The sequence below is a fragment of the Oncorhynchus nerka genome, linkage group LG20 (assembly GCF_034236695.1).
Source record: "Oncorhynchus nerka isolate Pitt River linkage group LG20, Oner_Uvic_2.0, whole genome shotgun sequence".
NCBI lineage: Eukaryota > Metazoa > Chordata > Actinopteri > Salmoniformes > Salmonidae > Oncorhynchus > Oncorhynchus nerka.
Window position 1 is genome coordinate 82,544,045 of NC_088415.1, and position 288,358 is coordinate 82,832,402.

General features: G+C 43.6%; 8 protein-coding genes and 1 long non-coding RNA gene across 22 annotated transcripts; 6 read left to right on the top strand and 3 right to left on the bottom strand.

The window, feature by feature from the left end:
* The first annotated feature begins 903 nt into the window (after positions 1-903).
* LOC115128047 (plasmalemma vesicle-associated protein-like) lies at positions 904-21,775 on the top strand. 2 transcript variants are annotated; one of them, XM_065005875.1, is made up of 6 exons: positions 904-2,204; positions 3,206-3,284; positions 3,954-4,654; positions 5,997-6,528; positions 6,611-6,671; positions 21,495-21,775. In XM_065005875.1, exons 1-6 carry the CDS (start codon positions 1,815-1,817, stop codon positions 21,505-21,507), a joined length of 1,776 nt encoding a protein of 591 aa, XP_064861947.1. In that variant the 5' UTR covers positions 904-1,814; the 3' UTR covers positions 21,508-21,775. The 2 variants fall into 2 exon arrangements, with proteins under 2 accessions (XP_064861947.1, XP_064861948.1); XM_065005876.1 differs by having other exon boundaries at positions 3,954-4,576.
* Positions 21,776-33,673: 11,898 nt separating this feature from the next.
* On the top strand, positions 33,674-54,793 carry LOC115103263 (anoctamin-8-like). The gene is made up of 17 exons (XM_029624092.2): positions 33,674-33,902; positions 39,245-39,355; positions 39,984-40,116; positions 41,733-41,871; positions 41,994-42,090; positions 42,177-42,293; positions 42,502-42,629; positions 46,433-46,594; positions 47,867-48,019; positions 49,813-49,939; positions 50,566-50,621; positions 50,756-50,830; positions 50,935-51,597; positions 51,843-52,034; positions 52,462-52,593; positions 53,067-53,177; positions 53,610-54,793. Exons 1-17 carry the CDS (start codon positions 33,755-33,757, stop codon positions 54,282-54,284), a joined length of 3,219 nt encoding a protein of 1,072 aa, XP_029479952.2. The 5' UTR covers positions 33,674-33,754; the 3' UTR covers positions 54,285-54,793.
* A 383-nt stretch (positions 54,794-55,176) lies between these two features.
* On the bottom strand, positions 55,177-59,577 carry LOC115103264 (DET1- and DDB1-associated protein 1-like). The gene is made up of 5 exons (XM_029624093.2): positions 59,044-59,577; positions 58,517-58,597; positions 58,243-58,294; positions 57,999-58,060; positions 55,177-57,875 (listed from the first exon to the last, which is right to left on the bottom strand). The coding sequence occupies exons 1-5, from the start codon at positions 59,050-59,052 to the stop codon at positions 57,771-57,773; spliced, it is 309 nt and encodes a 102-aa protein (XP_029479953.1). The 5' UTR covers positions 59,053-59,577; the 3' UTR covers positions 55,177-57,770.
* Positions 59,578-60,713: 1,136 nt separating this feature from the next.
* Positions 60,714-64,321, bottom strand: LOC115103266 (uncharacterized). Its single transcript, XR_010460250.1, has 3 exons — positions 64,097-64,321; positions 61,932-62,045; positions 60,714-60,799 (listed from the first exon to the last, which is right to left on the bottom strand). It is a non-coding gene; the product is annotated as an uncharacterized LOC115103266 (long non-coding RNA).
* LOC115103265 (protein ABHD8-like) lies at positions 62,428-71,711 on the top strand. Of its 3 annotated transcripts, none has more exons than XM_029624094.2 (5): positions 62,428-62,797; positions 66,905-67,704; positions 68,104-68,274; positions 68,580-68,796; positions 69,040-71,711. In XM_029624094.2, the coding sequence occupies exons 2-5, from the start codon at positions 66,914-66,916 to the stop codon at positions 69,253-69,255; spliced, it is 1,395 nt and encodes a 464-aa protein (XP_029479954.1). In that variant the 5' UTR covers positions 62,428-62,797; positions 66,905-66,913; the 3' UTR covers positions 69,256-71,711. The 3 variants fall into 3 exon arrangements, with proteins under 3 accessions (XP_029479954.1, XP_029479955.1, XP_064861949.1); XM_029624095.2 differs by lacking the exon at positions 62,428-62,797 and adding an exon at positions 64,009-66,347; XM_065005877.1 differs by lacking the exon at positions 62,428-62,797 and having other exon boundaries at positions 66,358-67,704.
* Positions 71,712-75,659: 3,948 nt separating this feature from the next.
* Positions 75,660-107,068, top strand: LOC115103267 (lysine-specific demethylase 4A-like). 6 transcript variants are annotated; one of them, XM_065005878.1, is made up of 22 exons: positions 75,661-75,799; positions 76,298-76,461; positions 76,653-76,828; positions 77,194-77,308; positions 77,586-77,779; positions 78,019-78,068; positions 78,165-78,268; positions 78,423-78,560; positions 80,895-81,097; positions 81,232-81,383; positions 82,724-83,394; positions 83,614-83,830; positions 83,998-84,176; positions 84,425-84,644; positions 85,424-85,500; positions 92,341-92,396; positions 92,968-93,076; positions 95,985-96,173; positions 99,785-99,958; positions 100,395-100,514; positions 103,923-104,015; positions 105,094-105,498. In XM_065005878.1, the coding sequence occupies exons 2-22, from the start codon at positions 76,321-76,323 to the stop codon at positions 105,277-105,279; spliced, it is 3,564 nt and encodes a 1,187-aa protein (XP_064861950.1). In that variant the 5' UTR covers positions 75,661-75,799; positions 76,298-76,320; the 3' UTR covers positions 105,280-105,498. The 6 variants fall into 6 exon arrangements, with proteins under 6 accessions (XP_064861954.1, XP_064861950.1, XP_029479958.1 ...); XM_029624098.2 differs by having other exon boundaries at positions 105,125-105,214; XM_065005879.1 differs by having other exon boundaries at positions 104,602-105,186.
* A 22,611-nt stretch (positions 107,069-129,679) lies between these two features.
* On the top strand, positions 129,680-219,641 carry LOC115103268 (CMP-N-acetylneuraminate-beta-1,4-galactoside alpha-2,3-sialyltransferase-like). Of its 6 annotated transcripts, none has more exons than XM_029624102.2 (13): positions 129,680-129,749; positions 162,926-163,074; positions 174,448-174,501; positions 174,982-175,029; positions 177,186-177,228; positions 179,806-179,898; positions 184,392-184,486; positions 190,055-190,118; positions 191,643-191,738; positions 193,535-193,721; positions 213,443-213,589; positions 216,308-216,454; positions 219,539-219,641. In XM_029624102.2, the coding sequence occupies exons 2-13, from the start codon at positions 162,966-162,968 to the stop codon at positions 219,626-219,628; spliced, it is 1,173 nt and encodes a 390-aa protein (XP_029479962.1). In that variant the 5' UTR covers positions 129,680-129,749; positions 162,926-162,965; the 3' UTR covers positions 219,629-219,641. The 6 variants fall into 6 exon arrangements, with proteins under 6 accessions (XP_029479962.1, XP_029479963.1, XP_029479961.1 ...); XM_029624103.2 differs by lacking the exon at positions 129,680-129,749 and adding an exon at positions 129,813-129,836; XM_029624101.2 differs by lacking the exon at positions 129,680-129,749 and adding an exon at positions 139,954-140,151.
* A 28,519-nt stretch (positions 219,642-248,160) lies between these two features.
* On the top strand, positions 248,161-267,651 carry LOC115101819 (artemin-like). Its single transcript, XM_029621292.2, has 4 exons — positions 248,161-248,434; positions 265,134-265,225; positions 265,407-265,605; positions 266,048-267,651. The coding sequence occupies exons 1-4, from the start codon at positions 248,344-248,346 to the stop codon at positions 266,521-266,523; spliced, it is 858 nt and encodes a 285-aa protein (XP_029477152.2). The 5' UTR covers positions 248,161-248,343; the 3' UTR covers positions 266,524-267,651.
* A 4,969-nt stretch (positions 267,652-272,620) lies between these two features.
* Positions 272,621-274,271, bottom strand: ptger4c (prostaglandin E receptor 4 (subtype EP4) c). The gene is made up of 2 exons (XM_029621056.1): positions 273,420-274,271; positions 272,621-273,244 (listed from the first exon to the last, which is right to left on the bottom strand). Exons 1-2 carry the CDS (start codon positions 274,269-274,271, stop codon positions 272,621-272,623), a joined length of 1,476 nt encoding a protein of 491 aa, XP_029476916.1.
* Positions 274,272-288,358: the final 14,087 nt, after the last annotated feature.

Here is a 288,358-nt window from a genome sequence, read left to right on the forward strand (position 1 = left end):
GGAAATTACAGTAGGTCTTCACAATGTGCCATTTTGAGTTATGGAGGAAGATAATATAGACAGATCAAATCTTCAGAACAGATCATATCTTCAGAACAAACGTTAATGGAGCATTTACCTGTCAAGAGGGGGAAGATTCATGGACCTAACCACCCCACATACTGGTTAACAGTGTCCTTTCCTGACCTTACAACTAATCACAGAGAAGGTAAAGGTTGATGTAGTGTTAAGATCAAGAAAAATTGAAGACCATCATATATGACACAAAAAAACATCCAATTTAAGTGTCCCTAATACCTAGGCACACTAATACATCTTAGTTACGTAGACTGGTAAAGTGTTAGTATAGTGTAGGCACACTAATACATCTTAGTTACGTAGACTGGTAAAGTGTTAATACAGTGTAGGCACACTTTGTTAAATAGGACTGTTACAACTGAAGACTTTTCCTAAAATGTACCTAAGATTATAATCTCCTTCAAAGAAGATCATTTCAGGACCATTATCTCTTGTCACATGTGCTGACATTTACATTTTAGTCATTTAGCAGACGCTCTTATCCAGAGTGACTTACAGGAGCAATTAGGGTTAAGTGCCTTGCTCAAGAGCACATCACCAGATCTTCAGCTAGTCGGCTCCTGGATTCAAACCAGCAACCTTTCATTTACTGGCCCAATGCCCTTAACCGCTAGGCTACCTGTCAAACAAAGGGGCAGCTGGCACCACATGGGGCTAGGGTTGTGTGAATGTGGTCTGAATCACCTCCTGTGTGTGTGTGCGTGCGTGTGTGTGTGTGCGTGATGTTATCCCTAACCCCTGACATGATGTCAAGGAAGGAGTTCCCAGAGTGGGAAGTGTGGTGAGGCGGTTCTAAACTCCTGACCATGTTTACACCTCAGACATAATCCTGTCTTCTCCCTTTCACACCATATTACGCTCAGGAGAGAAAACTTCTGGAACTTTACTATTTGGGCTGTCAATGTGTGCTACCTTAGCTCAGAAGCGGGATACTATCTTCACCACCAGGGTCTGCCTCAGCTATCTCCACTACCAGGGTTTGCATCAGATATCTCCACTACCAGGGTCTGCCTCAGATATCTCCACTACTGGGGTTTGCATCAGATATCTCCACTACCAGGGTCTGCCTCAGATATCTCCACTACCAGGGTCTGCATCAGATATCTCCACTACCAGGGTCTGCCTCAGATATCTCCACTACCAGGGTCTGCCTCAGATAGCTCCACTACCAGGGTTTGCATCAGATATCTCCACTACCAGGGTTTGCATCAGATATCTCCACTACCAGGGTCTGTCTCAGATATCTCCACTACCAGGGTCTGCCTCAGATATCTCCACTACCAGGGTCTGCCTCAGATATCTCCACTACCAGGGTCTGCCTCAGGTATCTCCACTACCAGGGTTTGCATCAGATATCTCCACTACCAGGGTCTGCCTCAGATATCTCCACTACCAGGGTCTGCCTCAGATATCTCCACTACCAGGGTCTGCCTCAGATATCTCCACTACCAGGGTCTGCCTCAGATATCTCCACTACCAGGGTCTGCCTCAGAAATCTCCACTACCAGGGTCTGCCTCAGATATCTCCACTACCAGGGTCTGCCTAAAGTATCTCCCATCTTATCTATTTATTTGGCTTTTTGTTTGGGAAAGAAGAGTTCAGTGCTTGTGGTTTAACGCTCTCTACTTGGTCCTCAAGAAGTGGACCCTATTTGAACCATCTAAATCGGTCTGTGATTGGCTGTTTCTCAGTAAGGGTGTTCTGTACTGTACTGTGCCTCAGAGGCTAAACAGCCATGTACAAAAGCAGTTACTCCCAGGCCAAGTTTGGCTTGGAGGCCAGGAGGAAGATCCAGAAGCCCAGAGGGAAGAGCTGTGGCTACTACATGAGGGTTGTCTTCTTCTTCTCCTCTCTGATCCAGTCACTCATCATCGTCAGCCTGGTGCTCTTCCTGGTCTACGGGAGCTCCCCAGACGCGGCGGCTGAGAGCCGGGTCAAGGACCTGGAGAAGAGCTTCAACCACCTCTCCATTGACAACATCAACCTCCGGCAGCAGGGAAAGAACCTGACGAAGCTCCTGAATGCCACCCTGACTGACAAGATGCGCAACGACAAATATATGATGAGTCTGCGTCAGGTGGCAAACGGGTCTGGCATGTTCATCGCCAATCTCAAAGGACTAGTGGTAAGAACTGAGATTGATGACAAAACCAATGTTCACAGGTCAATGCTAGAGGGGATTTGTGAGGTTGTGTTGGATTTTTGGCACGCATATTTTGAAAAACTGGGTGGATTTTCAATATGTCGATTTTGAATATGCATTACAATGACAGCAGTACATTATATACAGTCGGATCACAGTGACTGGTTTACTGAATATCAAAATGCCAGTTTAGCTGTATTAGTGGATAGGAAAACAAAACATGTGCTACATGATTTTGATTTGAGTGTAATTTAACATAAAACAATATTACATTCAAGTATCTTATACATATCATATAACATATCAATAATTTCAGATAATTTCAGCAAATATAACTGAAAAGGTTAAAACAGTGGTCCTACAGTCATAAACATTAACAATCACTAGTCACTGTATATTCAGATTTAAACTTGACTGTTCATCATTTCTATAGATATATATATATATATATATATATATATATCTTCTTTTGCAACAGTGTCAACAATAATGTGCATGTACAGATGCCGTATCTAATTTGATCATCCTGTTGTTGCGGAAATGGTTCTGCACAGCAGAAAATTCAACAGTGTAGTACATTCAATTTATTTAACTAGGCAAGCCATTTAAGAACAATTTCTTATTTTCAATTATGTCCTAGAAACAGCAGGTTAACTGCCTTGTTCAGGGGCAGAACAACAGATTTTTACCTTTGGGATTTGATCTTGTAACCTTCTGGTTAATAGTCTACCCACTAGGCTACCTGCCAGCCAGGGTGTAAAAAGTTTTTAAAATTACACTTAAAAATGTGATTGATTTGCCCTAATGAAAAAGGGATCAACCTCTACAAAACATGTCCATAATAAAAAAGATGTCTATAATCCACATAATAATTCACATTTTCTGTTTCTGCAGATCCTAAATCTATAGGTGAAATTTTCACTCAAATTATTATTGGTAGACAAAATGTGGTTCTGATGCATGTCTGTTATTAATATCCACAGACTCAGTGTGAAAATGATAAGGGAAGATGTCAGATCCAACTTAGAATGAGCCAATGCTTCAGGGCCATGCCCCCAAATGGTAAGAGACCTGTAAGAAAAACTTTGCTTTGTTGCTCTGCTCTGCACTAGTGTTACATACAGTATTCATGCTCAATCGTCCACTCAGAATCTCATTCTAATAATTCACAGCTAAGCTTTCCTAAACCTATTAGCTTCCCACTGGGCACACACGTGTTGAATCAACATTATTTCCACGTCATGTAAAGGAAATTGCGTTGAACAAACGTGGAATAGATGTTAAATTGACATCTGTGCCCAGTGGGTTTCCTAACTGGTGCTTCTTTGGACAAGAATAAGCATAGTGCAAATTACAACTTTGCAATGATCTTTTGTCTTCACTATTGTTGTTGTTACAGAAGTGAGAATACAAATAGTGAAATTATAATAAAAGTTATTTATTCGCCATTCTGAATTTACTTCAAACCAATGCAGTGCCGGGATTCAATCCAAGCTGCATTGTAGCGAGCTTGATTTAAAGGTTCATTTCTATTGCGCCCACATATGCACTGTGAATGCAATCTCCGCAAACGCAGGAACTTTGCCTTTAAAAGGTGCAATACGGACAGTGCTCCTCTGATTGAATCCCGGACTAAATCTGATCCTGGTTCCGAAGTATGAACGTAAACGTTTTCTCTTTCTTCTTTATGTTCTTCAAAAACTTGTATATGCAACAACAATAATATGCAAGAAAACCAGGTCCAGCAGCTGGAGCAGTTGCTAAAGCTAGTGAGCTCCAACTTCAGTCAGACGGTGCAGTTCATGAAGATGGAGATGGAGAACACAGCCATGGACCGGGACACCCTGACCCTGGAGGCCATTTCCCTCCGGAGGGACAAGACCTTCCTGCAGAGACAACTGGAGGGCTACAGGAAGAAGTGCAAGGAGGACTTTGTCCAATCCCTGGCTGGTATCTCCGACGTCTCTAAAGCCTTCCTGTTGAAGATCAACAACCTTCTGCCCAATGTCAGCCCCTTCCTGCTCACCTGCGAGAAGCAGCTCCACCACCTGGACCAGATCCGCAACAACTGCACCGGTCTGTCCCGCGAGGTGGAGAACAAGTTCCAGCAATACCTGAACAAGGTGGGCTCTCAGATGTCAGAGATTGAGGATTGCAGTGCCAGGCTGCAGGCAGATAAAGACCAGCTGAAGGAGGTCTACAACTGGTGCAGCTACAACCGCAGTGCCATGGCCCTGGAGCACCGCGAGAAGCTTCAGAAGACCCAGGAGAAATACGACCGAGAGACGGAGAGGCTGCTGATGGATAGCAGAAGGCTGCAGGGGGACAAGGAGCTACAGGAGACGGCAATGAAGGTGAAGGAGGGCGAGATCGGCATTCTCAAGGACAAGATGAATAACCTCAACACCTCACTGGTCAACTGTGGCTCCAGAGTAAGGGAAGCTCTATCGCGTGTTATTACACCAGGCTTTCATCCAACTCATTGATAAGTGGCGGTAGATAACAACAGAAATCCTTTAGAAGTCAAACTGGGGCCAGAAATGGTTTCCGTCATTAGTGTGAAGAGATAGAGTTGGTACGCTGGTCAAAAGATCTAACCATGTAAATGAGAGCTGCAGGAACTCCTCATAAGATTTTTTTTATGACAATTAGCTGTAATAAAATACATTAGTGTAAGAAATAGGTTGTTGTCATGCTTTACATTAAACTGGGGGGCTCCTGAGTGGCGCAGCAGTCTAAGGCACTGCATCTCAGTGCTTGAGGTGTCAACACAGACACTCTGTATCACAACCAGCTGTGATTGTAAGTCCCATAGGGCAGCACACAATTGGCCCAGGTTTGGCCAGTAATTGTAAATGTTTGTTTACCTTTATTTAACTAGGAAAGTCACTTAAGAACAAATTCTTTTTTTCAATGACAGCCTAGGAACAGTGGGTTAACTGCCTGTTCAGGGACAGAACAACATTTTGTACCTTGTCAGCTCAGGGATTTGAACTTGGAACCTTTCGGTTACTAGTCCAACACTCTAACCACTAGGCTACCCTGCCAACCCATAAGGATTTAACTTGCCTGCTTTTTTATTTTTTATTATTGTCCAAATTTGCACTGTATGTGCAGGCATGAGTTTGCATCAATTCAAGTAATGGGCACATTCAAACATGATGTTTTCTTTCTTACAATAAAATAAATCATTGTGCTTTCATAATGCTCTCTGAAGTAAATACGCCTTGCACTGTTTTGGACCATAGAGATGTTTTATTTTTGGTATCTTATTAGGATCCCAATTAGCTACTACTAAAGCAGCAGCTACTCTTCATGGGGTCCATACAAAACATAAACCATAACATAATACAAAACATCAATAGACAAAGACAGAACTACATACATTTAAAAAGATAAGTATACACGCTTTCATACATTTATGCCTTCATAAACTTCTGATCATAAAATGTGTATGATCAGAATAGACACTATGACACTTCCTCCAGTACCAATCTCATCAATCTAGCAGGGGTCCCACTATGATACTGGAGGAAGTGTCAATCTCATTCCAAAAAAACAATGCAGGGAACTCGAGGATAGGTAAAGCCCCCACTGGCTGGTAAAGTGCCACAGTCTATAATATACATTTGGTGGTCATGTAATAATAAACATGATATGTTTGTGCAATTATTATATTTGAATATGCTAGATAAACAGCACTGTTATATGTTGAAGTATTTTCACATACCGGTACTAACTAAACATGATTTTCTTTGTGTTATTATGTTTCAGACCGGAATGGGTAACCCAGGAATGTCCGGAGCAAATCAGACTGGACCCTGGAGTAGCAGGCATGGGATGGGTGACCCTGGCTCAACTGGGAATGGGTTTGGCAGGGCAGGGTCAAGCTCAAGAGGGCTTGAGTCCACTGGGATGGGTTCAAAGCCAGGCTCAACTAACCAATTTGGTAATAAAGGAATGGGAAGGACAGGGTCAAGTTCAAGTTCTACTGCATTGGGTTCGTTAGGGCCAGAAAAAGTGTGGGCAGGTCGAACAGGGACAGGCGCGACAGGAGAGTTGGGTGCAATGGGTTACACAGGGATGGGTGAGGCAGGGTCGAGTGCAACAGGGCAGGGCAACAGGGGGCCAACCAAAATGGGTTTGGAGGCTACAGGTGGGTGGGGTTCCACAGGAATGGGTAACACAGGGATGGGTAACACAGGACACGGCAACACAGGACTGGGTAGGTCCGGGTCAAGTGCTTCGTCATCATCAGGCGCCACAAGGATGAACGGTTCAGGAATGGACGGCTCGAAAGGTTTAGGTAAGATATAAAAATAACTTCTTATAAACACTGTGATATACTATGGACAATGTCTTATGTTGTTGTTCTGTTGTTTCTACAGCACATATCAATCAACACTTACGAGAACTGCAGCAGTATTCTAATGCCGACTCCGGCTCAGAGTGAGTTCATATACCCTCTGGGTATTTAAGTGAATCTTAAATAAATGTATTAAGTTCTGTTGCTAAGAATGCCAAGATTAGCATCTTACTGGAACTTTTAATTCAACATGGCTGAGACAAATGTTGATTATGACATTAGAATGGAATCTAAATGTGACAGAGCAAATGTTGATTTGTAATGAGTCATAGAGCCTTTACTTTAGAGATTAGTTTTAGCTCCATATTAAGTAGTGAAATTGGTTAAAAAATCACAACATGCACTTAAAATTGACGTTACAAAAAAGCCAGTCAGTCAATAAATAATATAATAATACTTGTATGAAAGGTTTTAATCTTTAGCTCACAATCTGTGGATAATAAACGTTTAAGAAAGGTAAAAAAATTACGTAAAACATCACAGCACAATTGAAAAATATATGGCACATGGAAACCAAACAAGGGTGGTCTATAGTGATAGGTGGGATGGGCTGAGTGTGGCTGAGGGTTGGTCTATGGTGATAGGTGGGATGGGCTGAGAGTGGCTGAGGGTTGGTCTATGGTGATAGGTGGGATGGGCTGAGAGTGGCTGAGGGTTGGTCTATGGTGATAGGTGGGATGGGCTGAGAGTGGCTGAGGGTTGGTCTATGGTGATAGGAGGGATGGGCTGAGTGTGCCTGAGGGTTGGTCTATGGTAATAGGTGGGATGGGCTGAGAGTGGCTGAGGGTTGGTCTATGGTGATAGGTGGGATGGGCTGAGTTTGGCTGAGGGTTGGTCTATGGTGATAGGTGGGATGGGCTGAGAGTGGCTGAGGGTTGGTCTATGGTGATAGGTGGGATGGGCTGAGAGTGGCTGAGGGTTGGTCTATGGTGATAGGTGGGATGGGCTGAGAGTGGCTGAGGGTTGGTCTATGGTGATAGGAGGGATGGGCTGAGTGTGCCTGAGGGTTGGTCTATGGTGATAGGTGGGATGGGCTGAGAGTGGCTGAGGGTTGGTCTATGGTGATAGGTGGGATGGGCTGAGTGTGGCTGAGGGTTGGTCTATGGTGATAGGTGGGATGGGCTGAGAGTGGCTGAGGGTTGGTCTATGGTGATAGGTGGGATGGGCTGAGAGTGGCTGAGGGTTGGTCTATGGTGATAGGTGGGATGGGCTGAGAGTGGCTGAGGGTTGGTCTATGGTGATAGGTGGGATGGGCTGAGAGTGGCTGAGGGTTGGTCTATGGTGATAGGTGGGATGGGCTGAGAGTGGCTGAGGGTTGCTCTATGGTGATAGGTGGGATGGGCTGAGAGTGGCTGAGGGTTGGTCTATGGTGATAGGTGGGATGGGCTGAGAGTGGCTGAGGGTTGGTCTATGGTGATAGGTGGGATGGGCTGAGAGTGGCTGAGGGTTGGTCTATGGTGATAGGTGGGATGGGCTGAGAGTGGCTGAGGGTTGGTCTATGGTGATAGGTGGGATGGGCTGAGAGTGGCTGAGGGTTGCTCTATGGTGATAGGTGGGATGGGCTGAGAGTGGCTGAGGGTTGGTCTATGGTGATAGGTGGGATGGGCTGAGAGTGGCTGAGGGTTGGTCTATGGTGATAGGTGGGATGGGCTGAGAGTGGCTGAGGGTTGGTCTATGGTGATAGGTGGGATGGGCTGAGAGTGGCTGAGGGTTGGTCTATGGTGATAGGTGGGATGGGCTGAGAGTGGCTGAGGGTTGCTCTATGGTGATAGGTGGGATGGGCTGAGAGTGGCTGAGGGTTGGTCTATGGTGATAGGTGGGATGGGCTGAGAGTGGCTGAGGGTTGCTCTATGGTGATAGGTGGGATGGGCTGAGAGTGGCTGAGGGTTGCTCTATGGTGATAGGTGGGATGGGCTGAGAGTGGCTGAGGGTTGCTCTATGGTGATAGGTGGGATGGGCTGAGAGTGGCTGAGGGTTGGTCTATGGTGATAGGTGGGATGGGCTGAGAGTGGCTGAGGGTTGCTCTATGGTGATAGGTGGGATGGGCTGAGAGTGGCTGAGGGTTGCTCTATGGTGATAGGTGGGATGGGCTGAGAGTGGCTGAGGGTTGGTCTATGGTGATAGGTGGGATGGGCTGAGAGTGGCTGAGGGTTGCTCTATGGTGATAGGTGGGATGGGCTGAGAGTGGCTGAGGGTTGGTCTATGGTGATAGGTGGGATGGGCTGAGAGTGGCTGAGGGTTGGTCTATGGTGATAGGTGGGATGGGCTGAGAGTGGCTGAGGGTTGCTCTATGGTGATAGGTGGGATGGGCTGAGAGTGGCTGAGGGTTGGTCTATGGTGATAGGTGGGATGGGCTGAGAGTGGCTGAGGGTTGCTCTATGGTGATAGGTGGGATGGGCTGAGAGTGGCTGAGGTTGGTCTATGGTGATAGGTGGGATGGGCTGAGAGTGGCTGAGGGTTGGTCTATGGTGATAGGTGGGATGGGCTGAGAGTGGCTGAGGGTTGCTCTATGGTGATAGGTGGGATGGGCTGAGAGTGGCTGAGGGTTGGTCTATGGTGATAGGTGGGATGGGCTGAGAGTGGCTGAGGGTTGCTCTATGGTGATAGGTGGGATGGGCTGAGAGTGGCTGAGGGTTGGTCTATGGTGATAGGTGGGATGGGCTGAGAGTGGCTGAGGGTTGGTCTATGGTGATAGGTGGGATGGGCTGAGAGTGGCTGAGGGTTGGTCTATGGTGATAGGTGGGATGGGCTGAGAGTGGCTGAGGGTTGGTCTATGGTGATAGGTGGGATGGGCTGAGAGTGGCTGAGGGTTGCTCTATGGTGATAGGTGGGATGGGCTGAGAGTGGCTGAGGGTTGGTCTATGGTGATAGGTGGGATGGGCTGAGAGTGGCTGAGGGTTGGTCTATGGTGATAGGTGGGATGGGCTGAGAGTGGCTGAGGGTTGGTCTATGGTGATAGGTGGGATGGGCTGAGAGTGGCTGAGGGTTGGTCTATGGTGATAGGTGGGATGGGCTGAGAGTGGCTGAGGGTTGCTCTATGGTGATAGGTGGGATGGGCTGAGAGTGGCTGAGGTTGGTCTATGGTGATAGGTGGGATGGGCTGAGAGTGGCTGAGGGTTGCTCTATGGTGATAGGTGGGATGGGCTGAGAGTGGCTGAGGGTTGCTCTATGGTGATAGGTGGGATGGGCTGAGAGTGGCTGAGGGTTGGTCTATGGTGATAGGTGGGATGGGCTGAGAGTGGCTGAGGGTTGGTCTATGGTGATAGGTGGGATGGGCTGAGAGTGGCTGAGGGTTGCTCTATGGTGATAGGTGGGATGGGCTGAGAGTGGCTGAGGGTTGCTCTATGGTGATAGGTGGGATGGGCTGAGAGTGGCTGAGGGTTGGTCTATGGTGATAGGTGGGATGGGCTGAGAGTGGCTGAGGGTTGCTCTATGGTGATAGGTGGGATGGGCTGAGAGTGGCTGAGGGTTGGTCTATGGTGATAGGTGGGATGGGCTGAGAGTGGCTGAGGGTTGGTCTATGGTGATAGGTGGGATGGGCTGAGAGTGGCTGAGGGTTGCTCTATGGTGATAGGTGGGATGGGCTGAGAGTGGCTGAGGGTTGGTCTATGGTGATAGGTGGGATGGGCTGAGAGTGGCTGAGGGTTGGTCTATGGTGATAGGTGGGATGGGCTGAGAGTGGCTGAGGGTTGGTCTATGGTGATAGGTGGGATGGGCTGAGAGTGGCTGAGGGTTGGTCTATGGTGATAGGTGGGATGGGCTGAGGTTGGTCTATGGTGATAGGTGGGATGGGCTGAGGGTTGGTCTATGGTGATAGGTGGGATGGGCTGAGAGTGGCTGAGGGTTGCTCTATGGTGATAGGTGGGATGGGCTGAGAGTGGCTGAGGGTTGCTCTATGGTGATAGGTGGGATGGGCTGAGTGTGGCTGAGGGTTGCTCTATGGTGATAGGTGGGATGGGCTGAGTGTGGCTGAGGGTTGGTCTATGGTGATAGGTGGGATGGGCTGAGTGTGGCTGAGGGTTGCTCTATGGTGATAGGTGGGATGGGCTGAGTGTGGCTGAGGGTTGCTCTATGGTGATAGGTGGGATGGGCTGAGAGTGGCTGAGGGTTGCTCTATGGTGATAGGTGGGATGGGCTGAGAGTGGCTGAGGGTTGCTCTATGGTGATAGGTGGGATGGGCTGAGAGTGGCTGAGGGTTGGTCTATGGTGATAGGTGGGATGGGCTGAGTGTGGCTGAGGGTTGCTCTATGGTGATAGGTGGGATGGGCTGAGAGTGGCTGAGGGTTGCTCTATGGTGATAGGTGGGATGGGCTGAGAGTGGCTGAGGGTTGCTCTATGGTGATAGGTGGGATGGGCTGAGAGTGGCTGAGGGTTGGTCTATGGTGATAGGTGGGATGGGCTGAGAGTGGCTGAGGGTTGCTCTATGGTGATAGGTGGGATGGGCTGAGAGTGGCTGAGGGTTGCTCTATGGTGATAGGTGGGATGGGCTGAGAGTGGCTGAGGGTTGCTCTATGGTGATAGGTGGGATGGGCTGAGAGTGGCTGAGGGTTGCTCTATGGTGATAGGTGGGATGGGCTGAGAGTGGCTGAGGGTTGGTCTATGGTGATAGGTGGGATGGGCTGAGAGTGGCTGAGGGTTGCTCTATGGTGATAGGTGGGATGGGCTGAGAGTGGCTGAGGGTTGCTCTATGGTGATAGGTGGGATGGGCTGAGAGTGGCTGAGGGTTGGTCTATGGTGATAGGTGGGATGGGCTGAGAGTGGCTGAGGGTTGCTCTATGGTGATAGGTGGGATGGGCTGAGAGTGGCTGAGGGTTGCTCTATGGTGATAGGTGGGATGGGCTGAGAGTGGCTGAGGGTTGGTCTATGGTGATAGGTGGGATGGGCTGAGAGTGGCTGAGGGTTGGTCTATGGTGATAGGTGGGATGGGCTGAGAGTGGCTGAGGGTTGCTCTATGGTGATAGGTGGGATGGGCTGAGAGTGGCTGAGGGTTGCTCTATGGTGATAGGTGGGATGGGCTGAGAGTGGCTGAGGGTTGGTCTATGGTGATAGGTGGGATGGGCTGAGAGTGGCTGAGGGTTGCTCTATGGTGATAGGTGGGATGGGCTGAGAGTGGCTGAGGGTTGCTCTATGGTGATAGGTGGGATGGGCTGAGAGTGGCTGAGGGTTGGTCTATGGTGATAGGTGGGATGGGCTGAGAGTGGCTGAGGGTTGCTCTATGGTGATAGGTGGGATGGGCTGAGAGTGGCTGAGGGTTGCTCTATGGTGATAGGTGGGATGGGCTGAGAGTGGCTGAGGGTTGGTCTATGGTGATAGGTGGGATGGGCTGAGAGTGGCTGAGGGTTGGTCTATGGTGATAGGTGGGATGGGCTGAGAGTGGCTGAGGGTTGGTCTATGGTGATAGGTGGGATGGGCTGAGAGTGGCTGAGGGTTGGTCTATGGTGATAGGTGGGATGGGCTGAGAGTGGCTGAGGGTTGGTCTATGGTGATAGGTGGGATGGGCTGAGAGTGGCTGAGGGTTGCTCTATGGTGATAGGTGGGATGGGCTGAGGGTTGCTCTATGGTGATAGGTGGGATGGGCTGAGAGTGGCTGAGGGTTGCTCTATGGTGATAGGTGGGATTGGCTGAGAGTGGCTGAGGGTTGGTCTATGGTGATAGGTGGGATGGGCTGAGAGTGGCTGAGGGTTGCTCTATGGTGATAGGTGGGATGGGCTGAGAGTGGCTGAGGGTTGCTCTATGGTGATAGGTGGGATGGGCTGAGAGTGGCTGAGGGTTGGTCTATGGTGATAGGTGGGATGGGCTGAGAGTGGCTGAGGGTTGGTCTATGGTGATAGGTGGGATGGGCTGAGAGTGGCTGAGGGTTGGTCTATGGTGATAGGTGGGATGGGCTGAGAGTGGCTGAGGGTTGGTCTATGGTGATAGGTGGGATGGGCTGAGAGTGGCTGAGGGTTGGTCTATGGTGATAGGTGGGATGGGCTGAGAGTGGCTGAGGGTTGCTCTATGGTGATAGGTGGGATGGGCTGAGGTTGGTCTATGGTGATAGGTGGGATGGGCTGAGAGTGGCTGAGGGTTGCTCTATGGTGATAGGTGGGATGGGCTGAGGGTTGCTCTATGGTGATAGGTGGGATGGGCTGAGGGTTGCTCTATGGTGATAGGTGGGATGGGCTGAGAGTGGCTGAGGGTTGCTCTATGGTGATAGGTGGGATGGGCTGAGAGTGGCTGAGGGTTGCTCTATGGTGATAGGTGGGATGGGCTGAGAGTGGCTGAGGGTTGCTCTATGGTGATAGGTGGGATGGGCTGAGAGTGGCTGAGGGTTGCTCTATGGTGATAGGAGGGATGGGCTGAGAGTGGCTGAGGGTTGCTCTATGGTGATAGGTGGGATGGGCTGAGAGTGGCTGAGGGTTGCTCTATGGTGATAGGTGGGATGGGCTGAGAGTGGCTGAGGGTTGCTCTATGGTGATAGGTGGGATGGGCTGAGAGTGGCTGAGGGTTGCTCTATGGTGATAGGTGGGATGGGCTGAGAGTGGCTGAGGGTTGCTCTATGGTGATAGGTGGGATGGGCTGAGAGTGGCTGAGGGTTGCTCTATGGTGATAGGTGGGATGGGCTGAGAGTGGCTGAGGGTTGCTCTATGGTGATAGGTGGGATGGGCTGAGAGTGGCTGAGGGTTGGTCTATGGTGATAGGTGGGATGGGCTGAGAGTGGCTGAGGGTTGGTCTATGGTGATAGGTGGGATGGGCTGAGAGTGGCTGAGGGTTGGTCTATGGTGATAGGTGGGATGGGCTGAGAGTGGCTGAGGGTTGGTCTATGGTGATAGGTGGGATGGGCTGAGAGTGGCTGAGGGTTGCTCTATGGTGATAGGTGGGATGGGCTGAGGGTTGGTCTATGGTGATAGGTGGGATGGGCTGAGAGTGGCTGAGGGTTGCTCTATGGTGATAATTGGTGGGATGGGCTCTGGTGATAGGTGGGATGGGCTGAGGGTTGCTCTATGGTGATAGGTGGGATGGGCTGAGAGTGGCTGAGGGTTGCTCTATGGTGATAGGTGGGATGGGCTGAGAGTGGCTGAGGGTTGCTCTATGGTGATAGGTGGGATGGGCTGAGAGTGGCTGAGGGTTGCTCTATGGTGATAGGTGGGATGGGCTGAGAGTGGCTGAGGGTTGCTCTATGGTGATAGGAGGGATGGGCTGAGAGTGGCTGAGGGTTGCTCTATGGTGATAGGTGGGATGGGCTGAGAGTGGCTGAGGGTTGCTCTATGGTGATAGGTGGGATGGGCTGAGAGTGGCTGAGGGTTGCTCTATGGTGATAGGTGGGATGGGCTGAGAGTGGCTGAGGGTTGCTCTATGGTGATAGGTGGGATGGGCTGAGAGTGGCTGAGGGTTGCTCTATGGTGATAGGTGGGATGGGCTGAGAGTGGCTGAGGGTTGCTCTATGGTGATAGGTGGGATGGGCTGAGAGTGGCTGAGGGTTGCTCTATGGTGATAGGTGGGATGGGCTGAGAGTGGCTGAGGTTGCTCTATGGTGATAGGTGGGATGGGCTGAGAGTGGCTGAGGGTTGCTCTATGGTGATAGGTGGGATGGGCTGAGAGTGGCTGAGGGTTGCTCTATGGTGATAGGTGGGATGGGCTGAGAGTGGCTGAGGGTTGGTCTATGGTGATAGGTGGGATGGGCTGAGAGTGGCTGAGGTTGGTCTATGGTGATAGGTGGGATGGGCTGAGAGTGGCTGAGGGTTGGTCTATGGTGATAGGTGGGATGGGCTGAGAGTGGCTGAGGGTTGGTCTATGGTGATAGGTGGGATGGGCTGAGAGTGGCTGAGGGTTGCTCTATGGTGATAGGTGGGATGGGCTGAGAGTGGCTGAGGGTTGGTCTATGGTGATAGGTGGGATGGGCTGAGAGTGGCTGAGGTTGCTCTATGGTGATAGGTGGGATGGGCTGAGAGTGGCTGAGGGTTGCTCTATGGTGATAGGTGGGATGGGCTGAGAGTGGCTGAGGGTTGCTCTATGGTGATAGGTGGGATGGGCTGAGAGTGGCTGAGGGTTGGTCTATGGTGATAGGTGGGATGGGCTGAGAGTGGCTGAGGGTTGCTCTATGGTGATAGGTGGGATGGGCTGAGAGTGGCTGAGGGTTGCTCTATGGTGATAGGTGGGATGGGCTGAGAGTGGCTGAGGGTTGGTCTATGGTGATAGGTGGGATGGGCTGAGAGTGGCTGAGGGTTGCTCTATGGTGATAGGTGGGATGGGCTGAGAGTGGCTGAGGGTTGGTCTATGGTGATAGGTGGGATGGGCTGAGAGTGGCTGAGGTTGGTCTATGGTGATAGGTGGGATGGGCTGAGAGTGGCTGAGGGTTGCTCTATGGTGATAGGTGGGATGGGCTGAGAGTGGCTGAGGGTTGGTCTATGGTGATAGGTGGGATGGGCTGAGAGTGGCTGAGGGTTGCTCTATGGTGATAGGTGGGATGGGCTGAGAGTGGCTGAGGGTTGGTCTATGGTGATAGGTGGGATGGGCTGAGAGTGGCTGAGGGTTGGTCTATGGTGATAGGTGGGATGGGCTGAGAGTGGCTGAGGGTTGCTCTATGGTGATAGGTGGGATGGGCTGAGAGTGGCTGAGGGTTGGTCTATGGTGATAGGTGGGATGGGCTGAGAGTGGCTGAGGGTTGCTCTATGGTGATAGGTGGGATGGGCTGAGAGTGGCTGAGGGTTGGTCTATGGTGATAGGTGGGATGGGCTGAGAGTGGCTGAGGGTTGGTCTATGGTGATAGGTGGGATGGGCTGAGAGTGGCTGAGGTTGGTCTATGGTGATAGGTGGGATGGGCTGAGAGTGGCTGAGGGTTGGTCTATGGTGATAGGTGGGATGGGCTGAGAGTGGCTGAGGGTTGCTCTATGGTGATAGGTGGGATGGGCTGAGAGTGGCTGAGGGTTGGTCTATGGTGATAGGTGGGATGGGCTGAGAGTGGCTGAGGGTTGGTCTATGGTGATAGGTGGGATGGGCTGAGAGTGGCTGAGGGTTGGTCTATGGTGATAGGTGGGATGGGCTGAGAGTGGCTGAGGGTTGGTCTATGGTGATAGGTGGGATGGGCTGAGAGTGGCTGAGGGTTGCTCTATGGTGATAGGTGGGATGGGCTGAGAGTGGCTGAGGGTTGCTCTATGGTGATAGGTGGGATGGGCTGAGAGTGGCTGAGGGTTGCTCTATGGTGATAGGTGGGATGGGCTGAGAGTGGCTGAGGGTTGCTCTATGGTGATAGGTGGGATGGGCTGAGAGTGGCTGAGGGTTGGTCTATGGTGATAGGTGGGATGGGCTGAGAGTGGCTGAGGGTTGGTCTATGGTGATAGGTGGGATGGGCTGAGAGTGGCTGAGGGTTGCTCTATGGTGATAGGTGGGATGGGCTGAGAGTGGCTGAGGGTTGCTCTATGGTGATAGGTGGGATGGGCTGAGAGTGGCTGAGGGTTGGTCTATGGTGATAGGTGGGATGGGCTGAGAGTGGCTGAGGGTTGCTCTATGGTGATAGGTGGGATGGGCTGAGAGTGGCTGAGGGTTGGTCTATGGTGATAGGTGGGATGGGCTGAGAGTGGCTGAGGGTTGGTCTATGGTGATAGGTGGGATGGGCTGAGAGTGGCTGAGGGTTGCTCTATGGTGATAGGTGGGATGGGCTGAGAGTGGCTGAGGGTTGGTCTATGGTGATAGGTGGGATGGGCTGAGAGTGGCTGAGGGTTGGTCTATGGTGATAGGTGGGATGGGCTGAGGGTTGGTCTATGGTGATAGGTGGGATGGGCTGAGGGTTGGTCTATGGTGATAGGTGGGATGGGCTGAGAGTGGCTGAGGGTTGCTCTATGGTGATAGGTGGGATGGGCTGAGAGTGGCTGAGGGTTGCTCTATGGTGATAGGTGGGATGGGCTGAGTGTGGCTGAGGGTTGCTCTATGGTGATAGGTGGGATGGGCTGAGTGTGGCTGAGGGTTGGTCTATGGTGATAGGTGGGATGGGCTGAGTGTGGCTGAGGGTTGCTCTATGGTGATAGGTGGGATGGGCTGAGTGTGGCTGAGGGTTGCTCTATGGTGATAGGTGGGATGGGCTGAGAGTGGCTGAGGGTTGCTCTATGGTGATAGGTGGGATGGGCTGAGAGTGGCTGAGGGTTGCTCTATGGTGATAGGTGGGATGGGCTGAGAGTGGCTGAGGGTTGGTCTATGGTGATAGGTGGGATGGGCTGAGTGTGGCTGAGGGTTGCTCTATGGTGATAGGTGGGATGGGCTGAGAGTGGCTGAGGGTTGCTCTATGGTGATAGGTGGGATGGGCTGAGAGTGGCTGAGGGTTGCTCTATGGTGATAGGTGGGATGGGCTGAGAGTGGCTGAGGGTTGGTCTATGGTGATAGGTGGGATGGGCTGAGAGTGGCTGAGGGTTGCTCTATGGTGATAGGTGGGATGGGCTGAGAGTGGCTGAGGTTGCTCTATGGTGATAGGTGGGATGGGCTGAGAGTGGCTGAGGGTTGCTCTATGGTGATAGGTGGGATGGGCTGAGAGTGGCTGAGGGTTGCTCTATGGTGATAGGTGGGATGGGCTGAGAGTGGCTGAGGGTTGGTCTATGGTGATAGGTGGGATGGGCTGAGAGTGGCTGAGGGTTGCTCTATGGTGATAGGTGGGATGGGCTGAGAGTGGCTGAGGTTGCTCTATGGTGATAGGTGGGATGGGCTGAGAGTGGCTGAGGGTTGGTCTATGGTGATAGGTGGGATGGGCTGAGAGTGGCTGAGGGTTGCTCTATGGTGATAGGTGGGATGGGCTGAGAGTGGCTGAGGGTTGCTCTATGGTGATAGGTGGGATGGGCTGAGAGTGGCTGAGGGTTGGTCTATGGTGATAGGTGGGATGGGCTGAGAGTGGCTGAGGGTTGCTCTATGGTGATAGGTGGGATGGGCTGAGAGTGGCTGAGGGTTGCTCTATGGTGATAGGTGGGATGGGCTGAGAGTGGCTGAGGGTTGGTCTATGGTGATAGGTGGGATGGGCTGAGAGTGGCTGAGGGTTGGTCTATGGTGATAGGTGGGATGGGCTGAGAGTGGCTGAGGGTTGGTCTATGGTGATAGGTGGGATGGGCTGAGAGTGGCTGAGGGTTGGTCTATGGTGATAGGTGGGATGGGCTGAGAGTGGCTGAGGGTTGGTCTATGGTGATAGGTGGGATGGGCTGAGAGTGGCTGAGGGTTGCTCTATGGTGATAGGTGGGATGGGCTGAGGGTTGCTCTATGGTGATAGGTGGGATGGGCTGAGAGTGGCTGAGGGTTGCTCTATGGTGATAGGTGGGATGGGCTGAGAGTGGCTGAGGGTTGGTCTATGGTGATAGGTGGGATGGGCTGAGAGTGGCTGAGGGTTGCTCTATGGTGATAGGTGGGATGGGCTGAGAGTGGCTGAGGGTTGCTCTATGGTGATAGGTGGGATGGGCTGAGAGTGGCTGAGGGTTGGTCTATGGTGATAGGTGGGATGGGCTGAGAGTGGCTGAGGGTTGGTCTATGGTGATAGGTGGGATGGGCTGAGAGTGGCTGAGGGTTGGTCTATGGTGATAGGTGGGATGGGCTGAGAGTGGCTGAGGGTTGGTCTATGGTGATAGGTGGGATGGGCTGAGAGTGGCTGAGGGTTGGTCTATGGTGATAGGTGGGATGGGCTGAGAGTGGCTGAGGGTTGCTCTATGGTGATAGGTGGGATGGGCTGAGGGTTGGTCTATGGTGATAGGTGGGATGGGCTGAGAGTGGCTGAGGGTTGCTCTATGGTGATAGGTGGGATGGGCTGAGGGTTGCTCTATGGTGATAGGTGGGATGGGCTGAGGGTTGCTCTATGGTGATAGGTGGGATGGGCTGAGAGTGGCTGAGGGTTGCTCTATGGTGATAGGTGGGATGGGCTGAGAGTGGCTGAGGGTTGCTCTATGGTGATAGGTGGGATGGGCTGAGAGTGGCTGAGGGTTGCTCTATGGTGATAGGTGGGATGGGCTGAGAGTGGCTGAGGGTTGCTCTATGGTGATAGGAGGGATGGGCTGAGAGTGGCTGAGGGTTGCTCTATGGTGATAGGTGGGATGGGCTGAGAGTGGCTGAGGGTTGCTCTATGGTGATAGGTGGGATGGGCTGAGAGTGGCTGAGGGTTGCTCTATGGTGATAGGTGGGATGGGCTGAGAGTGGCTGAGGGTTGCTCTATGGTGATAGGTGGGATGGGCTGAGAGTGGCTGAGGGTTGCTCTATGGTGATAGGTGGGATGGGCTGAGAGTGGCTGAGGGTTGCTCTATGGTGATAGGTGGGATGGGCTGAGAGTGGCTGAGGGTTGCTCTATGGTGATAGGTGGGATGGGCTGAGAGTGGCTGAGGGTTGGTCTATGGTGATAGGTGGGATGGGCTGAGAGTGGCTGAGGGTTGGTCTATGGTGATAGGTGGGATGGGCTGAGAGTGGCTGAGGGTTGGTCTATGGTGATAGGTGGGATGGGCTGAGAGTGGCTGAGGGTTGGTCTATGGTGATAGGTGGGATGGGCTGAGAGTGGCTGAGGGTTGCTCTATGGTGATAGGTGGGATGGGCTGAGGGTTGGTCTATGGTGATAGGTGGGATGGGCTGAGAGTGGCTGAGGGTTGCTCTATGGTGATAATTGGGATGGGCTGAGGGTTGCTCTATGGTGATAGGTGGGATGGGCTGAGGGTTGCTCTATGGTGATAGGTGGGATGGGCTGAGAGTGGCTGAGGGTTGCTCTATGGTGATAGGTGGGATGGGCTGAGAGTGGCTGAGGGTTGCTCTATGGTGATAGGTGGGATGGGCTGAGAGTGGCTGAGGGTTGCTCTATGGTGATAGGTGGGATGGGCTGAGAGTGGCTGAGGGTTGCTCTATGGTGATAGGAGGGATGGGCTGAGAGTGGCTGAGGGTTGCTCTATGGTGATAGGTGGGATGGGCTGAGAGTGGCTGAGGGTTGCTCTATGGTGATAGGTGGGATGGGCTGAGAGTGGCTGAGGGTTGCTCTATGGTGATAGGTGGGATGGGCTGAGAGTGGCTGAGGGTTGCTCTATGGTGATAGGTGGGATGGGCTGAGAGTGGCTGAGGGTTGCTCTATGGTGATAGGTGGGATGGGCTGAGAGTGGCTGAGGGTTGCTCTATGGTGATAGGTGGGATGGGCTGAGAGTGGCTGAGGGTTGCTCTATGGTGATAGGTGGGATGGGCTGAGAGTGGCTGAGGGTTGGTCTATGGTGATAGGTGGGATTAAAGAGTTTGTTTGGTAAAGTATTATTGTTATGTGACTGCTTTATATAAAAGTACCAAGCATGTAAAATGTGTTTGTAAAATGTATGTAGTTGAAGTCGGAAGTTTACAAACACCTTTGCCAAATACATTTAAACTCAGTTTTTCACAATTCCTGACATTTAATCCTAGTAAAAAGTCCATGTCTTAGGTCAGTTAGTATCACCACATTATTTTAAGAATGTGAAATGTTAAAATAATAGTAGAGAGAATGATTTATTTCAGCTTTTATTTATTTCAACACAGTGGGTCAGAAGTTTACATTACAATCAATTCGTATTTGGTAGCATTGCCTTTGAATTGTTTAACTTGGGTCAAACGTTTTGGGTAGCTTTCCACAAGCTTCCCACAATAAGTTGGGTGAATTTTGTCCCATTCCTCCTGACAGAGCTGGTTTAACAGAGTCAGGTTTGTAGGCCTGCTTGCTTGCACACGCTTTTTCAGTTCTGCCCACAAGTGTTTGATGGGATTGAGGTCAGGGCTTTGTGATGGCCACTCCAATACCTTGACTTTGTTGTCCTTAAGCCATTTATCCACAACTTTGGAAGTATGCTTGGGGTCATTGTCCATTTGGAAGACCCATTTGTGACCAAGCTTTAATTTTTTGACTGATGTCTTGCAGTTGCAAACCGTAGTCTGGCTTTTTTATGGCGGTTTTGGAGCAATGGCTTCTTCCTTGCTGAGGGGCCTTTCAGGTTATGTCGATATAGGACTTGTTTTACTGTTTTACTGTGGGCCTTGTTATTCTGGGATTGATTTGCACTTTTCGCACCAAAGTACGTTCATCTCTAGGAGACAGAACGCATCTCCTTCCTGAGCAGTATGACGGCTGCGTGTTCCCATGGTGTTTATACTTACGTACTATTGTTTGTAAAGATGAACGTGGTACCTTCAGGCATTTGGAAATTGCTCCCAAGGATGAACCAGACTTGTGGAGGTCTACAATTGATTTTCTGAGGTCTTGGCTGATTTCTTTTGATTTTCCCATGATGTCAAGCAAAGAGGCACTGAGTTCGAAGCTAGGACTTGAAATACATCCACAAGTACACCTCCAATTGACTCAAATTATGTAAATTAGCCCATCAGAAGCTTCTAAAGCCATCACATCATTTTCTGCAATTTTCCAAGCTGTTTAAAAGGCACATTCAACTTAGTGTAGGTAAACTTCTGACCCACTGGAATTGTGATACAGTGAATTATAAGTGAAATAATCTGCCTGTAAACAATGGTTGGAAAAACTATAGTTTGTTAATAACAAATCTGTGGAGTGGTCAAAAAAACAGTTTTAATGACTCCAACCTAAGTGTATGTAAACTTCCGACTTCAACTGTATATGTAGCAGAAAAGCTATAAAAATAAAAAATATATTTGTCCTCTGAAGAGGGTGGATGGGTTAATAAATAAAACATTTGTTTAAAAATTTAAAAAGAAAAGGAGTTAAATTGGCCTATTGAAACTTCAATTCTGTGGTAAATCTGTTGATTCTACAGATTCCCTAAACATCTTAATAGGGGGTTAAGTTTATGAATTGTATATTATGAATTGTTTATGAATTGTAAATTAGATTATGTAAGAGGGCATGGATATGAGAGAAATGTTTTACAAAAAGCCTGCTGACTGCAGTTGATGCAATTAACTGAACAATGATCTCTGTTATTTCTTCTTGTCTGCAGAGTCTCTGGGTAATCCATGAAATTTCAGAGGAAAATGGAGGAAAACCTATAAAACCCAGTCTCCTCATATTGAGTTCTGGTTTGTCAATATACAGTACCAGTCAAAAGTTCACCTACTCATTCCAGGGGTTTTCTTTATTTTTTACTATTTTCTATGTTGTAGAATAATAGTGAAGACATCGAACTATGAAATAACACATATAGAATCATGTAGTAACTAATTTTTTTAACAAATCTGTTTTCAATGTACTGTATATACTTTTATTAAAAACTAAGGAGTACTTCTTGCAAACCTGGTTCTATGAATTAAGTGTGATGACTTCCACGTTTAAGGTCGGGGAGAGCGAGGTATGTTGTCACACTTTTTGCTGTCTAACATTTACTTGGCACAATACATCACAATGGTATAAATGTCATACCGAACAAAAGAAGGAAGTCTTGGGAACATATTTTGTGTTCATTACATCTTCATATCTTATTTCAGTAGGGAATTGTAGACCGTTAAATAGAGTGTACTTCTGACAATTTGCCCCATCCGCAGGTACATTGTCACACAAGTTGTCACATTGGATTATCAACAAATAAGAACAACTAATTAATTGTGAATATTGATTTTAATTTCAAATTCAAAACCAAATTCAACTTCATTAAAGAAGTCAAAATAAAAACAATCATGCCTAGAGAATCTGGCAAATCATGCCTTTCAATAAAAACAATCATGCTGTCAGAGCACACATTCATTAACTTTACTTTGAACTTTGAAATCGAATGTTCTCCGGCGTGCACATAGATCCACGGTAATTGTTGGAATCGGAATGTAATGTAATGCTGCAGATAACTTGCTTAAATGTTTAATGTCTTAACGAAACAGAGGTGGTGTTTAAACACACTAATGCACTAATGCACTAATGCACTAATGCACAGTTTTGTAACGGCCTATACGACACACATCCGTATCTGACTAATCAGACTCCTCTTCAGAGTCACAGTTCTGGCATACATAAATTGCCTGGCCGGAGGTACAAGCATCATGGGCCCATTTGTTGCATCTCACACACTTCACCCAAGTCTCCTTTGGAAGGCTGATTATAGATGTCTCCACACACCCAGTCTCCTTTGGAAGGCTGATTATAGATGTCTCCACACAGACGAGGCAGAAGCACTCTTCTTCATCTGATGAACTCTTCTACGATTTTTCTTTTTTTAGCTGGCTTCTTGTTTTTGCTAGATGGTGGGTTATTCTCTTCCATTTCTAGGGCTTCACTGGTGTGTCAGTTAGAATTGCTGTTTTGTGCCGTTTTCCTCCTTCGCAAGCTTGTTTTCGGGGACCAGCTTTTGGAAATGTCCGGATGTCCTCTGCAGTTCGTAGTCCACTGTCACCAATGGCATTGCTGGGTAAGGATGACCTGGTGCTAGCATAAGAACTGGGCAAGTCTGTGTCTGAGCTCGTGCTAGGCAGGGCTGGAATAGTGCTGGGGCCTGGCAGGTTGGTGCTGGGGCCTGGCAGGGCTGGAATAGTGCTGGGGCCTGGCAGGTTGGTGCTGGGGCCTGGCAGGGCTGGAATAGTGCTGGGGCCTGGCAGGTTGGTGCTGGGACCTGGCAGGGCTGGAATAGTGCTGGGGCCTGGCAGGTTGGTGCTGGGGACTGGCAGGGCTGGAATAGTGCTGGGGCCTGGCAGGTTGGTACTGGGACCTGGCAGGTTGGTGCTGGGGCCTGGCAGGGCTGGAATAGTGCTGTGCCCTGGCAGGACGGTGCTGGGGCTTGGTAGGGATGGAATAGTGCTGGGGCCTGGTAGGGATGGAATAGTGCTGGGGCCTGGTAGGGATGGAATAGTGCTGGGGCCTGGTAGGGATGGAATAGTGCTGGGGCCTGGTAGGGATGGAATAGTGCTGGGGCCTGGTAGGGATGGAATATTGCTGGGGCCTGGCAGGACGGTGCTGGGGCCTGGTAGGGATGGAATAGTGCTGGGGCCTGGCAGGACGGTGCTGGGGCCTGGCAGGGCTGGAATAGTGCTGGGGCCTGGCAGGTTGGTGCTGGGGCCTGGCAGGGCTGGAATAATGCTGTGCCCTGGCAGGACGGTGCTGGGGCCTGGCAGGGCTGGAATAGTGCTGTGCCCTGGCAGGACGGTGCTGGGGCTTGGTAGGGATGGAATAGTGCTGGGGCCTGGTAGGGATGGAATAGTGCTGGGGCCTGGTAGGGATGAAATAGTGCTGGGGCTTGGTAGGGATGGAATAGTGCTGGGGCCTGGTAGGGATGGAATAGTGCTGGGGCCTGGCAGGACGGTGCTGGGGCCTGGTAGGGATGGAATAGTGCTGGGGCCTGGCAGGACGGTGCTGGGGCCTGGTAGGGATGGAATAGTGCTGGGGCCTGGCAGGACGGTGCTGGGGCCTGGTAGGGATGGAATAGTGCTGGGGCCTGGCAGGGCTGGAATAGTGCTGTGCCCTGGCAGGACGGTGCTGGGGCCTGGTAGGGATGGAATAGTGCTGGGGCCTGGTAGGGATGGAATAGTGCTGTGCCCTGGCAGGACGGTGCTGGGGCCTGGCAGTGCAGGGTTGGTGCTGGGGCCTGGCAGGTTGGTGCTGGGACCTGGCAGGGCTGGAATAGTGCTGTGGCCTGGCAGGTTGGTGCTGGGGCCTGGCAGGGCTGGAATAGTGCTGTGGCCTGGCAGGATGATGCTGGGGACTGGCAGTGCAGGGTTGGTGCTGGGGCCTGGTAGGGATGGGTTCTGAATGGGGTGATCTGTAACGTAGGATGGCACAAACTCAGTTTCCAGAAATACATCCCTGTTGTAAGGTTGTATCCCAGCCACCCTAAAGCCAGCCTGAATGTTCAAGGGGGTTGTAGGCAGAGGATAGGCGATTGCCACAATCACAGGAATGTCATAATTGACATTGTCTTCCCAGGATTGTTCCTCATCCAGGCATCACACGCTGTGTTGATGTGCCTCTTTAGCGGCCCGTAGACAGACCTGTCTAAGGGTTGAAGCCGATGAGAGCAAAGGGGTGGGAATGACAGCATAATTCTGCCATTTCTTTGGCATAATTGAGTCCATCAATGGACAGATGAGACTCGTGGTTTTGTCCAAAAGGAGTGAACAGAGCTTCTCCTTTGAGCACTTCGTATGCTCGACAAAATGTTTCAGGAAGTCAACAAAGTGCACATCTTTCATCCACCCAGAGGGATTTCCCCTCCTTTGCTGCCAGGTGGCCCGTTGATCAGGACATGATCGCAGAAGTTGACACAGATAAAATATGGAGGTATACTATTCCCTGTGGCTGACACAGCACAGGCCAGTGTGACGAGGGTTCCCCTTTCATCGGAGGTCAGTGACCCTACTTTCACGTCTGTCCATCACTTTGTCAGGTTTATGTACAGTGGTCACCCAGTTTTATCGACATTCCATATGTCTCCTGGTCCAAACGGATATTTCTGTAGCACTTCTGCTACATTGTCGAAGAAAGCATTAACATTTTCTCTGTTGAAGCTACTTGCCCTGACAAGGCTAGTTGCCTCTGGCTTGCTCAGCGACAGCGTTGGGAGCCGCTTTAAGAAGCCTGTAAACCACTCCGAGCCTTTTCCTTTTCTGCCTACATTGGCGCGAACTTCAGCTGGTGTACCACAGCAAACTGGTAGGAAAGTCTTCTGACCTCACTTGGCGACAGACCAAAATAAATGTCAGCTGACCTAGTAATATACTGAACAAGCTGCATCTCCAAATCAGGTTGAAAAACCTGCCGTGGTTTTGTATAGCCAACCACTGTTGTTGGCATGGCTGTCTGACTTTCAATTTCTCCTCTGGTAACCGTTTGACAATACCGAGTCAGAGTATGGTAATTTATGTCAAAATCCTTTGCTGTACTCCTGATTGATTTGTTCTGCAACTTCACCTACCTCACTGCCTTTAACATTATGGCAGGTGGTGTGCTGCCATTCTCTGTCTTTCTTTTATAATTTCTAACCATCTTTCTCTCCATCCCCTGTTTCTTTCCTTCCTTCCTTTCTTCTTTCCTTCAAAAACACATTTCCTCATTGCAATGACATATTCATTACAGGCTTATTACTCCCACCTCCCTGTCTACTATCCTTGTTGCCACAATGCAGTTCATAACACCACACTACATTCATGACACTGTATGAAGTAGTATGTGTGTGTGTGTGTGTGGATATACTGTCTCATACAGTAGGCATGTAGTGTGTTAGTAGACACACACACACACGCCAGAGCCTGTCTTGTCTAGTCCAGGGATATGTCTGCTGCTCTAAACTATACATATATATAATAATCCATTTAGTAACACAAAATACTATTGTCAGAGCTGATTACACAATATCACAATGTTTTTGAGCATGTTATATGTACCTATGTATACTGGGGCAAGTTGTCACATGTGAAGACTTGCCCCAAGGTCATTGAGACAACTTGCACCAAACTGACATGTGTGCTAATGTTGGCTAAATCTCAAGGTTAGCTCAACATAGGACTGCAACTAAAGTATCAAAATACACATTATTGTCTCCTCTGCTCAGTGCAAAATTATCATTTTGAACATTCATACCTAATAAAGTTTTATTGCATAAAATGTAAAGTGCCATTTTTTTACTTTTGAAGGGGAAAAATAAGAAACTTGTGCTCACCTCAGATCAGAGTGACCTTGACCACGTGAACAGGAAGTTGACCATAGTTACTTTGTGTGACTACATGTTCTATCTGATTTTGGAGAAAGCGCCTCTAGTGTTGGAGGTATGAACAGTTTGACAACTTACCCGTGTGACAACTTACCTCACTCTCCCCTACTACTTTGAATGCCACACCTCAGATTTCAGAAAAAAAACATGTAACCCATCCAAGACGGATATTATTTGTTTGTCCCCAAATGCGTCACCCATTGTGAGTATAATAACGTTACTGACATTACTGGAAGACCATTTGCATGTTTATGTTTATCTGCCAACCTGTCAGACCAATTGGGGCAGATGGGAGGGAAAGGTACAGATGTGGGATCTTCATTTGAGACACTTTGCTAAAGCAGGAAAATAATCCTGCAACAATGGGAAATGTGAAATATTATGTGGATTATAATTACATTTTTCATTAGGGCAAATCAAGTCTGAAATTCCAAGTGGAAATGACAAACTTTCGAAGTGTTTTTAAAATTAAAATACGCTATAAGTTTGCATTTCCTGCTGTGCTGAGTGATCAAATTAAGATCTTACATATGTACAAACACCGGTGTATACAAAACCCAATATTAACAATACCTCCTGGGTTGGCTACAGACCACAACTTTCCATACACTTAATGAGAACATGAAACAACTCTTACAAAAACATTGTGAGGCAGAAGAATGAATAATCCATCAAGTCTTCAGTATGTCCTGTCCTTTGCCAAAAAAACATCCCTTGAAATAGCCTTGAACACCAAACAATGTTTTCTTTTGTTATCATCTATGGGATATATAAACAATTGGAAATAGCACCCCAGCAATCCCAACTTTATCAGTCTAAAACAGCATTGTTACCTCAATGGGAAAATTCCATAACATGCTTGAATGGCATCTAGGGACATGCAGAACCAGATGCATTGCGTATGTGAATACTACGTGACTGTTTGTGCCAGGCTAAGGTTAGGATCAGTTCCACTTATATCTGTCTCAAAGGAAACTCCAAAATGACCCATAATGAACAGCATTATTTTATTCAATTAGCACAAATTATATGTTTTTTTTCTTTATTTTTATTTCACCTTTATTTAACCAGGTAGGCTAGTTGAGAACAAGTTCTCATTTGCAACTGCGACCTGGCCAAGATAAAGCATAGCAGTGTGAACAGACAACACAGAGTTACACAATTAACAAGTCAATAACACAGTAGGGAAAAAAAGGGGGGGAGTCTATATACAATGTGTGCAAAAGGCATGAGGTAGACGAATAATTACAATTTTGCAGATTAACACTGGAGTGATAAATGATCAGATGGTCATGTACAGGTAGAGATATTGGTGTGCAAAAGAGCAGAAAAGTAAATAAATAAAAACAGTATGGGGATGAGGTAGGTGAAAATGGGTGGGCTATTTACCAATAGACTATGTACAGCTGCAGCGATCGGTTAGCTGCTCAGATAGCTGATGTTTGAAGTTGGTGAGGGAGATAAAAGTCTCCAACTTCAGCGATTTTTGCAATTGTTCCAGTCACAGGCAGCAGAGAACTGGGAACGAAAGGCGGCCGAATGAGGTGTTGGCTTTAGGGATGATCAATGAGATACACCTGCTGGAGCGCGTGCTACGGATGGGTGTTGCCATCGTGACCAGTGAACTGAGATAAGGCGGAGCTTTACCTAGCATGGACTTGTAGATGACCTGGAGCCAGTGGGTCTGGCGACGAATATGTAGCGAGGGCCAGCCGACTAGAGCATACAAGTCGCAGTGGTGGGTGGTATAAGGTGCTTTAGTGACAAAGTGGATGGCACTGTGATAGACTGCATCCAGTTTGCTGAGTAGAGTGTTGGAAGCCATTTTGTAGATGACATCGCCGAAGTCGAGGATCGGTAGGATAGTCAGTTTTACTAGGGTAAGCTTGGCGGCGTGAGTGAAGGAGGCTTTGTTGCGGAATAGAAAGCTGGCACACCATCTAGCCTTTTACATTGAGAACAATTATAGTAGAACAGCAGAAAGACAAATAATGTTTGCCAGCAAAGATCCCGTTAGAAAGAATGCCAATGTGGAACTCCCGAGTGGCGCAGCGGTCTAAGGTGCTTGATGCGTCACTACAACCGGGTTTGTTCCCAGTCTGTCACAACCGGCTGTGACCAGGAGTCCCATAGAGCGGTGCACAATTGGCCCAGTGTCGTCTGGGTTAGGGGAGGGTCTGGTGGGGGGGCTTTACTTGGCTCATTGCGCTCTAGCGACTCCTTGTGGCGGGCCGGGTGCCTGCAGGCTGACTTCGGTTGTCAGTTGAACGGCTGGCTTCCAGGTTAAGCTGGCAGGTGTTAAGGAGCGCGGTTTGGCGGGTCATGATTCCGAGGACACATGACTCAACCTTCGACTCTACTGAGCCCATTAGGGAGTTGCAGCCATGAGACAAGATCGTAATTGAAAATCACGAAATTGGGGAGAAAAGGGGGGTAAATAACTAACAAAGAATGTCAATGGGAACAAACTATTTTCTGGGGGGAAAGATCAGCTATGAAATTAGCAGATAGAATGGGGGGAAAGATCAGCTATGAAATTAGCAGATAGAATGGGGGGAAAGATCAGCTATGAAATTAGCAGATAGAATGGGGGGAAAGATCAGCTATGAAATTAGCAGATAGAATGGGGGGAAAGATCAGCTATGAAATTAGCAGATAGAATGGGGGGAAAGATCAGCTATGAAATTAGCGGATATAACGGGGAGATAGATTTCAAGTATATTTGATCTATAAAATAACATTACCTGCATAATTTCTAACCAATATTTTTTATGTATATTTGTTTATTTGTATTTATTTGTTATTATGCCTTTACCTTCCTCACCCCTGGTTGGAGGACTTGGTGGAAAACATTCAAATGTAATATACTGTATATATACAGTACCAGTTAAAAGTTTGGACACACCTACTCATTCCAGGGTCTTTCTTTATTTTTACTATTTTCTACATTGCAGAATAATAGTGAAGACATCAAAACTATGAAATAACACATATGGAATCATCTGCTAACCAAAAAAGTGTTACACATATCAGAATATATATTATATTTGAGATTATTCAAAGTAGCCACCCTTTGCCTTGATGACAGTTTTGCACACTCTTGGTATTCTCTCAACCAGCTTCATGAGGTAGCCACCTTAAAAGTTAATTTGTGAAATGTATTTCCTTCTTAATAGGTTTGAGTCAGTCAGTTGTGTTGTGACAAGGTAGGGGTGGTATACAGAAGATAGCCCTATTTGGTAAAAGACCAAGTCCATATTATGGCAAGAACAACTCAAATAAGCAAAAATAAATGACAGTCCATCATTACTTTAAGAGATGAAGGTCAGTCATTGTGGAACATTTCAAGAACTTTGCAACTTTCTTCAAGTGCAGTTGCAAAAACTATCAAGCGCTATGATGAAACTGGCTCTCATGAGGACCGCCACAGGGAAGGAAGACCCAGAGTTACCTCTGCTGCAGAGGATAAGTTCATTAAAGTTACCAGCATCAGAAATGTTTGCCCAAATAAATGCTTCACAGAGTCAAAGTAACAGACACATCTCAACATCAACTGTTCAGAGGAGACTGTGTCAATCAGGCCTTCGTGGTCAAATTGCTGCAAAGAAACCACTACTAAAGGACACAAATAATAATAAGAGGCTTGCTTGGGCTAAGAAACATGAGCAACGGACATTAGACCAGTGGAAATCTGTCCTTTGGTCTGATGAGTCCAAATATGAGATTTTTGGTTTTTGGTTGATGCATCAATTTTTGTTTTGTATATCAGTTCATCAACCTGATGCCATGGTATTGGGACAATAGAATTAGGATTTAGAATCATTTGAGTAATTTAATAGGATCTCTATGATTGGGACATCAAAACCTCTATGCTGCATAAACCATTAATTGAAAAGCTTAAAGTGGTTTGACTGGGTGACAATTGATAAATGATAGAATTCAGTAAGTGAGACCTCTTTCCTGTCTAAATGAAAAAGGAAATCCTTTGTTTAATATCGATGTTATTCCAGTCAGAACCAATGGACCTCCAGTTCACCATGAGAGAAGCCAAGAGGAGAATGTAGGTCTGTGTTCTGGTCTGATTCCATTTTGGCACACTCCGCCACACTGGACAACAGTCTCTTTCGATGAAAAATGTCTGAGGTAGAGACATCAAAACTGCTGACATTACTGGCAAACCACTGCAATTTCATACTATCACAATCCTGATTTTATATATATTTTTTAAAACTGAAACTCTTCAACAGTACTGCAACTTTAATGTCCATGTAATAGAGTTCACACAGCGTATGCATGATTGTGCAAATTGCACTGCAGGTTAGCACAAAGCAGGCCTGAATGCCCTATTAAGTGGATATGTCACAATCAACTAAATGTAAAGATTTTGGAGGCATGGAGCAGTGTTTTTGGTAGTTAGCAAACCTATGAGTGTAGGAGTGATATCTAACTAAGCTAACTGTAAAAAAAATAACTATAGCTAGCTAACTTGGCTAACTGTGGGTTGGAAATATCCCCTGTTGAGCTCTGCCCAGAGGTGTGCTGTTGGATGCATTCTGTAAATGTTTTGCCTTATGAAGCTAATGTTAGCTAGTAACTAGTAGACAGATGCTGCTGAAACTAACCAAATAACTAAAATATGGACTTTAAAACTGGATCAATCAACAACAGCCAACAAAAGTAGACAACTTTGATATGTACTTTAGGTTAAAGTCCCCTTTAAACCTCATCTTAATTTGATATATGAAGAATTGCCTGCTTATCCCTCTATCGTGTTGTAGGTTCAGTGTGATGGGAACTATTCGCAATAACCTTTTTAGGTCATCTCTGCTTGTCATCTCTGCCACCAGTCATTTGCTATTGAGCGTCCTCAGGTATCTGAGGCCAATTAGGTTTTTAAAAATGCAGATTTGAGCCACAATGATGTCTGAGAATGCTGGGTTTGCTCTGGGTTTGTTCTGGTCTGGGTGTCTTTAGTGACAATTTGAGACCCAGAAAGGCAAGGGGGCCACATCTCCCCACTCCACCCAAACTGCAAGAATGGAATGGCCGCTTATAATTGCTACCTCCTTCCTACCCGGGGTTGCAGAACTCTGACCCCTTTTGTCTCTGGCTACTAACGTTGCTAATTACACTTCCTATTTGCCTGGCCCCTTTCAGTCCCATGGCCGCCTGACTAGTAAACACATTAGAGGGCAAAACCTCTCTCTTGCTGATAGTTGAGGGTGAGGTTAAGAGTGGAAGCAGCAGCAGGTGGAAGGAAACAATGGGCCTCGATGGTGTCCCTGGATCTGTCAAACACAACCTGAGCTCAATTGGCTTCTCATGTCAGGTCAATCACTTGTCATTGCATTACTATCAATCACATCTGTAAATGTGTGTCACACCCTGATCTGCTTCACCTGTCTTTGTGCTTGTCTCCCCCCTCCAGGTGTTGCCCATCTTCCCCATTATCCCCTGTGTATTTATACCTGTGTTCTGTTTGTCTGTTGCCAGTTCGTCTTGTTTGTCAAGTCAACCAGGGTTTTGGTCTCAGCGCCTGAGTTTCAGTCTCTCTTCTTCTTGCCCTCCTGGTTTTGACCCTTGCCTGTCCTGACTCTGAGACTGCCTGCCTGCCGACCTGTACCTTTGCCCCACCTCTGGATTATTGACCTCTGTCTGTCTGCCTGCCGTCCTGTACCGTTGCCCCACTTCTGGTTTACTGACCCCTGCCTGCATTGACCTGTCTATTGCCTGCCCCTGTTGACTTATTAGCCAGCAGCATACCACCCTGCATACCACTGCTTGCTTGCTTCTGAAGCTAAGCAGGGTTGGTCCTGGTCATTCCCTGGATGGGAGACCAGATACTGCTGGAAGTGGTGTTGGAGGGCCAGTAGGAGGCACTCTTTCCTCTGGTCTAAAAAATATCCCTATGCCCCAGGGCAGTGATTGGGGACACTGCCCTGTGTAGGGTGCTGTCTTTCAGATGGGACATTAAACAGGTAACCTGACTCTCTGAGGTCATTAAAGATCCCATGGCACTTATTGTAAGAGTAGGGGTGTTAACCCTGCTGTCCTGGCCCTCAAACCATCACGATCACCTAATAATCCCCAGTTTACAATTGGCTCATTCATCCCCCTCCTCTCCCCTGTAACTATTCCCCAGGTCGTTGCTGTAAATGAGAATGTGTTCTCAGTCAACTTACCTGGTGAAAAAACTAATAAATAAAATTAAACTGTTGTTAATTTGGCATTATCTGGCTCTTACATGATTAATTTGAGCTGACCCAGTCATCTATGAGTTTTCAGTACTGTAACGCTGCTTAGAAGCCTGGTATCTTTTCATATTTAATCGTCAAGTTATTGTAAGCAATTTAAAAAGTATGCTGAATTCCTCACTTGCATTGCAAAATGAATGTTATAATCCTATTCAAATGAAGACTAAACCAACATTTACAATGAATACTTAATACAAAAGCTTTTTCCTTTACATCGACTAATAGCCTCTCCCCAACAAAAGCCCAACAAGATTAACAATCATCCTCAACGGCAATTCAGTTGGATTTTGCCATGTCACCAGACTAGATTTACTGTACTCTATCAACCCCATTGATTAGCCATCAACCAGAAAGCCCCAATGCCTATGGTATTCTGCCAGAGTAGGGAGAGACAGTGGATTACAGAGCATTTACTCAGCTCAGCAGCAGCACTGCTACCTGGGCCCATATTCATAAAGCATCTCAGAGTAGGCGGGTGCTGATTTAGGATCAGTTTTGCCTTTAAGATCATAATGAATATGATTATATGGACAGGCGGGACCTCAGCACTCTGACTCTGAGACACTTTATGAATACGGGCCCAGATAATTTACCTAGTGTTCCCTGTAGGAGTTTAGTTAGGGCACCAAGGTAGCAAGCAGGCTGGCACCTCATCGGGATGTCCTGTCTCTTGCCCTTTATACCAACAAGAAGCGTCTGTCTTTGTCATACTTTAACACGACTGCTCTCTAGCGGCCATGACACTGTACTGCAGAATCTGAAAGTATAACGGCATTGAGAAGTATCTCCAATAAATCGGTGCACTCCAAAGGGGCTTTTTAAACACAAACTATATTTATTGCAAATACGGGTTTCTCATAGGTCTATCCAAAGACTCTCTTCGTGAGCATCTATAATAATGACTTGCAGATCACATCATTTTGATTAGAGGTAAGGGGTCCTTTTGAGATAAAAGTACTCTGAATGGTTTGATATTTTGGCTCTACAGTACAATCAGGGCCCGTATTCATCGTGTCTCGGAGTAGGAGTGCTAATCTATGATCAGTTCTGTATTTGAAATCATATTAATGAATGAGTTACATGGACATGGGGGACCTGATCATAGATCAGCATTCCTAATCTGAGACTATTTATGAATACACGGCCAGACCTTCTCCATATGAACGCTCAAGGGAGAGAGAACCTGTTACAACCAGACTCTTTCTGCCAGGTTCAGGTCATAGCACGAACAGGTAGGGTAGGCGGGTATCACCAACCCTGTTCATACAATGCTCATGCAACATCACCTTCCATAGTTGTAGCGCTGTCTTTTAATGCACCATGATCGTGACGATTGGGGCACCTGATCCCACCGCGTCTGTAAACAGCACCGCGGACGGCGACAGGGTAGGGGAGAGGATGGTGCCCACTGAAGACGACAAGATAACTAAGCAAAAACAGACGTATTCAATGTCGTTCGGTGTCCTGGGTGAGTGTCTTGAGGAATAGAGTATTTGTCGTCGTGAGGTGCATGAATTCAAGTTAGATGGTTGTAGGGAGGAAAATGATCAATGCTATTTGTGGTAGTACGAGACTATGATGCAGTATTCTCAAACATTCACGCAAAATGCCATTTACCCCAGTACTTGAGGTTAATCTCATACACCGTTCATATTAGGCTACATGCCACGATTGTTTTTGTTTTTGGTGCGTCGCGTCGCGTCCGGTAGCATTGTGCGCATTCCGATGAGCAGGGCCGAATGTGGCATCTGTCTTTTGTGGTCCCACAGGTGTAGCCTAGCCTATGGGTCCAAGGCAATGGGACTGCATTTCAGTCTATTATATTGTTATGATGTCAGCTATGTATTGTAATAAATAATGGATTACATTATTTATTTGAGTAATCTAGCAGTCAAACAAGGGAGTTTAAACGGAAACTACGATTAACAGCTAAATATTTCATGTTGGATTTGAGTAGCCAAAAGTGGCTATTTTATTAAACTTTGTCTTGAAAAAAATGGATTGCGCAATGTGCATACATTAAGCAATCACACACATGTCTTACACGTCCACACTTCTTACGCAAATACTCAGCACACAGTTCACAATATCACAGCAAGCGGCAGTCATCCGAACCATCTCGGACGCATTTTACCGCACTTCCTTTTGTTTTTGAAAATTCTGTCACAACGTGGTAGAGGCGATAGCTAACTGACTGTTATGTTTCGCAACGGTTGAAGAAAGTCATCAGCAGCAGTGCCAAAAAACTATTGCACAGGACATGGCTTTATTATCAATTTGGAGATGGAGATCAAACTGGTCTCAGAGCATTTGGTATTATTCTATATGTAAATCCGAGACATTCCATTTAGTCAATTTGTGGATGTCCATCACACATTTCATATATGTTTACAATTACAATTTGTATTATATACATAATGAAGTAGCAAAACTCAGAATATGTTACAAATTCGCAAAACGTACAATATGTTACACATTTTCTAAACGTATGCTATGTTACGAATTCTAGCTAGTTGGCTAATTGGCTAACGTTAGCTAGGTGTTAGGGTTAAGTTTAGGAGTTAGGTTAAAAGGTTAGGCAAATAGTTATCTAAAAGGGTTAGGGGAAGGGTTAGCTAACATGCTAAGTAGTTGCAAAGTAGCAAGTAGTTGAACAGCTGCTAATGAGCAAAAATGCTAAAGTTGTCCGTGATGGGGGATAATGACTCAATGCTCAGGGCCTGTATTCATAAAGCGTCTGAGAGTACAGTGATGATCTAGGATCAGTTTAGCCTTGTCGATTATAGATAAGCTCTGCTACTCCGAGACGCCTAATGAATACAGGCTCAGATATGCTATTGAATGAGGGGACATGGGGATAACCCACATTCAGTAGGCTTTGGACTGCATTTCTACTTTTTTACAGTCAGACTATTATCCTCACTTCAGTACACACACTCACACACAAAATTGGCCTGTAATTTATATTGGGCAGATTTGTGTTGATCATAAAGTAAAAGTGTTGGTTAGGAAAAGAGCACCACAGTAAAGTCAGTAGGTACAATCAAAGGAACATGACCCCATTTCCTATATCTGCTGATAGATGGCTTTTGACACGCTGCTACTAGTAGACCTAGCAGTCCCAGCACTATAGCAGTACCTAGGTTTAAACAGTGTTGGCAGTGAAGATAAAAGTATACAATTTAGTTGTGTAAGAATGGGGAATGATAAAGTAGTTGATGCTGTTCATAACTAAAGCCCTACAGTGGCACCTGGTTAGAGTGACAAGATTAATTTCACTTCACAATCTAGACATGGCTCACACGTTAGGGGAGGGAAAGAGGATACCTAGTCAGTTGCACAACCGAATGCGTCCACCGAAATGTGTCTTTTGTATTTAACCCAACCCCTCAATCAGCCTAGTGGTGTGTGTGTGTGGGTGTAAATGTGAGACAGTGAGAGACAGAGAAAGTGAAAGAGAGAGAGAGACAGAGAGATGGCAGGGCATTTTAGAGGACAGGACATGACAGTAACAGAACATTTATGGGATTGCCAGTCAATGTTTCTCATTCTTATTTGGTGTCACGTGGTTTTACTGGATTAAGTTGGACACTTTAAAATCAGCAGATCCTGTGTTTAGTACTTCCCATGTAGTGGTTGGTTTTCAATTGCAGTGCGCCAAAGCTACCATACAAGTACTGCAGCTTAGTAGAGTAAATACTGTGTGCATTATCTTCTGTTGTACAAACAACTTAAATACACAGACCCTGTGTTGTACAAGAGGAGCCAAACTCTTTTTCAATCATGCCAATGTAGAAAATGATCATGTCTAATACTTTCTGTTTTGGGATGATCTGTGTCCATTTCTTTTATTATTACCCACTTTTTCTCCCCAATTGTTAGTAGTTACTGTCTTGTCGTATCCCTACAACTCCTGTACGGGCTCGGGAGAGACAAAGGTCGAGAGCCATGCGTCCTCCGAAACACAACTCAAGCAAGCCGCACTGCTTTTTTAACACAGCACACATCCAACCCAGAAGCACCAATGTGTCGGAGGAAACACCGTACACCTAGCGACCTGATCAGCGTGCACTGCGCCTGGCCCGCCACAGGAGTCACTAGTGCACTATGAGACAAGGATATCCCTACCGGCCAAACCCTCCCTAACCCGGACGACGCTAGGCCAATTGTGCGTCGCCCCATGGACCTCCCGGCCGCGGCCGGCTGCAACAGAGCCTGGGCTCGAACCCAGAGTCTCTGGAGGTACAGCTAGCACTGCAATGCAGTGCCTTAGACCACTGAGCCACCCAGGAGGCCCTGTGTCCATTTCTAACTTTCAGACAGAGGAATGCAGTAACACACTGCTTTGGCCTTGTTGATGGGCAGAAGAATGAATGGAATGGAATGGAAGCTGACAATGAGGTTTTGGCAGAATCCTCCCTCTCCATCTGTCACCCATGTCAATCAATCAATCAATCAAATGTATTTATAAGCCCTTTTTACATCAGCTGATGTCACAAAGTGCTGGACAGAAAACCCAGCCTAAAACCTCAAACAACATGCAATGCAGGTGTAGAAGCACGGTGGCTAGGAAAAACTCCAGATATAACAGACTGACCCTAGCCCCCCGACACATACTATTGCAGCATAAATACTGGAGGCTGAGACAGGAGGATTCGGGAGACACTGGCCCCGTCCGACGATACTCCGAGACAGGGCCAAACAGGCAGGATATAACCCCACCCACTTTGCCAAAGCACAGCCCCCACACCACTAGAAGGATATCTTCAACCAACAACTTACTATCCTGAGACAAAGCCGAGTATAGCCCACAAAGATCTCCCGCACAGCACGAACCAAAAAGGGGGCATCAACCCGGACAGGAAGATCACATCAGTCACTCAAGTGGCGTACCCCTCCTAGGGACGGTATGGAAGAGCACCAGTAAGCCAATGACTCAGCCCCTGTAATAAGGTTTGAGGCAGAGAATCTCAGTGGAGAGAGGGGAACCGGCCAGGCAGAGACAGCAATGGCAATTCGTTGCTCCAGTGCCTTTCCATTCACCTGGGCCAGACTACACTCAATCATAGGACCTACTGAAGAGATGAGTCTTCAATAAAGACTTAAAGGTCGAGGCAGAGTCTGCATCTCTCACATGGATAGGCAGACGATTCCATAAAAATTGAGCTCTATAGGAGAAAGCCCTGCCTCCAGCTGTTTGCTAAGAAATTCTAGGGACAATAAGGAGGCCTGCGTCTTGTGACCGTAGCGTGTGTGTAGGTATGTACGGCAGGACCAAATCGGAAAGACATGTAGGAGCAAGCCCATGTAATGCTTTGTAGGTTAGCAGTAAAACAGGAAGCCAGAGGCTTGCACTTGGGTAATATGCACTAACGTCTAGGAGCACGAGGACAGATGCAGAGCCTCGGTCTGACGCCATTAAAAGGTCATTTAAGTAGGCCTATTTTGAGATATCACAATATCTTTCAATAATGACAGGAATTGAGGTCTTTATTCCAGTGAGATTGCTATGGCGAACATCGGCATGTTTAGTTTTGCCCAACCTAGATTGAGGTACAGACACAGTCTCAATGGGGATAGCTGAGCTGACTACACTGACTGTGCTAGTGGCAGACTCCACTAATCTAACAGCCTGCTGTCTGGCCTGCACCCTATCTCATTGTGGAACTAGGGGAGTTAGAGCCATGTCTATGTTCATAGATAAGATGAGCACCCCTCCAGCTAGGATGGAGTCCGTCACTCCACAGCAGACCAGGCTTGGTCCTGTTCGTGGGTGAGTCTCAGAAATAGGGCCAGTTATCTACAAATTATATATTTTGGGAGGGGCAGAAAACAGTTTTCAACCAGCGATTGAGTTATGAGACTTTGCTGTAGAGCTCATCACTCCCCCTAACTGGGAGGGGGCCGACACATCTTTCTAGCTGATTTACACACTGAAGCTATGTTGCGCTTGTTGACCTCTAACTGTTTCATCCTAACATCGTTGGTGCCGACGTGGATAACAATATCCCTATACTCTCTACACTCGCCAGTTTTAGCCAGCACCATTTTAAGATTAGCATTAATGTCGGTAGCCCTGCCCCTTGGTAAACAGTGTATGATCGCTGGATGATTCGTCTTAAGTCTAATACTGCGAGTAATGGATTCACAAATGACTTGGGTTTTCAATTTGTCAGAGCTAATGGTGGGAGGCTTCGGCGTCTCAGACCCCGTAACAGGAGGAGTAGAGATCAGAGAAGGCTCGGCCTCTGACTCCGACCGGTTGCTTAATGGGGAGAACCGGTTGAAAGTTTCTGTCTGCATTTCCTATCAGCATTTCCCTCCAGAAGCCATGAGAAAGTTGTCCGGCTGCGGGGACCGTGCGAAGGAATTTATACTACTATCTGTACTTATTTGTGACACAGACGCTGTTTCATCCTTTCCTACACTGAAATTACCCTTTCCTAACGATTGTGTCTGAAGCTGGGCTTGCAACACAGCTATCCTCGCCATAAGGCGTCCTGCTTTATATTATGTATACAGCAATTGCAATTGGAAGGTTAATGTTACTACTTAGCTTCGGCTGGTGGAGGTCCTGACGATAAAACTTCCGGGTGAAAAAGTTGAGCGAGGGAAAACATTTAAATATGAAACGTTAATTAAAAAGTAAAAACCGTAAAGTTGGCAGTTAGCAACAAACCGCACAGCAGCACGTAAACAAGTCTACAAGTTAGGACCAGAAATTATGTTCCCTTTTCACTGTACTGACTGATGTGGACTATTCTTACCCTCCATCTCTCTCTCTCCTCCCCTCTACCTCTTCCCCTTTAGATAATTTGTTTGGGAAACGCCTCTCGCAGGCCAGACAGTACATCATGTCCCATAAATCCTGGCTGAAAATGATGCCCACGGAAGACTGTGATATCCTAATGACATTCTCAGGTACGCTAAATCACCACCTTCCACAGTTCAGTCTCCTCAATCATGATGGGAAACTTCAAGGGGGAGTCTTATTGGCCGATGTGGGCAATGAGCCAATCACTCGTTGATGTCCGCAGGGACGATTGAATAATATCCATTACCTGTATGTTTGTTTCAGAGTTAGGCACTCTATAATTCTGCACATATGCTGTGTGGGTTCACACAAATGGATCTCATTGGTCAAAGCAAGTTTGCCACATGGATCCCAACTAAAATTGGGTTGGATATGAATTATTGCACTCATTCTTGCAGGATGGGATGAAATGAAGACCCCATAAACACTAGGGCGGTTACCTCATTTGATTGTATTGACCTTTTCATGGATCCACCCTCCCACGGTTACCGTTGCTACCTCTGTCAAGCATTGAAGAATGTTGTTGATGCATTTGATCCTTATTTGAATGTTCCAAGAGTCTGTGATCAGCCTGATGAATTACTAGAATGTGAAGTGTTATAAACATGTCAAGCATTGAATGACTGTGACAGAGGTTCAGTATTAATTCATGGCAATTGGGCTGTGGCTGTATATAGATTTAAATAAATGAAATATAAATTCTGACTTAGAAACTGACAATTTACTCCTTTGTAGACACCATAGACGACCACACCTTGCTATGGCTGCTGAACCACATCCGACTGGGAATCCCACAAGTTACAATCCAGATCCGACAGCATCAACACACACAGGGCTACGCATTCTTTATTACAACCACATTTGAGAAGTAAGACACTCCACTTCTTACATGACATTTATGTCGGAATTGTAATGGTTAAATGTTAATTATATGGTCGTTACCTAACAGGGTTAAATTCTCGGGCCGACTCTCTTCTCGGTATACATCAATGATGTCGCTCTTGCTGCTGGTGATTCTCTGATCCACCTCTACGTAGACGACACCATTCTGTATACTTCTGGCCCTTCTTTGGACACTGTTAACTAACCTCCAGACGAGCTTCAATGCCATACAACTCTCCTTCCGTGGCCTCCAACTGCTCTTAAACGCAAATAAAACAAAATGCATTCTATTCAACCAATCATTGCCCGCACCTTCCCGGCCATCCAGCATCACTACTCTGGACGGCTCTGACTTAGAATACGTGGATAACTACAAATACCTAGGTGTCTGGTTAGACTGTAAACTCTCCTTCCAGACTCACATTAAGCATCTCCAATCAAAAATTAAATCTAGAATCGGTTTCCTATTTCGCAACAAAACTTCCTTCACTCATGCTGCCAAACATTCCCCTCGTAAAACTGACCATCCTACCGATCCTTGACTTCGGCGATGTCATCTATAAAATAGCCTCCAACACTCTACTCAGAAAACTGGATGTAGTCTATCACAGTGCCATCCGTTTTGTCACCAAAGCCCCATATACTACCCACCACTGCGACCTGTACGCTCTCGTTGGCTGTCCCTCGCTTCATACTCGTCGCCAAACCTACTGGCTACAGGTTATCTACAAGTCTCTGCTAGGTAAAGCCCCGCCCTATCTCAGCTCGCTGGTCACCATAGCAGCACCCATTCGTAGCACGCGCTCAAGCTGGTATATCTCACTGGTCACCCCCAAAGCCAATTCCTCCTTTGGTCGCCTTTCCTTCCAGTTCTCTGCTGCCACTGACTGGAACGAACTGCAAAAATCACTGAAGCTGGAGATTCCCATCGCCCTCACTAGCTTTAAGCACCAGCTGTCAGAGCAGCTCACAGACCACTGCACCTGTTCATAGCCCATCTGTATACAGCCCATCTATCTACCTCATCCCCATACTGTATTTATTTATTTTGCTCCTTTTGCACCACAGTATCTCTACATGTACATCCATCTTTTGCACATCTACCATTCCAGTGTTTAATTGCCATATTGTAATTACTTCGCCACCATGGCTAATTTATTGCCTTAACTCCCTTATTTGACCTAATTTGCACTCACTGTATATAGACATTGTTTTCTTTTTTTCTACTGTATTATTGACTGTATGTTTTGTTCATTCCATGTGTAACTTTGTGTTGTTGTATGTGTCGAACTGCTATGCTTTATCTTGGCCAGGTCGCAGCTGCAAATGAGAACTTGTTCTCAACTAGCTTACCTGGTTAAATAAAGGTGAAATAAAAAAATAAAAGTATATTGTTACCACATCATTCGTAAACATCACATTCATAAATAGTGGCCTGGTTCCAGATCTGTTTGTGCTCTGTTGCAATGGTTGGTTTGACAATGACCATAGGAGGAGTTGACAAGACAGAACAGTCAGATATGGGACCAGGTAAATAGCATCTGAAACAGGACTGTCAAATAAAGCTTGTGTCCTTCTCCCCTCTTGTCTTCCTCTCCTCAGCTTGCTGCGTGGTGCAGAGCTGACGGGGATGCGCAAAGTGGTCAAACCACAGTATGGAGGTGGAACACATAGGTTTTCCTGTGCAGAGGATAATATATACGAGAACATAGAGAGCGAGCTGTGCTTTTTCACCTCCCAGGTTCGTATCAGTTATGGCTATGATCTCCAAACATACTTAAACAGCTCTGATATATGTCCTGTTGCTGATTTTTACCTTGTTCCCACAAACTCTGTGGTTGTTCGATCACATCTTTTCTTCAGGAGCGTCAGAGCATCATCAAGTACTGGCTGGACAACCTGCGAGCCAAACAAGGAGAAGTCCTTCACAACTTCCACTTCCTGGAGGGACAACCAATCAGTAAACAATTGTTTTTGTATTTACTCATTGCCTAACTCTTCAGCATCACAATAAAATCTGAGACAGCTTTGTTATTGACTGATCAGTTCCAGAGCTAATGGCCAGAGGAGTAATCTATCAAGTGTTTCCTCTACACGAGCAACGGATCCTCAGTCAGCTGATGACGTCATGGGTCCAAGCTGTCTGTGAGAGACAGCCTTTGGGTGAGCAGCACTTGTTGAGACAATATAGCATGCTTAATTGTTACAATTAATTGATCATTCTATCATAGAATAAGATAATATAATTTGCACTAAAAAATACAATATCAATGGAAAGATACCCATTTCTTAAAAATATAATTTACTAACTGAAGCCAAAAACCCATTGTGTCTGTCTTTGTCTGTCATGTTGTTGGTGTCTGTGAGTCAGATGACATCTGTGATTACTTTGGGGTGAAGATTGGCATGTACTTTGCCTGGCTGGGTTTCTACACCAACTCCATGCTGTACCCTGCAGTCATCGGCTTCCTGCTGTGGATCCTGGCTGAGGCTGACCAGGTAGGTGGTGCAGCATCACATTAGCTAATGGAGATCTCACACTGGTCAACACCTACTCATTCAAGGCTTTTTCTTTATTTTTACATTTCCTACATTGTAGAATAATAGTGAAGAAATCAAAACTATGAAATAACATATGGAATCATATGAAAAAAAAAGTGTTAAACAAATCAAAATATTCTATATTCTTCAAATAGCCACCCTTTGCCTTTATGACAGCTTTGCACACTCTCAACCAGCTTCATGAGGTCACCTGGAATGCATTTCAATTAACAGGTGTGTCTTCTTAAAAGTTCATTTGTGGAATTTCTTTACTTCTTAATACATTTGAGCCAGTCAGTTGTGTTGTGACAAGGTAGGGGGGTATACAGAAGATAGCCCTATTTGCTTCTTACCATATTATGGTAAGAACAGCTCAAATAAGCAAAAAGAAATGACAGTCCATCATTACTATAAGACATGAAGGTCAGTCAATATGGAACATTTCAAGAACTTTGAAACTTTCTTCAAGTGCAGTCGCAAAAACCATTAAGCGCTATGATGAAACTGGCTCTCATGAGGACCACCACAGGAAAGGAAGACCCTGAGTTACCTCTGCTGCAGAGGATAAGTTCATTAGAGACTTGCTTGGGACAAGAAACCCGAGCAATGGACATCAGACTGGTGGAAATGTGTCCTTTGGTCTGGAGTCCAATGAGATGTTTGGTTCCAACCTCCGTATCTTTGTGAGACGCGGTGTGAGTGAACGGATGATCTCCGCATGTGTATTTCCCACCATAAAGCATGGAGGAGGAGGTGTTATGTTGTGGTGGTGCTTTGCTGGTGACACTGTCTTTGATTAATTTAGAATTCAAGGCACACTTAACCAGCATGGCTTCCACAGCATTCTGCAGTGATACGCCATCCCATCTGGTTTGGGCTTAGAGGGACTATAATTTCTTTTTCAACATGGACAATGACCCAACACACATCCAGGCTGTGTAAGGGCTTTTTTAGCAAGAAAGAGAATGATAGAGTGCTGCATCAGATGACCTGGCCTCCACAATCCCCTGACCTTCATTAAGTTGAGATGGTTTGGGATGAGTCGGACCGCAGAGCGAAGGAAAAGCAGCCAGCAAGTGCTCAGCATATGTGGGAACTCCTTCACGACTGTTGGAAAAGCATTCCAGGTGAAGCTGGTTGAGAGAATGCCAAAAGTGTGCAAAGCTGTCATCAAGGCAAAGGGTGGCTACTACTTTGAAGAATCTCAAATATAAAATATATTTAGATTTGTTAAATACTTTTTTGGTTACTACATGATTCCATGTGTGTTATTTTATAGTTTTGATGTCTTCCCTATTATTCTACAATGTAGAAAATAGTAAAAGTTAAGAAAAACCCTTGAATTAGTAGGTGTTCTAAAATGTTTGACCAGTAGTGTACCTGTCAGTAGTGCAATCTTAGAAAAAAGAGTTCCAAAAGGGTTCTTCAGCTGTCCTCATAGGGGAACCTTTTTGGTTCCAGGTACAAGCCTTTGGGGTTTCATGTAGAGCACTCTGTGGAAATGGTTCTACATAGAACCCAAAAGGGCTCTACCTGGAGCAAAAAGGGATATCCCTGGAACCAAATGTGGTTCTTTAACCCTTTTAGGTTCTAAGTAGCACCTTTTCCTAAGACTGTATCATCCACAATGTAGTTTAGCCTTGTCCATAATCTGACAATGACATAGTGTAGGAGTTTGCAAGATAGCACAAACAGATCTAGAACTAGACTACATGTAGCTAGCTATTCAAATGACTCACTTGTATCTCCACCCGGCACAGCCAGAAGAGGACTGGCCACCCCTCATAGCCTGGTTTCTCTCTAGGTTTCTTCCTAGGTTTTGGCCTTTCTAGGGTGTTTTTCCTAGCCACTGTGCTTCTACACCTGCATTGCTTGCTGTTTGGGGTTTTAGGCTGGGTTTCTGTACAGCACTTTGAGATATCAGCTGATGTAAGAAGGGCTATATACAGTGGGGAGAACAAGTATTTGATGCACTGCTGATTTTGCAGGTTTTCCTACTTACAAAGCATGTAGAGGTCTGTAATTTGTATCATAGGTACACTTCACCTGTGAGAGACAGAATCTAAAACAAAAATCCAGAAAATCACATTGTATGATTTTTAAGTAATTCATTTGCATTTTATTGCATGACATAAGTATTTGATACATCAGAAAGCAGAACTTAATATTTGGTACAGAAACCTTTGTTTGCAATTACAGAGATCATATGTTTCCTGTAGTTCTTTACCAGGTTTGCACACACTGCAGCAGGGATTTTGGCCCACTCCTCCATACAGACCATCTCCAGATCCTTCAGGTTTCGGGGCTGTCGCTGGGCAATATGGACTTTCAGCTCCCTCCAAAGATTTTCTATTGGGTTCAGGTCTTGAGACTGGCTAGGCCACTCCAGTGCCTTGAGATGCTTCTTACGGAGCCACTACTTAGTAGCCCTGGCTGTGTGTTTCGGGTTGTTGTCATGCTGGAAGACCCAGCCACGACCCATCTTCAATGCTCTTACTGAGGGAAGGAGGTTGTTGGCCAAGATCTCGCTTTACATGGCCCCATCCATCCTCCCCTCAATACGGTGCAGTCGTCCTGTCCCCTTTGCAGAAAAGCATCCCCAACGAATTATGTTTCCACCTCCATGCTTCACGGTTGGGATGGTGTTCTTGGGGTTGTTCTCATCCTTCTTCTTCTTCCAAACACGGCGAGTGGAGTTTAGACCAAAAAGCTTTATTTTTGTCTCATCAGACCACATGACCTTCTCCCATTCCTCCTCTGGATCATCCAGATGGTCATTGGCAAACTTCAGACAGGCCTGGACATGCGCTGGCTTGAGCAGGGGGACCTTGCGTTCCATGACGGCGTAGTGTGTTTCTAATGGTTTTCTTTGAGACTGTGGTCCCAGCTCTCTTCAGGTCATTGACCAGGTCCTGCCGTGTAGTTCTGGGCTGATCCCTCACCTTCCTCATGATCACTGATGCCCCACGAGGTGAGATCTTGCATGGAGCCCCAGACCGAGGGTGATTGACCGTCATCTTGAACTTCTTCCATTTTCTAATAATTGCGCCAACAGTTGTTGCCTTCTCACCAAGCTGCTTGCCTATTGTCCTGTAGCCCATCCCAGCCTTGTCCAGGTCTACAATTTATCCCTGATGTCCTTACACAGCTCTCATTTCTTGGCCATTGTGGAGAGGTTGGAGTCTGTTTGATTGAGTGTGTGGACCGGTGTCTTTTATACAGGTAACGAGTTCAAACAGGTGCAGTTAATACAGGTAATGAGTGGAGAACAGGGGGGCATCTTAAAGAAAAAACTAACAGGTCTGTGAGAGCCGGAATTCTTACTGGTTGGTAGGTGATTAATTACTTAAAAATCATACAATGTGATATTTATTTTTATTTTTTAGATTCCGTCTCTCACAGTTGAATTGTACCTATAATAAAAATTACAGACCTCTACATGCTTTGTAAGTAGGAAAACCTGCAAAATTGGCAGTGTATCAAGTACTTGTTGTCCCCACTGTAAATACATTTGATTTGATTGGATTTGTTGGAATCTATTTGTATGTGTTTTCTCTCCTAATCACCACATAAAAATTAATGTGAAAAAATATGGATGTGTTGGCCTAGATTACAAAACTGTATTTCACCCACCATAGCACTTACCATCTCTGTGCTCTGTGATACATTTCCAGTGTTATTTGTTGTTGATATTTAGTAGAAAGATTCCCCTATTCTGTATGTATCTCATGTGGTTCACTGACTTCTCCACTCCCCCACAGACCAGTCAGGACATCTGCTGTGTGGTGTTTGCCCTCTTCAACGTGGTGTGGGCGACACTCTTCCTGGAGAGGTGGAAGCGGAGAGAAGCCGAGCTAGCATACAGGTGGGGGACACTGGACACTCCTGCCGAGTCCCTTGAAGATCCTAGACCCCAATTTCGGGTGAGCGTCTTGTTATTGCATCCTATTCATTCAGAGTTGGGCCGAGATTCAATCTGGGCACGTTGTAGAGCACTTAAAGATACTTTCCGATTGAGCTGAAATCTGCCCTGTTACCATGAATGTCTGCAGACGTTGAGAACATTGCCTTTAAAAGACACATTGTCGACAGCGCTCTACAACGCATCATGGATTGAATCCCGATCTTAGATTTCTACCCGTGCTGTTTGGTTCCTTCAGGACAATGGCCAAAGTATTCCATCAGTAACCGCATACAGCTGTCCCAGGGCCGGAGTTTACGGGTCTACAGGGCCGGAGTTTACGGTTCTACAGGGCCAGAGTTTACGGGTCTACAGGGCCAGAGTTTAGGGGTCTACAGGGCCAGAGTTTAGGGGTCTACAGGGCCAGAGTTTAGGGGTCTACAGGGCCAGAGTTTAGGGGTCTACAGGGCCAGAGTTTAGGGGTCTACAGGGCCAGAGTTTAGGGGTCTACAGGGCCAGAGTTTAGGGGTCTACAGGGCCAGAGTTTACGGGTCTACAGGGCCGGATTTTACGGTTCTACAGGGCCAGAGTTTACGGGTCTACAGGGCCAGAGTTTAGGGGTCTACAGGGCCAGAGTTTAGGAGTCTGCAGGGCCAGAGTTTAGGGGTCTACAGGGCCGGAGTTTACGGTTCTACAGGGCCAGAGTTTAGGGGTCTACAGGGCCAGAGTTTACGGTTCTACAGGGCCAGAGTTTACGGGTCTACAGGGCCAGAGTTTACGGGTCTACAGGGCCAGAGTTTAGGGGTCTACAGGGCCGGAGTTTACGGTTCTACAGGGCCAGAGTTTAGGGGTCTACAGGGCCAGAGTTTACGGGTGTACAGGGCCAGAGTTTAGGGGTCTACAGGGCCAGAGTTTAGGGGTCTACAGGGCCAGAGTTTACGGGTCTACGGGGCCAGAGTTTAGGGGTCTACAGGGCCAGAGTTTAGGGGTCTACAGGGCCAGAGTTTACGGGTCTACAGGGCCAGAGTTTACGGGTCTACAGGGCCAGAGTTTACGGGTCTTCAAGGCCAGAGTTTACGGGTCTACAGGGATAAGTAATATGAGATATAGGTTTGGAGAGTGTTGTGTGAATTCCAAGGGGTCCTGGGGTTTCTAAAGGGGAAGTTGTCTCTGTCCTCCTTAGGTCCGGCTAACTCAATTGGTAGCGTGTGAAACTCTGGGTCGTGGGTTCGAGCCCCACGTTGGGCGTTAGCATTTTAGTTGGTGTGTGTCTGACTATGTGTGTGTTTTTCAGGGTGTAAAGCGGTGTAGCCCCATAACAGACTGTGAGGAGTTTTACTACCCACCCTGGAAGAGGACGATTTTCAGGTGGATGGTCAGCCTCCCCATCTGTCTCCTCTGTCTCTGCTTTGTCTTCCTGGCCATGCTTGTCTGTCTGGAGATGCAGGTAAGAGACAGAAATCAACAGAAAATAGCTATATTGACATTTAAAGGCATTGGTAAACGCTGCATATGTCGGCACAGTAGGAAATTACCTTAAAATTTAAACCGTGCTACAGATTGAAGCAAGCCCTTAGCCATCGGAATCAAGCATAGTCCACTATTGAAGTATTGAAAGAAGGTTGAGGACTGCAGCTTAATTCTCTTTAATAATATTTATTGTTGACATGTTTCAAAGGAGCTCCTTCGTCAAAAAGCACTAAGTATCGTTAGGGCTCGATTCAATCCATATCGCGGAGGTTCAGCAGTACAATATTGAGCAAAAAAATGTACATGTAATTTCCGATTGAGCCGACATACTGTACAGTGGATTCAAGACCCTTTGACTTTTTCCACATTTTGTTACGTTACAGCCTTATTCTAAAATGGATCAAATAAATGTTTTCCCTCATCAAATTTACACACACTACCCCATAATGACAAAGTGAAAACAGGTTTTTAGAAATGATTGCAAATGTATTAAAAATAAAAAACAGAAATACATTATTTAAATAAGTATTCAGACCCTTTGCTATGAGACTCGAAATTGAGCTCAGGTGCATCCTGTTTCCATTGACCATCCTTAAGATGTTTCTACAACTTGATTGGAGTCCTCCTGTGTTAAATTCAATTGATTGGACATGATTTGGAAAGGCACACAAATCAAATCTAATTTTATTTGTCACATGCGCCGAATACAACAGGTGTGGACCTTACAGTGAAATGCTTACTTACAAGCCCTTAACCAACAATGCAGTTTTAAGAAAAATACCTAACAAAATAAGAAATAAAGTAACAAATAATGAAAGAGCAGCAGTAAACGTGTCTATATAACGTTCCACAGTTGACAGTGCATGTCAGAGCAAAAACCAAGCAATGAGGTTGAAGGAATTGTCCGTAGAGCTCTGAGACAGGATTGTGTCGAGGCACAAATCTGGGGAAGGGTATCAAAACATTTCTGCCACATTGAAGGTCCCCAAGAACACATTGGCCTCTTATCATTCTTAAATGGAAAAAGTTTGGAACTACCAAGACTCTTCCTAGAGCTGGCTGCCCGGCCAAACTGAGCAATCAGGGGAGAAGGTACTTGGTCAGGGAGGTGATCAAGACCCCGATGGTCACTCGGACAGAACTCTAGAGTTCCTCTGTGGAGATGGGAGAACCTTCCAGAAGGACAACCACATCTGCAGCACTCCACCAATCAGGCCTTTATGGTTGAGTGGCCAGCCGGAAGCCACTCCTCAGTAAAAGGCACATTCAAGCCCGCTTGGAGTTTGTCAAAAGGCACCTAAAGAACTCTCAGACCATGAGAAACAAGATTCTCTGGTCTGATGAAACCAAGATTGAACTCTTTGGCCTGAATACCAAGCGTCACGTCTGGAGGAAACCTGTCGCAATCCCTGCGGTGAAGCATGGTGGTGGCAGCATCATGCTGTGGGTACAGTATGTTTTTCAGCACCAGGGACTGGGAGACTAGTTACAAAATGTGGGAAAAGGGTCTGAATACTTTCTGAATGCACTGTATGCAACTTTTACCGTGAATGCAGTCTCGACTAACGTGGGAATATGTCCTTTAAATTACAATCGCTCTATAGGATCCCTTAGTGTCAGAAATGGTTAGTGTGTACTGCCGTTTAAATCACAACTTTTCAGGGATAAGCGCTTTTAAGATCAAAGATAATGGCTCAAGGGTTAATTAACCTGTCTTGCTGTAATTACATTTTTCTATTTTTTTGGTTGATCTCTTCTTTCTTTTTATAGGAGTTTGTGATGGAAATTAAGGAGTTACCCAGTATCACAAGATTCATTCCTAAGATGTTGCTGGCCATCGTTGTGACTGTATGTGGTGAGGTGTATAGGAAGATCGCCCATTGGCTCAATGATATGGGTAAGCCGATCAGCTGAGATTCACTGATATGAGCAACAGGTGAGGAATGATCGGAGCCATGAGGTCATCTCAAAAACCTGACCTAGGCAACAGCGACTAGGATCTGGTTTCAATGATGAACTCTTTATGACATGAACCACGTCACTGCCTACATCACTACTTTATCCGCTTGAATAAAATACTAAATAGTAGCTAGCAAGACTGAGATCACAGAGGTTATTTTTAGAGTGCATTTCACAAATGGCTAGTTTACATCAACTACCCTTCACTAAAACAACTGTACTGGTTTTGCCTGCACACTTCTGTTTTGAATCGCCACATTCTGTCTGCCTCGTGGTTTGATGGGAGAGTCTCCGGGATATTTCCCCTGAACAACGTAGGCAGTGACATAGTTCCTCTATGCCAAAAGATTCCATCATTGAAACCAGGGCCTCTGTGTTGCCTAGGGTCAGGTTTTCCAGACTAGCAGTGAGGGCCCGACTCAGAGTAGGAGTAGTGATCTGGGATCAGGTCGAATACTGGTTCTGATCTCTTCAGGTTTAGTACAAAGTGATCATACAGGTTTGTTCAGTAATCAGTATCAAATGGAGCGATGTATTTTAATGATTCTTATCACTTTGTTACAGAGAACTACAGACTTCAGAGTGCCTATGAGAATAATCTCATCATTAAAATGTTTTTTGTAAGTTAGACTTTTCATGTTTATTTTATTCCTACTGTTCTCTATTATCCAAAGGGTGTATTATTGACTAACACTGTTGTATATATGTTTATAACTGTCATGTCTCATTCAGACTCCTTCTCTTCATTTTGCAGTTTGAGTTTATCAATTCTTACCTTAGCCTTTTCTACATCGGATTCTACCTCAAGGACATGGAGCGACTAAAGGAGGTAAAATCTGTCAATTAGGTTTGAAAAATGGAAAACATGATTGTACAAAATTATTCTCGTGAAAGAACAGCAATAACAGAATCAGTCAAACGATCTCTTCACAGATGCTAGCCACTCTCCTGATCTTCCGCCAGTTTCTCCAGAACATCAAGGAGGTGCTCCAGCCTTATCTGTACGAGCACCACAAACTAGGAGTATTTACTCCCAAGATCGTGTGGGAAGTTCTCCAGGCCATAGTGATCAAGTACAGCCGTCTGGCTCTAGGAAAGGCCCAGGCTTCATGGACTATCCAATCACTGCTAGGCCCCAAAGGCCTTGCCACACATCCTGTGAATGGACAGACAGAACATAACAAGAGAGGAGATCTAAAGGCTGGCTACAGGTTCACAGAGGAAGAGTGGGACATAAATGACACATTGAGGCAGCGGAAGATTAGCTTCAATGAGAAGGTGGATGTTGCCAGGGACGTTGCCATGGTGACCCAGCCCGAGGACAGCTTCCCGGAGGACAGTCCCACGATGGTGGAGGAGGGCATGGATCCTTCCAGCATCTTTGAGATGGGCGACGATGACAGTGACTATGAGTTATCTGAGACCAAGGAGACTAGTGTCTCCCCACCAAGTGGCTATGACACAGTAGTATGTCAGAGACGGAAAAATCCAATCCCAGAGAAAGAATCCACAAAGTCCTGGATTGACCCGCCTGAGGAGCCCAAGTCTGTCATCCTTACCCAAGCAGAGATGGAGAGCTGCATGCAGACGTATGAGGTATGGCTTAGTTGTCAGATCTGTTGTTATGAACTGGATCTGCTGTCTGTGTATCAATGCAACACAGTGCATTAGGTTATATTGTACACATGTTTAGTTTCATTTGACTGGACTTGAGTTAGTATTTGGTGCATACAAAGCATAGTGCATTCAGATTTGAAGTAAAACGTGATTTAAACACAAATGCTATTCAATGACAGCCCATGCAGTTATATGACTTAGATTTTTGACCTCTGACCCAACAGGACACCCTGCAGGACTACCAGGAGATGTTCATCCAGTTTGGCTACGTGGTGCTCTTCTCCTCTGCCTTCCCATTGGCTGCCATGTGCGCACTCATCAACAACATTATAGAGATCCGGAGTGACGCCTTGAAGCTCTGTACTGGCCTGCAGAGGCCCTTTGGCCAGAGGGTGGAGAGCATCGGACAGTGGCAGGTTAGTGGTCGCTCACATCTGGGCTCGTGTTCAAAGACATCTCAAATCAAATCAAATTTTATTTGTCACATACACATGGTTAGCAGATGTTAATGCGAGTGTAGCGAAATGCTTCTAGTTCTAGTTCTCTGAGTAGGAGTGCTGATCTAGGATCAGCTCCCCCTAGTGCCTGTAATCTTATTCATTGTGATTTAAAAGGCAAAAATCATAGATTATCACTCCTATTCTCCAATTATGAGTTTATCATGGTACAGTATGTCCCAGGACATATATTTAAATACATATTTACCTCACCTGCAATTAAGCTTTAACTTAGAGAACCATTTTAAAATCATGCAATTCTTCAAAAAAGCAAGACAACAGCTATTTATTTCATAAAGATAAGTTCCCTCTGAGATATTTTAATCTCTTCTCTTTCTGTGTGCAGACTGCAATGGAGGCCATGGGCTTGATAGCCATCATGGTGAACTGTTACCTCATTGGCCAGTGTGGTCAGCTGCAGCGTCTCTTCCCCTGGCTGAGCCCAGAGATGGTCATCATCTCCATCGTGGTACTGGAGGTAAAATAATGCAGTGGACATTGTGTTTTAGCACCTTTCTCAAAACCAAGGAGGCTGTACATAAATCACACAGAGTACGGACTATAAAACAATGCGGGGGGAAGTCAACAGCCTTCACTCAAATACGGCATTTCGTTTTGAAAATCAATTTCAGCGTTGTACAATAATGTAGATGCATATTGTGCTGTCTTTTTTCAAATTGAAAAAGACTTGACAGGTAATTGAGAAGAACAAGAGCTGCTGAAAGGCATGAGCCCAATGTGGGGCTCGTACCCACAACCCTGTGACTAAGAGTCTTAGGCTATACCAACTGATCTTGCCGGCTTGAAAAGATCAAGCAGCTCCCTCTACACATCACACACACAGCATGGCATCGTCACACTCTTTCCACTCTGGTATAGATGAATTACACTTTTCTGTGTTTTTATGTCACTGTTTGCTCAGTCTGTCCTTTGTTGTTTTGGGACTGACAGCATTTTGCCATCCTCCTCAAATACGTCATCCATGTGGCCATCCCTGATATCCCTGGATGGGTCGCAGACCAGATGGCCAAACTGGAGTACCGTCGAAGGGAGGCTTTCAAGGTACAGTTGCATAGGTTGAAACACTTGGCCAAATCCACAGAGCAAGCTGTTATATACTGTCCGTGTCTATCACTATCATCCTCCAAGTTTGTGTCCTTTATGTGTCTTCTTAGCATTTAAAAAAAATCTTTGAATCGTGTATGCCTGCATCATACAGACACTGTAGTATGTTTGAGTCCATCAGGGCATCTTTTTGTACTGAATGCATCAAAAGGATATGCCTCTGACACTTCACTTGAACTCTCCAGTAACGTTGGTCTACATAACGCTGTCCTTATCATTTAATTACTTAACAGATTTCATACAGTCATGAAAGTTGATGTCAGCATATGGTGTTTAACTTTACACAGTCATGACACAAACCAAAGCTGGTCATAGAAAGTGTCTGCTCTCTTTATGCCACATATTGTATATTACCTTGTTCCTATGCAGAAGCACGAGCATCAGGCCCAGCAGCACTTCCAGCAGCAGCTGAGGAGGCGGCGTGAGGAGGAGGAGCTGGAGCGTCAGGCTGAACTCCAGGCCGAGGCCCGGCAGGAGAGCGAGTACCACAAGGCTGACCACCAGCACCACCACGACAAGACACAGGGCAAGCCTGGGGACAAGCCCAAGAGACCCAGCTCTCTGCTGGGCAACAACAACGTGATGAAGCTCAAGCAGATCTTCCCCCAGCAGGGGAAGTTCTCTACGGGCACGGCCCGATCCCCTCAGTCCCCAACCGGGGCAGAAGCAAAACTACCAGGTTTCCTCAGCTTCAAGTTCCGGAAGTCTCCGGAGTTGAAGAAGGAGCCGTTGTCAGTAACACCAGCGCCAGGGACCGTGGTGACGACTGCTTCCGTGAACCAGGAGAAGTCTCAATCCCCCAGCAGGACCTTCAGCCCAGGGAAGCTGTTCAGCTTCAGCAGGTCAGAGGGCGCAGTGGTGTGTGCAAACGGAGCTCAGCCGTCCAAACCAGGTGATTCTGGCCCCCAGGCCGCTCCTAACACCCAGCCCACCAGGCAGGACTTGAACACAACTCCGTCAGGCGAGGAGCTACCCTCGTCTGAGAGCGAGAAGGGAGAAACGAGACTATCTAGCGATACTGACAACTCTGGCTCCAAGTGTTAGTCCATTGTCATGGCAACATGGAACGTTTAAGAAAGGGAAGCAGAGTACGATACATTTTTATCCTTGTTAAAATGTCACCATGTTAGATGGAGAGTATGATAAAAATAGTTATCCTTGTTAAAATGTCACCGTGGTAAATGCACTTCCTGTAGGTCATCCTGAACAAGCTAAATTATGAAATGTAAGGTCAGAATGCAGCAGGTTTTGGGATAATTCTCCACAATCCAAATGACAGTAAATATAGGCTATATCTGTTCTATATACTGACTGTATAAGTGGATACTATGTACAAATTGTAACAGTTTAACCCCTTGAATGAAGCCCAAGTACCGTCATTAAATACAGTTATAAGACTGCATGACTTGTGGTTCTGATAATCATAAAGCATTCCTGTAAGATCTGGATGGCAGTTTCCAGTAAAGATTTTGTCAATCCATTCATCAGATTTGATGTCTTAAAAGCATGGCAAATCATCTGCATGTCTGAAATAAATGTCTTCAGTTATTCAACACCTTCTAAACCAAGCCATCATATATTCCTGCAATAGGACAGAATAAGTACATTCACTGTGACTGTAAGAGATATTCTATTTTTCTTGACGTTGTTTTTCTATGAATTATTTTATTACATGAAGTAGTGAATGTACCTCAATGATGCAAAACGCACTTCAATAAACTTCATCATGAGACCACAGAAAATGTAACGCATCACGTTTTTAACACAGCTACCATGGCAACTTTATCATGTAGCCTGCCTATTCCTGTCGTCTGTAGTTATATTAATTTACTAGCCACCTTTGCGTGTATGCAAAATATGTTTTGGTGAATTACAATATAAGGAAACACAAACGTCATGGAGGCTCAGACAGTACAAACAAACGTTCATGAGCAACTTGACACTTCCCAGATCACTTTATTGAGACCAACGATCCAAAATATTGAAACATAAAGTACTCTTGAAAGCACATCTTTGCAGAGGGTCATTGCCATATGGAATCAACCGCCCCCCCCAAAAAAAAAATTACCTTGCAGCTGTTGGTTTTAAAGAGAAACAATCAATAAACTTTTGCCCATTGGAAAAGTCAATGGTCAAAAAATGACCTCAAAATTTCATGGGCAAATATTTAAAGCGTTTTCATTGAAATCAACAGGAGTAAGGTCCCAAGACAAGTGTTTTTATATGGCATGGCCCCACATTCACACAGTTTAAATCACAGCACACAATGTCTATACAGGTCATCACACAGTTTACGGTTGAGAACTGAATGAGGGAGGGAGTGCATCATCTTCAAAACACGTGTCTACCTTTGGAAAGAACTCAACATTAACACATGTAGACAGCTAGCTTCACCAAGGAACATAATGGTAGCTGATCGTCAGCCAGCCTCAAGATCAACTCAAACAAGATGAGCTGACACCACCTTAAACATATGACCTGCAGAGTTTAAACTGTACATGCATTCAAACAGGTAAGATACAAGGATCGAATGATCTAAAGGTTCTGGACCCTGCAAGTCCTTGAACTATTACTTGATAATGGTCTGAAGAAGCAAACCATATACACACAAACTTTATAACCCATAGTTTTGGACAGGATTAACAACTCATTAGACAATACCAGATCTTTGTAAGTAGCAGCAGAAGGATAGAGAGAGCGGATCAGGAACAATACTCTCCGCTTGTGTATTTACAGCTGTCGATAATGTTACAAACACAACTATGCCCCACATTAACAGTTTAACAGCATGCCTTATACGGCAGACAACTTTGAGACAAGGTTCTATACACCTGAATTGCACATGTATCCCACATATTGACTAAAGCAAGACATATACTATAGGTTCACACAGATCGATTATGCCAAGTTGCAATTTAGCAGCTTATGGTTTTACTTGTGGAGCCATCAAAGTACCTGAGCCAAGTTTAGTCTTGGCAGCTAGCTATACGTTTACTTGTGGAGCCATCAAAGTACCTGAGCCAAGTTTAGTCTTGGCAGCTAGCTATACGTTTACTTGTGGAGCCATCAAAGTACCCGAGCCAAGTTTAGTCTTGGCAGCTAGCTATACGTTTACTTGTGGAGCCATCAAAGTACCTGAGCCAAGTTTAGTCTTGGCAGCTAGCTATACGTTTACTTGTGGAGCCATTCCATGTTAACAGTCATAAGTGTTATAATATCCACAAACACTTATCTGTTTCAAGATAATTATAGATGTGATGGCAATCTAGCTGCTAGAGTCTAAGGGGAAACAAAGTTTTGACAAACACATTGAGCATCATTTGTTATGCGTTGCTACAAAATTGGTCTGTTTTTATACTGTATAGAGAGCAATAGTAATGGCGTCTTTTTGCAGGCACTAACTCAGTCATGGCTCGTTGGCCAAAGCCTATGGGGAAATGAATATAGTGTTGGATAAATGCCAAAAAATAAGGTATGTGGTAAACACAGGCTTAAATCGTATACGTTTTCTTCTATGAATTAACATTAATCTGCTAACGTCACTTTTTGTGAATTTTTAAGCATTTATGTAATTAAAACAAGGACATAAAGGCTTCATAATTCAAAAAAAGTCATGTTAACTTACTCATTATCTCATTGAACAAAACGGTTACGATGTCCTAAACCATTTATCCCAAAACCCCATTCTTTCTCCCATAGGAATATAACACTTTTGGGGCTCAGTTTTTTAGGAGTACAAGCTGGCGAGCTCTAAAGGTTTGCATTTGGTATGCCTTTAAATGAGCCCCAATATGACCCCGTGGAAGCATTCTCCATATCCACACTCTCATTAACAGTGTGTATTTCCTCCAATGACATCACAATGTAAACAGAGGGAGGTTCCTTAAATGACCAAGAAAAACGTTTCCATTAAGGCAATTAATCACTCAAACCAGGAGAGACATCAACACCTTCACGAATACAGCATTCCCCATAACAACCTGAGACTAATTCAATCTAAAGTCTAAACACTGTCGTCATTTTCCAGTCACCGTAATAATTGTTGGGGATCTCTCATACATCTTTCAGTGTAACAGTATAATCACAAACTTAAACAGAGGCAATGGAGACCATATTCTATTCACTCCAAGCCCAGAAGGATATAAATGGCATGCAATTTAATTGATTAAATGGACAGGACTTTAAAAAACACAGGTCAAAGTACAGATGAAGTACAAGTAAATTAATGAAAGCAAACAGCAATAGAAATTTAGAAACATGGTCAAGCAACAATGAATTTGAGGGGGAGGAGATAATGTTATTGTGCCTTTTGTTATCAAGGCAGAACTTTTCAGCTATGTGCCAATCGAAGTTAAGGGAAAGAAAAGAAAAATACAAAAGGAAATAAAATACAAAGAGACAAAACTGTCAGCGTCCCAAGTTCATGTTGAACAATGTAGGCAGTGGTCTGTCCTGTCTGTCAAATGCACTTTGCTTGTGTGCTTCTCTATCCATAATTGTGTGTGTGTTGCATGTTGATGACACAGCACTCTACGAGTCCTCATTCAACTCCTGACTGTCCGTTCTGGCAATTTTCCGCGGAGGTGCAGTGTTCTCCCCCTCACTGTGCTCCTGCTCCCGCTTTTTGGCTGCATTCTGTTAAGACATGGAGAGGGGTTGGAAAACTAGCTAACATATATGAAACAATACAGTGCCCATATCATGTAAAGGAACAATACATTATGACTTTCCAAGGTATCAACTTTCCCATTACTTTACCTTTTTGTCCCACTGTTGGTGAAGATATCTCAATAGAATATTTGTCTTCTCTGTGACAATGACTTGAAGGAAATATATATATTAGATCAAAACCAATATAAATCACAAAGAATGCATTAATGTTGTAAATATAGATCAATAATGTGTAACCTTTATTACTCAAACTTCACACTATTCTCATCCAAAGTACACATCAGCACAGATACTGTGTCAGAGTACCATTTGAATCAGAGGGGACACTCACTCTGTTCTGATGGATACTCCCGAATTGGAAGATACACAGAGGGCCTCCGGTTCTGAAACAAATACAGAAATCAGTGATAGAGTTTAAATCAAGTATAAGTCTCAAACATCAATAAATATAACAAAGCTCAACTAAATGATGGCATTGTTTTGGCACAATATCTATTTTGGACTTTAGCAATTCATGATCTCCAATACAGGTGAAATGCCAAACAATCCCATTCATTTGAGATTGCATTGACGTACAGAAATTGTATGGCTAGGATAACACTTACTGAAGTTTTGCAGACAGAGTCTGCGTGAAATCTGCTGAAATTGCTTTTGTTGAAGACAGGTAGTCCTTTTAAAAAATCTGCCTGTTTAGGAAAAGTGGCAAGTGTGAGAAATGACCCAGGTTGACAGACTTTTCAAACTTTTTAGGCTGCTTCAAGTCTGAACAGTAGGATTGGGAAACATGTTCCTGGGATAGCCAACTGAGCAATTACTGTAACCTACACAAATGACATAGCTAGTTAGTGAGCTAATAAATAAGATGAGTAGTTAGCAAGGGACAATATGTTCCATGATATAAGCCCAAGATGTCTCTTTTCTAACTGCAATATCCAGTCAGTTGAGGATCCAAAAGTAAACACATTTCCTAACTACGTAAGCGAGTTCAAACTAAAAACATGGTAGCCAACTAACGTTAGTTAGCAGCCAACTAACGTTAGTTAGCAGTCAACTGCCCCCCCCACCACACCAATACCGTAACTGTTACACGTTTAGCTTGATAACTACCTAAAAGAAATTAAAGAGACGTTACCTTATCCATGGTGGCTTTTCACCCCAGAAGGACGACACAGGCAAAAAAAAGTTGCTAGCTAACGTTAGCTGATGCGCGTGGAAAATATGCTAGCAACAACACGAACCTGCTTAGCTAGCTATGAAATGTGATATTTAGCCGTGGCTTTCTCAAATATTCAAGATTACACAAAGTACATCGAATATGTACATAAACTCCAAGTATTTAATGAACTAGCAATTGACCACCAGCTAGCTAACTAGCCAAGCTTGTCTCTCCAGCTAGCTACTATTATAGCCAGTGTTTTGTCGTAACTAAGAAATCACCGGTTGTTTACAAATTTGAATAGAATATGCTACAATCAAATAAAGATGTGTTACTTGTCAAATTAGTTTTGACTTAGACACTAATAAAAATGTGTTGCATCGAATTACAAAGCATACTGTACTTCATTGATTGCTAGCTTAGCACGCAACTTAGCGTAACAAGAGCTGCGGTATAAGATAACAAGTCCATCTACTCCATTTCTGTTCCTAGTCCGTGTATGGGCGTTCCTCGTCTTATTGCCTGATGCTCCATTGGCTACAGGAGAAGATGGACAATCGTAGAATGACACAGTACAATGCTCATTGGGTCACTAGTGTTTCCGTGAGAAACCAGCCCGCCAATGGGAAGAGGATCTTTGACCCTTACTGCAGATGCCTTGACATGTAACCTCACGGCAACAAGGTGGTCAGAAACATGCGCAATAGCAACAAATTCATTATTTTTTAATTTCAAGTATCTTTTCAAATTGGTAATTTCCTAACAAGTAGATATTATTCCCAGAAATGTATATATTTAATTTGTTGCATCATCTCAAACCCCACTGACTTGTACCAACTACACACACTCATGCAACTTTACAAAGTTTATTTATTCAGAAACTCAAGACAGCTTTTATTTGAGCAAGACAAAGACTTGAATGACACGTGTATTAGCTTTAAAATTGATGCAGGTCAGAAGGTCTATCTATTTTAGCAGCAACTGAATAGCACAGATGCTTAGCACAGCACCTATTTATTAAAGTACAATATTCCAATTCTGGACCTAGTTCAACCCCACCACTGTATGTTGACATGTACAACTTTGGGTCTTTTATCACAACTTTCATCCTGCATGAATTAACAAGGTCATAAGCCATTTCAAATTCACTGATTGCAACAGCAAGGTTCTGAACTACTTCTAAGCCTCTACAAGATAGTTGCTGAAATACATGATGGGAAAACATTTGTCAAAGTGTGTAAAATATATATATATTTACATGGACAAACATCTGCCTTCGCATATCCAATAACTGACATTCAGTTCTACACACAACTGGGCCAGTAAGTCTTGAAGTTGTTATGCTTTTTCTCAACAGTGGTGGCCAAACCTGGGTACTTCAATAAGTTCACCAAAAAACGTTTGTCCATTAGGTGCTTAGTGTGACAGGGATTTTCGCCCTTTCAGCATTCTTCGGAGAATCACCTCGATGCCACCCTGAGTGCTGATCCTCTTGATCCAGCCATGGGTCCTCTTACGCTTTATATTCTTGGGCTGATACTCTGTGCCCCGCTTCCTTGTGCGAATCTGCTGGTGGTGCCAGGGGAGTTGTTGAAACACCCCTGCCCCCTCTGCCTGTGATGTGAGAGGTCCACACAAGGTCTGGGGAGGTACACTAGCCCGGGACAGCACCCAACCACTCAGTGCTCGTGGCTGGTGGCCACTGGATGCTGGAAGCTGTGGTGCAACAATCCTGTTTGATAATAAACGCACGGGATGTTATTAGTTTTATGATTTAACCATGCAAACTATTCAGCAGAGTGGGAACGCATTCAAGCTTTAGGAAAATATGGCTGTTGGTTTGTGAAAATGTATAGCTAGTTTAGTTTTTAAAGCAGACTTTGTCATGAGTGTTAGTTAGCATCAGTTCATGGATAGCTAGTTCACTTTACATTCAAACATTTTTTTAAGTAAATCCAACCATGTATGCAACACATTTGATGTGGTAAGACGTGGAGGGTGGCATCAAACGTGCAAAGAAAGCCAGCAACACCGCTGCAGCAACATCATTCATATATTCAGAAAGTTAGCCATCTTACAGTAGCTAGCTACCTAGTATACGTGGAACCTGAACATTTCATGCCACGAGGACTTCTAAAACATACCCTTTTCATATTCATTGGAAGATCGTAGCTAATTTACCTGGTGGAGCATATCACTCCATGAAACCGGGAAAATGACGACCTGATAATATTCATTTTAGACAATATTTTAGACGGTTTTATCGCTGACTTGGCTAGCTAGCTAGGCCACTGGGGTATTCGCTAAGCACCCTCGTTCCATTCAGAGCTACGATTGGCTCTCGTTTTTCATCCAATCGAAGTGCAAGGTCACAAGCGTTTGAACGCAAAGATGTTGAATTGAAATGGAGATAATCCACTTAAAGTCTGGAGATTTTAGACAAATACATGCGTATTTAAGTACTTGTATTTTAACGTTTTAAAAAACATTTGATCTATTTCATAGATATATTACAACATATATCTAAATGCATGTTTTATTTATCACCATGTATTTCGATATATTACTTATAGTAACATATTTTCTACAGCCTGTTATTGCTTACAGCCAGAGCTTCGAATATGGTAGTATTACACACGTGGGTGAGTAGTTGTTTTATGCTTTTTATGCTAAATTAATTACAACTTTATGTGCCATTTCTTTGATAATTCAGATGATAATTAAGTTGTGAAACTTCAGGGGGTTGTAGGTAACCTTTTTCATGGCCCCCAGCACCATCTTGCCATGCAGGTGCTTTTCTAATTCTCTTAAATGTCTTTCATGGTTCATTTCGGCTTGGAATAGGAAGAATAATGCAATTCCACCTGTAGCAGTGGAGAGGCTGGTGGAGGTCAGTTATTTCTCTGATTTCGCTGTGACCTCTTGAAGAAGGCTGCAGGATGCTACAGGACTCCCCTTGAAAGGACCTGGCCAATGATCTAGTTACCAGACAGAAGAAGGAGTCATGTAGTCCCAGATGCTGCAGTGTTGATGCTGCTCATCTCACGCACATCTTTTTCCACATGTATTCTACATTTCTATTTCATCTGTATGGGTTCATCCATCCATTCACCCATCTAGCTACATGTCACATTGACTTATATAAAAATCAAGACACACATACACACACACACACACACACACACACACACATGCCTATGGAATGTGAATCTCTTGATTTGATCATTTCCCCACCCGGCCTTAGCAACAGGAATACAAGACATCCTATTGGCTTTAGTAGAACCAATGTTTGTGGCCTATTCGCTATATTTCTTGTCATTCAACAGCAGAAGGAAGCTGAGAGGAGAATTCCGTGGATGCGGAAAACAACAAGGGCAAAAGGGTTGGTAGAATCTCGCCCGTGTGCGCAGCGCCGAAGGATGCTGATCGAAAAAGCATTGCTATCTGTCATTACTATGGTCACTTTAAAATTGCAATTGGCACACTTTCCTAGTGTGCATTACTTCGATTTAAAGCCTTATTCCATTTGTTTGATTAGTAAGATGTAAACTATCTCTAGGTAAAGACAATTATCAACTTCTCCATCTGGCAGGTTGCTTTTGAATTATACTAATATTGCAACCAATGCAACAGATTTTTCAGCTGCAGTTAATTATAAACAACCTATTGACTATCGTTTTATGGGAGAGGAGCATCATATTTCTGATCATCCTTAATCATCATCAGTAAGGTAAGAATTTCGTTTAAAAATAGGCCTGTGTGCACCAGTAAACGTTATTACTATATGTTGTTTCAAATTGATACCATATCTGAAACAGTATATTTTATGTTTCATAATGGGAATTCAGATAAATAAATGTCAATCATGATGCATTAATGCGCAACACACCAACTCAATATTGATTTATGTTGTTGGTATATACTGTATCTTGCTCATGGTCCTCTTACCATATATATAGGCTACTGTAGTGGCTATTTGGCAAATGGTTAAATAATTCATAATAGTTTTGAAAAAAATATTTAAAAAATGATCGTATGCTCAATTGTTTTACCTGAATTTGACTGCGCTCTGTGGTACATTATATGTTTATAGGTAGTACAAACATAACTAGTTATAAATTGCACATTTGCATTTCTTTACAGACTTGATACATTATTGTAATCGTAGATTCAGTGGTCCTCCAAACCAGGTATTTTGAATACTGTACATATGCATCAGAATGTATTGGGCTACTGGAGGCCTAGTCTGTGGGTGGAAAACTAGAGCACATAGCCTACCAAATGTGTGTTAAACATGACGCTTGAATAATCATCCTAATTCTGCATTGCAGATCAAATAGTAAAATGGCTGAGTAACATGGGTGAGAGAATTTAGAGGCAGTCCACTTGCAAACTCATTTAGTTGACATTTTAGTCATTTAGCAGACGCTCTTATGCAGAGCGATTTACAGTAGTGAGTGCATACATTTTCGTATTTTTTTTTTTACAGTTCTGGGCCACTACGGGAATCGAACCCACAACCCTAGCGTTGCATGCTCGAGAATGCTCGATAATTCATATTCAAATCTCCATGCTCGAGAATTAATATTCAAATCTCACTTTAATTTTCGACCTTAATTACGTGGGATTAAATGTCAGGGAACGTTGAGTCGAATGGTCCTTTGCATTTTAGGTCGTTTTCGCGCATAGTTTCGAGCTATAGTTCAAATCAGAGTTCGACTATTGTTATTATCGTTTGGATTTTTAAATTAGGTCCGGTTGGTTTCACATTGCCAAATGTAAACGAACTACAATTCCCCCCCAAAAACACGCGTGTCCCTGCAAGTAATTTGTTTATTAGACAAAAATGCTCACGTTAAAACCCTTTGTGATTATCATGAAGCGTCACTTGTCGCAATCTTCATATTACTTTCGCTTTGGGCTGAGAGGAAACAGCACTGCGACGTGAATTCAGTAGCCTATATCCTTGGTATAGCCCCGGTATCCCCTAATCTTCATCGGATGCGCTCTTAAATGCGCTGCTACTCACCGAACGTTTCAGAGATCTCAGGTTATGATGCTGCGTGTATTTCATCAAATGCTCGCAGTCAAACAATAACCATAATATTTTCCATTGTACGGACTGCGTTCTCACCAGCAGCGAACCGCACCACGGCACGAATTGAATCGGAACCGGGACGACCCTTTTTTTGGCGAACCACGGTGTGCGGATAGAGTATTCACACGGGTGTAGTGCAAGTCTCTTCGAGGTTTATCAATCATCACCTCACCACGTGGAGGGAAGTCCACCTCCAACATACTTTCTGTTCAGTCTTATATCATGCCTGATACGATCAGATGATATAATAACCTCAATATGATATGCAATTACATAAGGGAGATGCAGTATATGCCTATATGTCATGGCTTTCGCAGTGCTATTACACATACTATCCACTATCCTGAACCCTAAACTTAATGTAATGATTTAGAGGTCACCACCTTAAATAAATACACATTTAGATGTGTCTATTGAATGTTGTGATGGTAGCAGATGTTCATATGATTAATGACTCACTCACTGCTTGTAGCAGCTCACCATATTGACCCACCAAGGGAAGGCAATCACAAATTTCACTTGGCTCCTGGATGAAACAGGATAGTACAGGATGCATCAACCTTCACAACACTCTCGATAAATTCTCCCCGTCTTTCTCACTCTTTCTCTTTCCTTCCTTTTTTCTCGCACCCTCTCCGTCCCTGCCTCCCTCTCCTTATCCACCTTCACTCCTCCACTCCCTCTTTCTCATCTTACTCCCTCTCTCAATCCCTCTCCCCCTCAGCCAAACATTGATCCCTGTGTGCCACTTCAATACGTTAATGAACTCCCCTGTGTGTGTGGAGGCAGGGATAGAGTGAGCAATAAGCTGCACCTCATGCAGAGGTGTCATTTACCAGGATCCATGGCCCCACATCTCTCCCCATTACCTGCTTTCTGATGTCCCATCGGTATATTAAACCAAACTTCATTAACTTACCTTCGCCGAACCTGCACTCTCAAAATGGTTAAGCTAAACAAAACTTGTTTTTGGCATAAGAAGCCTCTCATTTCCCAGTGCACCTCATTTTCTTAATAAACTTCGCTAGGTCAGCGTCAGCGATTAGCATACACATCTGGGTCGGGAATTGGAATATGCGTACACAGAAGTTTTATATGCTGCTGTTCAGCATTTTAATGGCAAGCATTACACAGATGGACATTTCAATTACATGTAAGAGTAAAGAGATAGAACAATGAGACTTAGTCTGTTTAAAATGCACCCGCGAGTATTAATCATTTAGACACATCTCCCCTTATTGTGAATAAATCATGTGTAAAGCTAGAATATGAATCCGGGGTTGAAGGTGATTGGAGGTGGGTAGTGAGTGAGAGAAGGGTGAACTTGAGTCACATCACCCTTCCCGTCAGAGCTCTGCCATTATTATTGTGTGTGTGTGTGTGCGTGCGCGTGTGTGTGGCTTGACATTTCTATAAGTCAATGGTGTGACCTTGGTGTGAATAACAGGAGCGAAATATAAATGTTGATTAAAGCCAGTGTGTCAGGTCAGCTTTTAAAGGAATGGTTTCCACAAACTCATCATTAGAAAAGCCTCCCTGTTGTGTAGGCAACACTTTCCTGAGAATTGAAAATGGCTGTGGGAGTTTTCCCCAGACCTCACTGACTGTAGCTATGAGCATGATTTAATCATATCGGTGAACGTTATTGACTGGAAACTCAATCAAATGTCTTACATGGCCGGGATCATAATTTCTAAGCATAAATAGATCATAAACTCCAGCTTTACATAAGATAATTAAACGATAGACCAACAGTTTAAATTAGGTTACGTTAGCAGAGACAGTTACTGTACATAGGAAACAATGAAGTCTGGATCCAAGTTCCAACACATATTGTAGATATGCCACTTCCGTTCTGCTTCCTGTTGACAGTCTATGTGTCTATATTTAAACAGTGTGATATAAAATACTCCAATACCCGACTGCCAAAAACCTCTTGAGCCATTATTGGACATAACCATCTTCGGAAAGACCATCGTCTGCTGGTGTACTGAAAACCAAACCCCATTGGCACATGGAATACATATAGTCAGTGAGCAGTTGGCATGAACCCAGCTGTGCCATTGCTAACATTCTATTTATACCCTAGGGTCCAGGGGCCATTTTAGAAGAGCCTTGTCTATTCTTAGTTTGTGTCTAGGTCATTATGTGAATGGATTCTGCTTCTCCACACTAAGACAAAGTGGGTATTGTTTTTACTGTTATATATAAACTGATGTTGAACCCAGTGTGAAACTGGTACTTTTTGAATTGAAAGCTTAATGATTGAGAAACCCTAGGGTGTTTATCATGGAGCAATTGTCATGTACAAATAACTGTTTTGTAGTTTTCTGTGTGGTGAATTGTTGTGGTGAGAGCCAGGGGGAACTCCTTTTTAGGTTGTTATACTATGTTTGTTGTGTATATACGGTATGTTATAATCAGAGACTTTGTCGACACTCAGATTATGTTACCTACAGTGGAGGCTGCTGAGGTGAGGACGGCTCATAATAATGGCTTGAATGGAGCAAATGGAATGGCATCAAACACATGGAAACCATGTTTGATGTATTTGATACCGTTCCACCTATTCCGTTCCAGCCATTACCACAAGCCCATTCTCCCCAATTGAGATGACACCAGCCTCCTGTGATTACCTCATGTTCTTACCACAGTACTTACTACCTATCCATTTGAAAATGTCATTTTTTCAATGAAAAAGATAGCTCGTTGGGATTTCTCATGGATTTGTCTCTGCAGGCAGGCACCATGCTGACCAGCATTACAGATGGGATCCTGTGCTGTCTGACTGGGAAGGCTGCCAGCCTGGTGATGCCCGTCGACTCTTCTGAGCCAGCGGACACCTTCGAGTTTGTAGAAGTGAAGCCTGGGAGAGTCCTCAGGGTTCGCCACATCATGCCCGAGCGCCGGGCACCAGTAGTGACGGAGGAGGACCAAGTAAAGGAGCCAGAGCAGGAGAAGGGCAGTGGAAACAGCAACAACAGTAGCAGTGTGCACTGCAAGCGCAAGATCACTGTCTACCGCAACGGCCAGCTAGTCATTGAGAACCTTGGTGACGTGCTGCACTCTGAGATTGTCCAGTGCCAGAATGGAGACCTGGAGCCCTGCAGCACCGTGGAGGTGGAACTGGCCGACTATAAGGAAGTGCCCACATCTCCTGAACCAAAACCCGCGCCTCCCCTGTCCATGGTCGGGGAGCAGAAACCCGCGCCCCCGCCTCGCCGGCGCCGCCGAAAGCCCAAGCGCATGGTGATGATTGACTCGGAGAGGGAGATCTCCAGCTGCAAGGGGACGCACTCGGACGTGGCGCTCTTTTTCGTGCACGGGGTCGGCGGCTCGCTGGACATCTGGGGCAGCCAGCTGGACTTCTTCTCGCGGCTAGGGTATGAGATCATCGCACCTGACCTGGCGGGCCACGGGGCCAGCAGGGCCCCCCACATTGCGGCGGCCTACACCTTTTACGCCTTGGCCGAAGACATGCGTGCCATCTTCAAGAAATACGCCCGTAAACGCAACATCCTCATTGGGCACTCCTATGGGTCAGTATGCTTGTTTCTCTGTTAAAAATGAACGGTCAATTGATTACCAAGTATCATCTTATGTCTTAGGTCAATTAACAGACGGAATATCATGATAGTTAATGAATAACAGCATTTGAACATGCCTTGAAACACAATAAACTGGTGCTGACAATGACTGATGAAGAAGAACCCATCAAAGAGCAGCATTATGACGATGTCACAATTAACAGACCAATTAGAGAGCAGGGTTATGACGATGTCACGATGAAGGGACCAATCAAAGAACAGGGTTATGACGATGTCACAATGAATGGACCAATCAGAGGGCAGGGTTACGACGATGTGATGATGAAGGGACCAATTAGACAGCAGGTTCCCAATACATTGTTTTTACACGTTTGATTATATCCCTTTCAGGGTATCGTTCTGTACCTTCCTGGCCCATGAGTATCCAGACCAGGTTCACAAGGTAGTGATGATCAATGGAGGGGGGCCCACAGCTCTGGAGCCCAGCCTCTGTTCCATCTTCCAGCTGCCTTCTTGTGTGCTGCACTGCCTGTCTCCCTGCCTGGCCTGGAGCTTTCTCAAGTAAGGAAATCATCTCTTCTATTTGTAGACAAAACAATATTGAAGTGCAGACAAATCAACAACACATTTCCAGACAAAACCACATTTGTAGACAAAATGACAACACATCGCTTTACAAATAGAACAACAACCTATTGCTGTAGACAAAACAAAACCAATATACTCTTCGTACAGAATGTATACTGTAGTGTACAGTGTCAATGCTTAGCTTCTACTGCATACAAAGAGTAAGAGGAATTTACTGTAACACATCATTTCGAATGTCAAGTAATACTGATGGCTATGAGTCTTTCCAACATGTTCAGGGCTGGGTTTGCCCATCAGGGAGCCAAAGAGAAGCAGCTGCTGAAGCAGGGCAATGCCTTCAACGTGAATCCATTCGTGCTGCGTGCCATGATGAGCGGGCAGTACTGGCCCGAGGGGGATGAGGTGTACCACGCTGAGCTAACCGTGCCCATCCTGTTGGTGCACGGCATGTACGACAAGTTTGTGCCCATTGATGAGGACCAACGCATGGCCGAGGTAAGGAGACATACATTTATGAATACCAATCCATGTCAATTGAGTAAGGAAGCTCTACTACCCATATATAAAATATACATTATATCATCAATTCAATTTGAAGTTGTTATGAAAGAGGAATTCAATTAAATTATGATATGAATTATGAACAGTCCCTATATCAAGCCCATCATATTCAATGACTAATATCGTATTGTAAAATGTTTTATATCTTGACTGTAGCTATTATCCTTTTAATTTCAGATCCTTCTGTTTGCTTTTCTGAAAGTCATCGAGGAGGGCAGTCACATGGTGATGATGGAGTGCCCTGACACAGTCAACACCCTCCTGCACGAGTTTTTCCTATGGGAGCCTGACATGTCCAAAAAGAACGCCGCCAAGACTGATCCTGACAAGACTGTCATAGTCAATGGTGTTGTCGCCCAGACACCAAAACCAAACAAGCCCATGGACAAATAACCAATAATGAGTCTCATTTTACATGAGCAAACCCAATCCGAGGGCCTGTCTTTGGCAGGTGGCACGTGGTCTTAAGGCTGCTCGCAGGCTGAGAGCTGTTATTAACTGGGCCAGAGTTTGTTGTGGAAGTGGAGGAGAGGCACCTGGTGCTCCAAGCTAGAGTTGGCATTTGAATAGGACTGTGGCAAGAAAAATGAAGAAAAGGATGGAAAGAAGAGGAATCTGACAGAGATGCGTGTTTCTCTTTCCCCTTTGACAGCTGTCTGTGCTTCATCATGCGGTGTATGTAATCAGACAGACCTCGGGTCCAGAGGATGTTATTAAAACACAATATCCATTTGTAATTCTCTCGAGTACCAAACTTGGTTGGTGAGTGGACCATTGTGAACCAAAGCGAGGAAGGCATGACCATTAAATGGTGTGTGGATCGCCTTGCTACCTATCATCCATTATCTTGTGAGTAATATTTCACTGCTGATTGGTGTCCTGACGAAATGATGATCTTATAAAACTGGGTCCATATTATGGATTCACTTCAAAGCGGAAAATAATTCACTTGGAAAACTGTGAAACTATCCAGACAATATGGCAGGTAGCCTCGTGGTTAGAGGGTTGGGCCAGTAACCAGCAGGTAGCCTCGTGGTTAGAGGGTTGGGCCAGTAACCAGCAGGTAGCCTCGTGGTTAGAGGGTTGGGCCAGTAACCAGCAGGTAGCCTCGTGGTTAGAGGGTTGGGCCAGTAACCAGCAGGTAGCCTCGTGGTTAGAGGGTTGGGCCAGTAACCGAAAGTTTGCTAGATCAAATCCCCGAGCTGACAAGGTAAAAATCTGTCGTTCTACCCCTGAACAAGGCAGATAGCCCACTGTTCCCCGGTAGGCCGCCATTGAAAATAAGAATGTGTTCTTAATTGACTTGCCTAGTTAAATAAAGGTTAAATAAATGTTTTTTTTTAAATGACAATTAAAAAATACAAGTCAATGAGTGACTAGTGTATTATGGGAGTAAGATTTGCCATGCCACATTGCGATCCAGTTTGCATGAGGTCATCATCATGGTAATCATCCCATACTAAGCAGGTTATAGTGTTGACTGGATGGAAGTGGTGGATGGATTGGTAATTGTTATGGCAACAAGTTACTACAAGACATACACCACACACCTAAACAAATGGGCCATACAAGTTCTCATAAAATATAATCAAGCCAAAGTAAAGCTGTTAAAACATGTCCTTAAGCAAACTAAATATCTGTCAGTTGCAGTCAGTATCTGTCTGTGCATTCATTCACACCTGCAGTCTAGGATACAGGTTCGCTTTTGAAACATAGTGATTCATCTATACCCAACATGGAGCATTTTGCCTCAAGAACATTTTGCGGTGTTATCTGATATTATGCATTTAGAAACCTATGCTTACTCTGTGTCTACGTTATGAATTATCTAACCTAACTGGACTATTTGAAGTTGCTGCATGAATAGGCTTTTAAGATATTAGAGAATTTTCTTGTCAATATACAGTTGAGAAATCCAAAAACCTCCCCTGTCCTCTGAGAGTATAATCTAAGCGGCATTATGGACAGAGGAGACGTTGGACCAAAGCTTTGGTGATAGGCAATCCAAATAATGTAAGAGTAGTCCATAACAATTATTTTTAAATACTGATGCTAGTTATTCAACTAACAATAGGGCAACTCATTTTGCCTCTGAATTTGATATAACACCATTATGAATGATGTTGTTCTTCTGTCTACCAGATAGTATAGCAAAGCATTGTCCTCCACTACCCTCCAGTCAATCTGTTTGTGCTTGCAATGTCAAAGGTCGTCCATGATAATAAGCTAAAGGACATAAGTTTTCAGGTGCTCATTTGTGAACGTTTTCTTGTCTCATAATGAGAGTATGTGATTTGATCTGTGATTAAGAAGTAGGAAGCACAGTAACACATGTATCTGATTCAATCTCTCCGACTGTTAACATGCTTTACTCACATATGCATTATCCTGAGAAAGGATCAGAGATGATTATGCAATTTCTAAGGAGATGAGTTATGAACTGTACAGAAAGATAATGCATAAGTAATGGAAACAAGTAGGTTGAGGAACAAATGAGTTTGAATTGGCTGTTGAAAAGAAGATGTATTCATGTAGACTGTCAAAAATACCATGAAGTGCTGCTGATCCAGTCTGCTTAGGCACTGTATAGATTGTTCCGACAGCTATATGGATTGAAGGGCGTACATTTGCTTCCTCCACTTAATGTCTAAAAAAACAGTCTCTCCTATCCAGTGTGCTATCATTTGTGGTTAAAAATGTGTAAATGTCATTAATGCATTTATTCCTAGACATCAGAACTCATGCACTGCCTGAATGTAGGTGCATATACAGTTCAGATATATGGACATGTTCAGTTGAGTGTATGAATGTGCCTTTCCTGGCATGAAATAAAACAAATGTTTACATTATATGGTTGTTTTTGTTCTTCTGTGAATTAATGACTGAATTAATGAAAATGATTGAATGTAAATGAATGTGTGAATTAATGAATTAGGACCATTTTATTGTGACAGACAAAAGTAACGATGGCTTTGAGTGTACATTACTGGCTCTGAGGCCTGGGTACCCCCCCCAGGTAGCCATGCTGGTTAAGTGTGCCTTGAATTCTAAATAAATCACAGACAGTGTCACCAGCAAAGCACCTCCATACCATAACAAGTCCTCCTCTATGCTTTATGGTGGGAAATACACATGCGGAGATCATCCGTTCATCCACATCGCGTCTCACAAAGACACGGCGGTTGGAACCAAAAAATCTCCAATTTGGACTCCGAACCAAAGGACAAATTTCCACCGGTCTAATTTCCATTGCTCGTGTTTGTTGGCACAAGCAAGTCTCTTCTTCTTATTGGTGAAGGCCTGATTCACACAGTTCCCTCTGAACAGTTGATGTTGAGATGTGTCTGTTACTTGAACTCTGTGAAGCATTTATTTGGGTTGCCTTTTCTGAGGCTAGTAAAATGAACTTATCCTCTGCAGCAGAGGTAACTCTGGGTCTTCCTTCCTTCCTTCCTGTGGCAGTCCTCATGAGAGCCAGATTCATCATAGCGCTTGACGGTTTTCGCGGTTGCACTTAGAGAATATTTCAAAGTTCTTGACATTTTCCGTATTGACTGACCTTCATGTCTTAAAGTAATGATGAACTGTCATTTCTCTTTGCTTATTTGAGCTGTTCTTGCCATAATATGGACTTGGTATTTTACCAAATAGGTCTATCTTCTGTATAGCCTCACTACCTTGTCACAACACAACTGATTAGCTCAAACGCATTAAGAAGGAAGGAAATTCCACAAATGAACTTTTAAGGCACACCTGTTAATTGAAATGCATTCCTCATGAAGCTGGTTGAGAGAATGCCAAGAGTGTGCAAAGCTGTCATCAAGGCAAATGGTGGCTATTTGAAGAATCTCAAATATAAAATATATTTTGATTTGTTTAACACTTTTTTGGTTACTAGATGATTCCATATGTGTTACATTCATAGTTTTGTTGTCTTCACTATTAGAAAATAGTAAAAAAAAAAGTAGGTAGGTAGGGGTAAAGTGACTATGCATAGATAATAAACAACGAGTAGCAGCAGAGTAAAATAATGCAAATCTAAAATAATAATGTAAATAATCCGGTGCCCAGTTGATTAATTGTTCAGCAGTCTTATGGCTTTGGGGTAGAAGCTGTTAAGGAGCCTTTTGGACCTAGACTTGGCGCTCCAGTACCGCTTGCCGTGTGGTAGCAGAGAGTACAGTCTATGACTTGGGTGACTGCAGTCTTTGACAATTTTTTGGACATTTCTCTGACACCGCCTAATATAGAAGTCCTGGATGGCAGGAAGCTTGGCCCCAGTGATTTACTGGGCCATACGCACCACCCTCTGTAGCGACTTATGGTCGGATGCCGAGCAGTTGCCATACCATAACAAGTCCTCCTCTATGCTTTATGGTGGGAAATGTGTGATGCAGTGATGCAACTGGTCAGGATGCTCTCGGTGGTGCAGCTGTCAAACTTTTTGAGCATCTGGGGACCCATGCATGCCAAATCTTTTCAGTCTCCTGAGGGGGAATATATGTTGTCGTGCCCTCTTCACGACTGTCTTGGTGTGTTTGGAACATAGTTTGTTGGTGATGTGGACACCAAGGAACTTGAAGCTCTTGACTCACTCCACTACAGCCCTGTCAATGTAAATGGGGGCGTGTTCGGCCCTCCTTTTCCTGTAGTCCTCGTTCAGCTCCTTTGTTCTGCTCACGTTGAAGGAGAGTTTGTTTTCCTGGCACCACACTGCCAGGTCTCTGACCTCCTCCCTGTAGGTTGTCTCATCGTTGTCAATGATCATGCATCAACCAATGATAATCTAGTTTTAACCCAGTCTCTCTTACAGTGCCTTCAGAAAGTATTCACACCCCTTGACCTTTTCCACATTTTGTTGTGTTACACCAGCATTTCAAATGTATAAAATGTTGATTTTTTTGTCACTGTCCTACAGTCAATACCCCATAATGTCAAAGTGGAATTATGTTTTTAGAGATGTTTACAAATGAATTAATAATGAAAAGCTGAAATGTCTTGAGTCATTAAGTATTCATCCCCTTTGTTATGGCAAGCCTAAATAAATGCAGGAGTAAAAATGTGCTTAACAAGTCACATAATAAGTTGCATCAACTTACTCTGTGTGCAATAATAGTGTTTAACATGATTTTGAAAGAGTACCTCTCATCTCTGTACCTCACACATACAATTATCTGTAAGGTTACTCAGTTGAGCATTGAATTTCAAACACAGATTCAACCACTAACACCAGGGAGGTTTTCTAATGCCTCGCAAAGAAGGCCACCTTCTGTATTGGTAGATTGGTACAAATAAAAAAAGAAGACATTGAATATCCCTTTGATCATGGTGAAGTTATTAATTCCACTTTGGATTGGTTATCAAATACACGAGTCACTACGAAGATACAGGTGTCCCTCCTAACGCCATTGCCGGAGAGTAAGGAAACCGCTCAGGGATTTAACCATGAGGCCAATGGTGACTTTACAACAGTTACAGAGTTTAGTGGCTGTGATAGGAGAAAACTGAGGATGGATCATCAACATTGTAGTTTCTCAACAATACTAACCTAATTGACAGAGTGACAAGAAAGAGGCCTGTACAGAATAAAAATATTCCAAAACATGCATCCTTTTTGCAACAAGGCACTAAAGTAATAGTGAATTTGTTTGGGGGAAAGCAATTAACTTTTTGTCCTGAATACAAAGTGTTATGTTTGGGGCAAATCCAATACAACACATTACTGAGTATCGCTCTAAATCTTTTCAAGCATAGTGGTGGCTGCATCATGTCATGGGTATGCTTGTAATCATTAAGGGGTGACTAAGCACAGGCAAAATCGCTTACCAATAAGACAGTGAATGTTCCTGAGTGGCAGTTACAGTTCTGACTTAAATCCACTAGAAAATCTATGGCAAGACCTGAAAATGATTGTCTAGCAATGATGAACAACCAATTTGACAGAGCTTGAAGAATTCTGAAAAGAATCATAGGTAAACGTTGCACAATCCAGTTGTGGAAAAGCTCTTAGAGATTTACCCAGAAAGACTCAGCTGTAAGTGCTTCTACAAAGTATTGACTCAGGGGTGGGAATTCTTAAGTAAATGAGATATTTCTGTATTTCATTTTCAATATGTTTGCAAAAATGTATAAAAACATATTTTCCCTTTGTCATTATGGGGTATTGTGTGTAGATCGGTGAAAAACATCTATTTAAACCATTTTAAATTCAGGCTGTAACACAACAAAATGTGGAATAATTCAAGGATGTATAAATACTTTCTGAAGGCACTGTGTATATTTTTTAGTGGTATACTCTAATTTATTTGGACTAAAGGGATACAGCTAATTCAACTCAGCTTCCTTTTCTGCTGAAAACTGGCTGTGGGAACTCCACTCAGGTATTTCTTTCTACGCCTGCTACATTAGGTTAGATATTGCACGTCTAGTGGAATAGGTTGCTGTTTATTAAATTATTAATTCCTTAATAAATAATGTATTCCTTATTTGTATATACACTGAGTGTATAAAACATTAATTATAATTATATATATATATATTTACATACATTTGTATTATTTTTTAAATTAAATAGTGGTATATAGGCTCTGGATAAGAGCGTCTGCTAAATGACTTAAATGTAAATGTAAATGTAGGGTTAGGAGGTGGGGCCATTTTTTCCCTTTCCCCCCTTTTCATTTTCAAAATACAAAATATCACGTGCTCGACTACACACTCCCGCACAGTAGGTGGCGGCATGCACAAAACAAAGGTGCGAACGCCATGATTCCAAAGAAGAAAGTGCACGTCGTCAAAATCGTTCATTGATTGGCTACGTCTGATCCTGTGAGTGCGCTTGTGTACTGTTAGTAATGGAGAACAAATCCTCTTCGGGGTAAAATCGGAATTAAGTGCTATCGATATCAAGTCACCAATTGCGCAAGATTTATCAGTGTTGGTAAGGTATCTTGTTTTAAAAATTTAATTTGACACCATATTTAGATTGTTTATCACGAATACGTCGTTGACGATGGCTAGCTAGTAGCAATAATAAGATGGCTTGCTAGCTAAGTTAGCTGTCATTTAACTAGCTAACTATCCATGAATCATGCAGACATTCATTAAACTAAATACCTAGCTAGTTATTTTTATCATACATTCACGTTCACAGCAAAAAGTCATCTTCGACCGAACTGCTTCATCCTCATGTTTACAAAGCTACTCTTATCTTATTTACAATCGACCAACAGTTTGTAAACACGCAGTAGTCTAACGGTGGTGTCACTGGGTGTGTCCAAACAAACCTGTCACGCTGTCCAGTCATGAACCAACATGACTGAACAACCCCCCCCCACCCCCCTTTGCACAGATGTCCGTTGTATTCGCTTCCTAACACATCACTGTCTGTTGTTAAAATGTCACAATTATTATGATGTTGAAACCTGTTTTAATTCAGATCTGCAGGGCTTGCTATTTAGTATGTCGTCTGATTCGGGGTCCCAGACTCCTGGCTCCAAGGGGATCATGACCTTTCACCCCACTGCTGAGGAGTTCCAGAACTTCAGCCGCTACATTGCCTACATGGAGTATCAGGGAGCACATCAAGCCGGCTTGGCTAAAGTGAGCACTGACACAAACCCTTCTGCCTTGTGAAGATTATTTTCTGATTTGTATTACCAGGCCTCCAGTTAGACAAAGCAGCTATGCACAGAAATGCACACATTGTGAATATTTTTTAAATATAAATGACCCAAGTTTTTGCGAGTGAAATACTTTACTGTAACTGATACTAAAACGGACTGTTTTTACAGGTCGTGCCACCAAAGGATTGGAGGCCCAGGAAGTCCTATGACGATATAGATGACCTGGTGATCCCAGCTCCCATCCAGCAGGTAGTGACGGGCCAGTCAGGCCTGTTTACCCAGTCCAACATCCAGAAGAAGCCCATGACCGTCCGAGAGTTCCGTAAGACGGCCAACAGTGACAAGTGAGTCTGACTGCACCAGAACTGGAACAGCTATAACAAAGTTTCATAACATATTACACACAGTCTATCTATGAATGAGCTATACTGTTTGTTTCCTCTTGTATGAAGAATTTGTTGATATGGTCTGTGATTGGGAAAAGTCACTCTGTGTACATGCTTTTTGTCTAAGGAAATGATACAGCGAACAAAGTTAATAACATTATTTAAAACAGAGGGTTTGTATGATTCGTGTTGTTAGTAATTCATGTGTTTCTCAAGATCTCTTGGGATTTTGAAAGGCTCTGGCTCACAGGCACTGTTGAAAAATGTATAGTTTCTAATCAGCCGTACTGATTGAACCCCCCCCCCCCCCCCCATCATCATAGGTTCTGCAGTCCTCGCTACGCCGACATTGAGGAGCTGGAGAGGAAGTACTGGAAGAGCGTGACCTTTAACTCGCCCATCTACGGTGCAGATGTGAACGGAACACTTTACGACCCTGTGAGTCATTACGAATCCCCCCAGGGGTGGTTTTACTATTCTATGGTGTTTTTAATGTTAACATGTTGTTATTGTTCCTGGTTATAAGAATGCTGGCTGGTGAGTGATGTATTTTGTGGTTGTGTAGACAAAGGTTTTCTCTCAGAATCATGTGTTACACCCACAATTTAAATTCACAACCAATCTAGAAGACTGCAGTGGTTTTGTTTCACTACAGCGCTGAAGAAGATAATGATATCCAGCAACAATAGTTACATTTTTCTGTCGTTCTCTCCAGGATGTGACTGATTGGAATATCGGCAAACTGAACACCATCCTGGACACGGTGGAGCATGCGAATGGCATCACCATCGAGGGGGTGAACACGCCCTACCTGTACTTTGGCATGTGGAAGACCACCTTCGCCTGGCACACTGAAGACATGGATCTCTACAGTATCAACTACCTCCACTTTGGAGCGTCCAAGTCCTGGTAAGAAGCTACACTATTACTCACATACCGGTAGTAGATGTATTGGTAGTTGTGTGTGTGTGTGTATATAAGAGCCACGTTTTTAAGCATCAAACATGCTGATGATGGTTATATAAGTGTAGTTTGAGGACTCGTTGTCACGATTGAAAACAACACTCGCCAAGTGATAGAAATGGCAACAATTTGAACGTCAGTGTTATAACAGAAGATAACTGATTCACGTTCTGATACCCCCACAGGTACTGTGTTCCTCCAGAGCAGGGGAAAAAAATGGAGCGTTTGGCTCAAGGTGAGAGGGATGATAATGTGTGTGACACATTTTTTACCTAATTAGAAAACAACTGCTTTTTAACTAGTTTTAATCCGACACACTGTTTCCTTTCAGGGTTTTTTCCTGGTAGCCACCAAAATTGCGAAGCCTTCCTGAGGCACAAGATGACCCTCATCTCGCCCTCCATATTAAGGAAATATGGCATTCCATTTGAGAAGGTAAGCCCTCATGAATAGTAATGATTTTCTACTTTTTTTTAGCTGCATTTATTGTATACTAACTTAAGACCACGTGCGATTTTATCAACTTATGTTGATCACTTATATAAAGCCTTGTACAGTATGTGCTAGTTTTTTCCTGTCTGTGTTTCAGATCACTCAGGAGCCCGGTGAGTTCATGGTGACATTTCCCTATAGCTACCATGCCGGATTCAACCATGGCTTCAACTGTGCCGAGTCCACCAACTTTGCCACCGAAAGGTGGATTGAGTATGGAAAGCAAGCCATGCTGGTAAGGAAGAGTTACATTTTCTTTAAGTGCTCCTCGTTTAAACATGTACATTAGGGATGTTAATCGGTTAGCCGCCGAAAGCATGACAGTCAAATATATTTATTGGCCTATAGGTTAATTTGCATAATTTTGTTGAATTAAATTGGCGAGTGTGTATTTTTCATTAGTCGCCAGGTATCTTATCACACGCACAGCATACAGAGCCTAGTTTGAGAATAGGAATATCCTGTCACCTGTCAGACAGAATGAGAGCAGCTCCTGAAAAGCTGCTACTGGGGTGAAACAGGCTTTTATAAGGCCAGTCATTCCGCAACAAATATCAATTTTTAAATGCAATCACATGTTAAAAAGTGTTTTGATGAACACAATTATTTTTACTATTTTCTACATTGTAGAATAATAGTGAAGACATCAAAACTATGAAATAACACACATGGAATCATGTAGTAACCAAAAAAGTGTTAAACAAATCCAAATATATTTATATTTGATTCTTCAAATATCCACCCTTTGCCTTGATGAATGCAATGCTAAGCACTTGTTGGCTGCTTTTACTTCTCTCTGCGTTCCAACTCGTCCCAAACCATCTCAATTTGGTTTAGGTCCGGTGATTGTGGAGGCCAGTGCATCTGATGCAGCACTCCATCACTCTCCTTCTTGGTAAAATGGCCCTTACACAGCCTGGAGGTGTGTTGGGTCATTCTCCTGTTGAAAAACAAATGATAATCCCACTAAGCGCAAACCAGATGGCAGGGCGTATCGCTGCAGAAAACTGTGGTAGCCATGCTGGTTAAGTGTGCCTTGACTTGTAAATAAATCAGACAGTGTCACCAGCTAAGCACCACCACACCATAACACCTCCTCCTCCATGCTTTACGGTGGGAAATACACATGCAGAGATCATCTGTTCACCCACACTAATTCAAAACGAATTCAACAGAACAGCAAACTTAGAATTATAAAATAATTCAGTCCTTACACAGGTTTTGGGAAAGTCCATCTCACAAAGACACGGCGGTTGGAACCAAAAATCTCAATTTTGGACTCCAGACCAAAGGAGAAATTTCTGCCGGTCTAATGTCCATTGGTTTCTTTTAGCAGTGGTTTCTTTGGAGGAATTTGACCATGAAGGCCTGATTCACACAGTCTCCTCTGATCAGTTAATGTTGAGATGTGTCTGTTACTTGAACTTTGAAGCATTTATTTGGGCTGCAATTTCTGAGGCTGGCTAACTCTAATGAACTTATCCTCTGCAGCAGAGGTAACTCTGGGTCTTCCTTTCCTGTGGCGGTCCTCACGAGAGCCAGTTTCATCATAGCGCTTGATGGTTTTTGTGACTGCACCTGAAGAAACTTTCAATGTTCTTGAAATGTTCCATATTGACTGACCTTCATGTCTTAAAGTAATGATGGACTGTTGTTTCTCTTTGCTTATTTGAGCTGTTCTTGCCATAATATGGACTTGGTATTTTACCAAATAGGGCTATCTTCTGTATATACCCCTACCTTGTCCCAACACAACTGATTGGCTCAAAAACATTAAGAAGGAAAGAAATTCCACAAATGTAACACCTGTTAATGAACACCTGTTAATTGAAATGCATTCCAGGTGACTACCTCATGAAGCTGGTTGAGAGTGTGAAAAGCTGTCAAGGCAAAGGGTGGCTATTTGAAGAATCTCAAATGTCTTACCTTGCTCCAAAGTAGCCTTGCCAAATCCAACCATAGAAACGTAGAGGCAATAATTTGATACGGACTTCCTCATGCCAATAACCATTGTTTCTTTCCTGTTCTATTGGTTTTCATATCTACATTCTTTCGTTGTCCAGAATCCATAGTCATATTGGTAACTCATTCTAGTTGTTGCTGTTAGATTCCCCCGCTTTCTAACAGAGATTTTCATCTCAGTCGCATATGGAACAGACCCCATTAGGTGTTTTCCCGAAGATTTCATTTTAGCAAATGTTTTATTAGCCGCTTCATTACAGCAGTTGCATGTTCAATATAAAGGCTATTAGCCCTTTGACTGTAACATTATGGGCTTGCTATTGTTGCATGTGTCCATTTTTAGATCTTATTGAAAAATGTCTTCCTTGTATGCATGTGTAATATTTTCTGTTGGTCACGTAATTTTACTGTTTGGCGAAAAATATAACCATTGTTGACCAGTTAATGGGGTGTCGGTTAGTCTGCAGAAAGAGGGCATGTGGGAAAAGACTATAATTAGTATTAATAACAATCTCGTATGACTTTCTATTAGACTGACCTTGGTTTATTTACCTATGGGAGCATTAGTACATCCCTAGAACTTATTCTCCCTACCTCTTGCCTCCAGTGTACGTGCAGGAAGGACACTGTGAAGATCTCCATGGATCTGTTCGTGAAGAAGTACCAGCCAGACCGCTACGAGCAGTGGCTCGCGGGACGGGACACGGGCCCCATCGACCACTCACGGCCCACCCCAGAGGCCAAGGAGTTCCTGGGGGAGGAGCAGGGGAAAGACTGCATTTCCCAGGAGCCAGAGGTGGAGAGAAAGAGGTCAGAAGAGGTTAATTTTTATGTTGGTAGAGGGTGCTATAGAGCAGATTTAACAGTATATGGATGGAACATAAAAAAATTTAAAAATGCTTGACATAAAAATGATTCAACTTGAATGTTTTATGGCTCACCAGCCCAACACTGAGGATAGGGACCAAGAGGCACTGGGTGTGTCTGGATGTACCTGACAAGGTGGTCCCTAAAGATGAAGAAGAGGAGTATGACAAGAAGGCCAGACTAGGCCTCACCGCTCTGGGCACGGGAGCAGAGAACTGCACAGATACAGGTACCCTCACTGACAGTAAGGCTGTGACTACCTGCCTTATTTTCACTATTTAAAACATAGAAAATTACACGCAAAATCAGCACAGAGGATGTATGATACATTTGTAAAATTAGGGGGTAACACAAAATATCAGACTGACACTTGTGACTGGATTTAAACCTGGAATCTGCATTAGGGGAAACGGCGTCAGTGTCCCCAGCACATTTATTGTTTTTGTTTTGTTTATGAAAGGAAAGAGAGGAGCGTCTATCACACGTGTAATGATGTCTGCGGGGAGAAAGTGTTCTTTGTTTTGAAGTTATTTCTTTGTTGTAATATCGCAAACTGCCATGGTGGATTCCTGCTTTAATAAGCTCCAGTGTCCCGCCACAGCCACCAAATGGTTTGAATACAGGCCACTTGTCAAATCAGTTTATTGGTTGCGTACACAGGTAAGTAGGTGTTGAAGTGGTTGCAGTGAAATGCTTATGTTACTAGCTGCTAACAACTCAGTAAACTACAAACAACTTGTGTAGTATTGTAGTAAATGGGTATCGATCTTCTGCCTGGCTGCTCAGACTCCTTGCTCCAAGCAAACACTATGTCATGTCCCCGGATGTTAGTTTCAGTGGAGGATGGTGGGAGGAGCTATAAGAGGACCATCTCATTGAAATGGCTGGAATGGAAAAACATGGAACAGAGTCGACCATGTGGTTTACATATTTTTGATACCATTCCATTTATTCCATTCCTGCCATTACAATGAGACCCCCCCCCCTCATAGCTCCTCCCAGTCTCCACTGGTTAGTTACTCCTCCACATTGACTTTGGATCCGCGAACACATTCAAGGCTCTCTGATTAGTCCATAAACCGATTGGTTGGGCCAGAACACACGTGGTTAAAGCCTAGTGGTTAGAGCGTTGGACTAGTAACCGAAAGGTTGCACGATCTAATCCCCGAGCTGACAAGGTATATATCTGTCGTTCTGCCTCTGAACAAGGCAGTTAAGCCACTGTTCCTAGGCCGTCATTAAAAATAAGAATTTGTTCTTAACTGACTTGCCTAGTTAAATAAAGGTAATATATATATATCTTTTTTAAAGTGGTGGTTTGAAAATTTGTCATTGGCTTTGATACTCTGATTGGTTAGAGACTATCCAATCGCTGATGACTTTTTGTACAATAGCCCTCGTCACCACAAACGACTTCAACGATGGCAGTCTCAGACTGAAGTATGTAGTGACAGAGCAGCGGAAGTCGTCATGATAATCGATCTGCGTCACTCATCCACTATGGGACTCAGTGGATATTTGGAAATGCTATCCCTGTTGCTTCTCCTGATACAAATGTTTGTATTTCAGACACACCAGTGAAGCTCACCTCGAGGGAACTGCCTAATTTAAAGACGGACCCTACGAAGGGCAACAGCAGCACAAGCCCGGCTCCACAAAAAGTTACCATCCCCTCCACCAGCAATCACGCAGCGACCATTTTGGCTCAACCCCAGTCGCACAGAAACGGCCACCTCCCAGTAGTGGCTCCCCCGGCCAGGACCGGTCCTTCCGCTCAGCCTGTCCGAAAGCTGGGGGTGGCCAGCCTCCTCTTCCACAAGACCCAGAGCCCCAAGGAGACCATGCAGGTCCACAGCTACGCCCGTGAGAACCAGCAGCCGATTCACCACACCCAGCTCCACGTGCACAGTTATGCCAGGGAGCACCTGCCACGGCACCTCCAACCCCACCTTCAACTCAAGGCCCAGCTCCAGTCCCAAGTCAAAGCCGGGCAGCAGGAGTCCCAGGTCCCATTCACCAAAGATGAGCATATCCAGGCTGAAGCACAGAGTCCCAGAAAGGGAGAACAGGTTGAAACAAAGGCCCAGACCCAAGGCCTCAGAAAGTGGCAGCAGCCAGGCGAGGCCCAGGCTCGGGAGGAGAAGTCCGAAGCTAAGGCCCCTAGCAGCCCGGAGCCTGTCCAAACCAACGCACATACCAGGCCAACCAAGAGGGCAGAGGTCAAGAGGGACAGGTGGAAGGTTAGTTTACCCTCTTTCATGATTCTATCTTTAGAAGTTATTCATTTTTGGTTATGGGTATGTGATGATAGTAGAGACTGATATTAGAGGCAAATATTTTAAAGATTAAAATGTGACATTGATGTTTTCACACTTGCCATAGAATAGAAAATGGCATTAGATGTGGAAACACATGAACCAGCTGATGGTCACTCATCTTCTTCCTGTCTCTTTCCCCAGCAATGTCTTTCCCCAGTGCAGGCGGAGTTAACGTTAATCAAGCAGACAAACTTAAACTTAAGTAAGCCGATGATTTTACATCCAAGTAAACTGACTAACTTAAGTCCAAGTAAGCAGACGAACTGCAAGAGCGTGAAGAGCAAACAATATCCTCTCCTCCGCCAGCTGCCCAAACAGCACCCACTCCTCAGCTCCAGTGAAAGCCACAGTGATAATGGTGAGCACCTGCTTCTGGTGCGTTAGAACAGTATCCCATCATAGACTTCTATAACAAGCAACCTTTTCAACACAAGTACATATTCACAGTGATAGAACAGGGCCCTAGTCTCTCTTTCTCCTCTCTCTTAACCTCCTCCGTTACTCTTTCCCACCTCTATCTTGTAGATGAGCTGTATGTTGATATGAAGGATGAACCAGAGGAGAGGGAGGAGTGGGCCAAGCCCCTGGCCCAGCTGTGGCAGAGCCGACCTTACAACCCCCAGGCGGAGAGATCGTACAACCAGCGCATGGGCCTGCAGGCCCCCTACTGCTCCATCTGCCTGCTCTTCCACACATACGACCAGGTAGAGTGGAGAGGTCCTTGGTCTTTGCCTTATACTGTAGCTGTTGTTAATGGGCCCTCAATCCAGCTGTTAATGAGTTTTATTTTAGAAAAAATAATAATAATAAAGTTTGAATTATCAATTTGTTTTTATGTACCTTATAAAGACATTTAGGCAACAGAAAAGCAATTCAGCCACCAAGCCAGCTGTGCACAATAGTAGTCGTAGAAATGACAATTAGACCTTTAATAATACACATCCCTCTCCAGTCGCAGCCGAGCAGCAATCCCAGCTACACTGTAAAAGGCCGGCGCGGGGGCAGACAGAGGTCCAAGCCCCTGATCCCGGAGATGTGTTTCAGCACCACCAGTGACAAGACCAACAGCAGCAGCAGCAGCGGCGAGGGCCAACTCTACACCCCTCACCTGGAGGAGGACGGCACCAGCCTGCTGGTCAGCTGTTCCCAGTGCTGCGTCCGCGTCCACGCCAGTCAGTAGCTACAGTCTCATTCACAATCCCCAAGTCTGAAGCCTGTTCCATGTGTTTCAATTCTAATTGACTGTAGTACTCCACATTTCAATGAATATTAGTTAATTCACACCCGTTGTTAGACAGCACTTTTCCATTGATAATCACTAATATGCTCTTGCTGAATTCCATTTAATTCACATCAACAGTCTAACACCAATGTTTAGAGCATTTAATTTATTTTAGAATTATTTTCTCAGTCATTGAAATGACTAACAACAAATTGAAACTAGTGTAAAAATAATGGACCTGTGTAACAGAACAAATACAAGCACCCCCCCCAAATAATGTTTATTATTACATTTAGTCTCTTGACTCTGTCCCTCTTGCTAACAGTCATAAAAACTAAAGCTAGACAGTCTGGGAGCATTGGAAATTCCAAAGCGTTTGATAGAGGACTATTCTTTGCAAATTATGACGGCGAGGAAATGTAATCCATTTTAAGTGCGGTGAAGACTGAATGTGGCCCGCGGGGGAAAATGAGTTTGACACCCCTGTGTTTGTGTTCCATATGTTTAATGTAATCAATGATATGCTCTCAAGGAATACCAGTTCATGTCAGAGTTCAGTAATCAATCCAGAATGTCCATTCTCATTTATTAACAATGATTTACTGCAATGACGTGCACTTTAATCAATTGATTTGCATGGCACATAAATTCTAAGTGCCTTTGTCACCTCTGTCAATAGAAAATGTCTTCTAATGTTTTCCGTGGCCTTGTTTTCCGTGTGTCCCTCAGGTTGCTATGGAGTGTCTGTTGACCAAGTGTCAGACGATTGGATGTGTGCTCGCTGTGAAGCCAACGCTTTGACTGAGGTCAGTACTGCAATGAAGTACAACTGAAACCATATCACTACACAAGCTTATCAACACTACATGATCTTAGTTCCATTTCACACACATACTAGCACCACACTGACCATACTGAGTGGGATAGGATAATGTTGTAACTCAAACTCTTCAGAGATTCTAGAACTAAGAGTATTGAAGGAAGAAGGCTGATAGGATCCAGTGCTTTCAGAAAGTATTCACACCACTTGCATTTTTACACGTTTTGTTACAGCCTGAATATAAAATTGATTAAATTGAGTTTTTTTTTGGTCACTGGCTTACACACAATTTAATTTCTCCCTTAATGTTAAAGTGGAATGATATTTTTTTAGAAATGTTTACAAATTAATTAAAAATCAAAAGCTGAAAAATGTGTTGCGTCTAAGTATATAACCCTTTTGTTATGGCTACCTTAAATAAGCTCAGGAGTAAAAATGTGCTTAACAATTCACATAAGTTGTATTAACTCACTGTGTGCAATAGTGTTTAACATGCTTTTTGAATGACTACCTCATCTCTGTACCCTACACATATAATTATCTGTAAGGTCCCGCAGTCGAGCAGTGAATTTCCATCATAGATTCAACCACAAAGACCAGGGAGGTTTTCCAATGCCTCGGAAAGAAGGGCACCTATTGGTAGATGTGTAAAAAATATATAAAAAGCAGACATTGAATATCCCTTTGAACATGGTGAAGTTATTACACTTTGGCTGGTGTATCAATACACCCAGTATCTACGAATATGCAGGCGTCCTTCCTAACGCAGTTGCCGTTTTTTGTATTTTTATTCCAAAACATGCATCCTGTTTGCAACAAGGCACTGAAGTAATCCTGGGGGGGAAAATGGCAAAGCAATTCACTTTTTGCTCCGAATACAAAGTGTTCAATTTGGAGCAAATCCAATATAACACATTACTGAGTACCACTCTCTATTTTTTCAAGCATACTGGTGGCTGCATCATGTTATGGGTATGCTTGTAATCATTAAGGACTGGGGAGTTTTTCAGGATAAAAAAATAAAAGAAATGGAGCTAAGCACAGGCAAAATCCTAGAGGAAAATCTGCTTCAGTCTGCTTTGCACCAGACACTGGGAGATGATTTCACCTTTTAGCAGAACAATAACCTAAAACACAAGACCAAATCTACACTGGAGTTGCTTACCAAGAACACAGTGATTTTCCTGAGTGGTTGAGTTACTTTTGACTTAAATCTGCTTGAAAACCTGAAACTGCTTGTCTGGTAATGGTCAGCAACCAATTTGACAGAGCTTGAAGAATTTTGTAAAGAATAATGGGCAAATGTTGCACAATCCAGGTGGGGAAAGCTCTTAGAGACTTAGAGACGCAGAAGGACAAACGACTGTAATCACTGCCAAAGGTGATTCTAACATGTATTGACTCGGGGATGAATGAATACTTATCTAATCAAGAGTTTAAAAAAAATAAAAATTAACTTTTTTTTTTACAAATGTAAACATTTTTCTTCCACTTCGACATTAGAGTATTTTGTCAATCGTTGACAAAAAATGACAATCAAATCCATTTTAATCCCAGTTTATAACTCAACAAAATGAGGAAAGTTGAAGGGTGTGAATACTTTCTGAAGGCACTGTAGATAATAGCAGATCCATACGTATACAAATGTGGATGTTAATCCTAGAATTAAGCCTTGAAAGGAAGTGGAGGTTTCATGTTCAACAAACAATACACTTCTGTAAGATTAGAACCAATATTGTCTGAAAATGAAAAGGGTTAGAATGACTGTAGCTAGCACCTTCTCCAGTTATTTCTCAATGACTCTGTTTTCCCTCTGGGATGACTTGGACAGAAGCCAGAGTTTTTAATTGCAAAATAGAGTAACAAACCGTTACATAATTCCTCTGCTGAGCACCACAACAGAGGATAGTTCAAGTCCTATCCTGTACCGAGTCTCACACGCCAAGTCATGAATCAGATTTTGGATGTGTGATTCTTTATTATTAATGGACTATTTTAGTGAAATTAATTTCTCCCCTCCGAATACTGCTACCTGTCAAGCTGTGAAATATGTCTCTTTTTGATGGCCTCGCAACTTGATATAACCAAATTGATCCACTAGATGACAGTGTTGTCTAAGGGAACGGTCATGAACATTCCTGCTTTTAACTCTCTGTGGTACCCTTTGCCCTTGGTTCACTCCAGACCTGACTGCCCTCGACCAGCACAAAAACATCCTGTGGCGGACTGCAATAGCATCGAATAGTCCCCGCGATATGCAACTGTTCAGGGAAGTCAGGAACCAATACACGCAGTCAGTCAGGAAAGCTAAGGCCAGCTTCTTCAGGCAGAAGTTTGCATCCTGTAGCTCAAACTCCAAAAAGTTCTGGGACACTGTGAAGTCCATGGAGAACAAGAGCACCTCCTCCCAGCTGCCCACTGCACTGAGGCTAGGTAACACGGTCACCACCGATAAATCCATGATTATCGAAAACTTCAACAAGCATTTCTCAACGGCTGGCCATGCCTTCCGCCTGGCTACTCCAACCTCGGCCAACAGCTCCGCCCCCCCGCAGCTACTCGCCCAAGCCTCTCCAGGTTCTCCTTTACCCAAATCCAGATAGCAGATGTTCTGAAAGAGCTGCAAAACCTGGACCGTACAAATCAGCTGGGCTTGACAATCTGGACCCTCTATTTCTGAAACTATCCGCCGCCATTGTCGCAACCCCTATTACCAGCCTGTTCAACCTCTCTTTCATATCGTCTGAGATCCCCAAGGATTGAAAGCTGCCGCAGTCATCCCCTCTTCAAAGGGGGAGACACCCTGGACCCAAACTGTTACAGACCTATATCCATCCTGCCCTGCCTATCTAAGGTCTTCGAAAGCCAAGTCAACAAACAGGTCACTGACCATCTCGAATCCCACCGTACCTTCTCCGCTGTGCAATCTGGTTTCCGAGCCGGTCACGGGTGCACCTCAGCCACGCTCAAGGTACTAAACGATATCATAACCGCCATCGATAAAAGACAGTACTGTGCAGCCGTCTTCATCGACCTTGCCAAGGCTTTCGACTCTGTCAATCACCATATTCTTATCGGCAGACTCAGTAGCCTCGGTTTTTCGGATGACTGCCTTGCCTGGTTCACCAATTACTTTGCAGACAGAGTTCAGTGTGTCAAATCGGAGGGCATGCTGTCCGGTCCTCTGGCAGTCTCTATGGGGTGCCACAGGGTTCAATCCTCGGGCCGACTCTTTTTTCTGTATATATCAATGATGTTGCTCTTGCTGCGGGCGATTCCCTGATCCACCTCTACGCAGACGACACCATTCTATATACTTCCGGCCCGGCCTTGGACACTGTGCTATCTAACCTCCAAACGAGCTTCAATGCCATACAACACTCCTTCCGTGGCCTCCAACTGCTCTTAAACGCTAGTAAAACCAAATGCATGCTTTTCAACCGTTCGCTGCCTGCACCCGCATGCCTGACCAGCATCACCACCCTGGATGGTTCCGACCTTGAATATGTGGACATCTATAAGTACCTAGGTGTCTGGCTAGACTGTAAACTCTCCTTCCAGACTCATATCACACATCTCCAATCGAAAATCAAATCAAGAGTCTGCTTTCTATTCCGCAACAAAGCCTCCTTCACTCACGCCGCCAAACTTACCCTAGTAAAACTGACTATCCTACCGATCCTCGACTTCGGCGATGTCATCTACAAAATTGCTTCCAACACTCTACTCAGCAAACTGGATGCAGTTTATCACAGTGCCATTCGTTTTGTCACTAAAGCACCTTATACCACCCACCACTGCGACTTGTATGCTCTAGTCAGCTGGCCCTCCCTACATATTCGTCGCCAGACCCACTGGCTCCAGGTCATCTACAAGTCCATGCTAGGTAAAGCTCCGCCTTATCTCAGTTCACTGGTCACGATGGCAATACCCATCCGTAGCACGCGCTCCAGCAGGTGTATCTCACTGATCATCCCTAAAGCCAACACCTCATTTGGCCGCCTTTCGTTCCAGTTCTCTGCTGCCTGTGACTGGAATGAATTGCAAAAGTCGCTGAAGTTGGAGACTTTTATCTCCCTCACCAACTTCAAACATCTGCTATCTGAGCAGCTAACCGATCGCTGCTGCTGTACATAGTCTATCGGTAAATAGCCCACCCATTTTTACCTACCTCATCCCCATACTGTTTTTATTTATTTACTTTTCTGCTCTTTTGCACACCAATATCTCTACCTGTACATGACCATCTGATAATTTATCACTCCAGTGTTAATCTGCAAAATTGTAATTATTCGCCTACCTCCTCATGCCTTTTGCACACAATGTATATAGACTCCCCCTTTTTTTCTACTGTGTTATTGACTTGTTAATTGTTTACTCCATGTGTAAACTCTGTGTTGTCTGTTCACACTGCTATGCTTTATCTTGGCCAGGTCGCAGTTGCAAATGAGAACTTGTTCTCAACTAGCCTACCTGGTTAAATAAAGGTTAAATAAAATAATTTTAAAAAATTAAAAAAATACCCAGTGTGTTTGATCAGAATCGCTGATCTTTATCACTTCAGTAATTATTTGGGATGCAAGGTGATTTGTAGATCAGTGATTATGTGCAGTCCACCTAAGTTAATTATAAACCATGCAAAGTATTGCTGTTAATCATTGTACCTGTGTTCCTCGTTGAAATAAAGGTATAATAAATTGCCATAGCCCTTACTTGTGGACATGCACATTCCTGGCTTACCCCCGCCACTAACTGTAAAGTTACTGATTGACCAGAGTTAGCTTAACATTCTACGTCCACAAGAGTTACCCATTACAAGATTCTGGAAAACCCACTGCCAGGCAGCCCAACAAGGAATGTAAGTCGCACTACTCTGGCCAGCTTTCTTTGTGAAGGGCATTGCCACAGACAACGTGGAGAAAAGTTTCACATTAATAAATAGAAGATTCAGGTAATGAATTGAAGTCGGTTAGTATTTGGTATTTTATTAGGATCTCCATTAGCTGTTGCGAAAGCAGCAGCTACTCTTCCTGGAGTCCACAGAAAACATGAAACATGACATAATACAGAACATTAATAAACAAGAACACCAAGTGGCAAGAACTGGGTATGTTTTAATGATTACCAATAACATAAAATACTATGTAATTACCATTTTACTATGTCATTTACTGTATACAGTTGAAGTCGGAAGTTTACATACACTTGGGTTGGAGTCATTAAAACAACATTTTCAACCACAAACTATAGTTTTGTCAAGTCTGTTAGGACATCTACTTTGTGCTTGACACAAGTACATTTTCCAACAATTGTTTACAGACAGATTATTTCACTTATAATTCACTGTATCACAATTCTAGTGGGTCAGAAGTTTACATACACTAAGTTGACTGTGCCTTTTAAAACAGCTTGGAAAATTCCAGAAAATGATGTCATGGCTTTAGAAGCTTCTGATAGGCTAGTTGACATCATTTGAGTCAATTGGAGGTGTACCTGTGGATGAATTTCAAGGCCTACTTCCAAACTCAGTGCCTCTTTTCTTGACATCATAGGAAAATCTAAATAAATCAGCCAAGATCTCAGAAAATAAATTGTAGACCTCCAAGTCTGGTTCATCCTTGGGAGCAATTTCCAAATGCCTGAAGATACCACGTTCATCTGTACAAACAATAATACGCAAATATAAACACCATGGGACCACGCAGCCATCATACCGCTCAGGAAGGAGACGCGTTGTCTTCTAGAGATGAACATACTTTGGTGCGAAAAGTGCTCATCAATCCCAGAACAACAGCAAAGGCCCCTGTGAAGATGCTGGAGGAAACTGGTACAAAAGTATCTATATCCACAATAAAACGAGTCCTATATCGACATAACCCGAATGGCCGCTCAGCAAGGAAGAAGCCACTGCTCCAGAAACTCCATAAAAAGCCAGACTACGGTTAGCAACTGCACATGGGGACAAAGATCGTACTTTTTGGAGAAATATCCTCTGGTCTGATGAAACAAAAATAGAACCGTTTGGCCATAATGACCATCGTTATCTTTGGAGGAAAAAGGGGGAAGCTTGCAAGCCGAAGAACACCATCCCAACTGTGAAGCACTGGGGTGGCAGCATCATGTTGTGGGGGTGCTTTGCTGCAGGAGGGACTGGTGCACTTCACAAAACAGATAACATCATGAGGAAGGAAAATTCTGTGGATATATTGAAGCAACATCTCAAAACATCAGTCAGGAAGTTAAAGCTTGGTCGCAAATGGGTCTTCCAAATGGACAAGTCAAGGTATTGGAGTGGCCATCACAAAGCCCTGACCTCAATCCCATAGAAAATGTGGGTAGAACTGAAAAATTGTGTGTGAGCAAGGATGCCTACAAACCTGACTCCATTACACCAGCTCTGTCAGGAGGAATGGGCCAAAATTCACCCAAATTATTGTGGGAAGCTTGTGGAAGGCTACCTGAAACGTTTGACCCAAGTTAAACAATTTAAAGGCAATGCTACCAAATACTAATTGGGTGTATGTAAACTTCGGACCCACTGGGAATGTGATGAAATAAATAAAAGCTGAAATAAATTATTCTCTCTATTATTCTGACATTTCACATTCTTAAAATAAAGTGGTGATCCTAACTGACCAAAGACAGGAATTTTTACTAGGATTAAATGTCAGGAATGGTGAAAAACAGAGTTTTATTTGGTTAAGGTGTCTGTAAACTTCCGACTTCAACTGTACATACCACATAAAGGACTAACATTAAGTGTATCCAAAATGTGATGTTAAACACTAGGTCAGAGGTCATCTGTGTGCGTCTTTTGCTCCCTCAGGACTGCTGCCTGTGTTCACTGCGAGGGGGAGCTCTACAGAGAGCCAACAACGACAAGTGAGTATAGTACAGAAATTTGAGGAGCTACCAATTTAATGGAGGCCTCAAGCTCTAGGCTAAATACATTTTGTTACACCGATGCTACAACCACTCTAGTCTGGTATTTTATTAGGATCCCCAGTCTGTAGCCAGTGGTCACACTTTACCCTCCCTGCTGAATCTAGGACACTTCAGTCAATGAAAAAAGCAGGGAATGCCTGTAGTCCAAGCTAGCCTTCTCTGTCAAGTCTCTGTAATGGCTTGTGACAGTGAGGAGCCTGTGCTAGTCTACAGTAAGATTCTATTATATATTGAAGGATGATGTCCTCTATAGCATAGCGATATATAATGGAAACCTGTTTTTGTCTAGGCTACATGTGATCCTAACATTTTTGTATATGAACAAAATAAATGTTTAATATAGCCCAACCTTAAAAAAGATATGTTGTTTTTGTCCATGTTAGTTATAAACAACATGTTGTAATTTCCTTGAATTGGGAATAAAGGCTCAGTGGAAACTTTCCCCTGATGTGTCACACACCTATAGTCTGTTTATTGTGCCGATCTGTTTGCTGTGACACACACACAGGTGGGTGCACGTGCTGTGTTCGCTCGTGGTCCTGGAGGCGCGCTTCGTGAGCATCGCCGACCGCAGTCCCGTGGACCTCAGTTACATCCCTCTGGCCAGGTTCCAGCTGGTGAGCTACTGTTCCTCAATGGTCACAGTCAGGGCCACAACACTACTTCTGTGCCTAAAATGTGTTCAGATTTTGCATTGGTGGTTAAGATGTCTATTTCAACCGTGTGGTCTGGGCTCCACAGTGCGAGCATTTCACTCGCATTTGTAAATAAAAATAGTCAAGGATGATCACATTTATAGTAAAATAAATGTTGCATTAGCTGGGGGTGGTTTTCAAAGTATTTCTGCTGTTTTGTTTCATAGCTGGTAAATTTTATTGCACAAAGTCAAAGAACTATGAATCCTATATAGCCTATTCCACCTCGCGCTGCAACACTACCTGGCTGGGGGTATAACAAAAGCGAGAATTTAATATTGTGTTTCTTGGCTATTTACATTTGTTTTTTTCACAAGCTAGGTTGTTTTTCTATGTTTGAGTTTCATTTGCGAGGAAAGACGACGCTTCTACTAGTCAGATTCAATCTCACAGGCACTGACATGACTGGACTCACCTTATCACAGTAACATCTGGTCCTTAGATGAGACAAATGTTCACCCCTTTATGATATTTTGGTTAAAAGACAGGTCATAAAATGTTTTATTAAACAATATACTACATTACTACTTACTAGTAATACATTTGTTTTAGAAACATTACAAAGCATGCTCATCTGTTTTTGTGTGTTATGTTGGTTTAAATTGAGCTAAAAAACTATATTTTGGTTGGTAAACACTGCGTCATGGGAGATTTTTTTTAAATCTACCTTCCACAGTGGCTGGTGAGGATAAAAGTTATTTTAGGGTCTGTATCGACTTCCTGTCATTTAATTTTCATGGTTGTCGTTTAAGAGTGGTTTTCTCAAGTGGTTTTCTCTGAGCGATACAGAATTCAAGTTCCCTATAGACTTTTCTCATTTGAGTTTAGGACTAACTGTTTTCCATATGATGGGTATAGTTACATTTTCCATATAAATATTTGCCTATGCTGGTGCCATTTGATAATTTTTTATTTTATTAGGACCCCCATTAGCTACTGCTAAAGCAACAGCTACTCTTCCTTGGGTCCACATGAAACATGACATAATACAGAACATTAATAGACAAGTACACACCCGTTCAAAAGTTTTTGGTCACTTAGAAATGTCCTTGTTTTTCTCCATTAGAACAAATTGTTCAGAAATACAGTGTAGACATTGTTCATGTTGTAAATGACCCTTGTAGCTGGAAACTGCAGATACAAAAAAAAAAAAAAAGGAATATCTACATAGGCGCACAGAGGCACATGATCAGCAACCATCACTCCTGTGTTCCAATGGCACAGTGTGTTAGGTAATCCAAGTTTATCATTTTAAAAGGCTAATTGATCATTAGAAAATAATTTTGCAAATATGTTAGCACAGCTGAAAACTGTTGTGCTGATTTAAAGAAGCAACAAAACTGGCCTTCTTTAGACTAGTTGAGTATCTGGAGCATCAGCGTTTGTGGGTTCGATTACAGGCTCAAAATGGCCTGAAATAAAGAACTTTCTTCTGAAACTCGTCAGTCTATTCTTGTTCAGTTAAAAATCAGTTGTTTCCAGCTACAATAGTCATTTACAACATTATCAATGTCTACACTGTATTTCTGATCAATTTGATGTTATTTTAATGGACAAAAAAAAAATGCTTTTCTAAGTGACCCCAAGATTTTGAACAGTTGCTCCTAATCATCATCAATGTTAATGGCTATACTGCAGCCATTCATGTTTTCTCTACTGCTACCTCTGATATCCTGATCCCACAGCCACCAGTGTTCTGTAAACACCAGAGGGAATCAACAATGTCCGTGTCCTTGGTCTTTCAGTCTGACATCAATACTGTGTCTAATCATGTGGCATTCCACCGAGGTCGTTGACTCCTGCTCGGTTCCCCTGATGTGAACAAAGCCATACATAGGCTGCTCATGCCTGCAATTTCACTATCCTGTAACCTTTATTTAACAAGGCAAGTCAGTTAAGAACAAATTCTTATTTACAATAACGGCCTACTGGGGAACAGTGGGTTGTTCAGGGGGAGAACAACAGATTTTTCCCTTGTCGGCTCGGGGATTCGAACCAGCAACCTTTCGGTTACTGGCCCAACGCTGTAACCACTAGGCTACCTGCCATCCCTGAATATGAAACAAACAAAAGTGTGTCATATGGAGCTTCACCAAGGGTCCTTCACTCCCATTCAGTTCACGAAATGAACATAATAATTCGTCATATGGGCCTTCAACGGAGTCCGTCACTCCCTGCTCATATGAAATGAGCCAAATAGGCTTATCAAAAGGAGCTTCCTCCAACTAAGGCTTCCCCTCAGCAACCATGAACAGTGCCTCATATGGAGCTTCCTCCAGCTAAGGCTTCCCCTCAGCAACCATGAACAGTGCCTCATATGGAGCTTCCTCCAGCTAAGGCTTCCCCTCAGCAACCATGAACAGTGCCTCATATGGAGCTTCCTCCAGCCAAGGCTTCCCCTCAGCAACCATGAACAGTGCCTCATATGGAGCTTCTCCAAGGCTTCATGTTGGTGGGTCAGTCTGTTTTCATGGCTGTCACTTCTTACTCTGACTCAGACCACTTCAGTGTGATTGCTTTGTTTGACCAGTTTGGTCTACAGTGAGGAAGTGGACTGTATGTATTTATCGGAGTCATATTCTAAACTGGGAACAACAGACAATGTGTCATCTGGGAGCTTGAAACGGTGAGAAAGGAAACGTAATATCCTATATGCCCCCCCCCCATTTCTTTCCCTTCATCCCACCTTCCATCTGGCCCTCTCCTCCTCCTCCCACTGGTGATCCTCCTCTACTTCCTCCCTCCCTATTCTCATCTCCCCCTCTTTCTTGTCACTGCCTCTTCCCTCCAACCTTTTCAACTCCCGCTGTACTTCCCCTCCCCCCTGCAGAAGTGTTTCTACTGTAAGCGCCGGGTGAAGAGGGATGTTGGCTGCTGTGTTCAGTGTTCCCATGGCCGCTGCACCACTGCCTTCCACCCCACCTGCGCCCAGGCTGCTGGCCAGCTCATGCAGCCTGACGACTGGCCCTTCATCGTCCACGTCACCTGCTACAGGCACAAGTCACCCGTCCTACCAGAGGTAGCTTCTACTGGGGTGGGGGTAAATCTTTGGTTCAGGGAAGCATTGCATCACGTTTGTAAATTGTCAGAAGTGTCTTCTGACTCTTTTTGTCCCAAAAAGCAACTATTTTCATTGAAATAAATCCTGCTCATAGGTTTACCTAGGCATATTTACTTTCTTGGCTTTTGTTATTGCCGCCACCATCAATTGGTTAATAGATATTATTTGTGTAGCAGACATGACATGTATCTTAGTTGTCAGGTTGGAATCCAGTTTGACGCCAGACTAGGTGAAACAGGTCAAATCATGCTTCCCTAATCAAATGTAGAGCAGCAACAGAAACCAGAGACCATGTGGCCATAGGAACATTGCCTCCCTTCCCCTAGAGTGAGAACTGGCAAGCCCAAGCACGTACAGATAATTTGTCATGCGACATGATGAAAGATCACATTTACTCTTTGTCCTGATTCCTGTTGTGAGCATTGTGTCAGCAAGTCAGAACATGTTGCAGATTCAATCAATGACATACTCTCCCCTGGTGTAGAGTTACTGTTGTGGGTTAGCCTGTCAAGCATTCTTGGCTCGGATTTAGATTTCTTGTCTTTGTATACAGCTATGTAGCCTAGGCCAGTGTTTCCCAACTCCAGTCCTCGTACCCCTAACAGCAGACATTTTTTGGCAGCGTGTGGGCGTCTGACAGCGTGTGGGCGTCTGGCACATGACTTTAAGTCCCTTTTTGTAAAACTCTGCTAAAAGGCATATATTATTATTCAACTTGTCAACTAATCATCAGGCCCTAAATGAGTTGAATCAGGTGAGTGTCTGGGGCTACCCCGCAATGTGTGCTGTTGAGGGACTGGAGCTGGAGACACTGGTGTAGGCCATTGGTTGAATCATCTACAGCACGTGTCCAACTCATTCCACAGAGAGCCGAGTGTCTGCGGGTTTTCGCTCCACCCTTGCACTTGATTAATTACCTGGTTGTCTTGGTCTTAATTGAGAGGGAAAAACCAAAACACCGCAGATACGTGGCTCTTCGTGGAATGAGTTTGACACCCTATGATCTATGGCCCTTCTGCTCCACACTGTATTCAACTGGATTTTTCTCCTCGGGGGCAATACGAAAGGCAAGTCAGGTTCCAAATGTCAATCCTCCACATAACATAGTATACAGACAACACATTCTGATTCCCAAACATTATAAAGACAACACATTCTGATTCCCAAACATTGTACAGACAACACATTCTGATTCCCAAACATTGTACAGACAACACATTCTGATTCCCAAACATTGTACAGACAACACATTCTGATTCCCAAACATTATACAGACAACACATTCTGATTCCCAAACATTGTACAGACAACACATTCTGATTCCCAAACATTGTACAGACAACACATTCTGATTCCCAAACATTGTACAGACAACACATTCTGATTCCCAAACATTGTACAGACAACACATTCTGATTCCCAAACATTGTACAGACATCACAATGTGTGTATGAGTACTATATAAAAAGCTGTATCTGTAAACGGTTGCATGTTCCAGACAGATTGTTTCTTTTATACTAATACTCCTCTGTAATTGTCAACGGTTGGAACAGAGGGAAGATCAATGCTTCAGCTCTACAGGTTGTCTCTGATGTAGTCAGTCAGTGCTGCAGGCTGCACAATACGTCCTCTAACGTGCTGCAGGCTCTCTCTGGCTTTTGTCGAAGCTCAGTGCTTTAATTAGCTAGTTGGGGAGGGGAAGTTATGTTATAGTTGAACCGAAGACACGCGGAGACCGAACTAATGTTCAGCGAAATGCAAATGAATCTTCTCTGGTGTATGCATTGTCTAGATTTAAATACCTCTGCTGAATGAACTTTAAAATAAACTGTTAGATGTCTCACGTGACCAGAACAATTCGCCACTACTGAAATAGCTTTTATGAATCCTCTTAGTTTGCATTTATTTCCTCTTACCAAATGTAATACATCAATTGGAAGTATATGCTGTGTGTTATCTTTATGGTCATCTGTTAATGGTGCTTTATTGAGCGGTATAATAATTGTAGACTAACTCTTTAATCTCCCAGCGTAATAAGGCAGCCAAGCAAGATTTTATTTCTAAACTGAGTTAACCGAGGGCTCATGCATTGTCTGGTTCTTAATACTTTAGCTGAGTTCAAAAGCACACAGTGGGGATAGAAAGGCACCAACCCTTTTAAAATGGTTCACCTTTTGTTGCCTTACAGCCTGAAATGAAAACGCATCAAATCAGACTTTTTTTTCAGCTTTATTAACACACAGTAACACACACTAACCCACAATATCCAAGGGATTTGCTGACGGGTGTAAAATCGAGCACACAGCCATGCAATCTCCATAGCCAAACATTGGGAGTTGAATGGCCTTACTGAAGAGTTGAGTGACTTTCAACATGGCACCGTCATAGGATGCCACCTTTGCAACAAGTCAGTTCATCAAATGTCTGCCCTGCTAGAGCTGCCCCGTTCCACTATAAGTGCTGTTATTGTGTAGTGGAAATGTCTAGGAGCAACGACAAGCTGCGAAGTGGTAAGCAACACAAGCTCACAGAGCGGGACCGCCGAGTGCTGAAGCATGAACAAATCGTCTGTCCTTGGTTGCAACACTCACTACCGAGCTCCAACCTGCCTCTGGAAGCAATGTCGGCACAAGAACTGTTCGTCGGGAGCTTCATGAAATAGGTTTCCATGGTCGAGCAGCTGCACACAAGCCTAAGATCTCCATGCGCAATGCCAAGCGTCGGCTGGAGTGGTGTAAAGCTCGCTGCCATTGGACTCTGGAGCAGGGGAAACGAGTTCTCTGGAGTGATGAATCAAGCTTCTCCATCTGGCAGTTCAACAGACGAATCTGGGTTTTGCGGATGCCAGAAGAACGCTACCTGTAAATGATGGTCTGTGGCTGTGTTTCATGGTTCGGGCTAGGCTCCTTACTTCCAGTGAAGGGAAATCTTAATGCTACAGCATAGTGACATTCTAGATGATTCTGTGCTTTCAACTTTGTGGCAACAGTTTGGGGAAGGCTGTTTCCTGTTTCAGCATGACACTATCTCCCGTGCACAAAGTGACTTCAATACAGAAATGTTTTGTCAGGATTGGTGTAGAAGAACTTGAATGACCTGAGCCCTGACCTCAACCCCTTCAGACACCTTTGGGATGAATTGGAATGCCGACTGCGAGCCAGGGCTAATCGCCCAACATCAGTGCCCAACCTCACTAATGCTCTTGTGGCTGAATGGAAACAAGTCCCTGCAGCAATGTTCCAACATCTAGTGCAAAGCCTTCCCAGAAGAGTGGAGGCTGTTATAGCGACAAAGGGGGGGACCAAATCCATATTAATACCCATGATTTTGGAGTGAGATGTTCGACGAGCAAGTGTCCACATATTAAATATTATATTTTATTTATCTAAATGTATGGCTCTTAAAATAAGAAATTATTAGATAACAAAGGAGTAGCTTTTACAGGTCCACATTCCTTAATTTGTTTCCAATTACCAAATGTCATATTTGTTTAACGGTGTCTGGTCTTTATGGTCATCTATTCATGGTGCTATATGGAGTGTTTGATCTTTGACCTCATGTCCTCCTAGCGTAATAAGGCGGCCATGCAAGAGCTTGAGGTCGGCCAGCAGGTTATCTGTAAGCATAAAAATGGGCGCTACTACCAGTGTGAGGTGCTGGAGCTGCTGACCACCGCCACCTTCTACGAGGTCGTCTTCGATGACGGCTCCTACAGTGACAACCTCCTTCCCGAGGACATCGAGGTGAGGAGACTATACCTTTGTCGTTGGATGCATGCGACAGCCACAAGTTCTGAAGCTCTATCTGGGGGGGTTGAGAAACATCAGAAGACACATCTATGTTGTTTGCTGTAACAAATAGACAATGCAGTTGTATTGACATTTAAATATATTCTAAACAAACTAATCACTGTGGCAACAAATGTTGTATTACAATGAGGAGCCCTACTGCAGCAGTGTCAATAGATCTGTCTGCTTTTATCAGTGCAAGGCCGTGGTATTCAGTGGTATGGCAAACACAGTGGTAGTATTGGTCATAGAAATTGACCAATCCTAAAAAGTGGAAACAAATCAATCCAGTCGTGCTGTGAGCTATATTGACTTGATTTAATGGGCCTGGCGTATTTAACTGTGGCTCACTGAACTAATACGATGGCTCTTGTCTACGGTTTGGTTTCAGAACCGGGACTGTGTCAAGCTGGGCCCTCCAGCAGTGGGCGACGTGGTGCAGGTGCGCTGGACGGACAATCTGCTGTACGGGGCCAAGTTTGTCGCATCGCACTCCATCCTTATGTACCAGGTACCACATTCACTTATTTTTTTAACCTTTATTTTAACTAGGCAAGTCAGTTAAGCACAAAGTCTTATTTACAATGTCGAAATAAAGAACAATAGCTCCCAGTAGCAACCAAACAGCAGGCCAAGAAAACTCACTGAACTAAGAATTTGTTTGGAGAACTTGTTTGAGAATTTGTTTGGAGCATCACATATTGCCTTAACCCAGCACACCCAATTGGAGAGAAACCATACCAATGCTCACTTTAAGCGGATCCATTGATAGATCATCATTATACACACTAAAAGGAAACAGACATTTTGTAATTTAGCAGAAGAGCTTATCCAGAGCGACTTACAAGAGGAATTAGGGTTAAGGGACTTCTTCAAGGGCACATTTTTTTCACCTAGTTGGCTCAGATTCCAACAAGCGACCTTTCGGTTACTGGCCCAACACTCTTAGCCGCTAGGCTACATACCTTAACACCTACAGATGTCGCCACAATAAACTTAAAGCTACAATATGTAACTTTTTGGGTGACCTGACCAAATTTACATAGAAATGTGACTTATAGATATTTTATTCCCATAGAAAGCAAGTAAAGAAGCACTAGATCATCTGTTCTATGTGTAGCTATTGCTTCCCATTATGGAAGTTTCGTTTCTGTCTTTCACTTTCGGTTTTGTACACCTGCTTCAAATGACTGAAAGTAAAAAAAAAAAAAATGTTTTTAAATGTAAAAGTGGTTATGGAAAATATAGTTCAGTGGTTTCGATGGTACAATGATTCTCTACACATTGACTGCTTGTTTTGTCACAAACTGAAATGGGGCAAACTATTAGAATTTTAAGAACCAGGAAATGTCGCTGTGATTTCTGCATAGTGCACCTTTTGAGGATTACTTCAAATCAAATGTATTTATATAGCCCTTCGTACATCAGCTGATATCTCAAAGTGCTGTACAGAAACCCAGGCTAAAACCCCAAACAGCAAGCAATGCAGGTGTAGAAGCACGGTGGCTAGGAAAAACTCCCTAGAAAGGCCAAAACCTAGGAAGAAACCTAGAGAGGAACCAGGCTATGTGGGGTGGCCTGTCCTCTTCTGGCTGTGCCGGGTGGCGATTATAACAGAACATGGCCAAGATGTTCATAAATGACCAGCATGGTCAAATAATAATAATCGCAGGCAGAACAGTTGAAACTGGAGCAGCAGCACGGCCAGGTGGACTTGGGACAGCAAGGAGTCATCATTTCAGGTAGTCCTGAGGCATGGTCCTAGGGCTCAGGTCCTCCGAGAGAGAGAGAAAGAAAGAAAGAGAGAATTAGAGAGAGCATACCTAAATTCACACAGGACACCGGATAAGACAGGAGAAGTACTCCAGATATAACAAACTGACCCTAGCCCCCCGACACATAAACTACTGCAGCATAAATACTGGAGGCTGAGACAGGAGGGGTCAGGAGACACTGTGGCCCCATCTGATGACACCCCCGGACAGGGCCAAACAGGAAGGATATAACCCCACCCACTTTGCCAAAGCACAGCCCCCACACCACTAGAGGGATATCTTCAACCACCAACTTACCATCCTGAGACAAGGCCGAGTATAGCCCACAAAGATTTCCGCCACGGCACAACCCAAGGGGGGGCGCCAACCCAGACAGGAAGATCACATCAGTGACTCAACCCACTCAAGTGACGCACCCCTCCTAGGGACGGCATGAAAGAGCCCTAGGAAGCCAGTGACTCATTACTTGCTACAGTAATTTATTTTCTGAGGTCTTGGCTGATTTCTTTTGATTTTCCCATGATGTCAAGCAAAGAGGCTCTGAGTTTGAAGGTAGGCCTTGAAATACAGCCACAGGTACACCTCCAATTGACTCAAATGATGTCAATTAGCCTATCAGAAGCTTCTAAAGCCATGACATCATTTTCTGGAATTTTCCAAGCTGTTTAAAGGCACAGTCAACTTAGTGTATGTAAACTTCTGACCCACTGGAATTGTAATAAGTTGGAAAAATTACTAGTGTCAAAACTATAGTTTGTTAACAAGACATTTGTGGAGTGGTTGAGAAACGAGTTAGACTCCAACCTAAGTGTATGTATTCACCCCCTTTGCTATGAAGACCCCAAATAAGATCTAGTGCAACCAGTTACCTTCAGAAGTCACATAATTAGTTAGATTGCACACAGGTGGACTTTAAGTGTCACATGATCTCAGAATATATACACACCTGTGGTCTTCAAGCGGCACCATGAAGACCAAGGAGCTAACCAAACAGAGCTGGGCTTTACAGAACAGTGGCTTGAAAAAAGCCATTGCTTAAAGAAATAAATAAGCAAACACATTTGGTGTTCGCCAAAAGGCATGTGGGAGACTCCCCAAACATATGGAAGAAGGTACTCTGGTTAGATGAGACTAAAATTGAGCTTTTTGGCCATCAAGGAAAACGCTGTGTCTGGCGCAAACCCAACACCTCTCATCACTCAGAGAACACCATCCCCACAGTGAAGCATGGTGGCAGCATCATCGGCAGGGACTGGGGAAACTGGTCAAAATTGAAGGAATGATGGATGGCCCTAAATACTCTTGTCTTCCAGAGTTTTGAGACTGGGACGGAGGTTCACCTTCCAGCAGGACAATGACCCTAAGCATACTACTAAAGCAACACTCGAGTGGTTTGAGGGAAACCTGTTTGTCTTCCAGTGTTTTGAGACTGGGACGGAGATTCACCTTCCAGCAGGACAATGACCCTAAGCATACTACTAAAGCAACACTCGAGTGGTTTAAGGGGAAACATTTAAATGTCTTGGCATGGCCTAGTCAAAGCCCAGACCTCAATCGAATTGAGAATCTGTGGTTCAACTTAATGATTGCTGTACACCAGCGTAACCCATCCAACTTGAGGAGATGGCGAAATTTTGCCTTGAAGAATGGGCATCCCAGTGGCTAGATGTGCCAAGCTTATAGACATACCAAGAGACTTGTAATTGCTGCAGCTGTAATTGCTGCAAAAGATGGCTTTACAAAGTATTGACTTTTGGGGGGTGAATAGTTATGTACGCTCAAGTTCTGTTTTTGACTTGCAAAATATTTTTTATTGTATCTTTAAAGTGGTAGGCATGATGTGTAAATCAAATGATACAAAAAAATCTATTTTAATTCCAGGTTGTAAGGCAACAAAATAGGAAACATGCCAAGGGGGTTGAAAACTTTCACAAGCCACTGTAGTTAACATATTTTACCCTTCATACTGCTGCATACACTTTGTTCCTTGTGACCAGGACAAATTCCAGGCCCTAATTTGGGTGCTGTTAAATGGATAGTTAACCGGTGTTTTTGATATATGGTGACTGAAGTACCTTCTTAAGTAACGTTGGATGGAAGCTTGTTTTTGCGTGACTTGTCATTGTTTTTTTGTGCTGACTCAGATGGAGTTTGAGGACGGGTCGTCGTTGTCTGCCAAGAGGGAAGATGTCTACAGTCTAGATGAGGAGCTGCCCAAACGAGTCAAGTCCCGAATGGTGAGACGCGTCTCTCCCAATGTTCCTTAATCCAAACTGATTTATATCAGATTAGGTGATATGAAATCACGCATTTTTATGAAATTTTTTATGAATATTGGATTCGGTCCATGTTTGTAATGCCAATCTATGTAAATGTATTTCTTCATAATTCATAACAAACTCAGCAAAAAGAAATGTCCGCTCACTGTCAACTGTGTTTATTTTCAGCAAATTTAGCATGTGTAAATATTTGTATGAATCTAACAAGATTCAACAACTGTGACAAACTGAACAAGTTCCACAGACATGTGACTAACAGAAATGGAATAATGTGTCCCTGAACAAAGGGAGGGGGGTCAAAATCAAAAGTAACAGTCAGTATCTGGTGTGGACACCAGCTGCATTAAGTACCGCAGTGCATCTCCTCCTCATGGACTGCACCAGATTTGCCAGTTCTTGCTGTGAGATATTACCCCACTCTTCCACCAAGGCACCTGCAAGTTCCCGGACATTTCCGATCCAACAGGTCCCAGACGTGCTCAATAGGATTGAGATCCGGGCTCTTCGCTGGCCATGGCAGAACACTGATATTCCTGTCTTGCAGGAAATCCCACACAGAATGAGCAGTATGGCTGGTGGCATTGTCATGCTGGAGGGTCATGTCAGGATGAGCCTGCAGGAAGGGTACCACATGAGGGAGGAGGATGTCTTCCCTGTAACGCACAGCGTTGAGATTGCCTGCAATGACAACAAGCTCAGTTCGATGATGCTGTGACACACAGCCCCAGACCATGACGGACCCACCACCTCCAAATCGATCCCACTCCAGAGTACAGGCCTCGGTGTAATGCTCATTCCTTCGACGATAATCCGACCATCACCCCCGGTGAGACAAAACCGTGACTCGTCAGTGAAGAGCACTTTTTGCCAGTCCTGTCTGGTCCTGTGACGGTGGATTTGTGCCCATAGGCGAGGCTGTAGCCGGTGATGTCTGGTGAGGACCTGCCTTACAACAGGCCTGCTCAGACTATCAGCCTATTGCAGACAGTCTGAGCACTGATGGAGAGATTGTGCGTTCCTGGTGTAACTCGGGCAGTTGTTGTTGCCATCCTGTACCTGTCCCGCAGGTGTGATGTTCGGATGTACCGATCCTGTGCAGGTGTTGTTACACGTGGTCTGCCACTGTGAGGACGATCAGCTGTCCGTCATGTCTCCCTGTAGCGCTGTCTTGGGCGTCTCACAGTACGGACATTGCAATTTATTGCCCTGGCCAATTCTTTGAAAGACAGGGTCCTGAAAAAGGGAAGTAAATTTTTTTGCTGATTTTACTATGTTAATGGCACTTTACTCCTAGATAACTGGATGCTAATTTATTCATGACCTGTCTCTCCCTCGCTCTATGTTTCAGTCCAAGGCGTCAGACATGCGCTTCGATGGGATTTTCACAGAGGAGGAGGTTAAGCAGGGCTCCAAGAGACAGCGAGTCATCAACTCCCGTTACAGAGAGGACTACATCGAGCCTCTCCTATACAGAGTTATGATGGAGTAACCCTCCTCTACTTTATGAACTCTCCACACACCCAGAGAGGGGGGCATCTTTGGGGCACCCACAGCCTGGACAAGTGGCTCCAACCCTGGGTACTATTCGGAACAAACTCCCTCTCTGGGTGTGTAAGGCTTCCATGCCCCTGGGGCATTTTTTTTAAACCACGGCTGGGATTTTAGGGGAGTTTCGGTTCTTTATGAAACTCCCCTATTTCTGTGAATTGTTTCTTCTTCCTTCACTGTCTGTTAATGACGATAGGAACATGCTGGGCATTTCAGTATAATCATACTCTCATCTGACAACTTGCTTGAGTCGGCATTCTAATCTCTAGCTTTACCCATCCAAAAGCATTCATTTGACATTTTTACATAAAACACGAAAGATGGTATTTCACAGTGCCAGCCATTATTCAATATGATTTTCAATAACATGCTGTTAACTGTGATTACAAAAAATCTGAAGTGCTTTATGTGCTTTGCAATGCATTTTATGGACTTCATATTATCTCCAATAGGAATGTGCAGGTTTGATTGTGTCTGTGACAATAGGAATATCTCAGTTAGCAGGCCAAGCCTCAAGGCCAGTGTTTTCTTGTTGGGTTCAGTTTTACAACTTTAAAGCTTTGGATTTATTGCATTTATATTTGTCAGTTGTGCAAGTTTGAGAACAACTGTTTTACCACAGCTCACTGCGCTTACAATCTCAAAAAATCCCCAAGATGTATTTATATTTATGTGGATAGGTGTTTGGGTGCACATTTGTTCTCGTTTCTTGCATTGTTAATTGTTTTAAATTTTATTGCCATCCCATGTTGAATTGGTAGTATGTATATGCCAAGGTTAGTCAAGTTACTCATTCTGCTAAAAAGCACTTATTAACCCCCCCTGTTAAGTCCAACTACATTATTACTATCTGAAAGTTCCAAAAACGTTGTGTCCTGCTGATGTGCACCTGGTCAATTACAGCCTAGGTGTAGACTAGTTGGTGTGTGGTCTTATCACAACCAAGGATGCCAGAATGTTTTTTTTTGGACAGGGGAAAATATATTTTCTAATCATTTGAAGAATGTTTATCCTTCTCATGCTTTGTCGACGTTCCTTGTTGACATGAATCGTTGGTATTTGGGTAGTGTTGTGTATATGTAGCTCATTTAAAGTATCTCAGGAGGACTCACACACCCTTACCACCTCACTCAAGTTTTGTTGCCATGGCTACTGTCTGAAGCGTTTGGAGTCATGTGCATTACATTTGAAAACATCAACTGTTGCAGTAAAGACCGGGGAAAAAAAGCTTTGTCTCTCGTTTTCTGTCACCTTATCTCAAACATCCTGTCAGACATACTTCACTTGAATAAGGTCCGATAGCTTTTTTTTCTTGAGCGGATGTTCAGGGGGCCTGGAACATATTTACAAATAACTTGTAGACCACAAGAAGCCCAGATATAATATCTGCCTAAAACAATCATATCAAACCTTGCTTACATGTTGTATACAATCAGGTCACTACTATGCATGGGAATACTTTGGAACATGTCCAAAATTAAATTGGAGATGATTTACGGTTGTTTTTAGTCGTCATCCACCAATAAAACGTGATTTAAAAAAAACATTTGCTCAGAAATTTGGGTGCCAAATAAACTCACCCGTTGACCAAATTCGACCCACGAGCTACCAGTTGGAAAACCCTGTAATAGATTGATACACTGTATACAAAACATTAAGAACATCTTCCTAATATTGAGTTTGCACCCCCCCCCCCCTTTGCCCTCAGAACAGCCTCAATTCGTTGGGGTATGGACTCTTAAGGTGTCAAGCATTCCACAGGGATACTGGCCCATGTTAACTCCATTGCTTCCCACAGTTGTCAAGTTGGGTTGATGTCCTTTGGGTGGTGGACTATTATTGATGCACACGGAAACTGTTGAGTGTGGAAAAACCTAGTAGTATTGCAGTTCTTGACACAAACCGGTGTGCCTGGCACTTACTACAATACCCCGTTCAAAGGCACTTACATTTTTTTGTCTTGTCCATGTCTCAAGGCTTAAAAATCCTTCTTTAACCAGTCTCCTCCCCTTCATCTACACTGACATCAATAAGGGATCATAGCATTCACCTGGTCAGTCTGTAAAGAGCAGTGTATATCACAAAATTAGGTTCTTATGTCCGACTTGTTCCATTTTATAGCAATTCAGGAAGGGGAATCAATCTGTTTTGTCATAACTGTTAACTTCTCCTTTAACTGTTATAATTTGATGTTAGACTAAATTCAGGGTGAGAAACAATCTATGGGCTACTGTAAATCCATGGTTCAGCTCTTTAAACAGCAATTAAACTAGCCGCTATAATCCATGGTTGAGTTTTCTTTAAACAGGCATTACAAACTAGCTACTGCTAGCCCAAAATCTATGGAAGTGATGGAGCATGCTTAATTTTTTATGGACATATAAGGTTCCAACAAAAATGGAGCTGATTTAAGGTAATTTGGACTGTTCATCTTTTTTTAAACATGCTCACAAGCCATCACTTCCATATTTCTTTGCTTGCGGTAGTTGGAGTTTGCAATGGCTATTTTTAAAGAACTGAACCATGGATTACAGTTTATCCTGGTCCATAGACTATTTTCAGGGTAAGGAACCATCTGTCAAATTGTGAACTTCTCCCTTTAAAAGGGCAATTCTGTTACTTCATCTCCAGCACCTGTGACATCACAGGGTATGAGTAAAAGTGATTTTTTTAAACCTGCAGCAAGTTTATTTTTCTTGCTACCCATCACCACAAATCTGTTTGAAAATCAGTTTTTCAAACGTTTTAATTTTAGATGATGTAGTGTTCTGCCTGGCGACATTTAGAGATGTGCCGTTTTCACATGTTGACACTGGTATTGTGCTGGAGATGATGAAAATGAGGTTGAAAAGCGGTGGAGTTGCCCATTTAAGTTCATAAAATGAACGTTGTGCAAGAATAATGAAAAGATTCAGCAGCGTTGATGAACATCAATTTCACAGTGCCAGACTTCTCTGTAGTTCCTGGTCAGGCAAAGACTGAAACAAATGGCATCAGAACCTAAAGTCCTCTAGTCTGGTTCTCTTTACCATCTTCGCACAAATACTGTACCTGGCCTCTTGGAGGAGGGAACGTAACACCCTTCTACATCGCAGTGAAAACGGGGAGTGAAAACGTATGTGATCGTAGCTACGGGAAAGGTAGACAGAGGCAGAGAAAAATACAGTTTACAGGGAATGTATTATTCCTTAACACTGTGAAGTTGAGAAAAGGGGCTGGATGGAACCAAAGCAAAGAAAGTCAAAGTTAGTCCCCTCTCCTACCTTACCTGCCTTCCCACTACTTACCTAACCTTTAGCACCACCAGATGCACTAACCAAAATACAGGTGGTGGTCCTCCCAGGTCTTACCTAGTGTGCATAGACAGATTAAATACTACGGGTTATGTATGCCCGCAGGCCTCTTGCCTCAACACTCCCAAGGTGTGTTCCGCTTCCTCCCCGGGAACAAATGAACAGAACAATTTCAATAACCAAAAACACTAAGTCCTATTGGCAAACATACCTCGGAAGGAGCGGCTACAAAATATTATCCACAAAACTTTTCATGTCTGCCACAACAATCAACACGGAACATAAAAAGAAGCCCTCTTCCTGAGGCAGGAACACTGGCTTTTATCAAGCCAGAGAAGGAGTTGGTAATGAAGAGACAGCTGTATCCTCTGACAAGAGGGAGGGATCAGAACTCCAATCTGCGATGGGGCCGACCAATCAGCTGCTTAGAATCCAGGAAGCCATTTCCTGAAATATACACACATACAAACACACAACAATACAGAAACTGGGGAACGTAAAACACAGGCTACAGCCTATATTCAATCATTGGGATTCAATGACATGGAACGTTCCTATTGTAACATACAGTGCTTTCGGAAAGTATTAAGACCCTTTGACTTTTTCCACATTTTGTTACATTTCAGCCTTATTCTAAAAATAAAAAACTGATATCAAATTTACTTAAGTATTCAGACCCCTTTACTCAGTACTTTGTTGAAGCACCTTTGGCAGCGATTAGAGCCTTGTCTTCTTGGGTATGACGCTACAAGCTTGGCACACCTGTATTTGGGAAGTTTCTCTCATTCTTCTCTGCAGATCCTCTCAAGCCCTGTCCGGTTGGATGGGGAGCGTTGCTGCACAGACATTTTTAATTCTCTCCAGAGATGTATGTTGTTTTTTTATGTATTACATTGTTAGCCCAGAATCTTAAGTGTTGTTACATACAGCCAGGAAGAGCTATTGGATATCAGAGTGATGACAACTTACCAGCACTACGACCAGGAATACGACTTTCCCGAAGCGGACCCTTTGTCCGCACGACCGACCGAGGGCATTTGAACTGATTCCAGAGGCCGACCTGCAACAATGCCGCTGGAGGAGAGGGAGCCGGAGCAGCCTTCTAGTGAGACTTGAGGCACGCACACCACCCATTTCTTTTACAAGCATTTCGCTACACTCACAATAACATCTGCTAACCATATGTATGTGACCAATAACATTTGATTTGAGATGTTCGATCAGGTTCAAGTCCGTGCTCTGGCTGGGCCACTCAAGGACATTCAGAGACTTGTCCCGAAGTCACTCCTGCGTTGTCTTGGCTGTGTGCTTAGGGTCGTTGTCCTGTTGAAAGGTGAACATTCGCCCCAGTCTGAGGTCCTGAGCGCTCTGGAGCAGGTTTTCATCAAGGATCTCTCTGTACTTTGCTATGTTCATCTTTCTCTCGATCCTGACTAGTCTCCCAGTCCCTGCCGCTGAAAAACATCCCCACAGCATGATGCTGCCACCACCATGCTTCACCGTAGAGATGGTGCCAGGTTCCCTCCAGACGTGACGCTTGGCATTCAGGCCAAAGAGTTCAATCTCGGTTTCATCAGACCAGAGAATCTTGTTTCTTATGGTCAGTCCTTTTAGGTGCCTTTTGGTAAACTCCAAATGGACTGTCATGTGCCTTTTACTGAGGAGTGGCTTCCGTCTTGCCACACTACCATAAAGGCCTGATTGGTGGAGTGCTGATTGATTGATGGTTGTCCTTCTAGAAGGTTCTCCCATCTCCACAGAGGAACTCTGGAGCTCTGTCAGAGTGACCATCGGGTTCTTGGTCACCCCCCTGATCAAGGCCCTTCTCCCTCGATTGCTCAGTTTGGCCGGGCAGCCAGCTCTAGGAAGACTCTTGGTGGTTCTAAACTTCTTCCATTTAAGAATGATGGAGGCCACTGTGTTCTTGCACCTTCAATGCGGCAGAATTATTTTGGTCCCCGTCCCAAGAGCTGTGCCTTGACACAATCTACAGACAATTCCTTCGACCTCATGGCTTGGTTTTTGCTCTGACATGCACTGTCAACTGTGGGACCTTAAATAGACAGGTGTGTGCCTTTCCAAATCATGTCCAATCAATTTAATTTACCACAGGTGATTTACCAATCAAGTTGTAGAAACATCAAGGATGATCAATGGTAACGGGATGCATCTGAGGTCAATTTCGAGTCTCATAGCAAAGGGTCTGAATACTTATGTAAATAAGGTATTTCTGTTTTTCATTTTTTATGAATTTGCTCAGTTACTAAATGTTTTGCTTTGTCATTATGGGGTATTGTGTGTAGATTGAGGGGGAAAACTATTTAATCCATTTTAGAATAAGGCTGTAGTGCAACAAAATGTGGAAACATACCCCTTGACTTAATACTTTCAGAATGCACTGTAAATATAACCATAGAACATACCATGTGGAGAGCTCCACTGCAATTTGGTGAGTTTTGGCCCCTGGCACTCTGTGCACTTCTACTCCTTATGGGAGTAATTAACACAAACAAACATTACAATAATTCACTGTGGTAATTCTTCTTCCGGTGTTTTCTGCAGTGCGTATCAAAAAAATGTTTTTATATATATTTAACATAATTGTTTTTATAATAATCTAATAAAAATACATAAATAGTAAATAAGGTTATCCAAACAATAATTATAAATACAGTCTGGCACAAAGAGAAGATTCATGGGAGACAGGTCTCATGTGAGAGAGTTATGACTGGGCACCATTGGATATACAGTGCGGCAAAAAAGTATTTAGTCAGCCACCAATTGTGCAAGTTCTCCCACTTAAAAAGATGACTGTAATTTTCATCATAGGTACACTTCAACTATGACAGACAAAATGAGGGAGAAAAAAATCCAGAAAATCACATTGTAGGATTTTTAATGAATTTATTTGCAAATTATGGTGGAAAATAAGTATTTGGTCAATAACAAAATTTTATCTCAATACTTTGTTATATACCCTTTGTTGGCAATGACAGAGGTCAAACGTTTTCTGTAAGTCTTCACAAGGTTTTCACACACTGTTGCTGGTATTTTGGCCCATTCCTCCATGCAGATATCCTCTAGAGCAGTGATGTTTTGGGGCTGTTGCTGGGCAACACGGACTTTCAACTCCCTCCAAAGATTTTCTATGGGGTTGAGATCTGGAGACTGGCTAGGCCACTCCAGGACTTTGAAATGCTTCTTACGAAGCCACTCCTTCGTTGCCCGGGCGGTATGTTTGAGATCATTGTCATGCTGAAAGACCCAGCCACGTTTCATCTTCAATGCCCTTGCTGATGGAAGGAGGTTTTCACTCAATCTCACGATACATGGCCCCATTCATTCTTTCCTTTATAAGGATCAGTCGTCCTGGTCCCTTTGCAGAAAAACAGTCCCAAAGCATGATGCTTCCACCCCCATGCTTCACAGTAGGTATGGTGTTCTTTGGATGCAACTCAGCATTCTTTGTCCTCCAAACACGACAAGTTGAGTTTTTACCAAAAAGTTATATTATATCTAACCATATGACATTCTCCCAATCTTCTTCTGGATCATCCAAATGCTCTCTAGCAAACTTCAGATGGGCCTGGACATGTACTGGCTTAAGCAGGGGGACACGCCTGGCACTGTAGGATTTGAGTCCCTGGCGGCGTAGTGTGTTACTGATGGTAGGCTTTGTTACTTTGGTCCCAGCTCTCTGCAGGTCATTCACTAGGTCCCCCCGTGTGGTTCTGGGATTTTTGCTCACCGTTCTTGTGATAATTTTGACCCCACGGGGTGAGATCTTGCGTGGAGCCCCAGATCGAGGAAGATTATCAGTGGTCTTGTATGTCTTCCATTTCCTAATAATTGCTCCCACAGTTGATTTCTTCAAACCAAGCTGCTTACCTATTGCAGATTCATTCTTCCCAGCCTGGTGCAGGTCTACAATTTTGTTTCTGGTGTCCTTTGACAGCTCTTTGGTGTTGGCCATAGTGACGTTTGGAGTGTGACTGTTTGAGGTTGTGGACAGGTGTCTTTTATACTGATAACAAGTTCAAACAGGTGCCATTAATACAGGTAACGAGTGGAGGACAGAGGAGCCTCTTAAAGAAGAAGTTACAGGTCTGTGAGAGCCAGAAATCTTACTTGTTTGTAGGTGACCAAATACTTATTTTCCACCATAATTTGCAAATTAACTAATTAAAAATCCTACAACGTGATTTTCTGGATTTATTTTTCTCATTTTGTTTGTCATAGTTGAAGTGTACCTATGATGAAAATTACAGGCCTCTCATCTTTTTAAGTGGGAGAACTTGCACAATTGGTGGCTGACTAAATACTTTTTTGCCCCACTGTATTAAAATTGCATACAAAAAACACAAATGGATAGCATACGATTATAGATACAATTTGGCTACATAAGCATACAAACATTTACAATGAATGGCAAAATCACAATAATCAAAGAATGGCTTCATATCAAAGTCTACGTTGAGACCAAAGGGACAAAATCTTAAATTTAAAGACCCTTGCTCCCTTCGGTCAAAAATTTGATCTGAGGGCATTCTTGTAGCAAAATTGTATCAATCGTATGCTATCCATTTGTGTTTTTTTGTATGCAATTTTAATATGACAATTAACCAATGATCAGGCTACACCTAGCCATGATTACAGACACCTGTGTGTCCTTTGACACTATATAAACTAGTCACCCTGCAGCATTTGTCATTATATCCTGATGAAGACAGCTTGTCTGTTGAAATGTTGGATATTAGGTTATTCAATTATTGCATCTGAGCTCCTGGAGTGTGCAGCTCTCCTTTAATTTTTAAAGATATGTAGTAATCATATTCATTACATGTCATTATGTACATTGTGTTGAGAGGGTGAAATATCATATGCCCTTACTGATTTATGTCCTGGGTCGACCTCTGACTGTTTCCCAGGTAATGTGGGTTCTACTAGTTCAACCATAGTAGTCATGCCTTGAGCTCATGCACCATACTAGGCCATTGTGCTCTGACATGTACAGGCATTGACATGTACAGGCATTGCATAAACCAACTCCAGAGAGAGTTCTGCCAGGTTTCTGTCCCTGTAGGGCAGAGAGAGACCTGCTGTGAGGAGAGTGCCTGTGTTCAGGTGGTTGGTTCATCGACTCTGTTCAGTTCTATCTGCCCCGGGGGCCTGGGAGACTTCCAGAGAGCCACCTGTAGCTACATGACTGGCTAATGAGCATTGCCGCTGGGCTGCGTGCCCTCGCACCCCACCCTTCCCTGGGCCCCAGCAGAGGTTCATATCAACATCTGCTGACGGACAGGCAGAAATGCAGAGCCTTGAACTGAGCAGCTTTGTTTGCCTTTTCCATGTGCCTCTGCCAGATGGAGAAATCAATGGTCGCTGACAACAACAAAAAAAATCGTAAGATCACCTGTGTCTGAGAATTTAAAAACGAGGCAAACCACAATAATGTATATCCATATGAAAATACTTTTCTAACTAAATGATGTTTGAATTTAATTATATTTCAGTAGAATTAATATCAAAACTCCCCAACAGTGAAAATGTGTTATGACTTGGGCCTACACTTGCATGAAAGCAAGATTTATATGTGACATATTCATAGTAACATTTCTATATTTCCTTAGGCGATTCAGAGCTGAAGGTACACCGGAAACAAACAAATGTTTTATTTGCTCAAAGTCGCAAAGTCCTTTTGGAGACTAGAGGAAACAGACCCTCAATAGATATCATCAAACTGTCTCTGTACCCCAGGTTGTCAATGTAGTTTATCTCTAATGGTGATGCCATTGTGGTGTGAAATGTTACTCAGAACCGGAGGTCTGTAAAAGCGTAGTGTATAATATCTTTTGTCTGAGCAGCAGTGCTTGATGAACTCTGGTAAGAGAGGAGGTGACTCACTGCTCCCCATTGTGCTGGTTGCGTAACACCAGTGGAGTTGTCATCATCCCAAAATGTACATATTATATTGGAAAACCTTTTTGAACTGTGACACATTTTATTATGATATACTGTTGCAATGAGAAAACTAAGTAGGGCAAGTTGCTAAGTGTATGTTTTCTACTTATACTGTAGGTTATATGGATTTCTATGTTATTTAGTTATAATTTTAGTGGTTCTTTTTTTCATAACATTTTGTTGTTGTTGCTCAATCCCACTGAATGAGTTATTTATTACACCGCTTACATTCAGTAAAACAAACATGAACCAGTCAATGATGAAGTGATCTGTCAAAGGGAAGAAAGGCCCTCCCCTTCTCTTAAAGGGAAGAAAGGCCCTACTCTTAAAGGGAAGAAAGGCCCTACTCTTAAAGGGAAGAAAGGCCCTACTCTTAAAGGGAAGAAAGGCCCTACTCTTAAAGGGAAGAAATGCCCTTCTCTTAAAGGGAAGAAAGGCCCTACTCTTAAAGGGAAGAAAGGCCCTTCCCCTTCTCTTAAAGGGAAGAAAGGCCCTTCTCTTAAAGGGAAGAAAGGCCCTTCTCTTAAAGGTAAGAAAGGCCCTTTCCCTTCTCTTAAAGGGAAGAAAGGCCCTTCTCTTAAAGGGAAGAAAGGCCCTTCTCTTAAAGGGAAGAAAGGCCCTACTCTTAAAGGGAAGAAAGGCCCTTCTCTTAAAGGGAAGAAAGGCCCTTCCCCTTCTCTTAAAGGGAAGAAAGGCTTTTCTTTTAAAGGGAAGAAAGGCCCTTCTCTTAAAGGGAAGAAAGGCCCTACTCTTAAAGGGAAGAAAGGCCCTTTCCCTTCTCTTAAAGGGAAGAAAGGCCTTCTCTTAAAGGGAAGAAAGGCCCTTCTCTTAAAGGGAAGAAAGGCCCTACTCTTAAAGGGAAGAAAGGCCCTTTCCCTTCTCTTAAAGGGAAGAAAGGCCTTCTCTTAAAGGGAAGAAAGGCCCTTCTCTTAAAGGGAAGAAAGGCACTTCTCTTAAAGGGAAGAAAGGCCCTACTCTTAAAGGGAAGAAAGGCCCTACTCTTAAAGGGAAGAAAGGCCCTACTCTTAAAGGGAAGAAATGCCCTTCTCTTAAAGGGAAGAAAGGCCCTACTCTTAAAGGGAAGAAAGGCCCTTCCCCTTCTCTTAAAGGGAAGAAAGGCCCTTCTCTTAAAGGGAAGAAAGGCCCTTCTCTTAAAGGGAAGAAAGGCCCTTTCCCTTCTCTTAAAGGGAAGAAAGGCCCTTCTCTTAAAGGGAAGAAAGGCCCTACTCTTAAAGGGAAGAAAGGCCCTTCTCTTAAAGGGAAGAAAGGCCCTACTCTTAAAGGCAAGAAAGGCCCTTCTCTTAAAGGGAAGAAAGGCCCTTCCCCTTCTCTTAAAGGGAAGAAAGGCTTTTCTTTTATAGGGAAGAAAGGCCCTTCTCTTAAAGGGAAGAAAGGCCCTACTCTTAAAGGGAAGAAAGGCCCTTTCCCTTCTCTTAAAGGGAAGAAAGGCCTTCTCTTAAAGGGAAGAAAGGCCCTTCTCTTAAAGGGAAGAAAGGCCCTACTCTTAAAGGGAAGAAAGGCCCTTTCCCTTCTCTTAAAGGGAAGAAAGGCCTTCTCTTAAAGGGAAGAAAGGCCCTACTCTTAAAGGGAAGAAAGGCCCTTCTCTTAAAGGGAAGAAAGGCCCTACTCTTAAAGGGAAGAAAGGCCCTTCTCTTAAAGGGAAGAAAGGCCCTACTCTTAAAGGGAAGAAAGGCCCTTCTCTTAAAGGGAAGAAAGGCCCTACTCTTAAAGGGAAGAAAGGCCCTTCTCTTAAAGGGAAGAAAGGCTTTTCTTTTATAGGGAAGAAAGGCCCTTCCCCTTCTCTTAAAGGGAAGAAAGGCCCTTCTCTTAAAGGGAAGAAAGGCCCTACTCTTAAAGGGAAGAAAGGCCCTTCCCCTTCTCTTAAAGGGAAGAAAGGCCCTTTCCCTTCTCTTAAAGGGAATAAAGGCCCTTTCCCTTCTCTTAAAGGGAAGAAACGTATTCTCTTAAAGGGAAGAAAGGCCCTTCTCTTAAAGGGAAGAAAGGCCCTTCTCTTAAAGGGAAGAAAGGCCCTTCCCCTTCTCTTAAAGGGAAGAAAGGCCCTTCTCTTAAAGGGAAGAAAGGCCCTTTCCCTTCTCTTAAAGGGAATAAAGGCCCTTTCCCTTCTCTTAAAGGGAAGAAAGGCCTTCTCTTAAAGGGAAGAAAGGCCCAACTCTTAAAGGGAAGAAAGGCCCAACTCTTAAAGGGAAGAAAGGCCCTTCTCTTAAATGGAAGAAAGGCCCTACTCTTAAAGGGAAGAAAGGCCCTTCCCCTTCTCTTAAAGGGAAGAAAGGCTTTTCTTTTATAGGGAAGAAAGGCCCTTCTCTTAAAGGGAAGAAAGGCCCTTCCCCTTCTCTTAAAGGGAAGAAAGGCCCTTTCCCTTCTCTTAAAGGGAAGAAAGGCCCTTCTCTTAAAGGGAAGAAAGGCCCTTTCCCTTCTCTTAAAGGGAAGAAAGGCCTTCTCTTAAAGGGAAGAAAGGCCCAACTCTTAAAGGGAAGAAAGGCCCTTCCTTAAAGGGAAGAAAGGCCCTTCCCCTTCTCTTAAAGGGAAGAAAGGCCCTTCTCTTAAAGGGAAGAAAGGCCCTACTCTTAAAGGGAAGGCCCTTTCCCTTCTCTTAAAGGGAATAAAGGCCTTCTCTTAAAGGGAAGAAAGGCCCTTCCCCTTCTCTTAAAGGGAAGAAAGGCCCTTCTCTTAAAGGGAAGAAAGGCCCTTTCCCTTCTCTTAAAGGGAAGAAAGGCCCTTTCCCTTATCTTAAAGGGAAGAAAGGCCTTCTCTTAAAGGGAAGAAAGGCCCAACTCTTAAAGGGAAGAAAGGCCCTTCTCTTAAAGGGAAGAAAGGCCCAACTCTTAAAGGGAAGAAAGGCCCTTCTCTTAAATGGAAGAAAGGCCCTACTCTTAAAGGGAAGAAAGGCCCTTCCCCTTCCTTCTTTTCTTTTAAGGGAAGAAAGGCCCTTCTTTTATAGGGAAGAAAGGCCCTTCCCCTTCTCTTAAAGGGAAGAAAGGCCCTTTCCCTTCTCTTAAAGGGAAGAAAGGCCCAACTCTTAAAGGGAAGAAAGGCCCTTCTCTTAAAGGGAAGAAAGGCCCTTTCCCTTCTCTTAAAGGGAAGAAAGGCCCTTTCCCTTCTCTTAAAGGGAAGAAAGGCCTTCTCTTAAAGGGAAGAAAGGCCCAACTCTTAAAGGGAAGAAAGGCCCAACTCTTAAAGGGAAGAAAGGCCCTTCTCTTAAAGGGAAGAAAGGCCCTTCTCTTAAAGGGAAGAAAGGCCCTACTCTTAAAGGGAAGAAAGGCCCTACTCTTAAATGGAAGAAAGACTTTTCTTTTATAGGGAAGAAAGGCCCTTCTCTTAAAGGGAAGAAAGGCCCTTCTCTTAATTAAAGGGAAGAAAGGCCCCTTCTCTTAATTAAAGGGAAGAAAGGCCCTTCTCTTAAAGGGAAGAAAGGCCCTTATCTTAAAGTGAAGAAATGCACTTCTCTTAAAGGGAAGAAATGCACTTCTCTTAAAGGGAAGAAAGGCCCTACTCTTAAATGGAAGAAAGGCTTTTCTTTTATAGGGAAGAAAGGCCCTTCTCTTAAAGGGAAGAAAGGCCCTTCCCCTTCTCTTAAAGGGAAGAAAGGCCCTTCTCTTAATTAAAGGGAAGAAAGGCCCCTTCTCTTAATTAAAGGGAAGAAAGGCCCTTCTCTTAAAGTGAAGAAATGCACTTCTCTTAAATGGAAGAAAGGCCCTTCTCCTTTCCACTGACACTGACTTTGCTGATAAATGCTGTGTTGTGGGAAAATGCACGTGATTGTGATGCTGTCTCACTTAGCTATCTTAAGATCAATGCACTAATTGTAAGTCAAATCAAATGTTATTTGTCACATGCACTGAATACAACACCTTACAGTGACATGCTGAATACAACAGTGAAATGCTGAATACAACAGTGAAATGCTTACTTAAGAGCCCCTAACCAACCATGCAGTTAAAAAAAGTACAGATAGGAATAAGAAATAAAAGTAACAAGTAATTAAAGAGCAGCAATAAAATAACAATAGCGAGACTATATACAGGGGGCTACCTGTACAGAGTCAATGTGTGGGGGCACCGGTTAGTTGAGGTAATATGTACATGAAGGTAGAGTAATTAAAGTGACTATGCATAGATGATAACAACAGAGAGTAGCAGTGGTGTAAAAGAGGGGGGGATGCAAATAGTCTGGGTAGCCATTAGATTAGGTGTTCAGGAAGGAGTCTTATGGTTTAGGGGTAGAAGCTGTTTAGAAGCCTCTTGGACCTAGACTTGGCGCTCCGGTACCACTCTGGATAAGAGTGTCTGCTAAATAACTCAAATGTGAAAATGTAAAAATGCATAATAGAAAATGTCTTATTACCTTTAATGCCCAGTTTGGTGTTTCACACACAGTTAATATTTGTATGATTTACAATAAATGCAACACCCTGTATTTGAAGTAAATATTTTTAATCAAAGGACCTTTGCTCATAAAGTATAACAGAAATCGCAGCCATACAATATATAATCGTTTCAGTTGAAACCTCAACGGATATATTAGGTTCTGAGAAAAACCAAGCGGTCCATTTGGCTTCATTGGTTCTGTAGATCCACTGTGATTGGCTGCCTGGTGTCAAAGCATGTGGGTGTATTGGATAGGTCCTCAGGCCCCACAATGAATAGGAGAGCCATACTGAGGCTATGAATTACCCAATGACTAACCAAGACTGAAGCGCTGAAGTGGGTCACGAAGAATAATTGGATTTAAAACAGCCAATGTGAAAGTGTGGGAGATCGGTAATGGGGGTAAGGCAATGGGGAATGTGTGGGAGATCGGTAATGGGGGTAAGGCAATGTGAAAGTGTGGGAGATCGGTAATGGGGGTAAGGCAATGGGGAATGTGTGAGAGATCGGTAATGGGGGTAAGGCAATGGGGAATGTGTGGGAGATCGGTAATGGGGGTAAGGCAATGTGAAAGTGTGGGAGATCGGTAATGGGGGTAAGGCAATGGGGAATGTGTGAGAGATCGGTAATGGGGGTAAGGCAATGGGGAATGTGTGGGAGATCGGTAATGGGGGTAAGGCAATGGGGAAAGTGTGGGAGATCGGTAATGGGGGTAAGGCAATGGGGAATGTGTGAGTTATTTCGAGAGGTGTGACAGTTTCTAAATGAAAGGTGACAGAAGTCAACAGTAATCACTAGGGTCTCACCTTTCATACCACATGATGTGATGACTTTCTCCATTAACAGTCAACCATCGGAAATGCAGATCAATTGTGCCTCTTTATTTTCATCCACCATTCTCTCACCCAAACCCCCATCCTCTCACCCAAACCCCTATTCTCTCCCCCAAACCCCCATTCTCTCACCCAAACCCCCATTCTCTCACCCAAACTCCTATTCTCTCACCCAAACCCCCATTCTCTCACCCAAACCCCTATTCTCTCCCCCAAACCCCCATTCTCTCCCCCAAACCCCCATTCTCTCACCCAAACCCCTATTCTCTCACCAAAACCCCCATTATCTTCACCCAAACCCCTATTATCTCACCCAAACTCCTATTCTCTCACCCAAACCCCCATTATCTTCACCCAAACCCCTATTATCTCACCCAAACCCCCATTCTCTCACCCAAACCCCCATTCTCTCACCCAAACCCCCATTTTCTCACTCCAACTCCATAATCCCTATTTTTCCTCCTTATGCCCCATTTTCTCTCCTTCCGCCTCTCTCTCGCTCTTTCTTTCTCGCTCTGCGTCTCTATCTTTCTTTCTCACTGTCTATCTCTCTCTCTGCATCTCTTTTTCTTTTTTCTTTCATAAGGAATGCAAAAGTTATTCAGTACACATGGCTAAAAGTTAATGAAGGTGGTGTCAGTGCAGCAATGTTAGACAGGTTGTATGTATCTGATCACTACTGTAGTAGGGTTGGAAGGTTAGACAGGTTGTATGTATCTGATCACTACTGTAGTAGGGTTGGAAGGTGTTACATTACTCCTTTGGGTTTTTCTGATCACCATAATGTGACTGTTGATATTCACTTGAACTGAGGTGAGGGGAGGGGAGGGGTTATGAAGTGGTGTGTGAATCTTTTCATGAGGGTTCTCTTCATGTACAGTGGGGCAAAAAAGTATTTAGTCAGCCATCATAATTGCTCCCACAGTTGAGTTCTTCAAACCAAGCTGCTTACCTATTGCAGATTCAGTCTTCCCAGCCTGGTGCAGGTCTACAATTTTGTTTCTGGTGTCATTTGACAGCTCTTTGGTCTTGGCCATAGTGGAGTTTGGAGTGTGACTGTTTGAGGTTGTGGACAGGTGTCTTTTATACTGATAACAAGTTCAAACAGGTGCCATTAATACAGGTAACGAGTGGAGGACAGAGGAGCCTCTTACAGAAGACGTTACAGGTCTGTGAGAGCCAGAAATCTTGCAAATACTTATTTTCCACCATCATTTGCAAATAAATTCATTAAAAATCCTACAATGTGATTTTCTGGATTTTTTTTTCTCATTTTGTCTGTCATAGTTGAAGTGTACCTATGATGAAAATTACAGGCCTCTCTCATATTTTTAAGTGGGAGAACTTGCACAATTGGTGGCTGACTAAATATTTTTTTGCCCCACTGTATCTTGTCAACGTGCTGTGCTTTCATTGTTGCCAAAAAAGGGAGATTTGGCTCTTCTAAAAAATTGTGACCTATTGCATTGCTGTGTGCAGAATATAAAATGTTATCTAAATGTCTCTCAAACAGGTTGAAAGAGTATCTGGGGCTGTTGGTCCACAAGGACCAGTCTGACTGTGTACCCGACCGCTCTATTGTTGATAACCTGTTTCTAATAAGAGATGTTTTAGACATTTGTAAACTGTCTGATGTGAATGTGGGTTTACTTTCTTTGGATCAGGAGAAGGCTTTTGACTGTGTGGACCGACATTATTTGTTCAAAACAATGAAAGACTTGGGGTTTGAGGATGTTTTTTTGTCTTGAATGAGTTTACTGTGTGCTGGGGCCTCATGTATGGTGAAGGTGGGAAGTGGTTTGAGCTGCCCCATCCCCGTCCAAAGGGGTATCAGGCAGGGATCCCCAATTTCAGGACAGTTATATTGTCTGGCAATTGAACCAATGCTTTGTTTTTTTAAGAGCGAGTCTTACTGGTTTCTCTGTACCAGGTGTAATGAAGGGTCCCACGATAGCACTGTCTGCGTATGCAGATGACGTGATAGTTTTTATTATTGGGGGTGAGGATGTTAAGGTTCTCTCAAACACTTTAAAGGTGTATGAGGGGCCTCCTCAGCTAGAGTCAATTGGGAGAAGAGTGAATCGCTGTGGGCAGGTCAGCTTCAGACGGGGTCCACTCCACGGTTACCAGGTGGGCTTCAGACGGGGTCCGCTCCACGGTTACCAGGGGGGTTTCAGACGGGGTCCGCTCCACGGTTACCAGGATGCTTCAGACAGGCAGAGATAGGATGAAGACTTTTTTTTTTTTCTAGGCTCTGATGTCTTTCAGAAAAAGAACTGGGAGGGTTTAGTGGAGAAAGTGTGTGCCAGATTGTCAAGGTGGAAATGGGTGCTACCCCAGCTTATTGGGGACGGGTGCTGGTAGCCAATAATCTAGCTGCCTCAACTCTGTGGCACAGACTAATGATTTTACAGCCACAAGAGCTTTAGAGAACCCTTGTCAATTTCTTCTGGTCAACATTGGATCAAAGCTGCAGCCCTGTCCCTGCCACTGCACCAGGGTGGGTAAGGCCTGGTGGACATTTCTTCCAGGATCATGGCTTTCCGGCTTCAAGCACCCCAGAGACTGTTGTACAGTGACGGTTCTAGCACCCCAGAGACTGTTGTACAGTGACGGTTCTAGCACCCCAGAGACTGTTGTACAGTGACGGTTCTAGCACCCCAGAGACTGTTGTACAGTGATGGTTCTATCAGCCCAGAGACTGTTGTACAGTGACGGTTCTAGATGGGTCGACACAGCCTATACAGTGATGAGAAGAGCGGCTGTTTGGGCTTAGACAAGCACCTGTTTCTCTTAAAGCTAGAGGGGAGTGATTTGTCTGGCTTGACTCCATTCTATGAGTCTGTTATACAGGCTTGGAGAGTCCTTGTCAACACTGCCATCCAGTCCCGTGTTCTGAGTTCAGCCAGCCTACGTGCATGCCTGTTAGGTGTGGGGTGTACCAAGCTGGGTCATCTGATGTGGAGTAGGAGCAGATTGTTGGAGGAGCTGGGGGAAAGAGCAGGGATCCGATCATCTCGTATACTGAGGAAGGTTATAACTGAGGTCTGAGATTCCTTGCCAGTACTTCATCAGCAGTATGTGACGGACACTTCCAATTCTGATCGGTGGAAGGAGGGTCTGGATTATGTGTTCCCTGTGCTGAATGTTAGTGCTGCTGCGGGGGCATTAGAGGAGGACGGAGGGTCTGGATTATGTGTTCCCTGTGCTGAATGTTAGTGCTGCTGCGGGGGCATTAGAGGAGTACGGAGGGTCTGGATTATGTGTTCCCTGTGCTGAATGTTAGTGCTGCTGCGGGGGCATTAGAGGAGGACGGAGGGTCTGGATTATGTGTTCCCTGTGCTGAATGTTAGTGCTGCTGCGGGGGCATTAGAGGAGGACGTGGGGATGCTGCTTTCCTTCCATACCCTGGAGGGGTCAAATGGACGTGTTGGGCGGGTGTGTTTGGTCCAGGTGCCTCCCCAAAAGGCTGTTGGTGGTATTTATATAAACTGCCTATTGAAAATAGGACACCTGACCTCCAATGGAGGATAATACATGAAGCCACCAGGTACACCTGGATCCTACTGTTGGGGAGGGGTGTCTGAAAGTCTGGCACACCTGTTCTTACAGTGTCCCAGGTTGGTCGGGATGATTGACCTGATCACTAGCTGGTTCTCAGTTCTGGGAGAGGTTTTCTCTTCCCAACAGTTTATATTTGGGCTAAAGTACAGGTTTAGTAATCTTGCTTAACTTTGTCAGGCGCAGCTAAATGAGCAATTTGTTAAACACGAAAGAACAGTATTCAGGGACAGGGGTCTGTGGATATGGTGGGAATGCGGCAGGGGATGTTGGCAGCGAGACTGTGGGTTGAGTTTGCCTATTACAAACTGGTTAACAATATTGGGCTGTTGATGAGTATTCAGCGGCTGTTGTTTAGTTACGGTGGAGGAAGATCTGGTGTTGTGTTTTTAATTGATGTGTAACCATGGTTTTGTTTGAGTGTTTGTGTTGTGGCTTCCCAGACCCAATAAAGGATATAAAAAATATTTTAAAAACTGTATATTTTTCTCTTTCTGTCTCACTTTCTTTTTCTCTCGATCTCTCTCTCATGTCTCTCGCTCTGACTGTCTCGCTCTCTCTCTGTCTCTCTCTCTTTCATGTCTCTCACTCTCACTACTACAACAATAATAGTAATAATAACTAAGTATTTCTCACAGTAAGGGAGAAAGTGCATCTCTGTCTCTACCTCCCCTGTCGTGCAGTGACCACATACACGCTCCTCTTTGGGTAGCCATGTCTTTTTGTGTCTGCCGGTTTCTATTGCCAATTAGTAGTCACTTAGCCTGTACTTGGTAAGGATCGGTCTCTGCTTCGTATCTCTGACAGAGTAGAGATAATCAGCCCATTCATATTCTCTGTTTAGGAACAGATAGCAATGTATTCGGCTTTGGGATTTTGTTTAGTTTTTCCAATGTTGTAAATATGAGTCCTTTGATTGGTTCATGATTTTGTTAATTGGAATTCTATATTTTGAAGTAGTGCTAGTGTCAGCTTGGTTGGTTACCAACCAAGTTTGAAGTGCTTTAAAAAACTGTCTCTCGCTTTCTCTGCCTGTCTGTCTCTCGCTTTCTCTGTCTGTCTGTCTCTCGCTTTCTGTCTGTCTGTCTGTCTGTCTGTCTGTCTCGCTCTCTGTCTGTCTCGCTCTCTGTCTGTCTGTCTCTCGCTTTCTCTGCCTGTCTGTCTCTCGCTTTCTCTGCCTGTCTGTCTCTCGCTTTCTCTGCCTGTCTGTCTCTCGCTATCTCTCTCTCGCTCTCTCTGTGTCTCTCCCTTTGTCTCTCTCTCGCTTTCTGTCTGTCTGTCTCACTCTCTGTCGGTTTGTCTTGCTCTCTCTCTGTCTGTCTGTCTGTCTGTCTGTCTGTCTGTCTGTCTGTCTGTCTGTCTGTCTGTCTGTCTGTCTGTCTGTCTGTCTGTCTGTCTGTCTGTCTGTCTGTCTGTCGCTTTCTTTGTCTCTATCTCTCTGCTTCTCTCTCTCGCTGTGTCTGTCTCTCACAGAGAGAGAGAGCTCTGCTTCTCTTTCTTTCTTTCTTTCTTTCTTTCTTTCTCTGCCTGTCTGTCTCTCGCTTTCTCTGCCTGTCTGTCTCTCGCTTTCTCTGCCTGTCTGTCTCTCGCTTTCTCTGTCTGTCTGTCTCTCGCTTTCTCTCTCTCTCTGTCTGTCTAGCTCTCTGTCTGTCTGTCTCGCTCTCTGTCTGTCTGTCTCGCTTTCTCTGCCTGTCTGTCTCTCGCTTTCTCGGTATCTCTCTCTGTCGCTCTCTCTGTGTCTCTCCCTTTGTCTCCCTCTCTCTGTCTGTCTGGCTTGCTGTCGGTCTGTCTGGCTCTCTGTCGGTCTGTCTCGCTCTCTGTCGGTCTGTCTCACTCTCTGTCGGTCGGTCTCACTCTCTGTCGGTCTGTCTCACTCTCTGTCGGTCTGTCTCACTCTCTGTCGGTCTGTCTCGCTCTCTGTCGGTCTGTCTCGCTCTCTGTCGGTCTGTCTCGCTCTCTGTCGGTCTGTCTCGCTCTCTGTCGGTCTGTCTCGCTCTCTGTCGGTAACTGCAGCGTTCTCTCTCTACTTCCTGTCGCAAGGCATTCTGGAACTTGCAGTCAAAAGCATAATCCAATACTAACCAATACAACAAAAATATGTTTGTAGTTCTCTCAATCTCCAACACACGAATTCTAATACAATTACATATGTAAATAACTGTAAAGAAAATATCTTTAGATACACCTCAATGAATTAACTGTAAACATTAACTCTGTAACCCATTAAAGTTACACTGTATCTCTCTTTCAGTATCTTTCTTTCAGTGTGTCACTGTCTTTCTCTCTGTTTGTCTCTTTCCTTTTGTCTCTCGCTTTCTCTGTCCCTCGCCCTCTCTGTCTCTCTCGCTCTCTCTGTCTCTCTCGCTCGCTCTCTTGCTCTGCTTTTCTCTCTCGCTCTCTTCACTTCCTCTCTTCTCTGTGTGTCGCTGTCTCTCTCTGTTTGTCTCTTTCCCTTTGTCTCTCTCTCTCTGTCTCCCTTTCCCTTTGTCTCTGTCTGTCTCTGTCTGTATGCTTCTCTGCGTCTCTCTTTCTGCTTCTCTCTTTTCCTTTCTGTCGCTATCTCTGTCTCTCTCTCTCTCTTTCCCCTTTGTCTCCATATCTCTCTCTTTCTTTCTTTCGGTCTTTTTCTCTCTATCTCTCTTTCTCTCTTGGTGTCTTTTCTCTGTCTCTCTCTCTTCTCTGTCTTTTCTCTGTCTCTCTCTCTTCTCTGTCTCTCTTTTTTCTTTCTCTCTTTTGGTCTCTTGGTTTCTCTCTCTCTCTCTTGGTCTCTCTTTCTCTCTTGTTCCCAGAGCTCTCCTTCATCTCAGAGGGTATTAGTTGCTTGGTGGCCATGTGCCAATCACATGGTGTTCAGGTGGTAGAGCTCAGGTTACCTCATACTTTTTAACAACTAATTTAGGATCAGCCCAAACTTACCCTAAACCATGTTCTGCTACACAACAAAAGCAGCCCTGGAACAGTGGTTAAAGGTTTAAAAAAGACCCAGCCACGTATCTTCAGCCCTTGGATGGAAGGAGGTTTTCAAAAATCTCACGATACATGTTCATTTTTCCTTTACACGGATCAGCCACTGTCAAGTTGAAGTGTACCTATGATGCAAGTTCTCCCATCTTAAAAGATGAGAGAGGTTAGCTGTAAATAGGTGACACTTCAACTATGACAGACAAAATTAGAAAAGAAATCCAGGCTGACTAAATACTTTTTTGCCCCACTGTAACTAGACATGGCTGAACTGTCACATAATTTCCCCATTATAAGGCTGTTGGTGACTAATAAGGAAGTTAGCAGAGGTCATGTTATTAAGAGGAACTTACTACTATATACAGTGCCTTGCGAAAGTATTCGGCCCCCTTGAACTTTGCGACCTTTTGCCACATTTCAGGCTTCAAACATAAAGATATAAAACTGTATTTTTTTGTGAAGAATCAACAACAAGTGGGACACAATCATGAAGTGGAACGACATTTATTGGATATTTCAAACTTTTTTAACAAATCAAAAACTGAAAAATTGGGCGTGCAAAATTATTCATCCCCTTTACTTTCAGTGCAGCAAACTCTCTCCAGAAGTTCAGTGAGGATCTCTGAATGATCCAATGTTGACCTAAATGACTAATGATGATAAATACAATCCACCTGTGTGTAATCAAGTCTCCGTATAAATGCACCTGCACTGTGATAGTCTCAGAGGTCCGTTAAAAGCGCAGAGAGCATCATGAAGAACAAGGAACACACCAGGCAGGTCCGAGATACTGTTGTGAAGAAGTTTAAAGCCGGATTTGGATACAAAAACATTTCCCAAGCTTTAAACATCCCAATGAGCACTGTGCAAGCGATAATATTGAAATGGAAGGAGTATCAGACCACTGCAAATCTACCAAGACCTGGCCGTCCCTCTAAACTTTCAGCTCATACAAGGAGAAGACTGATCAGAGATGCAGCCAAGAGGCCCATGATCACTCTGGATGAACTGCAGAGATCTACAGCTGAGGTGGGAGACTCTGTCCATAGGACAACAATCAGTCCTATATTGCACAAATCTGGCCTTTATGGAAGAGTGGCAAGAAGAAAGCCATTTCTTAAAGATATCCATAAAAAGTGTAGTTTAAAGTTTGCCACAAGCCACCTGGGAGACACACCAAACATGTGGAAGAAGGTGCTCTGGTCAGATGAAACCAAAATTGAACTTTTTGGTAACAATGCAAAACGTTATGTTTGGCGTAAAAGCAACACAGCTCATCACCCTGAACACACCAGCCCCACTGTCAAACATGGTGGTGGCAGCATTATGGTTTGGGCCTGCTTTTCTTCAGCAGGGACAGGGAAGATGGTTCAAATTGATGGGAAGATGGATGGAGCCAAATACAGGACCATTCTGGAAGAAAACCTGATGGAGTCTGCAAAAGACCTGAGACTGGGACAGAGATTTGTCTTCCAAAACATAAAGCAAAATCTACAATGGAATGGTTCAAAAATAAACATATCCAGGTGTTAGAATGGCCAAGTCAAAGTCCAGACCTGAATCCAATCGAGAATCTGTGGAAAGAACTGAAAACTGCTGTTCACAAATGCTCTCCATCCAACCTCACTGAGCTCGAGCTGTTTTGCAAGGAGGAATGGGAAAAAAATTCAGTCTCTCGATGTGCAAAACTGATAGAGACATACCCCAAGCGACTTACAGCTGTAATCGCAGCAAAAGGTGGCGCTACAAAGTATTAACTTTTTCAGTTTTTGATTTGTTAAAAAAGTTTGAAATATCCAATAAATGTCGTTCCACTTCATGATTGTGTCCCACTTGTTGTTGATTCTTCACAAAAAAATACAGTTTTATATCTTTATGTTTGAAGCCTGAAATGTGGCAAAAGGTCGCAAAGTTCAAGGGGGCCGAATACTTTCGCAAGGCACTGTACTTGGCTTGGTCACATCCAGAATAGCGACTGTCCACTGTACACTCCCTTATGATATCAACAACTCAACGGTCACATTCTGGCACTGAATACTGGCCAATACACCTGCGGTTGAATCATTATCCAGGGAGGACTTTTGTACCCAAACGTCTTTATGCAACATGCAAATCAAATCTATACCAGTTACCCATCTCAATTTCCCAGAAGTCGTTTTTTTGTGTGCAGTTACATAGAATAATTTCAGTTTCAGTTTGAGGGAGGAAATTCTAACTACATATTTCACAGAGGAAGGTGGCGGACATGAGCAACTGGAACCTACTTCTGGCCTTCATGAAGAAACGCCACTCAGAGAACATCTCAATCTACTTCTTGTCCAAAAGTATAAGTAACACTGCATAAAGGGGTTGCTTTACCACCAGCAAACACATTGGATACAGAGTGTTTTTTTTAAGAAGGTTTCATTTAAAAGAGTGCTCTCTCTTTTGAAGAGAAGAATTTGGCTGTGGCTAAGTTCAATTAACTTCACCCATCAAAGTGATGCATTATTCCCAAATGCGTCAAACGCGGCCTTAGTTAGCCAAAACAGAGAGCCGGGAGAATATCCTGACACATAGGCATTGGTTTAATCAGCTTAATCTACATTTGACATTTTTCACATTTTAGTCATTCAGCAGACGCTCTAATCCAGAGTGATTTACAGTTAGTCCATTCATTGTAAAATAGCTAGGTGGGACAACCCCATATCACAGTCATAGTAAGTACATTTTCCTCAAAGTAGCTATCAGCAAAGTCAGAGCTAGTAAGGGGGGGTCTCCCACAACACCTTCCCCGTACACTGGGTGTGACCAGGAGTACAGCTACGACTGGTAGTGACTTTTGATAGCAGGTTAGGGTGAGCATTTTAGCTAACCCTAATCATTTTCCTAACCTTAACCTAATTCTTCTAACCTGCTACGAAAAAAGTAACTTCCAGTAGTAGCTGTATGGCACCTAGTCAGAACCCCGTACACAAGCACAACATATACGGTCATTGGGGTTTTCTCATTTGGAGAACAACCTGTCCTCCGTCCTCTCTCCTCCGTGACCAGGGAAGTAGTTGAGTGGTCGAGGAGTGTGTCAATTCGTTATAGGCAAACAGAAGAGAGTCCTCCCCTTCTCAACTGCCAACTTTCATTGAGGATATTCGTGTATCCTACCAGAGAAAGGTATGTCGCAAAACACTCCTGTGTATAGGTCCAAAAAGTTCCTATATGAAGCATCCCAAGGTTAATGCTATGTGCATCGTTTTTAAGGTATTGTGAAACTATTGAAATATGTAACTTTCCGGGTTTTATCACTTTTATTGATTAGTTTACTGAGTTCCAAAATATATTGCTGTTGCTAACTAGCATGTCTACGTGCTGTTGATGGCTAGCTGGGATGTTGCCATTTGCTAGCGCGTCATTATCAGAGATGTAGTCAAATAGCTTGGTCTGTTTCGAAAGCGTTCCCAGAAGTCTCACGATGTTGTGCATCTGGGTTTAGAAAGCTCCCGTTAGGTCTGAATGGGATAAATGCCACTTCACATTGTAGCTTGTTTATAATAGTATTGTTGTACACGAGTTGTATTTTTTTATATATATATTTTTATATAACCTTTATTTAACTAGGCAAGTCAGTTAAGAACAAATGTTTATTTACAATGACTGCCTACCCCGGCAAAACCTGGACGACACTGGGCCAATTGTGCGCCGCCCTATAGGACTCCCAATCACGGCCCGTTGTGATACAGCCTGGAATCGAACCAGGGTCTGTAGTGACGCCTCTAGCACTGAGATGCAGTGCCTTAGACCGCTGCACCACTCGGGAGCCCCTAGTTTTAATATGATCAACACTAAGAGGACCTAGCAATGCACTGCAGCCGCCATGGCATTTCTCTTGAAATGTTCTTTTCTTTTTCACTTTGACCTGCTGCTATCAGGCAGTGAGCAGGCTGTTACTGAGTGAGTGAGTCAATGAATGGGGGAGGACCGGAGGGGTGTGTGTGCGTTGAGAGCACTGGTTGAGAGTGCTGCAGCAAGAGCTGGGCTCCCGAGTGGCGCAGTGGCTGTATCACAACCGGCCGTGATTGGGAGTCCCATAGGGCGGCGCACAATTGACCCAGCGTCGTCCGGGTTAGGGTTTGGCCGGGGTAGGCAGTCATTGTAAATAACAATTTGTTCTAAACTGATTTGCCTAGTTAAATAAATGTGAAATAAAAATTGAAAAAAAAGAGGCAAACTGGGTGGTTTGAACCATGGATGCTGATTGGTTGAGAGCCATGGTATATCCACATGTACCAAGGGAATGACAAAAACATACATTTTTACTGTTCTATTTACGTTGGTAACCAGTTTATAATAGCAATAAGGCAACTCAGGGGTTTGTGGTATATTGGCCATATACCACACCTCCTCGGACCTTATTACTTACTCATAGCAGTTTTAAAAAATTAAATCGACATCAATTGACGTAACATTTAATATGGGCAATTTATCTTTTCTCTTCCGACATTCTTAAACTCGCAAGAATTGTTATTTTGATGGAAAACCAAATTTAGCTTCTTAGTCTACGTTGTTAAAAATGAAGTTGATAATCCTTCTTAATTCCCTCGATAACATTATGTAAAAAAAAAAGGGTTATTGGATAAATGTGGTAACTTCTCTCTTGCTGCAAATGTTTTTGGGGCTAGTTTTGGTTTTCAGGGTCATTGGGTTTATATTTTAGCTAGACCTGGCAACCCTGTGTCTGATACATGTTTACTCGGTCTTGACTGGGTCTTGGACAGTGAGGACTCGTCATTTCTGCCAGAGACCATCCTAGCCCAGCAGAGTAAAAACTAATACAGTAATTAACAGCTTCAATTGGACTGCAACAGGGAGAGAGAGAGACACAGCTACATGTGCGCTCTCACATTTTTCAACATGTTTTTTACAAAAAGATTTTGAGTTAGAAAAACGTGGATTTTTCGGCAGGGACATATACAGGATGCTACCCTCCACAGCAGATTCAAAACCACATTTTGGACTAAATTACCTGGAAGGATTACTACTACCAAGGATTTCCTTTTCAAGCTATACAGAGGGTGCACTGGCAAACAAACAGCAGAGACAGACCAGATACAACTTCAATTTGCACTGCGGTGTAAAGTGAGAGGTGTTGAAGCCTTTGAGCCAAACAAATGGCATGAGTCTCTCACAGTCTCTCTACAAGAAATATGCCTCCAGAAATAAAAGCTTCTCCCACACCTACTCCCATTGCCTGCTGCACTGCTGCACGGATTCCACCTGGTGATCTGTTCACTGTCTGCCCTGGCCTGTCTCCCGCTGTCTGGTACAGGTACCCCCACCACACTCCCCCCTCTCTGTTCCCCGTCTGCCCTGGCCTGTCTCCCCCTGTCTGGTACAGGTACCCCAACCACACTCCCCCCTCTCTGTTCACCGTCTGCCCTGGCCTGTCTCCCCCTGTCTGGTACAGGTACCCCCACCACACTCCCCCTCTCTGTTCCCCCTCTCTGTTCCCCGTCTGCCCTGGCCTGTCTCCCCCTGTCTGGTACAGGTACCCCCACCACACTCCCCCTCTCTGTTCACCGTCTGCCCTGGCCTGTCTCCCCCTGTCTGGTACAGGTACCCCCACCACACTCCCCCTCTCTGTTCCCCGTCTGCCCTGGCCTGTCTCCCCCTGTCTGGTACAGGTACCTCCATCACACTCCCCCTCTCTGTTCCCCGTCTGCCCTGGCCTGTCTCCCCTGTCTGGTACAGGTACCCCCACCACACTCCCCCTCTCTGTTCCCCGTCTGCCCTGGCCTGTCTCCCCCTGTCTGGTACAGGTACCCCACCACACTCCCCCTCTCTGTTCCCCGTCTGCCCTGGCCTGTCTCCCCCTGTCTGGTACAGGTACCCCCACCACACTCGCCCCTCTCTGTTCCCGTCTGCCCTGGTTGTCTCCCCCTGTCTGGTACAGGTACCCCCACCACACTCCCCCTCTCTGTTCCCCGTCTGCCCTGGCCTGTCTCCCCCTGTCTGGTACAGGTACCCCCACCACACTCCCCCTCTCTGTTCCCTGTCTGCCCTGGCCTGTCTCCCCCTGTCTGGTACAGGTACCCCTACCACACTCCCCCCTCTCTGTTCCCCGTCTGCCCTGGCCTGTCTCCCCCTGTCTGGTACAGGTACCCCCACCACACTCCCACCTCTCTGTTCACCGTCTGCCCTGGTTGTCTCCCCCTGTCTGGTACATGTACCCCCACTGTGTGTTTCGGGTCGTTGTCATGCATCCAGATGGTCATTGGCAAACTTCAGACGGGCCTGGACATGCGCTGACTTGAGCAGGGGGACCTTGCGTGCGCTGCAGGATTTTAATCCATGACGGCGTAGTGTGTTACTAATGGGTTTCTTTGAGACTGTGGTCCCAGCTCTCTTCAGGTCATTGACCTGGTCCTGCCTTGTAGTTCTGGGCTGATCCCTCACCTTCCTCATGATCATCGATGCCCCACGAGGTGAGATCTTGCATGGAGCCCCAGACCGAGGGTGATTGACCGTCATCTTGAACTTCTTCCATTTTCTAATAATTGCGCCAACAGTTGTTGCCTTCTCACCAAGCTGCTTGCCTATTGTCCTGTAGCCCATCCCAGCCTTGTGCAGGTCTACATTTTTATCCCTGATGTCCTTACACAGCTCTCAGTTCTTGGCCATTGTGGAGAGGTTGGAGTCTGTTTGATTGAGTGTGTGGACTGGTGTCTTTTATACAGGTAACGAGTTCAAACAGGTGCAGTTAATACAGGTAATGAGTGGAGAACAGGGGGCATCTTAAAGAAAAAACTAACAGGTCTGTGAGAGCCGGAATTCTTACGGTTGATAGGTGATCAAATACTTATGTCATGCAATAAAATGCTAATTAATTACTTAAAAATCATTCAATGTGATTTTCTGGATTTTTGTTTTAGATTCCGTCTCTCACAGTTGAAGAGTATCTATGATAAAAATTACAGACCTCTACATGCTTTGTAAGTAGGAAAACCTGCAAAGTTGGCAGTGTATCAAATATTTGTTCTCCCCACTGTACCTCAAAGAGTGCAGTGTATAAAGTCAGAACATCTGCTATCTCAGCCACTGCCTGTCACCAAGGGAGTACCCCAAGACTCGATCCTAGGCCCAACGCTCTCCTCAATTTACATCAACAACATAGCCCAGGCAGTAGGAAGAACTCTCATCCATTTATATGCAGATGATACAGTCTTGTACTCAGCTGGCCCCTCCCTGAATTTTGTGTTAAATGCTCTACAACAAAGCTTTATTTGTGTCCAGCAAGCTTTCTCTGCCATGGACCTGGTTCTGAATACCTCCAAAACAAAGGTCATGTGCTTTGGTAAGAAGAATTCCCCTCTCCCCACAGGTGTGATTACTACCTCTGAGGGTTTAGAGCCACCAATGCTCCTTCTAGGACACATCACTGCACTCTATACTCCTCTGTAAACTGGTCATCTCTGTATACCCGTCGCAAGACACACTGGTTAATGCTTATTTATAAAACCCTCTTAGGCCTCACTCCTCCCTATCTGAGATATTTACTGCAGCCCTCGTCCTCCACATACAACACCTGTTCTGCAAGTCACATTCTGTTAAAGGTCCCCAGAGCACACACATCCCTGGGTCACACGTCTGTTCAGTTCGCTGCAGCTAGAGACTGGAACGAGCTGCAACAAACACTCAAACTGGACAGTTTGAACTCAATCTCTTCATTCAAAGACTCAATCATGGACACTCTTACTGACAGTTATGGCTGTTTTGGATGAACCCACTGTTAACCGGGTGTCGATGACATTGATGTCGATTAAGGCGGCCCCCCCACACCTCTCTGATTCAGAGGGGTTGGATTAAATGTGGAAGACACATTTCAGTTGAATGCATTCAGTTGTACAACTGACTAGGAATCCTCATTTCCCTAAAGAGAGAGACAGACAAAGAGGGAGCATGCAGGGCTGTGGCCAGTCTTTGCCTATTTCAGTATACCTATTAACACACCAGGAAGACCACTGTTGGCTGATTAGCTCACAAGCCTGTCCTCCCTGTCGTCTCTCTCTCCCAGAGATAAACACAGCGTGTTGTCGTTGCGTGCTATTTTGCTCTGTGCATCTCCATTGTGGCATGTGTTGTGTTCTATCACTGTGTTCTAATCTAAACCCTGGCCTATTCAGAAAGTTGATTATTATCTCATTTCATTGCATAATTTTGAATTCCATCGCTTTGGACTTGTCGTATTTCCTTGTAGTCTTTTGTGGTGTTGTGTCACGGCCTTCTTTCTCTGTGATATCTCTCTCATAATGTTGCTCCTCTGTTGTTTTGCCAGCCCATTAAGCATCTGACTGCAGCAGCATAAGATAAGCCCCCAAGGCACAAAGTCGTCACATGATGTATGATCCAGCCCATAATCATTTGAGCAATCTGTGTCTGCCAGCATGCCATCCTCCTTCCCCATCAACCCCATCACCATCAAAGCAGGGATGGTCGTCTGGCCAACCCTTTCGCCAGATCAGACGTCTACGGGTTCCATGTTGTTTCTGACTGGTTCAAGTTTATGTTATGGTGAAAGGTCACTCAGCCAGAGTGTAATTGATATCATACTTCAAAGGCTTTCTTAACTCACCTCATAGTGATTATTGAATAACAAATGCTGTATCCAGGCCTCTGAGGAAGATGCAGGTGTCTCTGACCAGTGTCTTTTCGTTTAAATAAATGTGAGGGGTGCTCCAGTATGGATACTCTATATTGTATTTCTAAGTCATTTGTCAACAAAAACAGACAAACAGTATTTTCTGCTCCTGTGCTCAAAGACCTGCTTGGATCGCCTATCACACAGATTCCTAGCTAATAACAGACTTGGTCTAAAGAGACTGGTAGGTGAAGCTCAAGTATTAAGGGCAGCCATGTATACTGTATTTCTTTAAAGACATGCTCCGGAACGTTTGCAACAATTTTTTATTGAACTTTTATTGAACTAGTTAAGAACAAATTCTTATTTGCAAAAGGCAGACTGGGGCTGGGATTAAAAATAAAAACATCTATAAAATATGAATATAGGACAAAACACACATGACAAGAGAGACCTAAGACAACATAGCAAGGTAGCAACACAACATAACAACAACACGGTAGCAACACAACATGGTAGCAGCACAAAACATGATGCAAACATTATTGGGCACAAAGGGAAAGAAGGTGGAGACAAAAATACATCACGCGAAGCAGCCACAACTGTCAGTAAGAGTGTCCATGATTGAGTCTTTGAATCAAGTGATTGAGATCAAACTGTCCAGTTTGAGTGTTTGTTGCAGCTCGTTCCAGTCGCTAGCTGCAGCGAACCCAAAAGACGAGCGACCCGGGGATGTGTGTGCTTTGGGGACCTTTTACAGAATGTGACTGGCAGAACGGGTGTTGTATGTGAAGGATGAGGGCTGCAGTAGATATCTCAGATAGGGGGGAGTGAGGGTTCTATAAATAAGCATCAACCAGTGTGTCTTGCGACGGGTATACAGAGATGACCAGTTTACAGAGGAGTTTACAGAGGAGTGATGGGATGAGAGTGATGTGTCCTATAAGGAGCATTGGTGGCAAATCTGATGGCCGAATGGTAAAAAACATCTAGCCGCTCGAGAGTACCCTTACCTGCCGATCTATAAATTATGTCTCCGTAATCTAGCATAGTCATCTGAATCAGGGTTAGTTTGGCAGCTGGGGTGAAAGATGAGCGATTATGATAGAGGAAACCAGTTCTAGATGTAACTTTAGCCTGTAGATTTGATATGTGCTGAGAGAAGGACAGTGTACCGTCTAGCCATACTCCCAAGTACTTGTATGAGGTGACTACCTCAAGCTCTAAACCCTCAGAGGTAGTAATCACACCTGTGGGGAGGGGCATTCTTCTTACCAAACCACATGACCTTTGTTTTGGAGATGTTCAGAACAAGGTTAAGGGTAGAGAAATCTTGTTAGACATTAAGAAAGCTTTGCTGTAGAGCATTTAACACACAATCCAGGGAGGGGCCAGCTGAGTACAAGACTGTATCATCTGCATATAAATGGATGAGAGAGCTTCCTACTGCCAAATGCTATGTTGTTGATGTAAATTGAGAAGAGCGTCGGGCCTAAGATCGAGCCTTGGGGTACTCCCTTGGTGACAAGCAGTGGCTGAGACAGCAGATCTTTTGACTTTATACACTTCACTCTTTGAGAGAGGTAGTTAGCAAACCAGGCCAAAGACCCTTCAGAGACACCAATACTCCTTAGCCAGCCCACAAGAATGGTCCTTAGCTGGCCCACTGCCTTTGGCCAAGTCAATAAAAATAGCAGCTTAGAATCAAGGACCATTTAAAAAAAAATGTAATTCATTTTTAAATTACAGTTAAGAACAAATTCTTATTTTAAATGAAAGCCTAGGAATAGTGGGTTAACTGCCTTGTTCAGGGGCAGAACGACAGATTTTGTACCTTGTCAGCTCGGTGATTCGATCTTGCAACCTTTCGGTTACTAGTCCAAAGCTCTAACCCCTAGGCTACACGGCCGCCCTGTTAAATAAAGGACTAACCGTGGCTGCCTTCCAAGCAATGGGAACCTCCCCAGAACGGAGAGACAGGTTAAAAAGGTTGGATAGAGGCTTGGTGATGATAGGGGCAGCAACCTTTAAAGAAGAAAGGGTCTAAACCATCTGACCCAGATGTTTTTTTGGGGTCAAGTTTCAGGAGCTCCTTTAGCACCTCTGACTTAATGACTGCCTGCAGGGAGAAATGTTGTAGAGATCAAAGGAGAAAAAGAGGTAGAAGCATCGGGGATAGTTGCATTAGAAGGGGTGGAAGATGAGGAAATGTTAGATGGGCAATGAGGCATGATTGAGTCAAATTGGAATCCTGACTTAATGAAGTGGTGACTAAAGAGCTCAGCCATGTGCTTCTTGTCAGTAACAACCACATCAACTTTAAGGGACATGGGCAACTGTGAGGAGGAGAGTTTATTCTCTAGGTCTTTAACCGTTTTCTAGAACTTCTTGGGGTTAGACCCACAGAGAGAGAACTGCTCCTTAAAGTAATTAACGTTGGCCTTCCGGATACCTGTTCCAGACAGGGGCAGACAACCAGGGCAGACGGTGAACAGATCGCCAGGTGGAATCCAAGCAGCAGTGCAGCAGGCAACGGGAGTAGGTGTCACACCCACTTTGGCCACTTTGGAGAAGCTTTTATTTCTGGAGTCAGATTTCTTGTAGAAAATGCCAGTCTCTGAACAACAGGAGGGGTCTTCAAGGCCTCTGGATTTGGGTGGGGTAGCCTGCCATTTGTTGGGCTCAAAGGCTTCGACACCTCTCGCTTCACACGTCAGTGCTAATTGACGTTGTATCTCTGTGTAAAATATACTAAGTACATGCATAATCTATGAGCAGAATTACTGTTTTACCTCAATTAGCCACAAAATGGAAGCTGTGCTGCTCCATATTACCTTCATTTCCCCCCAAATGGCCCAGCCTTGTAGAAATTTGAGTTCTAGCCAATGAGCTTCAGCCCTTGCCATTTGAGTGACAGCTAGCATGATGCACACACAGCAGAGCAAGACAAAGAGCAATGATGTGCTGTACATATCTGCACGCATGTGACGTAGTACTCAATTTTCGGGTGCCACTTTTGGCTTGTGAGCGCTACTTGCAGAACTACTGGCTAAAAAGCAAACAAAAAGATTGGAGAATCTCTTTTAGGGAGTCTGTTGTGTAGAGAGTATTGCTTGTCAACAGATGGTTGTCGGTTCAAAGATCATGGTTCAAAGATCTCAATTCAATCTCTAAATGATGTAACAGCTTTCATAAAAGAATCTCACATCTTCTGAGATGTTGATCGTAGGAAACATAAGGGGGAATTATGCAATTAAAGAAGGCACTCTCAAACCCCATGAAAGCCCTGGGACAAATGTCTATCATGCTGAGAGAACTGGCCCAAATGTCAAGAGACAGCGGCTAGAGAGAAAAAGCTTTATGTTCACTCAGATTTGGGAGAAAACACACAGCTGTTTTTATACACTCTATTTTTTGAAGTGGGAGGAAAAGTAAATTATTTATTGCAGTGAACCACAATCCGGACATTAGTACATACCAATAGTAGTTAACACTCCTGCAAGCCTCTTTTTCATGAGTGATGCAGTTCTTGCAAGAGTGGCGAAATCTTCAACAGCATAAATTGGGTGTGAAACCAGAGGGTATAACAGGCAGGTGATCTTACAGTAAACTTGTTGCAAACCACCTTCAATTGGGGCAATTCTGTGTAAATCCTGTTCAGCAAACATTTCATGTTCTATGGATGGAGATGGATCTTTGTAATGGATGATGCTGAGGTAACTGAGCAGTAGTAGAGGGCATTATCTGCCTGCCACCAGAGAACACTCTCATGAGGGCAGCTCTGATATGTTAACATGTTGTTGGACCCAAGTGCCTATATCCTCTCACTAATCTGGCTGGACCTGATGGAAAACATTGGATGTCCGGATTGTGTTTCTTGATTGATTCAATATTAATAGATCAGTGTGTGATATTACTATACATCATAGGGCAGAGCAGATGCCTTTTTCATCCTGGCCCTGAGCCCAATATAGGATGGGCCTATAAATGTCACATACATCACTTGGCTGCTCAGAGTGAATTAGGAGTGTAATCCGAGCAGGTGAGAGTATAGATATCCTGAGCTCCAACAATCTGTGCCAGCAGCAACATTTGGTCAAATAGCCTATGCTGTGGCCCCTAGCTACAGTAACGCATAGATCTATGTCCATTGGTATTTCTCTAAAAGGTTTTGACATGAGACTTCAGAAATTCTATCTCAAGAAGAAAATTGTGTGAGCAGGAAGCCACAATGTGAAAGCACAGAGAAATGTGTTTGAATTGAGTAGGCCATCTCTCAAATCATAGGCCTACCCTCCCTGTAGTTGAGGGTCAATTTAAAAAAGCAATACATTGCCATATATTTCTAATAGCAAATAATGGTATAACAACTGCCAGAACAGACCTGTTTATAATTGACCATGTGTATGGTAACAAAATATGTGCATGTCAAGCAAAAGCTATAGATTGTGTAGGCTACAATGCAACAAATACATTAAATCTCTATTGTTGCACGTGAACCATCCAGTTAGATAGCTAAAACGTTGAAAGGACGATGGGGACAATGAAAGGATTTTGATGTTACCATCGGGTACATAAAGGCAAACTGCAAACATTGCACACGCAACAAGCCGAATATAATGTAAAAGCTGACTGGGAGAGTGCCACGTGAAGGTTTGAACAAATGAAAAGGTGCATTCAACTCAATTGAAGTACTGGAGATAATCGCAAACGTAACATAACCACGTGACAGACCTACCATTGAGCCAGAGTAGCTTGGAGAGAAGAGAAGGGGTGCGCGCAATATGGGAGGGTGATTCTCGAACATCTTCAGCTAACAGTTCTCATGATGATGGTCGGAAAAGTAGGGGCGATACGGTTGCGACCTTTTCGTTTTTTAAACTAGCGCTAGCTACGTCTAGCCTTTTCTACAAGAGGCAGTTCTGAAAAGGGGACGATAAGGTAAACTACCATAAACATTAAAACGAATCTGTTTTTTTGTAGCCTGCTCTACGTTTTGGGAACGTCCTGTTTTTATACGACGTTGTGGTGAATGTTGTCTGGCTAGCTACGTTGTAACGTCTGCTAGCTAGTTAACGTTATACAGTTTGTTTTAGACAACCGCTATCTTGCATTGTTTCCAATCCATTCATTGTCGTCTAGCTAGCCAGCTATCTAAAGTAGCTAATCTAGGTAGCTAGCTATGTTTTTGTAAATTACTCAATGGTGTATCGTTTGCAGTCGTCGTTCCTAACCCTTGGTTGTGATGATTGCGATAGCTAGCTAACGTTAAATCTTTAAGGAATAGAAACCTCACAAAACCCAACGGCAATTTCCAGGTTAGCAAGAGTGCCAATTTAACCTGTTACTGTTAGCTACAGTAACTAGTTATATGAAGTTAGCTATCCACCGTCTTATCTTTGTTGTGGGTTTTGGTGGATACAAACGTTTTTTTAATTGTCTTGACATCTCGGGAAATGTAATTTGTCTAACTAGCTAGCTAAATTTACAATCTGCATTGATGTTTGTATTGTAACACGGGTATAATCTGTATAGCGAAATGGGATTATGGGACCAGCAATACCGTTATTTTCCCTGCGCGCTACCAAGGCGAACCAGCCAACAAACCAGGCAGCTATCGAGTTACATATGGCTCTGACGTTAGACTGGCAGTTACGAACGATAATCATCTGGTACTTTATCTAGGGTTGGGTGAATATCATCTCCCTGTAGGTCTCCCTCGTCACCAATGACATTACCCAGTAGCTACTCCCTGTACTAAAGCTGTAATATGTAACTTTTTGGGCGACCCGAACAAATAGATTTGTCATTCTCATACAGTGTGACCATTTTACTCGCATATGCGCCTACATATTTTGATGTGCGACCTGGATTTTTAAAAACATTTTGGAGCACCAGTGTCCTAGAAAACTGTAGTATAGTAGCTTTAATACGCCAAATATTTGTCTCCTGAATTTTGATGCCTACATTCACATGTGCTCCTTGTAAAAAGGGTCAGTTTAGAGCCCTGTAGACAACAGTATAGATAATAGACTGAGTTGTAGCAGAAGTGTGTGTGTGCCAACTTGATGTAGGAGTTGTGCACAGCCACGCACTCATGGATGAAAAGTGTAGTTGGTCAGCGTGGTAAATGTGTTGTTGCCTACCCTCACTGCTTTGGGGCGGCTAGTAAAGAAGTCCAGGGTCCAGTTGCAGAGGGAGGTGTTCAGTCCCAGGGTCATGCGCTTAGCGATGAGCTTGGAGGGGTCTATGGTACTCAAGTGCTGAGGTGTAGTCAATGAACAGCATTCTTATGTGACTCACCACCTGGATTCAGTTTTATGTAGCAACATTTGAATTTCAGTTTTTTATTTTTTATATTGGATAAAAGTAGAGACTCAGCTACAAAATGGTATATAATTCACTACATTTTAGGAAACAATGGGAAAGTAATTCGTCGTTGAAAGTTGATAAATTTATTAACTCACTTTTGAGAACTGTAATTTTCAATGTTTTGGTACTACTGTTGGAGAGCCCTTTGTCTACACCCATTCAGCATTGTTCACACCCTCTTAAGCCTTGGCCCCACCAATCTCTTTAAGGGTTGATCCAACCGTTCTGCACTAACTTGCCAGCTACTTCCAGACATCTAAGAGAGAGAGCACAGCTCACTGAACATTACTCGCCCTATCGCTCTGTGGTTTCGCGTTCAGAGAGCACACTGGACACTGGCCAATAAGTAGGGTTGTTCCGAATGCTCTGACCTCACAACTACGGGGGCGGCAGGGTAGCCTAGTGGTTAGAGCGTTGGACTAGTAACCGGAAGGTTGCAAGTTCAAACCCCCGACCTGACAAGTTACACATCTGTCGTTCTGCCCCTGAACAGGCAGTTAACCCACTGTTCCTAGGCCGTCATTGAAAATAAGAATTTCTTCTTAACTGACTTGCCTAGTTAAATAAAGGCACCCAAGCTAACTTGATAACATCGGCTAGCTACTTCCAGACACATAATTAGAGAACACCCCACTCTGACCATTTTACTTGGCCTAGCAGAGCTGGTTAGGCTTTTTTTCATGTCATCCAGAGCATTGGTGACTAACTTCTGTTGGCAACAATTGAATTATGCTTTGTTGCCGACGTTTACTGACACCGGACATATTCAACGGGCGTTGAGCGTTAAAAAATGCATCCGTTATTCTGCGCTCTGGCACACTAAGACAAGTCTTTTGTTAAGAAATGTAGCTAGATAGCTAGCTAGGTAAACAATGACTCACAATGCATGACGTAACGTGAGTTAGTGAGCCAGCCAGCTAATGTTAGCTAGCTAGCTAACAGTACACTTTAACTTGAAATGAAAATACTTTGTCAAAATTAGTGGTGTCTTTTGTTAAGACATTGAGCTAGCTAGCTAAACAATAGACCATAATCACAATTTATGACGTTACTACCCTGCATGAATCTGCAGGTAGCTTATCAGCCAGGTTCTATGGCTGTAACTAGTCAAGCAAATGTGTCTGAGATACGAAGAATAAGATCATACACATAACGTTAGCTAGCCGACCATGCTAGCTGACAGTACACCTGAAATTAAACCACTTTCTGTCAAAATTAGAAACGTGTAATATCTGAATCTTACCAGTATACATCATGGTTGCGTCTCCTGTCTGATGCCATGGTTGCCTTAGTTTTACGATGTAATCCAGGCTGGGGTCTTCTCCTCAGCTATCATACTCTAATTCCACTGATTGCAAAACTGGGTCTTTCAGAAAGTGGAGAGCATACACATAATGTTAGTTAGCGAGCCAGCTAGCTAACAGTACACTTTAACTTGACATTAGGTTTATGCAGTTTTACTACACAATACTTTTTAAAAAAGCAGCGCTCGACACAATTACCTAGACATACCCACCAGCTCCAATAGACAGACGCATGCTATGTGATAGACCAATTCAAACCCATCTCTTGGCATGTCCAGCCCACTCATTATCTCAGCCAATCATGGCTAGCGGGAAGATCGCTCTCTCTTTCTGGGGCTTAGCCAACTGCTCGTAACTTAACAATTTTATTCGTATTTACAGATGGCATACAAATTTGATATTAAGGCACATGAAAGTTCACATGTTAGAGAAGGCATTTCTGCCAAAAAAACACATTTTGGTTAAAAATAATTAAGTTCAAACAGCTGTTTCCCAAAACCATAGTTATTAAAATGCACTTGACAATGCTTATAATCTAACGCCTGCATCAGACCATTCGTAGAACAGCTAAGTGCGTTGTTTGATGCTTTTTTGCCCTTACATGTCACTTTATACGCAAGATATCTGCTTAACATAGAATCACAGGGTTTGTCTCACTGTGACCACCGATAACTTCAGAACGAAGTTGACTACAAGTACAAAGTACAATTAATTCAAACAAGCAATGTATACAAATGTAATGGTTGATCAGTTGTCAGTATTGTGAAATATTTCTAATGTTAAGGTAAGATTTTAATTGAGAAAGCTGGTCAGAGAGCAGCTGCCTTTCAAACCCCTCAGTATCGACACATGCTCCAACGATGCCTTAGCTACTGTTGTGAGCCATGACCAGCCTTTCAAAGCATTTCATGGCTATAAATTGCTATGGGGCAATAGTCATTTAGGCCTTGGAATTCTTGGGCATGGGGACTATTGGCGGTCTACTTGAAACAAGTTAGTATTACAGACCGGGTCAGGTAGAGGTTGAAAATGTCAATAAAGACACTTGGCAGATGGTCAGACCTTGCTCTGAGTATGTGTCCTGATATTCTGTGTGGTCCCATGACCTTGGAAATGTTAACCTGTTTTAGAGGTCTTACTAGCATCGGCTACGGGGCAAGTGTGATCACTGTCGTCTGGAACAGCTGGTGCTCTCATACATGGTTCAGTGTTGCTTGCGTCAATGCGAGCATACATTTATAAAGCTGTCTTTTGAAAACTCATGCTGTACCTAACGTTATTGATACACAGTACCAGTTTGGACACAGCTCCTCATTCAAGGGTTTTTCTTTGTTTTTACATTGTAGAACAATAGTTAAGACATTAAAACTATGAAAAAACATATAGAATCATGTAGTAACCAAACAGTGTTCAACAAATCAAAATATATTTTATATTAGAGATTCTTCAATGTTGCCACCTTTTGCCTTGATTACAGCTTTGCACACTCTTGGCATTCTCTCAACCAGGTTCATGGGGAATGCTTTTCCAACAGTCTTGAAGGAGTTCCCACATATACTGAGCACTTGTTGGCTGCTTTTCCTTCACTCTGCGGTTTAACTCATCCCAAACCATATCTATTTGGTTTAGGTCTGGTGATTGTGGAGGCCAGGTCATCTGATGCAGCACTCCATCACTCCCCTTGGTCAAATAGCCTGAAGGTGTGTTTTGGGTCATTGTCCTGTTGGAAAACAAATGATCGTCCCACTAAGCGTATCGCTGCAGAATGCTGTGGTAACCATGCTGATTAAGTGTGCCTTGCATTCTAAATACAGTGGAAAGAAAGTTTGGAACCCTTTGGAATTACCTGGATTTATGCAGAAATTGGTCATAACATTTGATCTGATCTTCATCGAAGTCACAACAATAGACAAACACAGGCTGCTTAAACTAATAACACACAAACAATTATACGTTTTCATATGTTCAACAAAGAAAAATTAAAGGAGAGCCGCACACTAGGAGCTCAGATGCAATAATTGAATAACCTAATATCCAACGTTTCAACAGACAAGCTGTCTTCATCAGGATATAATGACAAATGCTGCAGGGTGACTAGTTTATATAGTGTCAAAGGACACACAAGTGTCTGTAATCATGGCCGGGTGTGGCCTGATTATTGGTTAATTGTCATATTAAAATTGCATACAAAAAAACACAAATGGATAGCATACGATCACAGATACAATTTGGCTACATAAGCCTACAAACATTTACAATGAATAGCAAAATCACAAGAATGGCTTCAGATCAAAGTCTACGTTGAGACTGAAGGGAGCAGGGGTCTTTAAATTAAAGATCCAGACAGCCTCTCGTTTGACCAAATTGTAGAGATTACCCCCTCCTAGAGAGGGTGACACGTTCGATGCCAATATAACGTAAGGAGGAAATCGAGTGGTTTGCTTCCAAAAAGTGGGCCGCAACTGGGTAAGTTAAGTTTTTGCACCTAATGGTGCTCCGAGATTCATACTTTTAATTCTCATTTTGTTTTACCCACAAATTTTTACCACAAGGACAAATGATAAGATAAATAACTGCCTTAGTGGAGCATGTGATAACACCTTTGATTGGGATCTTTTTCCCTGTTTGGGGGAGTTTGAAGGATCTATATTTATAAGTGCCATTGCATTGAGCACAGCCATTACACATGTAGTTTCCATCCAGTAGGGGTGCAACTAGATGTTGTGCAGGGATATCTTGGGGTGGTAAATCAGAGTTTACCTCTTGATTACTGCCCCGCAGGAATACGACCAAGGGAGAGTCCGAAATCACATTACCCATACTGTCATCGGATCTTGAATGTGCCAATGTTTGTGAACGATTTCATTAATTTGTTCAGAGCACGTTGAATAGCGGGTAGTTAGATCGCCAGAATGCTTCTTTTTGCGAGACTGACCTTGAAAAAGATCATGTCTCGGTTTGTTTTGAATTTTCTCAATGGCAGTATTAATCTGACCATTTTTGTACCCCCTCTCCTTGAATTTTCTTTGCATCTCAGACATATTTGGTGTCCTTTAGTAGTGGTTTCTTTGCAGCAATTCAACCAAGAAGGCCTGATTCACACAGTCTCCTCTGAACAGTTGATGTTGAGATGTGTCTATTACTTGAACTCTGAAGCATTTATTTGGGCTGCAATCTGAGGTGGAGTTAACTATAATGAACTTGTCCTCATGAGAGCCAGTTTCATCATAGCGCTTGATGGTTTTTGCGACTGCACTTGAAGAAACGTTTAAAGTTCTTGAAATGTTCCGCATTGACTGACCTTCATGTCTTAAAGTAATGATGGACTGTCATTTTTTTGCTTATTTGAGCTGTTCTTGCCATAATATGGACTTGGTCTTGTACCAAATAGGGGGTGGCAGGGTAGCCTAGTGGTTATAGCGTTGGGCTAGTAACAAAGTTCAAATCCCCTGAACAAGGCAGTTAACCCACTGTTCCTAGGCCGTCATTGAATGTCAGAACTGACTTGCCTAGTTAAATAAAGGTAAATTAAAAATAGGGCTCTTCTGTATACCACCCCTACCTTGTCACAACACAACTGATTGGCTCAAACACATAAAGAAGGAAAGAAATTCTACAAATGAACTTTTAACAAGGCACACCTGTTAATTGAAATGCATTCCAGGTGATTACCTCATGAAGCAGGTTGAGAGACTGCTAAGAGTGCGCAAAGCTGTCATCAAGGCAGGGTGGCTACTTTAAAGAATCTAAAATATATTTTGGTTCCTACATGATTCTCTGTGTTAGTTATGTAGAAAATAGTGAAAATAAATCAAACCCCTTGAATGAGTAGGTGTGTCCAAAAGTGTGACTGGTACTGTACATGCGAGTTACCATACCCTGTCTCAGGGATTGCCTCTAGGGCAATTCAGACGGCTGATTAATTAAGTACCTTTTTTTCAGAAAAATGTTTATTTTTATGATTTTGTTTTTTTAATCTGTTTTGCTTTTTGTATTGTGTATATTTTTATTACAGGGCTCATCTGTAAAAGAGACCGTGGTCTCTGCATGACTCTCTGTCAAAAGTGTTTTTGTTGAGTAACCTTGATTAGAGAACGCTGATGTGCACACTGGCTGGAATGTTCTGTTTTGACTTGACTGTTTCTGTGAGAATCAACCCAAAGCGGTGTCTGAGTCAGTTTACACTGTTTATTGAACATATGCTATGAGCAAGACCGAGAGACAGTTGAGTTATTAGTTTTTGTTTTTTATGATTAGGTGCTGCTATGAATAGTCCTCTCCTATAGAATATTCTAGTCATACCTATAGAATCAGGATACAGTATGCCTTTTCTTTTAAGCCCTGGAGAATATCTGTTGCTCTTTACATTTTATGCTGCACCGTCTTTGTTCTACTGGTTGCTGTAAAGAGTTATTATAATCTTATTTCTACACACATTCTACACAAGCCTCGCCCATAAGAGAATGCTGCCACCACAATACTTGAAAATACAGTTTTTTTTGTTTTTTTACTTTGTATTGGATTTGACCCAAACCTGTAGTTTTTCATTTAGGCCAAAAAGTTAAGTGATCTTGCAAGACACCAAAGAAATTAACGGCCTTGTTGCAAACAGAAGAGATGATTTGGAGGGGATTCTTTTAGCACAGGCTTCCTTCTTTTTCTCTTTGTCATACTGGCCATTAATGTGGAGTAAGTTTAATGTTCTTGATTCCAGATGTATTTTAAAGTATTGTGGTGGCAGCATTATGAAATGGGTATGTTTGTCACCGGGCAGGGACTGGAGTTTGTCATGATCAAAAGCCCAGGTAAAAAGTTAGAAGAAAATCATTAATGAGCTGAAGGTGAAGAGGGGAGTTGATCCTGATTTGATAACCCTCACAGATATCGTCCAATCACAATGATTTATCCAAGTACTGGAACCCAGTCACTTTTTTTCTCTCCACAGAACACCTTGGTATCCGATTGCTAAGCAACCATTTTTTAATTGTCCAGATGACACCAGTCTGTCAAAAGTTGCTAGCTCACATCTAGATTTTCAAACTAAATACATACTGCAATTCCAACCACAAAACCTATTTGCTTAGATTTTAAGCATCAGAATACAACTAGCCTAGCAAACAGCTAAATGTTTTTTATTTTGTTATTTAAATTATGAGGCTCCACATATAGTCATGGAAAATGTTATTTTCAACAACCAATGAGCAACTCATTGTCTCTGGCAATGAGATGGTGTGCCAAGGAGTGGAATGTTAGCTAAAAAGACTGCTACTCAGACTACAGACATTCAATCCCCTTCTGGATCAAGATCTGTATTGCTTTAACTACTGCCAAATATTTCCATAAAGAAACTGATAAAACACACAGGTGCAAAATCAAGGTGACTGAGAGAGACCAACAGCAAGCAAGGGATTGTGGTGATGTAGTGTCCACAACTTAAGAATATGGTATCTGAAAAGACGTTACCCAAAAGCATGATGGTGGGGACATGCTAACAGAAAGGAATGAGGTGGGTAGCTAGCTAATTGTGTCATTGTGGCAAGTATTTATGCGTACATGCATCTGATCTATTAAGTTTCATTTTTGTTCGATTATCTATTCATTAGGCCAGGGTTCACCAACTCGTGGCTTTTGGGCCAAATCTGGCCTGCCTGCAATATTATTTGCCCCCCCCAAATTAATTATGAAGATAAATAAATATATACAGTTGAAGTCGGACATTTACGTACACTTAGGTTGGATTCATTCAAACTCTTTATTTTTAACCACTCCACAAATTTCTTGTTAACAGACTATGTGAAATGTCATAATAGTGGAGAGAATGATTTATTTCAGCATACATTTTTTTCATCACATTCCCAGTGGGTCAGAAGTTTACATGCACCTAATTGGTTTTTGGTAGCATTTCCTTTAAATTTCCACAAGCTTCCCACAATAAGTTGGGTGAATTTTTGCCCATTCCTCCTGACAGAGCTGGTGTAACTGAGTTAAGTTTGTAGGCCTCCTTGCTCACACACGCATATTCAGTTCTTCCCACAAATTTTCTAGAGGAATGAGGTCAGGGCTTTGTGATGGCCATTCCAATACCTTGACTTTGCTGTCCTTAAGCCATTTTTCCAGAACTTCGGCAGTATGGTTGGGGTCATTGTCCATTTGGAAGACCCATTTGCGACCAAGCTTTAACTTCCTGACTGATGTCTTGAGATGTTGCTTCAATATATCCACATAATTTTCCACCCTCATGATGTCATCTATTTTGTGAAGTGCACCACTCCCTCCTGCAGCAAAACACCCCCACAACATGATGCTGCCACCCCTGTGCTTCACGGTTGGGATGGTGTTCTCAAGCCTCCCCAGTTTTTCTCCAAACATAACAATGGTCATTATGTCCAAACAGTTTTATTTTTGTTTCATCAGACCAGAGGACATTTCTCCAAAAAGTACGATCTTTGTCCCCATGTGCACTTGCAAACCGTAGTCTGGCTTTTTTATGGTGGTTTTGGAGCAGTGGTTTCTCTTTTGCTGAGCGGCCTTTCAGGTTATGTCGATATAGGACTGGTTTTACTGTGGATATAGACACTTTTGTACCTGTTTCCTCCAGCATCTTCAAGGTCCTTTGCTGTTCTACGATTGATTTGTACTTTTTGCACCAAAGTACGTTCATCTCTAGAAGACAGAACGCGTCTCCTTCCTGAGCGGTATGACGGCTGTTGGGTCCCATGGTGTTTATACTTGCGTACTATTGTTTGTACAGACGAATGTGGTACCTTCAGGCGTTTGGAAATTGCTCCCATGGATGAACCAGACTTGTGGAGGTCTATAACAATTTATTTTCTGAGGTTTTGGCTGATTTCTTTTGATTTTCCCATGATATCAAGCAAAGAGGCACTGAGTTTGAAGGTAGGCCTTGAAATGCATCCACAGGTACACCTCCAATTGACTCAAATTATGTCAATTAGCCTATCGGAAGCTTTTAAAGCCTTGATATAATTTTCTTGGAATTTTCCAAGCTGTTTTAAAGGCACAGTCAATTTAGTGCATGTAAACTTCTTACCCACTGGAATTGATACAGTGAATTATAAGTGAAACAATCTGTCTGTAAACAATTTTGGTAAAATGACTTGCGTCATGCACAAAGTAGATGTCTTAACCGATTTGCCAAAACTAGTTTAACAATAAATTTGTGGAGTGGTTGAAAAATGAGTTTTAATGACTCCAACCTAAGTGTGTAAACTTCCGACTTCAAATGTGTGTGTGTGACCATTTTGTGGTGCTGAAACGTAATGCTTTAACCGCAGCGCAATCAATAGGTGAACAGTGTCTTGTACTGAAAATATAGCTAAGTTATAGTTAATATAGCAACAGATGGGGAAAAAACCTATACCAGTCGAGTAATTAATTTCAACAATCTTCATTTTAATTTGACTTTACTAAACAAGGGGGCTTAATTGTAGTCTATTTCTTCTATAAAATAGCCTACCTCAGCCAGTTAAGTTGTGAGGCTCAACAGCATCTTTCACAATAATTTATTTTTATTTTCTAGGCCTATTTACAATTGCAACTCAACAAAAATGTAGCATCCTACATAAAACAATCATTAAAAGAAAAAAGCGATGTGTTGATCAGGATAGCCTGCTAATTAACGACAGAACAAACAGAAATGAATGTCAGCTTGAGACCTAAATATCCCTGGATAACCATTCACAATAATGTTAGTATTTATTAAATATAGGCCACTAAGTGACTTACTCAATGGGAAAAGTTGTCGTGTGAGATGGGTTTGATTTTGATGCGCAGGCAGTCCTCGATTGACTTATGTGAAAGCCGGTTCCTGTTGTGAGTCTATTGGGTTCATAGAGGAAAATGAGTACTTGCAGGTGTAAGTCGATCCAAACATTGTTAACACACAAAATACAAGTTTCTTTATTGTGCTGTATTCCTCTGAGCATGCCACCCACAACGCACACAAGGCTTCGGCACTCCTGAGCACATCCCTGATGTGCTGAAGTACAAGTAGCTTTCCAGATGAAAAGTCCCAATCGAACAACTCAAGCTTCTTAGTGAAGGCCTCACGTTTTTCCACCATGTCCACGGCTGTTTTCCCTCTTCCATGTAACTGCAGATGTAACCCATTTTAAGTGACAGAATATGTCAGGCCAAAAAGTTGTTTGTGTAGCTTGCAGTTAATGCTTCAATGTTTGCCTCTGTCTGGGGCAGGAAGGCCACTTTGAATCAAATCAAAGTTTATTTGTCACGTGCGCCGAATACAACAGGTGTAGTAGACCTTACGGTGAAATGCTTACTTACAGGCTCTAACCAATGGTGCGGTTAAAAAAAGGTGTGTGTGTGTGTCGGAAAGTAAAGAAATAAAACAACAGTAAAAAGACATTTGAAAAAGAGTAGCAAGGCTTTATACAGACACCTGTTAGTCAGGCTTATTGAGGTAGTATGTACATGTAGGTATCGTTAAAGTGACATTTACATTTAAGTCATTTAGCAGACGCTCTTATCCAGAGCGACTTACAAATTGGTGCATTCACCTTATGACATCCAGTGGAACAGTAGTGCATCTAAATCTTTTAAGGGGGGAGATTACTTTATCCTATCCTAGGTATTCCTTAAAGAGGTGGGGTTTCAGGTGTCTCCGGAAGGTGGTGATTGACTCCGCTGTCCTGGCATCGTGAGGGAGTTTGTTCCACCATTGGGGGGCCAGAGCAGCGAACAGTTTTGACTGGGCTGAGCGGGAACTGTACTTCCTCAGTGGTAGGGAGGCGAGCAGGCCAGAGGTGGATGAACGCAGTGCCCTTGTTTGGGTGTAGGGCCTGATCAGAGCCTGGAGGTACTGAGGTGCCGTTCCCCTCACAGCTCCGTAGGCAAGCACCATGGTCTTGTAGCGGATGCGAGCTTCAACTGGAAGCCAGTGGAGAGAGCGGAGGAGCGGGGTGACGTGAGAGAACTTGGGAAGGTTAAACACCAGACGGGCTGCGGCGTTCTGGATGAGTTGTAGGGTTTAATGGCACAGGCAGGGAGCCCAGCCAACAGCGAGTTGCAGTAATCCAGACGGGAGATGACGAGTGCCTGGATTAGGACCTGCGCCGCTTCCTGTGTGAGGCAGGGTCGTACTCTGCGGATGTTGTAGAGCATGAACCTACAGGAACGGGCCACCGCCTTGATGTTAGTTGAGAACGACAGGGTGTTGTCCAGGATCACGCCAAGGTTCTTAGCGCTCTGGGAGGAGGACACAATGGAGTTGTCAACCGTGATGGCGAGATCATGGAACGGGCAGTCCTTCCCCGGGAGGAAGAGCAGCTCCGTCTTGCCGAGGTTCAGCTTGAGGTGGTGATCCGTCATCCACACTGATATGTCTGCCAGACATGCAGAGATGCGATTCGCCACCTGGTCATCAGAAGGGGGAAAGGAGAAGATTAATTGTGTGTCGTCTGCATAGCAATGATAGGAGAGACCATGTGAGGTTATGACAGAGCCAAGTGACTTGGTGTATAGCGAGAATAGGAGAGGGCCTAGAACAGAGCCCTGGGGGACACCAGTGGTGAGAGCACGTGGTGTGGAGACGGATTCTCGCCACGCCACCTGGTAGGAGCGACCTGTCAGGTAGGACGCGATCCAAGCGTGGGCCGCGCCGGAGATGCCCAACTCGGAGAGGGTGGAGAGGAGGATCTGATTGTTCACAGTATCGAAGGCAGCCGATAGGTCTAGAAGGATGAGAGCAGAGGAGAGAGAGTTAGCTTTAGCAGTGCGGAGCGCCTCCGTGATACAGAGAAGAGCAGTCTCAGTTGAATGACTAGTCTTGAAACCTGACTGATTTGGATCAAGAAGGTCATTCTGAGAGAGATAGCGGGAGAGCTGGCCAAGGACGGCACGTTCAAGAGTTTTGGAGAGAAAAGTAAGAAGGGATACTGGTCTGTAGTTGTTGACATCGGAGGGATCGAGTGTAGGTTTTTTCAGAAGGGGTGCAACTCTCGCTCTCTTGAAGACGGAAGGGACGTAGCCAGCGGTCAGGGATGAGTTGATGAGCGAGGTGAGGTAAGGGAGAAGGTCTCCGGAAATGGTCTGGAGAAGAGAGGAGGGGATAGGGTCAAGCGGGCAGGTTGTTGGGCGGCCGGCCGTCACAAGACGCGAGATTTCATCTGGAGAGAGAGGGGAGAAAGAGGTCAGAGCACAGGGTAGGGCAGTGTGAGCAGAACCAGCGGTGTCGTTTGACTTAGCAAACGAGGATCGGATGTCGTCGACCTTTTCAAAATGGTTGACGAAGTCATCTGCAGAGTGGGAGGAGGGGGGAGGAGGATTCAGGAGGGAGGAGAAGGTTGCAAAGAGCTTCCTAGGGTTAGAGGCAGATGCTTGGAATTTAGAGTGGTAGAAAGTGGCTTTAGCAGCAGAGAGAGAAGAGGAAAATGTAGAGAGGAGGGAGTGAAAGGATGTCAGGTCCGCAGGGAGGCGAGTTTTCCTCCATTTCCGCTCGGCTGCCCGGAGCCCTGACCTATGCATATATGATGAACAGAGTAGCAGTAGCGTAAAAAGAGGGGTTGACGGGTGGTGGGACACAATGCAGATAGCCCGGTTAGCCAATGTGCGGGAGCACTGGTTGGTCGGGCCAATTTAGGTAGTATGTACATGAATGTATAGTTAAAGTGACTATGCATATAAGATAAACGGAGAGTAGCAGCAGCGTAAAAGAGGGGTTGGGGGGACACACAATGCAAATAGTCCGGCTAACCATTCGGTTACCTGTTCAGGAGTCTTATGGCTTGGGGGTAAAAACTGTTGAGATGCCTTTTTGTCCTAGACTTGGCACTCCTGTACCGCTTGCCATGCAGTAGTAGAGAGAAGTCTATGGCTGGGGTCTTCAACAATTTTCAGGGCCTTCCTCTGACACCGCCTGGTGTAGGGTAGCCTAGTGGCGGCAGGGTAGCCTAGTGGTAGCCTAGTGGTTAGAGTGTTGGACTAGTAACCGAGCTGACAAGGTACAAATCTGTCGTTCTGCCCCTGAACAGGCAGTTAACCCACTGTTCCTAGGCCGTCATTGAAAATAAGAATTTGTTCTTAACTGACTTGCCTAGTTAAATAAAGGTAAAATAAAAAAAAATAGAGGTCCTGGATGGCAGGGAGCTTTGCCCCAGTGTTGTACTGGGCCGTACGCACTACCATCTGAAGTGCCTTGCGGTCGGAGGCCGAGCAATTGCCGTACCAGGCAATGATTCAACTGGTCAGGATGCTCTCGATGTTGCAGCTGTAGAACCTTTTGAGAATCTCAGGACACATGCCAAATTGTAAGCTCCATGCTTAGAGTCAAAAATACTTTGTAAACAGCAACATTTTCATTGAAAATAAGACACTGGCTTGGTATTGGGAAAAGATGGTAAGATTGATGCATTTCTCTCTGTACGTTGTTCCTTGGCACTTCGATTTTCACTATCCACCTTTTTTCTTTTGATACTTTTTGAGAGCGACATTTTCTCTTCCTATCAAGCAAATGATTCTGATCAAATGTTGACGTAAAAAAAAGGTGTAGGCATGTTTTCCCCAACCAATCAACCCACAGAGAAATAGACTAAATAATATTTGAATGAGCGTAATCAGAAAGAAATTATGTTATTGTTACTGAATTTATTATGTAGCCTACTAATCGAATGTGTTAAACATGTTGTTCAGTTTGTAGTTTAGGCCAATTAATTGTGCTAATATTATATACTAATTTATGTTCTGGCCTGCCGACTATTAGCTCGATAAAAATTTGTCCCAAGACCAAACCTAGTTGACAAACCCTGCATTAAGCAATCATTGTTTTTTTCTCCAATAGGCCTGACATATCACCTCTTTCAAGAAACCTTCTGTTTTGATAGTTATTTTGCCTAAAACCTTTAGGCCTACCTATAGAAAAATGTAAGAACATTTACTTCCATGATCTAGCCCTGTTTATTATTAAGATTTAAAATAATTTAAAAGACCATAATTAATGTTTTGTGGAGCTTTTTATTCTAATATATTATCACACCGGTGTGTGTGTTGTGTGCACTTCCAGTAATACTGTGTATGGTACATAAACAGTATGACGTATGAAAATCTGGATACCACCTAACCCTGCCTTAGTCTTCTGAAAAATAAAACTAGGCTTCGGTTTTCAGCAGGACATTTACTCGCATGCCAAAGACACACCAGAATGACTTTCCAAGAGGTGGTAAGTTTCCAAGGGGGGTTGTGTAGACTTTCACTAGCGACTGTATATTTAGCTCTAAATGACGTGCACATGTTTTATGCTTAATTTGTAGCCTAGGCAAGACCTCAGTCTTTCCTCTACAGACTTGTTCACAGTCCTCATTTCAGGACTAAAGTCTAGACCAAGACTACACACTGTGGGATGACCAGCTTCTTCATAGGTGTCAATCAGTTGTGCGTGGCAGCAATCGTATCTGGTGGTTTTCTGGAGTTTGAGTGTGATTGTGTTGAGTAACTTTGATTAAAGAACGCTAATGTGCCCACTGGATGGAATGTTCTGTTTTGACTCGACTGTTTCTGTGAGAATCAACCCAATGCGTTGTCTGAGTCAGTTTACACCGTTAATTGAACATATGCTATGAGCAAGACCGAGAGACCAAGTTGTGTTATTGCTTGTTTTTTAATGAAATGGCGTGCTATATGAGAAGCCTAATCCTGCTATGAATTAGTCCTCTCCGATAGAATCTTCTAGTCATACCTATAGAATCAGGATACAGTATGCCTTTTCTTTTAAGCCCTGGAGAATATCTGTTGCTCTTTCCATTTTATGCTGCACCGTCTCTGTTCTACTGGTTGCTGTGAAGAGGTAATGTAATTCAGCTCTGTGCACAGTTGCCTCGCTCCACCGGGCTTTTAAAACCATCGTTAGCACATGCCCCCAGCTGTTCGGAAAGAGAAAAAATACACTGAAATGGAATTTGATTTCAGGTTCAGTTTTACATGTCACATCCCACAAATCCAAGGCATAATAATGTGTCTCCACAGGGTCTGTACTAGTATTGCACGGTATACCGAAACTTAAGTACATAAAAAAATATATATATATTTTCGGCATTAGAATTTTTTACGCTCAGTACTACTGTCAAGTGTGTCTCACGTGACTGAGAGGATCAAGACTATCAATCAGTGCAGCCCCTTTATAGAGTGAAGAGCAGAGTGCCTGTGCCACCTATTCATTCATTGCTAGAGCTGTCTGGGCTGCATTGTTAGCTCCCCCACTCATGCTGCACATAAGTTAACCCACTTGAATAATGCAACACGGCATGTAGAAATGTTGAAACTGTTCATTACAGTTTGCAAAACAGTGTCCATACAAGCTAGAAGACTTTACAAAATAAGTCTTAAAACAAGCTCAACTCAATGCATGCACTGTGAATAGACCTAGACTACATCTTGATTTACCCAGTTTACCAATCAAATAAATTATTACCTTTGAAATAAGTATATTTTGCATTGTTTTGCTTTACAAAGTACTAGGGTAGTGAATTAAGTTGAAAGTTATATTTTGTTTTTAACCAAAGTCAAATTGATCGTATAATTAATTAATGCATATATGGCTGTCTCTAAATAATAGACAAAGTCTGTTAAAAGTAATGGTATTGAGCTCAAAAGATTGCCAATGATTGAACAGGGCCTGGTTTCCCAAAAGCATCTTAAGGCTAATTTCGTTAGAACCATTGAGCTCGGACTCCCGAGATTAATCGTTAGAACCAGTCCCAGAGCAGTTGCTGAGTTTCTGTCTGGATCAAGTGCCATTCTGTGACTTGACCTAATATGCATTATTTCTTTGTTTGTGGTATCGTGATACTAAGCCAGGTACCGGTATCGAAGTTAAAATACTGGTATCGTGACACTATTCTGTGCATAATAATAGTCAATGAAGATGTTTGGAATTTGCTGGTGTGACAAAAGTGCTTTGGTGTTGGGTTACATTTTTGTTACGGTAGACATCCGGGCCGGGGTGATTTGTAAACTGCACAGAAGAGCTAAATGAATGCGATTAAGAGATGGGTTCATATCCCAGATATGGCCACCATCTCTTCACTCATCAGTGCTGCATTCAGATCTCAGGGCACGAGTGAGTGGGCATAGTGCCTCTTCCTTTGTCAAGGTGTAAACAATGTGGGAACTCGAGGTCAACCGTTTATGATTTTTCAATACTGATTTATTGGAGGACCAAAAAAGACGCTACCGATTTAATCGGCCAATCTTTTTAAAAGTGTGTGTGTGTAATGATGCCAATTACAACAATACTGAATGAACAAGGAACCCTTTCATTTTAACTTAATACATAATCTATTTAGTCTCAAATAAATAATGAAATATGTTTAAATAATGCAAAAACACAGTGTTGGAGAAGAAAGTGAAAGTGCAATATGTGCCATGTAAAAAAGCTAACGTTTAAGTTCCTTGCTCAGAACATGAGAACATATGAAAGCTGGGGGTTCCTTTTAACATGAGACTTCAATATTCCAAGGTAAGAGCTTTTAGGTTGTAGTTAATCATCAAATCAAATGTATTTTTATATAGCTGATATCAGCTGATATCTCAAAGTGCTGTACAGAAACCAAGCCTAAAACCCCAAACAGCAAGCAATGCAGGTGTTGAAGCACATTGGCTAGGAAAAACTCCCTAGAATGGCCAAAACCTAGGAAGAAACCTAGAGAGGAACCAGGCTATGAGGGGTGGCCAGTCCTGTTCTGACTGTGCCGGGTGAAGATTATAACAGAACATGGCCAAGATGTTCAAATGTTCATAAATGACCAGCATGGTCAAATAATAGGTCTGGGACAGGTAGCACGTCCGGTGAACAGGTCAGGATTCCATAGCCACAGGCAGAACAGTTGAAACTGGAGCAGCAGCACGGCCAGGTGGACTGGGGACAGCAAGGAGTCATCATGTCAGGTAGTCCTGAGGCATGGTCCTAGGGCTCCGGTCCTCAGAGAGAGAGAGAGAAAGAAAGAGAATTAGAGCGAGCATACCTAAATTCACACAGGACACCGGATAAGACAGGAGAAGTACTCCAGATATAACAAACTGACCCTAGCCCCCGACACATAAAATACTGGAGGCTGAGACAGGAGGGGTCAGGAGACACTGTGGCCCCATCCGATGATACCCTCGGACAGGGCCAAACAGGAAGGATATAACCCCACCCACTTTGCCAAAGCACAGCCCCCACACCACTAGAGGGATATCTTCAGAGCTTCCTGAGACAAGGCCGAGTATAGCCCACAAAGATCTCCGCCATGGCACAACCCAAGGGAGGGCGCCAACCCAGACAGGAAGATCACATCAGTGACTCAACCCACTCAAGTGACGCACCCCTCCTAGGGACGGCATGAAAGAGCACCAGTATGCCAGTGACTCAGCCCCGTAATAGGGTTAGAGCCAGAGAATCCCAGTGGAAAGAGTGGAACCGGCCAGGAAGAGACAGCAAGGGCAGTTCGTTGCTCCAGTGCCTTTCCGTTCACCTTCACACTCCTGGGCCAGACTACACTCAATCATATGACCCACTGAAGAGATGAGTCTTCAGTAAAGACTTAAAGGTTGAGACTGAGTTTGCGTATCTCACATGGGTAGGCAGACCATTCCATAAAAATGGAGCTCTATAGGACAAAGCCCTGCCTCCAGTTGTTTGCTTAGAAATTCTAGGGACAATTAGGAGGCCTGCGTCTTGTGACCGTAGCGTACGTGTAGGTATGTACGGCAGCACCAAATCAGAGAGATGGGTAGGAGCAAGCCCATGTAATGCTTTGTAGGTTAGCAGTAAAACCTTGAAATCAGCCCTTGCCTTGACAGGAAGCCAGTGTAGGGAGGCTAGCACTGGAGTAATATGATAATTTTTTGGGGTTCTAGTGAGAATTCTAGCAGCCATATTTATCACTAACTGAAGTTTATTTAGTGCTTTATCTGGGTAGCCAGAAAGTAGAGCATTGCAGTAGTCTAACCTAGAAGTAACGAAAGCATGGATACATTTTTCTGCATCATTTTTGGACAAAGTTTCTGATTTTTGTAATGTTAAGTAAATGGATAAAGCTGTCCTTGAAACAGTCTTGATATGTTCGTCAAAAGAGAGATCAGGGTCCAGAGTAAGGCCGAGGTCCTTCACAGTTTTATTTGAGACGACTGTACAACCATTAAGATTAATTGTCAGATTCAACAGAAGATCTCTTTTTCTTGGGACCTAGAACAAGCATCTCTGTTTTGTCAGAGTTTAAAAGTAGAAAGTTTACAGCCATCCACTTCCTTATGTCTGAAAAACAGGCTTCTGGAGAGAGCAATTTTGGGGCTTCACCATGTTTCATTGAAATGTACAGCTGTGTGTCATCCGCATAGCAGTGAAAGTTAACATTGTTTTTGAATGACATCCCCAAGAGGTAAAATATATAGTGAAAACAATAGTGGTCCTAAAACAGAACCTTGAGGAACACCGAAATTTACAGTTGATTTGTCAGAGAACAAGCCATTCAGAGACAAACTGATATCTTTCCGACAGATAAGATCTTAACCAGGCCAGAACCTGTCCGTGTAGACCAATTTGGGTTTCCAATCTCTCCAAAAGAATTTGGTGATCGACGGTATCAAAAGCAGCACTAAGGTCTAGGAGCACGAGGACAGATGCAGAGCCTCGGTCTGATGCCGTTAAAAGTCATTTACCACCTTCACAAGTGCAGTCTCAGTGCTATGATGGGGTCTAAAACCAGACTGAAGCATTTCGTATACATTGTTTGTCTTCAGGAACAGCCTTTTCTAAAAATTTGAGAGGAATGGAAGATTCGATATAGGCCGATAGTTTTTTATATTTTCTCGGTCAAGGTTTGGCTTTTTCAAGAGAGGCTTTATTACTGCCACTTTTATTGAGTTTGGTACACATCCGGTGGATAGAGAGCCGTTTATTATGTTCAATATAGGAGGGCCAAGCACAGGAAGCAGCTATTTCAGTAGTTTAGTTGGAATAGGGTCCAGTATGCAGCTTGACGGTTTAGAGGCCATGATTATTTTCATCATTGTGTCAAGAGATATAGTACTAAAACACTTGAGTGTCTCTCTTGATCCTAGGTCCGGGCAGAGTTGTACAGACTCAGGACAACTGAGCTTTGAAGGAATACGCAGATTTAAAGAGGAGTCCGTAATTTGCTTTTTACTAATCATGATCTTTTCCTCAAAGAAGTTCATGAATTTATTACTGCTGAAGTGAAAGCCATCCTCACTTGGGGAATGCTGCTTTTTAGGATTGTTCTTATTTTCCTCAATTAAGTTGGAAAAATAGGATGATTGAGCAGCAGTAAGGGCTCTTCGATACTGCACGGTACTGTCTTCCCAAGCTAGTCGGAAGACTTCCAGTTTGGTGTGGCGCCATTTCTGTTCCAATTTTCTGGAAGCTTGCTTCAGAGCTCTGGTATTTTCTGTATACCAGGGAGCTAGTTTCTTATGAGAAATGTTTTTAGGGGTGCAACTGCATCTAGGGTATTGCGCAAGGTTAAATTGAGTTTCCTCAGTTAGGTGGTTAACTGATTTTTGTCCTCTGACGTCCTTGGGTAGGCAGAGGGAGTCTGGAAGGGCATACAGGAATCTTTGTCTGTGAATTTATAGCACGACTTTTGATGCTCATTGGTTGGGGTCTAAGCAGATTATTTGTTGCAATTGCAAACGTAATAAAATGGTGGTCCGATAGTCCAGGATTATGAGGAAAAACATTAAGATCCACAACATTTATTCCATGGGACAAAACTAGGTCCAGAGTATGACTGACAGTGAGTAGGTCCAGAGACATGTTGGACAAAACCCAGTGAGTCGATGGCGCCGAAAGCCTTTTGGAGTGAGTCTATGGACTTTTCCATGTGAATATTAAACTCACCAAAAATTAGAATATTATCTGCTATGACTACAAGGTCCGATAGGAATTCAGGGAACTCAATGAGGAATGTTGTATACATATTTTTTAAACTAGGCAAGTCAGTTAAGAACAAGTTCTTATTTTCAATGACGGCCTAGGAACAGTGGGTTAACTGCCTGTTCAGGGGCAGAACGACAGATTTGTACCTTGTCAGCTCGGGGATTTGAACTTGCAACCTTCCGGTTACTAGTCAAATGCTCTAACCACTAGGCTACCCTGAGTAGGCTGCATAGATTTCATGACTAGAAGCTCAAAAGACGGAAACTTGTTTCTTTTTTTTGTAAATTGAAATTTGCTATCGTAAATGTTTGCAACACCTCCGTCTTTGCGGGATGCACGGCCGATACGGTCACTAGTGTAACCAGGAGGTGAGGCCTCATTTATCACAGTAGATTCATCAGGCTTAAGCCATGTTTCAGTCAGGCCAATCACATCAAGATTATGATCAGTGATTAGTTCATTGACTTTCACTGCCTTTGAAGTAAGGGGATTAACATTAAGTAGCCCTATTTTGAGATGTATCACCATCTCTTTCAATAATGATAGGAATGGAGGAGGTCTTTATCCTAGTGAGATTGCTTAGTCGAACACCGCCATGTTTAGTTTTGCCGAACCCAGGTCAAGGCACAGACACGGTCTCAATATAGTATTTATAGGACTATTTCTCTCTATACCATTTGTATTTCATATACCTTTGACTATTGCATGTTCTTATAGGCACTTTAGTATTGCCAGCCTAATCTCGGGAGTTGATGGGCTTGAAGTCATAAACAGCGCTGTGCTTCAAGCATTTGCTAAGAGCTGCTCACAAACGCAGTAAAGTGCTGTTTGAATGAATGCTTATGAGCCTGCTGCTGCCTACCACCGCTCAGTCGGACTGCTCTATCAAATCGTAGACTTAATTATAAACACACAGATTCGAGCCTTTGGTCATTAATATGGTCAAATCTGGATAATTTCGAGAGAAAAAAATGTACTTTTCTTTCAGTGAAATACAGAACCAACCCTAAGTCTAAATATTGCTGTTACATTGCACAACCTATGTTATAATTATGTTAAATTCTGGCAAATTAATTACGGTCTTTTTTAGGAAGAAACACAGTTCGCAGCGAGCCTGGTGACCCAAACTGTTGCATATACCCTGACTCTGCTTGCACTGAATGGAAGAGAAGTAACATCATTTCCCTAGTTTAATATTCCCTGCTAACATGCATTTATTTGAACTAAATATGCATGTTTTAAAAAATACTTCTGTGTATTGATTTTGAGAAAGGCATTTATGTTTATGATTAGGTATATTTGTACAATGAATGTACTTTTTTCGCAAATGTGCTTTTGTTAAATCATCACCCGTTTGGCAGAGTTGATGTAGGCTGTGATTCAATGATAAATTAACAGGCACCGCATTGATTATATGCAATCCAGGACAAGCTAGTTAACCAAGTAATATCAACCATGTGTAGTTTGTTTTTTATAAGGTAAGTTTTTAATGCTAGCTAGCAACTTACCCTGGCTCATTGCAGCTATAAGGTCCTTTTGACGCTGCACCCAGTGTAACAGGTGGTCAGTTTGCCACGCAGTTTCCTCATGGATTGCAATGTAATCGGCGTCCAAAAAGGCCTTTTTACTGATTATGAAAACTTGAAATCGACCATGCCGATTAATCGGTCGACCTTTAGTGGGAACCAATGGTTGGGGAGGCCAGTTGGATCATATTACCTCAGTTATGGAGAGTTTTTGAAATATAAACACGTCTGTGGCTCAGCCTAGTTGGATGTTTGCTCAGCAGGAAACGTTTTGTTGACTAATTTCAACAATTGCAGTTAAGCAGCTGACAGGCAGTGTGTGCCACCTCCTGTAACACACTGGCTTCTCATCTTCTCCCTCCCTTCATGAGCACTGAGTAATGGAAAGCTGGAACTAATAACTTGGTTTGGTGAGCCACCTTATTGTGTAATCACCTCATTGGGTAAGCTAGTCTTCGATCAGTTGTCATTTAAAGAGCGTAGATTGGGAAAGGTTTAACAGCCTAAGCCATTTCTTACAGCCAGACAGCCTATTTGCACACATTACTGACTCCTCATTTCTCTTGTACTTTCACTTCTCTGCATCTCCTGTATCCTTGTAGGTGATGTGCTGCATGGTGCCATGTGAATGACAGAACCACAATGAAGTCGTCACACAAGCTGCTGTTCGTCCTGTGCCCCATGCTGGTCCTGGGCTTCATCTACTACTCCTCTGGGAAGCTACACCTACACGTATGGGGCCAGAAGCCACGTGAGTTACACTAGACAGCCTACGCCTCTCTCCACTCATCCATCCATTTGTCTATCGTACTGTCTATGTTAGAGAGATTGCTGGTCGGTCTCCTATCTATATACTTGTCAGCCTGTTGATTTACTCCTGTCTTTCTGTGTCTGTCTCTGCTTGTCAGTCAATATCTGTGTCACTGGCCTACAGACAATACCCCCATATAATGTCAGTGGATTTATTTTTAATACAAATTAATACAAAAATGAAAAGCTGAAATGTCTTGAGTCAATAACTATTCAATGCCTTTGTTATGGCAAGCCTAAATAAGTTCAGGAGAAAACATTTGCTTAACAAGTCACATTGGGGAAGGCTGAGTTTTCATAGTTGCTACCCATTGGTCAGAAACTGGTTGAATCAATGTTGTTTCCATGTCATTTCAACCAAAGTATTCAATGTGATGATGTTGAATCAATGTGGAAAACTGATTGGATTTTTTAAAAGTCTTCAACCTCAGGGAATTTTGTCTCTTTCACCAAACTTTTAACCTAAATCCAATGACATGGTGACATTTCTTGTTGATTTCACATAGCATTCAACTCAACCAAATGTAAATCAAAACTAGACATTGAACTGTCTGTGCCCAATGGGTAGTGTTACTACAAGGACTGTGATTGGCGATGTTACTATGGCATATCAGCACACAAACTGTAAGGAAGATTTTCAAACAAAGAATTAAGGAAATGAAACTGTTTTTTTCCCCTGTAACTGAAGATTAGTTCTTAGGTTCTTATATTTGCTGGAAATCAAGATGACGAAGTCTTACACTTCCTGTTCAGAGGCCACAATGTTTCTCATGATGTTCAATGATCAGTACACAAGGTGCCTTCTGAAAGTATTCACACCCCTTGACTTTTCTATATTTTGTTGTTACAACCTGATATAATTAAGATTTTGTCACTGACCTAAACACAATACCGCATGTGAAAGTGGAATTATATATTTTACAAATTTATAAAGGAAAATCTGAAATGTCTTGAGTCAAGTATTCAACTCCTTTGGTATGGTACACCTAAATAAGATCAGGGGACTAAATGTGCTTAACAAGTTTCATGGACTCAAACTTTGTGCAATATTATATAACATAATGTCTGAATGACTACCTCATTTTTGTACCCCACACATACAATGATCTGTAATGTCCCTCAGTCGAGCATGAATTTCAAACAGATTCAACCACAAAGACCAGGGAGGTTTTCCAATGCCTCACAAAAAAGAGCACCTATTGGGAGATGGTTAAAAACAGGCATTGAATATCTTATTGAGCATGGTGAAGTTATTAATTACACTTTGGATGGTGTAGCAATACACCCAGTCACTACAACGATACAGGTGTCCTTCAAAGTTCAGTTGCTGTAGAGGAGTTCTCCCACTTAAAAAGATGAGGCCTGTAATTTTCATCATAGGTACACTTCAACTATGACAGACAAAATTAGAAAATAAATCCAGAAAATCACATTGTAGGATTTTTTAATGAATTTATTTGCAAATTATGGTGGAAAATAAGTATTTGGTCACCTACAGACAAGCAAGATTTCTGGCTCTCACAGACCTGTAACTTCTTCTTTAAGAGGCTCCTCTGTCCTCCACTCGTTACCTGTATTAATGGCACCTGTTTGAACTTGTTATCAGTATAAAAGACACCTGTCCACAACCTCAAACAGTCACACTCCAAACCCCACTATGGCCAAGACCAAAGAGCTGTCAAAGGACACCAGAAACAAAATTGTAGACCTGCACCAGGCTGGGAAGACTGAATCTGCAATAGGTAAGCAGCTTGGTTTGAAGAAATCAACTGTGGGAGCAATTATTAGGAAATGGAAGAGTTACAAGACCACTGATAATCTCCCTCGATCTGGGGCTCCACGCAAGATCTCACCCCGTGGGGTCAAAATAATCACAAGAACGGTGAGCAAAAATCACAGAACCACACGGGGGGACTTAGTGAATGACATGCAGAGCGCTGTGACCAAAGTAACAAAGCCTACCATCAGTAACACACTACGCCGCCAGGGACTCAAATCCTGCAGTGCCAGACGTGTCCCCCTGCTTAAGCCAGTACATGTCCAGGCCCGTCTGAAGTTTGCTAGAGAGTATTTGGATGATCCAGAAGAAGATTGGGAGAATGCCATATGGTCAGATGAAACCAAAATAGAACTTTTTGGTAAACTCAACTCGTCGTGTTTTGAGGACAAAGAATGTTGAGTTCCATCCAAAGACCACCATACCTACTGTGAAGCATGGGGGTGGAAACATCATGCTTTGGGGCTGTTTTTCTGCAAAGGGACCAGGACAACTGATCCTTGTAAAGGAAAGAATGAATGGGGCCATGTATCGTGAGATTTTGAGTGAAAACCTCCTTCCTTCAGCAAGGGCATTGAAGATGAAACGTGGCTGGGTCTTTCAGCATGACAATGATCCCAAACACACTGCCCGGGCAACAAAGGAGTGGCTTCGTAAGAAGCATTTCAAGGTCCTGGAGTGGCCTAGCCAGTCCTCAGATCTCAACCCCATAGAAAATCTTTGGAGGGAGTTGAAAGTCCGTGTTGCCCAGCAACAGCCCCAAAACATCACTGCTCTAGAGGAGTCCTGTATGGAGGAATGGGCCAAAATACCAGCAACCGTGTGTGAAAACCTTGTGAAGACTTACAGAAAACGTTTGACCTCTGTCATTGCCAACAAAGGGTATATAACAAAGTATTGAGAAACTTTTGTTATTGACCAAATACTTATTTTCCACCATAATTTGCAAATAAATTCATTAAAAATCATACAATGTGATTTTCTGGGTTTGATTTTCTCATTTTGTCTGTCATAGTTGAATTGTACCTATGATGAAAATTACAGGCCTCATCTTTTTAAGTGGGAGAACAATTGGTGGCTGACTAAATACTTTTTTGCCCCACTGTATATAGATTCATGCTACACACACACACACACATCACAACTGCTGCTACCAGACTTATAGTGCTCAATTTGTACACTGCCCCCATCCCCTCAATACACGTGTACATCTTGGACTATAAATAGTTCCTTCCTTCCTGTTCCTAAAATATTTATTATATTCTACTGAGACATTTACTTTATGTTCATATTATTTTATTTCTTATTGTGTCATTGTCGAAGGAACCTGCCAGTAAGGTTTCATGGACGATGTATACCATGCGTATCACATGCATACAACTAATAAACCTTGAATCTATATATGTGTGTATTGCCATTCCCTAGGTAGCCGAAGCCAATTTCTCTCATCTATTTCCTGTAGTTGATGAGGACTAAAGTTCCAGCTGCAGGGTACCACTACAGGCTGAAGGCTGTGAGAGCCCTGTGGTCAGCTCTGTACCCGCCTGGCATGTTTTGGGTGTCTGTTGGTTATGAATCAGGGATGGTAATGAAGAGGGCTACGTAATGGTGGAAAACCTGACTCTCCCAGGGTGTGGATGGTTGGGTGATGTTTCACTGTTGAGTGGTCACTGAAATGTATCGTTGTAACCAGCAGAGGGGGCTAAAATATTACCCATAAACATTCCCTGGAACTTTTAGAACTGGCTGCCAGTAGGAAACACTGTAGATGCACTTTTCACAGGAAGTGTTTGAATTTAAGTTTAAGTTTGTGCTTTAGACTGTGGTTGCCTCTGAGTAACTTGTAGCCTGAGACATTGAAGGAAGCTTGAGACGCTAAGAGGGACATTTTGGAACACCGGAGGGCGTTGAAATCCCACAGTGAGACTGGCATCCGAGAGGGGAGGCCAAGCTTCTTCTGCTGTATAAAGTAATGAACTTCTTTCAAGTTATCAGAAGCTCCAGTTAAGGTGTCTTACTCCATTACATTCCCAGTAAGCATTGTAATTTGCATTACTCATGCCCCTTCAAAATAACTCATTTGAGTATTTTTCATTTGGATTGAAGTTTGTCATTTTAATTATTCCAAAATTATTAATATGTCCTTTTGATTTATTCATAGATGATTCTGAAGTGACTGTTTCCAATTATATTTTTCAACACGAAGACCATAAAATTTAGTCCAGAAAAACCCTGGATTTGGGAGTTGTTGCTTTTTGCACACTGCTGCCAGATGTTAAGGTCCGGAGGTCTGTTTGTCCAAGAGGACAGGGAGCATGTTGACGTCCCTTTTGTGTACTCTCCCCGACTTTATCTGTTATATCACTACAGGATCAAACGGAATAATCCTTGTTCTATACTTTTGAGGTATTCTACTCTAGGAGTCTTTTTAAATCACCGTTCAGCACATTGTGTTGTGTATGAGTTATGGTGAAAAGATACCCTTTTTCGAACTACGCTTATGTAAATATTTATCCCTACAGTGAATATGCTGTTAACTTGCTGACCACCAGTGAATTGACTTCATGTTCTACAATGTAAAGCACTAAACTGGTGTGTCACTAATGATCAACAGAGCAGCTAGGCCACAGGGCTGAGTCATGTTGGAACCCTGATGGGCTATTTCTTAGCATGTGGACATGGTCAACCTGGCAACTTGAACTTCAAACAAGTAGATATTGATGTTTTTATTCCCACTGCAGCAACTCCAGAGGATGTTTTGACACTTCTGAAGTTTCTGTGACAAGACCCCTTTGTGCATTGCCTTTACACTGTCAATATTTAGGGTCTCTGGTTTCCCCCTCTAATTTCAGGACTAGAGTAGTGAGGTTGGCCCATATAGTCTGGTTGTAGTGTCAAGAGACTGAACCCCTTCTCACAAATCTAAATGACCACTGACTATGGGAACTTATTCATCAAGATGGATTTGAGTGAGTGCTTCAGTCAGTCTGTCGGTTTGATATCAGAGCCTCTCGAGGCCTATACAGTGCCTTGCAAAAGTATTCAGAACCCATGGATTTCTTCACATTTTGTCTTACAAAGTGGGATTAGAATTGTAATTAGTTACTTAGGTGGTGGGCTGAAGACTGAAAATGTGAAGTTGATGTATCCCCTTCAAGGGAGGTGCTGATGATCATAATGTTTGTGTATATGACAGTAAACCATTCTTACTATGACTATATACATTTGTTGGCACCTTCAATTCTTGCACTTTTTTTCTCATAAAAAGGATCATTCTTGGCCGCCCAGGCAAATTTGCTGAACTTCTAAACTTTGGGCTCCCGAGTGGGGCAGCAGTCTAAGGCACTGCATCTCAGTGCTGGAGGCATCACTACAGACCCTGGTTCGATTCCAGGCTGTATCACAACCAGCCGTGATTAGTCCCATAGGGCGGCACACAATTGGCCCAGCGTTGTTGGGGTTTGGCTGGGGTAGGCTGTCATTGTAAATAAGAATTTGTTCTTAACTGACTTGCCTAGTTGAGGATGGATCAACATTGTAGTTACTCCACAATACTAACCTAGTTGACTGTGTGAAAATAAGGAAGTCTGTATAGAATACAAATATTCTGAAACATGCATCTTGTTGACAATAAGGAACTATAGTAAAACTGCAAAGAATGTGCCAAAGAAATTAACTATGTCATGAAAACAAAGTGTTTGGGGCAAATCCAACACATCAAATCACTGAGTAGCACTTTTCATATTTTCAAGCGTTGTGGTAGTTGCATCATGTTATGGGTATGCTTGTCATCGGCAAGGCCTAGGGAGTTTCTTTAGGATACAAAGAAACGAAATAGAGCTAAGCACTGGCAAAATCCGAGAGAACTTAGTTGCCTGCTTTCCAACAGGCGCTATAGTTCCGTGTGGCTCAGTTGATAGAGCAAGGCGCTTGCAAAGCCAGTGTTGTTCGATTCCCACGGGGGACCAGTACAAAAAAGTATCACAATGTATGCACTCACTACTGTAAGATGCATTTAATAAGTGTCTGGCTCTTTTTCTCCATTTTAGTCATTTAGCATTCACCTTTCAGAAGGACAATAAGCTAAAACACAAGGCCAAATATACATTAAAGTTGCTTACCAAGATGATATCAAATGTTCTTGAGTGGCCTAGTTACGGTTTTGACTTAAATTGGCTTAAAAATCTATGGCAAGACTTAAAAATGGCTGTCTAACAATGATCAACAACCAACTTGACAGATCTTCGTTGTAAAGGGTTTAAACACTGTTTCCCATGCTCGTTCAATGAACCCTAAACAATTAATGAACATGCACCTGTGGAATGGTCGTTAATACACTGACAGCTTACAGACTGTAGGCAATTAAGGTCACAGTAATGAAAACTTAGGACACTAAAGAGGCCTTTCTACTGACTCTGGAAAAACACCAAAAGAAAGATGCCCAGGGTCCTTGCTCGTCTGCATGAACGTGTCTTAGACATGCTGCAAGGAGGCATGATGACTGCAGATGTGGCTAGGGCATTAAATTGCAATGTCCGTACTGTGAGACGCCTAAGACCGCACTACAAGGAGACAGGACGGATCGTCCTCGCAGTGGCAAACCATGTGTAACAACACCCGCACAGGAACGGTACATCCGAACATCATACCTGCGGGACAGGTACAGGATGGCAACAACTGGCCTAGTTACACCAGGAACACACAATCCCTCCATCAGTGCTCAGACTGTCCACAATAGTCTGAGAGAGGCTGGACTGAGGGCTTGTAGGCCTGTTGTAAGGCAGGTACTCACCAGACATCTCCTATCGGCACAAACCCCTTGTCGCTGGACCGGACAGGCCTGGCAAAAAGTGCTCTTCACTGACGAGTCGCGGTTTTGTCTCACCAGGGGTGATGGTCGGATTCGCGTTTATCGTCGAAGGAATGAGCCTGTACTCTGGAGCGGGTTCGAGGTGGAGGGTCCTTCATGATCTGGGGCTGTGTGTCACAGCATCATCGGACTGAGCTTGTTGTCATTGCAGGCAATCTCAACACTGTGCGTTGCAGGGAAGACCTCCTCCCTCATGTGGTACCCTTCCTGCAGGCTCATCCTGACATGACCCTCCAGCTTGAAAATGCCACCAGCCATACTGCTCGTTCTGAACGTGATTTCCTGCATGTCAGGAATGTCAGTGTTCTACCATGGCCAGCGACGAGCCCGGATCTCAATCCCATTGAGCACGTCTGGGACCTATTGGATCGGAGGGTGAGGGCTAGGGCCATTCCCCCCCAGAAATGTCTGGGAACTTGCAGGTGCTTGGTGGAAGAGTGCGGCAACGTCTCACAGCAAGAACAGGCAAATCTGGTGCAGTTCATGAGGAGGAGATTCACTGCAATACTTAATGCAGCTGGTTGCCACACCAGATACTGACTGTTACTTTTGATTTTGACCCCCCCTTTGTTCAGGGACACATTATTCCATTTCTGTTAGACATAAACTGAACAAGTTCCATAGACATGTGGCTCAGTTGTTGATTCTTATGTTTAGGACTTTTGTTTTTTTGTTTTTTGAGTTTATATATAGATGTGTGTTTTCACTTTGTCATTATGGGTTATTGTGTACACATGGGTGAGATTTAATTTTTTGAATTAAGATTGTAACACAACAAAATGTGGAATTAAGTCAAGGGGTATGCATACTTCCTGAAAGCACTGTATATAGTCTAAACAGAAGTCATGTTTGACAGTCTGTCAAACAGATATATATATGTATGTTATGTATGTATGTATGTATGTATGTATGTAGGATCATTCATATTAATGTCTAACGGCTTGATTCTGTCATACTCAAGGCACTGTTCGCTCAGATAGGACAGAAAGTCCAGTGCCTGTTGCACACCACAACGCCACCCACCGCAATCTGAGCGGAGGCAGTCTAAGATTTAAAAAATGTTGAACCATAAACGTAATTTTTTTAACCTGGATGTTTTTTGGAGGGTAATTTTATGAGGCATGTCTTACCGTGTTCCGACCATAGGAATGTTAAGGGGATTATTTCATAACCTCTTCCTCTTATGCCATTGAAACCAGTATTTCTCTCATGTTCTCAACTTTTCTTTCCAACGACACAATCCCTGTCATTAACATCCCATGCTAGTTGTATAATTTACATCTTCCCTGTTTAAACACTTCACAATGATATTTGACAACCATTGCTAGTTGTTTAAACACTTTCCTAAAGGATATTTGAATCACTGTCATGAAACTGCTCGCATTTGTGCTTTGGAGAATGGTATTTTCCCTTTATATTTAGAAACATTTGTGCTTTGGAGAATGGTATTTTCCCTTTATATTTAGAAACATTTGCGCTTCCAGACTACTGCCATGTGATCATTGTTGCTCTTATTATGTTAAGAAATTATTTAATTTATTCACATTTTAAGCTTAAAGTTCTGATCTGTTGCTTCAGCATCATTGCTTTTAAAAGTTATTTTTGAAAGTGGTTGTATTAACTTGATCTGTTGTCCCACAACTGTCCCAAAGACATTTTTAGATTTTTATTTCTCACACAGAATGACAAGCTGACTAATAGAATGGGTAAACTTTTGTACTATGGGGATAGTAGATTGACATAGGCTAGTTATTTTGCTGTTCAATACTGATCTTGTTGGCTGATGAAAAGTAAACGTGGACAGTTCTTCAATATGCGCCTCGGAACTTGATAAGAAGGACGTGCACAGTCCCGTCCCCGTCTGTCTCCACTAGTAGCCTCCGTCAGACCTGTGATGACTGACTATGAGAAGGACGTGGTTACGTGAAATACATTGGCTAATAAGTTTTGAGATATCTGAGAGAGCCATGTGAGTGAGAGGTGCTACGGAGCAGGCAGCTGGGAGAAGGGAATTATAATTACTATATTCAGCCCAAGTGCACAATGGCCATTTTGGCCGCAAGACATGAGGGGATTCAACGGCCATGGCCAGGTAATGGGCGTGGTCGGTGCGGCTAAATTGTAGAGGCCCCCATCTTGGTGGTATAGAGACATTTTTGCGTTTTTAAGCCAATATTCTGCAATTCTTCACATTTTTCAATAGAAGTGAGGGAATTTTGCAGTTAAGCTAATTTCCTGCAATTCTATGCATTTTGCCATGGCTAATGCTGTGTTCTTACGCTCAAACATAGTAACAAAATCAATACTGCTGAATTGTTTTTGGAATTTTCAATTCTTCCTGACTTAGCTTTTATTTTGTAGATATATTTATTTTTCTTCACAAAGATGTTATTATTTAATATTGGTCCATTATGTTTCTACTCCCTTTATCTGGTTTTAGTTGTTTTAAGTCGACACAAGATAATTTTCCATTCTGAACTTTTATTTTTATACAATAATAATATACACTATATACACAAGTATGTAGACACCCCTTCAAATGAGTGGATTCGGCTATAAAATCGAGCACACAGCCGTGCATTCTCCACAGAGCTCCGTGAATTTCAACGTGGCACCGTCATAGGATGCCACCTTTCCAACAAGTCTGTCTGTTAAATGTCTGCCTTCGTAGAGCTGCCACGGTCAACTGTAAGTGCTGTTATTGTGAAGTGGAAATGTCTAGGAACAACAACCGCTTAGCCGTGAAGTGGTAAGCTACACAAGCTCACAGAATGGGACCCGCCGAGTGCTGAAGTATGTACCACTTAACTAGTTTTGTCCTCAGTTGCAACACTTACTACCGAATTCCAAACTGCTTTTGGACGCAACGTTAGCACATGAACTGTTCGTTGGGCGCTTCATGAAATGGGTTTCCATGGCCTCGCACAAGCCTAAGATTACAATTCGCAATGCCATGTGTCGGCTGGAGTGGTGGAAAGCTCGCCTCAATTGGACTCTGGGGGCAGTGGAAACGTGTTCTCTGGAGTAATGAATCACACTTCGCCATCAGGCAGTCCAACAGACAAATCGGGGTTTGGCAGATGCCAAGAGAATGCTACCTGACCGACTGCATAGTGCCAACTGTAAAGTTTGGTGGATGGGAAATAATGGCCTTGGGCTGTTTTTTATGGTTCGGGCTAGGCCCCTTAGTCCCAGTGAAGGGAAATCTTACCGCTACAGCATACAATGACATTCTAGACTATTCCGTGTTTCCAACTCTGAATGTCAAATTCTGTGTTTCCAACCGTTTGGGGAAGTTCCTCTTTCAGCATGACAATGCCCCCGTTCACAAAGCAAGGTCCATACAGAAATGGTTTGTTAATCGGTGTGGAAGAACATGACTGGCCTGCACAGAGCCCTGACCTCAACCCCATCGAACACCTTTGGGATGAATTGGAATGCTGACTGCGAGCCAGGCCTAATCGCCCAACGTCAGTGTCCGACCTCACTAATGCACTTGTGGCTGGAAGTAAGTCCCCTCAGTAATGTTCTAACATCTAGTGGAAAGAGTGGAGGCTGTTATAGCAGCAAAGGGGGGACCAACTCCATATTAATGCCCATGATTTTGGAATGAATGTTCGACAAGCAGGTGTCCATATATTTTTGGTTATGTAGTGGATAGATATATATATTTTTTACACTGTTTGGACTTATGTGGCCCGACAAAGGATTTCAAACTGCTATGTTTGGTGCATCACTCTCTTGTGGTAGACTGGCTCCTGTGATGATGCCTTACCCATTACTTAGGTTTTAATTTGGGCAAGGCAGCAAGCACGCTAGGCTATACAATTAGATAACACATTAAATACTCAATTAGGAAGTTAACACCGACTTGTTGCACCACTAAGGGATAGTTTTTAAGTTTGTTAAAATGTCAGTTTTAGTGCAATCTCCACTTAAATAAAAGGATAGTACCAAACAACCCAGTGTTTGCCAGCCTAGAATCCCTTTGCCCCCTGCTCTGCTTTCATGTTCACACAGACTGCAGTATGTCTTCCTTCTCATTGTTCAGCAGAGGCCTGTTGGTTGGGTTTAATCATCAGCAGTTAGATAAAAGAACACGACAGCTGTCCTCTGCTTATTTTGATTGAGGAACATTTTGTTGCTTTTGAAGACCTGGGATGGTTCTGTTTGAACTTGCGCTTTCGTTATGCAAGAGTTCACCCTTCTTTTTTTATCTCTTTGAAATACAAATTAAAAAGACAAATATGTAAAGGAAATGTGGATCTGTTGCCAACTGGTAAAGATAACAAACAACATTGGTGAACGGCGCAGGGGGATTCACAGGTCAGAGTGGGTCTGCAGTGCCTTACCCGCCCAATGGGCAACAGTTGCATTTATGAGTCCAGCATTCTGTAATGGGCCAGTTCAACCTGCCTAAAAGTCTAATAGATTGTAGGAGTAGCCGCCTCTGTCTTGAAAATACTTTGTTTGGCAAAGAAACAATACGGTCAATAAGATGCGTCTCTGTTATTGAGTTTTCTATCTGACTGTCTGTTTGTGCTGGTTTGTCCTTGTCTGCTCTACCTGACTCACAGGCCTATTCTTCCTGTCCAGCCCTCTCGGTCTCAGTTGCTGAGCGGACATTCTGTCTCATCTGACGTCCTCTCTAACCCTTCTGTTTGCAGAGATTGATTCGGAGTCCACTCTCATAGTCCCGACTAAAGGTCAAAGCACCACAGGTAGACTGAGGCGCTAGCCCCCTTTACATTGAGTGGTGGTGGGAAAGTGGTGCAACCGGGCTGCTTAGGGGCTCACTTTGGAATAACAACTTTCCACAACTTTCCACTAACAACAAAAACCTTGCATTTGATCCTCTCCTCTTGTTTTCTGACCAGAATTTACTCATTCACTCATGTACTGTGGTCTTTGCTGTTACCTTTCAGAAACCACAACCACAAATACTAAAATAATCGTAAATGTGCATTTCGTAGATGATTACCAGCACAGTGGGTAGGCATCTTGATTTGGGGGATCCAGACTCTTGGTTTTTAATGGAACCTTGGGCTACTAACGTCACTAACCTCTTCCTCATTGGCCTCTGTGGTATTAGGGATTTGTGTCTTGTGCACATTTCCTGCCTTAACCTATCGGGCTGCGGACACTGGTTGCTGTGGTTAACCCCACCGGACCGGGCCTAACTGACCCTTTTTGTGTTTCAGAGTTGGAAGCGGACGTTGCTCTCACCGTGGGACAAATAGTAGGCTCAGGTACAAACCTTCCCCCTCCCTCTTTAATAATACAGCTCCATGTTCCTCCTGGAACACATCACACCCCACCGGCCAGGTTGGGGGGGGGGGGTTCCTCATCTAGAAGATGTTCATGCATCTCACAAAGATAATCCTACACTATTTTGTTTCTTGCAGAGAGAGCTTCTCTGCGGTCAACATCATCCCAATTACAAGTTATGTTTTCAAAGGTTAAAGGTGTAATTTATGATGAAACTATCAGTTAATCGGATCTTTGACAGATGGCAAGTGCTACAGGGTGGGACATGGTGCCGGGCCAGACTCCCTGCAAGGCTCTGTCGCTGACCACTGATTTTTTACAAAGGTCCCATGCTTGGCTCCTTTTTCCTGGAAGGAACTACTGGACAAACTCCCAAACTGTTTTTGAAATGTGTCCCATTGGCATGGTGAGAGAAATGAGTGTGACTGGCAAAAACTCTGTTTCTCTTCAACCTTTTGAACCAAGTCAACAACCACACACCGGACGGCACTGGTGTCCGTGGGGTTTCAGTTGGTTTGATCATCCCAATGTGAATGGAGCAAATAAAGCACAGCTGAATCATTCATGTCACTCCATTGAATGATGCAACAGCTCCCTCTGTTGTTGAGCATAGAACAGCAGCTCTATATCAGCCTTTTAAAAAGGAGCATCAAGTTAAAGGTTAAGCAGTGACAAAGAGTCTAAAGGGTGTCTGGTACAAGGTGGTTTCAGTGGCCGAGGTCTATGATACAGGCAGGGTCCTGCTGCTTCCTCTGCTCAGCTCTGGCTACGACGCGCTTCCTTCCACACACGATACACACACACTCATAGCTGCTGCATTAAAACCCATGGCCCATCTTTCAAGGCAGCCTCCTCCTCTTCTCTCCTCTAGCATCCCTCTGAAGGCACAGTGCAACCACAGGAGCGCTGAGAACTGCTTCCCTTTCTCCCCCTTTGCTTATTGTGTTATTTTGATGAGGGGTCATTTATGTAATTGCTGTCCTTACATGTTTACTCAGTCACAGATATTCAGTATTTACTGGCTTCATCAGAAGATGCTGTTCAGTTATGAGTAATGGTGACGGTCTGGATAATTGCAGGCTGTAGTAGCTAGTAGAGATTCACTAGTAACACGTGTTCACTGTGTTTTACAGATCAATGGAAATAGTTCAGTAGTAGTAGGTTCCAGAGACCTGGGGCATTGTGTTGACCTAACACTTTCAATGGAAATAGTTCAGTAGTAGTAGGTTCCAGAGACCTGGGGCATTGTGTTGACCTAACACTTTCAATGGAAATAGTTCAGTAGTAGTAGGTTCCAGAGACCTGGGGCATTGTGTTGACCTAACACTTTCAATGGAAATAGTTCAGTAGTAGTAGGTTCCAGAGACCTGGGGCATTGTGTTGACCTAACACTTTCAATGGAAATAGTTCAGTAGTAGTAGGTTCCAGAGACCTGGGGCATTGTGTTGGCCTAACGCTTTCACAGAATGATATATGAACTAAGTCAGCATGCCTCGTAGTGTATTGGCGTCATGCCGAAACACATCCAGGTCACAATGATGGATACATGTGTACACAAACGGACTGAAGTGGAATTCAAATAACTGTCTTGCGGAATTGATTTCCCTGTTGAAGGACACTTACTAAGCTGTTAACCGTTTTCTCTTGTCCAAGCAGAAAAAAGCAGGTAGATCTTTTTAAAGACGTTAGGCCTTTCGCTTCTTTCCCCTTCACTACTAAAAAAGCCTAAATGCTGATGAGGCTGGAAACGGCACCTATGGACCGACCCCACACGGTCCTCCTCCATAGGTGAACCACAACTGCTGTTTTGAACTTCTCATTTGGACTTGAGACACGGCAGAATGTTTTTGGCTTTCCCTAACCCCCATTTGTTTGACCGGCTGCGAAGATCTCTAACCTGCTTTCAACAGAGTGTTTTACTTTGGTTTCTTTTCTTTCTGAAAATCCACAGGCTGTTTTACTTGGCGAGAGACATACAACTATGGCTAGGACACTGATAGTTGATTATGTTCAAGATGAGGATGGATGATCACTCTGTCTTCGTCAATGGGATGAGTCTTGGTTCACAAGCCATTTTGAATCCTGTTTGTTCATTTCAGTTTTCTTACCCCTTTTCTGTCTCTTTCTTTCTTTATAGTGTATGATAAGCAGGGCTTTCTGCTGAAGCTGGATGCAAAGTTGTAAGTAAAATTACATTTTGTAAAGTAAAATGTCATTTTAAACTCAATGGGAAACATCTTTCATCTCCAATTGATAGTTGTAGCAGATGCTAAATATGCTAGTTGTCTGATCTTAATGGGCTAAATTCAGTTTTAACAAATCAGAAACTGAACTGGAACTAGTTGCCTGAATATTAGTATTGTGGCCTATTAATCTCATTTGCATCGCTAGTCAATTCAAATAAACATAATTAATTTGAATTATTTTTGCCAACTTTACACCAAGCAATTATGCTGGGTCGAATTATTATAACCACTCATCAATCCCTATATGACTAATAAATGTCAATGTGTGTTTAGATAAATAGGTGTTGGTATGGCTTATATGCAAACTTGAGTAATTGTATTTTGTTGGCATGTCTGTGTGTTGATGCTCCCTCCCACTGTAAACTTACATTCTCATCACCCCTCCACCATGAGTATTCAAATTTACAGAAGTCAATACTTTGTAGACCGATTACAGCTGTGAGTCTTTCTGGGTAAGTTTCTAAGGGCTATCTGCACCTGGATTGTGCAAAAAAAAAAAAAAAGTTTTTTTTAACGTTTATTTAACTAGGCAAGTCAGTTAAGAACAAATTCTTATTTACAATGACGGCGTAGGAACAGTGGCCTTGTTCAGGGGCAGAACGACAGATTTTTTACCTTGTCAGCTCAGGGATTTGATCTAACAACCTTTCGGTTACTGTCCCAACGCTCTAACCACTAGGCTACCTGCCGCCCATTTATTATTTTCAAAATTCTTCAAGCCCTGTCGATCTGGTCGTTGATCATTGCCAGACCACAAATTCAGGTCTTGCCATAGATTTATGTAAACCGTAACTCGGCCACTCAGGAACATTTACTGTCTTTTTTTGGTAAGCAATTCCAGTGTAGATTTAGCCCTGTGTTTTAGGTTATTGTCCTGCTGAAAGGTGAATTCATCTCCCAGTGTCTGGTGGAAAGCCGACTGAACCAGGTTTTTCTCTGGGATTTTGCCCGTGCTTAGCTCCATTCCGCTTTATTTTTATCCTGAAAAATTCCCCAGTCCATTACAATCATACCCATAACATGATGCAGCCACCACTATGCTTGAAATATGGAGAGTGGTACTCTGTAATGTGTTGTATTAGATTTGCCACAAACAACTTGTTGCCCAGAATACAAAGTGTTAATTGCTTTGCCATTATTTTTGCTGTATAAATGTAATGCCTTGTTTCAAACAGGATGCATGTTTTGGATTTTTAAAATTCTTTACAGACTTCCTTCTTTCCCCTCTCTGTCAATTAGGTTTGTTTTGTGGAGTATCTACAATGTTGTTGATCCATTTTCTCCTATCACAGCCATTAAACTCTAACTATTTTAAAGTCACCATTGACCTCATTGTGAAATCCCTGAGCGGTTTCCTTCCTCTCTGGCAACTGACTTCGGAAGGAAGCCTGTATCTTTGTAGTGACTGGGTGTATTGATACAACATTCAAAGTGTAATTAATAACTTCACCATGCTCAATAAGATATTCAATGTCAGCTTTTTATTTTTACCAATAGGTGGCATTGGAAAACCTCCCTGGTCTTTGTGGTTGATAATGTGTTTGAAATTCACTGCTCGACTGACGGACCTTACAGATAATTGTATGTGTGGGCTACAGAGATGAGGTAGTCATTCAAAAATCATGTTAAACACTATTACACACAATGACTCCATGCAACTTATTATGTGACTTAACAACATTTTTACTCCTGAACTTTATTTAGGCTTGTCATAACAAAAGGTTTGAATACTTATTGGCTCAAGACATTTCAGATTTTCATTTAAAAAAATTCTAAAAACATAATTCGACTTTGACATTATGGGGAATTGTGTGTAGGCCAGTGATAAAGCATCAACATTTAATCTATTTTAAATTCAGGCTGTAACTCAACAAAATGGAAAAAGTAAAGGGATGTGAATATTTTCTGAAGACTCTCTATAGGCACAACTTCAGGAGAGGGTTTAAATGCTGGTTCTCATCATCTGGACCTGCTATTACAACTGCCTACAGCAGTGGTCACCAACTGATCACTTCCTCTGACCTAGCAAAGATGGCCCGTTAGCAAAGAGACTCCAGCCCAGTCCAATCCAGCTGTAGCCTGTCCATGGGCACGCACCCCCTTCACCCTGCCATGCCCCCATCTCATCAACACTCCCTATGTGTGACGGATAGGCCTCCCCATAGTGCAGCCCCCCCCTGTTTATTTGAACTAGTCACGTGCCATATAGCGGTTAATTCATGAGCATGATAGTAATGAGGAGGTAAAATGGGCTGCTGGATGGAGTGTTAGAACGTGACCTCTTTCGTCCTACATGACCTCTAAATAGGACAGGACAGGCATGGGATGGGCTGAAGGGAACATGTGGAGAGGAGAAAATAAAATCAACATCTTCTCAAACTATTTTTAGTTATTTCTTCCTGGGAGATCTTTGTCTAAATTGGATTGTGTGGAAGTGCAGTGTTATCTGGTCATGTTGTTCTCAGTCTCATCTAATAACCTTTTGTCCTTCCCTCTTGGTGACATTCACAGGTCAGCAGAATTGGCGTACAAGTATGGCAACCTCAGCGAAGGAGTGTGCAAGCCAGGCTACGCAGCTGCCAAGATGACTGCCATCTATCCAAAGTGAGAAACTCTCTCCAGGGTTTGATTAGAGTCCTTGGGTGCATGTTGAATCTTAAGAGGATTCCTCTCCTTGTCTCCATTCCTTTGTACTTTGCACTGCTGAAAACTGGTCAGGTGAAGCCAAATGTTTTATATCAGTTTAGTGCCATTGAAGGAGAGGAGTTCAGGAGAGGCAGCAACTCTAAGCTATTGAGATGCACCCCTAGAGACGTTATGACATTTCTCCAGCCAGCATGGCCCACGGGGATCAACTCAGGAATAAAAGCCCCCACATTCCCACACAATCTTTTTAGTCATTCATTTATATCCTCACTACACACACTATACCAGGATCAACTACATTCAGCCGTGGGCAGATGGTCAGGGGGCTGGAACATAATTACAAATCATTTGTAGACTACAAATTGACCGCAAGAATCCCAAATGGATATAATATTTGACTAAAATGTCATTTCAGGCCTTGCTTACATTTGTATACGATCACAGATATCTCTCTATTATGCGTGGGAATACTCTGGGACAAATAGAATCGGGCTGCCAGCTGAGGAACCTTGCACTATGCCATGTCCTCGTCAGCTTTCCGAACACAAAAGCATCTCTGTTGGCAGAGCGTAGCCCTGTCCTACCCCATTTGAAATGGATGCCAGAAATTAGCCTTTTGTCCGAGGGGCAATGACTTCCTGTCCAGGAGGGCATGACTCATCAGATCTTCCTTCACGGAACACTCAACGGCCCTCCATGATGTCACTGGGCCTTTGATGCCATCCCAAAACCGTCTCCTCTTCAGCCATGGGTCATTGTCTCGAGTGCTTAGCAAGTCTGGCTAGTAAAGGGGCATGTTGAACATAGCAGAACAATGGCCCGGGGCATTTTTCCTCAGCTGCCCCTAAATGTGGAAGATGGCGACTCCATCTTAACATAATGTACGATGATGCTGTGATGATGCATAAATATTCTTCAAAATGACAGCTAGTGGTTGCACAGAATGCTTCAATTGGGTTCGACAGTTTTGAATAACGAAGAAGACCAGCAATGACAGGATATTTCTTGTATTTAGTGTTTCTTATTCTTTCTGAAACAACATATTTGTATGGTTAACTATGACTCTCATACGGAAACCAAAAAGGGGTCATCATGGTATGTTACACAAATAGTCTTAGGCCTTTTCTCTGGAGTCAGAAAGCTTGCCCAAAGTTAGGATTACTACGTTGGGGCGCTGCTAAATTACAGCAGTCGTTAAAGAAGAAGCCCTACGGTTTTCAGGCCCGTCCAACTACGAGGCTGTGTGTTAACTATGTCCAACTACGAGGCTATGTGTTAACAATGTCTCCCAACGACTTCCTCTAATCAGCCACACGTGTCGGTTCAAAGTTCCCTTCAAACAGCCTCCGCTGGGACAGCATTGATTATTACCACATTCACAGTAACACAATTCAGTTAGTACAATTAATGACTTATAGTGACAAAGTTGTGTGTCTGTTAGATGTCCTGTTAGTTTGAGTGCCATGTGTGAAAAAGCTAAATGTCTGGTTCGTTCATGCATGACATGTGCAACCACAGATTCTAAATAAGCAAATGGCTACCTCTTCTTGGCCACTTTGCTTCCCTGTCAGGCCACTTACATACAGAGCTGGGGATGCCACTCATCTATGCCACATCTCAATCCATTTTTTGGTCTCACTCTCTCATGACCAAATAAGTTGATGATTCATGTAAAAACGTTGCCTACTTTTTCTTCTTGGCAAACTGAATTTCACATGAATTATTTAATCTGTAGTAGAAACAAAGTATATACACTGACAGTTGTTAACTTGACCAGATAAACCCCACCCCCTCAACCTCCTGAAGTGAGACCCCACCCCCTCCATCCCCCTTGTTTGTTCTCTTCCAAAAGGCCCTGCCCCACGGAATACAATATTTTCAACACCTCCCCTCACGCCAAACTGTTTGTATTGGAGCCCTAAATCAAGTGTTGGCGGTGAACTTGAGCGGAGCGGTTATGAAAATATGGCCCCCAGTGAGAGGAAATGAGCACAATGTGCCCTGGCCTCACATTTTGGGAGCCCTCTCTCTTTAAGACAAGCAGACCAGATCCCTGTCTGTCCATGGACGAGGAGACTCTTGACTGTCCCAGTTATTTATACCGCAGCTGGGCCCCTGTAGCCACATGTTGATGAATTGCGGTTTGTTTTGGCAAGGGTCTACTTCTCTGTCAGGTGATGTGAGGAGAGAGCTCGAGAGAGATGGAGAGTCAGACATGACTGACTTTTTTTTCTCTTATTTCTCCCTTCTGACACTGGTACAACTTGTGCCTCAAGTGCAATTAAGGAGTTTGGGGGAAGTGTCACATTTTGGGAAGTTGAAAAGCGTCTCTTCTTGTTAAACATGTTTGGCCATTGATTTCAGACACGCTTAGTAGGAAGTGAAGTCTGGTAATCTGATAGCGGACTCGGATTCCTTTGGTGTTAGCCATCTTCCACTTGACTTGTCGCACTTAACTGGCGGCAGGTAGCCTAGCGGTTAAGATCATTGGGGCAGAAAACTAAATGTTGCAGGTTCAAATCCCCCTAGCAGACTAGGTGAAAAATATGTCAATGTGCTCTTGAGCAAGGCACTTAACCCTAATTGCTCCTGTAAATCACTTGGGATAAGAGTGTTTGCTAAATTACTAAACTGTAAACTGTGGGCAGCCATAACTAGAGGTTGGTTAAAATGGCCCATGGCTGTAAACACAGCCCCACTAGGGGTTAGTTAAGCCACTCTTGAGTTCCTCCTTCAGATGTGGAGGACATGTTGTGGTTTGCGCCCCGGACCTGTGAGTTGTAGAGAATGTCTTGTTATTGTCAGTTTAAACTGAGATGCTACCGGTGTTGTATAGACATATAATTAGGATCTCTTATGGCGTGTTAAGTTTTCATGTGATGCCAAATTAATTGTTCTTATTAGGAAGGTAAGTACTTAAACCCATTTTATCATGTAATTAATATTGCATTTCATACATTTTCTGATTAGAATCACCAAAATGTAATCAACATTTTACCAAACTCACTTTAAAAAATAAAAAAAAGCTACTAATCATACAAATAATTTCTCCGCAAGAATAGTGTCTGACATGAACCATCCTAGGACCAGTAATGTCCTTGTTATCCTCCTCTGTTTAAATGCCAGTCTGCGAGCTTGTTGTGAAAACCTTCACTGCCAGCTGTAAAAGTGGAGCATTGGAGCTGCAGGCTTGTTAAACGACAACCCCTGTGCTCTCCCCAGCGAGACAGCAGGTCATAAAAACAGACATCCATCGTCCGGCCACACTTCCAGAAGCAGCACGTACAGCCCAGGTCCGAGGGGGAAGTGGCTACTTCTGATTTGAGAGGAGGGCTTTATCAAAGGGGGGTCATCACAGCCAGGGGCCAGGGGTGGGAATGCTTAAATGTGCCGTGTACCCTTAACAGTCACAGCTTCTTTGAGTATGCCAAACGCCATTTTGTTTTATTTGAAGCCTCAGAGGGCAGGGGAAGTGGGTTTGTAATGTCATGGCACATTTTCCTGGAGTCTAAAAATGTTTTAAAATCTTCAAAGGATGATTTTTGTTGTTTTCTTTGTTTCTGTACATCAAACCCGTCTGTATACCTGTAACTAACTAGGTTGGTGTCGGAATACTTTTCTAGTGCGCCAACTGTTTCTGCACAGATTACCAATCAAAAACGGCCCCTTCCTCAACAGCCAGGTCCCAAATCATCTGGGACAGAAAAACACTGACATCAATACATCGTCAGGACACATATACCCAAACTATGCGTCAAGAATGATTTAGACCTTTTCCTGGGAAAAAAACTTTGTCAATGAGGGTACATGCAGGAGGCTTGTTCTCTTTCTCCCCTGTGTTGCGTCTTTTTCTCCCTTGAGCCAGACCGTTTTGCTCTGTGTGTGCAGGATTGGTTTGGGGAACGGGGCGAAGCGGAAAAGTGGGATGACGTTGTTAGATTGATGAGTGGAACAAGCGTCTCCTCTTACGGTCCAGTGTCTTTAACTCCTGGCAGGACATTCACACCAGAGCCCTAGGGGTCACGGCAGAGATGAGTGGGGGCCACTTCCTTCTCGGGGAGAACGAGAGAAGGAACGCTTTTAGAAAAAAACTAGTGTCCTGCGAGACATTGTGGTGTACCCCCAGACACATGTTCTCTGCTTGATCCCTCACTCACCCCTGCATGGGCGTTCAGGTTAACTCCGTTGCTCATTGACGAGTGTCAATCTAACTTGATTAACACGGCACGTTATCTGTGGTGGACCTCTCACAGCACGTTATCTGGAATAAGACAAGGGTTTGGCTGGCTTTTGAACTATGCATCTGGAAATGAGAGGGTGCAACTAAGTCAACACAACTCAAAAGTAGGCCTATTTTGTTTAACTTTAGTCCTCCTGGACCTTCACATGGTTGAACAGACAAATCCTCTAAAATATCATCTCTCCCGTTCTTCTCTCTGCTGTTCTCACAGGTTCATGAAGCCAGCTCCCATGTTTCTTGACCGGAACTTCAAGCGTCTGGCCAAAGTCAGCAGTTACTTACCTCCATTTGGATTCAAAACACAAGGTAAGACACATTGCGTGTCTAATGTGCACAAATTGGACTATGCCCCCTTGAGCAAGGCACTTAACCCTAATTTTTCCTGTAAATCACTATGCCCCCATCCATGTATCTCATTGATGTCAATGGATGTGTCATTAACTTATCATTGTGGTTTTGGAACTGTGTATGGATGGTGGTTTGAGCTGGATAGGTAAGATAAAGAGAAGAGGGTGCCAGGGCTCTACCATCCTTATCACCACGCGTCAGTTAGCACATCTTTACTCTTGGTGATAGAGCTGGCAGAACAGCCCTCCTGGCATACTTGGTCTAATTCTGCTCCTGTCATGCTCTCTGATGTCTCTACACACTGCCTCTGACCGTGCCATTACCTGGGGTGGGGGGCAGGGTAGAGGGTGAGAATGGGATGCATGAATACTACAGGACATTTCTTGCTATGGCAACATCTGGATAGCGAGACAGCACTTTTCAATTTCTCTGAACTTCTACAAACTTCTATGGCATTTTCCAACTTCAACACCCATTCTAAATGTATGGCAAAATGCATTCAACTATAAAGCGACTTAACATAAATTATTATTATCAGACGCTCTTATCCAGTGTGACTTACAGGAGCAATTAGGGTTAAGTGCCTTGCTCAAGGGCACATTGACAGATGTTTCAGCTAGTTGGCTCGGGGATTCGAACCAACATCCTTCCGGTTTCTTGCCCGACACTCTTAACCGCTAGGCTACCTACCGTTCTTTCCTCGACTGTGAAGTAGTCATGTCTCAATACGGGGTTAGGTAGCTCACTGACTGCCAAAAGACTGCCAAGAATCTATGCATTTCATGAATCAAACTTCAGCACATCCGAATTGGGAAGATGAGGTAAAAAGGGTGTGGCCTGAGTGCATCCTCTCGCATATTTTCCAATACTTATGAACAAAGTGAGCGTAAAGGTACACTGAATGTTACCTATGTGCTCTGGCAAGGGCCCTCTGCCCACTCTCACACGCTGGTTTTCAAAGGCGAGCACCTTGTGTGCACCTGGTTTCTGTTTTCTCCACGGATGGTGACTGCAGTACTGTTTCCCTTGTCTTTGTATGGAGAGAATACATGTGGATCTTGAATAGCACTCCACAAAGGATTCCAAATTAGAATCCCTACAAAATGTTAAGCATGAAAATAAACATTTCATTTTAGCTTTTTTTGCTGCCAAGCTGCCACGGAGGTTTACCTGAAACAGTCTTGTTCGCTAGACTTTATGCAGGTGAAAGCCCCTCCATCATGCTATAAGCCAGCATGGGGAGCATTTTTTAAAGGGACCTTTTTTACCACCTAAAGCAAGGGGTTCCTAACCATTTCCCCCCCAGGGACCCCAATTTCAAGACCCCCACATTTCAGGTACCCCTATTTCATGCCCTCCCCCAACACCCAATTAATTATTCATTTGTTTAGCTTTTTTGTTTAGGGAAATGTCAAAGCTAATATTTTTTTATTTATTTTTAAGCTAATATTCCCTGCCATGTTACATTAACATGGCTCATGACATCTTTTGGATGGGGCTAGTTCATTCAGGATAATATGGTCAAATAAAACCTAGCCCTGATTCTTTTTAAAAGTATTATGTTAAAATATTATTTATATACATTTAAGTATCCATTTAGTTGCATAAAGGGAATAGTTCATTATTGCTACAGAGTCACCCATTGTTTAAGATACCTTCCCATTCAAAGTCCATTTGAATTGTTCTCCTTTTTGTACCCCTTGACTTTAGCTAGTCATGTCTAAGCCTCTGACTGTCATATAGACAAACCAAGGATATCCCCATGTGCATCGGAGCTAAGCTTTTGGATTGCCTAGACCAGGCTTTCCCAATCACCGGGCCGGGGACCGCTGGCCTAGACCAGGGTTTCCCAATCACCGGGCCGGGGACCGCTGGCCTAGACCAGGGTTTCCCAATCACCGGGCCGGGGACCGCTGGCCTAGACCAGGGTTTCCCAATCACCGGGCCGGGGACCGCTGGCCTAGACCAGGGTTTCCCAATCACCGGGCCGGGGACCGCTGGCCTAGACCAGGGTTTCCCAATCACCGGGCCGGGGACTGCTGGCCTATACCAACTGACCAGACCACAATGCACCTAGAATAGATAGTTTGATAAAGTTGAGATATTTCTGACCTGTATACAATTATGCTCTTTGCCAATCCCAAGTGATTCATAAGCATTGACGATGTATTAATGTTAGACTGACCAGTCTCCGGTGTTTCCCTTTACCTTTTGTCTACTCTGCTCTATAGCTGCATGCTGTAGCATAATTATCAGAGACCTCCAGTCCCTCTTCCATATTTCAGCTGAAGATTTTCATCGGCAGAACCGTGTACGTCGAAGGCGATGGTTATTTGTCTGAGCTGCTGCCCAGACATACTTGGCTGAAGTGTTTATCCTAGTCGCTAATAACAATTAGCCGTCATGTCTCCCCCCTTGAAGAAAACTTCCCTTCTGCGATTTCGCACCCCCTCGAGTCGGGTGTGGTCTGGTCCTCTGTTTTTGCTACCCGAGGTGATGCTTGATGCCGGACATCGACACCTTGTCCAAACAATGGGCCGCTGCTCTTTTTCTGCTTTTTAATCATTAGAGAGATAAAGCTGTAAGCCTGCTGCATTACTCTTGCAAGAGACCCATGTAGATTCTTAAATGTGATTATGCACTATATATACAAAAGTATGTGGACACCCTTTCAAATGAGTGGATTCGGCTATTTCAGCCACAACTGCTGCTGACGAGTGTATAAAATCGAGCACACAGCCATGCAATCTCATAGACAAACGTTGGCAGTAGAATGGCCTTACTGAAGAGCTCAGTTACTTTCAACTTGGCACCGTCATGTTGAAAGTAATGCCAGATTTGTCATAGGATGCCACCTTTCTAACAAGTCAGTTCGTCAAATTTCTGCCCCGCTAGAGCTGCCCCGGTCAAATGTAAGTGCTGTTATTGTGAAATTGAACCGTCTAGGAGCAACAACGGCTCAGCCACCAAGTGGTAGGCCACGTAGCCTCGCAGACAGGACCACAGAGTGTTGAAGCGCACAGCATGTAAAAATCATCTCTTCTCGGTTGCAACACTGGAGCTTCATGAAATGGGTTTCCATGGCAGAGCAGCCGCACACAAGCCTATGATCACCATGCTCAATGCTAATCGTCGGCTGGAGTGGTGTACAGCTTGCCTCCGTTGTTCTATGGAGTGATGAATCATGCTTCACCATCTGGCAGTCCAACGGTTTGGCGGATGCCAGGAGAACGCTACCTGCCCCAATGTATAGTGCCAATTGTAAAGTTTGGTAGTGGAGGAATAATGGTCTGGGGGTTTTTCATGGTTCAGGCTAGGCCCCTTAGTTCCAGTGAAGGGAAATCTTAATGCTACAGCATACAATGATATTCTAGACAATTCTGTGCTTCCAACTTTATGGCAACAGTTTGGGTACGGCCCTTTCCTGTTTCAGCATGGCAATGCCCCCGTGCACAAAGTGAGGTCCATACAGAAATAGTTTGTTAAGATCAGTGTTGAAGAACTTGACTGGCCTGCACAGAACAATGACTTCATCCCCACCGAACACCTTTGGGATGAATTGGAACGCCGAATGAGACATGTGCCGACCTCATTAATGCTCTTGTGGTTGAATGGAAGCAAGTCCCCGCAGCAATGTTCCAACATCGAGTGGAAAGCCTTCCCAGAAGAGTGGAGGCTGTTACAGCAGCAAATGGGGGATCCACTCCATATTAATGCCCATGATTTTGGAATGAGCTGTTTAACGAGCAGGTCTCCACATACTTTTGGTCATGAGTGATACTTTCGGTCATGAGTGATACTTTCAAATATTACTTTTTTGGACAAAAGATATACACTACTGGTATAAAGTTTTAAAACACCTACTCATTCAAGAGTTTTTATTTTTAATATTTTCTACATTGTAGAATAATAGTGAAGACATCAACACTATAAAATAACACATATGGAATCATGTAGTAACAAAGTGTTAAACAAATCAAAATACATTTGAGATTCTTCAAATAGCCACCCTTTGCCTTGATGAGTAATGCCAGATATGTAAACATTAAGTGGTTAAGATAATGTAGAATATTATAGAATACTGGATATACATATGACATGAGTAATGCCAGATATGTAAACATTATTAAAGTGACTAGTGTTCCATTCCTTATAGTGGCCAGTGATCTCTGGTCTATGCCTATAGGTCGTCTCTAATGTGCTAGTGATGGCTGTGTAACAGTCTGATCGCCTTGAGATAGAAGCTGTTTTTCAGTCTCTCGGCCCCAGCTTTGATGCACCTGTACTGACCTCGCCTTCTGGATGATAGTGGGGTGAACAGGCAGTGGCTCGGGTGGTTGACGTCCTTGATGATCTTTTTGGCCTTCCTGTGACATCGGGTGTTGTAGGTGTCCTGGAGGGCGGGTAGTTTGCCCCCGGTAATGCGTTGGGCAGACAACGCCACCCTCTGGAGAGCCTTGCGGTTGCACCGGGCGGTGATACAGCCGACAGGGTGCTTTCAATTGTGCATCTGTAAAGGGTTTTAGGTGATACTCACATTTCTTTAGCCTCCTGAGGTTGAAGAGGCTCTGTTGCGCCTTCTTCACCACACTGTGGGTGGTGGGTGGTCCATTTCAGTTTGTCAGTGATGTGTACGAAACTTGAAGCTTTCCACCTTCTCCACTGCAGTCCTGTATATAGGGGGGTGCACCCTCTGCTGTTTCCTGAAGTCCACGATCATCTCCTTTTGTTTTGTTGATGTTGAGTTAGCGGTTATTTTCCAGGCACCACACTCCCAGATCCCTCACCTCCTCCCTGTAAACTGTCTCGTCATCGTTGGTTATCAAGCCTACTACTGTTGTGTCGTGTGCGAACTTGATGATTGAGTTGGAGGCGGTCCTCATGAGAGCCAGGTTTATCATAGCTCATGAAGCTGGTTGAGACAATTCCAAGAGTGTGCAAAGCTGTCATCAAGTCAAAGAATGGCTACTTTGAAGAATCTCAAATATATAAAATGTATTTTGATTTGTTTAACACTTTTTTTTAGTTACTACATGATTCTATATATTATTTTATAGTTTTGATATCTTCACTATTATTAGAAAATAGTAAAAAATTAAGAAAACACCTTGAATGAGTAGGTGTTCTAAAATGTTTGACCAGTAGTGTAGATCTCCCAATAATCTGGCCATGGTAGATCTATGACTAATATGAGAAGCAAAGAGCCAAGAGGTGCTAGTGGGCTGTGGGGGCGAAGACCAATATGTCTTACAACGTAAGACTTCTGATATATGTATTTTACAACGTTAGTCACCTGGCCTGTGGCTTATCCTTATCTGTAATTGAATAAATGTGGGGGATGTTCTCTTCTCCAGACCTCCAACTCTCCCAAGGACCACCTAGCCTGCTACAACATTTTCTGGGAGTTGAATTTCTCGACAGTTGTTTATTGAAGAGGAGCTATTAATCCTTTTCATTATTTTGTCTGTGAACTAGCAATAATAATTCATTGTAGTTGATATCTAAACTCTTTTTTCTATTTTTTAGAAACAATCATAGACATTATTCTAACTGCCACAAAGAACTATGGGCTGGGTCAAGACGTTGACAGGTAATTACCACAGGAATGAAGTACACTCACACACAAACGCAAAGTGTTGAAGTCGGAAGTTTACACCTTAGCCGTACACCTTAGCCAAATACATTTAAACTCAGTTTTTCACCATTCCTGACATTTAATCCTAGTAAACATTCCCTGTATTTGGTCAGTTAGGATCACCACTTTATTTTAAGAATGTGAAATGTCAGAATAATAGTAGAGTGATTTATTTCAGCTTTTATTTCTTTCATCACATTCCCAGTGGGTCAGAAGTTTACATACGCTCAATTTGGTAGCATTGCCTTTAAATTGTTTAACTTGGGTCAAACATTTCGGGTAGCCTTCCACAAGCTTCCCACAATAAGTTGGGTGAATTTTGGCCCATTCCTCCTGACAGAGCTGGTTTAACTGAGTCAGGTTTGTCGGCCTCCTTGCTTGCACACGCATTTTCAGTTCTGCCCAAAAAATGTCTATAGGATTGAGGTCAGGGCTTTGTGATGGCCACTCCAATACCTTGACTTTGTTGTCCTTAAACCATTTTGCAACAACTTTGGACATATGCTGGGGGTCATTGTTCATTTGGAAGACCCATTTGCGACCAACCTTTAACTTCCTGACTGATGTCTTGGGATGTTGCTTCAATATATCCACATAATTTTCTTACCTCATGATGCCATCTATTTTGTGAAGTGCACTAGTCCCTCCTGCAGCAAAGCACCCCCACAACATGATGCTGCCACCCCTGTGCTTCACGGTTGGGATGGTGTTCTTCGGCTTGCAAGCACCCCCCTTTTTCCTCCAAACATAACGATGGTCATTATGGGCAAACAGTTCTATTTTTGTCCCCATGTGCAGTTGCAAACCGTAGTCTGGCTTTTTTTATGGCGGTTTTTGAGCATTGGCTTCTTCCTTGCTGAGCAGCCTTTCAGGTTATGTCGATTATAGGACTCGTTTTATTGTGGATATAGATACTTTTGTACCTGTTTCCTCCGTAGCATCTTCAGAAGGTCCTTTGCTGCTGTTCTGGGATTATTTGCACTTTTCGCACCGAAGTACGTTCATCTCTAGGAGACAGAACGCGTCTCCTTCCTGAGCGGTATGGCGGCTGCGTGGTCCCATGGTGTCTATACTTGCATACTATTGTTTGTACAGACGAACGTTCAATTAGCCTATCAGAAGCTTTTTAAGCCATGACATTATTTTCTGGAATTTTCCAAGCTGTTTAAAGGCACAGTCAACTTAGTGTATGTAAACTTCTGACCCACTTAGATTGTGATACAGTGAATTATAAGTGAAACAATCTGTCTGTAAACAATTGTTTGAAAAATCACTTGTGTCATGCACAAAGTAGATGTCCCAACCGACTTGCCAAAACGCTAGTTTGTTAACAAGAAATTTGTGGAGTCGTTGAAAAATGAGTTTTAATGACTCCAACCTAAGTGTGTAAACTTCTGACTTCAACTGTACATACTAGCACTTACACACATTCTTTCTCTTTTCAAACATTCTAACTGGCCAGACATTCTTCTCTTCCAGTTTAATTTGTAAAAGATGCATTATCGTGGGCAATGGTGGTATCCTGGCTAATAAGTCTCTGGGCTCCCGAATAGATGATTACGACATTGTGGTGAGGTGAGTCTTTACTAATGTAAGGGCAACGCGATGCCAGTTCCAGGGGTAAAGAAAAAAATGAAGTCCTTGTTGTTGAAATTCTTACACAGGGACACTCGAAGTCAATCTTAAACCAATCATTGTTTGTCAGCACGCTGGAGAGGTTCCAACCAAAGCACCACACGTCAATTTATTTATTTAATCTAATATTTTTAACTAGGCAAGTCAGTTAAGAACATTCTTATTTACAATGACGGCCTACCGGGGAACAGTGGGCTAACTGCCTTGTTCAGGGCCAGAACAACAGATTTTTACCTTGTCAGCTCAGGGATTCAATCCAGCAACCTTTCGTTTACTGGCCCAATGTTCTAACCACTAGGCTACCTGCCGCCCCAATCAATCAGGAGCTCTGCTTGGGCAGTCCCAGCAGTTGTCTTATGCCATGATGATCTGGACGAGACTGCTGTACATAATACAAGTTATATTTGTGATTTAGCTTAATTAATCATTACCATTTTGTTTCATTCATGTGACCAACTAATACTGGTTCATAACATGTGACAGACCAAAACCACAAGGCTTCTTCTCTTTAAGCTAAGACCTTGAAACTGAGAGATCTTTCGTTCTCAAAACAAGTACTGACAAATTGCAGATACTGACGAGTGAGGATTCGTTCAGTCAGTCACTTGTGTGAACACAGAAATTGATTATTAGATCAGCGCATGAATAGAAGACAGAAATTAGTTATAAGAAAAGCACAAACGTTAAAATTCCAAAAACACTGAATTTGATGTGATTATATCCTGCTTATTGTCGATTCCTCCTGAACTCTGAAGCTTGTTTATGTTGATTGACTTAGGTTAGGGCTTAGATTGATATGAGTGTAAACCTACTGTTTTATCAGTACACCATGAAGGATACTTGGCATTTGTTGGCAAGCCCAGTATCAGAATGAAACTAAATAGAAGCTAAATGACCATTTATTGTTTTGATTGGCAAAAATTGTAGTCATATTTGAGAGGGAGTGAAACTAAATTCTCAAGTCCCCAGTCTTGTTATGATGTCAACACACAATGTATAGAGCCCCACAGTGGAGCTGTCATAATACCCATAAAACCTGCGGTCAAACGGAATGGTTCCAATCGTTTTTCCACCATTCATTTTTCCCATAGGGAATTTTGGAAACATTTCAAATCAGGGTTGTGTTTTGTGTAGGCTTACCCTGGCGTGATGTTTTGATAACCTTGTAAATCTCTCGGACAAGGTAACTTTAATATATTTGGCTCTATTTACTCTGATTCATAAATGCTAATTAGCATCAAAGTAGACAACATTCAAGACTACAAATCACAGCAAGCTCCCGCACGTCATTTTTGCTGATGGGTATTGTGTCAATTTAAAACTATCAAGAGACAGTTCACAGAATTGTCAATTTAAAGAAATTTAGCTGACTTATTCATTACTAAATTTAGCTATTAGATAGTTAATCCAGAGATTCTTACCTTTGTCTTGATTTGGCAGTCTCGTCCAGATCATCATGGCATTTGTAGTTCTTTATGATAGCCACATTAGCAGCTAATTAGCATTTCATTTTTGGGGGATAAATATAGGCAAATATATTGATAAAAGTCATGTTGTCCTAGAGAGAATTACACGGTTCTCAAAACGTCACACCAGGGTAAGCCTACATGAAACACAGCCATTATTTTAAGTGTTTCTAGAAAAACGATTTTTGTTTGATTGCTAGGTTTTATGGGTATTATGACTCATACTGTGGTACTCTATTCGCCCACATAGCGCTTCTTCTCCAACCGCAGGTTGAACGAGGCTCCGGTGACTGGTTTCGGCAAGGATGTGGGCACCAAGACCACCATGCGTATTACCTACCCCGAGGGTGCCATCCAGAAGCCTGAGCGATACGAGAAGGACTCGCTCTTCGTCTTCTCTGCCTTCAAACCGCTGGACTTCAAGTGGCTCAGACAGATGGTCTTCAGAGAGAAGCTGGTGAGGCATAAGTCAAGGCTGACTGTTGTTACCTTTGCTCATTGGGACCACTAAGAAATCCATCACACACAGTTAGTTGGTCATGTTACTATGAGCTTGTGTGCATTTCCACTGCTCTGAAAGATGATAATGATTTATTTTGCATATTGTCCAGCCCCACCTCCTTTCTAGGTCTTCCATTGCTTCATAACATTGAGGCGACCACATACGCATGAATCCCACTGGATGTTTTGGCTAGTTTAAGTGCTTTCTGTGGCACTGAGTGACTAGTTAATTTTTTTGTTAACACCATTTTGGTCGTAAACAGACTGTCTTCTGTCGCAGTCACTTGCTCGTCCTGTGACATTTAATAGATGTGGTTGTGAATTCTCACAATGCTTTCCCATTTTATCATGAATATGGAAATCACTTTAAATTGTGGTTTTATAGAAAAAACTGTCTGAGTTCGTGTTCCTCTCTGCTTTTCATTCTGCCATGACATAAAACAATTTTCCCATTTTAAGGACCTTTTGACAAGCCACTAACTGCCACGCTTGAGTGACAGCCTGTGAATTGGCCTCTTAATCTATGGCTGGGTGACTGAATGGGTCTTTCCTTATCTCTGACGGGAAGGATGGCAGACATTTTAATGACTCTGAGGACACAATCTGTTATCACTGAAAGAGCTTGCACAAGCACTCTCGCTTGTCTGTAGTCACTCCACCGCAGTCAGGGTAGGGTATGCTCAATTCAAGGACATTCCCGATGGAGCAAAAAACGGTGCCTTTCTTTGAACTTCAATCTTGGCTGGGTTGAGTTTCTCCATATAGGGGGCTTCCTGCTCATTTTCTACAGGGATTCTTCTTGCAAATCTGGCAAGCCAGCGTCTTGGGAACAGACTTCCTATCCAGCACAGCTGTGTGACTTTCAGGGACCAGTGGCCAGCAGGAATTTTTACTGGGTGACATTTTTCAAAATACAAGCTTCTGGAGAGATGGAGGGGTTAGGAGGAGGGAGTGAGAGAGGGGTTTGGAGGAGGTTAGAGAAGAGGGGGTAAAATAAGGGTTAGAGTGAGGGGGTACTAGTAAGTGAGAAAGAGAGAAATAGTTGGCTGCTTGATAGCCCCTTAGCCTTTTGAATTGGGCAGATTTGTCTGGACTAATCAGCTGGTAAGTAGCGGGACAGTGGAAATGGTGGACGGAGATAATTGATCTGGCCTCCGGCTTCTGACAGATCAGCCTTTGATCTGCAGGGGAAGGAATAATTTTTCTCATGAAGTAAATTGTTGTTCAAAAGTACCGGCTCTTTTCCATGACAGCGTTTTAGCTGTGATGGCGCGCATGCACTGAACTCATAGTCACACCAACTCACTATTTCACTGAACTCATAGTCACACCAACTCACTATTTCACTGAACTCATAGTCACACCAACTCACTATTTCACTGAACTCAGTCACACCAACTCACTATTTCGGTTTGACTTTGCCCCATGGAGCTCATTGTAACTAACTACGCAAATGTCTGAATTTTAGAAGCTGGACTTTTTTATTGAAACTGCGGAAATCACTGACAACCATAATAGGGCTCTGAGAACAACGCAAGGCATTATTTTATTTATTTAACTAAGCAAGTCAGTTAAGAACAGATTCTTATTTACAATGACAGCCTACCAAAAGGCAAAAGGCCTCCTGCGGGGACAGGGGTTGCGATTTAAAAATATAGGACAAAACACAGAGAGAAACTTAAGACAACAACATAGCATGGTAGCAACACCATATGGTAGCAGCACAAAACATGGTACACACATTATTGGGCACAGACAACGGCACAAAGGGCAAGAAGGTAGACGCAACAATATTACACTAGTTACCCAAGAAAATGTGCTTTTAAGTGAATACTTTGTAAAGTATTTTTAGCGAAGGTATTGAAATGTTTTAAATTGTTGCTGACTGCTGAGATGTTTTACTTGTAACGTTTACTTTTATTCTACTGACACACACAGACCGGGACAGCCGCAGTTGTACACCGTGTTTCCAGCGAGTCCACTTCAATACGTTCGTATGTAATAAGTGTATCGAGGTTTGAATTGTCTTTTTAAGTGTTTTGTCACTTGACAAATGAGGCCCATCATTGTGAATTCCTGCTGATGAAAAATGATCCTAGATTCTCTGTTTGCTCCTACAGATGGATTAGTATTTTACACACGCGCGCACGCGCATGCGCACACACATTCCAGTTATTGCCGCAACCAGTTTCTCAGCTTGTTTAACTTTGGATGTTTTTTCTTTGACGGGTAAATAAAAAGGAATGACATTTAGATGTTCAACCAGACATTCAACTAACATCAGGTATTTACGTTCAATTAACCTGAGTAGAGACAGTATTTTCCTATGGGTGATTTGGGGGAAATGAGTCATGAAGATGCTTAACATGATATTCTCAGTAAACAACCAGTTACCATGGTAACAGTGTAGGCAGTCATATCTGTTGACTGGAAACTGTTTAACTATATCTGCTTTTTAGTAATTTTGGAAACCCTCATCAGAAGACAAGTAAATCCTGTTGACTGGCTATAAGCGTAGCTTCATTGCTACCGAAGTAACTGCATCATAAGTGGCCTAAACTTGCTGTGGAAATACATACATATATATACACACACACACACACACACACACGTTATGTCTTCAGGGACTGCGGCTAGCAAGCTTCATTGTGCTGTCATTTTTTTAACCCCTCGCATTTTCACCTCTAATAGCAGAGCATGAGCAACTGTACAAAGACCACGAGCTTTAGAAATATCATGTTTTTGGACTCCTGGTATACTGATCCTTACACACAGCCCCCTCCTCCCTTTATATTTAACTTTGAACAGTTGCGCTGTGGGAGCTTTGATGTCCTTTGTGTGGCGTGGCCGCTGACAGGTGAAAGGAATGCGAGGCCCTTTCATGATGCCTATCTCTCACCAGCTTTGAAAGGGAAGGTTTCTCGTTGCTTCTTTAAGGTGGGTGGGAGGTAATAATGCTAATTAAAGTGACTCCCCTGTCATGGCAGTCCCCTTCCCCTTTCTCATGGCGGAAGTGTTTGGATGAGTAACTGACTGAAACCTTGTTACTAAAAGACATTAAAGGTTGAAATGCCATAATAATTTGCAAAGATGTTATTCAGTGAACTGTTATTTAGAGACGTCCCATGAGAAGTCAGGAAGTTTGACGTTGCAGTAAAAAATTGAGTAAAGTGAATGAATTAAAATGAAAGGTGTTGAAAACACTACATAAAAAAGTGTTTGGACACTTGCTCGTTGAACATCTCACTCTGAAATCTTGGGCATTAAATGGAGTTGGCTCCCCCTTTGTGTGGTTTGCACTGTTCTGTGAAGGGAGTAGTACACAGCGTTGTACCAGTTCTTCAGTTTCTTGACAATTTCTTGCATGGAATAGCCTTCATTTCTCAGAACAAGAATAGACTGACGAGTTTCAGAAGAAAGGTACTTGTTTCTGGCCATTTTGAGCCTGTAATTGAACCCACAAATGCTGATGATCCAGATACTCAACTAGTCTTAAGAAGGCCAGTTTAATTGCTTCTTTGGAAGCGCTCCTGAGCCCGTTGGAAGCGCTCCTGAGCCCGTTGGAAGCGCTCCTGAGCCCGTTGGAAGCGCTCCTGAGCCCGTTGGAAGCGCTCCTGAGGCCGTTGGAAGCGCTCCTGAGGCCGTTGGAAGCGCTCCTGAGGCCGTTGGAAGCGCTCCTGAGGCCGTTGGAAGCGCTCCTGAGGCCGTTGGAAGCGCTCCTGAGCCCGTTGGAAGCGCTTCCAGAGCCCGTTGGGGCGACAGGTATCCTAGTGGTTAGAGCGTTGGACTTGTAACCGAAAGGTTGCAAGATCGAATCCCCAAGCTGACAAGGTAAAAATCTGTTGTTCTGCCCCTGAACAAGGCAGTTATCCCACTTCCTAGGCCGTCATTGAAAATAAGAATTTGTTCTTATCTGACTTGCCTAGTTAAATAAAGGTTTAAAAAAAAAAAAAAAGAAGCCCATTGGAAGCCCAACACCTATCGCTTACAGTACACCTACGGTGTAGCTGGGCCCTCCAGACCTTCAGAACACCCAGGGAGTAGGGCTACTGGGACGGGGTATGGGGGTTGTTTTTAGACAGGGAGGCAGCGTCCCTCTCCCTGCTTCTCTCTGGTTTGCTGTTACCCTGTCCAACTTGGACTGGCTGGCTGCTTGTGGCTGGGTGCAGGGTGAAGCGTGTTTGTTTTCATTTGCATAGGGGGGCCTTATGACCATCTGCGTATGGCCTGCAGATGTGAACGCTCTCACTTGCTTGCCCCTCTCGCCCTTTCCTCCTTCCCTCCCTCCCTTTCTTCCTTTTGCCTTTCCTCCTTCCTTCCCTCCCTTTCTTCCTTTTGCCTTTCCTCCTTCCTTCCTTCCCTCCCTCTCTCATTCTATATGTCAAGCAATGAGTTAACTAGAATACGTACCGTATAAAAAACGTCTAATTTCACTTTAACAGTGTGTTCCTGCTATTTATGAACTGAAATGCAAACAGGACGCCATATAGGCTAGACATCTCCAGGGTGTTCTATTCTGGGGCCGCCTTCATCCCATTGAGAAGAAAAACATAAACTTGAGTGGCTTATCGTCAATTACACATCTATGGAGGGAATGCACTTTGTTATATTGTGTTTATGTCCACCCTGCGAAGCACCTGCGGCAACTATTAGGCGTTTTTAATTATATTTTTATGAGCCCCATCTCTTTTCGGTCTTATGTTCCAAAATTTGAAATGCTTTTTTTGACACTGGATAAAAACTCAGATCTTCAACATGGTATATCACATGCTGCAATTGGAGGAACAATGGGAAAGTAATGCTGCTTGGAAAGTTGATAAACTTGTAATCCCACTTTTGAGAAATATTTTAGTTAAGTTTTTACACTTCTTTGTTCACACCCTCTTAAGCCTTAGCCCCACCCATCTCTTTAAGGATTCACATGTGAAGCCATGTGCTAAACAGAGTGAGGTAGTGTAGTAAACAACCGAAGATTAAGACTAAAAGGGGTGAAAGTAGTCTACAATAAGGAAAAACTCCAGGTAAAAATACACTTTACAAAATAATGTAAGATCAATAAAAGTTGTGTAAATCATGTTGGTGGTCAATTAAATAATCAAAATGTTTATGCTTTACATACCAAGTGTTGTCATCGATTCCTTATAGAGAAACCACACCGCTGCGTTTGTCACATGAGATGGCAGCAGCTTTCCACCAAACTTTTTGTCCCGGGTGGCGTCCTGGTACTACTATTGCGTTATCCTCTGCACAATTATTGAGGAAGTTCACAACGTGCTGCAAGTCTTCATGCTTCAGGTGTAACCTGTGCTTGCTTGGTCCGGCTCTCTTTTTGATGGGAGGCATTAGACTGTTCTCCTTGTATGACTGGGGGAGGAGAGTCGGGTGTGTTCTGCTATTGCTGAAAGACAAATTATAGATCCATATATTTTAGCATTATTAGACTAGGCTTACCCAGACACACTTGTCTAAATTGATGGGTCATGTGAAAGAGCGGCTCTAACCACCCACAAGCCACATCTAGCTAAGTGGATGATTCTCTACTGTCTATACCTGTTCACATGTTCATGAAATACAATAGATGGCCGTAATCACCCCTAGACACCTGGCTAAATTGATGGGTTATATAATCATCAGGCTGTAACTAGCAATGCAAACGTCTTTCTGAGATTTGATTAATATTACTAAACTCAGCAAAAAAATAAATGTCCCTTTTTCAGGACGAAGATAATTAATCAAAGATAATTCGTAAAAATCCAAATAACTTCACAGATCTTCATTGTAAATGGTTTAAACACTGTTTCCCATGCTTGTTCAATGAACCATAAACAATTAATGAACATGCACCTGTGGAACATTCGTTAGAACACTTAACGGCTTACAGACGGTAGGGAATTAAGATCACAGTTATGAAAACTTAGGACACTAAAGAGGTCTTTCTACTGACACTGAAAAACACAAAGTAAGATGCCCAGGGTCCTGCTCATCTGTGTGAACGTGTCTTAGGCATGCTGCAAGGAGGCATGAGGACTGCAGATGTGACCAGGGCAATAAATTGCAATGAGACGCCTAAGACAGCGCTACAGGGAGACAGGACGGACAGTTGATCGTCCTCGCAGTGGCATACCACGTGTAACAACACCTGCACAGGATCGGTACATCCGAACATCACACCTACGGGACCGGTACAGGATGGCAACAACAACTGCCTGAGTTACACCAGGAATGCACAATCTCTCCATCAGTGCTCAGACTGTCTGCAATAGGCTGAGAGAGGCTGGACTGAGGGCTTGTAGGCCTGTTGTAAGGCAGGTCTTCACCAGACATCACCGGCAACAACGCCTCCTATGGGCACAAACCCATTGTCGCAGGACCAGACAGGACTGGCAAAAAGTGCTCTTCACTGACGAGTCGTGGTTTTGTCTCACCAGGGGTGATGGTCGGATTCGCGTTTATCGTCGAAGCAATGAGCATTACACCGAGGCCTGTACTCTGGAGCGGGATCGATTTGGAGGTGGAGGGTCCATCATGGTCTGGGGCGGTGTGTCACAGCATCATCGGACCGAGCTTGTCGTATTGCAGGCAATCTCAACGCTGTGCGTTACAGGGAAGACATCCTCCTCCCTCATGCGGTACCCTTCCTGCATTCTCATCCTGACATGACCCTCCAGCTTGACAATGCCACCAGCCATACTGCTCGTTCTGTGTGTGATTTCCTGCAAGACAGGAATGTCAGTGTTCAGCCATAGCCAGCGAAGAGCCCAAATCTCAAACCCATTGAGCATGTCTGGGACCTGTTGGATTGGAGGGTGAGGTCTAGGGCCATTCCCCCCAGAAATGTCCGGGAACTTGCAGGTTCCTTGGTGGAAGAGTGAGGTAACATCTCACAGCAAGAACTGGCAAATCTGGTGCAGCACATGAGGAGGAGATGCACTACAGTACTTAATGCAGCTGTTGGCCACACCAGATGCTGACTGTTACCTTTGATTTTGACCCCCTCCCCCCTTTGTTCAAGGACACATTATTCCATTTATCTTAGTCACATGTCTGTGGAACTTGTTCAGTTTGTCTTGTTGAATCTTGTTATGTTTATACAAATATTTACACGTTAAGTTTGCTGAAAAGAAACTCAGTTGACAGTGAGAGGACGTTTCTTTTTTGTTTTGTTTACAAAGATCATACACTTAGTTGACAAGCCAGCCAGCTAAACATTAGCTAGGTAGTATGCTTTAACTTGCAATTACAAATGTATAATTTCTGAAAATGTAGCTTGACTCTTACAGGTATACATGGATGAATGCTTCACTGACATGGTTGCTTTTAGTTTGAAGATGTAATCTGACGACGGGTGTTTCATACAACAGCCTTCTGTTTTCTCTTCTCGATTGCCTCTGCATTTTCAATCAAACTTCAGAATGTTTTCATACTCCGCTTCCAGCGGGCATTCCACTGATTTCAAAACTCTGTCAACTTCTTCCGTGACAACACTGTCCCCATCACTGTCATCAGAAGACTCTACAATGTCTGGTTAAATTAAAATGTTTTCACTTAAGTCAGGGATTCCTTTTTCAGAGTCAGCATGGCATGATCGTCCTCCAGAAAGTAGTCCATCACAACTTTTTCCAGCTAGTCTTTGTCAATACCACCTGTGAAATTTAGGGCAGCAATGTTGCTGAGAGCAGCTTATGTAATAGACAGAAGGTAGCGGGAAGGTTCCTGTCTTTTTCGTTTCCAAACCAACTAGGCTCGTAATTGAACATTTTTATTTGGATTTACAGATGACATAAATGTGTTTATTAACCTCATAGTCCGCCCAAACCCGTATGCGGTAGCGTAACTACAGCCTCAAGCTCATTACCATAACGCAACTTTAGCGATTTCTAAAAATCGCAAATGAAATGAAATAAATATGCCTGCTCTCAAGCTTATCCTTTTCTTAACAATCCTGTCGTCTCAGATTTTCAAAATATGCTTTAGAACCAGAGAAAATCAATAATTTGTGTAAGAGTGGTGATAGCTAGCTTAGCATTTAGTGTTAGCATTTAGCACGCAACATATTCACAAAAACCAGCCAAGGAATCAAATAAAATAATTTACCTTTGAAGAACTTCAGATGTTTCAATGAGGAGACTTTCAGTTACATAGCAGATGTCCAGTTTTTCCTGAAAGATTCTTGTGTAGGACACATCGTTCCCTTTTGTTACTATGCATTTGGCTACCGAAACTAACCGAAAATTCAGTCACCTACACGTCAAACTTTTTTCCGAATTAACTCCATAATATCGACTGAAACATGGAAAACGTTGTTTGAATCAATCCTGAAGGTGGTTTGTCATATATCTCTCCATTGAAAGCACCGTCCTTGTAGCCTGGTTTGTTCTGAGATTCGAATGGAAAAATACTGGGAGCTGAGTTTTGCGCACCAAATGCCACGCAGACACCAAGAGGGACACTTGGCAATTGTAGTCTCTTATGGTCAATCTTCCAATGATATGCCTACAAATACGTCACAATGCTGCAGAGACCTTGGGGAAACAAGATAAAGAGTCCGTTCATTCCTGTCGCATTCACAGCCATATAAGGCGATCATGGAAAACGTAGCCTCAGAAATCCTGTGCATTTCCTGGTCGGTCATACATCTTGGTTTTGCCCGAAGCATTTGTTTTAAGGGACTCACAGTGAAAATCTTTGCAGTTCTGTCTTCTTTCCAAAACTATCAATTCCAAGCATATTCGAGCATCTTTTCGTGACAAAATATTGCGCTTAAAACGGGCACGTCTTTTTATCCAAAAATGAAATACTGCCCCTAGAGTACTAACAGGTTAAGGAACATGACAGTTCACATGTTCAAGAATGCATTTTTTCAAATGAAATGCCTCTCTTGTGATGTCTGTCATATGCCCAGCTTTCTGTAACAGGTCACATGTGTTATCTGGCGGGGGGGTCTGTCATTGTCTTGCTCTAATCCTGCCCTTGACTCTCTCGTGTAGGTTTATCTTTTTCCTAGACGGAGCCACTTACCAGAGCCTCTGTAGTGCGCTCAGCAGTTGATTTATGAGGCAGTCAATGTTTTTCAAGTATTAGACTATTCCTGCAAATACAAACCGTATCCAGACATTCCTAGTTAGTCTCCAGAAAAAAACACACTACTTGACATTTTGATATTTGTTCAGTCTCCTCAACACAATTTTCTAAAATGGGAGCATTTCTGGGAATGTATCTCCTCAGGGTCACTAGTGTTTACCATCCATACACACATTCTGTCTTCCACAGACAAACCTGTTATTAATCATGGGGGGAAAGTGTTTACCTTACCAAGTCTTGCACCTGTTTTATGATTGTTGGTAGTTAGAGTAGATATGAAATGACTTTCTATTCATTTTTTTTACTCAGATGTGTTAAACTAAGCAGTATTTTAGTTTTTTTGTGCATTGAGACTGTTGAAGAGGGAAGATTTTAGAGACTGAGTCATTGAGTAGGAGGCCAAGAAATTAAAGCTCAGACGCACTGGTAGGATTGTCAAACGTTTGCCTGCTGACAGTACTTAGCACCTCTGACTGCCGACACTGTTCAATCTCTTTTGTGTTCACACAGCAAAGACCTTAGAAGTTGTCAGCCAATCAACTTGTTAAAATACTCCAAGCCAGAAGGTGGCAGTAGTGTTGTTTGGCAATGCATATCTGTGCGTATTGCTTATGGCCTAGATTTCAAGCTATCTGTGCTAATGTTGCTATTTTGTAGAAACCCTTGTTGATACAGTACTAGCCAGATGGTAACAGCTACAGTGCCATCAGAAAATATTCATACCCCTTGACTTATTCCAGATTTTGTTGTTTCAGCCAGAATTCAAGATTGATTAAATATTCCCATCTACACACAATACCCCATAATTACAATGAAAACATGTTTTTAGAATTGTTTGCAAATCTATTGAAAATGAAATACAAAAATGTATGTAATTTACATAAGTATTCAAAACCCTGAGTCAATACTTTGTAAAGCACCTTTGGTGGCAATTACAGCTTTGAGTCGTCTTGTGTATGTCTGTCAGCTTTGCACATCTTCCTTTCAGATTTTTTCAAGCTCTGTTAAATTAGATGCTGTTCACTGCCACTCCCCAATCTTAATAAAAAAAAAAGAAAATGTGATGTTTATTTTATATTTAACCTTTATTTAACTAGGCAAGTCCGTTATGAACAAATTATTCTTTCCAATGACGGCCTACCGGGGAACAGTTTTTAACTTCTTATGGCTTAGTGTTTTTAACTTTGACGTCTGGATGAGAAGCGTGCCCAAAGTAAACTGCTTGTTTCTTCAGGCCCAGAAGCTAGGATATGCATATAATTGCTAAATTATGATAGAAAACACTAACATTTCTAAAACTGTTAAAATATTGTCTGCGTGTAACAGAACTGATATGGCAGGTGAAAACCTGAGAAATTCATCCAGGAAGTGGGATTTTTTGATGTGGGTATTTTCAATAGAATGCCTATAGAGTATCTAATGGGTTAGGACCCAGATTGCCGTTCCTATGGCTTCCACTAGATGTCAACAGTCTTTAGACATTTGTTTCAGGCTTGTTTTCTGAAAAATGAAGAATGAGACCTTTGTCAGTGGACTGAGGAAGAATGCAGAGCTGGTTTGTGCGCATGACCGATATTCGCACCGTTGTTTTTCCTTTCTATTGAATACGCTATTGTCCGGTTGAAATATTATTGATTATTTAGACAATTGACAACCTGAGGATTAATTATAAACATTGTTTGACTTTACCGGTACTATTAGAATGTATTCGTCTGCATGTTTTGACCTCCTTGGAGCCAGTGGATTACTGAACAAAACACAGTTTTTGGGATATAAAGAGGGACTTTATCGAACAAAAGGAACATTTATTGTGTAGCTGGGACTTGTGACTGCAACCATGTGAAGATCTTCAGAGGTAAGTGATTCATTTTATCGCTATTTCTGTCTTTTGTAATTCCTTTACTTGGTTGTAAAATGTTTATGCCAATTCAGTGTTGCTTTGGCTGTATGCTTGGGGTCATTGTCCTGTTGGAATGTAAATCTTCCCCCCAGTCTAAGGTCGCTTGCACTCTGAAGCAGGTTCTCATCAAGGATTTGCCTGTATTTGGCACCATTCATTGTTTCCTCTATCCTTACCAGTCTCCCAGTCCCTGCTGCTAAATAGCATCCCCATAGCAGGACGCTGCCACCACCATTCTTCACGGTAGAGAGGGTGTTAGACAGGTGATGAGCTGTGCCTGGTTTTCTCCAGGCATAGCACTTTGCATTCAGGCCAAATAGTAAAATGTTTATCATCAGACCACACAATCTTTTGCCTCATTATTTCAGTCTTTCATGTGCCTTTTTACAAATTCTAGGCTGTCGTGTGCCTTTTTTCACAGGAGTGGTTTCCATCTGGCCACTTTCCCATAAAGCCCAGATTGGTGAAGTGCTATAGAGACTGTCCTTCTGGCTGGTTCTCCCATCTCATCCAAGGAACTCTGTAGTTCTGTCAGAATGGTCATTGGGTTCTTGGTCACCTCCCTGACCAAGGTTGTTCTTGCCCGGTTCCTCATTTTGCATAGAGCTGGCCGTCCGACCAGAGTCTGGGTAGTTCCATATTTTTTTCAATTTCCCAAACGATGGAGACCACTGTGGTGTTGGAAACTTTCAACACTCTAGAAATATTTTTTTATTCATTTATTTTACCCCTTCCCCAGATACCTCATCACGATTCTCTCTCGGAGATCTACGGACAGTTCCTTGGACTTCATGGTCCAGTTTCTGCTCTGACATGCACTGTCAACTGTGGGACCTTACACTGAGTATACAAAACAAATCTTCTATTTCCATGACAGACTGACCAGGCGAAAGCTATGATCCCTTATTGATGTCACTTGTTAAATCAGAGTAGATGAAGAGGAGACGGGTTAAAAGATTTTTAAACCTTGAGACAAGGATTGTGTATGTGTGCCATTCAGGCGGTGAATGGACAAGACAAAATATTTAAGTGCCTTTTGAACGGGTTATGGTAGTAGCTGCCAGGAGCTCACGTTTGTGTCAAGAACTGCAACGCTGCTGGGTTTTCCACGCTGTATCAAGAATGGTCCACCACCCAAAGGACATCCAGCCAACTTGACACAACTGTGGGGAGCATGGAAAGGGGGTGCAACTCCATATTAGAAAGGTGTTCCTAATGTTTGGTATACTCAGTGTACACACTAAACACACACATGCATAATTGACACCACACATTTTCCGGATGCCCCAAACAATCGGAAAGGGGATTCATCAGAGAAAATGACTTTAACTCAGTTCTCAGCAGTCTAATCCATGTACCTTTTGCAGAATATCAGTCTGTCCCTGATGTTTTTCCTGAAGAGAAGTGGCTTCTTTGCTGCCCTTCTTGACACCAGGCCATCCTCCAAAAGTCTTCGCCTCACTGTGTGTGCAGATGCGCTCACACTTGCCTGCTGCCATTCCTGAGCAAGCTCTGTACTGGTGGTGCCCCGATCCCGCAGCTGAATCAACTTTAGGAGACTGTCCTGGCGCTTGCTGGACTTTCTTGGGTACCCTGAAGCCGCCTTCTCAACAATTGAACCTCTCCATTAAGTTCTTGTTGATCCGATAAATGGTTGATTTAGGTGCAATCTTACTGGCAGCAATATCCTTGCCTGTGAAGCCCTTTTTGTGCAAAGCAATGATGATGGCACGTGTTTCCTTGCAGGTAACCATGGTTGACAGAGGAAGAACAATGATTCCAAGCACCACCCTCTTGAAGCTTCCAGTCTGTTATCCGAACTCAAACAACATGACAGAGTGATCTCCAGCCTTGTCCTCGTCAACACTCACACCTGTGTTAACGAGAGAATCGCTGACATGATGTCAGCTGGTCCTTTTGTGGCAGGGCTGAAATGCAGTGGAATTTTTTTTTGGGGGGGGGGGGTGTTCTGTTCATTTGCATGGCAAAAAGAGACTTTGCAATTAATTGCAATTCATCTGATCACTCTTCATAACATTCTGGAGTACATGCAAATTGCCATCATACAAACTGAGGCAGCAGACTTTGTGAAAATGAATGTGTCATTCTCAAAACTTTTGGCCACGACTGTAGAGTCGTTATTTTATTGTTACTATTTCCTTTTTATTTTTGCATTTTTTTTGGTTCTTTTTAGCTCTGTTGTTGTTGGGAAACTGCTCGTAAGTAAGCCTTTCACAGGAAATTCTACACCAGTTATATTCAGAGCATGTAACATACAATTTGATTAGATTTGAAAATGCAAAACCCTGTATGGGATTATTGCTGGAAAGGACAGAAGCTCATTTATTGTACTGTCAGAAGATGGCAGAGTGTGTAGAACAGAGACAAAAGGGAAAAACACATCTGAACAACACCCACAAAGAATTTCAGGATAAAGACGAGGAGGCTGCTATTATTTTATTTTTGGAATTCAGTCAGGATTCGTCTCCTGGTATCAATGAACACATAAGACATGGAAATTTTTTGAATTTAAGGAGATGTGTGCTAAAATTGTTAACTTTTCTCCACTCAATGACATAATGTGTGGAATTGCAGAGATTGTGCTTTTAAACTGCACATTTCTCTCCGTCAACAAGAAGGGTGTAAACATTTTGGTGTCGCATGGGCTGTGAGATGGGGGTTTGTTACTACGCCAATCATTTAAAAAATATATATTTTATCTTTATTTAACTAGGCACGTCAGTTAACTTCTTGCGTCGAGCCATCCCGGATCCGGGATCGTGACTACAGCCTCAAGCCCATTACCATAACGCACCGTTAACTATTCATGAAAATCGCCAATGAAATGAAATAAATATGCTAGCTCTCAAGCTTAGCCTTTTAACAACACTGTCATCTCAGATTTTCAAAATATGCTTCTCAACCATAGCAAAACAAGCATTTGTGTAACAGTATTGATAGCTAGCGTAGCATTTAGCGTTAGCATTCAGCAGGCAACATTTTCACAAAAACCAGAAAAGCATTCAAATAAAATCATTTACCTTTGAAGAACTTCGGATGTTTTCAATGAGGAGGCTCTCAGAGAGCAAATGTTCCGTTTTTCCTGAAAGATTATTTGTTTAGGAGAAATCGCTCCGTTTTGTGCGTCACGTTTGGCTACCAAAAAAATACGAAAATTCAGTCATCAAAACGCCGAACTTTTTTCCAAATTAACTCCATAATATCGACTGAAACATGGTAAACGTTGTTTAGAATCAATCCTCAAGGTGTTATTCACATATCTCTTCGATGATATATCGTTCGTGGAAGTCTCCTCTCTCCCCTGAATCACATGGATGAATGCGTGCAGCTTGGAGATTACGCAGCAATTTCGATAAAGGACACCTGGTAAATGTAGTCTCTTATGGCCAATCTTCCAATGATATGCCTACAAATACGTCACAATGCTGCAGACACCTTGGGCAAACGGCAGAAAGCGTAGGTTCGTTCAGGGCACATTCACAGCCATATAAGGAGACAATGGAAAACAGAGCCTCAAATTCTGCTAATTTCCTGTTTGAAGTCTTGGTTTCTTGGTTTCGCCTGTAGCATCAGTTCTGTGGCGCACTCAGATCATATCTTTGCCGTTTTGGAAACGTCAGTGTTTTCTTTCCAAAGCTGTCAATTATATGCATAGTCGAGCATCTTTTTGTGACAAAATATTGCGCTTAAAACGGGCACGTTTTTTTTATCCAATAATGAAATAGCACCCCCATAGCTTCAAGAGGTTAAGAAAAAAATATTATTTACAATGACTGCCTAGGAATAGTGGGTAGACTGCTTTGTTCAGGACCAGAACGACAGATTCTTAGCTTGTCTGCTCTGGGATTTGATCTAGCAACCGGTTACTGGCCCAACGCTAACCACTAGGCTACCTGCCGCCCCAATGACTGACTATATATCCATCCGGACCTTTGCCACCTAGGAAATTTGTGCGTCTCGACCATCTAAAATAGTACTTGGGTACCACTGCTGTAAACCTACAACTCATAAACTACATGGCCAAAAGTATCTGGACACCCCTTCAAATTAGTTGCTTTGGCTATTTCAACCACACCTGACAGGTGTGTAAAATCTGGCACACACCCATGCAATCTCCATAGACAAACATTGGCAGTAGAATGTCCCGTACTGAAGGACTCTGTGACTTTCAATGTGGCACCGTCATAGGATGCCACCTTTCCAACAAGTCAGTTCGTGCACCAGTCAACTGTAATTGCTGTTATTGTGAAGTGGAATCGTCTAAGAGCAACAATGGCTCAGCCGCAAAGTGTTAGGCCACAAGCTCACAGAACGAGACCTTGGGGTATCCCCCTTTCCCCAAATTTGTCTGTCCTCGGTTGCAACACTCCCTACCAAGTTCCAAACTGCCTCTGGAAGCAACTTCAGCACAATTGTCTGTTCGTCTGGTGCTTCATGAAAGGGGTTTCCATGGCCAAGCAGCCGCACACAAGCCTAAGATCACCATGCGCATGTGTCGGCTGGAGTGGTGTAAAGCTCGCCGTCATTGAACTCTGGAGCAGTGAAAACTCCTTCTCTGGAGGGATGAATCACCATCTGGCATTCCGACGGACAAATCTGGGTTTAGCGCATGCCAGGAGACCGCGAGCTGCCCGACTGCATAGTGCCAACTGTAAAGTTTGGTGGAGGAGGAATAATGGTCTGGGGCTGTTTTTCATGTTTCGGGCTAGACCCCTTAGTTCCAGTGAAGGCAAATCTTAATGCTACAGCATACAGTGACATTCTAGACGATTCTGTGCTTCCAACTTTGTGGAAGGATGTTTCCTGTTTCAGCATGACAATGCCCCTGTGCACAAAGCGAGGTCCATACAGAAATTGTTTGTTGATCGTGTGGAAGAACTTGACTGGCCTGCACAGAGCCCTGACCTCAACCCTATCGAACACTTTTGGGATGAATGAAACGCCATCTGTGAGCCAGGCTTAATCACCCAACATCAGTGCCTGACCTCACTTGTGGTTGAATGGAAGCATGTCTCCGCAGCAATGTTCCAACATCTAGTGGAAAGCCTTCCCAGAAGAGTGGAGGCTATTATAGCTGCAAAGGGGGGACCAACTCCATATTAATGCCCATGATTTTGGAATGAGATGTTCGACGAGCAGGTGTAGATCATTGTAGTGTAAATCGTTCCTAGCCTCCTATGTCTCCCTACATTCTGTCCCTAACACTTAAAACAAAAAACTGAAACTAAAATGTTTTTTAATAATTTTTTTGTTAACTGAAACTGAATAGAAACTAGTGAATCAAGTCTGAAAACGAACTGAAACTGAATATCAAATAAAAGTCTGAAAACAAATAGAAAATCACAACTATAATAACCTTGGACCCAAACGTTGGTGTGCTTTTTGCCATGGAAATGCAATACAAACACCACAATGAGTACGTACACTTGTGGATGCTGGGGCTGTGGAAGAGGAATTGATGAGCCTTTGTTAGGCATTGAAAAATGGTCACCTGGTAAACCAAGGTCAACACTGGTGGAACTGAGGTAGTTTGGCCTGATCTGAGGCCCTTGTCTGGATGAGAAATCTTAAACGTACTCCCATTCTCTCTCCCTGCTATGCAAACAATTACCTTTCCAATTAAGGGCTGTTTTAACAGGTGCCAGCGTCAGTGCACCGCCTCGTGCACACACTTCAATCGAATAATCTAGACTAATTTAACCAAAAACCTGCCGTGAGAGAAGGGAAACAGCCATTTCCTCACTGCCATCGCCCAACAAGCCATACACACTCCTGCTCACCCCAGTGTGTGCGTCCGTGTGTATGTGCACACACATTCATCTGTGTGTAAGTATGGTTGACTCAGGTTTAGTATGGCGTGTGATCCTGTCCTACTCGCTCAATCTGTACCTTCCTGTTTGAAAAGATAACAGACCATCAGGTGAGTTTCTCCTGACTGACTGGTCCAAGGGTCACAGCGCAGGGGAAATCACTTCCTGTCCCCCAGGGGCCTGTTCAGAGACTGTTCTCTGGCTTCTGAGTGATAGAACTTAATTCGATATGGAAACCTGTATCTAATCTGATGTTATAGGCCTAGTAGCTTCATTGGAAATGACCCGTGTGCATTGAAAAGCAGTGCTGTTACCTGCTAATTAGCTGTCCTCTTGGATGTATCTTTCTGAACTTTCTCTTATTACTCATTTATCTGACTCCTACGTCATACATGACACTCTTGTCTGTACGGTGTATTTGAGTCGGCACCGTCCCTGCTCTCCACAATAAAAAGCATTACTTACAGCTTCTGCAGCGCTTCCTGCCAAACAGATACCCAAACACAAGCAGTATGTTGACAGGAGAGATTAGGTTTTCCTGCCACGGCTTGCCGAGGAGGCGGAGGCCCCTGGTTGAAAACACGCTGCTCAAAGCCACCCAACTGCCTCTCTCATTGCCCCCCCCCCCCCCCTCCCAATATCAAAGGCGGCAGGGCAGGACTATTTGAACAGGTGATTCCCATTTACATCTGCTGACCCCTTTGGCTGTGTGCCAGGTAGTCAGTCAGTCAGGCAAGCAGCCAGGCAAGTGTCAGCCAGTGTTTGTGTCAGAAAGCTACTGTAATTTGTGTGGGACATCACGCCTGATGATGCCTGATGAGGGATGTTGACATACAGAGGACTAGGGCTAGCCGTAGCTACTTGGCTAACGTTTTAAAATATTATTGTGGATTTGGAAGGTATAATTTTTTTTATTTTTTAAATGTACTAATCCGATTTGAATGTTCATTTTCTGGCTTTAGATGTGCCTTGAGTGAAGTATGTTTTGGCATTCTAGAGCATATGAAGTCAGACAATGAGCCGGCAGCCTTACGAGGATTAACACGCTTGAATGACTTACAAACGAACTCCGTGGAGATCGTAAGAATGTAGCCCTCGTTGTCCTCCGGGACACTCCTCAGCAGCTCAGTCATATGCTTGAAGTGTGAGAAAACGGTGTTTACTGTAGCTCGTCCAGTAGGGCAGCATTGGTGTCCGCTACGTGGCTGGCTTTCTTTTTGTAATCCATGATACTTAGCCGTGCCACATACGCCTCGTGTCCAACCCGCTGAAGTGTTCCTCCACTTTGTCCCTAAAGGGATGTCTCGCCACCTTGATCAATGTGCGTAGGTTGTATTTGTGCTGTGTAACCATACTATTGTCCCTGCTCATCTTGCCCTGTTTATAAGCAGCATGTCTCCTTCAGTTTCCCAACAAGGCTGTCATCAATCCACATTTTTTTGATTTGGGAGAGAAAAAATTGAAAGATGCCATTGGTATCACATCCTATATCTTTTTTTAATGAATCCGGTAACTGAGTTGGAGTATTCATTGATGTTCTCACCAGAGGTGACCCGGAACATGTTGCAGTCCACGTGATCAAAACAGTCTTGGAGCAGGTATTCTTATTGGTCTGACCAGCATTGTACAGACCTGACAGCCGGAACTTCCCTCTTGAGTCTTTGTAGGCGGGGAGGAGCAAAATGTAGTCATGGTCAGATTTGCCAAAAGGAGGACAGCAGGAGGAGGGCCTTATACTTGTATTGAAAAGAAGTATAGCAGTGGTCAAGCAGGGAGTTTCCGCGAGTTGGATAGCCAATGTGTTGATACTAATTCTGGATCACGGTCCTCAGATTACTTTTGTTAGCGTCCCCGCTAGCGTCCCACCTAACCAACAGCCAGTGAAATTGCAGGGCGCCAAATTCAAAACAACAGAAATCTAATTAAAATTCCTCAAACATTCAAATATTATACACCATTTTAAAGATAAACTTCTGTGTCTGATGTCAAAAAGGCTTTACCACGAAAGCACACCTTGCGATTATGTTAGGTCAGCGCCAAGTCACAGAAAAACATACAGCCATTATCCAGAGAAGGAGAGGTGTCACAAAACTCAGAAATAGCATTATAAATATTCACTTACCTTTGATCTTCATCGGAATGCACTCCCAGGAATCCCAGTTCCACAATAAATGTTTTTTTTGTTCGATAAAATCCATAATTTATGTCCAAATACCTCCTTTTTGTTTGCGCATTTAGCCCAGTAATCCAAATGCACAGTGCGCTAGCAATTAGTTCAGACGAAAAGTCAAAGTTATTACAGTTCGTAGAAACATGTCAAACGGTATATAGAATCAATCTTTAGGGTGTTTTTAACAAATCTTCAATAATGTTTCAACCGGACAATTCCTTTGTCTTTAGAAATGAAAAGGAACGCAGCTTGCTCTCACGGTTCCCAAAAAAGTTAAGGTCCCCCACGATAATGAAATCTGCCAATCAAGTCCAATGAAGATCTTTGATTAGCATTTTTGGTGTCAGTTTGGGTCTCGATGTACACATCTGTGGGAATAATCCCTGAGCCCCCCCCCTACGGTAGGTAAAAAGGGTGACATTTAATGACCGAGATTGGCCTTCCTCCATGTTACCCCCAAGGCTCAGAGCCATTCTCCCAATCAATGTCGGGAGACAGTTTGGAGGTGGGCCTCTCTGGGTGACGTGACCTGTGGTTCTATGTCAATGTTATTGAAGATAATCTCTTTGTTTAAATCTCTGTCTACCTCATACTTAAGTACTCCTTTTTACACCCAAAATGATCAATTGAATGAAAATTGTTACTTTCAATGCCTCCTGAAACTCACAATCTCCTCTTTTCTCCCTCTCTCTTAGCGTGGTACAGAGGGCTTCTGGAAGTCAGTGGCCCGTTACGTCCCGAAGGAGCCCACAGAGATGCGCATCCTCAACCCCTACTTCATCCAGGAGGCTGCCTTCCAGTTCATCGGCCTGCCACTCAACAACGGCCTCATGGGGAAAGGGGTGAGTGACACTCAGACAGAAACCCGCTCTAGTTGGATAGAAATATAAATGTATCTAACAATTTCTGCATTGGAATGTTCTGAGATGAACCATCAGAATGTTGGCAGAACCCATCTACGGTGCCATGTAGACGTTTGAGGAAAGTATGATGTCCGTCACCTGGTTTATGGTGGATAAACTCGGTTTGCAGTCTACATGCAAACATGCATTCACGCAAGCAGTACCTGGGGCGGCGGTTAGGAGCGTTGGGCCAGTAACCGAAAGGTTGCTGGATCGAATCCTTGAGCAGACGAGGTAAAAATCTGTCGTTCTGCCCCTGAGCAAGGCAGTTAACCCACTGTTCCCCGGGCGCCGAAGGCGAGGATGTTGATTAAGGGAGCCCCCCGCACCTCTGATTCAGAGGGGTTGGGTTAAATGCGGAAGACTCATTCAGTTGAATACATTCGGTTGTACAACTGACTAGGTATCCCCCTTTCCCTACAAGAGTGCATAGACTTACTCACACCCATGTATATTAAGTTCAAGAATACACACACAGGCACACCCTGACAATCCTTCTTTCAAACATTAACACACTCTCACACACATGCTACAAAACGGTACACAACCCATATGCAGCCCGGGAGTTGATGACCGACTGCATGGTCATAACCAAAGTGTGTTTGACACACTTCAGGCCCCAAACTCAAACCTTGCTCCCAATAGAACCCCTGTTCCTATGACAACCGCTGCAAGGCAGCACCTTGCCATGCCATCACAGGAAATTAAATCGTTATAACAACTCTGCAAACATCTCTCTAGATCAAGGGTCCGGAACCCAAGTGACAAGAGACATTTCTTCAAATGATTACAAAAACCTTGTACTCTAGTAGCTGCATTGGATGAATCTCATGATTCAGAGAGCGAGACAGAGACATTGGGCACCTGACTGCATTTCAAACTAAAGGAAACAGAATTGTGTTGAATAGTTTGTCATGGAGCCACAAAGGGGTAACTAAAGAGCCACATAAGGCTCCAGAGCCACACGTTTGCAGACCCCTGCTCTCGATGAAAAGGAGAGATTTATGGAGGTAAAATTAAGCTTTGGGCGTATTACCTCATTAACTCTTCATTTTGGTTATCAGATGAGATTTTAGATTCTGGACTGCCGCAGGCTCTGCTGCTTTTCTTCTCTCCTTGGCACGTAACTAATCAATCAGACGCATTGATTGGCTTCATGAGGCCACTTACCTGATTTACCAGGACTATGGCTGTTTGATCAAAGGGAATAGGTTAGATAAAGACCAGCAGATGCTGTCACCCCTCGTGGACTGGAACTATGCAGCAGACTAGCTTGAGAGGCTGATGAAGTTCTACATAGGAGTGCAGGGGGTAGGGAACATGCTTCAACAGGCATTAGAAGGATGGGAAGGGGTACAAGGAGTGTGTACAGCCTTCTACCCTGAAGGGGTGACCATCAGGACACCCCTGGCTGAACTTTGGTGTACAGGAGGAACATGTGTGGAACATGTGAGTTGCCCTGGTGTTGGGGGTGTTGGTCTCATATAATACTGATCAAGACAGGATACAGCCTGACACATCCTTCCCCTAAATGCCCGCCTTTCCCCTGATTAGTGCGGTGTGTTTGTATGATATGTGTGTTTGCGGGCTCACGCAGCGGGATGGGGGGGGGGCTTAAGCTACACCTACCCTTAGGGCTTCAAAATCAAGGTAATGGTTTAGAGCCCCCCCATCTCCTCCCCATTAGGCCCTAGGGTTTGAGGAAGTGGTCTGCCCTCTCAAACCGCTGTGTCATTGTGCGGGTGCGTCTGTTTAAGCGAGTTGTTAATCACTCTCAGCTCAAGACAAGTTAACAACTCCGGCCCAGGACGAAGCCATGAACACGAGGAAAGGTGGGGTGGTGCATACCGGTCACAGACTAGGGCCAAGATAGTGGCAGTAAAGAAACATGATGTTAATATAGACATTTTCAGTTTTTATTTCATTTTCAATGCTTGCTTTTACTACATACTACTATTAGAGGAAAGGGTGTTGGCTTGTTTACACTCTCATCTCCCCTAATAATGATGCTTTGTTACTATAATGCACCCCAACATAAGATACAATATACAGGTAAACGCCAAAATAAAGGAAACACCAACATAGTGTCTGAATAGGGCGTTGGGCCATCACGAGCCAGAAAACCTTCAAAGCACCTTGGCATAGATTCTACAAGTGTCTGGAACTCTATCGAAGGGGTGTGACACTTTTCTTCCTTGAGAAATTCCATAATTTGGTGTTTGGTTGGAAAATGCTGTCTCAGGCGCCCCTCCAGAATTTTCCATTTTCCCGTGTTCAAATTGGGTTGAGGTTTGGTGAATGAAAGGCGCTGCATGGTCAATCCCGATGTCTGCATTGGCCGTACAGCATTTGGTCTCTACATGCCTCCGGAGGCACCGGACTTGTTACAGGACTTGTAACAAAGCACTGATAGACAAGGACAGTCACACAAATAATGGTAGCAAAAATCATGGGCAACTGAGTGTTTTTATACGTGACCCTTAGCATGATGGGATGTAAATTGCTTAATTAACTCAAGAACCACACCTGTGGGGAAGCACCTGTTTTTAATATACTTTGTATCCCTCATTTCCTTAAGACTTTCCTTTATTTTGGCAGCTGTCTGTACGACACACTATAAAGAAGTGACATGGCCTTTTTGTGCTTTTCCCTCTTCAGAACATTCCAACCCTGGGTACGGTCGCCATAACGATGGCCCTGCATAACTGTGACGAGGTGGCGGTGGCCGGCTTCGGCTACGACATGAACACGCCCCACGCGCCCTTGCACTACTACGAGACGGTCAAGATGTCCGCCATCAAAGAGGTGCCTGTTTTTTGTTGCATTGAAATGAGTCTTGGAGTGGTGTTTCCTCTTATTGTCTACACGTGTCAAAGAACTAGGAAGGTGAAAATGCATTCTCAGTAGACAAACACACCATATTGTTTTCAGGAAAGTGCAGATTAGAGAGACTATATTGGCTCCCCTCTAGACCTATTAGGCTAATATTGGCTCCCCCCTGTGCCTTTTTTGATTGGCTCTCTCATCCCCCTCCTCCCTTCCAACTAGGACCAAATAAATGACCCCAAGATGGAGCCTTTTAATCCTCCACTCCCGACTGCCTCTGTGTTCTATTATGCCAGATGTCACAGAGGGCAGCTGACGTATGAACTCAGAATGATAACCTTTGTCTGAACTCCCAATGAACTATTTTCATGTAATCAATGGAAACCTCATCTAGTAGGTATATCGCCATTGGAACACTGAAAGACTTCCGCTCCCTCATGTCATATCCTTCCACTGGTGGTAATATGCTGGGGTCACCTCAGGGTGTGTGAGATGCAGTAGTATCCTTACTCACTGTCGGACTTGAACCAGTCCCCTCATAAAACAGGGCTACTCGGCTTAAGCTCGGGATGGATCCAGGTGCTTCAACTTTCTTTATGTCGGTGTGAAGGGACCGAATAGGAGTGACTGTAGAATGCCACACTGTTCAGTATGTCTGTACACACCATTCGTATGTGTTCTGTAGATGCCAGCATGTTAAAGAGAGGTTGTTATCCTCGTCATCCTCTCTCTGACCTAGCTCGTCATCCCAGACCACAAGGCCTGAAGACACACACACACCCTGGTGTTACTGCTCACATGGCACTCCCGGCCCTGCTCCCTGTAGTAAAGCAGTGAAACCCTAGCCATGGATCCGTGTGGTTCTGTGTATGAGTGTGATCCGTCACAGAGTCAGGGCCAGGCCAATTCAGACAGGCCAGTGGCTCTCAGGAGAGGCTCGGCCCCACAGCCAGGACCCAGGCAGGGCCTTGGGGCCGGTTCAGCCCAACCCAGCCAGGTCCTCCCACTCTCAGGCCCCAGAGCCTCCCACAGGAATACCGGACTCTAGTTACACACTAGACTGCGGGCCCGGAGCACAGTGGGGAAGGAAACTGACCCAATGTGGCTCCACTCTCACACAAACAAACAGACACACACACTCACAACAAACGCACTTTTATTTATTCATTTTAATTGGGGGGTGGATCAGCTTTAATATTGCGGCTAGATTAATGCTTCCATCAATGTAATTGTCTGCATCATTTCCAATCCCCCATATATTTTGGGGAGATATATGTCTCGCTCCATTCATTCATTCATTCATTCATTCATACACACACTTTTTTTGGAATATACCTTTATTATTCCATGCAAACCCTACCACCCTTCCCCCAACTGGAGTAAACTATAACACTTAGGCTTCTAGCTTCAGTTGATATATCTTATACACATTTTACAGACCATCTATTTTACAATAGTTATATTTAGTTTGTTTGTAGTCCTTCCTCTTTTTCTGATGTCCATCCAGTTTGATTTCTATTTGTAACTGCTATTTCACAATAGTTGCTTAACCTATATACATTTTACAGACCCTGTATGTTTTACATTGGTTATCTTGTTATTAGTCCCACCCTTCAGCTCCATTCAACCCATCTATCTCTTAACAACATCCATTCCCAACTATTTTGTCATTTTTTGGCACAGCTGTCAATTTTTTGGTCCTTAAATGAAACTGTTATATATTTTTATTTATCCCCATTTTCTATAACTATTTCTGTTCTTTAATGCAGGACAGACAGACAAGTTCCTTACCGCCTTCCACTTGCCTCTTCCATTTTTGTGGTAATGCTGCAATTAGTTGGTTGTAAATTTGGGTAGAGCAGACATTTCCATATGACTAAATGACATAACTCCACCAGTCCTATTTATGATATAATTTACAAAAATTATACTTTTATTTTTATCAATTAGTATATTTGAGTTAAACCACAATATTTGTTGTATTATTTGGTTTGTGTTTTCAGGTGGATTAAACTGAAATTGCAACCAACTTTCTATGGCTTGTTTAAAAAATAATTATATTTTGGAGATTTTGTTTTCAAATAACTGAAAGTGAGTAATCTGAATTGCGGGAAAAAGGCCATTCTTGAACATGGGGTGAGACATTCTTACTAATTTACTGGAGAACCATTTCGGATTTAAGTATAACATTTGTGTGACTGATGCCTTTAGTGAGAGGTCTAATGATTTAATAATTTCTACCCTCTGAATTCATATTCATTTTATAAATAGGCCCTTTTAATTTTGTCTGGCTTGCCATTCCAAATAAAATGTCATATATTTTGCTCATATAATTTAAAAAGCAGGTTGCTAGGTGTTGACAAAACCATAAGCAAATAGGTAAACTGTGATATGACTAAAGAGTTAATCAGGGTGATTTTTCCACAAATAGACAGGTATTTTCTTTTTCATGGTAGCAAGATCGTATCTATTTTTGCCAACTTTCTATTAAAATGTATTGGAGTGAGAATTTTTTTCTTTGGGGATTTGCATACCGAGTATGTCCACATCTCCGTCAGACCATTTTATTGGTCACAGTAATGCAAAAGTAGCATTTTTTTTGTGATCCAATATGTAATATAGTACAGTTATCCAGAGAGGATCCTATATGAGGCCTTGGGGGATTCTAATTGTGGTTTTAAATGAAAACATGAATCAGAGTAAAAACACCTTTGTTTTTAAGCCCTGGATTTCTAGTCCCTTAATATGTTGGATCTAATTTTAACAGCTAACATTTCGATGGCAATAATAAATAGATATGCCGATAGTGGACAACCTTGTTTTACTCCTCTTGACAGTTTATGAGATGTAGACATTTTTTACTATTTTACACCTAGGGTAACTTTAACCCATTTTATAAGAGATTCTCAAAAGTTGAAATATTCCAGGCTTCTTTGTATAAACTCCATTTGTTCTTTTATCAAAAACATTTCCTTCATAGGTTGTTGAGACCCGGTTCTTGTCTTTGACCCTGACCCCCACTGATCTTCTTGTTTCTCATCTTGTTCCCCTTCATCTCCCCAGTCCTGGACACACAACATATCCAAGGAGAAGGAGTTCCTCCGCAAGCTGGTGAAGGCCAACGTTATCACGGACCTGACCAACGGCATTTGAGTCTAACTGTCCCCTTTTTCCAAAGAACCACAGAACAGAGGATTCTGGGAATTAACCTGGGTGGGGTGGGGGGGGGACCCAGACCCTGGTGGTCTGTATACTGCCTAAGTTTTTATGAAGAGAAGATTTAAACGGACGACTCAGTGGAGAGACGCACATACTTGCCTTCTGACCCAGAGGCTCCTGTGTCAAGAGAGACATAGGCCTGGATCGGACATCTTCAGGACAGTCAACGGACGATCCGACAACCATGTTTACCGCTTCAATACCCCTGAAAATCACGTGAACGAACAAGTGATATGGAAGAGGATGATGATGGATGGCAGAGGATGGAAGGCCTGACGGACGGCTGTAGAGGCGGACAATCTGCAGAAGAGAGTGACAGATGGTTACAGCAGTGCCAAACGTACGTACCTCGTTACAAAGGGGGGAGCAGAGGCCTTCTCCCTGTACTGCCTGAATGTATTCACAAAACAATGTAAATATCAAAGATCATTACCATGCTGCAGCAACCCCCCATCCGGGCATTGGCGAGCCTCCCTCCATCCGGGTATCGGCATACAGTACATATCCCACCTCAGACCCACACAAGGCCTTTTTTTAAACCTTTGTCTCTCCCCCTTATCGCTTCCATATCAGCAGGCCTTTTTGAGGCTGCCCTGCATTTTGAGATTATCATTACAGATGTTAATATCCAGCAAGACAAGAGGCCTGGATTATTTTATTTAGGTTTAATTTATTTATAAATAGGCTGAGAATTGGTGCAATTGTTCTAGTTCACCACAATGTGCTTCCTCAATGACTCACTGAGGTGTCATTAGTTGTTGAGTAGATATCCCTCAAACCTGAGACCCTAGTATTTCCAGTATGCCTTTAATATAAGCCCAAGTCCAAGTCAGTATTATCATTTATGTCCAATATTTCAGTCAGATTTTTGTGTCGTGAAATTTTTATTTTTTATGTTTTCCTTTGTGTGCTCTAATGAACATGACCAAGTATCACAAGATGAAGCCCCAACAGATCAGTATTACAGAGAGAGAGAGAGAACCAATGGTCTGGGAATAGTGTTCCCGTTCACACTCAAGTGTTCAGAATAATTCGCCACTTGTCAAGTATTTCAATAAAAACCCAAGGGGTCCAATATTTCAGTCAGATTGTAGTAAGTCATATTACAATATTAAACCATATTTCAGTTATATCCTGTTTGGTTTGTGTTATTAAACCCAAATTGGTATTACAATGTGAAAGCTTACTGGTCCACTGTTTCTCAGTGAAAGGCCCATTTGGTTAGTAGTTACAGTTCCAGCATTAACGGATCAGTATTTAAGTGTTGTTCCGGTGGCTCAGTATTACAAGATGAGACACCACGCTATGGTTACAGCCTCACCCGCTGCTTCCCTCATCATCAACTACACTTCAACTGAATGTCATAATCAGCTTTTTTAGTTCTTTCTACCTTTTTTTTTGGATGACATTTTGACTGTTGCTTAATTTTTGTATTTTTTTTATTTATTTTTTACTGTTTTCATGGAGGTGCATACTTACTGTACACCTGTATCCACTTATCTTCCTGTCCATTAGTAAGGTATTAGGGTTGTGTTCATTTGGGGAGAAATAGAAGAAAACATACTAAAATGTTGAGACTGACTGGACTTCAAATTCCAAATGCTAATTTGTGTTCTATTGCGAAAGTTTTTAAATAGTTTTCCTTTGTGTACTGTAATGAACACTAACCAGTTTCAGATAGGCGTCACTGCTCTCTCTTGCTGGGCTCCCACAACAAAACTTTTCTCACTTCTGTTCACGATGGGAAAATTAAAGAATATGGAGTAATCTTAACCTAGCCTACCATATTGGTGTACCTATCCAGGCCCTTCAAATTAGTTAGGGGAAAGTAGGCTGCTTTTACACAGGCAGCCCACTTCTGATATTTGTTCCACTAATTTGTCTTGTGAAAAGATTTGATTGGTCAAAAGACCAGTTAGTGAAAAAAGATCTCAATTGGGCTGCCTGTGTAAATGCAGCCTTTGTTATGTAGGTTGGAGGGAAGGATCTTTCAGAAATGGAACCCTGCATAGGACGTTCACTGCTAGGGTCCGAAGAACAGCTCACCTATGCACTGCCACCTGGCAAGGCCCTCTCAGGCTGCGTTTACAGGGTTGGACTCGATTCCATATGAAATATAGACGAGTTAAGTAGTCAGTCATTTTCAATTAGGATTTTTTTCATGAATAAAAAATGAATTATGTGCTCCCTGGAATGGGCAGGAATTGAAACAGAATTGACCCCAGCCTGGTCTGTAGGCAGAATGTCATTATTAGAACTGGAGACGACAATGACATCATACGGGAAACCATATCATCCAACGAGAGAGGTCAAAATCAGTCATCACCTTGCCCTAACACAATCAATCACTGGCAAGGTCGTTACAGATCAAATCACAAGTGTTACTGTTTCTTTTTCTATATTATATGAAATCGAGACTGTCATATTTGCAACTTGTTAATAAATACGTTGACCCTTTTGTCGCTTTGTAAGGTGGCTGATGGTGTGTGTATTTCTTTGTTTTTATGTGATCACACAAAGCACTGTCAACGGGTGGTCTCTGGTATGCAGGCAACCCTCTGCGCCAAATGTAAGGCCTTTATGGGGTTACAAGGCCCTGGTGTTCTTTCCTGTTGTGCAGCCCTCATACTATAGCTCTGTCCATTATTCTGTTGGAGTTTAGACTCCACAGGAAACATGGTGTCTGTTATTCTGTTTAAGAGCTTATAGACTCCACAGGAAACAGTGTTAAGATGAAGAGGATGGGTCTAAGCGTGGCTAAGGATTTCCTCTAATTCCCTCCCACCTGCTGAGAGAGGGGAAATAATGGTTCAATCCCCTATCCACTCTACTTCCTTTCTAGCACTCTTGCTGTCTCTCACTCTCATTCTCTCTCTTCTTCACCTGCCAAACCCATATGAGCATCTAGTTTCATTGTAGTGGCCCTGAGGGACCCATCCAAACCTGGAGACACACTGTTGCAGTGATACTTTAATACCCACACACGTACATTAGCACATATATATATGCAAACAGAAGGGGGGGGGTGAGAAAGCACTGCTGCACAGCTGCTGGTGCTGTAAGTGAATAGCGAGTGCGGGAAACTGGAGCTCTTTAAAGGGCATTTGGTGCTGTTCCATGCTGCTGTTAAAAGAGTGCCAGTAACACCCGGCCCGTCGTGCTGCTGGTCACCAAAACTCTGCACTGATGGCTCTGACTCCACAGAGCTCACTGTCCTGCCGGCGATACGTAACAATGCTCCGGCTCTCAGCGGCGCCTGCACGCCTTCAGCAGACTCCCCTTTTATTCCTGGAGACAGGTTCTGCACTCCGCCTCCTCTCCATGGGCTTGGAATGGGAAGGCTGGGACCCCTAGGCCTGAAACCTAAACTCCTGGTAAAAGTCAAGGAGTGCTGGAAGGGAAAGAACACGCGCGTGCACAGATGGGAGAACAACATCTGTCTTTCACTCACTTTACTTTAGAGTCAACTGAGATGATGGAGAGCAGCCTGTCTGTCCTCTCGTTTTGTCTCTCTGACCCGCGCTGTCTCTTTGTACCCATCCCTCTCATCGATCCATATGTAATCAGTGTCAAGGTTAGGACTTCTTAGGGAATACTGGATCGACCGTGTGACTAACGATCTTCAGAAAGCTTTTTCCCCCAAAACTGTCTGTAATTGGCACCCCACTGACATTCACACATACTTTAGGGCTAAATATAACCGTATTCTCCTCGTCAGTATTTCATGTAATACTTTACAAAGAGTTCTTTAAAATTCCCCTTGGCCCTCGGTGATTAAAATGGCCACAACAGGAACCATTCAGAAAAAGACAGAGAAACATCTGGAATAGTAGCAGCCTAGTATCGTCTGTCAACACTGGAACATTCACTAATTACCATTGCAGTGGTTGACGCGCTACCAAGGCTTATGCCTTAAAAACAACTTTATTTTTATTTCCCCCAAAATACTATTATGACCAAGTGGCAGGGTTGTTCGTTAGCTTTTCCAACCTTAAAGAATCCCCAATAGTGCTCATGATCATAGTGGGATTACAGCCTCGCAAACAAAGGCATACCGTATGTAGGCTGTATTTTATTTTCTGTTTGCATAAACACTACCATACGTCTTGAGTCTGCACACTTGAACACACACAGAGTAATTTCATAAACTGAGGACTGAAATTACTTCGATTGGGACTGTTCTGAGTGACTTCGATGGAGGTTCCCACTTGTAAAGAGAAAACAAACTTGTACAGGACAGTTGGACAAGACCCAAGGAGGAAAGGCACCTTGGGATACACGAGGGTGGGGCAGTGAGTGGACCTGTGCATTAGATGAAACTGGAGAAACCAAAAGGGAACCAAATTCTCTTAACTGTCCCTCACATCTGGAGTGTGCACCACACTCCTTCTAACCCCCTCCATCCTGTCTGGAAACAGGGCGGGGACACGGTCAGGTCCAACGGCCCAGACGTCCATCAAATCAAATGTATTTATTTATATAGCCCTTCGTACATCAGCTGATATCTCAAAGTGCTGTACAGAAACCCAGCCTAAAACCCCAAACAGCAAGCAATGCAGGTGTAGAAGCACGGTGGCTAGGAAAAACTCCCTAGAAAGGCCAAAACCTAGGAAGAAACCTAGAGAGGAACCAGGCTATGTGGGGTGGCCAGTCCTCTTCTGGCTGTGCCGGGTGGAGATTATAACAGAACATGGCCAAGATGTTCAAATGTTCATAAATGACCAGCATGGTCGAATAATAATAAGGCAGAACAGTTGAAACTGGAGCAGCAGCACAGTCAGGTGGACTGGGGACAGCAAGGAGTCATCATGTCAGGTAGTCCTGGGGCACGGTCCTAGGGCTCAGGTCCTCCGAGAGAGAGAAAGAAAGAGAGAATCCAGTAACCATGGAAACTGCTCTGGACAACCCCCTGCTGAGCAGTACAGGAACTTGAGAACTCAGCGTCAGCAAATAAGCAGTTCTGTAATAATGAAGTATGATAGTCATCTATTCCTTATATCCAACCATGTCCAAAAGACACATCCTTTAATAGTCCTCGAGAATAATCTTTTGAAAAGGTAAGCCCATCCCTGTGTTGCCTGAGCTTTGCCAGCTTCCCAACCAATTTCCTTACACATGCCGACTCAATAAATAAGCAGCAGACAAATTGGGTAGATTGTGTTCAAAGAGGATCACAAAGGCAGAGAACTCCTGTGCGCTGGAGTGAGAAGCCCTCTTAAATTCAGCTTCTCATCTCAAAGGCTTTTTCTCTTTTAAGTGACTATGCAACATTTATTGCAAAGTGTGATGAATAAATGAGTTTCAGAGTATAAGTAGTCTATGGAATGGGAATGAGCATGTTATCCTGCAGTGGTCATCAACTATACTGAATAAAAATATAACTGCAACATGTAGTGTTGGTCCCATGTGTCATGAGCTGAAACTAAAGATACCAGAAATGTTCCAGATGCACAAAAAGCTTATTTCTCTCAAATGTTGTGCATACATTTGTTTACATCCCTGTTAATTACCATTTCTCCTTTGCCAAGATGATCCATCCACCTCACAGGTGTGTCATATCAAGAAGCTGATTAAACAGCATGATCATCCCTGTCACAAACTCGGATACCTCCTGCGCCTCAACCTGTATTTTTTTGCCTGTTTTATTTTGTTCGTAAGTGTTTTTGTCAACACCTGCTACCAGCTAGTTGGCTAGCTAGGTTGTAATGGAGCCCGCTTCGCCTGGAGTCTTGTACCGGACAATATTGATCATCCGGAGTTCCAATGCGGCAACTGTTTGTTTGCAGAGGATTACAGGAATGAGGTGGCTATATCCTTAGCAAGCCTTATTACCACAATTACCTCGACAAACCGGTGCAACCGCACATTGACTCTGTACCGGTACCCCTGTATATATCCTCCACATTGACTCTGTACCGGTACCCCTGTATATATCCTCCACATTGACTCTGTACCGGTACCCCTGTATATATCCTCCACATTGACTCTGTACCGGTACCCCTGTATATATCCTCCACATTGACTCTGTACCGGTACCCCTGTATATAGCCTCCACATTGACTCTGTACCGGTACCCCTGTATATATCCTCCACATTGACTCTGTACCGGTACCCCTGTATATATCCTCCACATTGACTCTGTACCGGTACCCCTGTATATAGCCTCCACATTGACTCTGTACCGGTACCCCTGTATATATCCTCCACATTGACTCTGTACCGGTACCCCTGTATATAGCCTCCACATTGACTCTGTACCGGTACCCCTGTATATATCCTCCACATTGACTCTGTACCGGTACCCCTGTATATATCCTCCACATTGACTCTGTACCGGTACCCTGTATATAGCCTCCACATTGACTCTGTACCGGTACCCCTGTATATATCCTCCACATTGACTCTGTACCGGTACCCCTGTATATAGCCTCCACATTGACTCTGTACCGGTACCCCTGTATATATCCTCCACATTGACTCTGTACCGGTACCCCTGTATATAGCCTCCACATTGACTCTGTACCGGTACCCCTGTATATAGCCTCCACATTGACTCTGTACCGGTACCCCCTGTATATAGCCTCCACATTGACTCTGTACCGGTACCCCCTGTATATATCCTCCACATTGACTCTGTACCGGTACCCCTGTATATAGCCTCCACATTGACTCTGTACCGGTACCCCCTGTATATATCCTCCACATTGACTCTGTACCGGTACCCCTGTATATAGCCTCCACATTGACTCTGTACCGGTACCCCTGTATATATCCTCCACATTGACTCTGTACCGGTACCCCTGTATATATCCTCCACATTGACTCTGTACCGGTACCCCTGTATATAGCCTCCACATTGACTCTGTACCGGTACCCCTGTATATAGCCTCCACATTGACTCTGTACCGGTACCCCTGTATATAGCCTCCACATTGACTCTGTACCGGTACCCCTGTATATATCCTCCACATTGACTCTGTACCGGTACCCCTGTATATAGTCTCTACATTGACTCTGTACCGGTACCCCTGTATATAGCCTCCACATTGACTCTGTACCGGTACCCCTGTATATAGTCTCCACACTGACTCTGTACCTGTACCCCTGTATATAGCCTCCACATTGACTCTGTACCGGTACACCTGTATATAGCCTCCACATTGACTCTGTACCGGTACCCCTGTATATAGTCTCCACACTGACTCTGTACCCTCCACATTGACTCTGTACCGGTACCCCTGTATATAGCCTCCACATTGACTCTGTACCGGTACCCCTGTATATAGCCTCCACATTGACTCTGTACCGGTACCCCTGTATATAGTCTCCACACTGACTCTGTACCGGTACACCCTGTATATATCCTCCACATTGACTCTGTACCGGTACCCCTGTATATAGCCTCCACATTGACTCTGTACCGGTACCCCTGTATATAGCCTCCACATTGACTCTGTACCGGTACCCCTGTATATATCCTCCACATTGACTCTGTACCGGTACCCCTGTATATAGTCTCTACATTGACTCTGTACCGGTACCCCTGTATATAGCCTCCACATTGACTCTGTACCGGTACCCCTGTATATAGTCTCCACATTGACTCTGTACCGGTACCCCTGTATATATCCTCCACATTGACTCTGTACCGGTACCCCTGTATATAGCCTCCACATTGACTCTGTACCGGTACCCCTGTATATAGCCTCCACATTGACTCTGTACCGGTACCCTGTATATAGCCTCCACATTGACTCTGTACTGGTACCCCCTGTATATAGCCTCCACATTGACTCTGTACCGGTACCCCTGTATATAGCCTCCACATTGACTCTGTACCGGTACCCCCTGTATATAGCCTCCACATTGACTCTGTACCGGTACCCCCTGTATATAGCCTCCACATTGACTCTGTACTACCCCCTGTATATAGCCTCCACATTGACTCTGTACCGGTACCCCCTGTATATAGCCTCCACATTGACTCTGTACCGGTACCCCCTGTATATAGCCTCCACATTGACTCTGTACCGGTACCCCTGTATCCTCCACATTGACTCTGTACCGGTACCCTGTATATAGCCTCCACATTGACTCTGTACCGGTACCCCCTGTATATAGCCTCCACATTGACTCTGTACCGGTACCCCTGTATATAGCCTCCACATTGACTCTGTACCGGTACCCCTGTATATAGCCTCCACATTGACTCTGTACCGGTACCCCCTGTATATAGCCTCCACATTGACTCTGTACCGGTACCCCCTGTATACAGCCTCCACATTGACTCTGTACCGGTACCCCCTGTATATAGCCTCCACATTGACTCTGTACCGGTACCCCCTGTATATAGCCTCCACATTGACTCTGTACCGGTACCCCCTGTATATAGCCTCCACATTGACTCTGTACCGGTACCCCTGTATATAGCCTCCACATTGACTCTGTACCGGTACCCCTGTATATAGCCTCCACATTGACTCTGTACCGGTACCCCCTGTATATAGCCTCCACATTGACTCTGTACCGGTACCCCCTGTATATAGCCTCCACATTGACTCTGTACCGGTACCCCCTGTATATAGCCTCCACATTGACTCTGTACCGGTACCCCCTGTATATAGCCTCCACATTGACTCTGTACCGGTACCCCTGTATATATCCTCCACATTGACTCTGTACCGGTACCCCCTGTATATAGTCTCCACATTGACTCTGTACCGGTACCCCTGTATATAGCCTCCACATTGACTCTGTACCGGTACCCCTGTATATATCCTCCACATTGACTCTGTACCGGTACCCCCTGTATATAGTCTCCACATTGACTCTGTACCGGTACCCCTGTATATAGCCTCCACATTGACTCTGTACCGGTACCCCTGTATATAGTCTCCACATTGACTCTGTACCGGTACCCCTGTATATATCCTCCACATTGACTCTGTACCGGTACCCCTGTATATAGCCTCCACATTGACTCTGTACCGGTACCCCTGTATATATCCTCCACATTGACTCTGTACCGGTACCCCTGTATATAGCCTCCACATTGACTCTGTACCGGTACCCCCTGTATATATCCTCCACATTGACTCTGTACCAGGTACCCCCTGTATATAGCCTCCACATTGACTCTGTACTGGTACCCCTGTATATATCCTCCACATTGACTCTGTACCGGTACCCCTGTATATATCCTCCACATTGACTCTGTACCGGTACCCCTGTATATATCCTCCACATTGACTCTGTACCGGTACCCCCTGTATATAGCCTCCACATTGACTCTGTACTGGTACCCCTGTATATAGCCTCCACATTGACTCTGTACCGGTACCCCTGTATATAGCCTCCACATTGACTCTGTACCGGTACCCCTGTATATATCCTCCACATTGACTCTGTACCGGTTGATATATCCTCCACATTGACTCTGTACCGGTACCCCCTGTATATAGCCTCCACATTGACTCTGTACCGGTACCCCCTGTATATATCCTCCACATTGACTCTGTACCGGTACCCCTGTATATATCCTCCACATTGACTCTGTACCGGTACCCCTGTATATAGTCTCCACATTGACTCTGTACCGGTACCCCCTGTATATAGCCTCCACATTGACTCTGTACCAGGTACCCCCTGTATATATCCTCCACATTGACTCTGTACCGGTACCCCTGTATATAGCCTCCACATTGACTCTGTACCGGTACCCCCTGTATATAGCCTCCACATTGACTCTGTACCGGTACCCCTGTATATATCCTCCACATTGACTCTGTACCGGTACCCCTGTATATAGCCTCCACATTGACTCTGTACCGGTACCCCTGTATATAGCCTCCACATTGACTCTGTACCGGTACCCCCTGTATATATCCTCCACATTGACTCTGTACCGGTACCCCTGTATATAGCCTCCACATTGACTCTGTACCGGTACCCCTGTATATAGCCTCCACATTGACTCTGTACCGGTACCCCTGTATATAGCCTCCACATTGACTCTGTACTGGTACCCCTGTATATAGCCTCCACATTGACTCTGTACCGGTACCCCTGTATATAGTCTCCACATTGACTCTGTACCGGTACCCCCTGTATATATCCTCCACATTGACTCTGTACCGGTACCCCTGTATATAGCCTCCACATTGACTCTGTACCGGTACCCCTGTATATAGCCTCCACATTGACTCTGTACCGGTACCCCTGTATATAGCCTCCACATTGACTCTGTACCTCCCCCTGTATATAGCCTCCACATTGACTCTGTACCGGTACCCCCTGTATATAGCCTCCACATTGACTCTGTACCGGTACCCCTGTATATAGCCTCCACATTGACTCTGTACCGGTACCCCTGTATATAGTCTCCACATTGACTCTGTACCGGTACCCCTGTATATAGCCTCCACATTGACTCTGTACCGGTACCCCTGTATATATCCTCCACATTGACTCTGTACCGGTACCCCCTGTATATAGTCTCCACATTGACTCTGTACCGGTACCCCCTGTATATAGCCTCCACATTGACTCTGTACCGGTACCCCTGTATATAGCCTCCACATTGACTCTGTACCGGTACCCCCTGTATATATCCTCCACATTGACTCTGTACCCCCCCTGTATATAGCCTCCACATTGACTCTGTACCGGTACCCCTGTATATATCCTCCACATTGACTCTGTACCGGTACCCTCTGTATATAGCCTGACTCTGTACTGGTACCCCTATATATCCTCCACATTGACTCTGTACCAGGTACCCCCTGTATATAGCCTCCACATTGACTCTGTACTGGTACCCCCTGTTTATAGCCTCCACATTGACTCTGTACCGGTACCCCCTGTATATAGCCTCCACATTGACTCTGTACCGGTACCCCCTGTATATAGCCTCCACATTGACTCTGTACCGGTACCCCTGTATATAGCCTCCACATTGACTCTGTACCGGTACCCCTGTATATAGCCTCCACATTGACTCTGTACCGGTACCCCTGTATATATCCTCCACATTGACTCTGTACCGGTACCCCTGTATATAGCCTCCACATTGACTCTGTACCGGTACCCCCTGTATATAGCCTCCACATTGACTCTGTACCGGTACCCCTGTATATAGCCTCCACATTGACTCTGTACCGGTACCCCTGTATATAGCCTCCACATTGACTCTGTACCGGTACCCCCTGTATATATCCTCCACATTGACTCTGTACCGGTACCCCTGTATATAGCCTCCACATTGACTCTGTACCCCCCTGTATATAGCCTCCACATTGACTCTGTACCGGTACCCCTGTATATAGCCTCCACATTGACTCTGTACCGGTACCCCCTGTATATAGCCTCCACATTGACTCTGTACCGGTACCCCTGTATATAGCCTCCACATTGACTCTGTACCGGTACCCCCTGGCCTCCACATTGACTCTGTATACCCCTAGCCTAGCCTCCATTGACTCTGTACCGGTACCCCCTGTATATATCCTCCACATTGACTCTGTACCGGTACCCCCTGTATATAGCCTCCACATTGACTCTGTACCGGTACCCCCTGTATATAGCCTCCACATTGACTCTGTACCGGTACCCCTGTATATATCCTCCACATTGACTCTGTACCGGTACCCCTGTATATAGTCTCCACATTGACTCTGTACCGGTACCCCCTGTATATAGCCTCCACATTGACTCTGTACCGGTACCCCTGTATATATCCTCCACATTGACTCTGTACCAGTACCCCCTGTATATAGCCTCCACATTGACTCTGTACCGGTACCCCCTGTATATAGCCTCCACATTGACTCTGTACCGGTACCCCTGTATATATCCTCCACATTGACTCTGTACCAGGTACCCCCTGTATATATCCTCCACATTGACTCTGTACCGGTACCCCTGTATATAGCCTCCACATTGACTCTGTACCGGTACCCCCTGTATATATCCTCCACATTGACTCTGTACCGGTACCCCTGTATATAGCCTCCACATTGACTCTGTACTGGTACCCCCTGTATATATCCTCCACATTGACTCTGTACCAGGTACCCCCTGTATATAGCCTCCACATTGACTCTGTACTGGTACCCCCTGTATATATCCTCCACATTGACTCTGTATATACCCCTGTATATATCCTCCACATTGACTCTGTACCGGTACCCCCTGTATATAGCCTCCACATTGACTCTGTACTGGTACCCCTGTATATAGCCTCCACATTGACTCTGTACCGGTGCCCCTGTATATAGCCTCCACATTGACTCTGTACCGGTACCCCTGTATATATCCTCCACATTGACTCTGTACCGGTACCCCTGTATATAGCCTCCACATTGATTCTGTACCGGTACCCCTGTATATAGCCTCCACATTGACTCTGTACTGGTACCCCCCTGTATATATCCTCCACATTGACTCTGTACCGGTACCCCTGTATATAGTCTCCACATTGATTATGTACCCCTGTATATAGCCTCCACATTGACTCTGTATAGTACCCCCTCCATATCCTCCACATTGACTATGTACCGGTACCCCTGTATATAGCCTCCACATTGATTATGTACCCCCTGTATATAGCCTCCACATTGACTCTGTATAGTATATAGCCTCCACATTGACTCTGTACTGGTACCCCTGTATATAGCCTCCACATTGACTCTGTACCGTACCCTGTATATAGTCTCCACATTGACTCTGTACCGGTACCCCTGTATATAGCCTCCACATTGACTCTGTACCGGTACCCCTGTATATAGCCTCCACATTGACTCTGTACCGGTACCCCCTGTATATAGCCTCCACATTGACTCTGTACCGGTACCCCTGTATATAGCCTCCACATTGACTCTGTACCGGTACCCCTGTATATAGCCTCCACATTGACTCTGTACCGGTACCCCTGTATATAGTCTCCACATTGACTCTGTACCAGTACCCCTGTATATAGCCTCCACATTGACTCTGTACCGGTACCCCTGTATATATCTCCACATTGACTCTGTACTGGTACCCCTGTATACCCCTCTGTATATAGCCTCCACATTGACTCTGTACTGGTACCCCTGTATATAGCCTCCACATTGACTCTGTACCGTACCCCCTGTATATAGCCTCCACATTGACTCTGTGTACCCTGTATATATCCTCCACATAATTATGTACCCCCCTGTATATAGCCTCCACATTGACTCTGTACTGGTACCCCTGTATATAGCCTCCACATTGACTCTGTACCGGTACCCTGTATATAGTCTCCACATTGACTCTGTACCGGTACCCCTGTATATATCCTCCACATTGACTCTGTACCGGTACCCCTGTATATATCCTCCACATTGACTCTGTACTGGTACCCCCTGTATATAGCCTCCACATTGACTCTGTACCAGTACCCCTGTATATAGTCCTCCACATTGACTCTGTACCGGTACCCCCTGTATATAGTCTCCACATTGACTCTGTACCAGTACCCCCTGTATATAGCCTCCACATTGACTCTGTACCGGTACCCCTGTATATATCCTCCACATTGACTCTGTACCGTACCCCTGTATATAGCCTCCACATTAATTATGTACTGTACCCCTGTATATAGCCTCCACATTGACTCTGTACCAGTACCCCCTGTATATAGCCTCCACATTGACTCTGTACCGGTACCCCCTGTATATAGCCTCCACATTGACTCTGTACCGGTACCCTGTATATAGTCTCCACATTGACTCTGTACCAGTACCCCCTGTATATAGCCTCCACATTGACTCTGTACCGGTACCCCTGTATATAGCCTCCACATTGACTCTGTACCAGTACCCCTGTATATAGCCTCCACATTGACTCTGTACCGGTACCCCCTGTATATAGCCTCCACATTGACTCTGTACTGGTACCCCTGTATATAGCCTCCACATTAATTCTGTACCGGTACCCCCTGTATATATCCTCCACATTGACTCTGTACTGTACCCCTGTATATAGCCTCCACATTGACTCTGTACCGGTACCCCTGTATATAGCCTCCACATTGACTCTGTACCGGTACCCCCTGTATATAGCCTCCACATTGACTCTGTACGGTACCCCCTGTATATAGCCTCCACATTGACTCTGTACTGGTACCCCTGTATATAGTCCTCCACATTGACTCTGTACCGGTACCCCCTGTATATAGTCTCCACATTGACTCTGTACCGGTACCCCTGTATATATCCTCCACATTGACTCTGTACCGATACCCCCTGTATATATCCTCCACATTGACTCTGTACTGGTACACCCTGTATATAGTCTCCACATTGACTCTGTACCGGTACCCCCTGTATATAGCCTCCACATTGACTCTGTACTGGTACCCCCTGTATATAGCCTCCACATTGACTCTGTACTGGTACCCCCTGTATATATCCTCCACATTGACTCTGTACTGGTACCCCCTGTATATATCCTCACTATTGTTATTTTACTGCTGCTGTTTAATTATTTGTTACTTTAAAAAAATTAAAAATGTTTTACTTATCTATTTTTTACTTAACACGTTTTTCTTAACTTCTTAAAGCATTTTTGGTTAAGGGCTTGTAAGTAAGCATTTCATTGTAAGGTCTACTACACCTGTTGTATTCGGCGCATGTGACAAATAACATTTGATTTGATTTGGAGATGGATTTTAAAGAACTGATTGGGTCTCTGCTTGACACCAACTAACACCCCATAATATCTGGCCCTGTGCCCTTCCTAAATAGTGGCATTGAGCGTTTCAGCAGACTAAGACTTTTAGCCCTCCCGCTATTGCAAATCTGAGGGTAACATTTATTGACCACTTTGATACCTTCTGGAAACAAAGATAATTTTAAATGGAGATGGGATCCACCCAAATCATTTGGGTTCCTGGATCCTTTCACAGCATTATAAGGCTGCATTGAGACAATAGTTTATCAATGACCCAAGCTTAGCTCAGTTAATCCCTACCATTGTGTTGCTGAGCTGTCAAAATGTTACAGCAAATGTACATTATCCCAGGGGCGTTGGAAGACACAATGTAAGTAATCTAATGTATGTCCCTCTCACGGCCCTGAATGCCTCGTCTTATCCTACAGCTATTGTATGCAGTAATCATGTGCCTATGAACTAGAGTTATACTGAGGCGGTGTGCCCTAGTAGGAAGTCCACTGAGCTGGTGTGCCCTAGTAGGAAGTCCACTGAGCTGGTGTGCCCTAGTAGGAAGTCCACTGAGGCGGTGTGCCCTAGTAGGAAACCCACTGTGTGCAGCTCACCCTGCACTAACATAAATAACATGAGCATGTCTACTTCTGCTAAGCTTCCCAGTAAAGCAATGAAAACAATCAAGCATCCCAGAACATTTCTACAAATAGCCCATGGTAACATATGTAGCTTAAGAAACAAGGTTCCTAAAATCAATAATTTACAGATGACATTCATATTCTAACCATCTCTGAAACTCACTTAGATAATACCGTTGATGATACAGTGGTAACAATACATGGTTAAAACATCAACAGAAAAGAAAGAAATGCCAAAGGTGGAGGTGTAGCCATTTATATTCAGAACCACAGTCCTATAAAACTTAACTTCAACAGTATTTAGTTTAAGTAATAGTTAATCTGCCTCACCTAAAGCCAATTTTGGTGGGAAGCTGCTATAGACCACCAAGTGCTAACAGTCAGTATCTGGATAACATGTGTGAAATGCTTGATAAAGTATGTGATATCAACAGAGAGGTATATTTTCTGGGTGATTTAAATATTGACTGGCTTTCATCAAGCTGCCCACTCAAGAAAAAGCTTCAAACTGGTTAACTAGTGCCTGCAACCTGGTTCAGGTTATCATTCACCCACCAGTGTAGTTACAAACAGCACAGGAATGGAATCATCAACATGTATTGATCACATCTTTACTGATGCTGCAGAAATTTGCTTTAAAGCAGTATCCAAATCCATCGGATGTAGTGATCACAATACAGTAGCCATATGTAGGAAAACCAAAGATCCAAAGGCTGGGCCTAGTATAGTGTATAAGAGGTCATACAATGTGTTTTGTAGTGATTCCTATGTTGTTGATGTTAAGAATGGTATGCAATGAGGAGCAACCAGACACTGCACTTGACGCATTTATGAAATTGCTTATTCCAGTTACTAATAAGCACGCACCCATTAAGAAAATGACTGTTAAAACCATTAAATCCATGTCGATTAGCCTCCCGAGTGGCGCAGCAGTGCCAGCTGTGCGACTAGAGATTCTGGGTTCGAGTCCAGGCTCTGTCGCGACCGGGAGGCCCATGGGGCGGCGCAAAATTGTCCCAGCGTCATCCGGGTTAGGGGAGAGGGTTTGGCCGGCAGTGATGTCCTTGTCCCATCGTGCACTAGCTACTCCTATGGCGGGCCGGGCACAGTGCATGCTGACACGGTCGCCAGTTGTACGGTGTTTCCTCCCACACATTGGTGCAGCTGGAATGAAACAAACATAAATGACATAAAGAATGATAGTAAAAAAGCTTTAGAGCACCTTCAATTACATTTAGGGTAAAAAGGCAAACTTAACTCCATCATTCATTGAATAAGGTGGCTCATTCATCACAAAACCCACTGATATTGCCAATTACTTTAATGATTTTTTCATTGACAAGATTAGCAAATTTAGGCATCAAATGCCAGCAACAAATGTTGACACTACAGTACACATAGAAGTATAACTGATCAAATTATGAATTATTGTTGTCTATCAACAATGACAAGCCACCGGGGTCTGACAACTTGGATGGAAAATTACTGAAGATAATAGCGGACAATATTGCCACTCCTGTTTGCCATATTTTCAATCTAAGCCTACTAGAAAGTGTGTTCCCTCAGGCCTGGAGGGAAGCAGAAGTCATTCCACTACCCAAGAATAGTAAAGCCCCCTTTATTGGCTCAAATAGCCGACCAATCATCCTGTTATCAATCCTTAGTAAACTTTTGGAAAAAATTGTGTTTGACCAGATACAATGCTATTTTACTGTAAACAAATTGACAACAGATTTTCAGCACGCTAATAGGAAAGGACATTCAAATAGCATGGCACTTACACAAATGACTGATGATTGGCTGAGAGAAATTAATAATAAAATGTTTTTGGGAGCTGTTTTGTTGGACTTCAGTACGGCTTTTGACATTATCGACTTGTAGTCTGCTGATGGAAAAACGTATGTGTAATGGCTTTACGTCGCCTGCTATAGTTTGGATAAAGAGTTACCTGTCTAACAGAACACAGAGGGTGTTCTTTAATGGAAGCCTCCAGCAATATCCAAGTAGAATCAGGAATTCCCCATGGCAGCGGTTGTCATTTTTAACACCTTTTTCTTTTGTGATTATGATCTTGTCTCAGCACTGCAACTCCCCAACACCCTTGGGGGAGGCGAAGCTCGAGTCATGCGTCCTCCGAAACAGGACCCACCAAGCCACGCCTCTTAACACCCGCTCGCGTAACCCAGAGGCCACCTGCACCAATGTGTCGGAGGAAACACCATTCAACTGACGAGCGAAGTCAGACAATAGGGCCCGGCCAATAGGCCCTGACAATAGGGCCCGGCCCATAGGCCCTAACAATAGGGCCCGGCCAATAGGCCCTGACAATAGGGCCCGGCCAATAGGCCCTGACAATAGGGCCCGGCCCATAGGTCCTGACAATAGGGCCCGGCCCATAGGCCCTGACAATAGGGCCCGGCCAATAGGCCCTGACAATAGGGCCCGGCCCACCACAAAGAGTTGCTAGAGCACGATATGCCAAGTAAAGCCCCGTCCAAACCCTCCCCTAACAACGCTGGGCCAATTGTGCGCCGCCCTATGGGACTCCCGGTCACGGCCAGTAATGACACAGCCTTGGATCGAACCCCAGGCTGTAGTGACGCCACAACACTGTGATGCAGTGCCTTAGACCACTACGCCACTCAGGAAGCTCCCTTTACTTAAAAAAAATCTTTACTAAGGACATGTCTCTGACCTTGAGTAAAGCCAGTGTGTCTATGTATGCGGATGACTCAACACTTTACAGGTCAGCTACTAGAGCGAGTGAAATCACTGCAACACTTAACAAAGAACTGCAGTTACTTTCAGAATGGGTGGCAAGGAATGAGTTAATCCTAAATATTTCTAAAACTAAAAGCATTGTATTTGGTACAAATCATTCACTAAACCCTAAACCTCAACTAAATCTTGTAATAAATAAGGTGGAATTTTAGCAAGTTGAGGAGACTAAACTGCTTTGAGTAACCCTGGATTATAAACTGTCATGGTCAAAACATGTTGATACAACAGTAGCTAAGGCGGGAAGAAGTCTGTCCATAATTAAGTGCTGCTCTGCTTTTTTAACAGCACTATCAACAAGGCAGGTCCTACGGGTTTTAGTTTTGTCGCTCCTGGACTACTGTTCAGTCATGTGGCTCAGAACAGGGCGGCACGGCGGGCCCTTAAATGTACACGGAGAGCTGACATTAATAATACGCATGTCAATCTCTCATGGCTCAAAGTGGATGAGAGATTGACTTTTGTAAAAAAGTGTTGACATGCTGAATTCACCGAGGTGTCTGTTTAAACTACTAGCACACAGCTCAGACACCACAAGACATGCCACCAGAGGTCTCTTCACAGTCCCAAAGTCCAGAATAGACTATTGGAGGTGCACATTACTACTTAGAGCCATGGCTACATGGAACTCTATTCCACATCAGGTAACTGATGCAAGCAGTAGAATCAGATTTTTTTTTAACAGGTAAAAAAATACACCTTATGGAACAGCGGGGACTGTGAAGAGACACACTTACACATGATAAGACATGCACTCTACACACACATGCACATGATAAGACATGCACTCTACACACACGTTCACATGATAAGACATGCACTCTACACACACTTACACATGATAAGACATGCACTCTACACACACATGCACATGATAAGACATGCACTCTACACACACGTTCACATGATAAGACATGCACTCTACACACACTTACACATGATAAGACATGCACTCTACACACACTTACACATGATAAGACATGCACTCTACACACACTTACACATGATAAGACATGCACTCTACACACACGTACACATGATAAGACATGCACTCTACACACACGTTCACATGATAAGACATGCACTCTACACACACTTACACATGATAAGACATGCACTCTACACACACGTACACATGATAAGACATGCACTCTACACACACTTACACATGATAAGACATGCACTCTACACACACGTACACATGATAAGACATGCACTCTACACACACGTACACGTGGATGTTGTATTGTAAATATGTGATAGTGGTATAGTGGCCTGAGGGAACACACTAAATGTATTGGGTAAAGTGTTATGAAATAAAATGTAATGTAATATTTTCAATTGTGTATGCATTTGGAAGGTTTTCAGACCCCTTGGCCTTTTCCAAGGTCCCACAGTTAACAGTGCATGTCAGAGCAAAAACCAAGCCATGAGGTCGAAGGAATTGTCCGTAGACCTCAGAGACAGGATTGTGTCGAGGCAGAGATCTGGGAAAGGGTACCAACAAATTTCCTCAGCATTGAAGGTACCCAAGAACACAGTGACCTCCATCATTCTTAAATGGAAGAAGTTTTTAACCACCAAGACTCTTCCTAGAGCTGGTCTCCCGGCCAAACTGAGTAATTGCGGAAGAAGGGCTTTGGTCAGGGAGGTGACCAAGAAACCGATGGTCACTCTGACAGAGCTCCAGAGTTCCTCTATCGAGATGGGAGAACCTTCTAGAAGGACAACCTTCTCTGCAGCACTCCACCAATCAGACCTTTATGGTAGAGTGGCCAGACGGAAGCCACTCCTCAGTAAAAGGCACATGACAGCCCATTTGGAGTTTGCCAAAAGGCAGCTAAAGGACTCTCAGACCATGAGAAACAAGATTCTCTGGTCTGATGAAACCGAGAATGAACTCTTTGGCCTGAATGCCAAGCGTCACGTCTGGAGGAAACCTGGCATCATCTCTACGGTGAAGCATGGTGGTGGCAGCATCATGCTGGGGGATGTTTTTCAGCGGCATGGACTGGGAGACTAGTCAGGATCGAGTGAAAGTTTAATGGAGCAAAGTACAGAAAGATCCTTGATGAAAATCTGCTCCAGAGCACTCAGGACCTCAGACTGGGGTGAAGGTGTGCCAAGCTTGTAGCGAGGTTATCATCGCTGCCAAAGGTGCTTCAACAAAGTACTGAGTAAAGGGTCTGAATACATGTAAATGTGATATTAGTTATTTATTTTTTATATATTCGCTTTTTTTTAAACAAGCTGTTTTTGCTTTGTCATTATGGGGTATTGTGTATAGATTGATGGGGGGAAAAAACTATTTATCCATTTTAGAATAAGGCTGTAACATAGCAAAATGTGTAAAAAGTCAAGGGGTCTGAATTCTTGGAACCAATGGGGATATATAATAAATAAAAATACACAGGTCTACTTTGTGCTGGGGACAATAAAAGACCACTCTGAAATGTGCAGTTTTGTCACAACACAATGCTACAGATGTTTTGAGGGAGCGTGCAATTGGCATGTTGATTGCAGGAATGTCAACCAGAGCTGTTGTCAAATACTTTTATGTTAATTTCTCTACCATAAGACACATCCAGAGTTGTTTTAGAGCATTTGGCAGTATGTCCAACTGGCCTCACAACCCCAGACCACGTGTATGGCATCGTGTGTGCCAGCAGTTTTCTGAAGACAATGTTGTGAACAGAGTGCCCCAGGGTGATGGTGGGGTTATGGTATGGGCAGACATAAACTACTGACAACGAACACAATTGCATTTTATTGATGTCATTTTGAATGCTCAGGATGACCACAACGAAATCCTGAGGCCGTTTGTCGTTCATCCGCCACCTTTAACTGTTGTTTCAGCGTGATAATACAGAGTCCCATGTTGCAAGGATCTGTACCCAATTCCTGGAAGCTAAAAATGTCCCAGTTCTTCCATGGCCTGCATACTCACCAGACATGTCACCCATTGAGCATGTTTAGGATGCTTTGTATCAACGTGTAGGACAGCGTGTTCCAGTTCCCGCTAATATCCAGCAACTTCACACAGCCATTGAAGAGGAGTGGGACAACATTCCACAGGCCACAATCAACAGCCTGATCAATTTTATGTGAAGGAGATGTGTCACGCTGCATTAGGCAAATGGTGGTCACACCAGATACTGACTGGTTTTCTGATCCATGCCCATACCTTTTTTAAGGTATCTGTGACCTGTCGTGAAATCAATAGATTAGGGCATAATTTATTTATTTAAATTGACTGATTTCCTTATATGAACTGTAACTCAGTAAAATATTTTAAATGGTTGCATGTTGTGTTTATATTTTTGTTCAGTGTAGATTCAGCCGTGGGCCGATTTGTTTCTTGAGCGGATGGTGGGTGCCAGAACAAAATTACAAATCATTTGTAGACTGCAAATTGACCACAAGAATCCCCAAAATATATCATATTTGACTAAAACATAATAATTATAAAACTTGCTTACATTTGAATACGATCACGTGTCTCTCTATTATGTGTGTGAATACTTGAACAGATTTTCCTAATTAAAATCAATTGGAGCTGATTTCCTTAGTCTTTTATGTCTAATCTTTTTTTTGCTCATGAAACTTGGGTAAATAAAATGGGTCGTCAGTTTGGGAACCCTGTTATACTGTATGTGAAGTATCAGATTTAGCGTTGTACAAAGTACGGGTATGGAATGTCTGTCATTGCAGGTGGGGTCAGGATGTCATATTCATGAGAGATAATGATTAATGAGTGTTTATATAACAGTTTAGCAGTCATGTAACTTTGTCATTTATCCAAAACCTTAGTTAACTACGTTTCTCTGACTCGGCTACTCTTGGGAGAACTGGAGGACGCAGGGCTCAGAGTTACAGGGAGAGGTTTCACGTGTTGACATTACTGTTCTGTGGGGATGAGAGTAGTGAGGTGACATTTGCTCAAAGTTTGGTTCAGTGACAGCGTTCTGCTTGTTGGCACAGCTTAATTTGTGTGTGCGTGCATGTGTTTGAGTGTGTGTGTGTTTTGCATGCCTGAGTGTGTTGTCCTTGTGCTCATGGGACTTAGCAATGGGTGTACACACAAATGCCGTACAAGTTCATTACCATCTGTCAGTGTGATGGCTTGGCATGCAGTCACAGAGGTGCTCATGGCTCTTGTCATAAAGTTATGCATAGAACAGGGCTCCGGGCAGCCGAGCGGAAATGGAGGAAAACTCGCCTCCCTGCGGACCTGGCATCCTTTCACTCCCTCCTCTCTACATTTTCCTCTTCTGTCGCTGCTGCTAAAGCCACTTTCTACCACTCTAAATTCCAAGCATCTGCCTCTAACCCTAGGAAGCTCTTTGCCACCTTCTCCTCCCTCCTGAATCCTCCTCCCCCTCCCCCCCCTCCTCCCTCTCTGCAGATGACTTCGTCAACCGTTTTGAAAAGAAGGTCGACGACATCCGATCCTCGTTTGCTAAGTCAAACGACACCGCTGGTTCTGCTCACACTGCCCTACCCTGTGCTCTGACCTCTTTCTCCCCTCTCTCTCCAGATGAAATCTCGCGTCTTGTGACGGCCGGCCGCCCAACAACCTGCCCACTTGACCCTATCCCCTCCTCTCTTCTCCAGTCCATTTCCGGAGACCTTCTCCCTTACCTCACCTCGCTCATCAACTCATCCCTGACCGCTGGCTACGTCCCTTCCGTCTTCAAGAGAGCGAGAGTTGCACCCCTTCTGGAAAAACCTACACTCGATCCCTCCGATGTCAACAACTACAGACCAGTATCCCTTCTTTCTTTTCTCTCCAAAACTCTTGAACGTGCCGTCCTTGGCCAGCTCTCCCGCTATCTCTCTCAGAATGACCTTCTTGATCCAAATCAGTCAGGTTTCAATACTAGTCATTCAACTGAGACTGCTCTTCTCTGTATCACGGAGGCGCTCCGCACTGCTAAAGCTAACTCTCTCTCCTCTGCTCTCATCCTTCTAGACCTATCGGCTGCCTTCGATACTGTGAACCATCAGATCCTCCTCTCCACCCTCTCCGAGTTGGGCATCTCCGGCGCGGCCCGCGCTTGGATTGCGTCCTACCTGACAGGTCGCTCCTACCAGGTGGCGTGGCGAGAATCTGTCTCCTCACCACGTGCTCTCACCACTGGTGTCCCCCAGGGCTCTGTTCTAGGCCCTCTCCTATTCTCGCTATACACCAAGTCACTTGGCTCTGTCATAACCTCACATGGTCTCTCCTATCATTGCTATGCAGACGACACACAATCAATCTTCTCCTTTCCCCCTTCTGATGACCAGGTGGCGAATCGCATCTCTGCATGTCTGGCAGACATATCAGTGTGGATGACGGATCACCACCTCAAGCTGAACCTCGGCAAGACGGAGCTGCTCTTCCTCCCGGGAAGGACTGCCCGTTCCATGATCTCGCCATCACGGTTGACAACTCCACTGTGTCCTCCTCCCAGAGCGCTAAGAACCTTGGCGTGATCCTGGACAACACCCTGTCGTTCTCAACTAACATCAAGGCGGTGGCCCGTTCCTGTAGGTTCATGCTCTACAACATCCGCAGAGTACGACCCTGCCTCACACAGGAAGCGGCGCAGGTCCTAATCCAGGCACTTGTCATCTCCCGTCTGGATTACTGCAACTCGCTGTTGGCTGGGCTCCCTGCCTGTGCCATTAAACCCCTACAACTCATCCAGAACGCCGCAGCCCGTCTGGTGTTCAACCTTCCCAAGTTCTCTCACGTCACCCCGCTCCTCCGCTCTCTCCACTGGCTTCCAGTTGAAGCTCGCATCCGCTACAAGACCATGGTGCTTGCCTACGGAGCTGTGAGGGGAACGGCACCTCAGTACCTCCAGGCTCTGATCAGGCCCTACACCCAAACAAGGGCACTGCGTTCATCCACCTCTGGCCTGCTCGCCTCCCTACCACTGAGGAAGTACAGTTCCCGCTCAGCCCAGTCAAAACTGTTCGCTGCTCTGGCCCCCCAATGGTGGAACAAACTCCCTCACGACGCCAGGACAGCGGAGTCAATCACCACCTTCCGGAGACACCTGAAACCCCACCTCTTTAAGGAATACCTAGGATAGGATAAAGTAATCCTTCTCACCCCCCCCCCCTTAAAAGATTTAGATGCACTCTTGTAAAGTGGCTGCTCCACTGGATGTCATAAGGTGAATGCACCAATTTGTAAGTCGCTCTGGATAAGAGCGTCTGCTAAATGACGTAAATGTAAATATCAAAGCACATTCTTCTTATCAAGTGACAATGCCGAAGCACTGATGTCATGGCTGTAAAGTAAAGTAGCCTGTGAGAGAACATATACAATTCATTCTGAAAGTATTCAGACCCCTTGACTTTTTTCACATTTTGTTACGTTACATCCTTATTATTGAAAAACAAATCCAATACCCCATAATGACAAAGCAAAAACAGTTTTTTACAAATGTTTGCAAATGTATTAAAAAAATATAACACTGAAATAGTACATTTACATAAGTATTCAGACCTTTATGTAAGCCGTGGTGGAAAAAGTACCCCATTTTCATACTGTTGTAACATAACTTAATAGAAAATGGCTCAAGTAAAATTGAAAGTCACCCAGTAAAATACTACTTGAGTAAATGTTTAAAAGTATTTGGATTTGAATATACTTAAAGGAAAAGTATAAATAATTTCAAATGGATCATATTAAGTGTCACGCCCTGACCTTAGTTATCTATGTTTTATGTTTTATTTTGGTCAGGTCAGGGTGTGGCGAGGATGGGTATGTGTGTTTTTGTCCTGTCTATGGTTTTTGTATATCTATGTTTTATGTATTATTTAGGTCAGGTCAGGGTGTGGCGAGGATGGGTATGTGTGTTTTTGTCCTGTCTATGGTTTTTGTATATCTATGTTTTATGTATTATTTTGGTCAGGTCAGGGTGTGGCGAGGATGGGTATGTGTGTTTTTGTCCTGTCTATGGTTTTTGTATATCTATGTTTTTTTTGTATGTCTAGGTAATGTAGGTCTATTGTGACCTGAATTGGTTCCCAATCAGAGGCAGCTGTTTATCGTTGTCTCTGATTGGGGATCATATTTAGGTAGCCATATTGCTTGGGTATTTTGTGGGTTATTGTCTATGTGTAGTTGCATGTCAGCACTCGTTCTATATAGATTCACGGTTGTTTGTTTAGTGTTCTTTCTTTATTAAAAGAAGAATGTATTCATATCACGCTGCGCCTTGGTCTCCTCCATACAACGAACGTGACATTAAGCAAACCAGACGGTACAATTTTCATGTTTTAATTGTATTCTTGGCTGGCCAGGGGCAAGCTCCAACACTCAGACATCATTTACAAACTAAGCATGTGTGTTTAGTCCGACAGATCAGAGGCAGTAGGGATGACCAGGGATGTTCTTTTGATAAATGCGTGAATGTGTTCATTTGAACATTTTCTAGCCCAGCTGAACATTCAAAATATAAAGTGTACATTTGGGTGTCGGAAATTAAAGTAAAAAGTACAATATTTTCTTTAGGAATGTAGTGAAGTAAAAGTAGTAAAAAATATAAATGGTAAAGTACAGATACCCCAAACAACTTAAGTAGTACTTTCAAGTATAAGTTCTTTACACCACTGTATGTAGGCAGCATCTATATGCCAGAGGCATGTTCTCAGAAGACCCTGTCAATCTCCTTTTCAAAGAGCTTTGAAACTGTCATTCATTAGTTTCCTTGTTGTCATGGTTAAATACAACTCTTCTGCATTGATGCAGCTTTAATACGTATGCTTTCACAATCCCTTCTCTGACTGTGTGAGAGAGTCATCCTGTAAAATGTAGTAAACATGTATTGTGTAATCCTCCCATCTGTCTCACCTTGCCCAGGTGTCCCCTTGCCTTAGGGTCCCTCTCTGGCATAGGCACAGTACAGTCCACAGGTTCCACTATGTTGTTGAACCTGCCATGCTCAGCTGTGTGTGTATAGTTACCTGGGTTCTATTAATAGGGATCGCGGGCGGGGATCCTCCCTTGCGTTTGTCTCTGCCTTCTGTGTGGTAGAGAGGAGAGCTGGGTGAGCGAGGCGCTGTTTGCCCAGGCTTTTGTGTTCCGCGGGCCCCAGTGTTTGCCCTGGAGGGAGTGCTGGAGCTGGCCTGATAGAGGGGGTGGGGTCGTTTGGGGAGGGGAGGTGTGTGCCGTACAGTGCAGCAGCTGAATCTGAAGTATGTCAGGCAGGCCCTTTCTTAAGGAATCCCCCTTCCTCCACCCTCTGCCCTCCCTCCATCTCTCTCGCCACACTCTGCCCTCCCTCCATCTCTCTCCCTCCACCCTCTGCCCTCCCTCCATCTCTCTCTCCACAATCTGCCCTCCCTCCATCTCTCTCTCCACACTCTGCCCTCCCTCCATCTCTCTCTCCACCCTCTGCCCTCCATAAATCCCTCTCTCTCTGCCCTCCCTCCCTCTCTCTCTCCACCCTCTGCCCTCCATCAATCCCTATCTCTCTGCCCTCCCTCCATCTCTCTTTCTCTGCACCCTCTACCCTCCCTCCATCTCTCTGCACCCTCTGCCCCCTCCATATCTCTCTCCACCCTCTGCCGTCCATCAATCCCTCTCTCTGCCCTCCATCAATCCCTCTCTGTGGATTACAGTAGACTTGGTGACAGTCTATAAGGGAGGCCTTGCCATGGCTATGCAAACATTGAGAGGAGGGTGGCAAATACACGTGTGTGTACAGTATCCTTTGTTAGTTCATGAAGAATGTAAGAATGCAGTACAATCACTCAAGTTTATGGGACAGAGCATAAACAACTTGGGAGTCAGTCCATGCCCACTGGGCACACACTGGTTGAATCAATGTTGTTTCCAACCAATGTGGAATAGGTGTTGAATTGACATCTGTGGCAGAGTACATTTCCTTAAAGTATATGTAGGCCTCCTGTTTATATTTTTGCTAGGAACCTTGTTGTTGTCAATACCAACGCACAGACACGTATCCATATCCAAACCCTTTCAGATATGACAATTCCAATGCGCCCTCCCCATGAACAAAAATATATTTGAACTATGCAGAGGGGCAGGAAAAATCACAGCACTCTCAAGAGCGTCAGTGCGCTCCCGTCTCACAATGATTTTGACAGGCAGAGCAGCGTGGTGAACATATCCCCTCCTGTGCTTGTGTATTGTATAGGATCTCTAGTGTGCGCCCAAATACACAAAAGAGCTCCAAAGTCGCTGAATATTGGATACCATTTAGTGACGGATACCCACTCAACAAAGATCGATGGGATAGCCTACATTGATGATTTGGTAACAGTTGCACTGCCACTGCGTAATGGCATGACGCATGGAGATGCAATGTTGAAAATACTTTATCCTCAGTTGCGGTGAAGTAGATTTTGACGTGGAGGTCACATCAATAGTTTTTTTTTTAACCTGAACTATATCTGTGAAAAACAACAGGTACAAAAGACAAAAAAAAACGGTTCTGAATGCAAGAACGGCATCGAGTTCCAAGTTCTGGGCGAGGGACACTGTCTGAATGTGAGACGCAACGTTTCCATACCAAGGACATAGCCGGGCTGCGGTTCTATATCCAAAACATAACTTGTACCTTGGAACATTTTTGTTTGAACATTTTATTGTGGAATAATCCTGGAAAAGCCTTAAGGTTATGCGCGTTCCTGGCGCTTTGTTTACTCGTATTTGTATCAATGTTAGGAGGCAAGACTGAGCAAGTCCGAGTATGGGGGAAGAAACTAGACATATAACCTAAATCAAATCTAATAACATTTTATTGGTCACATACACATATTTAGCAGATGTTGTTGCGGGTGTAGCGAAATGCTTGCCTTGGGCCTACTTGTTCAGCGGTGGGAAATAAATGTCACTAACAATGCATGAAACTTAAGACGTTGAGTCACCTGTAACTCATCATACATGACCCGAAGTCTCTCTGCTCCATTATGTTTTTATGCCCCCCCCCTTCTCTCTCTCTCTCTCTCTCTCTCTCTCTCTCTCTCTCTCTCTCTCTCTCTCTCTCACACACACACACACACACACACACACACACACACACACACACACACACACAGAAAATAAAGTGTGTTCATGCAATTGTTTGTTTGACCTGATAAAGCATTGTTTGACATGTCCACAGATGTGCTCATCATGAAATAATCAACGGAATTATCCCACAAGATTGCAGCATAAATATTTTGGTAATGTGCGTATTTATGTGTACAATTCAACTTTTGATGTAATTAGAATTATATTTATTCTGTTCCTATGCAGGGTGTAATTAGAATTATATTTATTCTGTTCCTAAGCAGGGTGTAATTAGAATGATATTTATTCTGTTCCTATGCAGGGTGAAACTGAAAGGATTTGGTGGAGAGCAGAACAGAAAGGCTTGGCCGCATAGAGGGAGGCGCCTTTAGTGCTCTCCTGAAACCAAAGCCTTTGAAGATTTTTTTTTTAAACTTCAAGCAAAGAGGACATAACCTGAAAAGTTGGACGCATGAGAATTATGTACCTTTAAAGGACATCGTTGTGTGAATTTTCACCGCCAAGCCATGCTCCACAGCCGACCAGGGGCTTGCTGGGGAAAAGTGTCTGACCTCACTGGCGCGCACGCAGATTGGACTAAAACGCATTGGATAGCAGGTAAAGTAACGCACAATTTATAATTGAATTCTACAAATAATAATATTTGTTTGAGTAGGAAATAATGCATTACGACTACATTAGGCATATCATTAATTTAAAATTGTGACATAGGTTAAATGTAAATTACATTTAATTACATTCCTATTCGTTTACTTGTGCGTAATTGTACATGGTTGCCATGAAAGCTACAGTCCTCGCCTGTCATTCGTTATTTCCCTTGTCTTGGTGTTTGCTTTGACAACAATTCAATAGCTGGTTTGATGTCAAAGGCATTCTTTTCACATCAGCTGTTTTTGTCATACATAACTCTTTGCTCACAGCTGCCATCTATATTGCCCTGACTTTATGAGTCACCAGATTTTCTATGCAGACCTATTGGTATTTTTATCATAAAATATTTATCTATTATACCCTCTACTGATTGTGTATCTGTAAACCTATTGAACACTAACTATCTTTATATTAATAATTCAGCCCTTTCATCTTTGTGTTTCAAATGAGCTCTGAAAAGCTCATTCTGTGTGTACATTGACAATGGCCCTGCCCAATGTAGGCTAGATTGACTACAATATATGTTCTCCTTGACCTTTGTTCTTGTGCCAATTCCCTAGTAGGGCCAGATAATCTCTTACTTTGAGGAAATAGTGGCAGTCAGGAAGTATTAGTGAGTGACCCTCGCCAGCGGTGGGCTGCAATCTGAATATCAAATCGTCATTCACACACACCTGCTAATGTTCAATGTGTGTCCCCCTCAGAGCGTGCACACTACCTCACACACAGGAGTATGCATTTTCCCTGATTTCCATTGCCTCCCAGGTGCTAGAGAACTGTGAGAATTGTTTGCCTTGGCTGGTCTCTCTCGGGTAGTCTCTCACCTCCTCATGGTTACCTGCATGGTGTTCAGCTGTTTGTACCTGTCTGATTGGCAAACCTCTTTCAATCTGACCATGCCCTCTTATTGGTAATCAATAAGCAAACACATACATGCGAAACGCTTCATTGCCTTTTCTTTTGATGCTGTGTAATGTTGATGTTCTGGTGCTCTCTGGACTGTCAAAACCCTGTGCCCTACATGTTTCTCTTCATGCTATCTAACTACTGGTCTCTAACTACAGGTCTCTAACTACTGGTCTCTAACTACAGGTCTCTAACTACTGGTCTCTAACTACAGGTCTATAACAACAGGTCTCTAACTACTGGTCTCTAACTACAGGCCTCAAACTACTGGTCTCTAACTACAGGTCTCTAACTACAGGTCTCTAACTACTGGTCTCTAACTACAGGTCTCTAACTACAGGTCTCTAACTACTGGTCTCTAACTACAGGTCTCTAACTACAGGTCTCTAACTACTGGTCTCTAACTAATGGTCTATAACAACAGGTCTCTAACTACAGGTCTCTAACTAATGGTCTCTAACTACAGGTCTCTAAATACAGGTCTCTAAATACTGGTCTCTATCTACTGGTCTCTAAATACTGGACTCTATCTACTGGTCTCTATTTACATGTCTCTAACTACTGGTCTCTAACTACTGGTCTCTAACTACTGGTCTCTAGCTACATGTCTCTAAATACAGGTCTCTATCTACTGGTCTCTAAATACTGGACTCTATCTACTGGTCTCTATTTACATGTCTCTAACTACTGGTCTATAACTACTGGTCTCTAACTGCAGGTCTCTAACTACAGGTCTCTAACTACTGGTCTCTAACTACAGGTCTCCTACTACTGGTCTCTAACTACAGGTCTCTAACTACTGGTCTCTAACTACTGGTCTTCTGTCAGTTGACCTCATACTCACCTCTAATGGGAAGGCTGCGTGCTGATGCAGTGGCGGCTTCGGTCTCAGCGTTCGGCCAGCAGCACTGTGTAGATTGGGGAGGTCAGGGAACTGGGCTATGTTGATTTAAGACTGTCCATTTACTTTGGAATCTCACTCCCGGGTAGTGGTGTGTGTGTGTGTGTTTGAATAGTAAACAAACAAACATTTGACCAACTGGGAACATTTTGTTGGTCCCCACAAGGTCAAATGCTTTTTCTAGGGGGTTTAGGGTTAAGGTTAGAATTATTGTTAGGGTTAAGAAGCTAGGGTTAAGGTTAGGTTTTTGGGTTAGGGTTAGGGTATGGGTTAGCGTTAGGGAAAATTGGATTTTGAATGGGACTGAGCCTCCACTGGTTCCACTTCCTCGGGTCAAAGGTCATGGAGGTCTGCACCCCGGTTAGTAGTGGTCAGATCAACTGGACACTCCTTTTCCCTTTGACTGCGACCTCCTTCTGGCCTGCATGGCCTTTTTAAACACGCTTGGAGTTTATGGGTATGAAAAGCTGCTGTTTGGTTTTAGAGGTGTATATCTCTACACACTGATGCTTCTTCTTCGCTCCTCTTTCATTGCTCATTGCATCTTAATATCTACCTGTATTGCCTCTGACAGGCAGTTAGTTCCAGCGCAATGTAAAAATGGATCAACACGTTATATATTTTGTTATTAACTCGCTAGTCACTAAACTCAAGTGTTATTCAAGTTCTAGTCCCTCCCCCTCTAGTGGTAAGCAAATATTAGATCATTTAAAAATTGGTATCAACTGCAGGTTTTACATATGACTTCCTGTAAGATGTAGAAATCCAGTGTAATAGATTTCCATGTAGACGTCTACGCAGGGGAGGTGTGTCTGGCTTGCCTTGTCTGTGAGAGTGTGACTGACGTTACTGGATAATGTCACCCTGATTGAGCCTTTAAGATGAGATGTAGGAGAATAAGTCATGAGAAATAGATTATACAACCCGGAGTGCCACAGGGCAACCTCAATCTCAATCTGGAATTGTTTAGAGAACTCACTGAGCCACAATACGTATTTTGGGGTGAAGTGAAGGGGGCATGCTCTGACTAAAATACATTTCAATTTGTACTTAAAAAAAAAAACTGCTCACTCTTCCATTTGTGTCTTACTTTCTTGCAGTTGACACAAACTGCTAAGTATACTAGAATTATACATGTATTATTGCTCTTAATGTCTATTGCTGATTTAACAGACTTACATTTAGAACAAAGCGATAGTTACCACAGCTGTATTCTTCTGAAATGGCTGGGTCAGCTCCATTCATCATGGTGTCATGGTCTGCTTTGAACTGACGGGCCAGCAGGTCATTACGAGAGGGGCTCAAGACAAGTAGGCGACACGGAAACGCTTTGCAGGGCATTTGTTCATCCAGACACACTAATGGTCAGCTTTCCCTGGGCCTGGACCCACACTGAACTGAATTTAAATAAATTAGTGAGGGAGGGCAAGGGAAGGTTTGTTGGGGGTAGAGTTGGGGGGGGGTGTTTGTGTGCTGTTTCTGCTCTATGAGTTTTTTTATAGATATCTCTATATAATGTATCCAACATTTTCATCCTCTCTCTCTCTCTCTCTCTCTCTCTCTCTCTCTCTCTCTCTCTCTCTCTCTCTCTATATATATATATATATATATATATATATATATTTGAAGTTTACATACACCTTAGCCAAATACATTTAAACTCAGTTTTTCACAATTCCTGTCATTCAATCCTAGTAAAAATTCCCTCTCAGTTAGGTCAGTTAGGATCACCACTTTACAAATGATGTCAATTAGCCTATCAGAAGCTTCTAAAGCCATGACACAATTTTATGGAATTTTCCAAGCTGTTCAAAGGCACAGTCAACTTAGTGTATGTAAACTTCTGACCCACTAGAATTGTGATATAGTGAATTATAAGTTAAATAATCTGTAAACAATTGTTGGAAAAATTACTTGTGAAAGTAAATGTCCTAACCGACTTGCCAAAACTATAGTTTGTTAACAAGACATTTTTGAAGTGGTTGAAAAACAAGTTTTAATGACTCCAACCTAAGTGTAAATAAACTTCCGACTTCAACTGTATATCTCACTCTCCCCCTCTATCACTCTCTCACTCTCTCTCACTCTTTTTCTCTCTCTCCCACTCTCCCTCTCTCATTCTCCCCCTCTATCACTCTCTCACTCTCTCTCACTCTTTTTCTCTCTCTCCCACTCTCCCTCTCTCATTCTCCCTCTCTCGCTCTCTCTCTCCCTTTCGCACTCTCCCTCTCCCTCTCTCTCCCTCTCTCTCCCTCTCCCTCTCTCCCTTTCTCATTCTCCCACTCTCATTATCCCTCTCTCTCACTCTCTTCCATCACTCTCTCTCTCCAACTCTTCCTCTCCCTCTCATTCTCCCTCTCTCAATCTCCCTATCTCTCCCTTTCTCCCTCTGTCTCTCCCTTTTTAAATGTTTTAAATTGAACCTTTATTTAACCAGGTAGGCCAGTTGAGAACAAGTTCTCATTTACAACTGTGACCTGGACAAGATAAAGCAAAGCAGTTGACAAAAACAACAACACAGAGTTACACATAAACAAACGTACAGTTCAATAACATAGTAGAAAAATATATGTACAATGTGTGCAAATGTAGAAGAGTAGGGAGGTAAAGGCAATAAATAGGCCATAGAGGCAAAACAATTACAATTTAACATGAACACTGGAGTGATAGATGTGCAATGATGACGTGCAAGTGGAGATACTGGGGTGCAAAAGAGCAAGAAGTGCTATTTACAGATTGGCTGTGTACAGGTACAGTGATCGGTAAGCTGCTCTGGCAGCTGATGCTTAAAGTTAGAGAGTGAGATATAAGACTCCAGCTTCAGTAATTTTTGCAATTCGTTCCAGTCATTGGCAGCAGAGAACTGGAAGGAAAGGCGGACAAAGTAAGTGTTGGCTTTGGGGATGACCAGTGAAATATACCTGCTGGAGTGCGTGCTATGGGTGGGTGTTGCTATGGTGACCAGTGAGCTGAGATAAGGCGGGGCTTTACCTAGCAAAGACTTATAGATGACCTGGAGCCAGTGGGTTTGGTGACGAATATGTAGCGAGGGCCGAGAGCATACAGGTCGGATTATTTTTTTTCTTTCACCTTTATTTAACCAGGTAGGCAAGTTGAGAACAAGTTCTCATTTACAATTGCGACCTGGCCAAGATAAAGCAAAGCAGTTCGACAGATACAACGACACAGAGTTACACATGGAGTAAAACTGACATACAGTCAATAATACAGTATAAACAAGTCTATATACAATGTAAGCAAATGAGGTGAGAAGGGAGGTAAAGGTAAAAAAGGCCATGGTGTCAAAGTAAATACAATATAGCAGGTAAAACACTGGAATGGTAGTTTTGCAATGGAAGAATGTGCAAAGTAGAAATAAAAATAATGGGGTGCAAAGGAGCTAAATAAATAAATAAATGGTTGGTAGTATATGGGGCTTTGGTGGCAAAATGGATGGCACTATGATAGACTACATCCAGTTTGCTGTGTAGAGTGTTGGGGGCTATTTTGTAAATGACATCGCCGAAGTCAAGAATCGGTAGGATAGTCAGTTTTACAAGGGTATGTTTGGCAGCATGAGTGAAGGAGGCCTTGTTGCGAAATAGGAAGCCGATTCTAGATTTAATTTTGGACTGGAGATGCTTAATGTGAGTCTGGAAGGAGAGTTTACAATCTAACCAGACACCTAGGTATTTGTAGTTGTCCACATATTCTAAGTGAGAACCATCCAGAGTAGTGATGCTAGTCGGGCGGGCGGGTGCGGGCAGCAAACGGTTGAAGAGAATCACCAGCAGAAAGAGCAACAACATTCATATATACAGAGAAAAGAGTCGGCCTGAGAATTGAACCCTGGGGCACCCCCATAGAGACTGCCAGAGGTCCGGACAACAGGCCCTCCGATTGGGCACACTGAACTCTGTCAGAGAAGTAGTTGGTGAACCAGGCGACGCAGTCATTTGAGAAACCAAGGCTGTGGAGTCTGCCAATAAGAATGCTGTGGCCAGGTCGATGAAGAGGGCTGCACAGTACTGTCTTTATCAATGGCGGTTATGATATTGTTTAGGACCTTGAGCGTGGCTGAGGTGCACCCATGACCAGCTCTGAAACCAGATTGCATAGCGGAGTAGGTACGGTGGGATTCTAAATGTTCGGTGATCTGTTTGTTATCTTGACTTTCCAAGATTTTAGAACGGAAGGGCAGGATGGATATAGGTCTATAACAGTTTGGGTCTCCCCCTTTTGAAGAGAGGGATGACCGCGGAAGCTTTCCAATCTTCGGGAATCTCAGATGATACGAAAGAGAGGCTAGAAAATAGGGGTTTCAACAATTTTGGCGGATCATTTTAGAAAGAGAGGGTCCAGATTGCCGAGCCCAGCTGATTTTTAGGGATCCAGATTTTGCAACTCTTTCAGAACATCAGCTGTCTGGATTTGGGTGAAGCAGAAGCGTGGGGGGGGGACTTGGGCAAGTTGCAGCGGGCGGTGCCCAGCTGTTGGCTGGGGTAGGGGTAGCCAGGTGGAAAGCATGGCCAGCAGTAGAAAAATACTTATTGATATTTTTGATTATCGTAGATTTATCGGTGGTGACAGTGCTTCCTTGCCTTAGTGCAGTGTGCAGCCGGGAGGAGGTGCTCTTATTCTTCATGGACGTTACAGTGTCCCAAAAGGTTTGGGAATTATTGCTACAGGATGCAAATTTCTATTTGAAAAAGCTAGCCTTCTCTTTCCTAACTGAGAGAGTGTATTGGTTCCTGACTTCCCCGAAAAGTTGCATATCACGGGGGCTATACGATGCTAATGCAGAATGCCACAGGATGTTTTTTGTGCTGGTCAAGGGCAGTCAAGTCTGGGGTGAACCAGGGCCTATATCTGTTCTTAATTCTACATGTTTTGAGTGGGGCATGCTTATTTAAGATGGTGAGGAAAGCACTTTTAAAGTGCCACCAGGCATCTTCTACTGACGGAATGAGGTCAATATCCTTCCAGGATTCCCGGGCCACATCGATTAGAAAGGCCTGCTCGCTGAAGTGTTTTAGGGAGCGTTTGACAGTGATGAGGGGTGGTTGTTTGACCGCAGACCCATTACGGACACAGGCAATGAGGCAGTGATCGCTGAGATCCTGGTTGAAGAGAGCAGAGGTGTATTTAGAGGGCTAGTTGGTCAGGATGATATCTAAGAGGGTGCCCATGGTTACAGATGTATAGTTGTACCTGGTAAATTCCTTGATCATTTGTGTGAGATTGAGGGCATCTAGTTTAGATTGTAGGACAACCAGGGGGTTAGGCATATCCCAGTGTAGGTCAGAAACAATAACAAATGCGCCTGGGGTGACCAGTGGCGCCGTTTCACCTTATCTTCTCTCAGCTTTAAGGATTGAAGTTCAGTTGTACTACTCTCTCTCCCATCCAGAGCCACTATGTCCAAAACATTGATAGTGGACCCTCTCTTACCTTAGTCTTCAGTCCTCATGGGTGTCTTAACAATGACTCTGCACTGGTATAGCCTGATCTCAGATCTGTTTGTGCTGTCTTGCCAATGCCTAGCATGAAAATGAATGTGTCAATGTGGTGTGACAGTTACCTTAGGAGTTGGCAAGACGACACAAATATATATGGCACCAGGCTGGGGCTGTTCAGCTTGATGAAGAACTTTTGATACTAATCTCTTAGTATGAATGAAAGCAGTAATATCTCATTAGCCGTCTTTGATCTGATATGTAATGGCTCTTCTGTTGTGTATCTTCGTGTGATATACCTGAGAAATACAGCCCTCTTACCTAAGACTATGTCAAGATGGTCACATAGAGCAGAAAAGTCTCCAGTAAGTAGAACCCAAAACCATATCTTGCCCACCAGAGACTAACTTTCATAGAACTCTTCAATGCAAGAAAACACACTGACATTGTCTATCCGGATACTCTAGCTAGCATCTCCTCCAGGGATCTCCAGCCCAGAGAAGTGTTGTACACACCTTCTGATTGGCTGCTTCTGACCAGGGTTATCTGAGCCGCACACATTGGCAGGTATCTGTTTCTCATTTTAGGCAGAGTTCTGTGGGTTTTTGACAGGCGACAGCTGAGCTAAAGAGTGGAAACTGGCACTAACAAGCAATTACCTCCTCCTCACTCCAGCCTGGAAGGCATTAGGGGATTATGCAGCATAATCAGATCCTCTGGTTTTGTCGCTGCTGACTACAGTTTAGTCTAGCGTCAGTTAGAAGGACATATCTGGCACATTGTGGTCAGAGTGGTATTTGGTATTTTATTAGGATCCCCATTAGCTGTTGCAAAAGCAGCAGCTACTCTTCCTGGGGTCCACAGAAAACATGAAACACAATAGAGAATGACATAATACAGAACATCAATAGACAAGAACAGCTCAAAGAACTACTTTTTTTAAAGGCACACATAGCCTACATATGAATGAATACACACAAATGATCTAGGTCAAATAGGGGAGAGGCGTTGGGCCACGATGTGTTGCTTTATCTGTTTTTTGAAACCGGGTTTTCTGTTTATTTGAGCAATATGAGATATAATACTGTACGCTTTCTTGAGTTTGTTCTGGATTTGAGGACTGTGAAAAGACCCCTGGTGGCATGTCTGGTGGGCTAAGTGTGTGTGTCAGAGCTGTGTATAAGTTGACTATGCAAACTATTTGGGATTTTCAACATATCGTTTCTTATAAAAAAGAAGGTGATGCAGTCAGTCTCTCCTCAACTCTTAACCAAGAGAGACTGGCATGTATAGTATTTATATCAGCCCTCTGATTACAATTAAGAGCAAAGCGTGCCGCTCTGTTCTGGGCCAGCTGCAGCTTAACTAGTTATTTCCTTGCAGCACTGGACCACACGGCTGGACAATAATCAAGATAAGATAAAACTAGAGCCTGTAGAACTTGCTTTTTGGAGTGTAGTGTCAAAAAAAGCAGAGCATCTCTTTATTACAGACAGTCCTCTTCCCATCTTTACAACCATTGAATCTATATGTTTTGACCATGATAGTTTACAATCTAAAGTAACGCCAAGTAATTTAGTCTCCTCAACTTGTTCAACAGCCACACCATTCATTACCAGATTTAGCTGAGGTCTAGAACTTAAGGAATGATTTGTACTAAATACAAATGTTCTTAGTTTTAGAGATGTTCTGGACCAGTTTATTACTGGCAACCCATTCCAAAACAGACTGCAACTCTTTGTTAAGGGTTTCAGTGACTTCATTAGCTGTGGTTGCTGATGCTATATGGATGAATCATCAGCATACATGGACACACATGCTTTGTTTAATACCAGTGGCAGGTCATTGGTACAAATAGAAAAGAGTAGATGGCCTAGAGAGCTGACCTGCGGGACACCACACTTTACATGCTTGACATTAGAGAAGCTTCCATTAATGAAAACCCTTTGAGTTCTATTAGATACTGTAGATAGCTCTGAATCCACAATATGGCAGAGGTTGAAAAGCCATAACACATAAGTTTTTCAGCAACAGCTTATGGTCAATAATATCAAAGGCTGCACTGAAATCTAACAGTAAAGCTCTCACAATCTTCTTATCAATTTCTTTCAGCCAATCATCAATCAGTTGTGTCAGTGCAGTACATGTTGAGTGCCCTTCTCTATAAGCATGCTGAAAGTCTGTTGTTAATTTGTTTACAGAGAAATAGCATTGTATTTGGTCAAACACAATTTTTCCAACAGTTTGCTAAGAGCTGGCAGCAAGCTGATAGGTCTGCTGTTAGAACCAGTAAAGGCTGCTTTACCACTGTTGGGTAGCGGAATGACTTTGGCTTCCCTCCAGGCCTGAGGACAAAGGCTTTCCTCTAGGCTCAGATTAAAAATATGACAGATAGGAGTGGCTAGAGAGTCAGCTACCATCCTCAGTAGCTTTCCATCTAAATTGTCAATGCCAGGTTTGTCATTATTGATCGATAACAATAATTTTTCTAACTTTACAAAATTCAAACTTGCAATACTTTCCTTTGCATGAATACAATTGCTCACTGTTCGTTGTTGGCATTTCCTGTCTAAGTTTGCCCACTTTGCCAATGAAATCATCAATAAAATAATTGGCAACATCAAATTTTTCATGATGAATAAGCCATCTGATTGGATGAAAGATGGAGTTGAATTTTGTCTTTTTGCCCATAATTTCTTTTAAAGTACTCCAAAGTTTTTTATCATCATTCTTTATCACATTCCATCACATAATTTCTCAATTTGCTGTACGTAAGCCAGTCAGATGTGCAGCCAGACTTAATTGCCACTCCCTTTCCCCCATTTTCAACCATACAGTTTTTCAATTCCTCATCAATCCATGGATCCTTAACAGTTCTAACAGTCTGTTTCTTAACAGGTGTATGTTTATCAATAATTGGAAGAAGCAATTTCATAAGTTCATCAAGTGCAGCGTCTGGATGCTCCTCAATAATCACATCAGACCAAGAAATATTTTCAACATCATCCACACAAGAGTCACAGCAAAATATTTTGTATGATCTCTTATACACTATTTTAGGCCCAGTTTATGTAACTTTGGCTTTCCTGGATATAGCCACTATATTGTGATCACTGCATCCAATGTGTACGGATACAGCTTTAGAACAAAGTTCTACAGTATTAGTAAAAATGTGATCGATACATGTGGATTATCTTCTTCCTGTAGTGTTTGTAAACACCCTGATAGGTTGATTAATAACCTGAACCAGATGACAGGCACTGGTTAAGTTAAGAAGCTTGACGAAAACCAGTCAATATTCAGATTCCCAAGAAAGTAGAACTCTCTGTTTATATCACATACACTATCAAACATTTCACACGTATTATTGAGATACTGACTGTTAGCCTATAGCAACACCCCAAAAGAAAAGGCTTTGGATGTTCCAAGTGAACCTACAACCACAACACTTATCTTCTCTAAACATTACAGGGATATGGTTCTGAATATATACAGCAACACCTCCCCCATTAGCATTTCTGTCTCTTCTATAGATGCTATATCCTTGTATTGCTACTGATGTATCATCAAATGTATTATCTAAGTGAGTCTCAGAAATGGCTAATATATGAATGTTATCTGATGTTAACAAGTTATTGATTTCATTAACCTTAACTCTAAGGCTACAAATATTAATATGGGCTATTTTCAGCCCTTTCCTGGGTAGTTTATCAGAGATAGACATAATACTGAAAAGAGCAAACAAAGCACATTCTGCAGTCCATTAATCAATTGGTGTGTGTGTGTGTGCTGCAAATTTGAAGCTACGAACCCATAGGCTTGGCTCTCTCACCCCTTCCAGGCTTCTGGTGGACAATGAGCCTGTCATAGCGGATGTAAGCAATGTCCCCACTCGCTCTGGCAGCTTTCATGACTGGGATCAGTTCTTTCCTCTTTTGGCGCACAGCTTCAGGATTGTCCTCATTGAGGAAGATATAAGTTCCTCTCCAGTACTTGGCTCTTTCCAGAACAGCTACCTTGTCCTTGAACCTCAGAAACTTGACCACTATTGGCCTGGGTCTGTCACCTGGGCCGGTGGTGGGTTTTCCAGTCCTGTGGGCGTGCTCCACCTCAATCTTCCTGTGGTCCATCTTCAATGTCTTAGAGATCAATTCCCTCACTTTGTCCTCAGACTCTGTCCAGGTCTCATGTGGAGATTCTGCAATTCCATCCACAACCATGTTGTTCCACCTTGATTGTCCCTCGAGATGTATCCGTCATTGTTATCATGGATTCACACACAGAACTGATGTCCTCTCTCAATGACTTACAGATTGCTGTCATTTTGCCGTTCTCCTGTTTCAACTCATCGAGCTGACCCTGGGAGAACTGCAAACTATTCTTCAGGCCCTGGACCTCTCTGGTCAGGTCGGCCATTCTTTTATTAGTTGACTCCACAAGTATTTGGCAAAACACTTGAAGCTAATGTCTTGTTGTTGTAACATTTGCTTGTACTGTAGGTTTCTTTTTGTTAGTTTAAAGGATCCTACACGTGTGATAGAGAGACACCACTGTCCTCAACAGTACTCCCGCTGGCTTTGTCCTTTGTCATGGTAGCTAGCAACGTAGGTTATGCTGTTACTCCTCGCAGTTCCAGACAGGGCAGGTCACAGCGAAGATTGAAAACAACAAACAGCTAACCGCGTTGTGGGCTGTGGGCTGCGCGTTGTGGGCTGCGCTCAAGGCTACCCTGCTAGCTTGATATGCAGATAGCTAGCAGCTAGGCTAGCTTCGACGCCTCAGACCCGTCCTTGGTCGGCAGGATCACTGGAAAGAGACAAGCAGTCCCAGCAACTGATGCCAAATGCGTTGCGGGATCCAACCTAAGAAGCTAGCTAGCTACCAAGAACTTTCCAATGCACTTTCAAACAACAAACTTTCCAAACAATCAAAACCGCAGCTCTTCCTCGTTCCGCGTTCAACAAGAAGTGATGTGAGGGAGGGTATGAATCGAACCCGAACCCACCACTTTAAGGGATGAATCAAACCCAAACCCACCACTTTAACACATAAGAACACACAGTACGGGACTGTGGAGATTATGGGTGTGTGTGTTTGCTACCAGCATAGTACAGAATCTGAAAAGCAACAAGTTGTCAACCGCCAGGTGTACAAATGGTCTGTTCTGACTGGATGGACTGGACATATTAGAACAGGTTTGCACAGGAACCAGAATGAATAAGGAACATACATGCCGTGTATATCATCATAGGTGTTATGGAAGTGTCTGTACCCAGATAAAAGTGTGTCTGGTTATGATCAGGGGAAGACACGATAGTGGCTAGTAATTGAATCTCCTCTTTCTCCCCTTTTATTGTGATGGTGATTTAGTGAGGTCTGTCCCCCTGCTGTAGGGCTCTGTCTGTGACAGGTAATGCTGGAGGATAGAACACCTCTAATGGGCTTCCTTATAGAAGATTGTTCTGTTCTGGAGAGACTGGATCTGGGCTGTTAAAGGCGAAGTTCAGGATTTTACAACTCGATGTTAAATGGTTCCTCACCTTAAAAGTAGTCTATTGACCTGGAGAAACTGTAATCCATGGTCTGGTTTTCTTCAGCCACTTCAAACTTCAGTTAACTTTAACCACCGCTAACTAAAATTCAAAAGTAGTTATGGATATAGCTAGCTATACCCAACTCAGTGATGATAATGTCAAACATGTTTATGTCCATATATTAGGCTTGGGTGGAACACACTCTGGCCAAGAGCAAATATCAACTTACTTTATTTACTATGAATGTGTCATTATTTATTGTTTAATACTGTTTACAATATTTGTATATAAACATTTCAGTCATTTAGCAGATGCTCTTATCCAGAGCGACTTACAGAAGCAATTAAGGTTAAGTGCCTTGCTCAAGGGCACATCGACAGATTTAATTCACCTAGTCGGCTTGGGGTTTCGAACCAGCGACCTTTCGGTTAGTGACCCAAAGCTCTTAACCGCTAGGCTACCTGCCACTCTCACCAATAAGGATAGGTTACATTTTTCTTCCCATCTCATTGCAAACCTAACCTTACTCAGAGCAAATTTACAATTCAATGTGTACGTATGTACAGTACCAGTCAAAAATTTGGACACACCTACTCATTCAAGGGTTTTTCTTAATTTGACTATTTTCTATATTGACATCAAAACTATGAAATAGCACATATGGAACAATGTAGTAACCAAAAGTGTTAAACAAATCAAAATAGATTTTAGATTTTAGATTCTTCAAAGTAGCCAACCTTTGCCTTGATTACAGCTTTGCACACTCTTAGCATTCTCTCAAACAGCTTCACTTGGAATGCTTTTCCAACAGTCTTGAAGGAGTTCCCACATATGTTGAGCACTCGTTGGCTGTTTTTCCTTCACTCTGCAGTCCAACTCATCCCAGTCCATCTCAATTGGGTTAAGGTTGGGTGATTGTGGAGGTCAGGTCATCTGATGCAGCACTCCATCACACTTTTTTGATTACTACATGATTCCATATGTGTTATTTTATAGTGATGATGTCTTCACTAATATTCTACAATATAGAAAATAGTCAAACTAAGAAAAACCCTTGAATGAGTAGGTGTTTCCAAATTGTTGACTGGTACTGTAATTCGTGGGTGTATTCAATAAGGGGAGGAAACTGTACCAACAACAAAATATAAGGTGACAAGCAATCACCTCTCCTTGTTTCAGTTCTGTGAATGAAGAGGCTGCTGACCAAACCAAAGCCTTTAATCAGACCAGTGAGGCCAATCACACACAGACATACACACACTTCACACACACACACACACACACACACACACACACACACACACACACACACACACACACACACACACACACACACACACACACACCATGAACACAGGCTCTGAAGTTCTGGAGGTCTTCAGGACTCGGCTAGCCCACCTCCACCTTCTACCCCCTGAGGGGCTGGAGGCGTTGGGCTGTAAACAGCTCCAGAGCGATGGGGTGAAATGAGCCGGGCAGACAGGCCCACATACACCCAGCATACAAGGCTAAAGGAGGCTAAACGCTCCCAGCTGTGGCATTAAGGACTCAAAACAAGGCCTCTCAAGGGACCAAGAGGGGATCTGTTGAAAAAGCCCCTTTAGCCTCTCTCTCTCACAATGGTCAGCTTTTAAATCAGGTTAGGGGAGAGGGAGTTGGATTGCAGTCTCTCTGCATACACACAAACACACACACACATTTCCCTCTGCTTTTCAGGTTCCATTTTGTAAGAGACAGACGTCTGCATTCTCCCTGGTCCTGATTTGACTTACTGTTTCTCAGTAACTATATTGATATAGTCAAGCCTCTGAAGCAGGTTGGAGATGCACAGACAGACCCTATCGTAACGTTTGTACTGTCATCTTGTCAGTACTCCCTCGTCCTGGGTAAAGATAGCATTGTGATGATTGTCTAGGATGCTTCCCACATGGCATCCTATTCCATTGATGGAGCACTTCGTTTGACCAGAGCCCTATTTTTAACCAAGGTCCCTGTGGGCCTTGTCCAAAAGTAGTGCACTATGAAGGGAATAGGGTGCCACTGGAGACGTACCCTGAGGGTTGTATTTAGAAACATTGCCGCAGAGTTTACATACCTCGCTTCTATCTGATGGATGATAGATTACTGTTGATGCATCTTATATAGATAGGCCTATGCTTGTTTTCACTGAATCATGTTATGTGTCGCTGTTTTTGGTCTCTCTGGGCTGAATTTTGTTTCGCCATAGCATCTGTTGATGATGTCGAAATCAATCTTAAATGGGCTTTGAGATTCCCAGAGGAGATTGAATAAAGATTTTCTCGAGAACACGAGTTGTTTCTAGTCAATCCCTCCACGTGTGAACGTTTCCTATGGTGTTACTTAAATGGCACATCAGCTGGGGTATATATGGAGAGCTGAGAGGACAGAGAGAACCAGTAGGATGGCACATCATCTGGGGTATATATGGAGAGCTGAGAGGACAGAGAGAACCAGTAGGATGGCACATCAGCTGGGGTATATATGGAGAGCTGAGAAGACAGAGAGAACCAGTAGGATGGCACATCAGCTGGGGTATATATGGAGAGCTGAGAGGACAGAGAGAACCAGTAGGATGGCACATCATCTGGGGTATATATGGAGAGCTGAGAGGACAGAGAGAACCAGTAGGATGGCACATCAGCTGGGGTATATACAGAGAGAACCAGTGGAGAGCTGAGAAGACAGAGAGAACCAGTAGGATGGCACATCAGCTGGGGTATATATGGAGAGCTGAGAGGACAGAGAGAACCAGTAGGATGGCACATCAGCTGGGGTATATATGGAGGGCTGAGAGGGCAGAGAGAACCAGTAGGATGGCACATCAGCTGGGGTATATATGGAGAGCTGAGAGGACAGAGAGAACCAGTAGGATGGCACATCAGCTGGGGTATATATGGAGACCTGAGAGGACAGAGAGAACCAGTAGGATGGCACATCAGCTGGGGTATATATGGAGAGCTGAGAGGACAGAGAGAACCAGTAGGATGGCACATCAGCTGGGGTATATATGGAGAGCTGAGAGGACAGAGAGAACCAGTAGGATGGAAGATGAATGTAGTGTAGGATGCTGGATCCATGAATCTAAAGTGACACCTCAGCCCTTTGGAGAGAGACGGAAAGGTGATGTCACTGGTTTCTGTTTCTGAGCTGTATTTATGTAATAGTCTGCTGTTCTAGCAAAAGGTGCTTGACTGTCTTAACAAATTAAGTGGAACAAGCACCCTTTCTTTTTTTTGAGCATAATCTGTCTTCAAGTTCAGTGAGTGTGAATCTGCACTATTAGTGCTATTTACTTGTTTGTTTTCCTTTACTGTTCACCTCAAAGTTGGTGCCGAAAACCCGGGGTCAAACCAGGGACCTTCAGCTGATTTGCTGAACGCCAGTCAAATGTGTGTTTGAGCCTTTGAAGGTTCTTTACAGTAACAGTCCTTAGGTGAGATGTGCGGAGCTATCATTGACATACAGCTAACCCGGTCACACCATACGCCTCCTATATAAACATCTACATTTAATCCATGCTCAAACCCCTTATCACGACCTCCGACCTCTGTGGTTTCCTCTAAGATCTCTGTGAAGCATCACCGCTGTATGTGATCCCCGTGTTCCCCTTCACCAGAACCAGCTCTACCTCCTTCTAAAGAAGTATTTGACTGGTATCTGACTGCAGGTAGCCTTTATCTGGACAGGAGCCGTTCTGTGTCTGTATGTACCGACAAGATGACACTAGCAGCCCGCATCATGTTGTTCGTTTATGTTATTCTTATAAGAGTGTGTTCTTAAGGTCGGGACAATTGACAGAGCGAGGCCTTGTTCTGCTTTCTCTCCAGGTGGGCCAAGATGGAGGACGAGGAGGAGAGACAGACCAGGGGTGACCACCAGACCATCAGCAGGTGCACCTTACCACCTGAGGAATGTGAAGGTGAGTTACTTATTAGCTTTACCGTCATCATAATAACCACCAGATTCATCATGATTTACTTCATCATCCATAATCATCATATTTATCATCCTCCTTATTTATAGTTAGTCATAGTCATATTGTTGGCTGCATTGGTCCTCTGCTCCGTGTACCAATTCTCATGGACTGTCCTCTCCTGTAGGTGCTGCTGTGGATGGTTGTCTCTCTGCTGCCCCTGGTGGAGGGGGCCTGTATGGGCGCTGGTTTGGAGGCAGACTCTGTCCAGGCTGTGGGACTGGTGGGAGGGATGGGGGAAAGGCAGCTCCCAGACACTCTACCTGAGGTGGATGAGGAACAAGAGGAGAAGAGTGACCCGTACTCCCCCTGGCATGGCCTCTATGGTAAGAGTGGAACTAGATCTACATGTTCAACAGGACCTTCAATTTAAGCCTTGCACTTGTTAATCAGGCATGATGTTCTCCATGAAAAGAGAAGAGTAAACGAAGGGTGTGCCATACGATTCTAGAGTATAAGCCACTGATCTTAACTTTCTCTCTCTCTATCAAATTCATATTGCTTTATTGGCATGAAGTACAATTTGTAGATATTGACAAAGCAATTGTACAGCATTTCAGAAAATTAAGTACATTGCAATGAGGAAATGAAATACAATTCAGTAGTAGTAATAATAATAGTACATATAATAATGTATGCAAGTACAACACTACTGCTATTGTATTGTCTAATTTTCAGGTCAATAAATTGAATTTAAATGAAAGAAGATTAAAAAGAAGAAGAATTATGGCTAAATAAAACAACAAAATCTCTCTCCCTCTCTCTCAGACCTCTCTGTGATGGACGAAGTGGACGACCACCCTGGTGGCCGGTGGGGGAGACGTTCCCCTCGCAACTCCGACGCCGAACCAAAAGGCTCGGCCAATAAAAAGAAGAGGAGGAAGAAGAAAGAGAGGGATAGAAAGGGCAAAGGGAAGGGCCGGCAGCCCCAGCAGAGCAGCCCAGACTGCAGGGTGGAGAAACGAGAGATGCGGGTGCGGGACTTGGGCCTGGGCTTCGACTCGGACGAGATCGTCCTATTCAAGTTTTGCGTGGGCTCCTGCCAGTCGTCCAGGACCAACTACGACCTGGCTCTAAGGGCCCTGATGGAGGACGGGTCCCTGCCACGGAGGACCTCCCGGCGAGTCAGCGCCCACCCCTGCTGCCGGCCCGACAGCTACGAGCCCGTGTCCTTCATGGACGCCCACACCGCGTGGCAGACCATCCAGTCGCTGTCGGCGGCCAGCTGCATGTGTATGGGCTGAGGGAGCCAGCCTGGAGGAGGGAGAATAGGAGGGGGTGGCGACTGGCTGTCACTCACCCCTGCCTGAGAATATACAAATGGTGGCTCGCCATTGAGGCTGGGTCTAGGGAGAGCCTCTGGGTTCTGGAAGGGCAGAAGTGGTCGCTCCGAAACATATGCAGCCGGGCTGGTCCCGAGTACAAAGCAGAATGGAGATTCTGTAGTGTCTATGATGGTGGAGCGAGGCCACGCCTCTTCCCGTTGTCAATTTCCTGTAAGTGGATTTGTTGGCAATGGGACACTGTCATGAGTGAATGGCAAGACGGTGACCACACAATGGTTTGAATATTCACAGCAGTTGGGATATGTATAAGACTGACCTGGGGTACTGCTGAAAATATTGACTCAAAGAGGACCACATCGCATTGCATTTGACCACAGGTCGACAAGCTCAAAACACTTTTGACAATGTCAACATACAGTATGTTAATTCCTTCAAAACAGAGATCTTCCATACCATAATTGCATTTTTCAGTGTTGAGTTGAACTCTACCAAATGGATGCCATGCATCTCTTTGAATTACTGTATTATAACCAACATATTTATCACAAATAAGTTATTTATTTATTATTGTTTCATATGAGATGGACTGTAGATTTATATTTATTGTCATGATCACATATCCCGTGGGTTGTGTTGCTGGGTCCTTTGTCATTGAATTGTGTGGGATGTTGTTTTGAAACATCAAAAAGATCAGAAGAAGTGGCAAGAACCTCAACCAGGGTTGGGGGAGTAGCGGATTACATGTAGCGGATTACATTTTTTATAAACTGTAATCCGTTACGTTAACAGAAAAACTATTGTTATCAGATTACAGATACTTTTGAAAAAACAAAATGATTACTTCTAGGATTACTTTTACCCCATTCACATCCTTGTACTATATTTAGTACAATGTCAAAATGCACCACTGAACAAATTATGTTTGGTGTAAATGCATGAAATGTGGTGTCAACATAGTTACTGCAAGTGTCTAGACAGGACACATTGAAATGTGGTGTCAACATAGTTACTGCAAGTGTCTAGACAGGACACATTGAAATGTGGTGTCAACATAGTTACTGCAAGTGTCTAGACAGGACACATTGAAATGTGGTGTCAACAGGACACATTGTCTAGAAACACATTGAAATGTGGTGTCAACATAGTTACTGCAAGTGTCTAGACAGGACACATTGAAATGTGGTGTCAACATAGTTACTGCAAGAGGACACAAATAATGACAATCAAAATTGGGATTTTGAGAAAATCTGAAAAAGTAATTAATATGACTATGTATTTTGAAATACATTTCAGAATGAAATAGTTGAAGAGCATATAGTATTGTTATGTGACCTGTTCAAAGCCCAAATATATGATTCAACTCATTGTTGTTTGTAAACTGCAGACCTTTCTGTATCGTACAATAGTTCCTCTTTGGTCAAGTCATGTGAATGTTCAAAGGATCAGATCTTTATTTTATTTGATTTAACTTTTATTTAACTAGGCAAGTCAGTTAAGAACACATTTTTATTTACAATGACGGCCTACCCCAGCCAAACCCTAACCGGGATGACGCTGGGCCAATTGTGCGCCGCCCTATGGGACTCCCAATCATAACCGGTTGTGATACAGCCTGGAATCAAACCAGGGTCTGTAGTGACACCTCTAGGACTGAGATGCAGTGCCTTAGACTGCTGCACTACTCGGGAACCCCATCTTAATAATGTTTGGTATAAAGATTTTCTGGACCAATATATACATCTAAAAACAATATCTAAAGACATCCCAGTGGGGGAAAAAGTACTCAATTGTCATACTTGAGTAAAAGTAAAGATACCTTCATAGAAAATGACTCAAGTAAAAGTCACCCAGTAACATCCTATTTGAGTAAAAGTCTAAAAGTATTTGGTTTTAAATATACTTAAGTATCAAAAGTAAGAGTATAAGTCATTTCAAATTCCTTATATTAAGCAAACCAGACAGCACCATTTGATTGTTTTTTAAATGTATAGATAGCCAGGGGCACGCTCCAACACAAACATCCTTTACAAACAAAGCATGTGTTTAGTGAGTCCGCCAGATCAGAGGCAGTCGGGATGACCAGGGAAGTTCTCTGTTTAGTGAGTCCGCCAGATCAGAGGCAGTCGGGATGACCAGGGAGGTTCTCTGTTTAGTGAGTCCGCCAGATCAGAGGCAGTCGGGATTACCAGGGAGGTTCTCTGTTTAGTGAGTCCGCCAGATCAGAGGCAGTCGGGATGACCAGGGAAGTTCTCTGTTTAGTGAGTCCGCCAGATCAGAGGCAGTCGGGATGACCAGGGAAGTTCTCTGTTTAGTGAGTCCGCCAGATCAGAGGCAGTCGGGATGACCAGGGAGGTTCTCTGTTTAGTGAGTCCGCCAGATCAGAGGCAGTCGGGATGACCAGGGAAGTTCTCTGTTTAGTGAGTCCGCCAGATCAGAGGCAGTCGGGATGACCAGGGAGGTTCTCTGTTTAGTGAGTCCGCCAGATCAGAGGCAGTCGGGATGACCAGGGACATTCTCTTGATGTGTGTGAATTAGACCATTTTCCTCTCCTGCTAATCATTCAAATGTAACGAGTACTTTTGGGTGTCAGGGAAAATGTATGGAGTAAAACGTACATTATTTTCTTTAGGAATGTAGTGGAGTAAAAGTAAAAGCTATCAAAACTATAAATAGTGAAGTAATGTACAGATACCCCCAAAACTACTTAAGTAGTACTTTCAAGTAGTTTTACTTAAGTACTTTACACCACTGAGAAATCCACAACACTCACACACAGTAGATTATACAGTGTAAGCAAACCCATGTAGATTGTGGCATGCTACAGCATTCTTCCTCTTTCTCTTCATTGCTCACAAGCACACGTGTACACACACCTATGACAGACATTGATGGCTGTGGAATGTGTTTACAAAGTATTTATGAAACCTTTCTGTTTCCACAATTACGTTCAAATCAGCATTGAAAAAAGCCGAAAATACACGTGTTTCCGCTTGAGTCTGAGATCACTATGTTGACACACCAAATGTGTTTGATGATGGGTCGTGGTAAAAGAGCAGGCATAGGCTTTTGTTGGCTACAGTGCAAGCAAACTACGTCTTCCAATGGTGCTACTGCTGTCGCCATCCAAAGATTATCCCATTTAAATAAGCACAAGGCGGTATGGAAGACGGCAGTGGTGTAGCCCACAGGCCATACCGAAATCACTTATTATTGTTATCTACATAGTGCATTGATGTGAATCACACTGGTGCTCTCTCATTTCGCTATTTGCCTTACGGATTGTGGTTGTTGTGGATGTCTGTTCACACGTGTATATGTGTATTTTAACCCAATAATGGTGGAATTGAAGAAGTCTAAATTGACTATCAATCATTGTTTTTGCGACCAGTTGACAGCCAGTGAAAAATGCGCTCTTGCAACAGCTGCATATATAATGCTGATCCCAGCCAATGTAATACAAGTTTAAAGGAGTTCCTCCATTCTAATCTCCTCCATGGTATTGTGCTCCATACTGTCAAAACTAGTTGAATTGAAGGAGACCACAAGTGGGGATTTTATTGCACAATATAATTCGTGTTGATAAAAAAAACATGTCCATAGGTCAAATGAACACATGCTCACACTAGCGCACTTTTAGTAGACGTAATTAAATTAAACAACTGCAAATGATCGAAATATCAAAGTGCCACCTACAAAAACGTAAATAATAGGCCTATAAATGCAGCATATGCATTCATTTTTCGGTAGTGTTTAAAGCATGCGATTCCATGAGAGCAGCATTTCTTTTTAAACTCGAAGCAACGAGCCCAATCAGTCCTCTATGACAACACAATCATAATCAACAGGTCTTTCGTTTTTGGGTTATGCTCAGGTAAAACAATTTGGCTCATCTATATTTCCATATATCCAAGTCCTATTCTTGAAGATGAAGGGGAATGACTGAAAATCTGACAGACTTTGGTTTTAAAAGTAAAGATTTAGCGAAATCGTATTATTATCTGTATTGCAGTAGAAAGCAATGTGTTAGAAGAAGCCTACATAACCAACCCATAAAGTCAAATATAACATCCATATATGGTGGGCTATTTAAACTCTAACATTGATTTATCCTGCAATAGATGTCATTCAATTGGTAATATTCATTTGTTGTCCTCTTCTAGTGCTACTTAAGGGGAAATTAAACCAAAAGTAACTGAAAGTAATCAGATTACTTTACTGAGTTGGGGTAATCCAAAAGTTACCTTACAAATGAAAGTGTTTGGACAGGTAACTACTAACTGTAACAGACTACATTTAGAAAGTAACCTAGCCAACCCTGATGTCAACATAGAGTATGTCTCATTTCACACAAAGGAAGTTAATAGTCCAGAGGTGGAAAACTTTACCAGGTTACAAGCTTAGTTGAGTTATTTGTCATTGTTGTTTCAGTATTTCAGAGCAATATTACAGTCAATATTATTAATGTTATTATTATTATAATCATTATTGAAATGGTTTCCTGTATTTTTGTACAATGGCATTATTCTGTGTAGGAATAAAGTATTTCTAAATATACAATGGATTTCTTATTCTTTCCAAGGTTGACCCCATAACCCTTGCTTCACCTCTGCTGGGTTGGGAGTCCTATATCTCACCATCATAGGGGTGCATTTAAATCATTCATCTGCATTGACCTGAACCAGGAAAGAAAACACAAGAAAGTGGGATTTTGCTTTCGCATGTCCACTTCTTTCAGATCAATGCAGAAGTAGAGGCGAGAGTTGCAAATGAAGACTGTTGTAGATGTACCCATGGAGACAGTCCTTTTCAGCTCGAGTTGTTTTACAGGGACTCATCCTTGTGTTATAGTGCTCCCTACAGGTTGGATATATAAATACAGGAACATGGAGCGAAAGGTGTTCAGTTCACACTATTCATCTCAAGAGGGCATCACACCCCTTCACACTATTCATCTCAAGAGGGCATCACACCCCTTCACACTATTCATCTCAAGAGGGCATCACACCCCTTCACACTATTCATCTCAAGAGGGCATCACACTCCTTCACACTATTCATCTCAAGAGGGCATCACACTCCTTCACACTTGTCATCAATGGTCTCAGAGTGTTCATTGATATTGTTCTCAGGAAAATAAGATGCAATAAACAACACCAAAAACATGTATGGAGCCATGCTTCATTTAATAAATTAGACCACAACTTGATGACAAGTCACTTGATGTCACCATGACTCTGAACTGTTGTCGGAACCGATCTTGTTTAACCTTGATCAGCTTTAAATGTGTGCTTTCCGTAACTTGCTTGTTATTCACACACTAGTCATGAAGTGCATTTAGTTAAACATATTTCAGGAAACAATGTGTGCTGTTTAGCTGATTTAATTCCCCATTAATACAAAAATACACAACACTAATGATGTATATTTTTCAAAAGAGCTCACAATAAATAGCTTTAAAACACATTTAAATAGGAAAGTTAATCATCACTCACAGTTATGTTATCAAAAATATGAAACAGTACAAAACTAAGTTGGACATGTTGGTACATTCAGTTACTATTCTCTGCATGCAACACTGGAATGGCACAGAAAGAAGCATCATTTCCAATACGTGATTAAGCCAGTGCATTATTGTCTGTCTGCATTAAGTTGTGCGGGTCATTTAACAGAAAAAAGACATATATCAAAGACTGATATCTGAATATATTGAGAAGATCAAATAAAATGGACCACTGTGTAAAAATGTCATTCTTAAATTCATTGAATTGAAAAAGCATAAAGATAATGCTGTGTTGAAGGCAAGTAGGTGTATATGGTCCCCTTAGAATATGATCATAGTACAATCACGTTACAGATTCATAAAGTGCATCTTAAAATGTCCAAATGGGTCCATTTTGTAAAATCTCCTGTGTGCAGAAGCCCAGCCTTTGTAATCTGGCCTGTAGGCTGCATCAAGGTAAATGACCTGTGTCTGTCTGGCTGTCTGTGTTCAGCATCTCAGACATTTGCTGTAAAAGTCTATATGAAAACATTTATGTTTGTTGGGAAACAGTTGATCAGAGGCACTTCTCCGATTGACAGGAGCTTAGTGTGCTGAAGGTACAGGTGACTATGTCCACTTTACTGACGTGGCTATGAAGACCTGCTGGTGAGCACATCTCCGGAAGCGCCTCGCTGCTTCCGAGCTGTGACGCGATCATGGCCGGTTTGGACACCACCGCTATCTCCGCCTCGAAACCGATCACGGTAGTCTGGTCTACACTAAACGGATGGAAGTTCGCCTGCGCCGTGTCAAGGTCCCAGGCTTGTCGCATGGTAAAGTCTGTAAACGATTTATTTTTGGTGGTAACCTGGTTCACCGAATCGTTTCTGTAGTTGGTCGTGCGTAATGACGCGTAACTGGTCTCGTTGCTGTGTTCAAACGACGGGAGTGAATGATGACTGCTAGTGCCAACCCAGCCTAAATTACGCCCGCGGCCCGCCTTGACTTGTCCAACTGTCTTCTTTACCCTCTCGCAGCCCTTGACCAACAGGTTCTTCCTACAGAGGATGTATACCCAGGGGTCCAGAATGGGGTTGAACGAGGCGAAGCGAATGGCCATCAGATCACTGCGGTAATCTGGATTCACTCCGGCACAGATGTTGGAAGGACCATACAGCTGGTTTACAAAGATGCGCACCTGTCAGATTGATATATAAAAGTTGTTTATGTGGAAAAAGCAAACCAATTTTCAGCAATATACTATTCATTTGTGTCTGTGTTGGATAGTTTAGGCCATATTTGAATCTCATGCCCATAACATAATGCATGCACAATAACTTAAATTACATTTCCAATATTAGCATTTCACTTACCACCAAAGGAATGGAGCACACCAGGAAAACGATGGTCATAAATATCAGCAGCCAGAACATTTGGATCTCAGCCGCGGACGGGCAGGTGACGGAGGGCAGGAACACGCGCCGTGAGCCTACTTGCGCGGACACCTTCGCTCTCACTATCCGCGTCTTCTGGCTCATCCCCACAAGTGACCGACACACTGCGAAGTTGCACAGAACTGTCACCGCAATCAACACCAACATGAACCCGCCATACAGAAACGAGTACGAGGCAGCGAGGGGGTCCGTCGCCCTCCAGTCCAAAAAACACCAAGTGCCCGGGAAGTGGCGCACATGCTTCCCGAAACCAAAGCTGGGCATGATGCACAGCACAATGTTAGCTAGGTAGATGCCCATGAGCGCCAAACGCGCCGTCGTCCGGTCAATGTATTGGGAGTAAAGATACGCGTGGTTTATGGCCAGGTATCGTTCCACTGCCATAGCGCACAGAATGGACATTCCAGCCGAGCCGAAAAAGAGCATAGAGAACGAGAAAAAGTCACACAGTAGCTCTCCACCGGGCCACCTCTGGGCTATGTAGGTGGCGATAACCACCGGGCTGGTGAAACAGGTGCCCAACAGGTCCGTGATAGCCATTCCAACAACCAGCGTATAGAAAGTGGTCTCCTTCTGCTCTTTCTTTGAGATGCATAACACAACAATGGCAATGAGGTTCCCCATGACTCCAAAAGCGAACATAGTGGCTGAAGTGACCAGCGATTTTGATTCCAGTCGCAGTGGCGGGAAAGTGCTTTGGTTGTGGGAGACACAGAGCGGTTGAACTAGTTCTGAAATGTTCGAGCCATCGCCATAGACGGAATTATTCATAATTCCTAACTGAAACAAAATAGCTTGATAGCTTCAACTTCTTAGAAACGTTCCCTTCCGAAAATTTCCAGAAGTGTCTCTTCACAAGTTATGAACACATCAAAAGCAATATATATATAAAAAACGTAGCCTACGACACCACAGAACACACGTTTCTGAGCTTTGTTTTTCTTCTACCAGCCGTTTCCAACATTTCCCACAACAGTGTGCTTTGGATTGTGTTGTTTCTACAACTGCACCTGCCGCTGCTGGTATTTAAGCTACAGGCTGCTCGCTCGCGCACAGCTACTGATGTCAATAATGTGACGTCAGGTGCACGAGGTATAGCCTACTACGATATTTCTAGTTTCAATATTGGACCCTGCACGACTTCAACACAGAAATAGACCAATTATGACAAACGTCTATCCTTGGAAAGTAAGTGCGTGACAATTTTTACAATAAACGTTCAACCGTTTGTTTTCATACATGCACTTATTCAACAGTAGACCTGTAGTCGGTCTACTCAGTGCACAGCCCAGCAACAGAGCCCGGTGTTCTGAACTATGCTTTTATTACAGTCGGGAGTAGCCACTTTATGTCAGCTATGTAAGGTCCCCTAGCACGTCAGGACCATGGACAGCAACTAACCAGTCAAGACTATGCAGCTTCACTATTGATTTGAGGAAACATAGCCTTAGCCTATTTGTTGGATAGACTGACACTCAAAACTGTCACTCGATGTTGCTAGAGGAAATATTTACTGGATGTTGAAAGGTGCCACCATGGATTCCCAATCAACCAATGAGAACAATGACATTGGGCTACCAAGGTCTTAAGAGTTACATAAATTGGCTTTTAAGAATGTTGGTATATAAATGAAATAGAGAAAGCTTGAAAGCAATCCATTTGCATGCAGGAATTTCTTCTTCTTGAGAACATATTGCGAATGATTACAGGACTTGAACTTGTAAGATGCTGGGAACCTTTAAGTACAGATAGTCTCTCGGGGGTGGCGTTGTTGTTGTGATTCAAGAAAGGTTGGCACTGAAGAAGCACTACCATTACTTATTTTCTATTTTTGTGGCACAAAACATTTCCGTCAGTCAAAGGCCACAGCCTAGATTCAACCTAAGATACCTGTCACCTCCGACACAGCACAGTTGATGGTTATCGTGGGTTAATGCTGAAATGATTGAATCTTAGCTTCCTTGGTACAATGGGACCAATGGAATAATCAATGCCACGATCTATGCCTACCCAACACACCACTCACACTAAATCAACCTGAAACTGAAAAGCCCCAATGCAGTAATGTTTCTTATTAACTCTTCTGATAAAACCACCACCCTTTTCCCACCTCTTCAGATTTTGGTGGGTCAGTTCCTGGTATTTAATTGGCAATTAGCTAACCTCTTCCACTTCAATACGAGCAGTACAGCAAGACTAGAGACTCTGTTTGTTTTACTTTAACAACAAATGACCTAGTTAGCTAATAAAAGTTTACAATAGTTTTCCTATTCATATCTGGATCCTGGGACGCAGTTAGTGTTAATGCTGGGACCGCTGATATATGTCCAGGGATCCTAGCTCAAACAAGGTGGTAATACATTGGCAAAGCAGCTAGCCTAGCTGCTAGCTATCAAGCTAGGCAACCTGGGCTACTATTGCTGGATACCAAGCACTCTAAGCAGTTAGCCCTTGTGGCTAGGACCGTACTTCAATTTGTCTCGTTTTTAGGACCACCGATTTCCAGAGGTTTCTACTGCTGGCGTCTCTCGTTTCACGGAGTGAATAGAGGGCTCGACCTACTATCATTACTATCATGCCTCCGAAAAATGACGAGGATCACATCTCTGCTGGGCAGGTACTTGAACTCTTGGAGAAGCAGAATGTTTTCTATAAGGAAATTATACTTTTGCAGGAAAATAACTTTAAAAGCTTCATACAAATGATCATGGAGTCTACCAACAAATGGCTGGACGACCTGACTAAAGATGTACAAGACATTAAAACAAGCCTTCAGTTCACACAGAATGTATTGAAGACCACACAGGATAAACTTTCCATAAACTGTTCCTCTATGCGTAATGAAATCACCACAGTCAGGGAGGGCTCCCAGAACATGTCTGGGAAGGCAGAATAAAATCAGCACAGTCAGGGAGGGCCTCCAGAACATGTCTGGGAAGGCAGAATGACATCACCACAGTCAGGGAGGGCCTCCAGAACATGTCTGGGAAGGCAGAATGACATCACCACAGTCAGGGAGGCCCTCCAGAACATGTCTGGGAAGGCAGAATGACATCACCACAGTCAGGGAGGCCCTCCAGAACATGTCTGGGAAGGCAGAATGACATCACCACAGTCAGGGAAGGCCCCCAGAACATGTCTGGGAAGGCAGAATGACATCACCACAGTCAGGGAGGCCCTCCAGAACATGTCTGGGAAGGAAGAATGACATCACCACAGTCAGGGAGGCCCTCCAGAACATGTCTGGGAAGGCAGAATGACATGACCACAGTCAAGGAGGCCCTCAAGAACATGTCTGGGAAGGCAGAATTACATCACCACAGTCAGGGAGGGCCTCCAGAACATGTCTGGGAAGGCAGAATGACATCACCACAGTCAGGGAAGGCCTCCAGAACATGTCTGGGAAGGCAGAATGAAATCACCACAGTCAGGGAGGGCCTCCAGAACATGTCTGGGAAGGCAGAATGACATCACCACAGTCAGGGAAGGCCTCCAGAACATGTCTGGGAAGGCAGAATGAAATCACCACAGTCAGGGAAGGCCTCCAGAACATGTCTGGGAAGGCAGAATGAAATCACCACAGTCAGGGAAGGCCTCCAGAACATGTCTGGGAAGGCAGAATGAAATCACCACAGTCAGGGAGGGCCTCCAGAACATGTCTGGGAAGGCTGATTACCTGGATGGACAATCGAGGATAAATAATCTTGTAAAAGATGGCATCCAGGAGAGCCAAGGTGAGTCGTGGGCTGAATCACCCTCCCTCTCATGGAGTTAGGAGGAGCAACAGACACAAGTAATTCCAGCCTCACACACACACACTAACTGAGGATCTCTCTCTCAGATTCCAACTGCTGATTCATGTTTGGACATGTAAATACTGTAAATCTACCAAAGAAAGGTCTGTTAATTGCTCACTTGAATATATGCAGTTTAAGGAACAAAATTCATGAAATATGCTGTCTAGTGCAGTCAAACAATATTCATGTATTGGCAATATCAGAGACTCACTTGGACTCTTTTTTTAAGGATGCTGAGATCTCTATACATGGATACAATATGTTCAGGAGGGACAGAAATAGATATGGAGGTGGAGTTGCAGTTTACAGCCAGAATCATATTCCAGCAAAACAACGTAATGATTTAATGTTGAATGGATTAGAGGTGCTATGGGTACAGGTGCATTTACTAAATTTGAAACCTATAGTAGTTGGTTGCAGCTATAGGCCCCCTAGTGCTGATGTGAAATATCTTGATGGAATTTGCGAAATGTTGGATAAGGTATCTCATGAAAATAGGGACATTTTTTTTTTTGAAGATGTGAATATTGATTTTTTTGAACACCAACTGTCCAATGAGAAAGAAACGTATTTCTGTTGCCAACATATGTAACCTGACCCAAGTTATGACATTACCAACCAGAACGTTCACTAATAGGTCCAGTATCACATCATCAACTTGTATTGATCACATTTTTACTAACATGGCTGAACATTGTTCTAAAGCTGTATCAGTGGCACTAGGTTACAGTGATCATAACTTGGTTGCACTCATTAGGAAAACTAACATACCAAAGGCTGGTCATAAAATAATCTACCGCAGGTCCGACAGCATCATATACCCTTATAAAAGATTGTATCATGAAGGAGAGGCAATGCATGTTCGAATTTCATCAAGTAGAAAGGGAAGAGGTAGAAAGGATGCTGCTGTCTCTTTCAGATGACAAGTCACCTGGTATAGATAATCTTGACGCCAAATTGCTTAGAGTTACAGCTAACCAGATATCTACACCAATCTCTCATATTTTTAACAAGTGCTTGATGTATGGGGTATGCCCAGAAGTCTGGAAAGAGTCAAAGGTTATTCCATTACCTAAAGATACAATAATCTGCATTCACTGGTCCTAACAGTCGTCCATTAAGCTTGCTGCCTGTGTTGAGTAAATTATTAGATCAAATTGTATCTGTACAAATCAAGGATTATTTATCAATTAAAGGTCTGATAACTGGTTTCCAGCATGCATACAAAGAAGGGCATTCTACAAGCACGGCCTTAGCACAAATGACAGATGATTGGTTAAAGAGTATGGATGATAGGAAGTTAGTTGGTGCAGTGTTGCTAGATTTCAGTGCTGCTTTTGATGTAATTGATCATGAACTGTTACTAGGTAAACTCAAATGTTATGGTTTTAAGGCTGCAGCTCTATCCTGGATGGAAAGCTATCTATCCAGGAGAAGGCAACAAGTGTTCTTTAATGGTAGCTTTTCAAACAGTAAAGATATACACTGTGTTGTTCCTCAAGGAAGCTGCCTAGGCCCACTTCTCTACTCTATCTTTACTATTGATTTACCTTCAATAATGAACAAAGCAAGAGTGGTCATGTATTCAGATGACTCTATAATGTATAGCACAGCATCAGAATGTAATGAGCTGTGAACTAAGAATGGTGTCTGAGTAGGTTGATATGAACAAATTGATGTTGAACATTTCAAAAACTAAATGTAATCTATTTGGTTCAAAATATATGCTTGCTGATGACCCCCAATTTAATTTGTCGATGAATAGAACGCATGTAGAGCAAGTGAAAAAAATGAAACTACTAGGAGTCATGTTGGAAGTAGCTTTATCATGGTCAGAACACATAAATAATTTTGTTATTAAGATGGGTAAGGGAATTGCTGTCACAAGAAAATGTTCAGAGTATGTAACATCTAGCACACTGAAACAGGTGATTCAATCCCTGGTCCTATCACACTTAGAGTACTGTCCAGTTATATGGTCAATCCCTGGTCCTATCACACTTAGAGTACTGTCCAGTTATATGGTCAATCCCTGGTCCTATCACACTTAGAGTACTGTCTGGTTATATGGTCAAACCCTGGTCCTATCACACTTAGAGTACTGTCCAGTTATATGGTCAATCCCTGGTCCTATCACACTTAGAGTACTGTCCAGTTATATGGTCAATCCCTGGTCCTATCACACTTAGAGTACTGTCCAGTTATATGGTCAATCCCTGGTCCTATCACACTTAGAGTACTGTCCAGTTATATGGTCAATCCCTGGTCCTATCACACTTAGAGTACTGTCCAGTTATATGGTCAATCCCTGGTCCTATCACACTTAGAGTACTGTCTGGTTATATGGTCAATCCCTGGTCCTATCACACTTAGAGTACTGTCCAGTTATATGGTCAATCCCTGGTCCTATCACACTTAGAGTACTGTCCAGTTATATGGTCAATCCCTGGTCCTATCACACTTAGAGTACTGTCCAGTTATATGGTCAATCCCTGGTCCTATCACACTTAGAGTACTGTCTGGTTATATGGTCAAACCCTGGTCCTATCACACTTAGAGTACTGTCCAGTTATATGGTCAATCCCTGGTCCTATCACACTTAGAGTACTGTCCAGTTATATGGTCAATCCCTGGTCCTATCACACTTAGAGTACTGTCCAGTTATATGGTCAATCCCTGGTCCTATCACACTTAGAGTACTGTCCAGTTATATGGTCAATCCCTGGTCCTATCACACTTAGAGTACTGTCTGGTTATATGGTCAATCCCTGGTCCTATCACACTTAGAGTACTGTCCAGTTATATGGTCAATCCCTGGTCCTATCACACTTAGAGTACTGTCCAGTTATATGGTCAATCCCTGGTCCTATCACACTTAGAGTACTGTCTGGTTATATGGTCAATCCCTGGTCCTATCACACTTAGAGTACTGTCCAGTTATAGGGTCAATCCCTGGTCCTATCACACTTAGAGTACTGTCTGGTTATATGGTCAATCCCTGGTCCTATCACACTTAGAGTACTGTCTGGTTATATGGTATTATCCAAATGCATCAGAATCTCTCATGGCTTCACGTTATAAACAAATTACTATCTAGTCTTCTGGTTTTCTTTGGGAATGTTATATTTTTTTAAAACACAGTATTTTTCAGTCCAGTCAGTACATACTAGCAACACGCATAACCACCAAACTAGACAGGCAAGTTCAGGGCAGCTTAAACAACCCAAGCCAAGGACAAAACACTTTAAATCTACAGTTTTATATAGAGCCATAGCTGAATGGAACTCTTTAACAATACATATTTCTCAGGCAAAAGTAAATCCACCTTCAAGAAAGAAATAAAAGAACATCTAATGTGACCATATGACTGGACAGGAAATAGAAAGCATCAACTGAATGTTAAATGTGTTTCCTGTCAGGTATTTTAATGATCTGTATTGTCTACTTGTTGAATGTTTGTTAAGTCTTGATTGTGGTTGTTTGTAATGTCTTGTTAATTGGTGTTGGACCCCAGGAAGATTAGCTAGGGTTACGGCATGAACTAATGGGCATCCTAATAAAAATGACAAAATGACAAAATGACACATTGAGTCAAGCTAACAGAGCTGACCAGCCAATGACCTCCTATGATTGAGTGTAGACTAGCCTAGGGGTGCGAAGGTGAACAGCAAGGCACTGGAGTGAAGAACCACCTGTCTGGCTGGCTCCCGCCTCTCCACTGGGATTTTCCGCCTCTGACCCTATGACGGGGGCTGAGTCACTGGCTTGCTTGCGTTCTCCCATGCCGTCTCTAGGAGGGGTGCATCACGTAGTGCCAAGCTTTTTTCGCTATACTCAACTTGAATGGGTTGAATCACTAACGTGATCTTCCTGTTGGGTTTTGCTTCCCCTCATGCTCGTGCGGTAGAGGAAATATTCATGGGCTATATTCAGCCTTGTCTCAGGGTAGAAAGGTAGTGGTCAAGTGGATATCCCTTTCGTGGTGTGGAAGCTTTGCTTTGGCAAAGTGGGTGGGGTTATAGCTTACCTGGTTGGCCCTGTCCAGGGTTACTTTGGACAAGGCCAAAGTGTCCCCTGACCCCCGTCTCAGTCTCCAGTATCTATGCTGCAATAGTCTTTGTGCCGGGGGGCTAGGGTCAGTCTGGCCTATCTGGTGTAATCTTCCTGTATTATTTGGTGTTCTGTATGATCTTAGCTATGCTCCCTCTAATTCACCCATCTCTCTCTCTCTCTCTCCCCCCCTTCCGGAGGACCGGAGCCCTAGGACCTTGCCTCAGGACTACCTGGCCTGATGACTTCTGGCCGTCCCCGTCCCGTCCACCTGGTCGTGCTGATGATCCAGTTTCTGCTGTTCTGCCTACGGCTATAGAACCCTGACCCGTTCCCTGGGCATGCTACCTGTCCCAGACCTGTCGTTTCAACCTTATCTCTCCCTCTCCAACCAAGGTGCATGAAGTAGAAAACTGAAGTAGAGATATTGAGCAACTCTTGGAGGACAATGGAAGTAAATAAAAAAGCTTATTTATTGTTAAAAGTAAAACTTATTTTGGCCTTTTTCAGGCCTTCTAGTAATCTTCCCACAGGGTAATACTCTGCACCTGACTATGTAACGGAATTCCTCTTCTTCTTCAGAGGAGTAGCAAGGATCAGACCAATGTGCAGCGTGGTAAGTGTCCATAATGATATATTTAATAAATCAACAGACCACTGAACAAAATAACCAAAGTACAAACAAACAACCGAAACAGTCCCGTATGGTGAAACCACTAACACAGGATACAACCACCCACAAAACATAATAGAAAACCGGCTACCTAAATATGGCTCCCAATCAGAGACAACGACTGTCACCTGCCTCTGATTGATAACCATACCAGGCCAAACACATAGAAATATAGCAACAGAACAAAACATAGAAAAACAACATAGAATGCCCACCCCAACTCACGCCCTGACCAAATAAAATAAAGACATAAAAAAGGAACTAAGGTCAGAACGTGACAGACTAGGAGAAGGCATGGGAACATTAATAAAACAAGATAGCTAATCCTGTTCTGGGTGATTGGGTTTATTTTTTATTTTATTTATTTATTTCACCTTTATTTAACCAGGTAGGCTAGTTGAGAACAAGTTCTCATTTGCAACTGCGACCTGGCCAAGATAAAGCATAGCAGTGTAAACAGACAACACAGAGTTACACATGGAGTAAACAATTATAACAAGTCAATAATACAGTTGAAAAAAGGAGAGTCTATATACATTGTGTGCAAAAGGCATGAGGAGGTAGGCGAATAATTACAATTTTGCAGATTAACACTGGAGTGATAAATGATCAGATGGTCATGTACAGGTAGAGATATTGGTGTGCAAAAGAGCAGAAAATAAAATAAATAAAAACAGTATGGGGATGAGGTAGGTAAAAATGGGTGGGCTATTTACCGATAGACTATGTACAGCGGCAGCGATCGGTTAGCTGCTCAGATAGCAGATGTTTGAAGTTGGTGAGGGAGATAAAAGTCTGGGGAGAAACTCTGTCTAGAAGTCCATTAGGCTGGGATTCTGAACAAGCACTTTGTGACAACTGCTGATGTAAAGAGGGCTTTATAAATACATCTGATTGGAGATATTTTCATGTTTTAGCATTTGTTTTTTTATGTTTTATCCCGGGCTGAAGAAACAGGTGCAAGGTTTGCAGCTGGAGGCGGTATGTAGTAAATCTGTGCCAAAGCTAAGTTTGGAGGCCATTCTTTCACTCCTCTGATGGAGCTTGTCAGAAAAAACAAAGCTTGTTTGACGTTTCATAAACGATTATCTCTCCTTTCTCTCTAATCTGACATTCTCCCTGACAATTAATGAAGAAGAGAATACTTACTACCTATTCTTGAAAAGTTCAGACTCAACATTATTCCTTCTGTGTATCTGTCTAGCTGCCACTGCCTTTTGAGTCAACATGACTGTGCGAACTGCACAAAATGACCTAAGTGTGTTTAGATTGTCTAAAAGTGAGGATGAACTATACCTTTAATTGTCTGATGAAAGTTTAATGAAACTACTTGCTTCATTTCACTGTTAATGTCATGTCCTGACCTTAGTTCCTTTTTTATGTCTCTATTTTAGTTTGGTCAGGGCGTGAGTTGGGGTTGGCATTCTATGTTTTGGTTCTGTGTGTTATATTTCTAGGTGTTTGGCCTGGTATGGTTCCCAATCAGAGGCAGCTGTCAATCGTTGTCTCTGATTGAGAACCATACTTAGGCAGCCTGCTTTCCCATTATGGGTTGTGGGTAGTTGTTTTCCGTTTCAGTGTTTGCACCATACGGGACTGTTTCTGTTTTCATTTATTCTCTTGTTATTTTGTATTTAGTGTTCAATTAATTAAAGCTAACATGGACACGTACCATGCTGCGCTTTGGTCCACTCCTTCTTCCTCAGACGAACATCGTTAAAGTGTAACCAAGCCAGGATTATCTGTTCAAATTGCAGGACAAATGCTGATAGTACATGGATATGATCATGATTTATAGGAAAAAAAAAAATAATAATTTGCATGCAGTTTTGCAAAAATGAACCAGACCGTTATGTATTTATTTTTACAACATGTTGTATAGTACTTTCAATCATGATCCCGTTTTAGAGCCGCAAACAGTGACAGGCCATTGACTTTCTTTACATATACAGATGTATCTCACCAGTGGTAAAAATGTTATTCTGGTATACACTGAGTGCTTTCTTTCATTCTATTTGTATCTTTGCAAAAAATAGAACATGTGCCAAAATCCACATGAGGAATGGATGACCCAGGGTTGAGATTGCTGTATAGAGATTGGTCAGATAGCAACTGGATGGCCTTCCATGTGAGTTTATTAATCTGACAAGGAGGCTCACTGTGACTCTGAGACTCCACACAGTCAAGTATACCACAGCCAATATGAGCCCCACAAACCAGGGCTGGATAATCTAATCTGGAATAATGAAAAAATGTATCATATCCAATGGTAGAGGCTATAACGGTAGCCTACAATATGGCCGTGGCTCTCTGTCTCTGTCTGTGTAAGTGGATTCCTCTCTTCCTAGTGTGACGAGCTATCGGCCAGATCCCCCTGGGTGTGTGTGTGGTTTTACGCACTGTCTGTACTCCTCTTAGTAATAACCCTGAGCCCTCCTTCGGACGTCAGCTCCCTCCGCCCACACACTCATACACGCACGCACGCACACACACACACACACACACACACACACACACACACACACACACACACACACACACACACACACACACACACACACACACACACACACACACACACACACACACACACACACACACACACACACACACACACACAGTCTTGCAAACTAACCTTGTGGGGACACACAATTCAGACCCATTCAAAATCCTATTTTCCTTAACCCTTACCGTAACCCTAACCCAGACCTTAACCCTAACACTAACCCTAACCTTAATCTAAAAACCTAACCTTAACCTTAACCCTAGCTCCTAACCCTAACCCTAGCTCCTAACCCTAACCCTAAAACTAACCCTAGCTCCTAACCCTAACACTAATTCTAACCTTAACCCTAAACCCCCTGGAAATAGCATTTGACCTCGTGGGGACAAACAAGATGATTGTTACACACACACAAACACTACCTGAGGGACAGATCACCACCCTCACGCTCTCATGCGTCCAACAGTATGGGAGGCCAACTGTGTGTGTGTTTGTAAAGCATTCGGAAAGTATTCAGACCCCTTGACATTTTCCACATGTTGTTATGTTACAGCCTTATTTACATAAGTATTCAGACCCCTTGACTTTTTCCACATGTTGTTATGTTACAGCCTTATTTACATAAGTATTCAGACCCCTTGACTTTTTCCACATGTTGTTATGTTACAGCCTTATTTACATAAGTATTCAGACCCCTTGACTTTTTCCACATGTTGTTATGTTACAGCCTTATTTACATAAGTATTCAGACCCCTTGACTTTTTCCACATGTTGTTATGTTACAGCCTTATTTACATAAGTATTCAGACCCCTTGACTTTTTCCACATGTTCTTATGTCACAGCCTTATTTACACCTTCTTTGGGCACTGTGTTAACAACCCTCCAGGCAAGCTTCAATGCCATACAACTCTGCTTCCGTGGCCTCCAACTGCTCTTAAATTCAAGTAAAACTAAATGCATGCACTTCAACCGATCGCTACCTGCACCTGCCCGCCTGTCCAACATCACTACTCTGTATGGCTCTGACTTAGAATACGTGGACAACTACAAATACTTAGGTGTCTGGTTAGACTGTAAACTCTCCTTCCAGACCCATATCAAACATCTCCAATCCAAAGTTAAATCTAGAATCGGCTTCCTATTTCGCAACAAAGCATCCTTCACTCATGCTGCCAAACATACCCTTGTAAAACTGACCATCCTACCAATCCTCGACTTTGGCGATGTCATTTACAAATTAGCCTCCAATACCCTACTCAACAAATTGGATGCAGTCTATCACAGTGCCATCCGTTTTTTAACCAAAGCCCCATATACTACCCACCATTGCGACCTGTGCGCTCTCGTTGGCTGGCCCTCGCTTCATACTCGTCGCCAAACCCACTGGCTCCATGTCATCTACAAGACCCTGCTAGGTAAAGTCCCCCCTTATCTCAGCTCGCTGGTCACCATAGCATCTCCCACCTGTAGCACATGCTCCAGCAGGTATATCTCTCAGGTCACCCCCAAAACCAACTCTTTCTTTGGCCGCCTCTCCTTCCAGTTCTCTGCTGCCAATGACTGGAACGAACTACAAAAATCTCTGAAACTGGAAAACTTATCTCCCTCACTAGCTTTAAGCACCAACTGTCAGAGCAGCTCACAGATTACTGCACCTGTACATAGCCCACCTATAATTTAGCCCAAACAACTACCTCTTTCCCTACTGTATTTAATTAATTAATTAATTTTGTTCCTTTGCACCCCATTATTTTTATTTCTACTTTGCACATTCTTCCATTGCAAATCTACCATTCCAGTGTTTTACTTGCTATATTGTATTTACTTTGCCACCATGGCCTTTTTTTGCCTTTACCTCCCTTATCTCACCTAATTTGCTCACATCGTATATGGACTTGTTTATACTGTATTATTGACTGTATGTTTGTTTTACTCCATGTGTAACTCTGTGTCGTTGTATGTGTCCAACTGCTTTGCTTTATCTTGGCCAGGTCACAATTGTAAATGAGAACTTGTTCTCAACTTGCCTACCTGGTTAAATAAAGGTGAAATAAAATTAAAATAAACATAAGTATTCAGACCCCTTGACTTTTTCCACATTTTGTTATGTTACAGCCTTATTTACATAAGTATTCAGACCCTTTGCTATGAGACTCGAAATTGAGCTATGAATGTCCTTGAGTGGCCCAACCAGAGCCCGGATTTGAAACCGATCGAACATCTCTGGAGAGACCTGAAAATAGCTGTGCAGCGATGCTCCCCATCTAACCTGACAGAGCTTGAGAGGATTTGCAGAGAAGAATGGGAGAAACTCCCCAAATACAGGTGTGCCAAGCTTGTAGCGTCATACCTAAGAAGACTTGAACAATTTAGCCTACCTCTCTCTCCACACAACTCTTTGAGCAGTACTGAAAAATGGATAGGTTTGCTTAGGAAGTAGATATCCAGCCTAGATGTAGAGTAGGGATATCAGGGTACACATTCATTAGGTTGAATAGAGGGACATGTGTTTTGAGTTGAAGATCCCCTGCTAGTATGGTATGTGTAAAGGCATGCCACCTTTAAGTGGGCTATAGCCTATACCAGGGGTGTCAAGCTCATTTTACCCAGGGGTCCTCATTCGGTCTTCAACGAAGTACGGAGGGCCTCACTGTCTAGTTTTCATTCGGTGGTCATTAGCGAGCTGGACACAGTCAATAAAATGCATGAATGTAGGTCCAGTATAATTTCTAACCCAGTTTAGATTTGGTTTTAGTCATTTTAAAGTATATTGTTTCCCCTATCCCCAATTTCTTTTAAACATAAAACAAAAAAACTCAAACCACCTGCTGCCCGTATATTTGACACCCCTGGCCTATACCCTCCAACCATTTCATTCACTAGGGATTGTGGAGCCTCTGCTATCTCGCCCCTATTCATAAGGCATGTTGTGTAGTATGTTGTCTGGTTGGTAACTGTTATGGTAATGAGCTGTGTCTCTTTTCATGTACTATTCATAAGGCATGTTGTGTAGTATGTTGTCTGGTTGGTAACTGTTATGGTAATGAGCTGTGTCTCTTTTCATGTACTATTCATAAGGCATGTTGTGTAGTATGTTGTCTGGTTGGTAACTGTTATGTTAATGAGCTGTGTCTCTTGTCATGTACTATTCATAAGGCATGTTGTGTAGTATGTTGTCTGGTTGGTAACTGTTATGGTAATGAGCTGTGTCTCTTTTCATGTACTCTTCATAAGGCATGTTGTGTAGTATGTTGTCTGGTTGGTAACTGTTATGGTAATGAGCTGTGTCTCTTTTCATGTACTATTCATAAGGCATGTTGTGTAGTATGTTGTCTGGTTGGTAACTGTTATGGTAATGAGCTGTGTCTCTTTTCATGTACTATTCATAAGGCATGTTGTGTAGTATGTTGTCTGGTTGGTAACTGTTATGGTAATGAGCTGTGTCTCTTTTCATGTACTATTCATAAGGCATGTTGTGTCGTATGTTGTCTGGTTGGTAACTGTTATGGTAATGAGCTGTGTCTCTTTTCATGTACTATTCATAAGGCATGTTGTGTAGTATGTTGTCTGGTTGGTAACTGTTATGGTAATGAGCTGTGTCTCTTTTCATGTACTATTCATAAGGCATGTTGTGTCGTATGTTGTCTGGTTGGTAACTGTTATGGTAATGAGCTGTGTCTCTTTTCATGTACTATTCATAAGGCATGTTGTGTCGTATGTTGTCTGGTTGGTAACTGTTATGGTAATGAGCTGTGTCTCTTTTCATGTACTATTCATAAGGCATGTTGTGTAGTATGTTGTCTGGTTGGTAACTGTTATGGTAATGAGCTGTGT

Bases quoted from the DNA above. Each gene is read 5' to 3' on its own strand.
- LOC115101819 (XM_029621292.2), top strand. From the start codon at position 248,344: ATGCTCCACAGCCGACCAGGGGCTTGCTGGGGAAAAGTGTCTGACCTC. The intron at 248,435-265,133 runs GTAAAGTAACGC...CTTTCTCTCCAG, and splicing joins TAAAACGCATTGGATAGCAG to GTGGGCCAAGATGGAGGACG. The intron at 265,606-266,047 runs GTAAGAGTGGAA...CCTCTCTCTCAG, and splicing joins CCCCTGGCATGGCCTCTATG to ACCTCTCTGTGATGGACGAA.
- ptger4c (XM_029621056.1), bottom strand. From the start codon at position 274,271: ATGAATAATTCCGTCTATGGCGATGGCTCGAACATTTCAGAACTAGTT. The intron at 273,245-273,419 runs GTAAGTGAAATG...TCAATCTGACAG, and splicing joins TGTGCTCCATTCCTTTGGTG to GTGCGCATCTTTGTAAACCA.
- LOC115103264 (XM_029624093.2), bottom strand. The intron at 58,295-58,516 runs GTAAGTGTTATC...TATTTGTTTCAG, and splicing joins ACTCTGTCTGCAAAACTTCA to AACCGGAGGCCCTCTGTGTA. The intron at 58,061-58,242 runs GTGAGTGTCCCC...ATTTCCTTCAAG, and splicing joins GGAGTATCCATCAGAACAGA to TCATTGTCACAGAGAAGACA.
- LOC115103265 (XM_065005877.1), top strand. From the start codon at position 66,887: ATGGATTTGTCTCTGCAGGCAGGCACCATGCTGACCAGCATTACAGAT. The intron at 67,705-68,103 runs GTCAGTATGCTT...TATCCCTTTCAG, and splicing joins CTCATTGGGCACTCCTATGG to GGTATCGTTCTGTACCTTCC. The intron at 68,275-68,579 runs GTAAGGAAATCA...CAACATGTTCAG, and splicing joins CTGGCCTGGAGCTTTCTCAA to GGCTGGGTTTGCCCATCAGG.
- LOC115103268 (XM_029624102.2), top strand. From the start codon at position 162,966: ATGAAGTCGTCACACAAGCTGCTGTTCGTCCTGTGCCCCATGCTGGTC. The intron at 163,075-174,447 runs GTGAGTTACACT...TTCTGTTTGCAG, and splicing joins CGTATGGGGCCAGAAGCCAC to AGATTGATTCGGAGTCCACT. The intron at 175,030-177,185 runs GTACAAACCTTC...CTTTCTTTATAG, and splicing joins GGGACAAATAGTAGGCTCAG to TGTATGATAAGCAGGGCTTT.
- LOC115103267 (XM_065005878.1), top strand. From the start codon at position 76,321: ATGTCGTCTGATTCGGGGTCCCAGACTCCTGGCTCCAAGGGGATCATG. The intron at 81,384-82,723 runs GTACCCTCACTG...TTTGTATTTCAG, and splicing joins AGAGAACTGCACAGATACAG to ACACACCAGTGAAGCTCACC. The intron at 92,397-92,967 runs GTGAGTATAGTA...ACACACACACAG, and splicing joins CAGAGAGCCAACAACGACAA to GTGGGTGCACGTGCTGTGTT.
- LOC115128047 (XM_065005875.1), top strand. From the start codon at position 1,815: ATGTACAAAAGCAGTTACTCCCAGGCCAAGTTTGGCTTGGAGGCCAGG. The intron at 3,285-3,953 runs GTAAGAGACCTG...ATAATATGCAAG, and splicing joins CAGGGCCATGCCCCCAAATG to AAAACCAGGTCCAGCAGCTG. The intron at 4,655-5,996 runs GTAAGGGAAGCT...ATTATGTTTCAG, and splicing joins TGGTCAACTGTGGCTCCAGA to ACCGGAATGGGTAACCCAGG.
- LOC115103263 (XM_029624092.2), top strand. From the start codon at position 33,755: ATGATCGTGACGATTGGGGCACCTGATCCCACCGCGTCTGTAAACAGC. The intron at 40,117-41,732 runs GTAAGACACTCC...TCCTCTCCTCAG, and splicing joins ATTACAACCACATTTGAGAA to CTTGCTGCGTGGTGCAGAGC. The intron at 52,035-52,461 runs GTTAGTGGTCGC...TTCTGTGTGCAG, and splicing joins AGAGCATCGGACAGTGGCAG to ACTGCAATGGAGGCCATGGG.